The sequence below is a fragment of the Lucilia sericata genome, unplaced genomic scaffold, assembly GCF_015586225.1.
Source record: "Lucilia sericata isolate MDLA Ls3-8-SP2 unplaced genomic scaffold, ASM1558622v1 Contig000231F_arrow, whole genome shotgun sequence".
NCBI classification, from domain to species: Eukaryota; Metazoa; Arthropoda; class Insecta; order Diptera; family Calliphoridae; genus Lucilia; species Lucilia sericata.
The window spans coordinates 13,392-270,000 of NW_023994258.1; the positions used below are offsets into that span (position 1 = coordinate 13,392).

Genomic DNA, 256,609 nt, shown 5'->3' on the forward strand with positions numbered 1-256,609 from the left:
TTACGAATATAGAAAACGACTTAAATTCCACTATATTTATACCCTACTATAGTGCGGAGGGTATTATGCGTTTATGCTGATATTTGTAACACCCAAAAATATTGATCCTACACCCACCTGAAAGTATACCAATTGGGTCAGAATCACTTTCTGAGTCGATTTAGCTATGTCCGTCCGTTTGTGTGTCCATGTAAACCTTGTGCGCATTCTACAGGTCGCCATTTTTAAGTAGATGAAATTTGGCACATAATCTTCTTTTGACTTTTAAAGGTCGAAGCCTATTGAAAATGCTTAAAATCGGTCCATTATTTCGTATAGCCCCCATACAAATGTTCTTGTAACACTTCAAAAATCGGCAAAACTTAGATAAGTCTTAATGATACTGCTGATCTTTGAAATGATCGGACCTCATTTGAACCTATTAGCCATACAAAGTCCCCTCCAGAATATGAAAAAGGTCAAACTTCACTTATAAACACTAATATCGCGATTATATTCTGCATAAATAACTGATGTAGACGTAAGTCCCTCTATCAAAATTTATAAGGATAGGACCATATTAACCCCCTGTCCAAATATAACCCATCTTTTAGAAAATCCCTTTTTTGTCAAAAAATTTTTAAAATACATATTACTAAACTGGTAAGAAAGTATAGTCGGGCGTGACCGACCACATGATACCCTACACCAGTTATGAATATTAAATCTGAGTTATTTTTCATATTAACTTGATTCCGATTTATTTAAGCAATTTATTGACGAAAAACTCATTTTCTAAAAGAGGCCTTATATGGGGGATAGGAGCAAATGTGGACCGATCCCGATAAAATGGGCTGGATAGATATGTATTTATATAATATTTGTCTGTGCTAAATTTCATTGCAATAATAGTGATGATAAATGAATTGCGGATATTCATGTCACTTTCTGAAGGGGGCTTTCTATGGGGGCTAGAGTCAAATGAAGTCCGATCATTTCGAAATTCGGTAAGGTCATCAAGTCTTCTATAAAACTTTTTTGTGCGAACTTTCATCGAGATACATTTATATTATACATAATTATGAGCTCAAAAGCCCTTTTTGGGGGGTTCAGTTGTATGGGGCCTAGGTGAAATAATGGACCAATTTAACCATTTTCAATAGGCTTCCTCAGAACAAATTTGTATTCCAAATTTCATCAAATTATCTTGAAAATTGCGACTTGTACTTTGATAACAACGTTTACATGGACACACGGACGTTCGGACGGACATCGTTAAATCTACTCAGAACGTGATTCTGAGTCGATCGGTATACTTTAAGGTGGGTATAGTACTAATATTTTAATGCGTTACAAACATCAGCACAAACGCATAATACCCTTCCCACTTCAGTACTTTATTATTGAAAAAATAAACAAAATTTGTAACATAATCACTGGTGTAGGGTATCACATAGTCGACCATGACTAGGGATGCCAAACGGGAATTCCCGATTCCCGAAAATCCCGGGATTTTCGGGATTTGAAAGTACCGAAAACCGGGATTTTAAAAAATGAAATCCCGGGAAATTTCGGGATTTTAAAATCCCGAATTTTTAAGTATTTTTCCGCTATTTTATACATTATAAAGTACTAAATATGAGAATTTAAAAAGTTTTTGGACTTAAGATGACTCTACTAACTTACAAGCTGAAATATCAAAAAAAAAGTAAGAGTGCTATATGCTTTTCTATAAACATCAGGGTGATATTACTCATCAAATTTACTGATAGGACCTTATATGAGAGGTAGGGTGAATCATTGACCGTTTTTATAAAATTTTTCATAATTTTTTTAGACCAATTTTGGTTCATACACTTTCCGGTAGGAAGATTTACGTTCCTATAAAAGTTTCTTAGCTTTTGGCGAGTAAGAAACTTACTTATCTCAAATTTCATCTCTACACTCGTACTTGTAAGCCAGTAATGAGCGTTAAAGTATTTATCTGGATGGGACCTTATGTAGGGGTAGGGTCACTTATGGACCGAAACACATAAAACTTAGTAGAGAGATTTTGACTCGCATGAAACATATGTGTATCGAATTTCATCGCTATACTCGTATTTTTAAGCCAGTAATGAGCGTTAAAGTCATTTTTTTAACGGGACCTTATATGGGGGTAGGGTCAATTATGAACCGACCCACATAAAATTTGGTAGAGAGGTTTTGGCTCGTCAGGGATTTACGCATATAAAATTTCATTGCTATACTAAATAGGCATAGATACTATCGGATATATAAAAATAACAAGTACGAAATTATAGGCGGGCGAGGCCGACCATATAACCCCATACACCAGTTATGAGAGTAAAATGTAATTTAGTTTTCATAATAAAAGTATACCTCGCCTCCGATATATTCTAGCACTTTATTGTTAAAAAACTATTTTTCTGAAATATGGTTGGGGGAAGGACGCCATCATATGAGTCGATCGTCATAAAATTTGGAGGGCGAATTTACGGTTACATAAAATGTTTTATGCTGAATTTCATTGCGACAGTTCTCTTTTTAAGCGAATTGTGGACACTAATTCTTTTTTAAAGCTGTGTTTTGTATGGGGGCTCGGATCAAAAGCCCGATCATTTCAAATTTCATCAGCGTATTTTAGGAGAGTATAAAACAAAAGCACTACTCCGGAGAAACCCAATATACCATCCCTACTAGGGGTATAAAAAGGGCAATAAATAGGCATTGATACTATCGGATATCTATAATGGAAGTCAACCTGTCAATAAGATGGCGAGAAGATAATTCCCTTGGTTAGTAAACACGGGATATAAGGTGGAGGAGATATAGGTGCGGTACAGGTGCTCTATGTAGCCTCGTATGGATCCCCATTACACATACTATTTAAATATTATTTGGAAACCATTGTAAATTTGGATATCATGGGTATTATTTCAGGTTTTTATTCTACTATAGTATTCAATGCCTGGGATGGAAAGATTTTTATTCTAAGTATGTACTTTGAATTAATTTGTTTTTCTTTTCACAAAATGCTTATTGGAAAGTAAACACCTACTAAGAGTATTCATATTGCAATATGAAATAAAACATTTTATTTTTGTCGGTAAATTATTAAGATTTTTTGAATTTTTTTTATATTTTTCGGGATTTAGAAATCCCGAAAATCCCGGGATCCCGATATCGGGATTCCGGGATTTATTTAAAAATCCCGAATCCCGGGATTTCTAAAAACCAGTCCCGATTGGCATCCCTAACCATGACCGACTATAAATTCTTAATTGTTTTTTAAAATGGAAGTTTTTGTTGATTTTTTTTGCTCAAATGAAAGTTTAGACCATTTCCTTTAGGAGCTTTGTGATTACTTAGTGGGATGCGAGTGGGCTTATTCTTATTCACTTCTTATTCATAAAAATTCCAAAAACAGATCTTTTGTTTAAAAAAATTGAGTATTTTTTCAAAATCTGAGCTTTCAATACTATCTCGTACAAAATATTTCATATAAATTATGGGTAGGTATTTCGAATGAAACGATCGTACTATTCAAATTTGATCTTTTTTGGAAATAAAACAAAGTGATCTTTTTCAAATTGTTTAGTTCAAGAAATATTTCCCCCAAAAATTATATTGATTTCTTAACAAATGCAGAAATAGATCATTAAATCATTAAAATATCCTCAAATATCAAGACATCGATTGTTACAAAAGTTAAAATCTTGATATAATATTTCATATCTATAATCAAAATCTGATCCTTTGGATCAAAACTATAATGAATTGATCGTAAGGGAAAGTTTGAGAAATCTCCTTCTTCAAGAGAAGAATGAGGTTTCTCTATCTCCACCAAGATTTGGTTATGAAAAATAATATATTATTAACCTACACAGAGGGAAAAAAATATACACGACTGATACCAAATTGACACCAAATTTTTCAATAACATCCGTTGTCAAGTATTTAAATACAACAACAAAATGAAATGTAGACCACGCAACTTTGTCAACATTGCAACAATTCGTTGTCGCATTCTAAACTTTATGCACATCTGTTGTCTAAATGTTAACAAACGTGGTAAGCCTACTATTTACAACGAAATTCGGTGTTACCACGTTTGTAAACTTTTAGACAACGGATGTGCATAGTTTCAATAATACTTGACAACAGATGTTATTGAAAAATTTGGTGTCAATTTGGTACCAGGCGTGTATATTATTTTCCCCTGTGTAAGAATGAATTCTTTTAAATTCAAGTTAATTTTCAATACACCCACTCTCACACCAAACTATCAAAAAAACCTTAGTTGATATCTTCAACTAATAGGGATGTAATGCAATTTAACAAATTTCAAACATTTATTTTATACCATATTCTCTTTCTATTGTTGTCGTTTCAAAAAAGAATGCAATACAATTACAAAACAAAAAATTAGTTTTTTACTACCACCAACGGAAGTTGGCCATGTTTAAGATACATTTATTCCGAAAAATAACAAGAAAACTACATGTCTTTTATATGAAAATATTGTTTCCTTATATTGCAAAAAAAAAAATCCTTGCACGAGTTTACCGACAAATGGTGGAATCTATTTCGATACTAACAACAAAAAAAACCAATGGCCACCTAGAAAAAAGTCCTTGTTTGTTGTTCATAACAACAACAAACTTGTGTTTGATTTTGTTTCTATATCATATGTATGTAGTTGTAGTTGCATATAATTACCATGCAACTTGTTAACAAGAAATAAACAGCTGTAATTATTTGTTGCCATTATTTTATATAGACAACAATAACAACAACAATGTACTCGTCGTCATACCACACCATATTTGCTACAATTTACTATTACATTTCTACTTACAAGTACAAGTGAAATCTATGGCAAATCTAGTCTATGTGTCTGTCTTTACTTTTTATTTGCTTGTATTTTTCAAAACAATTTATCAACTAATTATCTGATTCGATTTTCTAAGGAAGTTTGGCAATTTATTTTTTTTTATATACATAGTTTCATATATTCAGGGTGAATGTTTGTTTGTATTGTAACCACGTGTGTTTTATAAATTGCACTCTTTATAAAATTTATAAATTTAAATGCAGTTTAAAGTTTTATGAAGTTTTTTTTTCATGTTTATAATGTTAACATTTTTTGTTCAAAATTTAATTTGTTAATGTAAAAATTTGTTGATTTAAGGATTATGGTTTGTTTACTGAATGCAATAAAAAATTATTTAAAAATGCATGCATATATTGACGTATTTAATGGTATCAAATGGGCAAATGTGTTTTTAGTACAGCAAGTTCATATTAAAAATATTCATTATTCGGTTTACTATATAGATTTTTTATTAAAATTTCCTAATATGGTGATATTTGTTAGCTGTTAACTCTGTGACAACAACATAACTGAAAATCGAGAACGAACTAGTTACAGTTTGAATTGTATTGTAATGAATGGATATTCAAAACTAGTTTCAGTTTAGGGTTCTCATATGTGTCATTGGCCTTGTTATGTTGATTAAAATCATTTGTATTATTTAAGAACAAACTAATATAGGGACTCAGGTCAGTTTGATAGAAATTCTACTTATTATAACTCAGTTATGAACGTTTAAGAGATTTTAACTAAATTTTGTTAGGATTACTAACAAACTTTTGAGATTTCAAACTATGTATATCTCATAGACCGATTTCATCCAAAATCACTAAACCAAAAACTTTTGCGCTTTTTGACAAACGTTAATCCGACATGTCACCTTCATATGAAGTTAATATAGTTTCTTCTAGAGATGAGAGTTAATTTCCCGAAGTAGACTGATATTTCATTAATAACTACTGTGATTGAAATCAAATAACTCTTAATTGCAATACCATTGTTAAAAATTTGCAAATCAGCTTGTGCCAACATAAGATGATAGACCAAAAGAATTCTTTAAATTTAAAATATTTCATATTAAAAATAGAAGAACTACAATGAAATACAAACTTATTTGGAAGATGAAACTATTCCATGATATTAGGACCCATTAAATAACATCAGTTAAATACCCCCAGCAACAAAGAAGCGAAAAAGAAGTAGAATTTACTTCATGGAAGTACTGAAAAAGACCTGAAGAAGTGATGATTTTAACACAGACCTGTCATAAGAGGGATGCCCTTTTTATTTGATTCCAAATTCACTTCTTCTGATGTCATTATCAAGAAGTAATTTTAATTAATTAGGACAATAGAAACATTTAATACAAAAGACCAAATATAACACTTTTTATATCATTAAAATGTAAGAACAAAAAATATATCTTCAACATTGAAAAAATAGTGCTACTTTTGAAGTGGTGATAATTGTTATTCTTTTGTAAGCACTTAGTTTTATTTTTGCTTGGCCCAACAAAAACTTACATTGAAATGTAATTTACTTAAACCATTTGCATTAGTGTTAGTAATTATATTAACACGAGAATAACATTGGAAGCACGCTCGCTTATAAAAAAGGTATCGCCTGCAAATAGGGAATTAAGTAAGTAGTTTTGTTTCTAAGAAAAATATCATACGTGTATACTATAAGTCTACTATAAGTTTTCACAAAAACAATAATTTTTGTAAGTCTTTACCAGACTTCTTCTAAGTAATGCAGACGGTATGTAGTAGTCATTGAAAAGTAAGTTCTTTTGTGAGTACCTATGACTATGTGGTGAAATAACTATGTACCTTCTGATCTTCGTTTTCGGATCTCTTAAAATGTTTAAGGCTCATAGTGGAAACTCCTGGTAATGCCATGATTAATAATTTACTTTCAATAACAACGACGTTCACTGGATCTCCAGTTCTGAACACCAAAAAATTAGTTACAGTTTCCCTTATTTTTCCATTACATTGGGGATTGTCATAGAATCCAATAATTGTCGGAATTGGATTTGAACGCTTCAAAAAACATGATCAGATTTAATAAAAGTTAATATCATCAGTTTTGTGTTCGATCGAGAACACGATTCATAATCGAGCAAATAACCGAATAAGATTTCATGAAACCAATTCCGACAATGATTGGATTCTATGACAAGCCTCATTATATGGTCTGTCTGCTTAAGGAATGAAATAGAGTTATAGAGAATGAATAAGAGTAAGGAGTAAGGAAACTCAAACAAAATTAACAAAAATCCCTTAAAAAGTCCTAATGTTTGGATTGAAATGGGCAATAGGATCGAAATGAAAATACCGGTAGTAATAAAAAATTCAAGCATAAAAAGACAGAAGCAATTTCCACAAATATAAGTTATTCTTCCCAAAAATGTAATATCTTACAAAAGGCCATTAAATGCAATGGGTTAAAACCGGGATAAATTCATATCTTATGCAAATATTTATCATTAAAGTTGCATTTTATATATGACATAAAAATCTCAAAAAGAACTTTTTTGTTTTCTTTGATCTAGTTTATCAAACAACAAATTTAGTTTAGTGGTCGCCCTAATGTGTATAGATTTAGTAATATCGATTATTAAATGAATTGGAAATACATAAATTAATGTACAAGCAATTTTTTTATTAATTAAAATTAAAACAACATTTCCATAAAAACAACATTTCCATAAAAATAAAAATTTTATAAACCATTTATAAAATAAAACAAGTAAGAAATTATGGTCGGGCCATATAATACCCTACATCTTTTACAAAAATAAAATGTGTTCATAATTTGATTACAAGGTCATAGCTAAATCGACTCAGAAAATGATTTTAAGCCGATTGGTATACTTTAAGGTGGGTATAGGACCAATATTTTTGTGCGTTACAAACATCAGCACAAACCCAATATACCCTCCCCACTAAAGTAGTGTAGGGTATAAAAATTTGTTTATGAAATCAAAAATTCTTCTTTAAAAACCCCTCAAAAAAAAAAAAGAAATCAATAATTTTAATTTTTCCTATATACGATTTTATTTATATTTATTTACTTAAATCTAAAGATATTTACATAAAATTTAGAATTTTTACAAAAGTATTATTTTTAAATTAGCGCGTTCTACGCATACAAAGTCTTTGGAATAAATACGAAAAATTCTATTAAATTTCTCACTGAAATTCTATGTCAAACATTTAAAAGATCACTAAGTGATATCCTTTTGAAGAACTTCGAGCAAGTTGCAACAGAACTGTTACATAAGAGCCGCCCTCTAGAGGAATTACATGGGAATGCCTCCCTGTTGAATAAGATATTGTTGATGATAGTGCAACTGTTGCATTTGTTGTCTTTGTTGATGATGATGATAGTTAGACCAGGCAGCTTGTTGTTCCCTTTGACTTTGTAGCAGAGCAGTTTGTTGAGCCATTCTAATTTCTTCGGGAGTGGGGAAGTAGACGGCATTTGGGGTATAGTGATGAGCATAGGCCATGGCATTTGACATGGTTTGATGATAGGGATGATGACCATAAGCAGCGCCGTAGTGTAATGAAGCTTTAGAGCGTATGGCACCAGTACCGAAAGAACGATTTATCATGGCATTATTACTGCGTCTTAGGCGGCCAGTGGTTTCACCAATAGTTAAATCTTCGGCGGAGGGATCCAAAGCCCAGTAGTGGCCACGGCCGGGATCATCTAGAGCACGGGGAACTCTGACAAAACAAGGATTCAAGCTGAGATTGTGGCGTATGGAATTTTGCCATACACTCTTATTTTTTTGATAGTAGGCAAAATTCTCAGCTATCCATTCGCAAATGCCACTGAGAGTTAAACGTTTCTCAGGACTGCTTCTAATGGCCATAACAATTAAGGCACTGTAGGTGTAGGCTGGCTTAGCATCCGGTGATTTGCTGCTGGTCGAAGAAGAATCATCACTTGATAATTCCTCTGATGTTTGTGATACCGAAGGACTGATGGGAGCACTGGGTATATAAGAGTTGGTTTCTGTTGCCTCCAAACAGGTCTTAGTATCCGACAATAAAGAGCGTATGGAGAAGTTTGATTGGAATACAGGAGCCATTGTTTTAAAATTATTTTATTTTAATTTTCTTCAAATATATATATAAAAATTTATTTTAGTGTAATAGCTGTGTGTGTGTGTGTGTTCGCTGTGATTGCTGAGTTGAGACTGATGACATTTCTCGGCGACACTTTAGTTTAAATACTAAAACTCGTTCGCTTGCTTTCGACAAAAGCCCCTGAACAAATCCTTAAAATTTACAAATGTTTTTAATCAACGGATATAGCATTTTAATTCGATGATTTGTTTAACATTTTCCAAATCTCCTGCTCGATGTGTGTGCGCGTACAAGAACGCTGCTACTGGATTACTGAATCCACGTTTAACTCTTGATGTTCTGAACTGGCTGAACTAAACTGAGCTAAGCTTAAGATGCGCACACACACAGAAATTTTGTGCGAATGTAGCTCCTTTATCAAATCCACAAACGCGGCCCACAATCCGCCTTCTTATAATCTACCTGCATGTCAACTTGGTTTACTGATTGAAAAGGGAATTTCTTTACCCTTTGATCGCCAAGATCAATGAAAGCCTCAGGATTCATTCATTGATCCTATACTCAAATCATTTGTAATTTTCAACAATTTTCAAAAGTTGTCTATCGCTTATACCTGCTTGTCCACGCTATTGTTCTGTTGTTGTCATTTAATTTTGCTAAATTATTAAATCCGGTTCCTTTAATCGGATTTTAGCGTCTTTTTCCGTTTTAATCTTTTCCAAACATACTACTCCGTCCGTTTAGCTATCTTGCTTTATCCTGTTTTAATCAGGTACTAGGAAATTTCTGTTTGCTGCGCTTTATCCCCGTATCATTTCGCATGATATTTCGAAAGGGTTAAACGCGTGAGTAGCGAAAGAGTTTAAACGATTTTAGATGGAATTTTCTTTTGCGCGTATAGTTACTTTCCACTTTCAGTTCGTGTGTGTTTGTATGTATGTGTATGCACTCATTTGCATACTTTGCACAAATCCCCTGGTGATTTTGTCCAAACAATAGTTGAGTATTTTGTCAAGACAATAGAACTAATGTCTGCTAATTTAAGAGTTTTGCTTGAAAATTATTTTGTTTTGTTTCACGATGCTTTAGCACAACAATGGAATTCTGATGAACTATTTCCTAGTACTTTGTTTGTCGATTGAGGGGATCATGACAATCTTTAAGACACTTTAAAGGGGTTAAATAAAGGCTGTGTAGTTTTGTTAAACAACAGATAGGGAAACGTGTATTTATCTATTGAAAATGTTGTGATAATCGTTAGTAATTTGAAAACAAAATACTCATAGTTGATGATATTTTACTTGGATGATAATTGTAAGTTTAGGAATTATTAGTGTTTGTATGCTTGTTGATGGAATTTCGATGGCTGATTAGGAAGTTTATGAAGGATTTTATAAAGATAAATAAAAATTAAAAAAAAAAAAAATATTCTAACAACCCATTCGCGTTATTTTCCCTTCTATAACCAGAACTAATCGAAGCTCTCTTAAACCAAGATATAGCACCAGATCTAAAAACTGAAAGTATATAGTGGATCAACAAAACTATATAAATAGATATATATGCAAATTTGATTACCAGATAAGTTGTACAAAGACACGATTTTGGTTAATTGTGATCGAAATTGCGGTCTTAGCTTGAGTAGTTGTCATCATACAATACTGGGCCGAAATTATGGCATCCGATATCGATTGAAATCTCAATAGAATCTAAATGGAGATTTCGATCGATATCGTATGACATAATTTGGGCCCAGAGCTCAAATTTGTTCCTATTAGAACCATATCAACATCACTCTCCTGAGTACCTCTTCGAAAAAAGTATTACAGCATTAAAGGATATTAAAAACTACCAATAATTAATTTCATTACCTAAAATAGTAAAACTTTTTACAAAGAATTTCCCTCAAAGTACTTCCTCATTTCTTTTATTAGAATTTGTGCTTTTGTGTAAAAAAAAAACATTTGAACTAAAAAGTCTTTAAACTCCTGATAACCGTATGATTACTGTATTATTATTTTTAAAAGTTGTGTTTTTTTCTTCTTCAACTTCGTAAATATTTGGCGTAATAAAATTCGAAAAAGCCAACCATCGTCGTCGAATCGAATGAATGGCATTCGTAGCCATCGTTGGTTGGATGGATAATCTGCAAGTGCGAAATAACCAATAATTTTAAAAATTTTGTTCAACAGTTATAAAGAAAGACTCTCGTAAACATGTTTTATTTTAGTTTTTGTTTTTTTCTTTTAAGTTGTTGTAAATATTACATGTTGCTGTTTAGAGCAAAAATAAAACTTCAATGAAAAAAAAAAAAACTTTACAAAACATTTAATTTACCAAAGAAAAACAATTTCTTTGGTTAAGTTTTTTTTCTGCTGTAGTAGTTTTAATTTACTATAATGCACCACAATATTAATAAAAACAACATCGGTACGTATAATGACAAAAAAAGCAGAAAAGTATGTGGATGAGTAGATGGGATCAACTAAATAAATGGATGTATGCAGTTAAAAACAAGACAGGATCATCAATACGACTAATAACCAAATCATGCCCATACATGCTTATATTTGTACTAAATACACTTGCATATCACAAGTAATATGGCGTTTAAAGATGTTAAGCAGGGATGGCAAAGTTGATCTAATTGAAATTTAATTCTGTTGTAATGTTCCCCCTAGACATACATATGTATAAAACAATTTGATAGTGGTTAATATCTAAAAAGTCAAAAGTATACTGAAAATATTTGATTCTTCCCATAACGACATAAGTAATACAGGGTTAAAATTACGTAGTTTCAAATCTATCGAATTTTCGGTAGTATAAAACAATATCGCAATTTGGCCCTTATAATTTTGTTACGTAGTAGTTTTTATTAATGTATATAATTTTCCATGCCTGGTATTCATACTCAAGAACATTGGACTAGGGAAAGAACAGTATTAAGTGGCGCCATTTTCTTAACATTTCATAAAATAACAAGAACTACAATTGTGTGTACTCCGTTTCTTCGAAGGTAGCATTATTCCTACCTTAAAGTATACCGATCGACTCAGAATCAATTTCTGAGCCGATTTAACGTCCGTAAACGTTGTTACTAAGTATACGTCACAATTTTTAAGATAATTTGATAAAATTTGGAATACACGTTTGTTTTGTCCCAAGGACGAAAATCGGTCCTTTATTTCACCTAGTTACCATACAACTCAACCCCCCGAAAAGGGCTTTTAAGCTCATAATTATGTATAATATAAATATATCTCGATGAAAGTTCACACAACCAAGTTTTATACAAACTTGATAAATTGATGAATTTTGAAATGATCGGACTTCATTTGACCTCTAGCCTCCATACAAAGCCCCCTTCAGAAAGTGACTTGAATATCCGCAATTCATTTATTAACACTGTTATTGCAATGACAGACAGCAGAGACAAATATTATATAAATAAAAATCTATCCAGCCCATTTTATCGGGATCGGTCCACATTTGCTCCTATCCTCCATATAAAAACTCTTGTTTTTATATTTTGTATGAAAAATTTTCGATTTTAAGGGGGGAAATTTGCCTTTTTCAACACCCCCCACCGTGGATCCGCGCTTGACCTAGATATACCATTATCAATATACTAAAGGGATAGAACCAATATTTTTGGTCATCAGTGGTGTCGGGTATAATAACTTATACGTAACTTTTTTAAATTTGGTCCAGCTCACGAACGGTCAACGCTGGTCTTGCAACAAAGCTCTGGTAAATTTTTAGAGGGGTAATAAAAACAAGATTTTGCATCCCACACAGTTTGAATGGGCCTAATGTATGTGCATATATGCATCCATTTCTCCCGTATTTTACTTCGTCCCTTATGGGCAATATTGCGGACCATCACATAGTATATGATCTAGTTCTAGAATGAATGTGGTTTATAGAAGTGTCTTCAACCACTGAAGTGATACTATTTTTCTGAAAGGTGGATCCGAATAGAATAAGAATATGTTTTTGAAATTTGCCAAACACCTCCAAAATCTTGAGTTACGGATAAAAACCCGTTTTTTCGTACTTTAAAGCATTTATGAGTCAGTAAGCAGAAGATGAGGCCTTCATAATGACATATATAACGTTTAAGTAACTTGGAGAGATATGTGTGAGTTTCACCAGCAAACATATTTTTTACCCTACACCACTTTAGTGGGGAGGGTATATTGTGATTGTGCTGATGTTTGTAACGCACAATAATATTTGTCCTATACCCACCTTAAAGTATACCAATCGGCTCAGAATCATTTTCTGAGTCGATTTAGCTATGTCCGTCCGTCTGTCCGTCCATGTAAACCTTGTAATCAGACTACAATCGCAATTTTGAAGATAATTCAATGAAATTTAGCACATGATCTTCTATTGTACCGTAAACGAAGCCTATGAAAATGGTTAACATTGGTCCATTATTTCACCTAGCCCCCATACAACTGAACCCCCGAATAGAGCTTGTAAACCTTGTAATCAAACTACAGGTCGCAATTTTGGAGATAATCTAATGAAATTTGGCACAAGATCTTTTATGGGACTGTAAACGAAGCCTATTGAAAATAGTTAACATCGGTCCTTTATTTCTCCTAGGCCCCATACAACTGAACCCGCCAAATAGGGCTTTTAAGTTCATAATTATGTTTAATATACTCGTATCTCGACAAAAAGCTGCAAAACCAAGTTCTATACTAGCCTTGATGACCCTGATGAACTTTATAATTATAGGGCCTCATTTGACCCTAGCCCCTATAAAAAGCCTCCATCAAAATTTTACTTAAATATCCACAGTTTTATTAAACAATAAATGGTTTATGTATATCTGAGGCAAGGTATAATTCAACTTAAATGATTTATTATGAAAACTGAATTACATTTTATTCGTATACAGGTGTAGAGTATTATATGGTCGGCCTCGCCCGACTATAACTTCTTACTTGTTTATATTAGTTTTGCACCGTTGTCCAAGTTTGAAGATGTTTTATGAAAGTATTTTATATAGGAACCGTACCATTTATTAACTGATTAGAAACCCATGTTTATTTATGAGTAAAACGCAACTTTGTTTTTAAAAGTCCGTTAGCAATTGACGACGTTATTGGGCTTTTTCTTAATACAAAATTGTTCAAAAACTGATTTCTGAAGGATGGGGGATAGGGTCAATAGTTTTTGTGGAGTTACAGTGAGTTGAATAGCCAAATAAAAGGGTTTTTACTTTCCTTACTAAACCCTCAAAATGTTACTCGAATATTTCGCTATCAATACCGTTTTATTCCAACTACAAAGTAGCACTTAATCTTAAGAGCATTCATCGGGAGATAAATAACCATTTTAGACTATTCAAATCTTATAAAGCTATATTAGACAGTCTTCAAACATGACTTTAGCTCTACGAAATCTTGCAACACTTTAATGAATCAATATGGATCAGTCTAGTAGTAAAATCATAATGCTTACTAGCTGAGGCTGTGCTATTTTTACTTGACACTTTAAATCTTACCCTACTCAAATGAGCAACACTGTAATCGTACATTATTCCCCTATACTAATAAACAAATTCTTAAGCCGTTTTTACTTTTACATATAAGTAAAAATAATCGCAGTAAACAGACAGATACATGTTGGATTTGCAAACATATCGACCGCATTCACTCACAATAGTTGATCACACAGTAAAAAACAATAAGAGGATGAGACAGGAGGCAGGAGGAGTAAGGAAAGAGTAAAGTAGCGTTAAGAAACAATTACCAACTTTACATGAAAATTAATGCAACGTTCAATAATTTCGCTTAAGATCTAAAGATTTCCCCGTATTAAAGCGTATAAGACAATAAAAAAGACCCTTGTTTTTTTTTTTGTTGCTGTTTGCATCGTATGGAATTTATTGGTTACACATTAAACATTAAGTTTAAAGTTGGGAAGTAGAAGAATTTGGTGAAAATAATGTTACACATGTCAGTTATTTAAATGTTGATGGTTTGAAAGAGAAACAAAAAAAGCAAGGAAGAACAAATTCCAATTATAGTTGATTTCCTTTTCTTTTTTTTTTTTGAAGGATAATTTTATGTTACAATTTTTGTTGTTGGTGAAAAGTAATTATATGCAGGTGATAACGTTTCTTTTTTAACTACTTAACATTATTTATAAGTTATATATTGGCTTAAAAATATTAGTTTACTGTGTTTTATAATTTATAGCGATTAAGTAATATTAAAGAAATTTTGATCATCATGTATAGTTTTTTTTGTGGCAAATTTACAATTATGATTGCCACTTGTTTTAAAAGGCTTACAATACAAATTTTTGGTTGTTAAAGACACATAATACTACACCCACAATATGCCAGTTAATGGAAACGTTTTATATAAAGTTGAACTATGACTTGTGCACAATAATAAGGGTATTCATAAGAGGTGGTAAATGCAAGCTATAAAAAATTTAATAAAGAGAAACATCTTTTATAGGAAATGTCTCTCTAGAAACCAAACCAGGAATAAAAGTTTTAAAAAATTTCCATTATTTTTCAGCAATAAGTGAATACAATTGCCAATTAATTCACCTACAGATGATTATCGGCGGCATTAAAATGGGCGACAACGTAAAAATCAAAATGAACAAAAATTCCGCCAAACTCTCGACAAATCTTTTGACGATGATGTTGACGTTGAAACGCATTGTCAAAAACAAAGATTTTTTTTTTGTAAAATTTTCAGCTCAACTTCAATGAGGTTGGCTGGTTGGCTGGCATATTCTATAAACAAAATTTCAAACAACTGCAGTATGACTGTTTGGCTGTTAGTATGATTGTTGTGTTGCATATTTCGCTTGTAGCTGTATATGCAACACTAGCATCTAAACGAGCCAAATGTTTGCTAGTTGCTGCTGCAACTGATTTGCTTTGGTTTTTTGCTAAGTTTTCCTACTATTTGCTGGCAACTTTTTTTTGTGATTTTAACATCAGAAGCTAAAGCATTAGCGCGAGCGAGGCTTAGAAACAAAAAAAAAAAAAAAATACTGTCTGTCTATTTGTCAGTAAGTCTGTCCGTCTGTTTGTCTATGTGTCTAACTTCGGGTGGATTGTTGTGTATTTGAGTAAAAGGAGTGTGTTGTGTTATAAGTAGTGATTTTCCATGGAAAATCTCTTTGGGTGTTTACTGAAAGTCATTTGTTTCCCAGAAGGTGGATGTTTAAAGTAGATGTGGCTGACGCGGACATTGTGACTGACTCAGCTGACTATTTGGTGGTTTTAGAAAATGTTGCTGTTGTTATTGTTGCAGTTGTTGTTTTTTTTTGCTATTATTGTGGGTTTAACTTGCCTCTATGCCGAGAGTACATACTGATTTCGTTAAATTTGTTGTGGTTTAAGATAAAGTAACCAAAAAAAGGAACAAAAACGATACAAATGAAAATCTATACATGCCATACATATGATTAGTATTTAATGCTATAATAGCCTTGAAAGGAATTTCTTCTTTTTTGCTTAAGATAAGCTTAAGATAAAAATCTTAAATGCAATTTAAGTATCGATTGGGTCTTTTTACCATTACTAATTTATCATTACTATGATCAAAAGAGACAAAGACGGGCGAAAAATGAAATGTTCAATTTATTGAATATTTAAATTAATATTTGAGGAAGTTTAGTGAAAGTAATTTTTTTAATGTGAATGAAACATTAAAAAATATATCCATATGTTAAATATAATTAATTAAGTATGAACATTTTAATTAAATGGGGTTAAATGTTTAGAGAGTACTTTAGCAATTAAAAAATTTGCAATTTAAACAAGAGACGTATTTCTAATAAAATCTTATTAAAATTAATAAACCTTTGATAAATATAAAATAGTCTATAGTCTAGTCCATAGTCTGCACTATAGTCTAGTCTATAATCTGCACTATAGTCTAGTCTATAGTCTAGTCTATAGTCTAGTCTATAGTCTAGTCTATAGTCTAGTCTATAGACTAGTCTATAGTCTAGTCTATAGTCTAGTCTATAGTCTAGTCTATAGTCTAGTCTATAGTCTAGTCTATAGTCTAGTCTATAGTCTAGTCTATAGTCTAGTCTATAGTCTAGTCTATAGTCTAGTCTATAGTCTAGTCTATAGTCTAGTCTATAGTCTAGTCTATAGTCTAGTCTATAGTCTAGTCTATAGTCTAGTCTATAGTCTAGTCTATAGTCTAGTCTATAGTCTAGTCTATAGTCTAGTCCATAGTCTAGTCTATAGTCTAGTCTATAGTCTAGTCTATAGTCTAGTCTATAGTCTAGTCTATAGTCTAGTCTATAGTCTAGTCTATAGTCTAGTCTATAGTCTAGTCTCTAGTCTAGTCTAGTCTATAGTCTAGTCTATAGTCTAGTCTATAGTCTAGTCTATAGTCTAGTCTATAGTCTAGTCTATAGTCTAGTCTATAGTCTAGTCTATAGTCTAGTCTATAGTCTAGTCTATAGTCTAGTCTATAGTCTAGTCTATAGTCTAGTCTATAGTCTAGTCTATAGTCTAGTCTATAGTCTATCTATAGTCTAGTCTATAGTCTAGTCTATAGTCTAGTCTATAGTCTAGTCTATAGTCTAGTCTATAGTCTAGTCTATAGTCTAGTCTATAGTCTAGTCTATAGTCTAGTCTATAGTCTAGTCTATAGTCTAGTCTATAGTCTAGTCTATAGTCTAGTCTATAGTCTAGTCTATAGTCTAGTCTATAGTCTAGTCTATAGTCTAGTCTATAGTGTAGTCTATAGTCTAGTCTATAGTCTAGTCTAGTGTAGTCTATAGTCTAGTCTATAGTCTAGTCTATAGTCTAGTCTATAGTCTAGTCTATAGTCTAGTCTATAGTCTAGTCTATAGTCTAGTCTATAGTCTAGTCTATAGGTCTAGTCTTTATCGTCTAGTCTATAGTCTAGTCTATAGTCTTAGTCTATAGTCTAGGCTATAGTTAGTCTATTAGTCTAGTCTATAGTCTAGTCTATAGTCAGTCTATAGTCTAGTCTATAGTCTAGTCTATAGTTCTAAGTCTATAGTCTAGTCTATAGTCTCGTCTATAGTCTAGTCTATTAGTCTAGTCTATAGTCTAGTCTCTCGTCTAGTCTATAGTCTAGTCTATAGTCTAGTCTACTAGTCTAGGTCTATAGTCCTAGTCTCTAGTCTAGTACTATAGTCTAGTCTATAGTCGTCTATAGATCTAGTCTATAGGTCTAGTCTATAGTCTAGTTATAGTCTAGTCTATAGTCTAGTCTATAGTCTAGTCTATAGTTCGTATAGTTAGTCTATAGTCTAGTACTATAGTCTAGTCTATAGTCTAGGTCTATAGTTTTAGCTCTAAGTCTAGGTCTATAGTCTAGTCTATAGTGCTAGTCTTATAGTGTAGTCTAGTCTATAGTCTAGTCTATAGTCTAGTCTATAGTCTAGTCTATAGTCTAGTCTATAGTCTAGTCTATAGTCTAGTCTATAGTCTAGTCTATAGTCTAGTCTATAGTCTAGTCTATAGTCTAGTCTATAGTCTAGTCTATAGTCTAGTCTATAGTCTAGTCTATAGTCTAGTCTATAGTCTAGTCTATAGTCTAGTCTATAGTCTAGTCTATAGTCTAGTCTATAGTCTAGTCTATAGTCTAGTCTATAGTCTAGTCTATAGTCTAGTCTATAGTCTAGTCTATAGTCTAGTCTATAGTCTAGTCTATAGTCTAGTCTATAGTCTAGTCTATAGTCTAGTCTATAGTCTAGTCTATAGTCTAGTCTATAGTCTAGTCTATAGTCTAGTCTATAGTCTAGTCTATAGTCTAGTCTATAGTCTAGTCTATAGTCTAGTCTATAGTCTAGTCTATAGTCTAGTCTATAGTCTAGTCTATAGTCTAGTCTATAGTCTAGTCTATAGTCTAGTCTATAGTCTAGTCTATAGTCTAGTCTATAGTCTAGTCTATAGTCTAGTCTATAGTCTAGTCTATAGTCTAGTCTATAGTCTAGTCTATAGTCTAGTCTATAGTCTAGTCTATAGTCTAGTCTATAGTCTAGTCTATAGTCTAGTCTATAGTCTAGTCTATAGTCTAGTCTATAGTCTAGTCTATAGTCTAGTCTATAGTCTGTCTATAGTCTAGTCTATAGTCTAGTCTATAGTCTAGTCTATAGTCTAGTCTATAGTCTAGTCTATAGTCTAGTCTATAGTCTAGTCTATAGTCTAGTCTATAGTCTAGTCTATAGTCTAGTCTATAGTCTAGTCTATAGTCTAGTCTATAGTCTAGTCTATAGTCTAGTCTATAGTCTAGGTCTAGTCTATAGTCTAGTCTATAGTCTAGTCTATAGTCTAGTCTATAGTCTAGTCTATAGTCTAGTCTATAGGTCTAGTCTATAGTCTAGTCTATAGTCTAGTCTATAGTTCTAGTCTATAGTCTAGTCTATAGTCTAGTCTATAGTCTAGTCTAGTCTAGTCTATAGTCTAGTCTATAGTCTAGTCTATAGTCTAGTCTATAGTCTAGTCTATAGTCTAGTCTATAGTCTAGTCTATAGTCTAGTCTATAGTCTAGTCTATAGTCTAGTCTATAGTCTAGTCTATAGTCTAGTCTATAGTCTAGTCTATAGTCTAGTCTATAGTCTAGTCTAGTCTATAGTCTAGTCTAGTCTAGTCTATAGTCTAGTCTATAGTCTAGTCTATAGTCTAGTCTATAGTCTAGTCTATAGTCTAGTCTATAGTCTATCTAGTCTAAAGTTAAAATTAAAAAAACATCTCTTATAATCACCTCATTGTTTAGATGATATAACACATTTTATAAACAAAGATGTTTTCTGAGCAGCTCAATGAAAAGTATAAATACTTAAATACTTATGTGTTAACATGTGCAAATTATTCCAAATGCATAACAATTATTTTTTTAAATAAATTTCTTACAGAAATAAACTCACCCACAATATTTCCATGCAAGCCGGCATTATTTTGTAGTTTTATTTTAGTACCCGCACCGATTCCCGTTTGATTAATATAAATTTACACATTGGTAACACTATTTTTTACACACTTTTTTTCTTTCAATTATAATTTGTAAACAAACAAAATTATTTTTGCATAAACAACAATAACAAACAGCAAACTCACACTCTACTCTCCATTTATTTCTTTTCTTTTATCATTGAGAGATTTTTTGATTTTCTTTTTTACATATTTCTTCTCAATAATATTGCATACAAAAAGGAACAACAACAAACAGCAAGCAAGAAAACTATGTAAAGGAATTTTTTTGGACATGCATCAACAAAATAAGAAAACAGCATTAAAAACAACAACAAGAACTCACGCAATTTGCTTTACTTTATGCTAATTTGTAATTTTACTTTTTTTAATTTAATAAAAAAACTTTATTTAACACTTTTTTCAATAACATTTTTAGATATTTTTATGAATTACAATATTACCTTTAATATTATACTAATTTTATGACGGTTAACACACTTTAACTTTTTTAAATTTGTAATTAAAGACGAGCGTTTTAACAATGCGACCGATTTTATTAATTGCGACAAGAAAACTAAATTCAATGATTTGGAGAGTAGGGTTACCAGTGTTTTGATGATGAAGTATTGTTTTGGAGAAAAAAGGGGGAATGTAGAGATACATATGTATGTATAATTTAGGCTTTTAATATAAAGTCTACATAAATATGTAAAAAATACGAAATTAGTACTTTTTGGATATTCAGACGATTAGGGGATTACAATTTAACCTATTTCCAGTACATTTATATAAAATTTTAGAATTTGGTAGATTTAGTAATACTAAATGGGGTGTTACTTGGAATTCCGGTAAAAAGTACTATTTTTTGTTACGTTTTCGTTCTTTGCTGGTACTTTTTGAGTTTTTTTATAATATTGATCCTAGGAACATGAAATTAATCATGTAGAGACCGAAGTTAATGAGAATCTATAAAAGGGGATTTTTTTTGATAATTTTTCGTGCTTCGAAAGGTATTTTTGAGTTTTTTATAATAATGAACATTAAAAGATGAAAGCCCGGGGTAAATGAGAGCCTATAAAAGGGGCCTTTTGGTACATTTTCGTTCTTCAAAAGTTATTTTTAGAATTTTCTATAATATTGAACATAAAAACCTAAAATTAAGGGAACTTTTTGGTACTTCAATATTTACTTTTTGAGTTTATTATAATATTGAATCTAGAAATATGAAGTGGAGCATGTAGAGACCGGATCTGAAAACGCGACATTTTTGTTAGCCCAGATTAAGTTAGAACACATACAAGGAAACTTTTCGCTCTCCAAAAGATACTTTTTGAATATTCTATAATATTGAACCTAGAAACATGAAATTGGGCATGTAGAACCCGGATTAAGTAAGAATCTATAAAATGCAACTTTTTCGTTCTTTAAAAGGTACTTTTTGAATTTTCTATAATATTGACCTAGAACATAAAATTAAGTATATAGGGCCCGTAGTAAGTCATAACCTATAAAAGGGGATTTTCTGGTACTATTTCGTTCTTTAACTGGTACTTTTTGAGTTTTTCGTTAAGTTTAACCTAGAAACATGAAGTTAAGCATGTAATGGAAGGAGTAAATGAAAACTTATAAAGGGGGACTTTTGGTACTTTTTTTAATATTGAACCAAGAATCATGAAATTAAGCATGTAGAGCCCGTTTTAAATGAGAGCCTATATATGGGTACTTTCCGGTTATATTTCATTTTTAACTGGTACTTTTTGCATTTTCTATAACATTGAATATAGAAACATGAAATTATGTTTTTTATACAAAATTAAATTTTTGATGGAATATTTAAGTGATCGATATGATTTAATGATTTTCGGCATATTTCAGGTTTTTCATATAAAAGTCGAGTAGTTAAATTGATTACAAATTCTTGCTGAACGTGTCTAAACATCAGTTTTGAGTTTTTTTTTTTTGGAAAAAAATTAACCGATATGTTTAAATATTATACGTTTAACTTTTATCAAGTGTCACACTGTGCTCTCTAAGCCCCCTTTACACGATCACACAAGTAATATGATCTGTCAAAATTTTGTGTAGAAGAGTACGGATGGGATCGATGTGGATGCAAAATTTTACAGTCGTATGACTCTCTTCATTTTTTGAAATGATTCAAAGAACAAGCAAGTCGCATTAGATCAGGGATGTATTTTTAAGTAAACACATACAAAAAAAGTGAAACAGCTGTTTCCATCTTACTTTGTTATTGTGTTATACCAATGGTGTGTAACACAATAACAAAGTATATAAATCATACGACTTTTATACTCTTTTTTGTCATACGAATGGCATTTCATTTTACTTTTTCATTAGATTTTACATAAAGTGTGATCGTGTAAAGGCCCTTTAATGTTCATAAGATTAAACCATGATTAAAGTATTTGAAGCCATTTTACTCGAAGCTTTAAGTTAAACTTAGGATCCCAAAACATTGACACTAACAATAAGTCACTCCATAATCTCTAGTAAAACATATGTTCACTAATACCCTCATCCATACTGATCTCTCCAAGATTGTCAAATACACAACAAACTAATAAGAGGTTTTCACACGACAACAGATATATAGAGAGAGAAAGATCATCAGAACACACCAGAGCAGATCATCTGCTGTTGATCCTTTGACTTGCTTCAAACTCAGTGAGACATTAAAATTACCTAAAGGTAACGTCAACAAATCAAATCATGTTGTGTATTGCAATTTCTTGATGGCCAAAGTACATCATTGGGTCTATAGTTAAATTATTATAATGCCAACAAATAACAACAAGAGTCAACTTTTCTTGAGACACATAAGTATCACTAGAATAACAACGTTTAAGAGCCACATTTACGTGAACAAAAAAAAATAAGGCAGAATAAACAGACACAAATAACAATTTTAAATTTAAACTGTCGTTGTTTAGAACAATTTTTTTAAAACTTTTTTTTCAGTTTTTAGCCAATTAAAGTTGTTCTCGTTCATATAAATGCGTTGATACATATTTTTTCTTCAAATGAAATCTGTCTGTGTTGTGGTGACGTTGACGTTGCTGAGTCTGGCTTAAGGTAAAAAAGTGTAAAATATACAAAGCCGCACATACATGTTGTAAGAAGACATGTATAACAACAAGTCATCCACCACCACCAATCGCATCATCTAGATCATCTTCAGCAATTTAAATTGGTTGGATAAATTGTACCTGATGTGTACAAACAAATATTATACATGTGTTTTTTAGGATGTTGCTGCAAACTGGCCTCTCTTGAAGGTTTAAACAGAAAGCACAAATTTTAAGTTTTACAAAAAAACGAAAAAAAAACGTCCTCATCGTCGTCAATTGTCGCTGAGCTATAATTTAGAATGTGTTTATTTGTTCTCAACTTGTAGCCACAAGTTTCTTTAAAGGGTTCTTCTATTAAATATAAGATTCTAGCAATTTATAATCCAAATGAAGTAATACGCCTATCTGCCAGATAAAAATCATGTGATCATTTGTAATAAAAAATCGTTATATTTCACATTAGCAACTAGCGAAGGAAATGTATCTGTATTAAATTAAAAAAAAATGGATATAAAATAGACAAAGGATGATCTGCTCCAGTGGGTTTTGGTCTTTCTCTCTATAAATCTGTTTGTTGTCGTCTGAAAACCTATTATTCAGTTCTAGTTTAATTCTAGTTCAATGATATTTCAATTCTAGACCAATTCAACTTCAATTCTAGTTTAGTTCTAGTTCAGTTCTAGTTCAGTTCTAGTTCAGTTCTAGTTCAGTTCTAGTTCTGTTCTAGTTCAGTTCTAGTTCAGTTCTAGTTCAGTTCTAGTTCAGTTCTAGTTCAGTTCTAGTTCAGTTCTAGTTCAGTTCTAGTTCAGTTCTAGTTCAGTTCTAGTTCAGTTCTAGTTCAGTTCTAGTTCAGTTCTAGTTCAGTTCTAGTTCAGTTCTAGTTCAGTTCTAGTTCAGTTCTAGTTCAGTTCTAGTTCAGTTCTAGTTCAGTTCTAGTTCTGTTCTAGTTCTGTTCTAGTTCTGTTCTAGTTCAGTTCTAGTTCAGTTCTAGTTCAGTTCTAGTTCAGTTCTAGTTCAGTTCTAGTTCAGTTCTAGTTCAGTTCTAGTTCAGTTCTAGTTCAGTTCTAGTTCAGTTCTAGTTCAGTTCTAGTTCAGTTCTAGTTCAGTTCTAGTTCAGTTCTAGTTCAGTTCTAGTTCAGTTCTAGTTCAGTTCTAGTTCAGTTCTAGTTCAGTTCTAGTTCAGTTCTAGTTCAGTTCTAGTTCAGTTCTAGTTCAGTTCTAGTTCAGTTCTAGTTCAGTTCTAGTTCAGTTCTAGTTCAGTTCTAGTTCAGTTCTAGTTCAGTTCTAGTTCAGTTCTAGTTCAGTTCTAGTTCAGTTCTAGTTCAGTTCTAGTTCAGTTCTAGTTCAGTTCTAGTTCAGTTCTAGTTCAGTTCTAGTTCAGTTCTAGTTCAGTTCTAGTTCAGTTCTAGTTCAGCTCTAGTTCAGTTCTAGTTCAGTTCTAGTTCAGTTCTAGTCAGTTCTAGTTCCGTTTGTTCAGTTCTACTTCATAGTTCAGTTCTAGTTCAGTTCTAGTTCAGTTCTAGTTCAGTTCTAGTTCAGTTCTAGTTCAGTTCTAGTTCAGTTATAGTTCAGTTCTAGTTCAGTTCTAGTTCAGTTCTACTTCAGTTCTAGTTCAGTTCTAGTTCAGTTCTAGTTCAGTTCTAGTTCAGTTCTAGTTCAGTTCTAGTTCAGTTCTAGTTCAGTTCTAGTTCAGTTCTAGTTCAGTTCTAGTTCAGTTCTAGTTCAGTTCTAGTTCAGTTCTAGTTCAGTTCTAGTTCAGTTCTAGTTCAGTTCTAGTTCAGTTCTAGTTCAGTTCTAGTTCAGTTCTAGTTCAGTTCTAGTTCAGTTCTAGTTCAGTTCTAGTTCAGTTCTAGTTCAGTTCTAGTTCAGTTCTAGTTCAGTTCTAGTTCAGTTCTAGTTCAGTTCTAGTTCAGTTCTAGTTCAGTTCTAGTTCAGTTCTAGTTCGGTTCTAGTTCGGTTCTAGTTCAGTTCTAGTTCAGTTCTAGTTCAGTTTTAGTTCAGTTTTAGTTAAGTTCTAGTTTAGTTCTAGTTTAGTTCTAGTTTAGTTCTAGTTTAGTTCAGTTCTAGTTCAGTTCTAGTTCAGTTCTAGTTCAGTTCTAGTTCAGTTCTAGTTCAGTTCTAGTTCAGTTCTAGTTCAGTTCTAGTTCAGTTCTAGTTCAGTTCTAGTTCAGTTCTAGTTCAGTTCTAGCTCAGTTCTAGTTCAGTTCTAGTTCAGTTCTAGTTCAGTTCTAGTTCAGTTCTAGTTCAGTTCTAGTTCAGTTCTAGTTCAGTTCTAGTTCAGTTCTAGTTCAGTTCTAGTTCAGTTCTAGTTCAGTTCTAGTTCAGTTCTAGTTCAGTTCTAGTTCAGTTCTAGTTCAGTTCTAGTTCAGTTCTAGTTCAGTTCTAGTTCAGTTCTAGTTCAGTTCTAGTTCAGTTCTAGTTCAGTTCTAGTTCAGTTCTAGTTCAGTTCTAGTTCAGTTCTAGTTCGGTTGCAGTTACTACAATTAATCCGAGAAGGTCTCTCATGATATCAAATAAATTTTCTAATAAAATAGTGATATGGAAGTACATGAACTCATATTGATTAACTTCCTTACCTATTTTTTCAAATTGCCCTTAAAAACTTTGTCATTTTTTTCTACTTTTTCATTCAACATGCAACATCACGCGTGTGGCATCAAAAAAATACTTTTAAAAAAGGCTATGACAGTTATGACAAGTTTCCCTTAAAATTATTTAAATTTTTAATTTCTTCATGCAACTGAATCGTGATTTAAATATGGCGAACTAAAATTCATATTCTAGCCAAGTTACCAATTTTTTGCCACCATCTCTACTTTGCCACAAAGGTTGCAGTAAAATGGAGACAACAATAATCAATTGTTGTTGTTATATTGTATGATTTTACAATGAAATCAACTCCCCTGTTGACGTTGTGGTTGCATATAAAATGCAACATTGACAACCGCAACAACCTATGCATAATGGCGAATAAAAATTGACAGTTTTAAAGGTCAAAGATGACATTTTGATTATTAATTGCTATTGAAAAGCTATTAATAAAATTGAAAAAAAACATGGTTGGATTAAACAATAATAGTTATGAATGGAAATAAAGCTAAAGTGTTTTTATTAAAAATACAATAGCCATTTGGTTAATAAATGTTATTTTTTTGATATGAACCTCTATCTACATTTATTTGTTAGTTCTATTCTCAGTCTGTTAGTTCCATTCTAGTTGCTTGCCAACCGCAAGCAAGATTCTATCATTTGTGGGCTGTCTTTAAATTAATGTCTAAGTTGTAACTTGTTTATGATCTTCTTTGTCAGAAATTATGATTTTAAACATTTGTCAAAATATTTCTTAAGAACACAAATTCTTAAGACTGGGTTCAGCGATTCATCGCGAAAGCATAGGAAATTTTTGATAATTTTCTTATTGAAAACGATCAAGTGATCACTGATTTAGCTTATTTTCTCAATATTTGATGCAAAAAACTATTATAGAAAGAAGATGGAAGTGATCACAGTTTTTTACTCTCAAAAAATTATTGAGAAATCAGTACTTAAACCAACCGGGAGCAATTTTAGAAGCACGATAAGTACGATTTTTCTTAATTTCTCCTTAAGAATAAATTGACAAAAGTTCAAATCCTTTAAGTATTTAATTTAAATCTTTTTTGGATCAAAGTGATTGATTTGAGAAAAAAATACGATTGTTTTAAGAATATAAAAGATTGAATTTATTCCAAAATGTTATTGATTTTAGCTTGATTTGTACTTGATTCGGGAACATTTCGATCCTGATGTAATCATTTAAGAATGAGTAATAAATCTGTGTCCGATCACTGATTTTAATTTCCTAACTGAAACGTTATTTATTACTTGAGCGATCTTAGAACAATTGATCAATAGAACCATTTTAGCTATTTTCTCATTTGGATCTTTATTTGTAATCATATAAACATTTAAATGATGGAATGATTAGTCGATCAGAGATTTTACGAAAAGTGATCGTTTTAAACTAATTTCCCAACAGAAGCGTTAGGATCACAGTGATCACAGAACCGTTGATCTGTAGAAAAATTTTAGCTATTTTCTTAATTGGATCGTTATTTGTAGTTGGTTTTAAATATTTCATATAAAATTGAAATTAATATTTAGTCGATCAGAGATTTTACAAAAAGTGATGCTTTTTAACTAAATAAGGTCATATTGGGATCATTACACTTCCGTTTATTTCTCTTTTTTTAAACCAATAATTTAATTTCTGCCATCGTCCCCACTGTGCTGTAATTCACAAAAATGTACACAAACTTTTTATGAATGATAACCGCACACAATATTTATGATCATAATTGTTTTACAAAACTGAATTTTTTACAACCTTAAAGGAAAAATTCTATGTTGTACAGAGAAATTCATTCTTTTCAACAACAAAAAAAGGTTGAGCAAACGAAAAGCAATAAAAAACTTTTCACTAAACTGCAGAAAAATTAGTAAACAAAACAGGTAATAACTCACAAGTTGTCAAAAAATTACCTGCTTCAAAGTAACGAATAGAACTCATTATTACTTAAATTAATTTAAGAAAAATACCAAAAATTCTTGGGATTTTTCTAAACTTAAAAGAATTAACAAATAATACACTAAATTCCATGGATTCTTTGTATCCAGCGATACATATACACACACATAAACTGTCACACACAAAAGAGTTACAATTTAGTATCAAACATTTGACGAACGGATAAAAATATTAAATCTAGAACAGAAATTTCTAGTAGTCAAGATCACATGATTAATATTTAATCATAGACATTTTGTACGCTGTTCAAGAACAACTAGTTACAGTGGTCGAGTGGAGAACAGTTGAGAATTTGTATTGTTGTAATCTGGAGTGATTAACTTGTGAACAGCAGAAACTATAGTCAAGCAAAAGGTGAAACTTAGAATTAAGATTAAAACGATTTAACAATTGAATTAAATTTATAATCTGCTACTAAAACTTAAACTCATATACAAACATAAGAATTAAGTACAAACAGTTGCAAATTGTATCTACTGGCTGATTTAAAGCGAAATTCTTTTCAACACACAAGATTCTGTTAAAGTACCCAAAACCAAACAACCATCGAACCAGTCAACATTCCTTTATAATGATCATAATAATCATGTGGTAAAGTGCAAAATAATACAAATTAATACAAATGCGAAAAAAACATAAACATTTTGTTGTTAATTTTCTTAAGCTTTTTGTTTGAACGTCACCTTAAAAGTTAACGAATCACAGACAAACCAAAAGATCAACTTTATAATTTGATTTTTTGTCTAAATCGCCAAAATGTCTGTAGTTTTTTTTCAAGATTTATTTTACTTCTCAAGAGACATCTTTGAAGCACGCATATTTTTGATGGATTTTTTTTCTGTTGGAATATAATTATCTCCCGCATATAAATTATTATTTTTTGTTGTGATTTCATATGAACATTTAAAAAAAAAAAACTAATGATATCTTAAAATTTACCACCATAGCTCATAATCATACATGATCATGACAAGGTATACATATCAAGCTTAATGAAGATCATAAGAAAACAAAGATCGTCAACAGCATCAAAAAGAAAAGACACAACAAAAAACAATATGATTATAACTGAAATTCAAAATAATGATTGTTGATGAAAATATGTGGCATACAACATAGTTTAGATACGTTTTTTTTTTTTCCTCAAAAATGGAAGTATGCATCATCCATGTGTACGATACCATAGATCTACATGTACTTAACTTGGCCTCAAGTTAAATTATGATCGTTTGTCATGCGCCGCAGAGACTTGATCTTATTTATGGTTAAAAACCAACGATTTACGTGTTAAGGGGGATATATATGTACATACCTTTTTTTTTTGAAATTTAACTGCATTACAGTTAAACTACAAAAAAAAAACAAGTCAAAAAATCTGTACAACTGAGTGAGTGAATTAGTGTGTCTGAAAAAGTTTGAAGCTTAATTAACGTGTCGCCGAAATTTTTGTTTTGGGAGTTGCGTGTGCTTAAGGCAAACAAAATATTTTTGTGTGCTTTTTTCCTGTATTTCTGTGTCGTTGATTTAGCTCGTTTTTCATAAATATTATTCATCAACGATGTTGACTTAATGATTGAGTTAAAACAATATAGTTAATTTGTTTTAAGCACCCTACATTGCAATAATTATGACTGTGGTTTTCTGTTATAGAAGACTTTCGATAGAGCCTCTGCTCAAAGAACATTTGTGCTCACTTCAGTTCACTTCTGCTTCAAGTCTAGTTCTATTTCAGTTCTAGTTCAGTTCTAATTCAGTTCTAATTCAGTTCTAGTTTAGTTCTAGTTTAGTTCTAGTTCAAGTCTAGTTCAGTTCTAGTTCAGTTCTAGTTCAGTTCTAGTTCAGTTCTAGTTCAGTTCTAGTTCAGTTCTAGTTCAGTTCTAGTTCAGTTCTAGTTCAGTTCTAGTTCAGTTCTAGTTCAGTTCTAGTTCAGTTCTAGTTCAGTTCTAGTTCAGTTCTAGTTCAGTTCTAGTTCAGTTCTAGTTCAGTTCTAGTCAGTTCTAGTTCAGTTCTAGTCAGTTCTTAGTTCAGTTCTAGTTCAGTTCTAGTTCAGTTCTAGTTCAGTTCTAGTTCAGTTCTAGTTCAGTTCTAGTTCAGTTCTAGTTCAGTTCTAGTTCAGTTCTAGTTTCAGTTCTAGTTCAGTTCTAGTTCAGTTCTAGTTCAGTTCTAGTTTTCAGTTCTAGTTCAGTTCTAGTTCAGTCTAGTTCAGTTCTAGTTCAGTTCTAGTTCAGTTCTAGTTCAGTTCTAGTTCAGTTTCTAGTTCAGTTCTAGTTCAGTTCTAGTTCAGTTCTAGTTCAGTTCTAGTTCAGTTCTAGTTCAGTTTCTAGTTCAGTTCTAGTTCAGTTTCTAGTTCAGTTCTAGTTCAGTTATAGTTCAGTTCTAGTTCAGTTCTAGTTCAGTTCTAGTTCAGTTCTAGTCAGTTCTCGTTCAGTTCTAGTCAGTTCTAGTTCAGTTCTAGTTTCAGTTCTAGTTCAGTTCTAGTTCAGTTCTAGTTCAGTTCTAGTTCAGTTCTAGTTCAGTTCTAGTTCAGTTCTAGTTCAGTTCTAGTTCAGTTCTAGTTTCAGTTCTAGTTCAGTTCTAGTTCAGTTCTAGTTCAGTTCTAGTTCAGTTCTAGTTCAGTTCTAGTTCAGTTCTAGTTCAGTTCTAGTTCAGTTCTAGTTCAGTTCTAGTTCAGTTCTAGTTCAGTTCTAGTTCAGTTCTAGTTCAGTTCTAGTTCAGTTCTAGTTCAGTTCTAGTTCAGTTCTAGTTCAGTTCTAGTTCAGTTCTAGTTCAGTTCTAGTTCAGTTCTAGTTCAGTTCTAGTTCAGTTCTAGTTCAGTTCTAGTTCAGTTCTAGTTCAGTTCTAGTTCAGTTCTAGTTCAGTTCTAGTTCAGTTCTAGTTCAGTTCTAGTTCAGTTCTAGTTCAGTTCTAGTTCAGTTCTAGTTCAGTTCTAGTTCAGTTCTAGTTCAGTTCTAGTTCAGTTCTAGTTCAGTTCTAGTTCAGTTCTAGTTCAGTTCTAGTTAGTTCAGTTCTAGTTTAGTTTAGTTCAGTTCTAGTTCAGTTCTAGTTCAGTTCTAGTTCAGTTCTAGTTCAGTTCTAGTTCAGTTCTAGTTCAGTTCTAGTTAGTTCTAGTTCAGTTCTAGTTAAGTTCTAGTTCTAGTTCAGTTCTAGTTCACTTCTAGTTCAGTTCTAGTTCACTTCTAGTTCACTTCTAGTTCAGTTCTATTTCACTTCTTATTCAGTTCCCAGTTCAGTTCTCGTTCAGTTCTAGTTCAGTTCCTGAAATACATCAAACCAATACGTAGGGTATAAATAAGTCGAGTTAATCCGGTTGTAACCTCGCAGTTTAAATGAGTTTGCCTTCGACAAATCAGACAAACAAAAAACATGACAAATAATTAAAATGACATTATAGCTCGAGGCATTAAGAAATGATTTTGTTTCAGATGAGTTAAGAAAAAAAAAAACGGAAAAAATTTCTCTCTTCATAAAACAATACCTACAAACAAATAATAATAAATTAAGTAAAAAACACGTGCTAATGCGTTTTTAAGAAGAAAAAACTCTTTTCCGTTTCCTCTAAACATAATTACAAAACGTTTGTACTAAATATTTTTTTTCGTTTTTTAATTTAATTTACAATTTGATAATGTTTGCAGTAAATGACAATATCTCATGTTTTAAATCGCATAAATCATATTTTCAATGTTTTTTTTTGCTAAATTTTTTTGCTTTATAAAATTAATTATTATTTAAGGCAAATTGCCGCAAAATGTTGTATTGTTGTATAAATAAAATTATAAAGTGAAGGTTGTTAAAAAGCTTTGTTGCAGTTGTTGTTGCTATATTGGCAGCAGGGCTCTTTTTTTTTTGTTGCTCATCATAATCACAATTAGCCCATAGTGTTTGTTAAATTATTTATTATTTGCCATAGTTGTTAAAGTGTTTTTTGGCGAATTTCTTTTGATTGTGTTTAGACCTCAAGTAGTTAAGTAGTCTGTGGAACTCATGCTTACTGCGAACTTTTTTTGCAGTTTTATTGTTAAAACTATGGAGTTTAAGACGAAAGGCCTTTTTTGAACACTGCCAATTTTGGAGTGCTTTAAAGCTACACAGAAAACATTTAGAAAATTAGACATAATTCGTGTTGGAGATTAATGCAATTTGAGAAAGTGCAACCAACAACAGAAATCAAGTGTTCAAGTAATTGAAACCATGAAACAAATAAAAAAATTAAAAGGACACTAACCTAATGCAAATCGTCGTGGAAGTAAGCAGATTCCAAAACACATATTTTAACTTATTTTTGTCAGCTTTTCTATGATAATTCTAGAAATTTCAACTTTTTAACCCATAATTATAAAATATAAAAGCGATTTAACGATTTTTTATAAACGATGCAAAACATACTTATACACGATATCAAATGTCAAATCATTTCAGTTGATAAACATTACAACAACTTTTCAAACTTTCTTCCTTTCAATCACTACAACATTTCCAATAATAGGCAGAACTACAAGGCAAAATGAAACAACAAGAAGAGTAATAATAACAATAATTTTTTGCAACATTCATGAGCAAAAGGTTAATGAATATTATGTTCCGCTGTCTACCAACAATGACTCCCATTACTGCTTCCGACAGAGAATCTGTTTTGCCAACTTGCTACAAAAATATATGTATGTTAAGCCTCCGTTTCAAACATTCATCCAACCAATAAGTTCACATACTCATTTAATTTCTGTAAAAAAAACAAATAGTTTGGGCTGGCAACATGCTGTAACAATAACTCGAAAAAGTTTATGCTACACACTTAAGACTGTTGCAGCAGCAGCTCTGTGAGAATACCATCGTATAACTGTGGAGTGTAGGCGTAATTGTGTTTTTACGATTATGTTGCCGCATTAAAACAAATAATAGTCGTTCGTACTTGCAGTTTAAGCCAGGTTTAGTTTGTTTAATATTTTATTTAGAGTTTGTTTGTGTTTTTTAGGAATAATGTGAGTAGTTTTTCTTGCCATCCTTCTTCAGTAGTAGTTGGTTGGTTGGTTGCTTGGTAGTAGAAATGGTAGTCGTCGTCTCGTAGTAAATTTACTCAAGACGCACCCTTTGAAACCCACACCACAATTTTAATTCCATTCATGTTTTACTTACTGCAGCAAGAGCTGCAATCTTTATCAGACTGCTGTTTGGTTTTTGTTGTTTCTGCTACAGTTGCAACGAGTGATTTTTTTTAAATTTTATGCTAATTAGCTTGGAATAAAATTTAGCATCTTGGTTTAGTATTAATGTTTTGTTAACAATAAGTTATAATACGAATTTAAAACATTTGAACAAATAAGATAGATATTTGCGATTTGGGTTGGAATTATCGAACCGAACTAGAACTGAACTAGAACTAAACTAGAACTGAACTAGAACTAACTAGAACTGAACTAGAACTGAACTAGAACTGAACTAGAACTGAACTAGAACTGAACTAGAACTAGAACTGAACTAGAACTGAACTAGAACTGAACTAGAACTGAACTAGAACTGAACTAGAACTGAACTAGAACTGAACTAGAACTAGAACTGACTAGAACTGAACTAGAACTGAACTAGAACTGAACTAGAACTGAACTAGACTGAACTAGAACTGAACTAGAACTAGAACGACTAGAACTGAACTAGAACTGAACTAGAACTGAACTACGAACTAGAACTGACTAGAACTGAACTAGACTGAACTAGAACTGAACTAGAACTGAACTAGAACTGAACTAGAACTGAACTAGAACTGAACTAGAACTGAACTAGAACTGAACTAGAACTGAACTAGAACTGAACTAACTGAACTAGAATAGAACTAGAACTGAACTAGAAATGAACTAGAACTGAACTAGAACTGAACTAGAACTGAACTAGAACTGAACTAGAACTGAACTAGAACTGAACTAGAACTGAACTAGAACTGAACTAGAACTGAACTAGAACTGAACTAGAACTGAACTAGAACTGAACTAGAACTGAACTAGAACTGAACTAGAACTGAACTAGAACTGACTAGAACTGAACTAGAACTGAACTAGAACTGAACTAGAACTGAACTAGAACTGAACTAGAACTGAACTAGAACTGAACTAGAACTGAACTAGAACTGAACTAGAACTGACTAGAACTGAACTAGAACTGAACTAGAACTGAAACTAGAACTGAACTACTGAACTACTGAACTAGAACTGAACTAGAACTGAACTAGACTGACTAGAACTGAACTAGAACTGAACTAGAACTGAACTCGAACTGACTGAAATGAACTAGAACTTAACTTGAAATGTATTAGAATGTAAACAAGAACGGATCTATAGCTAAACCAAAATCTTTACCATTTTCTAATTTAAATGTTTAAATAACTTTCTTCCCATATTAACCGCAATTATATATTTTAGAGTTCCATAACTCAATTACAAAAAATGACAATTGTACATGTAATAACAGGTACAATTACCATAAAATTAATGTCTGCTTTTGTTTTTTAAATATACGCACGATTTTTGAAAATTCAGGTGATTAAAGCCACAATGATTATGGAAAATAAATCAAGACATCATAAAAAACAAAAGCAGAAAGAAACAATTGATGGCATAATGATGGATTAAAGAAAAAAGGAAAATTACCACAACAACAACAAAAAATAACTTTAATAAAAAGAGGCTCAAACTGGGCGCTCACAATCAATAATCCCAGAAACATTGTATTTTTTTGAATGATGAAATGACTTTAAACAATGAGAAAACAAGTTGATTAAAAAACTAAATAAATTATACCTGTATGAAATCAAACTTCCAATTACAATGAAATATATCGAACAGCAAAAAGTATTTACAGTAAAACGCACAAAACTCTTGCCACATAAAAAGGTGTCCTTTGTGGTGTGTTCGTAATGGACACCAAAAGATTAATTTCTTGCCTCCATTTATTGATGAGAAAGAGAAATAGTGTTTGTAGCAAAGCAATTTGTTGGTTTAAACGAAGAAATTTAGCTAGATTTGAAATCTTTGCGGGATATAAAAAAAAAACAAACAAATATTCGATCAATATTCGTATGTTGCATTCTTTTTTCTTCTATTAGATGAACAATACCTATGTAATGAACATCCAAAAACTTGTAATCATCATTTATTTGTAGTCTGGGAGAATTCCAGGCATCTATTGATTGCAGCTTTGAAACATATTTTTATATCACAATAATAGTGATCTTCATTATCAAGCCGATCATCATTACAAACATCATTTGCACTCCGACTGTGTGCTTGATCAAAAATATTGGAGAATTTTTGTACTGCGTAAGAAAAAGCATTTAATCTTAAAATGCTCCTAGTTTTTCAAGGAAGATTACAGTTCACATCCAGTTTTGTTGCAGTTCAGTTCTAGTTCAATTCTAGTTCAATTCTAGTTCATTTCTAGTTCAGTTCTAGTTCAGTTCTAGTTCAGTTCTAGTTCAGTTCTAGTTCAGTTCTAGTTCAGTTCTAGTTCAGTTCTAGTTCAGTTCTAGTTCAGTTGTAGTTCAGTTCTAATTCAGTTCTAGTTCAGTTCTAGTTCAGTTCTAGTTCAGTTCTAGTTCAGTTCTAGTTCAGTTCTAGTTCAGTTCTAGTTCAGTTCTAGTTCAGTTCTAGTTCAGTTCTAGTTCAGTTCTAGTTCAGTTCTAGTTCAGTTCTAGTTCAGTTCTAGTTCAGTTCTAGTTCAGTTCTAGTTCAGTTCTAGTTCAGTTCTAGTTCAGTTCTAGTTCAGTTCTAGTTCAGTTCTAGTTCAGTTCTAGTTCAGTTCTAGTTCAGTTCTAGTTCAGTTCTAGTTCAGTTCTAGTTCAGTTCTAGTTCAGTTCTAGTTCAGTTCTAGTTCAGTTCTAGTTCAGTTCTAGTTCAGTTCTAGTTCAGTTCTAGTTAAGTTCGAGTTCAGTTCTAGTTCAGTTCTAGTTCAGTTCTTGTTCAGTTCTAGTACAGTTCTAGTTCAGTTGTACTTCAGTTCTAGTTCAGTTCTAGTTCAGTTCTAGTTCAGTTCTAGTTCAGTTCTAGTTCATTCTAGTTCAGTTCTAGTTCAGTTGTACTTCAGTTCTAGTTCAGTTCTAGTTCAGTTCTAGTTCAGTTCTAGTTCAGTTCTAGTTCAGTTCTAGTTCAGTTCTAGTTCAGTTCTAGTTCAGTTCTAGTTCAGTTCTAGTTCAGTTCTAGTTCAGTTGTACTTCAGTTCTAGTTCAGTTCTAGTTCAGTTCTAGTTCAGTTCTAGTTCAGTTCTAGTACAGTTCTAGTTCAGTTCTAGTTCAGTTCTAGTTCAGTTCTAGTTCAGTTCTAGTTCAGTTCTAGTTCAGTTCTAGTTCAGTTCTAGTTCAGTTCTAGTTCAGTTCTAGTTCAGTTCTAGTTCAGTTCTAGTTCAGTTCTAGTTCAGTTCTAGTTAAGTTCGAGTTCAGTTCTAGTTCAGTTCTAGTTCAGTTCTAGTTCAGTTCTAGTTCAGTTCTAGTTCAGTTCTAGTTCAGTTCTAGTTAAGTTTAGAACTAGAAAGAGCTATTGAAAACTAAATACAACATTCGTTATTAAATGGTATATTTGTAGCGTTTAAGGGTTAATTACAAAACGTGTGTTATTTTCATCGAAAGTAGGCCTAAATTTACCAACAACCAATAACAGGAGTATTCATGGCAAACATTTGGAGAGAGATTGCCACCTTGTGGTGTTGGACCATCACAATGTAATTCGTCACAGCTTCAAGTTTCTTTTATTTTCAAAAATCATTTTTTAAAATATTGTGTTTGTTAGTTTTTTGTTCATGTCTTTTATACAACAAACACACAATTCCCAGTATGTAACTTTGATTGGCTTTTTGACAAACGTTCCATTACGTGCAAAGATACAAAAAATGGAATGTTAGCAGGCCTCCATATTTGGTCATTATGGAACATCGTCAATCAGTTTACATGGCGGTTCGTCATTTATGTTGAACACTTATTTTCGTTAAACCCCACCGCCCTTCATACCCATGACCCTTTTTCTTTCCACCCCACATGAAGCTGATGACGATGATGATCTTGTCCATGATCTTTGATTAAGTTTTGTTATCGACTTTGTATGTTTTTTGTGTTTTCGATTTTGTGTCTTTGCCAACCTCTCTAAGTTGGCGACGATCACGAATCAATACAACAACAAGATGTTGATTAAACGAAAAAAAAATATATGTAAATGTTGTTCTTGTTTTTTGTTCAAGACAAAGATGACGACGAAGATGAACAGCAGGCGCTCTGTTTGATAAATTACTTTCATAATCTTTCATAAGCCTATTTTTTATATAAATTATATTTTTTTGATTTTTTTGGTCTTGGCTGTCCCAGCGTTCGATTTTTTATTTGATGGATAATTATTTTTGAATGACTCGTCACTAGTTGTTTCTTTTTTTGGTTTCGCTACGCATTTGTAAAGTGCGTGTGATTGGTGGCGAAGAGTTTTTTATATTTGATTTTAAATTGATTTATTATTTTTTTGCGTTTATAAATGTAAATTGTTTTATTCAAAATTTATGGCCAATATTTTGTAAAAGGCTTTTGTTTTAATAAAATTTATAATCCAAATTTACAACGGTGCGAAAATAAAATTAATTGGAAACTAGGTTACAGTTTTATTTTGCGATTGGTGATATTTGAAATTAAGTTTGCTGTTCGCTAATTATTACACTGCGTAACAAATTTCAGATGAAAGCCCAAATATGTAGTTTCATTCGATGAAATGAAAGTATACCACAGTGTTGCGTGGAAAGAAATTTTCCAAAATTAATTTTAATTGAGCAAAAATTCAATTTCTTAAAATTAGATTTCCAGCAGATAATTATTTTAAAAATGACCGAGGAACTGAACTAGAACTGAACTAGAACTGAACTAGAACTGAACTAGAACTGAACTAGAACTGAACTAGAACTGAACTAGAACTGAACTAGAACTGAACTAGAACTGAACTAGAACTGAACTAGAACTGAACTAGAACTGAACTAGAACTGAACTAGAACTGAACTAGAACTGAACTAGAACTGAACTAGAACTGAACTAGAACTGAACTAGACTGAACTAGAACTAGAACTGAACTAGAACTAGAACTGAACTAGACTGAACTAGAACTGAACTAGAACTGAACTGAACTAGAACTAGAACTGAACTAGAACTGAACTAGAACTGAACTAGAACTGAACTAGAACTGAACTAGAACTGAACTAGAACTGAACTAGAACTGAACTAGAACTGAACTAGAACTGAACTAGAACTGAACTAGAACTGAACTAGAACTGAACTAGAACTGAACTAGAACTGAACTAGAACTGAACTAGAACTGAACTAGAACTGAACTAGAACTGAACTAGAACTGAACTAGAACTGAACTAGAACTGAACTAGAACTAGAACTGAACTAGAACTGAACTAGAACTGAACTAGAACTGAACTAGAACTGAACTAGAACTGAACTAGAACTGAACTAGAACTGAACTAGAACTGAACTAGAACTGAACTAGAACTGAACTAGAACTGAACTAGAACTGAACTAGAACTGAACTAGAACTGAACTAGAACTGAACTAGAACTGAACTAGAACTGAACTAGAACTGAACTAGAACTGAACTAGAACTGAACTAGAACTGAACTAGAACTGAACTAGAACTGAACTAGAACTGAACTAGAACTGAACTAGAACTGAACTAGAACTGAACTAGCACTGAACTAGAACGAACTAGAACTGAACTAGAACTGAACTAGAACTGAACTAGAACTGAACTAGAACTGAAACTAGAACTGAACTAGAACTGAACTAGACTGAACTAGAACTGAACTAGAACTGAACTAGAACCTGAACTAGAACTGAAACTAGAACTGAACTAGAACTGAACTAGAACCTGAACTAGAACTGAACTAGAACTGAACTAGAACTGAACTAGAACTTGAACTCGAAATGAACTAGAACTGAACTAGAACTGAACTAGAACTGAACTAGAACTGAACTAGAACTGAACTAGAACTGAACTAGAACTGAAACTAGAACTGAACTAGAACTGAACTAGAACTGAACTAGAACTGAACTAGAAACTGAACTAGAACTGAACTAGAACTGAACTAGAACTGAACTAAGAACTACGAACTGAACCTAGAACTGAACTAGAACTGAACTAGAACTGACTACTAGAACTGAACTACTGAACTACTGAACTAGAACTGAACTAGAACTTGAACTAGAACTGAACTAGAACTGAACTAGAACTGAACTAGAACTGAACTAGAACTGAACTAAACTGAACTAGAACTGAACTAGAACTGAACTAGAATGAACTAGAACTGAACTAGAACTGAAACTAGAACTGAACTAAAGAACTGAACTAGAACTGAACTAGAACGAACTAGAACTGAACTAGAACTGAACTAGAATGAACTAGAACAAAACTAGAACTGAACTAGAACTGAAACTAGAACAAAACTATGAACGGAACTAGAACTGAACTAGAACTGAACTAGAACTGAACTAGAACTGAACTAGAACTGAACTAGAAATTAACTAGAACTGAACCAGAACTATAATGTTTGTCTAATTTAGATGTTAAAACCTATCTATAACAACTTTTTCCCAAGGCGCTGTGTTGATGCTCTTAATCAATTTATGACTTACTTGACTCTCTAAAACAAATTTAATTTTCGTTCAACAATTTCTTCTTTTTTCTCATTTTATTTTTTATGCACCCCTGTTGCAAGACTTCATTCATTATGATAGCAATTGGCCATGTTTGATCACATGAAAACCCCACTTTAATGAGATTTCATGCAATTTAAGTCAAAACAATTTTAGCCCGGTTGGACATCGAGTGAAAAAAATATTTGCAACAAATAAGTGAATCGCAAGGAAAAATAAAAATACATAAAGACAATAAGAGAAAAACATTTATTCAATTGCAATTCATATCGGTGGAAAATATTGCAACAACATAAACGACAACGCAAATAGCAGACAAAAGTACAAGAACAACAACAACAACAACAACTGTATAATAATATTATTTCAAAGATACAAATGTAATAAAATGTATGAGAAAATATACAACTATAAGAACGAAACACGTACCATCAGCAGCAGCAGCCAATATCATCACATATAAACCATGGAAAAAACGGAATTATCATGTACTTGGTCAAACACATATAAGTCCCCATGTATCTCCAAGAAGGGGCTGAATTGCTATAAAAACAGATCTACAAGTACGCTTAAGTAGAGGAAGAATTAAGAATAAACATAATCGGCGGCTTTGTGGCGTCTCCAACACAGTTCGCGTTAATAACAACACAACGTGAGAGCATGTTGCGCAAACTCGTCGCCAACTTTACAAAGTCACAAGTACTTTGTTTATAAACTCCCTCTTCTTTCCCCTCTTTAACAACACATCATGTTACTTTTGCTGCAGCCGTTAAAGAAGCAACATTCAATATGTTCAAAAACCTGGACATTGAGTGCATTTGATACGACCAAATGACCAAATAATGTTGATGATGACAACAACATTGAGTTTGTTAAAAATGTCTTTGTGGCAACAACAGCAAGAGTGAAAAAGAAGAAATAAGAAAATTGTCGATTGCTGCTCGATTTGTTTGTTTTTTTGTTGCTTTTATGTTCCGCAGCTTCAGCAGCAGCAGCAACAAACAACATTTGTTGTGCAAAAAAATTAATAATTTCTTGTCATTTGGTTTGTACTTGTAGCTGTTGGCAGAAGATACAACATAAAATACAACATTTTGCAAACAACAACATTATTTTCGACACACACTCACATATGAAATATCGAAAAGTAAAGGTATAAACAAATATCGTTGAAATAATATTAACTTCCAAAGGCAATAATCTTTTATCAACATCATTAAGAAAGTCGCAAATGTGGTGCCACATCTCTATATCCAAAATTTTATGTAAAAAGATAATTTTTCTCGAAAATTTTATATAAAAAGAGAAATTTTCTCGAAAATTTTCTATAAAAAGAGCATTTTTCTCGAAAATTTTCTATAAAAAGAGAATTTTTCTCGAAAATTTTCTATAAAAAGAGAATTTTTCTCTAAAAAGAGATGTTCTCGAAAATTTTCTAAATTTTCTAAAAAAAGAGAATTTTTACGAAAATTTTCTATAAAAGAGAATTTTCTATAAGAAGAGAATATTCTATAAGAAGAGAATTTTTCTCGAAAATTTTCTATAAAAAGAGAATTTTTTCTCGAAAATTTTCTATAAAAAGATAATTTTTCTCGAAAATTTTCTATAAAAAGATAATTTTTCTCGAAAATTTTCTATAAAAAGATAATTTTTCTCGAAAATTTTCTATAAAAAGATAATTTTTCTCGAAAATTTTCTATAAAAAGATAATTTTTTTCGAAAATTTTCTATAAAAAGATAATTTTTCTCGAAAATTTTCTATAAAAAGATAATTTTTCTCAAAAATTTTCTATAAAAAGAGAATTTTTCTCGAAAATTTTCTATAAAAAGATAATTTTTTCTCGAAAATTTTCTATAAAAAGATAATTTTTCTCAAAAATTTTCTATAAAAAGATAATTTTTCTCGAAAATTTTCTATAAAAAGAGAATTTTTCTCGAAAATTTTCTATAAAAACAGAATTTTTCTCGAAAATTTTCTATAAAAGAAATTTTCTCTAAAAATTTAATTTTCTCTAAAAAGAGAATTTTTCTCGAAAATTTTCTATAAAAAGAGAATTTTTCTCGAAAATTTTCTCTAAAAAGAGAATTTTTCTCGAAAATATTCTATAAAAAGAGAATTTTTCTCTAAAAAGAGAATTTTTCTCGAAAATTTTCTCTAAAAAGAGAATTTTTCTCGAAAATTTTCTCTAAAAAGAGAATTTTTCTCGAAAATTTTCTATAAAAAGAGAATTTTTCTCGAAAATTTTCTATAAAAAGAGAATTTTTCTCGAAAATTTTCTATAAAAGAGAATTTTTCTCGAAAATTTTCTATAAAAAGAGAATTTTTCTCGAAAAATTTCTATAAAAAGAGAATTTTTCTCGAAAATTTTCTCTAAAAGACAATTTTCTCGAAAATTTTCTCCAAAAAGAGAATTTTTCTCGAAAACAATAAAAAGTATACTTATTGAAAATTTTCTATTGAAAGAAATTTTATCAATTTACTATAAATTGTTTTCTATAAAAAAGAAATGTTGTTAGAGAACTGCACTAAATTCCCATCTGGTAACTTTTTTTCAACGCCAAAAGACTTCAAATGACACAAACGCCAACAAACAATCATACAAGCTTTTTAAATCAGGAGTAAAAATACATTACAAAAACATGTAAGTAAACCTATTTTTTACACAGATGACCAAAAGCAACAAACACTCCAGCAAACAAAACGTATTAAAGCCAAGACATCAACCTAAAAGGGCCTACTGAAGTTAGTTAGTTTTAGTTTGTATGTCTAGTGATAATGTTTGATTTCCTTATGGGCCTAAACTAACATAAAAGAACATGCAACTTGTACAATTGCAGCACATGTGAGTGTATGTAAATTATAAAATTTTATTTATTATTGAACTGTTACTGTTTGCAACCAAACAATGATGTTCTTTATCCCACAGTAAACACACTCGGTTTTTTTTTTTTTCGTTTTCGGTTCCAAATGTAACGACTTCTTTTAGCATGTCTTGTGGGCTATAATATTTATATTTGTTTATTTATTTGTTGGTGAGTATAGTAGTGAGTCGAATCCTTGCTTTCGTTTGGAAATGTTGTAATATTCAAATTATATTTTTAAGTGTTTTATTTATGCCGACGACTTTGGTCTTGATTTCACTTTAACGCTTTTTTCTTTCTTTCTTTTTTTGGTAAATAAAATTATTTTTTATGGCTGGCTAAATGCATTGTATGGAAACTTTGTTGTGTGTCATTGTTTTGTATGATTGTGCCACTTTGTTTGTTGTAAGTAGGGTTTTTCGAACTATTTTTTATAAATAGGAATTCAAACGATATTTTTTTCGATTGGATCAAGTTTCAAAACACATCTACTAAAACTTAAAATTTATGAAAAATTAAAAAATAAAAAAATTTCTAAAATTTAATAAATAAAAAAAATTATTGAACACTTTTTTTACAAAAATTTTTGAAATTTGTTCTATAAAAACAACAAATTTATATAAAATTGATCGAACATTTTCTGTTAAACAATGTATTAATAATTTTCTATAAAAAAGAAAATTTATCAAAAAAAAATTTAAAAAAATTATCAAAAATATTCTATAAAACAGAAAATGATTAAAAGTTTTCTTAAAAAAAGAAAATTTTATCGAAAGTTTTCTTAAAAAAAAGAAAATTTTATCGAAAGTTTTCTTAAAAAAAGAAAATTTTATCGAAAGTTTTCTTAAAAAAAGAAAATTTTATCGAAAGTTTTCTTAAAAAAAGAAAATTTTATCGAAAATTTTCTATAAAAAGAAAATTTTATCGAAAATTTTCTATAAAAAGAAAATTTTATCGAAAATTTTCTATAAAAAGAAAAATTTTATCGAAAATTTTCTATAAAAAGAAAATTTTATCGAAAATTTTCTATAAAAAGAAAATTTTATCGAAAATTTTCTATAAAAAGAAAATTTTATCGAAAATTTTCTATAAAAAGAAAATTTTATCGAAAATTTTCTATAAAAAGAAAATTTTATCGATTAAAGAAAATTTATTCTAATAAAAAGAAAATTTTATCGAAAATTTTCTATAAAAGAAAATTTTATCGAAAATTTTCTATAAAAAGAAAATTTTATCGAAAATTTTCTATAAAAAGAAAATTTTATCGAAATTTTCTATAAAAAGAAATTTATCGAAAATTTTCTATAAAAAGAAAATTTTATCGAAAATTTTCTATAAAAGAAAATTTTATCGAAAATTTTCTATAAAAAGAAAATTTTATCGAAAATTTTCTATAAAAAGAAAATTTTCAATCAAAAATTTTCTATAAAAGAAAATTTTCAATCAAAAGAAAATTTTATATAAAAAGAAAATTTTCAATCAAAAGAAAATTTTATCGAAATTTTCTTTTTATATAAGAGAGAATTTTATTGATAAATTTCTATAAAAAGAGAATATTATCTAAAAAATTTTTATAAAAAGAGAATATTATCGAAAAATTTTATCGAAAATTTTTTATTAAAAGAGAATTTTTTCGATAATTTTCTATAAAAATAGAATTTTATCGAAAATGTTCTATAAAAAGAGATTTTTATCGAAAATGTTCTATAAGAAGAGAATTTTATCGAAATGTTCTATAAAAAAAGAATTTTATCGAAAATTTTCTATAAAAAGAGAATTATTATCGAAAATGTTCTATAAACAGAGAATTTTATCGAAAATGTTCTATAAAAAGAAAATTTTATCGAAATGTTCTATAAAAAGAAAATTTTATCTAAAATTTTCTATAAAAGAGAATTTTATCGAAAATTTTCTATAAAAAGAGAATTTTATCGAAAATTTTCTATTAAAAAGAGAATTTTCTCGAAAATTTTCTATAAAAGGAGAATTTTCTCGAAAGTTTTCTTTAAAAAAGAGAATTTTCTCGAAAGTTTTCTATAAAAAGAGAATTTTCTCGAAAGTTTTCTATAAAAAGAGAATTTTCTCGAAAATTTTTCTATAAAAAGAGGAATTTTCTCGAAAATTTTCTATAAAAGAGAATTTTCTCGAAAATTTTCTATAAAAAGAGAATTTTCCTCGAAAATTTTCTATAAAAAGAGAATTTTCTCGAAAATTTTCTATAAAAGAGAATTTTCTCGAAAATTTTCTATAAAAAGAGAATTTTCTCGAAAATTTTCTATAAAAAGAGAATTTTCTCGAAAATTTTCTATAAAAAGAGAATTTTCTCGAAAATTTTCTATAAAAAGAGAATTTTCTCGAAAATTTTCTATAAAAAGAGAATTTTCTCTCGAAAATTTTCTATAAAAAGAGAATTTCTCGAAAATTTTCTATAAAAAGAAATTTTCTCGAAATTTTTCTTTGAAAATTTTTATAAAAAAGAGAATTTTCTCGAAAATTTTCTATAAAAAGAGAATTTTCTCGAAAATTTTCTATAAAGAGAATTTTCTCGAAAATTTTCTATAAAAAGAGAATTTTCTCGAAAATTTTCTATAAAAAGAGAATTTTCTCGAAAATTTTCTATAAAAAGAGAATTTTCTCGAAAATTTTCTATAAAAGAGAATTTTCTCGAAAATTTTCTATAAAAAGAGAATTTTCTCGAAAATTTTCTATAAAAAGAGAAATTTTTTCGAAAATTTTCTATAAAAAGAGAATTTTCTCGAAATTTTCTATAAAAAGAGAATTTTCTCGAAAATTTTCTATAAAAAGAGAATTTTCTCGAAAATTTTCTATAAAAAGAGAATTTTCTCGAAAATTTTCTATAAAAAGAGAATTTTCTCGAAAATTTTCTATAAAAAGAGAATTTCTCGAAAATTTTCTATAAAAAGAGAATTTTCTCGAAAATTTTCTATAAAAGAGAATTTTCTCGAAAATTTTCTATAAAAAGAGAATTTTCTCGAAAATTTTCGATAAAAAGAGAATTTTCTCGAAAATTTTCTATAAAAGAGAATTTTCTCGAAAATTTTCTATAAAAGAGAATTTTCTCGAAAATTTTTCTATAAAAGGAGAATTTTCTCGAAAGTTTTCTTTAAAAAGAGAATTTTCTCGAAAGTTTTCTATAAAAAGAGAATTTTCTCGAAAGTTTTCTATAAAAAGAGAATTTTCTCGAAAATTTTCTATAAAAAGAGAATTTTCTCGAAAATTTTCTATAAAAAGAGAATTTTCTCGAAAATTTTCTATAAAAGAGAATTTTCTCGAAAATTTTCTATAAAAGAGAATTTTCTCGAAAATTTTCTATAAAAAGAGATTTTCTCGAAAAATTTCTATATAAGAGATTTCTCGAAAATTTCTATAAAAGAGAATTTTCTCGAAAATTTTCTATAAAAAGAGAATTTTCTCGAAAATTTTCTATATAAAAGAGAATTTTCTCGAAAATTTTCTATAAAAAGAGAATTTTCTCGAAAATTTTCTATAAAAAGAGAATTTTCTCGAAATTTTCTATAAAAAGAGAATTTTCTCGAAATTTTCTATAAAAAAGAGAATTTTCTCGAAAATTTTCTATAAAAAGAGAATTTTCTCGAAAATTTTCTATAAAAAGAGAATTTTCTCGAAAATTTTCTATAAAAAGAGAATTTTCTCGAAAATTTTCTATAAAAAGAGAATTTTCTCGAAAATTTTCTATAAAAAGAGAATTTTCTCGAAAATTTCTATAAAAAGAGAATTTTTTCGAAAATTTTCTATAAAAGAGAATTTTTTCGAAAATTTTCTATAAAAAGAGAATTTTCTCGAAAATTTTCTATAAAAAGAGAATTTTCTCGAAAATTTTCTATAAAAAGAGAATTTTCTCGAAAATTTTCTATAAAAAGAGAATTTTCTCGAAAATTTTCTATAAAAAGAGAATTTTCTCGAAAATTTTCTATAAAAAGAGAATTTTCTCGAAAATTTTCTATAAAAAGAGAATTTTCTCGAAAATTTTCTATAAAAAGAGAATTTTCTCGAAAATTTTCGATAAAAAGAGAATTTTCTCGAAAATTTTCTATAAAAAGAGAGTTTAATAGAAAATTTTCTATAGAAAGAGAATTTTATCGAAAATTTTCTATAAAAGAAAATTTTATGGAAAATTTTCTATAAAAGAAAATTTTACGGAAAATTTTCTATAAAAAGAGAATTTTATGGAAAATTTCGATAAATTTTCTTCTTATAGAAAATATTCGATCAAATTTTCTTTTTATAGAAAATTCTCTTTTTATAGAATTTTTTCGACAAAGTTCTCTTTTTATAGAAATTTTTCGATGAAATTTTCTTCTTATAGAAAAATTTCGATAAAATTTTCTTTTTGTAGAAAATTTTCGATAAAATTTTCTTTTTATAAAAAATTTTTTCTGTGGAAAATTTTCTATATAAACACAATTTTGTCGAAACTCTTTTAATAAAGAGAAAATTGTATCGGAAATTGTCTTTAAGATAAAATATGTATCGAAGATTTTATATAAAACTAAATTGTTTTGAAAATTTTTTTAAAAGGAAAATTCTATAAAAGAAAATGAAAGTTTTATAAAAAAAAATTATGTAAAATTTTTCAAAAATTTCAAAAAATTGGTAATTTATATTTTCAAAATTAGACAATTTATCCAAAATTTAGTAATTTTCCGAGGAAATTTATCCCTTTTGTATCAAAAACCCTTGTTCTTAGCCAATTTGACAAATGTTGTAGATTTTTCTTTGATATTTATTTTTTTGTTATTTTATAATTTATTGTATAAAAATTATTTTAAATCACGCGATTTCTATTAAGGAGTTTATTTTCTTTTTTTTTTTTTTGCTTTTTATTTGCAGCCCAACACTTTTGAATTAATTTGATAGTTTTCTTTTTGTTTTTGGTGAAAAGTGTTTAATAGTTTACAGGGAGTTGAAAAATATTTGAAACAAGTTTAATAAAGCTTATTTTATACATTTAGTTATCACCTATTTAGTTCTTCTCTGTATTTAAGAATGTAGGATCCAGTATTGGTAGATCTAGATTCTAGAAGATAAAAAATTATATACTAAAATCGCCATTTAATGATTGATATTTCATTCAGTCTATAGGCGGCACCATTCTGACGACTTAAATTCAAATTTTTAAGCAAAAAAGTACATTTTGTAAAACAAACTAAAAATAAATTTGAAATAAACTTCAGTGACACCAGCAAAAATATCATGACAAAGTTTTTGTAAATGCCGCAAAGCAATTTGCCATAATTACAGGTAGTTGAACGAACAATAAGTTGCATAAAAATGGCGTGTTTCCTTAGAAAACAAAAAAAAAACAAAAGAAACATACAACAAAGTCCTCCAACAAACAACCATAAAAAAGCCAAATAAATAATTTATAAAAGGGTTAAATAAAAGTTTTGTGACAATAATTACATTAAAGGTAAATGAAAGAAAACAAAAATGATTAAATGGTAGACGAAAATTATAGGGTTTCTTTTCAAACAAATGTTTTAGAAATGGAGGGGGAATCACACTTAATAAACCAACACTTGAAAATGTCTGTCATTCGCCACCAAAAAGGGTTTTATTTCAAGATTTTTTATTACCCTTTAAATAATAATGTTTAGCGTTTTTTGTTTTTTGCTTTTCTAATAAAATAGTGTAAAAGTGAGTAAGAGTTGGCTTAAAGCTAAACCAAACAAATTAACTAAAACCTTTGAATAACAAATTTATTTAAAACCTTATAATTGTCATGTTTTAAAAATGTTGTATTCATTTTAGAAATGACAGCTTCTCTGGCTGTCAGTATGACTTTCGTTTTTCGTCTGAGTGTGTAAGTGTGCTTATTGCAAGTTCTCTGCAATAGGATTCCTTTTCATTTAATAATTTACTTCTTAGTTTATGAAATGACAGACTAATGTTAAATGAGAAATGTGTTTTTTTTCTTGAATATGTGTGCATATTTTTCAAAATGTCATTTTGCAACATTTAAAATTTTTGTGCAAAGTAAATTCCTGCTGACACAAGGTAAAATGGTAATGGATTGCCAGGGTTACGAAAAATTAACTTATTCACGGATTACTTATTAAAACTCATTTCAAGTACTAAGACTAGGATCTAGTCTCTAGATTAGACTACGATTTAGTACCTAGATTAGACTAGGCAACGATCTAGTCTATAGATTAGACAACTCTCTAGTCTACAGACTAGACAACGATCTGGTCTATAGACTAGACAGGATCTAGTCTGTAGACAGGATAATGATCTAGTCTAAAGACAAGACAACGATGTAGTCTATAGACTAGACAACGATGTAGTCTATAGACTAGACAAAGATCTAGTCTATAGGCATCGATCTAGTCTATAGACTAGACAACGATCTGGTCTATAGACTAGACAACGATCAAGTCTATAGACTAGACAACGATCAAGTCTATAGACTAGACAACTATCTAGTCTATACACTAGACAACGATCTAGGCTATACACTAGACAACGATCTAGTCTATACACTAGACAACGATCTAGTCTATACACTAGACAACGATCTAGTCTATACACTAGACAACGATCTAGTCTATAGACTAGACAACGATCTAGACTAGACAGCGATCTAGTCTATAGAATACAACGATCTAGTCTATAGACTAGACAACGATCTGGTCTATAGACTAGACAACGATCTGGTCTATAGACTAGACAACGATCTAGTCGATAGACTAGACAACGATCTAGTCTATAGACTAGACAACGATCTAGTCTATAGACAACCCCGTAGTCTATAGACTAGACTAGGATCCAGTCTATAGACAAGACAACGATCTAGTCTATAGACAACGATCTAGTCTATAAACTAAACAACGATCTAGTCTATAGAATAGACAACCATCTAGTCTATAGAATAGACAACGATCTAGTCTTTAGACTAGACAACTACCTAGTCTATTGACTAGACCACTCTCTAGTCTATAGACTAGACAACGATCGAGTCTATAGACAAGACTAGGATCCAGTCTATAGACTAGACAACGATCTAGTCTATAGACTAGACAACGATCTAGTCTTTAGACTAGACAACGATCTAGTCTATTGACTAGACCACTCTCTAGTCTATTGACTAGACAACGATCGAGTCTATAGACAAGACTAGGATCCAGTCTATAGATATAGACTTGACAACGATCTAGTCTATAGACTAGACAATGATCTAGTCTATAGAATAGACAATGATCTAGTCTATAGAATAGACAACCATCTAGTCTATAGAATAGACAACGATCTAGTCTATACACATAACACCAAGAAAATATATAGTCTAATCTTTATAGAGAAAAAATTTGGGCTAATTTAAACTACCACTTAAAAGGCAACCCTCTCCTGTCGCAGTCGTTATGAACGAAGATAAGCAAACTAGTTTTCTGCACTGATTTATTTCATTTATACTTTCTGTTTCTCCCAACTTCAAGTTAAAAGTTCTTCTTCGCCTTTATGTAGCCTGACAGGTTGGTTCCTCAAGAGAAATCCATCATAGTTCCTCCTTAGTGAGATAATTTGTAGAGACCACACAAAAATTATGAAATTTTTTTGGATTATGCATTGATGTTGTAAGGATTTAGACTGCTGACTAAAAAGACAAGACCAGACTGTCTGACAGACAGACAGTTATTAAATAATAATTTCATATTTTTACTGTCCCATGGCTGAATATGTCATTAAGTTTTGGGCAAGAAACAAAAAAAAATCAACAAAATAAATTAACAAGTTTAAGATTTAAAAGGAAATCAACAAAATCAGGTGGTTATTTTATCAACTTTATGGTTAATTTTTCCAGACAAAAGTTTTACTCTAAACTTCAACATTGTTCGTGCTTTCATTATTATAGTTTATTGACAAACATTTATCAAGCCAGGTCAACAGCAGCAGCAACAACAACAACATCATCAGTAAAAGCCAAAAATTTTCAATATTTTTAATAATTTATTTTGATTTGTAAAAATATTAACAAAAAATCGTATTTAAATTGTTTGAGTGTGTCTCTCTAAATTATGTTGTATTGTTGTATAAATACTGTTTCTGTATTTCTTTTTTGTTCCTTAATGTTTGTTTCCGTCCTTCTGTCCAAGTGTGTTTGAGACTGGACTGCAGCGACCAGTATAAGAGTTTATGACTGTAAGCAGTTGCCAACCGAACAAATACATTTAAATTGATTTAAAATTATGTCTTCTAATTTATCATTCCAATGTCTGTCTATCTAGCTCTATAGTTGTAGGGTATTTTTTGATTTGTTTCGATTTGTGGCCGTCATTTTAATAAATGTCTTTCTCTTATTTTTTTTCTGATCGCTATTCAAAAATGTTTTTTAATTTTAGTTGGCGTGTTGGTTATTTTTTAGAGGTGCTTAAGGTTTGTTAAGGCTGGAATGTTGTGTTTGGCCTTTAATTGTTTGTTTGTTTATTTAAAGGCCAATAATGAAATTTTATAAGTTTAACATTGTATTTCATTATAAATCTGCAAATATTGTAATGTATTTTTCCTGAAATATGTTGATTTTAAAACAGTTAAATAAAGCATTTTTATAATTACTCATCGAACACAAGTCGGTGGATCGATCAGACTATGCTATATTGACAAAACTAAACTCTATTCTACATACTAGGCTCTAGACCACTGTAAGTGTATCGTCTATAGACTAGACAACGGTCTAGTCTATAGACTAGACAACGATCTAGTCTTCAGACTAGAAAACGATCTAGTCTATAAACTAGAAAACGATCTAGTTTATAGACCAGACTAGACAACGATTTAGTCTTTAGACTAGGCAACGATCTAGTCGATAGACTAGACAACGATCCTGTCTATAAACTAGACAACGATCTAGTCTATACACTAGACTAGACAGCGATCTAGTCTTTAGACTAGACTAGACAGCGATCTAGTATTTAGACTAGACTAGACAGCGATCTAGTATTTAGGCTAGCCAACGATCTAGTCTATAAAGTAGACAACGATCTAGTCTATAAACTAGACAACGATCTAGTCAATAGACTAGACAACGATCTATCCTATTGACTAGACAACGATCTAGTCTTTAGACTAGACAACGATCTAGTTTATAGACAAGACAACGATCTAGTTTATAGACAAGACAACGATCTAGACTATAGACTAGACAACGATCTAGTCTATAGACTAGACAACGATCTAGTCTATAGACTAGACAACGATCTAGTCTATAGACTAGACAACGATCTAGTCTATAGACTAGACAACGATATATTCTATAGACTAGACAACGATATAGTCTATAGACTAGACAACGATCTAGTCGATAGACTAGACAACGATCTAGTCGATAAACTAGACAACGATCTAGTCGATAGACCAGACAACGATCTAGTCTTTAAACTAGACAATGATCTAGTCGATAGACTAGACAACGATCTAGTCGATAGACTGGACAACGATCTAGTCGATAGACTAGACAACGATCTAGTCGATAGACTAGTCAACGATCTAGTCGATGGACTAGATAACGATCTAGTCGATAGACTAGTCAACAATCTGGACTATAAAGTAGAAAACGATCTAGGCTACAGTCTATAGACTAGACAATGATATAGTATATATACTATATAATGATCTAGTCCATAGAATAGACAATGAAATAGTCTATAGACTAGATAATGGTCTAGTCTGAAATCTAAATAGTGATCTAGTTCATATATGACACAATAATCTAGTTTATGGACCACGCAATGATCTAGTCTATATACTCGACAATTATATAATATATAGACTAGGAATTGGTCTAGTCTATAATCTAAGCAATGATTTTTTTTCGAATTACTTCCCAACACCTTTTATCAAAAATCATTAATTTAATTTTTAAAAATTCCCATTTAATATCCAAGTTGACACAATTTTTTCCAAAAAAAAAAATTAAATCATTTGATATTTTTTTTTATCGATAAGAAGACCATTGAAAATTGACACTTCTTCATAAAAAGAAATCCAAACATTTTAAAGTACTTTTTTATATTTGTAAAAATAGTAAATAAATCATTATTTTATCAATAAATGATTAATAGTTTTCTTCACATTTTGCTTTCAATAAAATAAGAAAACTCTAGCAAACTTTAGAAATTATAAAAAGATTAAAAACTAGAGTTTTGCAAAACAAAGCGCGTGTACAAAAAAAGACAAGAAACATCAAACATACACTCAAAAAAATTTTAGTTTGACATAAATGAATAATAAATCAAAGTCATTTGGGAATTAAAGAGACATGAATGAAAAGTAGTTTATTACATATTTTTTTAAATAGAATAGAAGAAATATATCGAGTAACGGACCACCAAATGATTTAACACTTTGGTGGCCAATGGATTTACTTGGACATTTTACGAGGGTGGAGTGAGAATGAAATATTGTACATATAATTACGCTTTAAATATTAAAAAAAAGATGAAGTTCTATCTAGTTGACTAGATTTTGAGATTTCCATAACAATTATCCTGTCTCTAGGCTAGATAATGATTTATTATATAGACTAGACAATGATCTAGCCTACAGACAAGACAATGATCTAGCCTACAGACAAGACAATGATCTAGTCTATAGACTATACAATGATCTAGTCTATAGACTATACAATGATCTAGTCTATAGACTATACAATGATCTAGGCTATAGACTATACAATGATCTACTCTATAGACTATACAATGATCTAGTCTATAAACTAGACTAGACAATGATCTAGTCTATAAACTAGACTAGACAATGATCTAGTCTATAAACTAGACTAGACAATGATCTAGTCTATAGACTAGACAATGATCTAGTCTATAGACTAGACAATGATCTAGTCTATAGACTAGACAATGATCTAGTCTATAGACTAGACAATGATCTAGTCTATAGACTAGACAATGATCTAGTCTATAGACTAGACAATGATCTAGTCTATAGACTAGACAATGATCTAGTCTATAGACTAGACAATGATCTAGTCTATAGACTAGACAATGATCTAGTCTATAGACTAGACAATGATCTAGTCTATAGACTAGACAATGATCTAGTCTATAGACTAGACAATGATCTAGTCTATAGACTAGACAATGATCTAGTCTATAGACTAGACAATGATCTAGTCTATAGACTAGACAATGATCTAGTCTATAGACTAGACAATGATCTAGTCTATAGACTAGACAATGATCTAGTCTATAGACTAGACAATGATCTAGTCTATGGAATAGACAATGATCTAGACTATAGATTAGACAACATTCTAGACTATAGACAATGTTCTGATCCGTAGACTTAATAATTATCTATTCCATAAACTTGATACTATAGACTTTATAATCTATGGACTAGATAAAGACACTTCTCAATATCTAGTGACCAGATAATGATCTAGTTGGAAATATGGACAATGATCTGTTTAGTAAGGCAATGGTGATCATTCTTTTGACATTGGCTTGACTAGGTTAATAATAAAAAACAATGGAACTTTATATTAATCATCTAAATTTAGACAAAGAATATTAATGCAAGTCTTATCAAGTTACCCTCGTTAATATCAAACTAAATTGTCTACACCAATGGTCTCTAATACTTTTCAATATCAAAGTGATGATTTAACTTTTATTTAATGATCTTTATTTGATATTTTTGTTCATCAAACAACTCTCATTACATTAACATCAACTACTTTATTTTGCTGGTAATTGTTTTGTAATTTTGATATTTTTTTTTTGTCTACACACAAATGTCAATGTCAAAATCCTTTTAATGAGATTTTATTTTTCATGACTTTTGTCATGGTTTGTACAATTGTCAAGTAGTTTAGATTGAGTGAAAGAGAGACATAAAAAGCCTTAACGAATTTCATAAGATTTTTGTCATTTTCTCAGTTTTATTTTTTATATTATAATAAATGATTTTGTTTTTTACTCTGCCCCTTAAAACTCATCTCTCTCTCTCTACAAATGTCATTGTTAATGGTCGGTCATATTTTAGATCTTTCTTTATTTTTCGATTTTATGAAACAATAATCTTTTGTTGGTTTGCCGTCCAACATTTTGTCATAACACTTTAGGTCTGCCATATAAATAGTCGTATATGTTTGAAACTTAAACAGAAAAAAAGGTAAATAAGTGACAAATAATTTTGATTGATTAGATTTTAAATTCGATTTGATGTTTATGATCGTTACTTTATCTTTTAAGGAATGTTTTTTTTATTTTTTCAAATAAACATCTTCTTAATGTTTGATTTGTGATGTGTTTTGTATTCAGAAGCTGTTTAGTATTTTTTAAGCCGATTATCTTTTTGTGATGTATGTGAACTGATATTGTCTTTGTTGTTAATGATACATGCTTGCGTATTTAAATTTATGGTTTTGTTTAATGAATTTTGTCATATAATCAGAGATTTATGATTTTGAAAATAACATCATAAATTGATAGAAAGTTGTGTGTAAGAAGATATTAAAATTTAGAAGATAAAATATGTCATAAAATGTATGTGAACTGGAATGAACTGGAATAAGCTACTCTTAGTTGATTTAAACTTTGTGAAAGTTTCTTACAGAATACCTAAAATTGTTCCCATATCTCAAAATACTTGATACACCTACTCACTAATTTCATGATCCTAGCAGCTGTGTGAGTAACTGTTCCAAGTCCATGTTGTCTTTCAATATATTATCCGAAACTATATCCGTGTCCATAAAGCTTTAATCAAGGTCAAATCGAAGAGAACTTAGCATAACAACCTGCTGAAATCGGAAAATTTTCATGTTCAATTCTTCAATTTTCGAACAACCAAGTGAAATCCTCATTTCGATTCAGAGCATCTATGTAAAAATCTCATACAGACCCATAGCTTGATCATCGATCACTTCTTCACTCATTTTCCTATCCTAGCAACTGTGTTACTCACAAAATCCATGCTGTCTTTCGAACATAGCGCATCATCCTGCTAATTTTAAATAGAAAAGTTCTCGAAAGCATGTTTGACTGAATTATTGAAGATTTGGATTCCGAAGATATCTGAGGTCTTCAGAAAATTGATTTCAATAGACAGACGGACATGGCATAATCGTATCCGCTATCTATAAGGATCCAGAATATACTTTTTAGGATCGGAAAATTATCTTCTACAAACGGAATAGCAAAATTTATAATACCCTTCTTACGAAGGTGAAGAGTATAAAAATCATGTACATTCTGAAAACACTTAATACTTCTTAACTCATTTCACGATCACGGCTGCTTTGTAAATAATTGTTAAAAGTGATCCGTTAACAACGTAAATTTATCTAAAAGGTCTCTTAATTTAATCGTCCGAGTTCCCGCTAGGAATTCAGTACCCGAGTCACACTAACTAATGATGTAACAAATGTTTACACTGAAGTCTCCAAGAAGAGTGGAAGAGTGGGTGGTGGCTTTTACATTGAAAGATTTGGAATGAAATCCTATTTCAGGCTAGTATTCTACAGGCTGCTATTAAACGAGTCGCCAACTGGCAGAGGTATTATCAAATATCAGGTAATATATGTATATATACGGACAGCAAATCTGTGATCAGAGATATAGCGGTTGTCTTTACAACATCTACGTTAACCGAGAATGCTGGGTATCTCTGAATGAGATAGTGAGACATTCTAGGATAACGCTAATATGGGTCCCTGGACATAGTAATTGTCAGGGAAACTGTATAGTTGACGAACTTGCCAGGAATGGTGCGATGAGAGGGGAAGATGCAATCGACGCATTTATTGGTATCTCCCTTACAAACTGTAAGTCACTGTTTCAGACTGAACTATACGAAATGGCTAAAATCAGATGGTTCAGTGAAACCACCTGTCTCACTTCGAGGTCAATTTGGCTTCTATACGATGCTCGCAAGTCAAGCTTATTATTAAGCTTTCGCAGGGAACACATAAGAATGCTGGTACCAGTCAAAACGGGAAACTGTACTATTGGCAACCACGCCAGATGAATGATTCTCGAATATAACGACTTCTGAAGGAGTTGTAATAATGAGGAGGAAGAGGAAACAATACCACACCTTCTCTGCTATTGCCCATAATTCAATGAAAGCAGAGAACATTGTATCGGCCTCTATCTTGTCTGGATGGGCTATCGGGGATATTACTAAAGAATATCCTAAACTTTGTGAATCAAACCGGCTGGTTTAAATTTGGAAGTAGAGAGTAATAATTAAATGGACTCCTACGACCATTAGGGTAAAACAACGGGACCGCAACTAGGTGGACCCAAGTGAACCACTCATGTTTGATTGAGTGGCTGCCCTTTTTTCCAAAACCTAAACTGAACCTAATCGTTGCAGTTGTTGTTATCAAGTCCTAGAATTGTGACGCAAACGATCTCGGTCATTTCTGAAAGTTTGACGATTCTGTAATCTATAAATATCCGATTAGGTTACCGAGAATTACAAATCCAAGTCATCTTGTATATCTGCTAATCAGCCAATATTAAAAAGCTGATGTGTATCGATGTCATAGTTTACATTACTGAGAATTTCGATTCAAAATAGAGTCGTATTTTCTCGGTATTTGCAGGGAATGACAATGTGGTCTTCGACTTATTTTGTCACAAAAATCAGAAGTTATCGAGAATACCAAATGAATCAGACTGTTTGTGAAAATATCTATATCTTAACAAACATTAATGCTTATTACAAGATCCAGTCATCTTGCAAAACTGCTTAATGGGCCAATGGCCAATTAACACTGCAATTAGCTTAAAATGCTTCAGTTCATCGAAGACTGAAATGCGTCAGACAAACAAAGCAGCAATCTATCTCCAACGTTTCTATAATTAATTTTAAATATTAGTATTTAAAAGTTTAACAATGACAATACCGTGATCCGGGTCCTGAACTTAGGTACATAATTGAGTTATATTTCCACAGCTTAAGTAGCCATTCTCACGTCTCTTCTCTTCGCTTCTTGATTACTTTATATTTTCGAAGTGAAGAAATTATCAGAGAGTGACAAGTGTGGTATCCGGCAGTTTATGTTCGATTTTTTAAATGATGTTTAAATTCTTTTTGATAATCTTGAGTACCATTTTAAGCACAACCCAGTCTAAAGCGCAAAGTATATATACTCTACTCCAACTACAACAAAAACAAACACTCTTGCGAGACAAAGATAAATGCGGTAATGACAGGGTTTTAGAAAATGATTCACTAACAACCAGAAATATTCCTCACCTTTCATACGAACATGTTATTGTTGTTGTTGTTGCAGTTGTTATTTCTTCTAATTATATGGTACATTTAGCAAAAGGTTATTAGAAGTTTATGCGATCATGTTTAAGTATCTGAAAACTTCTAACGTTTGGTTAATTCATGGCATGTGTTTTAGATAATTTTCTTTCGCTTTTTGCAAAAAAAAAAAAAATAATAAAATTAAGAAATACACGGAGTATAATAACATGACACAGTTAATAAAATTAAATACAAATTAAAGCAGTAGATTAACAGAAATTAGAATTTTTTTTTGTTGCATAAATTAACACAGCGATAAATTATTTTTAATTTGAAAAAAAAAAAAATTCTTAAAAAACGCAATCTATAGTAGTAACAAACAAACTCACCTGTTTATTTAAAACAAATTTACAACATTTTTGTTATCTCTGAGATCTTTTTAAATAAGAAATATGTATCTGTTTATATTTATCTTTTAAATCTTGAAACTTGTAGAATGTGTGTAAAAATTTCAAAATAAAAAATATTAATCAATTACACAAAACAAAAAACAACACCAGCCAATACAATGACAAGCAGCAATAACACACCTTTTCAATACAAAAAAAAATATTCTGTCACTGCATGTAACCAAAAGTTATTCGTACAAACGTTACCATTTTGCTGTCACTGTCAAATTGTTTTTATTTTGAAAGCCTGTTGTAGGATTTTGTAATAATTTTTGTGCGTTTTTTTATGTTTTTTTTTTACTGTGTGCCAAATGTGATGTCCTGTTGTTGGGATAATGATGCTGTTTGTATCTTTTTGTTTGTTCTTAATTTCTGGGGTGATGACCATCGTTTTGTCAATTGATGATTTGTTTTTTTGATCATACATTTAATACTCTTCAGCAGATGAATTTTTGTGACTTTGTATGAGACTTGGTGATTTTAAATAAATTACATATTTTTTTTCGATATAAAATCATTAATTTTATTCGTTTGCTTTTGTCATATCGAGAACAATTGACTTAAAATGTTATAGATTATAAAAGATTTAAATGATTAATAGTTGGGTAAGTTTAAGAGGAGTGAGTTTTTTTATCGAATTTGTTTGAATTATTGATAATAAAATAGGTTTTGAAATTTTCATTTTATGAAAGATATGAAATATTCTTTACTTTATCAGTTTTTTATATCCATCATCAAAAAAGATTTGTTACACATATATTCTTGGACTTTATTAGATTCTAAGACGATCTAGCCATATCCGTCCGTCTATACCTCTGTCCGTCTGTCTGTTAGCTTAAAACACTATGGAGACCAAACAGTAAGAGCTAGAAAACTGAAACTTTCCACAAATATTTGCTATTGATATAGATTATTTGGTATTGACAATAGGCAGTATTTAGACCCCATAAAGGTGCCCGACCAGAATCCTGTTTAACTCGTTGACGCCCACCCAAAAAATGATGAATCTACCCAGATGCACGATGAAATTCTAGTATTTACCAAATTTTTTATCAGCATCGGTCCATAATTAACCCTACCCCCATGTAAGGTCAACTTTAGAAAATGACTTTGGCTTAGAAATATCGCTGTATCGATAGAAAAAAATTTTATAGAGACCAGAAATTCTTTAACAAATATTTTGAAGACCCCTTTACAAAACGAAATCCCTCCAAATTTTGAGCACAACGATAAAATTTGGCTTTTTAGCTCTTTAAAATCCAGAAGAATTTTATCTTTCTTATTTAGAAGAAATATTCTCAAAGAGGACTGATTCTCTTTATCGTTTATAAATATGTGAGCTTACATACGCTTGAGGGTACCTAATAGATCTTCTTGCCGATTTTAGAACTAGAACTAGACTGAACCAGGATCACTTTCGGACTTCACTCTTTAAAAAACAATGAACTCCAGCCTACCCCAATTTAATACATTACTACACCTGAAGTAATAACGGGGATTAGCTATATAACTGGTTTGTTTATAAGTATATCTGAGAGCTTATGTACCCATAGTGCATAATATTTTATGAGCTTTTTATCGATCTTTAATTTAAAGTTATTTGTTTATTAAAATAGGAGGACTGATCATGTCATGGCTCATGAAAAAGCCGGACAAGTCTGACGTATGATAAATAATATTTCATTAGCTCTTCATTCAAACTTTAAATTTATTAAAATTCTTTTCACGAATAAGTTGGACAGCAATCTCTTTGGATCTTTGATCTCTTTATATATGATTCACTCTTCAACTAATTCTTAAATACCTTCACATACAATAATAACGGGATTATCTACAGCGTTTTTTTTCTTACTAATAGATCGGACAACAACAGCGTCAATAATATGAATCAAAATTTCTTTCGATCTTTTCTCTCTCTCTCTCTACAGAGAAAGTGAATCTTCTCTTACTTCTTTAATCATTTCATCTGAAGTAATATTTTAATTATTTATAGAAGGTATTGGCCAAAGAGTGACAAATGAGTTCTATGACTGATTTAATTTGACGTTAATAGATGTAAGATCCACGTATGATCATATGGGTGAGCTTTTTGTCGATCTTTGACTTAGAATAATATTTGTTTTTTAATGAAAAAGGTCCGAGCTCATTCATATAAATACATTTCCTTATAGCAAGGAGATCCGAAAAATTCGTCCAAGGACTGACAAATGTTCGTCGTTAATAGATGTAAGAGCCACATTTGATCGTATGAGAGAGCTTTTTCCTGATCTTTATAATTATTGTTTTTTAATGAGAAATGTCCGATCTCAGTCATGTAAATACATTTTCTTCTCACAAGGAGGTCATACAATATCCGCTTCAAAAATCTTAATATTTCGATTTACAATTATTCTAGGTTTGACTATATTATACTGTTTTGAAACGTTGATATGTTAGGAATATGAATCTAATTCTAATTATTCAAAAGTTTTGTGCTATCCGTAAAACAAACGTAAACTTGCGAAACTTTTGCGAGTTATTGAAACACATTTCGAAAGTGGAAATTCACGGATCGAAGTACCAAACAATTTATACTTTTCTCTCGGGTAATCAGAATTAACTAGTCGATAGTCGAAACATTTATGTCGTCGAATTACTTATATTATTATTGGGGATCGTGAGCCGAAGAAATTATCTCATTGGATTGACTCTTATTATCTCGTAGGATTGAAAGTCGACGAAGCAAAGAAATTGATTACTTCGAGTCGGCCCCATAGCGTTTTTCTTAATAGATAGTCTTACTCAATAACTAGTAATTAGACGACTAAGAGATGAAGAGATTATCGTATTGGATTGTCCAAATACATATTGAAACTTTACGTTTAGCTACGTTTACAAAAATTGCTTCGTAATTCTTCCTTTAACTCTATTGTCCAAATTTTATTTCCTAAAATATATACCATTCAATTAAATTGTTAAATTATAACTGTTATCAATATATACGAGTTAAAAGAGTTTTAATTTTGTATTTAACAATTTATGATATATTAACGTATCAAATAACATTTCACGAAAAAATTAAAAAAAAAACTCCAAAACACACCGAAAACATTTCAAAAGGAAATAATGTTCATTGTACAATGAATGCATTTCAGTGCAATGCGTTTATTAGGTTGGCTGGTGTATGCTGCTGCTGCTGTTACTGATGCTGGTGTGTTGGGGTGTCAGAAAGTTGTCGAAATTTCTCAACAAACATATTTTATGATCATGTTTCATACAGTTGTTGTTGGTTTTTTTTTCTACTCGCTTTTATTTTGAACAGGCTGTAGTAATAAAGGAAGAAGATGCTAAATAAAATTCAGTTCAACAAATAAACTGACGGACTGACTAAAAATAAACATACGAACAGGCGAACATTTCGCTCTACACACAAGTAGGCGGACATTCAGGTGAAGTAGATAGAGAAAGAGATCCTGTAGCTGGAGCTTTTGTTTTACATTATGATTTTGTTTTTATATATAAGGCCGTTGTTGTAGCTGTAGAGTTGTTTTAGAGTTACAGGAAAAAGTGTGTTATTGAATCGCGAAACGACCTACCGCATGTTGTGATGAGTAAAATAAACATTTGCAGTTGCATCCACTACGCATTAACTGTGTGCAACCATTATAAAAGAATAATATATTATATTTTAGCTACGCAACCAAACGAATTGTACAAATCTTTTAATTGTTAACATTAATTGATTTAAAACTGTGGAGGATTCGTTATGTAAAGGATTGTGAAGGAAACGCAGGAAAAAGTTCACTTGATTGCTTGTCTAGGTCATCAGAGTTTCACATCGTGTTTTAGATGCATAGAGAAAGAAACATGATTAGTTGTGTTAAAAAGTAATGTTTTACTTAATTGATTAGTGTTTTTAGGTCTTAACATTTAGGATTGGAAGGTAATTTAATACAGTCTAATGTTATGGTGGAGGAAATTGTTTGATAGAAATTAAACGAAGGAAGGCAACATTGATTGAAATGTACAGGTCCATAGTTTTCTGAATATGAGAAGATATATAATATGTCATCCTTTCCTTATTGACTGCAAAATTACATACTTCAAAATTTTGTATGAAATATAGAAAATTCTGATTCAAATTATCACACAAAATACCAACTGGAAGTTCAGTTCTAGTTCATTTCTAGTTCAGTTCTAGTTCAGTTCTAGTTCAGTTCTAGTTCAGTTCTAGTTCAGTTCTAGTTCAGTTCCAGTTCAGTTCCAGTTCAGTTCTAGTTCAGTTCTAGTTCAGTTCTAGTTCAGTTCTAGTTCAGTTCTAGTTCAGTTCTAGTTCAGTTCTAGTTCAGTTCTAGTTCAGTTCTAGTTCAGTTCTAGTTCAGTTCTAGTTCAGTTCTAGTTCAGTTCTAGTTCAGTTCTAGTTCAGTTCTAGTTCAGTTCTAGTTCAGTTCTAGTTCAGTTCTAGTTCAGTTCTAGTTCAGTTCTAGTTCAGTTCTAGTTCAGTTCTAGTTCAGTTCTAGTTCAGTTCTAGTTCAGTTCTAGTTCAGTTCTAGTTCAGTTCTAGTTCAGTTCTAGTTCAGTTCTAGTTCAGTTCTAGTTCAGTTCTAGTTCAGTTCTAGTTCAGTTCTAGTTCAGTTCTAGTTCAGTTCTAGTTCAGTTCTAGTTCAGTTCTAGTTCAGTTCTAGTTCAGTTCTAGTTCAGTTCTAGTTCAGTTCTAGTTCAGTTCTAGTTCAGTTCTAGTTCATAGTTCTAGTTCAGTTCTAGTTCAGTTCTAGTTCAGTTCTAGTTCAGTTCTAGTTCAGTTCTAGTTCAGTTCTAGTTCAGTTCTAGTTCAGTTCTAGTTCAGTTCTAGTTCAGTTCTAGTTCAGTTCTAGTTCAGTTCTAGTTCAGTTCTAGTTCAGTTCTAGTTCAGTTCTAGTTCAGTTCTAGTTCAGTTCTAGTTCAGTTCTAGTTCAGTTCTAGTTCAGTTCTAGTTCAGTTCTAGTTCAGTTCTAGTTCAGTTCTAGTTCAGTTCTAGTTCAGTTCTAGTTCAGTTCTAGTTCAGTTCTAGTTCAGTTCTAGTTCAGTTCTAGTTCAGTTCTAGTTCAGTTCTAGTTCAGTTCTAGTTCAGTTCTAGTTCAGTTCTAGTTCAGTTCTAGTTCAGTTCTAGTTCAGTTCTAGTCAGTTCTAGTTCAGTTCTAGTTCAGTTCTAGTTCAGTTCTAGTTCAGTTCTAGTTCAGTTCTAGTTCAGTTCTAGTTCAGTTCTAATTCAGTTCTAGTTCAGTTCTAGTTCAGTTCTAGTTCAGTTTTAGTTCGGTTCTAGTTCAAGTTCTAGTTGATTTCTAATTCAGTTTAATTTATTTCAAATTCAATTTTAATTCATTTCTATTTCAGTTCCAGTTCTAAGGAAAGAAAACGTATTTGTTCTCCCAGTCCTTCAGTTGGACCTAGTATAAAAATCAAATATGTCAATAGGCCTGTCGAATGAAACTGACTTCAAGATCCAAAAAGTTTGTTACATACTTCACGTTAAACTTAAATATTTTACTTTAGAACAAAATAGTTGCAACATAAAGATACATACGGTAAAACTTCCAACAAAAACTGATAAGAAGATTTGGTAACAGAGTGTTCAAATATTTTTGGTAAGAAAATTAATGTTAGAAACCTAATGGGTGGAGAAATGTTCATGTAAGTAAGTGTCCGCCCTGTTGGTTGCTATAAACTTACAAGTGAACCATGAATACAACCCTTTTTTCTTGTTAATGCAACATTAAGTCCACAAGCATGTGTGTGGTGCGTAAGAGAAGAACAAGAAAACAAAATCATGTTTATACTTTTGACATTTGTAAGGTCTATTAGATTTCGTTTTGGGAACAAGTTTTTAGATGTTCATACCTTGATGGAAGTATGTGCATGTGTAGTTATTCTTTACGCCTGTCAATTTAAATATCCTTTGACCAAGAAAGGATTTTTTTTTTTTTTTGTAAAAATTTGGACTTTTTAAGATGTTACAAAACTTTTTGACATTATGGTTTTAACGCTTCAGCAAATTTCTTAGAAGTTTTTTTTTTAGAGAACAGGATTCTGTTAAAGCTGCATGTCCTTTTGTATCCTTTTTTTTTAGTTTTTATTGTATTGAAAAAGGATTACTTAACATTTGTCTCTGTTTGAAGTGATGCAAAATAGATTTTTATTTTCTTTTTCTGCTTCATTTTATATTTATTTGAAATGGACATTTGAGATGGATTACTGGTGCTTTTGTTAAAAGGTGCAAACCCATTTATTATGGTAACAGATAGATGATGGAAACAACCTGTAAAGGGGAGTTTCTTTGGTTTGTTGTCTTATTAGTTTAGGTCCTTTTAAAGGATTTTCTTGTTTTTCTTATTTGATTGTTTTGCATGTGAATATTCAAAGGGGACATTGGTTTATCCTTTATTTGATAAATTACCTTCTAATAAATGTTGAAATGTTTAACAATACATCACTTTATGGGTATTGATTGAAGTAAGTAGATACCCACATTGGAAGATTTTTTGTGCAAGATTGCTTTTGAATGGACTTTAATTTTTTTTGTTTAGTTAGAAAGAAATATGGGAGGTAATATGTGTAAAAGTAAAAAAATATTATAAATTTCTGTCAGTCAGCGAAATTTATAAAAATTTAAAAGAAAGTTTATGTTTAGATTATTTATTTAAATTATAATTTTTTTCTTAAATGTTCTGTCTCGTTTTTTTAAGATGATCTTGCAGCTTAAAGAAAAAACTGCTCATTAAAATATACAGCCAGTTGACTAAATTAAAAGTTTCTAACATAAAATATCTACATTATAATTACAAGTATCATGTTCTTTTAAAACTAACAACTAAAGCAAACAAAAAAAAAACTTAAAAACACGGCTTATTAACATTCATAATTTAGTTCGGTTGACCAAAATCCCTTAAACGACAACGATCAAATACAATCAAACCTACATACGACCCAGCAGTTTTAAAAGGTGTTAATGTGATCGTTTTAGACATTTATTTCAAAATATGAATAGAATGTTTATTTTTTGGATCATTATTGATTGCCGACTCATTTTTGTCCATGAGCTGGTGTCATTGTGACATCTACATGTCCATGTTCACTATATACTCGAATCATTCTGAAGCACGTATTAACGATTCTACCTTTTTAATAGTTATATTTGATAGATCCCCAAGATAGCCCAATAATAAGCAGATGGGATTCCCGCTGTTGAGTCGGCGACATTATCTAGAGAGTTATTCGATAGACCAAAACACGAATCCATCAAAGTCTTTCCTATGCGGGGTATCTGATGTCTCGGCAACAGTAACGAACTTATCCAGAATAATAGACTTTACATTAGTCTTTTAACCGACATTATCTGCCCGTGCATCCGGAAGGAACCTATCCAATAATGGAATACAGATTTCCGAGGTACCAGATTATGTGGCTATCTGTTTCGAATGAATTGATATTCCAAGGAAAGGGCGAGGACACGGTATATGAGAATACAAGTTTTAGCTGATCTGTTAAGATATTCACTGATACATCTGAATGACGTAGCACCCAAAATAGCTCTAAGTTTAAATGTTTCGCCAACTCAACCGACAGGAAGTCGACCAGGCTTACTGTCAGCCAGAATAATAATAAAACAAAAAACCCTCCTAAACCCGTTGAAGACTTGGATCAATCAGTATATCTCTCAAGCGAAGAACATGGATCGTTGTTAGAAAGCAGTAATCAATATTGACAGATATGTAAGTCCTATAATCTAATACTAATGCATAACAGATTTGATAAGTCTTCCAGGCGGTAGTAGAACTGTTAGTGCTGATTTAAAGAGAAAGTCCATTCAAAATTTTTGAAAACCAAAAACTTTGTGAGAAGCATTAGCTGCTTTAGATTTAGAGAGAAAGTTAAATCCACGACAGCCTCACCGAACAGTTGGGAAAAATACAAATATAATACTCTTGTTTTGTGGACATTAAAAAAGATGCAGATGCAATTTTCAAGTTCTTTAACACATGGACATATGCACTCAACAGTTTAGATTATCTGCAAATGCTAAAACCCGAGAAAAAAACCTAAAGAGGTGAACAAAAAAAAAAAAAAAAAAAAGAGCTTAACTAAACCAAAAACCCCCTGTGGTGCTTAAGACATTGGCGCCTCAGGCCATTGGCAACGGTTCATGGTCTTAAAGTTAACACATGGAGTTCGGGCTATAAGCAGTACACCAACTAAATGTTTTCGACCAACAACTCCAGGAACTAAAGGACGTGGTGGCGGTGCTGATGTGGTGGTGTTGCAGTGAAAATGGTTGTTTTTGTAGCCCTGCGTGAAATGTAATCATTTTTGTTCCTTTTAAACTTTTTTTTTGCGCAAAACCTTTTTCTTTGCCAAATTTCAAAACTAAAACACTTTAAGAAGCTTGCTGTTGTTGCTGTTACAGTTGCTAGTGTTGTGTAAGTGGGTACTGATCTTCCAGTTTAAATGAATCTGACGACAGGATGTACACAAATGATCAATGCCCAACATTTGTTTATGGAGACTCAATTATAAATTAAGCTCACAACAAGGGACACAAACCTCCGAAAAAAAGTTTAATTTATTTTCTTATTCTTAAAAAATGTCCAAATGTATACGAAACATATGACCGCAAGAGTATTGTGTTGCAAGTTGCACAAGTGTGTTTATTATTTACATACATGTTGGACAAGTTTAGCTTTTTCTTTTAAAGTTCCTTTTCGTTGATTTGTGTCTTTTTGTTTTGTTGTTCAATGCGACAAAATATTTTACAAACATAAATTTTATTTCAATATTATTATCAAAACCCACCGCTGTGCTTTAAATGAGGTTACAAAACAGATGATATTATTCATTCATATTTTTTAAATGGTTCTGTTTTTTTGCTTGTTTGAGATCTCATGGAAAACAAAAGGTGTGAACATTTTTCATTTATATCCAAACAGTTGGACTAAATTGATATTGTTGATGCTGTAAATCATATGAAAATTAAACAAATAAATCCATAATTCAGAGCATACCAAATACGATAATAGAGGTCACAAATATAGATGTCGGATCATTAGTTTTCAGATTGTCAACGACAAAACTTTTATCTTAAAAAATCTTATTTTAAAGGAAAAAGTAGACCAAAGGATTAGGGTAACTAAGGTTAGTTTAAAAGCTCTATATAAGCAGATTCATTAAGTAGTTTAGGAAGCGTAAAAGGACTTTCTGTAAAGGCATGTAAAGTTTCTTTGTCGCGAGTCATTTGTATGAAATGATCGTACTCCATAGAAGCGAAGGAGAAAGTACTTACTTCTCCCACTAGAACAAGGTGGGATTCTTTCTGGAATACTTTTGGTGAAAGTTCGATACCTAATAAATGGTGAAGAGTTTTAATTCATATTTACTATCAGCTGATCTTCAGCATAATGCGGATGAAATCATGCAATCGTTGGTGATCTTTGATGATCAGTATTCATACTTTAGTCCTAAAAAAGGGACAACCGTTATACTAAACTAAAGCTTTCGAGACCAATCTGTCCTGACTAAACCAAAGAATGATTCGTTCTAGATAACACAGTGAACCCTGAAGGACCTAAATGTGTAATAACTTATAGAGAACACAATAAGAATCCATGATAACTCAATTTGCCATAAACAGCTTCTTTCGGTCACAAATATAGATGTCGGATCATTAGTTTTCAGATTGTCAACGACAAAAGATAAAAGTAGACCAAAAGTTTAGGGTAACTAAGGTTAGTATATAAGCCCTATATAAGCAATTCATTACGTAGTTTAGGAAACGTAAAAGGAATTTCTGTAAAGGTGTGTAACGTTTCTTTGTCGCGAGTCATTTGCGTGAAATAATCGTACTCCATAGAAGCGAAGGAGAAAGTACTTACTTCTCCCACTAGAATAAGGTGTGATTCTTTCTGGAATACTCTTGATGAGAGTTCAACACCTAATACATGGTCAGGAGTTTTAATTCATACTTACTATCAGCTGATCTTTAGCATAATGATGACGAAATCATGCCCTCGTTGGTGATCTGGTTATATACCACAATCTTTGATCTCAGTATTCATACTATAATCCTAAAAAAGAGACATCCTTTATACTTAAGTGTAGCTATCGAGACCAATCTGTCCTGATTAAGACCCAATTATGATTCGTTCTAGATAACACAAGGGAACCGTGAAGGACCTAAATGTGTAATAACTTATATAGAACACAATAAGAATCCATGATCACTCAATTTGCCTAAAACAACTTCTTTCTAAAAATATACCCGATTTTTTATAATATTCATAACCGTTTCATAAATACCTTATCTTCTGTAACTCTTCCGTCAGTTAATAAACCATTAGAAATTGAAACTGTGATAATTGAAGTAATTTTAGCTGGTATATCATTAAATATTAATAACAGCAACAAATAAATAAACCGAAAAAAAAACAAACAACACTGCTGGCAACATTATTATTACAATACTTTAAAATATAATGAATTTTAAATAAACGGCGACGATGTTGTTGGCATCAAAGACGCACGACGAAGCTAAAGAGGAAGCATATGTTCACACGCATGTGCAGTAATTTGCATAAATTAAGGAGGAAAAAAAAAAATCATAAAAAAACTACAAGTAAGCAACTGAAGCGCACTAAACTGAAAACGAGACAAGTATGAATGACTCTACTTGCAACAATAATAATAATAACAACAAACAACAAGCATTCATATGAACAACAACAACAACAAAACAACCAGCAATATCTACAAATATAAAAAAAAATAATAACAACAGACAAAAAAAAAACATAAAAATTCCAACTCAATTAAGTTTGTTGTTGCAATTTCAATGAACTTGCAACATGTTGCATTTTTTTCCACTTCACTATTTGTTTGTTTCGTTTAGTTGACGTCTAAGATGATGATTTGCTTGTTGTTCTTTTTCCTTTTTTGTATGTTTGTTGGAATATTAATTTTTATTCAGTTTGCAACATAAATGTTATAAGATGTTTAGTTGTTGTTTTGTATTACTGCTGCTGCTGTTGTTGTTGTTGCCAATTGCATATTCCTGCTCATTTGAAGAAATGAGAAATTCACACGCATCGTACAAATCAATTATTTAGTAGGAGCGTCAGTATAATGAAAGTTTAATGCAAAACAACCAACCTTTTTTTAGTATCATGGCATTAGAAATGTAACAGTGTGAGAGGAAATATTTGAAGCAGAAGATACCGCCGAAGGAAAGGTAATGTCAATTGAAGGAAAGTATAAGTGCTCACCAAATAAGCTTGTTTTTATATCATTCATCTGGTGCTAGAAGAACTAGTTTTTCAGAAGTTCTTCAATCTTGAGCCAGCCTTCTGATTATATTACCCAACACACGGACTTTGATAGAGTTTTCAAAGTCTAAGTTCCTTCTAGGAACGAGTGGCGTAGGGGTAACCTACAGTGTGAGAGGAAATACATATTTGCACCAGATAGATCGCACCCAAGGAAAGGTAACGTGAATTTAAGGAAAGTATAAGTGATCACAAAATAAGCATGTTTTTATATCCTTCATCTGGTGCTAGAAGCACTAGTTCTTCAGAAGTTCTTCAATCTTGAGCCAACCATCTGATTATATTACCCAACACACGGACTTTGATAGAGTTTTCAAAGTCAAATTTCCTTCTAGGAACGAGTGGTGAAGGGGTAACCTACCGAGTAAATATACCACCAGAATCTTTACAGATGGAAAAATGAACTGAGGTGTTGGTTCTGATGTCTTCTCAACTTTTTAACATAGGAAAAAAGCGGCACTTTTTTGACTAAACTCTTACAGTTTCAGTTTAATCAAAAGCAGCATTCTCTGATTCTTTCTTCAAAAGGCTGAAAATAGATGGAATAACTTCGGGCCAATTTATTGTGACATTCTTTCAAAAATAGGCGAGATATATCCAGGTTGATAGCAATAATAACAGGACACTAGGTGCTAGACATGCAAGTCGGCTTAGTCTCCCCCTTCAATGAACACTGTCACAATTGCAAAGACAGGGAAAAGGAAAAAACGGTCTTCTATCTTTCTGTGAATGTCCTGTTCTATCTTGGCAGTCACTTCATATCTAATCTTGGGTCTAAACTTAATGACATTTTACGACAACAGCCAGGATCAAATACTATACAATACTACATCTGACGAGTGGAATGAACACTGTCACAATTGCAAAGACAGGGAAAAGGATAAAACGGTCTTCTATCTTTCAGTGAATGTCCTGTTCTATCTTGGCAGTCACTTCATATCTAATCTTGGGTCTAAACTTAATGACATTTCACGACAACAGCCAGGATCAAATACTATACAATACTACATCTGACGAGTGGAATAGTCCCTGTGCGCGCACTACACGATAACCAACCATCCAATATCCTTCACATTTGTGGGAGGGGTATATGTTAGAACTTATTTTAGCAGACAACACGTCATAAACACATCTGAATGATAGTCAGGCGATAGCAAACACTTTACGGAAACAAATTACACTTAATCTACCCGATGTATACGTTTAAGTCACTTTTGGACAATATCCACTTCTGGATGTTAGTTAAAAGATATTACACATTTTATAAAAAAACATATACATTACTTCCAATTTTAATCCTCTCGTGCATTTAAGTTTCTTCTGGGTGACAGTTGGAAGATAGTTAACTTTTAAAAAAACTTCTTGGTTTTTGCTAAAAGTCACTTCCACATGTCTCATAGAGGAAGCTTTTGGGAGGAACTGTTCTTTCTGAAGGAATTGTACTACTTTCCGAGAGAAATTTTATGACCTTATCGTGTGGGAGATAGTTCAATCTAGATGTTCAAAACTATTTGTTGAGGAACTCGTTTTCGGATTTAAACGTGTTTCAATGAAGTTACAAGTTTTAAGTTTTCAACCAACAAGGTTGATTTTTAAAGAAAAATATGGGTGACATTTTACAAAATTTTTTTTTTTATCTAGAAGTATACTTTTAATACACTTCTGTATGATATTTAGAAGAGACTACACATTTTACAAAAAACCAAATACAATACTTTCGAATTTTCATCCTCCTGATGTGTACATTTAAGTCTCTTCTGGGTGACATTTGGAAGATAGTTAAGGTTAAAAAAACTCCTGGGTTTTTGCTAAAAATTCACTTCCGCATGTCTCATAGAGGAAACTTTCAGGAGGAACAATGCTTCTTGAGGGAATAGTACTACTTTCCGCGAGAAATTATATAGCCTTATCGTGTGAAAGATAGTTCTGGGTGGTTTCCTAGTTCAAAAACTTTTTAGGTTTTCGACTTGAAAGAAAAGTGAAACAAGACCATTTCTTAATTTGTTTTACCTTTAGAACCATTTATGTCCTGTCATCCTGTTTACAATTAAATACATAGTTATTATTTTCAAAAAATTTAAATAAGAACCTCTGGCAGACTACTAATGAAAGCCAAAGTCGTTCCGGTAAAGCAAAAAAGAAAAATCCTAAAAAAAACGACCAAGAGATAAGTATGATTATGATGACTTATTTAGAGATGAAACATAAACTTAGCAACTTCTGGAGGCAAAATTTGTATATATTGGGATGCAAGTACGCGTTAACAGGTTTACATGACGAGTAAGTAACGTTAGCTTCTGGTCTTCCTGTGTACGCAATTGCACGCACTAGAAAAATCAGGGAAACTTTTGATATAATCTAAGAGTATGTGAGTGATGAAGGTGACCAGATTTTTTTGGGAGAATCTAATAAGTTTCATTAAAAACTACAACAAACTGTAATTGGCAAATCTTATGAAACACCGATCAAAAAAATACTAAATAAATTGTTTTCTTTTTAAAGCAATTGTCCTTAAAAGGTCCTAAAAATTATCCAACTTTTTCTCTGGACATATTCTAAATTATTCTAAGTTCCTTTCCACAACAATGGTCAGCTTTATGCAGAGCGATCGTGTTTGAAACATGATCAAAATGAGTGAATGAATGAATATAAGTAAGAGCGCCAACCGTTTGTAAATTGAATAATTACACTAATACTTCATAAATAATTAATGTTTTATAAGTAAACTGCACATTGAATGAACACACCGCTCACTAATGTTGACTGAATCTTAAGTTTTTTAGTAAAAACTACCGCCAATGCATCGGTTTTGTTGCAAATGCGGCTCAATTACTTGTTGTTCTTTAAGCTTCAGTTGTTGTTGTTGCTACAGCTTTATAGCCTTAAGCGTGTGCGCATGATCACATGCAGTATGGAGGCATCTTACAAAAAAAAAGTACTTTAGCAACAAAAACAACAAAAAATCGAACTGTAGCTGAGAAGCATCTGTTCATTGGGTTTATTTCAATTTTGGCGAAAAAATCGCCATGTATGGCTAAAGAAAATATCGTACGAAAAAGTGATTTTTTTTTTAATTTCTTTCGTGGAGATGCCGGAGCGATTGGGAGTATTACATACAAATTTTGAAAGATTTCTGAAGCCCATATTACGATTAATACCTGAACCATGTGGGAGACTACTAGTACGTCAATATGTTCTATAAAAGTAAAACCAAACAGTAATTTCCTTTCAAGCTTAATATAGTTTAACAATGCTGACTCAAAGGAAAAGTATCAAACATCCTTCCCAACTAAACTTGAAATGATTTCGAAGTCATAAATTGTTTTTACAGAAATAAAACATACGTGCTAACGTAGACGTTTATTGCAATAATGAATAATAATTCATACATTTTATGAATTTGCTTTTAGAGCCCTTTTATAAACTATTTAATTGGTGGAATGAAACTTTTCATTGATTCAATGAAAATATATCGTAAACACTATGAAGCAATTTCGTAACCATAAATGTTTTTGCTATGAATGTGTGTGTAGGTTTACAACAACAAACATAGCATTTAAATTTCTATAATGAAAATTGTTTCATTGCATATATGAAAATTGTCATTGATGGCATGAAATATACTTTCAAAAATTTTAAAAAAATTGACAAATTTAGAACAAAAGATGAATAAATATTAAAAAAATTTTGTAATCTTTTAAAAATTTCCATAAAATAAAACTTTGTATTTTTAATGAAAGATTTCATTATAAATATGAAATTCTTCATTTAGCTAATGAAATGCTTTTGTATTTTATAAAGAACATCTGAAACACTATTAAATTAATAAATTTTCTCTTCTCCGTCGTCTTACAGAGATTACACATTCCGACAAAATTTTAAAAAAGTCATAACCCTGAGACCAAGTTAGACTTTTCTCAAGGACGGAGCCGCGCTTAATGCGAATCTGATTTTCTTCATCACATCTGGGATTTGAAATATCCTGGGCCCAAATAACAGCATACGGTATCGATCGAAATCTCTATAGAATCTAAATGGAGATTTCGATCGATATCGTATGCCATAATTAGGGCCCAGTCCTAAAGTTTGATGGAGAAATTCTGAAGCCAGATTCAGATTTATCTTTTAGAAATGTATATTTTGGTCTCTAGGTTAAAAATTTGTGTTATCCATTCTCTACACTCCCAAGTGGTGATTTGAATTAAAAGTGTAATCGCTACTTGCCACCAGAAATTAACCTTTCGCGCAACATCGAAGTTGGCATTAAATATGAACCCATGAAGAAGATTTTTTTCCTTTATGATTTAAATAAAAAAGGTCATATATAATAAAAATATCCGATTTTTGCAATATATTTCCCGATTTCATAAGAGTTAAGTTCTTTACAAGTTTTTGAACAAGTTCGTTGATAATTCTGAACAAGTTCGTTGATAATTCCCACAAATCAATAAAGATCAATATAGATTTTGGAAGATCAGACTTTATACCACAGACCTGTGTCTTGTAATATTTATTAATTTTGTAATGTGATGTTATTCTTCACAAATCCACGATTAATTTACTGATTTGTTTAGTTCCTCGTCAAACCGTAATCGATAAGCAGTTTCGGAGAGATAACTTTCCGACAAATACTGATCGTGCCCGTTACGATCAACCATCAACCCATTGACAGAGCTTCTTGCCGTTTTAAAAATTGTAAATTTTATTAATTATTATAAAATCTATATAAAATAATTTCTTTTTTACGGCAACTCTCAATCAAAAGCTTATATTTCAAATGAGAAATAACACATGAAAAGCAAAAGAACAAGTGTTGTATATTTGCAAAGCAGGCGCTAATATTACCCTAAGGCAATGATACGCGTACTTGCGTTTTTTCATCAGCCGAAACTTGCAACTACGGCAACAAAAAATATAAGCTCATCATCACCATCATTTACAATGATTCACTTTGGTGGTATCATCACCATTTTAACCATATATGTACATACATATTTTTTTTAAATATCTTCTTTATACCTGCATCAAGTATCTGTAAGTATTTGAGCATTTTGGTGCAACAATGTGTAAGTAAATATTATTACCACATTTTTTTCCTATGGTTGTTGCTGTTGTTTTAATGTTCATTTTCATATTTTCTGGGTGGTTTTGTTGTACATATGACTTCAATACTAGTAACATGCAAGTTGTAACTATGATTTTTTTAAATGCACAAGTGAGTAAGTATTTTCTACTACCACCACAGCCTTGTAGTTGGTCTTTTAGACTAACTAACTAGTGGCTGAGTCTGGGTCTAGCCAACTCGGTTTAAGCGTTAATAGTTGTTGTTTTTATTGTTTTATTAACGTTTCTTGCTTACTGTTGTTTAGCATATGTAAATTTTGCTGTTCATTGCATGTAGTCGTGTAATCCATCGTCATCTTAATTGAGTTGTCATCCAAATACATTTTAAAGCATTTTAGAGGTTATGTGAAAATTGTATGGCACGAAAAAAAAAATAGTTAAAAAAAATAATAATCTGTTTGCTTGTATGCTGTTTTTATGCGGTTTGATTAATTTTGTGTGGAGTTGATTTAAAGATGAAATATTTGTTTGAAAATATCATGACATATGTATAAAAAATAGTTTTATTGCCTTAAGCAAAAGTATGCAGAAATAAATTGTTATATTAAGTTATAAATGTGAATGCATTTTATTAGGGAGATGTTGGATATCAGAGAAAATTTCGCACATAGTATGTTTGCACTTGTAACACAAATCAAACACTATTCTTCGCACTTAATCTCACATAAATTATGCTATAACTCAGAAAAGTGTGATACCTAATCCTGCATACATACATAAATATGTATTAGAGAATTGATTCACTGATTAAGACATCGCATTTGTATACTACTAAAATAGAACTCAGACACTTCGTCAAGGAACTAGAAGTACAACTAAATTTCAACTTAACTAGAACTGAAACTAGAACTGAACTAGAACTGAACTAGAACTGAACTAGACCTGAACTAGAACTGAACTAGAACGGAACTAGAACTGAACTAGAAAACTAGAACGAAAAACTAGAACTGAACTGAACTAGAACTGAACTAGAACTGAACTGAACTGAAAGAACTAGAACTGAACTAGAACTGAACTAGAACTGAACTAGAACTGAACTAGAACTGAACTAGAACTGAACTAGAACTGAACTAGAACTGAACTAGAACTGAACTAGAACTGAACTAGAACTAGAACTGAACTAGAACTGAACTAGAAAACTGAACTAGAACTGAACTAGAACTGAACTAGAACTGAACTAGAACTGAACTAGAACTGAACTGAACTAGAACTGAACTAGAACTGAACTAGAACTGAACTAGAAACTGAACTAGAACTGAACTAGAACTGAACTAGAACGAACTGAACTAGAACTGAACTAGAACTGAACTAGAACTGAACTAGAACTGAACTAGAACTGAACTAGAAGAACTGACAACTAGAACTGAACTAGAACTGAACTAGAGAACTGAACTAGAAAACTGAACTAGAACTGAACTAGAACTGAACTAGAACTGAACTAGAACTGAACTAGAACTGAACTAGAACTGAACTAGAACTGAACTGAACTAGAACTGAACTAGAACTGAACTAGAACTGAACTAGAACTGAAGTAGATCTGAACTAGAACTGAACTAGAACTGAACTAGAACTGAACTAGAACTGAACTAGAACTGAACTAGAACTGAACTGAACTGAACTAGAACTGAACTAGAACTGAACTAGAACTGAACTAGAACTGATTTAGAACTGAACTAGAACAGAACTAGAACTGAACTAGAACTGAACTAGAACTGAACTAGAACTGAACTAGAACTGAACTAGAACTGAACTAGAACTGAACTAGAACTGAACTAGAACTGAACTAGAACTGAACTAGAACTGAACTAGAACTGAACTAGAACTGAACTAGAACTGAACTAGAACTGAACTAGAACTGAACTAGAACTGAACTAGAACTGAACTAGAACTGAACTAGAACTGAACTAGAACTGAACTAGAACTGAACTAGAACTGAACTAGAACTGAACTAGAACTGAACTAGAACTGAACTAGAACTGAACTAGAACTGAACTAGAACTGAACTAGAACTGAACTAGAACTAGAACTGAACTAGAACTGAACTAGAACTGAACTAGAACTGAACTAGAACTGAACTAGAACTGAACTAGAACTGAACTAGAACTGAACTAGAACTGAACTAGAACTGAACTAGAACTGAACTAGAACTGAACTAGAACTGAACTAGAACTGAACTAGAACTGAACTAGAACTGAACTAGAACTGAACTAGAACTGAACTAGAACTGAACTAGAACTGAACTAGAACTGAACTAGAACTGAACTAGAACTGAACTAGAACTGAACTAGAACTGAACTAGAACTGAACTAGAACTAAAACTGAACTAGAACTGAACTAGAACTGAACTAGAACTGAACTAGAACCGAAATAGAACTGAACTAGAACTGAACCAAATAATACAGTTAATGCATTACCTGTTGTCAAATTTGTCAGCGTTTCGTGTAATTTATTAAGTCCCATTGTTAGTAATAAATCCTCAAAATAGTTAAGCAAACTGATTTATTTCTTGTTCTTGTTAATTACCAAAATGTAAACGAACTAAGTAGTTTCTGGTCAACAATAAATATTCAGGAGAGTTTAGTACTACATAAATATTAAAAGGTATATAAAAACGCGTAGTGGGATTGATAAGTGACTAAAAATTTAATTTAAGACCTTTTTAAGAAAGTTTATCAATACATTCAATATTGAAGAAGATTAAGGACTACATTATGAGATATTGGCTTAATTTTATACTAGATTTTTTAACTAGGACGGAGAGAAAAGTTAAAACAGACCAGTATAATAATAAATAAAATGTTTATCTACAAACTAAGGAGAGGGTACTAAGTATACTAGTTCTGTGGCAGTACTATTTCGTCTATTTTAATAAGTAATTTATTGAATATTGTTGCCGTTTCCTTTGCTGTTTTATACATATTTATTAAAGATACAAAAATTGGTAATTAATTTATATGTACATCGTAAATTTCCTAAATAAATTTTCAATTAACCGCTCCTTTCTTGGACACACACATACATACATATGTACGAAATTTATATCCTGTCATTTTTACAAAAACTACAGCAAATAAGTCTTCGTCAAAAGTAACAAAGAACACCAAAAAAAAAAAAATATTCATTGATTTATTTCCACATATCAATGCCAATATTGGTATTGTCTCTGAGGATTTGAAAAGCAAACAAACATACAAAACTAGCGACTAATCAAAAAAGGAGTAAACAAAACTTACATATCCTATTATATCATTATCCGGGAGATTTCAGCTAAAACAAATAGAAAAGGATATTATGCCATAGAATATTCAACATTTGATTTGGAATAAACTGCAATAAATTGTCCGAACAAACAAAATGTACGCATTTTATTATCAAGTAAATATTTAATAAGACACAATGACGGAATTACACAATAACTATTTTAACTACTTGTATAAACAATCTGAGATTACAAATATTAAAATTATTTTATATAAATTATGCAAAGACTAGAACAAAAGTTTACTAAAGGACTTTTGGGTAATGAATAGATTTGGTTTGTTTTTTTTTGTTTTTTTTTTTTGCATGTAACAAAATGTAATATGGTTTTTAGTTTTCAAAAGGGTCACTTTTCTTTATCCTTTTGGTTTTGGAAATAATTTCATTATGTATTCTAAGGGACAGGGATGAAGTTGCCAATTTTTGTTGTAGTATTTAGATGTTTAGGAATTTTTGCAAACTGGAAACATTACAGAACTGACAAGACTTAGTTGTGGTCCTACATATGTATGTATGTCTCAAGAAATTGACATTAATAAGGGATCTTTTTTTTTATAAAAATCTGATTACAGATATGTACCATTTACCATCTGATTTTAGGTTTTTCATCTAATCTCAAAATCTTGATATTTTTTCAATTAGAGCATTATTTAAAGATTTACAAAATCGATCTATAAAACTCGATTTTGAATGATTGATCACTAATTTTCCCTATTTCTCAATTGGAGTGTTATTTAAGGACCAATAGCCAACATAAAGCAAGTAATTAGAAAAATTACCGAAATGGGAATTTACCCAGTAAAACCTTTCATTACCATGTAAGGCGTTCAAACACCCAAAATTTACTTACACAATAGCATTTTTAAGTCATTATATTTATTAGTAAGACCTTATTAGATTACTTCTATGTAATCCATACAATATGTTGTAGTCATTGAAGAACCATTACCTAGTTTTTGCTAGGTTGTAATAAAAAAACTAAAACTAAAGACTACTGGATGTTAAAGTATTTCTATAACACATTATTAATAAGTCATTATTACGCTACTTCTATGTAATCAGATATGTAGTAGTCATTGAAAATTATGTTAACAAATTTAGTGGTTACAACTGAAAGTCATAACCAGACGTTTGCTGGGTAAGTTTTCAAATTTTTATACATAAATATTTTGTATAACTACATACCTAAGTTGACAGTTTACTTAAAAAGTCTATATAAATTATAAAGCTCCGCCCATACTCCATTAGTACAATACACACTGCGGTTTGGTATAACAATTTCTCCCTATAAAACTAAACTCTTGAATAATACACTGATATAATGGTCGTTGGACAGACAGGCGGACATATAAGTTTATTACTAACATAAGTTTGACATTTTGTTTTATAGACCCAACTAAATTGGTGACGTTTCATATAAATTGTGAAACTAGAATGAACAAAACAAAAAATCACCCTTTTTTACCTTGACTAAAAACTAATACTCTTAAAAAGGCTTAAAACTATACTATATGAATGTTTAAATATTTCATAAATAAAATATTGAATTTTATGACAGACCCATTTCACATGACCAAAGACGGAACTTAAAAAAACAACGAAACATCACAGCAAAATTGCCCCCAAAACCAAACAATGAAACGTATGACATGGTTGACAGCCAGAAAGTGGGTGTCCTTTCGTGTGGCCCATTAAAGTACAGCGAAGGCAACATGCATGTTTTCTCTTAGTTGTTTGTGGTCTTAAAACATGTCGTCATCTTTTTCAATGTCTTAAATGTCGTCGTTACGTCTTTACAGTTAAAAAAAAAATATTCTTCGTTTTCTTTTTATTGTTTTTAGTTATGACACGAATATGTTTCTTTTGTTTGTGTTATTGAATCTCTTTCGAGTCCTAAATGTTTTGGGTTAGCAACTGTATGTGTGTGTATGTTGTTTGATGCATGGCATGGTTGACAATCCTCAACATACTCAAACACGCAATCAACATTACAAAATTATGCCCATGTTCATATTTATCCGGAATACAAATGTTGATACTTAAAAAAATATCGTTAATGTGGAGATATAGAGTGACTAGTATGTAATGGTACAAAATAGGAAGGATATGTAGAAAAAAAACCTCCTAGATTTCGAAATTAAAGAAAGTGCTCCAACCTCTTTGAGATCTTAACTTTTCGAAAAATTCTTACTATTCGATCATTATTTACATGTCCCTCTGTCAGTTAAATTTTTTGTTATCCCTCATTTAGTTGTTCCACAAAAACAATCGAAAAATGAGGAAAAAAGACTTTTACAAAAAAAAAAGTAGTCGCCAATTTACTGGTCATTACGACAACTTTGTTTTTCTCCAAACTGAAATATTAAAGTTACCAGTATTAATTATCCCGTTCGTTACATTTTACGAATTTGTATTGAATTCGGTTTGGTATTGGTTTAAATGTTTTGTTGGTTTTTCTTTTCGGTTGTGTTGTGACGTTATATGTAGTTGCATGAATGTTAATATGTGTGGGGATATTTAATAATTTAAATTTTGACATTTTGTTGAAGTATTAATAATTTATTATATTTTGCAGGTATATTAAGTACACTGAGAGAAAGAAGTGATGGATATAAATTAATAAAATTTTAAATTACGAAAGAAAAGTTTCCGATGTCTTATAACATTTTACACTTTAATCTGCGGAGTCTATAGTCTAGTCTATAGTCTAGTCTATAGTCTAGTCTATAGTCTAGTCTATAGTCTAGTCTATAGTCTAGTCTATAGTCTAGTCTATAGTCTAGTCTATAGTCTAGTCTATAGTCTAGTCTATAGTCTAGTCTATAGTCTAGTCTATAGTCTAGTCTATAGTCTAGTCTATAGTCTAGTCTATAGTCTAGTTATAGTCTAGTCTATAGTCTAGTCTATAGTCTAGTCTATAGTCTAGTCTATAGTCTAGTCTATAGTCTAGTCTATAGTCTAGTCTATAGTCTAGTCTATAGTCTAGTCTATAGTCTAGTCTATAGTCTAGTCTATAGTCTAGTCTATAGTCTAGTCTTAGTCTTATAGTCTAGTCTATAGTCAGTCTCTATAGTCTAGTCTATAGTCCAGTCTATAGTCTAGTCTATAGTCTAGTCTATAGTCTACTCTATAGTCTAGTCTATAGTCCAGTCTATAGTCTAGTCTATAGTCTAGTCTATAGTCTAGTCTATAGTCTAGTCTATAGTCTAGTCTATAGTCTAGTCTATAGTCTAGTCTATAGTCTAGTCTATAGTCTAGTCTATAGTCTAGTCTATAGTCTAGTCTATAGTCTAGTCTATAGTCTAGTCTATAGTCTAGTCTATAGTCTAGTCTATAGTCTAGTCTATAGTCTAGTCTATAGTCTAGTCTATAGTCTAGTCTATAGTCTAGTCTATAGTCTAGTCTATAGTCTAGTCTATAGTCTAGTCTATAGTCTAGTCTATAGTCTAGTCTATAGTCTAGTCTATAGTCTAGTCTATAGTCTAGTCTATAGTCTAGTCTATAGTCTAGTCTATAGTCTAGTCTATAGTCTAGTCTATAGTCTAGTCTATAGTCTAGTCTATAGTCTAGTCTATAGTCTAGTCTATAGTCTAGTCTATAGTCTAGTCTATAGTCTAGTCTATAGTCTAGTCTATAGTCCAGTCTATAGTCTAGTCTATAGTCCAGTCTATAGTCTAGTCTATAGTCTACTCTATAGTCTAGTCTATAGTCCAGTCTATAGTCTAGTCTATAGTCTAGTCTATAGTCTAGTCTATAGTCTAGTCTATAGTCTAGTCTATAGTCTAGTCTATAGTCTAGTCTATAGTCTAGTCTATAGTCTAGTCTATAGTCTAGTCTATAGTCTAGTCTATAGTCTAGTCTATAGTCTAGTCTATAGTCTACTCTATAGTCTAGTCTATAGTCCAGTCTATAGTCTAGTCTATAGTCTAGTCTATAGTCTATAGTCTAGTCTATAGTCTAGTCTATAGTCTAGTCTATAGTCTAGTCTATAGTCTAGTCTATAGTCTAGTCTATAGTCTAGTCTATAGTCTAGTCTATAGTCTAGTCTATAGTCTAGTCTATAGTCTAGTCTATAGTCTAGTCTATAGTCTAGTCTATAGTCTAGTCTATAGTCTAGTCTATAGTCTAGTCTATAGTCTAGTCTATAGTCTATTCTATAGTCTAGTCTATAGTCTAGTCTATAGTCTAGTCTATAGTCTAGTCTATAGTCTAGTCTATAGTCTAGTCTATAGTCTAGTCTATAGTCTAGTCTATAGTCTAGTCTATAGTCTAGTCTATAGTCTAGTCTATAGTCTAGTCTATAGTCTAGTCTATAGTCTAGTCTATAGTCTAGTCTATAGTCTAGTCTATAGTCTAGTCTATAGTCTAGTCTATAGTCTAGTCTATAGTCTAGTCTATAGTCTAGTCTATAGTCTAGTCTATAGTCTAGTCTATAGTCTAGTCTATAGTCTAGTCTATAGTCTAGTCTATAGTCTAGTCTATAGTCTAGTCTATAGTCTAGTCTATAGTCTAGTCTATAGTCTAGTCTATAGTCTAGTCTATAGTCTAGTCTATAGTCTAGTCTATAGTCTAGTCTATAGTCTAGTCTATAGTCTAGTCTATAGTCTATCCTATAGTATAGTCTATAGTCCATTCTATGTCTGTTCTATATAGTCTATTCTATAGTCTAGTCTATATCCTAGTCCTATAGTCCTATCTATAGTCTAGTCTATAGTCTATCTATAGTCTAGTCTATAGTCTAGTCTATAGTATAGTCTATATCTAGTCCTATATCAGTCCCTAGAGTCTAGTCTATAGTCAGTCTATAGTCAGTCTATAGTCTAGCCTATAGTCCCTAGTCTATAGTCCTAGTCTATAGTCTAGTCTATATTCTAGTCCTATAGTCTAGTCGATAGTCTAGTCTATAGTATAGTCTATAGTCTAGTCTATAGTCGAGTCTATAGTCAGTCTATTCTAGTCTATATTCTAGTCTATAGTCTAGTCTATGTCTAGTCTATAGTCTAGTCTAATAGTATAGTCTATAGTCTAGTCTATAGTCTAGTCTATAGTCTAGTCTATATCTAGTATTAGTCTAGTCTATAGTCCTAGTCCATAGTCCAGTCTATAGTCTTGTCTATAGCCTAGTCTATGGTCTAGTCTATAGTCTAATCCTACAAGAAGATGGACATACGCATTTGTCCTCCGAGGATACAAGCTTTGTGGAATATTAGATATTAAAGGAAGCAGACCTTTGAAGAACATAGACAGACTATGCATACTCCGAATAGATACTGCAGTCTATCGCAGAATACTTATACTGAAATCTTACACTTCTGACTTTGAGATCTCTTACAATCTGAGATCTCCATCTTGATAAAGCAATACTACTATATAAATATTTATCAATTCGCGATCAATATCTTTCCATGTTCAGACAACAATATAGTAACCCTTCCAAAAAGAAGATATATCAAAGTTCTGTAACTTTGGTTTCACGGAAGAATCCACGAGTCCCTTAGTTCTATGAGATAAGGCGGACTTTCCAAACTTCGTATAATTTAACCTTCTACGAAAGTGTAATGAAAGAAATTGTAGTAGAAATGAACATTGACAAAGATCACAAGATTTTCAAATTATTGAACAAATTGATGGTGATCACACGATTGATAATTTGGAGCAATTGTAGTCGCTTATGATCTCACGCTCTTACATCTTAACAATGTTTTGCCAAGTCCCCTGAGAATTTTCAAAACAACATAAATCTCTGTCTTCAAGTTCCTTAAGCAATTATCACAAAAATAATATAATTTTTACACCACATTAGCCGAGAGTAGTGCGTAATAAAAACATAATTATTTACTTGTGGTAAAATAACACAATTATTAGAACTCTTCTTATCCCACTTACACTTCATTAATACTATACCCCAAAAAAGAATAAGTGGCACTTATTTTTGTGAAAATTAAGTCCTATATAGCCTTAAGCTGATTTTGCATTAAATATATTCATACAACTTAAGTGAATTGTAATTTTAAGATTCACATACGAGTACTAACAGATCAATCACGGGATATGGTAATGTGGTTAGAAATGATTGTCGGTTATAGTTGGTTGGTTGTTTGGATGGCTAGCTGGCTACCAACACTTGCATGCAAAACACAAATCAAATCTCCATCAAGACAACGACCATTAAAGGCGACAGGAACAAATATGTATTCCCAAAAACTTAGCAGAAGAAAAAAAAAACAACAACAACATAATGCCATAAAAAGTGTTCAAAGTTTGCTAAGCGTAAATTACAGTCATCAAATTAAACAAAGAATGGAAAAAAATAGCAGATTGAAATTCAAATAAGATGAAGACAAGGAAACCATGAAATGAAAATTTTTAAAAACAGTAGCATCCTGACAGTAGCTGCAACGAAACATTAAAATAATTTGGATGCGGTTACTTTTCAAATATTATACTAGTACTGGGAGTTTAGGATGCAACAAACCAAATCACAGCCTTATGCTTTGGGTTGTTGGTTTTTTGTGACTTCGATTTTTAAACAGAACTCCTCAGAACAAAACAATATATCCATTAGACAATTGGTTGTTGTTGTTTTTGGTAGTTTGTGGTATGGTATTGATTACGGTACGGGACAGTAGTCCGTATGGCCAAGTAGACGTCATAATAATTTGTAAAATCTCATGTGGTCATAAAGATTTTACTTGTACTATATACACAAATAACAAACCATTGATCCAGCCATTCAACCACCTATCCATCCACCTTACTTAAGTAATACTAACTTTACATATTTACTACTTTAGCTTTGGATATCTTATCATGTGGCCAAGTGTAAGAAGTTCAAAGCGAGAAAAAAAAAAAACAATCATGCAGCAGCTACTTAATGATATGCCACACAGTTAATTTTTTTTTTTTATATTTTGTATCCTCTTTACCTTAAAGCCTGAGAAAATTTTCTTTTCTTAATAATGTTTTCATGTTTTTTTTGCTGCTTGATTTTATTCTGATATCTGCTCAGTATGCTGATTCTCGTTGATGTCCATAGAAATATGGAAATGATTTAATGTTTGACTTCTCGTATGTGTGGTTTGGTTTTTGTTGCTCTTGGACGATGGGACATCATTGATGACCAATTTGTATTAGGCTTTCTTTTTGCTTACTTCGGTGTAAGCGAGTGAATTATTGAAAGCCAGTCAGCTAACCAGCCGACTTATCGTTTGTTAAGCTGCATGCATTTTTCCACCCAAAGAATTGGGGTGACCAGATTTGGTGATAGATATAATTGGAAGATATGGAAGAATCTTTGGTTGTTTAAATATGAATTATGTAAGAAAAAGACGGAAAGGATATCCGATTTCCAATTGCTGAAACAAAATCTGTCTTAATCCAGACAATACACGTTATTTCGATGTCGATCTTTACATTGACGAAGAAGGTCAAGTCGGAGAATGTTATAAATGACCGAAGTTCAGTGACAACCTCATGAACTTTCTGTTGCAAACTTTGCCAGAAATAGGTAGACCAAAGGTGGCGACTATTATTATTTAGCTTACGCGATCTCAATCAACTCTAACGGGTTAATAACATAACTGGAATCTTAACTTCGATGATTTTGAAGATAATACTCATTTCGATGACAATTTTAACATTGATGAAAATGGATGTGAATACTCCAAATAGGCCAAAGTCGGAGAATGTTATAGATAAAGGAGTATATTGCAAAGATGGGCACATAAACCGATGTCGATCTTAACATTGACGAAGAAGGGCAAGTCGGAGACTGTTGTACATAAAAGAAGGAGTATACGTAAAGATTTCGACATAAACCGAAGTTCAAGTGACTACATTATGAACTTTCTGTTCCAAACTTTGCCGGAATTTTCTGGTAAGATAGACCAAAAGTGGCAACTGGCTTACGCGATCTAAATCAACTCTAACGCGTTAATAACATAACTGGAATCTTAACATTAACGATTTTGAAGATCTTACTCATTTCGAAGACAATTTTAACATTGATGAGAATGGACATGAATACTCCATATAGGCCAAAGTCGGAGAATGTTATATATAGAGGAGTATAATGTAAAGATGGGCACATAAACCGAAGTTTGAATGACTAACTTACGAAATTTCTACACCAAACTTTCCGGGGATTTTCTTGATCGAAATAGATAGACAAAAGGAGACTGGAATACAACTCTTATTATTTGGCTTACACGATCTCAACCAACTCTAACGATCTAAATCAAGAAACTGATTTAATCAAAATATTCTATGTATGAAGTTCTTTCAACAAACCTTAATAAGACTTCTCTGATCAGAATACCAAGGTCGATTGGACTACAAATTCCATGACAAACTACACATTGTATCAGTGATGGGTAGTCATCTCGATATGTAGAGCCAGAGAACGGCATGGTTACCCATTCCATCTGCATTAAGCGTAATAATAAGAACTACCATCCCCTGTCTGGTAGCATCTATTTTCCCAATGGGACGACTATCAGACCAATGATCATACTCCCCTTAATAAGATAGGTGGTCATGGTGAGGTAGTCCGGCTGGCCCAATTTCTGGGTCATACACTTATATGTGTACGTCCCTCCGAATCCACCAACGTCTGTTTTCAATATTGAGCTACTACTGGTGGTCTGCGTATTTTCTTCTTCAGTAGAGCTAAAGTTTAAATTATCTGGAAGTAAGTTGAAATGCAAACCGTCCATCAGGACAAAAATGGAAAGTAAAGAGAAATCATGCCCTCGTACCCAGCCCGGGGCTTCATAATCTATAGGAACCCTTCTGCCACAGAGTTGGTGTTGGGCTGAGATGAGTAGAATGGCACCACAACCAGGCTAGTCAGGTGATAATACTGTGCTCGACTACCCTTCGAGCTACTGGTATAGCAGTTGGGCACACCCGCTGAATGTAAAATAAAATTAGTGCAATTCCTAGTTATTCCACAAGTGGATTTCTCTGCAAATTCAAGCTTCCATAGCCCAAACCGCTAAGGCGGTTAAAACCCCTTACTTCGGGTTCTGCCGTTAAGGGGTCGGCTAAGACTCTCTTCCTTCGAGTTCCCAGGTAGCCTAAGTGACAGAATCATTCGTTCTGGGGTTATTTCAAACCAGCCAATTCCGGCAATTAAGAAATTACATGACACAACAATAGTTCGAAAACGTGAAATAACCTTGGAATCTTCTTTGACATTAGACGAAGTTCAAGTTCCTGGTCGGAATAGGTAGATAAAAGTCGGCTAGAGAGAGACTTTCTTTTCGGATCGACGAGATTTCACTCTATAGTAATGGTTCAAAAACAGAAAACTAAAATGTATGTGGAATCTTCTCCGTACCGTACCAACATTGATTTAAAATTCGGAACAGCAGGTCAATGTTCTTTAGAAATGAGTATCTGAGTCTAACTCTAACGTTAAAATAAAAGAATCTTGGACTGCGAAACTTTCATTTTGGAACGACGAGATCTTACTCTATAGTAATGGATCAAAAACAGAAAAATTAAATGCCTGTTGAATCTTTTCCGAGGTAGACGAAGTTCAAAATATATTGTGTATGAAGTTCCTCTACCCAACTTTGATATGACTTCAAACTCGGAATAGACAGACAGTAGTTCAATAATCTTCGGAATTAACCCAAATTAAATAAAAGAATCATGAACTCGCTCTGGAAGTTTCTATATTCTCCTTGCCGTCTTCGAACTGCGCAAAAGATGTATCGCAAAATGAAAGAAATCAGGGGTTTCAATACCAATAAGTATAATAATGTTTCGCATGGTTAGAAAATCATATTTCCGAATATAAGTACTTCCAGGGATATGAAATTGCCACCAAATGAAGGATTATCCACTAAAGCACTTAATAGAATAGTGTGTAGAATGCAGAATAGGTCGTAGTAAATTCAGAGATCCCAAACAAGGACCCATTTCCAAAGCAAAAATGGTCTTCCTAATATCAATTTTCCAAAGCCAAGAACACAAACATTGACAACCTCCACCAGCAGCAGTATTAACTAAAGCAAAAACGCAAAGAAGTACATAAATGTAAAACAAAACCAAAGAAGCAGCAGAAACAAGTAAAAATTCTCATCGTACGCAAATGTGGAAAGACCAGAAGCCATTCATTTAAGTAATTACAATTAATAAAAGGGAGTTGCTCACTTAACCAAGGATTGATCTACGGCTTTAACGCTTTTTATTTCAGTTCTTATTGTTTCAATAACAATGTTACCAATTGCACAAAGAGAAAGAAATTCTTAAGATAATTGTTAAATTTTCAATAAATCTGGCAACATTAAAGTTGGAACAGTTTATTAAATTATAAGTTGTATGAGTGCTCCTTTTTTTGGAAGCATAACCAATTTCGTTACACCAAACGCTAATATTAAGAAACATCAATGAATTGACTTTTTTGACTTTATGGCTTAAATTCATTGCAAAGCTTCTATAGTGGAAAGAAATTCTTAGAATATTCACTTTAAAATTTATTTATAACTACGAATAAGAAAAGTTTGTTGAGAATTTGATCTGCTATTTTAAATTGTTGTTGGTAGATCAGCAGTGTGTTACCAATCAGCGAGGCAACTAATCAATTTGATTTTTTTATTATTATTATGGGTTTACGTTTTGCATCAGCATCTTAATTTGAGTGATAATGTTAAATGCGTTATTTGCATGGACTTGCATATTGGTGGTATGCGGAATGTATGCAGCCAAAACGATCATTTGCATCTTGAGGCCTCATTATGATTATGTTGGTATGTGTGTATAGAATTTGGATTTTAGAAATAAGTAATTTTATGTTGAGTTTATAATTTAGATCGTGGGAAAATTTTGAGATTGTGCACAAATTGATTAGCTCAAGGAGAATACGTAAATTAAACGCTACTGTCGAGAGTTGCAAGAAAATTAAGTCAAAACTTTAAATTTCCAATTTGTACATTGATTAGGAAGCTTAAACGCTGCTTATGTAAAGGCCATTATTTTAGGCTACTACAATCTTAAATTATATTAAAATTAATACATAACGGCGATCATACGCATGATCATTTTAAAAACAATTTGTGCAGATCAGCCATAACGAATTTGCATAAAATTTGATCATACCAACAACAATATATCCAACTAACTAAACATGTACTAATATTACCCCTTATTCGCATAATTTATTATAAAATTTTCATTTAATTTAAGCAAATTTATTGATCATTAAAGTCATTAAAATGATAGTGAAGGCCATAACACCAACAAAAAAAAACTAACAAACCTAAAAAAACAAACAACCAAAAGGCATATTAAATTAGTCTTCCCTGATTTTAAGGTCAAGGCTTAAGACACAAGAAGCTAAAGAAAATAACACAGAGGAGAGAGTAAAATAATAATGAGTATTTTTTTTCTTAAGCAAAAACTTAGATGAACCTTCTTAAACCCAAAAGGGATCGTGCTTAATTTGGCACAAATTTTGTGCAAATTATCTTGTGGTATATTAGAAAGAAAAAAAAAAATAACTTTATAATGCAAGAAAAAACGCAGTAGCCTTTTTTGATGACCAGCAGACACGACTAGTTATACAAAACGACAGTGTCTAGACGTTTACGATTTTTATTTGAATATATTAGTTTTGATTGATTTGTGGTTGGAATAAAAGGGGACAACAAGTTTCTTTGCAGCAGCTTATTAAGTCTTAAACAAATCTAATTTTTTGTGAAAAAACAGATATTTAGCATAAATTCATTGTCGCCAGATGTGGGAATTTGTCCCCGAATTGGGGATTTCAAGTTTTATTTGGGGACTGATTTTCGTGGGGAGGGAGTTGGGGATTTTCGTAAAATTTGGGAATTTTTTATAATTTTTGCGCAATTTTTGGAAATTTTTATATTTTTATTTATTCTAGTTTAAAAACAAATAATAATAACTCTCTCGAAAAGACAGAAGAGAGCAGGATGCTGTGCACAGAAATTTCGTCTAGCTTTGTACAGCAATATCATTTTTTATATGTGCTGCGTCAAATTAAAGTGGTCCTAGGGATACGCAGCAGTCTAGCTCCCATAAGAAATACACGTGTTTGTGTGAGGTGCACAGCCAAATCTGCTTATTCGCAGCAACTCTCATGGCACCTTCAATGATAAGGTGACAACGAGTGACAATTTGTGAAAATATTTCTATATAGTTTCAATAAATGTAAAATTTTTTTCATATGTCATTTGACATTCTGGAAACTCAAAGCCATCTGTATGCTATACTCTGCTTTTTGATAATATTATGTTACATTGCGCCATCTATGTTTCATAAATAAACTAAATGTAGGCTTATCAAAGACACTTTTTGTTCGTTTTTTTTAGCCAGCCTTCTTTGAAATCATAAGAAAACTTTGTTGAAATTCCACCTGGCGTTGAATATACGAAGTAATACTACTTAAGACAACAACCTAATGTAACTGGGTGGCAACTCTTAAATAGTACGTTCAAAAACATTCAGTTGGATTGTGCTGCATTCTTCTACTACACACCGTTAGATGGCAGAACTAAAGTTTTGACTAGGTAGCACTTTTCATTGCTAGGTTCCGGTATAGTAGTTAAACATTTAATTAAAAATATTTAGGTACTATTAGAAACTTTAGACCACACAGGAACACTTTAGATTTTAAATTACAAAATATCTGAAAAGTAACAATTAAAAATCGTCATATATAATTTTGACCTAATTTTCTGGTAATTTTCTGAAAGTGGTTTTATAGCGTTGCCTGGTTAAATTACGGACCGATAGTCATAAAATTTGGTATAAAGCCTTCGGTTAATACATATGAAGTTTGTTTTTGTCCAATTTCATTGATGTACTAGTATTCTTAAGCCTATAGACTAGACTATAGACTAGACTATAGACTAAACTATAGACTAGACTATAGACTAGACTATAGACTAGACTATAGACTAGACTATAGACTAGACTATAGACTAGACTATAGACTAGACTATAGACTAGACTATAGACTAAACTATAGACTAGACTATAGACTAGACTATAGACTAGACTATAGACTAGACTATAGACTAGACTATAGACTAGACTATAGACTAGACTATAGACTAGACTATAGACTAGACTATAGACTAGACTATAGACTAGACTAGACTAGACTATAGACTAGACTATAGACTAGACTATAGACTAGACTATAGACTAGACTATAGACTAGACTATAGACTAGACTATAGACTAGACTATAGACTAGACTATAGACTAGACTATAGACTAGACTATAGACTAGACTATAGACTAGACTATAGACTAGACTATAGACTAGACTATAGACTAGACTATAGACTAGACTATAGACTAGACTATAGACTAGACTATAGACTAGACTATAGACTAGACTATAGACTAGACTATAGACTAGACTAGACTAGACTATAGACTAGACTATAGACTAGACTATAGACTAGACTATAGACTAGACTATAGACTAGACTATAGACTAGACTATAGACTAGACTATAGACTAGACTATACTAGACTATAGACTATAGACTAGACTATAGACTAGACTATAGACTAGACTATAGACTAGACTATAGACTACACTATAGACTAGACTATAGACTAGACTATAGACTAGACTATAGACTAGACTATAGACTAGACTATAGACTAGACTATAGACTAGACTATAGACTAGACTATAGACTAGACTATAGACTAGACTATAGACTAGACTATAGACTAGACTATAGACTAGACTATAGACTAGACTATAGACTAGACTATAGACTAGACTATAGACTAGACTATAGACTAGACTATAGACTAGACTATAGACTAGACTATAGACTAGACTATAGACTAGACTATAGACTAGACTATAGACTAGACTATAGACTAGACTATAGACTAGACTATAGACTAGACTATAGACTAGACTATAGACTAGACTATAGACTAGACTATAGACTAGACTATAGACTAGACTATAGACTAGACTAGACTATAGACTAGACTAGACTAGACTAGACTAGACTAGACTAGACTAGACTAGACTAGACTATAGACTAGACTAGACTATAGACTAGACTATAGACTAGACTATAGACTAGACTATAGACTAGACTATAGACTAGACTATAGACTAGACTATAGACTAGACTATAGACTAGACTATAGACTAGACTATAGACTAGACTATAGACTAGACTATAGACTAGACTATAGACTAGACTATAGACTAGACTATAGACTAGACTATAGACTAGACTATAGACTAGACTATAGACTAGACTAGACTAGACTATAGACTAGACTATAGACTAGACTATAGACTAGACTATAGACTAGACTATAGACTAGACTATAGATTAGACTATAGACTAGACTATAGACTAGACTATAGACTAGACTATAGACTAGACTATAGACTAGACTATAGACTAGACTATAGACTAGACTATAGACTAGACTATAGACTAGACTATAGACTAGACTATAGACTAGACTATAGACTAGACTATAGACTAGACTATAGACTAGACTATAGACTAGACTATAGACTATAGATAGACTAGACTATAGACTAGACTATAGACTAGACTATAGACTAGACTATAGACTAGACTATAGACTAGACTATAGACTAGACTATAGACTAGACTATAGACTAGACTATAGACTAGACTATAGACTAGACTATAGACTAGACTATAGACTAGACTATAGACTAGACTATAGACTAGACTATAGACTAGACTATAGACTAGACTATAGACTAGACTATAGACTAGACTATAGACTAGACTATATACTAGACTATAGACTAGACTATAGACTAGACTATAGACTAGACTATAGACTAGACTATAGACTAGACTATAGACTAGACTATAGACTAGACTATAGACTAGACTATAGACTAGACTATAGACTAGACTAGACTATAGACTAGACTAGACTATAGACTAGACTAGACTATAGACTAGACTAGACTATAGACTAGACTAGACTATAGACTAGACTATAGACTAGACTATAGACTAGACTATAGACTAGACTATAGACTAGACTATAGACTAGACTATAGACTAGACTATAGACTAGACTATAGACTAGACTATAGACTAGACTATAGACTAGACTATAGACTAGACTATAGACTAGACTATAGACTAGACTATAGACTAGACTAGACTATAGACTAGACTAGACTATAGACTAGACTATAGACTAGAACTAGACTAGACTAGACTAGACTATAGACTAGACTAGACATGACTCGATACTAGAACTATGAGACTAGACTAGGACTATACTAGACCTAGACTAGACTATAGACTAGACTAGACTATACAGACTATTAGACTAGACTATAGGAATAGACTAGGACTATAGACTAGACTAGACTCATAGAGCTAGACTATAGACTAGACTATAGACTAGATCTATAGGACTAGACTATAGACTAGACTATAGACTAGACATATAGACTAGACTATAGACTAGACTATAGACTAGACTAGACAGACATAGACTATAGACTCTAGACTAGACATGACTAGACTATAGACTAGGACTATAGACTAGACTAGACTATAGACTAAGACTAGACTATAGAAGACCTAGCGATAGGACTAGACTATAGACTAAGACTATAGGACTATAGACTAGACCTATAGACTAGAAAGCCTATAGAAATAGACTTATAGACTAGACTATAGACTAGACTATAGACTAGTAGACTATAGACTAGACTATAGACTATAGACTATAGACTAGACTATAGACTAGACTATAGACTAGACTATAGACTAGACTATAGACTAGACTATAGACTAGATTATAGACTAGACTATAGACTAGACTATAGACTAGACTATAGACTAGACTATAGACTAGACTATAGACTAGACTGTAGACTAGACTGTAGACTAAACTATAGACTAGACTATAGACTGGACTATAGACTTGACTATAGACTAGACTATAGACTAGACTATAGACTAAACTATAGACCAGACTATAGACCAGACTATAGACTAGACTATAGACTAGACTATAGACTAGACTATAGACTAAACTATATACTAGACTAGATTATAGACTATAGACTAGACTATACAGAACAGTATTACCAATATTTTGACTTGAAAAAACAACAGAAATCTTGATACGCTGACTGACATTTCAAACCCGTCAGATTTGACGGGAAAACGTCAAATTGGCAACACTGATGATTGGTCAAACAACAATTACATATGCTGACCAGATAGAACACACTGCAAGAATCAGTCCGTAAATTATGCTCAGCTTGAACAAAAAACTTTGATAACTTTAAAATACCTAAAGATTGCGTCATTGGAAATTCTTATAATAGAAATGCGAAATAATCTTGTCAACAATTTCATAAGCCAATTGAGAACTAAATTTTAAACTTACCGACCATTCCATTTCCACACTTATCCTATAGAGATGAAGGGTGTGAAGTTAAATTCGTCGGCCAGATACGTCCCACACCACATATGTCAAATACGTTCCACATACTATAAAATTCGTTTTCAAATGAATTAAAATTTATTTTTTAATAAAACGAGCACCAAATAAAATGTTTTTTAAGAAATAAAGTAAAATTATATTAAAATATTTTCAAAAAATTAATATATAAAATAAAAATTAGTTAAAATAATTTTATACTCGTCAAATATGGTAGTAAAATATAGAATTTTCAAATGCAAAAAACAGACACTTGGAGAAGACATGAATCGGGGTACCGGCAGAGTGGAAGTAGCCCAGGACTAGTTCTTTCCAAAAACATATAGTTTGTATGCAATTCCAGCTCTGGATAATTTGACGAATTTTTGAAAAATCATCAAATTTTGCCAAAAATAGTGGAATTTTCAAGTGGCTCCAAAGAGCATTTGGAGAAGACATGAATCGGGGTACCGAAAAACTGGAAGTAGCCCAGGACTAGTTCTTTCCAAAAATGTATAGTTTATATGCAATTCCAGCTCTGGATAATTTTGATGAATTTTTGAAAAATCATCAAATTTTGCCAAAAATAGTGGAATTTTCAAGTGGCTCCAAAGAGCATTTGGAGAAGACATGAATCGGGGTACCGAAAAACTGGAAGTAGCCCAGGACTAGTTCTTTCCAAAAATGTATAGTTTATATGCAATTCCAGCTCTGGATAATTTTGACGAATTTTTGAAAAATCATCAAATTTTGCCAAAAATAGTGGAATTTTCAAGTGGCTCCAAAGAGCATTTGGAGAAGACATGAATCGGGGTACCGAAAAACTGGAAGTAGCCCAGAACTAGTTCTTTCCAAAAATGTATAGCTTATATGCAATTCCAGCTCTGGATAATTTTGATGAATTTTTGAAAAATCATCAAATTTTGCCAAAAATAGTGGAATTTTCAAGTGGCTCCAAAGATCATTTGGAGAAGACATGAATCGGGGTACCGAAAAACTGGAAGTAGCCCAGGACTAGTTCTTTCCAAAAATGTATAGTTTATATGCAATTCCAGCTCTGGATAATTTTGACGAATTTTTGAAAAATCATCAAATTTTGCCAAAAATAGTGGAATTTTCAAGTGGCTCCAAAGAGCATTTGGAGAAGACATGAATCGGGGTACCGAAAAACTGGAAGTAGCCCAGGACTAGTTCTTTCCAAAAATGTATAGTTTATATGCAATTCCAGCTCTGGATAATTTTGACGAATTTTTGAAAAATCATAAAATTTTGCCAAAAATAGTGGAATTTTCAAGTGGCTCCAAAGAGCATTTGGAGAAGACATGAATCGGGGTACCGAAAAACTGGAAGTAGCCCAGGACTAGTTATTTCCAAAAATATATAGTTTATATGCAATTCCAGCTCTGGATAATTTTGACGATTTTTTGAAAAAAAAACATAAAAAGCATATGTTACACAAAATCATAAAATACATACGTACAAAAATTACCTTTCAATCCTCAACACTTGTGTTGTTATAAACGATCAATAAAAGAATCGATCCCTAAATACGGTCAAAACTTCGGACACCATAGCAACTGTGTAGGGAATTTTAAGAATTTTCTCAACAAAGAGCTTAACTTTTTTCGACTTGTTCTAGAGTTTTTGTGAAATCTTTAATTTTTTAAGACATTTCCCAATATTCGCAAAGAATTACAAGTGTTTTTATGAAATCTTTTAAAATTTTTAATTTCTAGAAATTCAACTGAATTTCACTATTCATTTGACTTTCAAGATAAAGTCATTGAAAAATTAGAAATAAGTCCTAAAAATCAAAGATTTCACAAAAGGAAAGGCAACTGGGTATGACATTTTGCGAATTTTCTCAAACAATTGCTTCATTTTTTTGAGTTATTGTAGAGTTTTTTTCAATTTTCACAACGAATACGAAAAATATTACCTGAGAATGGTTATCGTGGTAGTTCACTACGCGCGAACGGTCAAGTAGAGTCGAAGGGACTCTATTTTTACATTATTATTACCTGAGAATATAAAAAACACAAGAAAAAAATTGTGCTGTCATAAACAAATTACAAAAATCATATATAAAAAACGGCGATCCCAACAACAAATTAACAGCGCCCAAAACGATCAAACCTATTGGCAGCGAAGCAATAAAATATGCGTAATTTTCATGGAAAACTTACAACAATATTTTGCTACCTCCATCACTCTCATTATTTATTCACAAAATGAAATTTTGAACTGCCGTCAAGATAATTCTTTAAAAAGGAGTTCATTGAGTGATATTTAATATTAACAAAAGTTTTTACACGTAAAAACTGTTAACGAAAATTCAAATCAAATATCAAATATTGAGCAACAGAAGTTGATTTTGGAAATGTTTTTCATAATAAGAATAATAGTATCGACCTGAAACTACCTACATTTTGCGCAAAATTGTATGCTTTTTCAAAAAATCGTTAAAATTATCCAGAGCTGGAATTGCATATAAACTATACATTTTTGGAAAGAACTAGTCCTGGGCTACTTCCAGTTTTTCGGTACCCCGATTCATGTCTTCTCCAAATGCTCTTTGGAGCCACTTGAAAATTCCACTATTTTTGGCAAAATTTTATGATTTTTCAAAAATTCGTCAAAATTATCCAGAGCTGGAATTGCATTTAAACTATACATTTTTGGAAAGAACTAGTCCTGGGCTACTTCCAGTTTTTCGGTACCCCGATTCATGTCTTCTCCAAATGCTCTTTGGAGCCACTTGAAAATTCCACTATTTTTGGCAAAATTTGATGATTTTTCAAAAATTCATCAAAATTATCCAGAGCTGGAATTGCATATAAACTATATATTTTTGGAAATAACTAGTCCTGGGCTACTTCCAGTTTTTCGGTACCCCGATTCATGTCTTCTCCAAATGCTCTTTGGAGCCACTTGAAAATTCCACTATTTTTGGCAAAATTTGATGATTTTTCAAAAATTCGTCAAAATTATCCAGAGCTGGAATTGCATATAAACTATACATTTTTGGAAATAACTAGTCCTGGGCTACTTCCAGTTTTTCGGTACCCCGATTCATGTCTTCTCCAAATGCTCTTTGGAGCCACTTGAAAATTCCACTATTTTTGGCAAAATTTGATGATTTTTCAAAAATTCGTCAAAATTATCCAGAGCTGGAATTGCATATAAACTATACATTTTTGGAAAGAACTAGTCCTGGGCTACTTCCAGTTTTTCGGTACCCCGATTCATGTCTTCTCCAAATGCTCTTTGGAGCCACTTGAAAATTCCACTATTTTTGGCAAAATTTGATGATTTTTCAAAAATTCATCAAAATTATCCAGAGCTGGAATTGCATATAAACTATACATTTTTGGAAAGAACTAGTCCTGGGCTACTTCCAGTTTTTCGGTACCCCGATTCATGTCTTCTCCAAATGCTCTTTGGAGCCACTTGAAAATTCCACTATTTTTGGCAAAATTTTATGATTTTTCAAAAATTCGTCAAAATTATCCAGAGCTGGAATTGCATATAAACTATACATTTTTGGAAAGAACTAGTCCTGGGCTACTTCCAGTTTTTCGGTACCCCGATTCATGTCTTCTCCAAATGCTCTTTGGAGCCACTTGAAAATTCCACTATTTTTGGCAAAATTTGATGATTTTTCAAAAATTCATCAAAATTATCCAGAGCTGGAATTGCATATAAACTATACATTTTTGGAAAGAACTAGTCCTGGGCTACTTCCAGTTTTTCGGTACCCCGATTCATGTCTTCTCCAAATGCTCTTTGGAGCCACTTGAATATTCCACTATTTTTGGCAAAATTTTATGATTTTTCAAAAATTCGTCAAAATTATCCAGAGCTGGAATTGCATATAAACTATACATTTTTGGAAAGAACTAGTCCTGGGCTACTTTCAGTTTTTCGGTACCCCGATTCATGTCTTCTCCAAATGCTCTTTGGAGCCACTTGAAAATTCCACTATTTTTGGCAAAATTTGATGATTTTTCAAAAATTCGTCAAATTATCCAGAGCTGGAATTGCATACAAACTATATGTTTTTGGAAAGAACTAGTCCTGGGCTACTTCCACTCTGCCGGTACCCCGATTCATGTCTTCTCCAAGTGTCTGTTTTTTGCATTTGAAAATTCTATATTTTACTACCATATTTGACGAGTATAAAATTATTTTAACTAATTTTTATTTTATATATTAATTTTTTGAATATATTTTAATATAATTTTACTTTATTTCTTAAAAAACATTTTATTTGGTGCTCGTTTTATTAAAAAATAAATTTTAATTAATTTGAAAACGAATTTTATAGTATGTGGAACGCATTTGACATATGTGGTGTGGGACGTATCTGGCCGACGAATTTAACTTCACACCCTTATAGAGATGAGACATGAATAATAGGATCACAAATAGTTCATTATTGAAATGCGGAAATGATCTTGTCAGCAAATTCATAGGGCCATTGAGATCCATTTCCAACAGAGATGAGATATGAATAATAGTAAGACAAATAAATCATTGCTGATAGTGTTGTAGATAAACATTCTACTTAACACTGCTTACTATTAAATATACATTCTAAGAAAAATAACTGAAAAATGCATATGTATCTTAAAGATACCCCTTACACAAATGGACAGCACTGTACACAACATTTAACATATTCCCAAATGATTCCCATCTAAAGCTCTTGCTTCTTCTTCTCTAAATATTATACAACAATATAAACAAAACCAAAGTAGAGAAGAAAGAAAATACAGAAAGAAGACCAAAAAAAAAAACAAAGATCTGTAAAAACCAGTCTTTATTTGTCATACAAACTGAGTATGATTTGAAATTGTACGTGTGTGAGTTTAAGTATCGAATATTTTGGTTAGATCAAAGCTTCACTTCAGCATTCAGTCTGCTTTAAGCATTCTACTGGTTTGCATTTAAAACACGGTCAATAAGGTGTTGCGTTTGTTAGTGCTGGCTGGCTGCACTAGTAAAAGAGATAAACTTTTCATAAAAACAAACTTAAAGATACATTTTTTTTTTTTAATTTATGAAACAAAAACTATTTATACAGTTAAGAAACTTATAAACCTAAAAAAAAGTTAATATTATCAAATCAATTAAATAATATTTTTAATTAAGTGCAAATTAAATCAATTAATTTATCAATGTGCAAAATAATCATTAATTAATTGAATAGCATTAAGAGAAACGAAATCAAGTTTTTATTGATAAAAATCTTTGAAATTTCGTGTAGTGTGTTGGCTGTATACGGAAGCGCAAAATTTTTGTTTTGTATGAAGAAACAAAATTTTCAGCAAAGAGATCAACAGCAAAAACACATTGATCGAACCGTATTGTCGTTATTTGTGGTTCGTTCAAATGTAGTAAAAACCAAACAAAAACCACCAACTATAACAACAACAACAAAACCAAACAAATATTAAAAAAACTTCTACTCAAATTGGAACCGGTTTAAATTTGTATTGTAATTTTTCCAACTCTGTAGAGTTGTATGTTCGATATTTTAGTGTTGACTAAGCAAAAATAAAAAAACAAAAACAAAAAATCCAACAACAACAAAAGAAATATTGTTTGTGTGGGAATATATTTTGTTACCGTGCACTGTAATCAAAATGCAGTGATTCTTTTTTTTTTCTGTTATTGTTTTCCCTGTAAATGTAAAAGTGTTTGTGAATGTGTGTGAATGTGTTTGTTTTTTCCATTTGTGCATTTTTTCAGTTTTGTTTTGTTAGTGCAACAATAAAATCAAAGAAAAAATTTCAAAATCAAAACAAAGTAAACAAATGAAGTCAAAAGCAAAAGAAATGCGTTAAAACAGACTCAGTCACAATGAGGTGGCTTAATGCACATGGTTGCATTGCAGCAACGGACTGTAAGAAAGGTAAGTGTTCAAATGCAACTCTGTTTTAAATTGTTTAAGAATTTTGTAAACGAGAGGAAGATGAAGAGAGAGAGAGAGAGAGAAAGAAAGAAAGATAGAAAGTTTAAGCTTAAAATTGAGATGATTTTCATGATTTCAGTTTTTTTTGGGGTAAAAATCACGTTGGTTTTAAATTTTTGGAACTTTTTTTTATAATTACTGTAGGTTTTACTGAAGACTAGGGTTCTATAGTTGAAACGAAAAGTCGACTTTTCGACTTTTTTCATTTAGTTAAAAGTCGACTTTTCGACTTTTTGCATTTTATGAAAAGTCGATTTTTCGACTTTTCGATTTTTTTTCATTTAATTAAAAGTCGACTTTTAGACTTTACGACTTTAAGCATTTTATAAATAGTCGACTTTTCGACTTTTTTTACTTTTTTCGATTTTTTTTACTTTTTGACTATTTTCGAATTCTTTCGACTTTTTTTCGACTATTTTTTGACTTTTTTCGAGTTTTTCCGACTATTTTAGAGTTTTTGACTTTTTTCCACTTTTTTTAAATATTCGACTTTTTTCTACAATTTTCGAGTTTTCGACTTTTTCCGACTTTTCAACTTTTTTCGACTTTTCGACTTTTTACGACTTTTTTCTACTTTTCGACTTATCGAGTTTTTTCGACTTTTAGACTTTTCGACTTTTTTCACAGACGATAGTCGAGTTATCGACTTTTTTGGAACAAAATAGTTGACTTCTACTTTTCGACTTTTTTCGACAAAAAATCGATTGTTCGATTATTCGAAAGTCGATTTATAGAACCCTACTAAAGACATTTCCTAAATTTGATAAAATAATTATTTTATGGAGTTTTATTAAGTATCTATATACATATGTAAAGCGTAAAAGCGTTTCCCATCAAGATTATTTTTTTCGGAATTTTATTCAGTACATAGTGTATGTATAAGTCCCTGTCCTCAAAATCTATTACATATTAAACAAACAAGTAAAAAAGTATAGTCGGGTGTGACCAACCATATGATACCCTTCACCAGTTATAAGTATATCTAAAATTTTTTAATAATTTATGAATTTATGTTGAATTTTTCCTTAATTTCGATATATTTTTGATGAAGCAATTATTTTCTGATGGAGGCTATATATGGGGGCTAGGCTCAATTATGAACCGATCCTAACAAAATTTAGTGGAGGGATTTTTGTTAAAATTAATTAGCCGAATTTCATTGAAATACACGTGTTTATAAGGGAATTAACGACGTTCAAGTATTTTCGGAGAAGGACTTTGTAAGGGGACTACGGTTAAATAAGGGCCGCTCATTACGAAATTTCACAGTATCAATAATGCTTGTATAAAACGTAGTTGTGCCTATTTTTATATGGATACTAGTATATTTGGCATAATTATGGGCTCCAAATGCCAATATAGGCGGTCCGGTTATATGGGGGCTAGCTGAAATAATGGACCAAAGTCAATAGGGTTCGTCCTTGGGTTAAAGTAAAGTCTTTACCAAATTTCATCCAATTATCTTCCAAATTGCGACATGTAGTTTGATTACAAGACAGACGGACATAGCTTAATCGACTTAAAGGTGGGTATAGGACCATTAATTCTATGCGTTACAAACATCAGCACAAAGCCAATATACCCTTCCACTAAAGTGGTGTAGGGTATAATTAAAGCGTACAACGATTTATGATCATGAGACCAAAAAAGCATATACATCTCTAAAGGATTGAATCAGAATCTCCAGAGCATCAGGTTTTCGAGATATAGAGTTCAAAAATTTTAAAAACCATCAGACAGCTCAAGGACTTCTTTGTTTGTTTTCAAAATCTATTAGTCATCAGAAAGCCAAATCTGTTAGATATACTTCCTACTTTAAAATATCTCAGCCTTAAATATCAGGGTTCTGCGAAATCATTATGAATATGAACTGACACTTGATGAAAATTTCTAAATTTACTTTGAAATTCTGTCATGATGTTTTATCGCAAAACTTGCGTTCAGTGAAGAGAAATTAAAGTTTAGACCTAAAGTAATTTTTAGAAGTGGACCTGTCAATTGATCTCCAAGGCTAAGCAATTTGAATCGTCTTGAGTATTTCATGTTAGGTCACGTCAAGTTACTAATTTATCGAAGGGCTATATAAATATAGAACTATTATAAGGATCGGTATTTATGTATTTAGAGTTTTTACTCAAATAGATTATATACATGCTTAATTTCATGTTTCTAGGTTCCATATTATTTAAAATTCAAAAAGTACCTTTTGTAGAAGGAAAAAGTACCAAAAAGTCCCCTTTTATAGGTTCTTACCTAATCCGGGCTCTACCTGCTAAATTTCATGTTTCTAGGTTCAATATTATAGAAAATTATGGACCGATCTACATGAAATTTCATCGCTTTATTCGTATTTTTAAGCCAGTAATGAACGATAAAGTCATCTTCTGAAGAGGACCTTATATAAGGGTCAATTATGGACCAATCCTCGTACTTTTTAAACAGATATGCCCATTAAAGCTGTTTTTCGGGGGTCCACTTGTATGGGGGCTATCCGAAAACATGGGCCGATATTGCTCATTACCAAACAGTGGCTATTAATGAAAAGTATTTGTGCAAAATTTCAGCTGTCTGCTTCTTTCGTTTAGGCGCTATCGTGTCTACAACAGACAGACAGACGGACATGGCTTGGTCGTCTTAGAATTTAATAAGGATCCAGAATATATATACTTTTTTGGGTCTACAATCCATATTTCAAAGTGTTACAAACGGAATGACAAATTCAATATACCCCCCCATCTTTTTTGATGGTGGGTATAAAAAGTATCAAAAAGTCCCCTTTTATAGGTTCTCATCTAATCCGGGCCTTATTATTATAGAAAATTCAAAAAGTACCTTTTGTAGAAGGAAAAAGTACCAAAAAGTCCCCTTTCATAGGTTCTCACAAAATTTACCTTATGATTATGTGTGTTGTGTTTGTTAGTTTATTATTTCTGTCTCAGCATGCATAAGAAATCTCAATTTTTGATGAAATTTTCTGAGGTTGTCTCGGATTTTTGTTCATATCTACGATATTTATGAACCGATTTTGCTGATTTTAAATAGAAAACTTCCCGAAAGCATGTTTGACAGATTTGGCTCCCGAGGATTATATTTTCAACAGACAGACGGACATAGCTTAATCGACTCCGCTATCTATAAGGACTCGGAATATATACACTTTAAAGGGTCGGAAAATTATATTATAGAAATTACAAACTGCAGTAATAGAAATTAAAAACTGCAGTGGTGTAGGGTATATAAACTTTTTACAAATAATATGTAAATAAGACAATTTCTTTCTTACATACTTAGATTTAATTGCAACAAAAATGTTTGCAAAAACATCCAAAATACTAAATATATTCGTGAAGTCTTTTAATAAATCATATTACTAAGTAAACTCCTTATTGAAAAGTTTATAAAAATACATTAAATTAAAAATAAATTACAAAACTATTACGAAAAATTGTTCTTATCTCAAATTTGCATTTAATAACAAAAAATTATTTACATTTCACAGTTCAACTATGATGTAAATTCTTTCAAATTATGTGGGAAAATACAATTTTTTCCAAACCGGAAACTCCAAGGAAAACCATAAAATCATGCCCTTGTTGCATTTAGCAACATTTACAATAATCTCTACAATAAAAACGGTTTAACACAAAAAAATATAAAGAAGCAAAATATTTGCAAACAAAATCAAAAGGGAAGAAATGAAGAAAGGCAATTTTTAAAAGTAAATAAATATTGACTTACCTGAGTTTTTCAAGTGGCCTGCCTTTATTTGCTTATTAAATTTCCTGCTGCATAAAATTTTCCCATAATTTCACTGGAAAAAAAAACCAAAAATAAAAAAATTCTTATTAGAATTTTACAAACAAATAGTGAAGAGAAAATATTCAATTGGAAAAAATTATCAACAAGAGAAACATGGTTTTTCTGTTCATGACCCATTTTATCAGATTAAACCAATCAAAACTAAACGAATTTATTGGTTGTTAGAAGAAAAGTTTTTTCTTAGATAATTATGAATAATGGTTTTTTAATCAAAAACATTTATTTACGAGATTTGTCAACATTTAAAGGGTTAAGTAGCAAACAGTAGTTGTTGCTGCAGACAACAATGTTTCTTTTTTACCAGCGACATCATTTGAACTTGAAGTACTTGAATGTTTAATAATATTTATTGTATTTTTTTTTAATCATTTTTTTCAATATTTAATGAGTTTGTGGTGTCTGTGTGTCAATTATAATAGAAATTTTGATTTTTTTTTTATGAGACCAAATAAAATATAAAACTTTCTTTGATATTTATTTAATAATTATTTTTTTATGATCGTAAATACTTTAACAAGTGGATAATTAAAATTTGTTTATTTGAAAATAAATTTATGAATTTTATGATTTGTTTTATTGAGAAGAAGTTTTGGGGATACTTTATTTAATTATTGTTGTCATTATAGAATGGCGGCATTTTTGGGACTTTCAAAGAAAAGTGTCCAAAAAGGTTTTAATAGATGTTTTCAACTGAGTTGTCGGATTAAATACTTTTTTTCTTAAGAAAAATTAAACACACTTAAAGTTTAAACTTTAAAATATTCATCGAGAGTACCACACGTTTTCTCTAAAATTTAAATATTCTACCCAATGAGAAGTATTTCTTAGTCTTAAAAAACCAAATTTTCTATTCTAAAAGGAAAGGAATTTTAAACTTTTTCTTAAAAAATTAAATTTTTTATAATATTTTTTAAAAACGTGAAATTTTAGCAAATTTTTTTTTATAGAAAATTATAAATTTGCAAAAATTTTATTTAAAAGAGAGAAATTTTCTATCAAAAATAAAATTTTCTTTAAGAAGATAAATGTTTCGAAAATTTTCCATAAAAAAGCAAAAATTTTCCAACAATTTTCTATAAGAAGGTTTAGGTAAGAAGGGTAGCACCTCAATCAATCATGAGTAGCTCAAGTGGGTCCACCTAGTTACGGTCTAGTTATTACTTTCTACTTCCAGATTTAAACCAGCCGGTTTGTTTCACAAGTTTAGGATATTCTTAAGCCCAGAAACAGAATATTCCCCAATTTAGAGCCATTAGGATATTCTTAAGCCCAGAAACAGAAATATCCCCCAATTTAGAGCCATCCGTATAACAACGGATTCCTACTGGTATTTGCTGTAGTTTTCCGCTTGATCAAGACATTCTATCTAGGATCAGCGTTTCAAAGTTTCCGACATATTCCATGTCATGAATGCGATCAGGAACTTCCAATGATTGTGTATAACCTTCCAATGTGCCCCGTATACATTGATGACGTGTCCTATAACCGTTTTCCATCGATCGTCCCTTTACTTAAGCATCTGCTTAAATTGTAGGTCTTTATCGGGTATACTGCTTTTAAGCATACTATCGACTATACGTTCCAAGGTTTTAAGTAGTCTTATCGGTCGATTAGACTTAGGTGTCGCATAGCTAGGTTTCCCTGGTTTAGGTATAAATATAACCCTTGCATCCTGCCATGTAATGGGGATATATGTGAATTTCAAGCATGCAGTGAATATCTGAGACAGATGTACGGAAACCAGTCCCGCCTCCATCTGTAAGATTGTCGGGAAAATACCATCTGGCCCTGCAGCTTTATAGGGAGCGAAGCTATTGATTGCCCCTTTAACCATATCAGATGTAATTACAATTTCCGTGTTAGCCTCCGCTTCCTCCAATATCGATTCATCTATGTTATTCAATATACAAGATAGAGCAGCAAGGCCGATACAATGTTTTCTGCTTTCATTGAATTATGGGCAATAACATTATTACAACTGCTACAGTAGTTTTTATATTCGAGACCCATTCTTCTGACATGATTGCCAATAGTACATTGTCCCGTTATGACTGATAACAGCATTCTTATCTGTTCCCTGCGAAAGCTTAATAATAAGCTTGACCTGGGACCATCGTATAGAGGCCAAATTATCCTCGAAGTGAGACAGTTGGTTTCAATGAACTATCTTATTGGAGCCATTTCATATAGTCCAGTCTGAACCAGAGATACCAGTAAATGAGTCGATTTCATCTTCCCCACTAATGGCACCATCCCTGGTAAGTTCGTCAGGTATACGGTTTCCCTGACAATTACTATGTCTCATTCAGAGATACCAGGCATTCTTCAGATGTCGTAAAGATACCCGCTAGATTTCTGATCACAGCTTTGCTGTCCGTATATATATCACCCGATAATTGATAATACCTCTGCCAGTTGACGACTAGCTTAATAGCAGACAGCTCTGCCTGTAAGAGGATTTGATTCCAAATCTTTCAGTGTAAAAGCCAAAACTCACTCTCCCACTCCTCTTGGAGCCGTCAGTGTAAACATTTATTACATCATTAGTTGAGTGTGACTGGGGTACTCGGGTTCCGAAAATTTTTTATAATAAAAAGTTAGTTGGCGGTAAAAAGAAATAAAAAAACACAAAAATTTCTTAACCCAACTATAAACATTTTTTTTGTAACTCGTCACACACATAATTTTTGTTTCAGCTTAAAGAGAAATATAATTCGAATATAAAAATTTACCCACAGTGACTGTAACAATTGTCATTTCCTTTTGCTACTGTTTAAATTCTCGTTTATATAAAAATTCTCTATAAAAAAACAATATTATTAATCTTTTATAGTTTTTCTGTTAAGATTTCAAGATACAACATTTTTATCTTGCAAAATCATTTTTAAAAACAAATGTTTGTTTAAAGGACGACATATCTGTTTTTGACTCATACTTTATGGTCAGTTACACTTCTTTACTTTTCGTTGCTTTGATTTATGATTTGTACAAGAATTATTGTCAAATAATTGTCAACATAATGATATTTCCTTTCCATTTGTATATTGTGTGTGTGTTGCAAGAGAATTTTTCAAGATTTAACTAACAATGCACAAGAGGAAGGAAGTTGATGTATTACGGCACAGTGTTTAGCGTTGGTAGAAAATAAGGGTAGAAATATAAAATGTCTATAAAAGGAAAATATATTCCAACATTTTCTATAAAAAGAAAATTTATCGGAAAATTTTCTATAAAAAGAAAATTTATCCCAAAAATTTTTATAAAAAGAAAATTTAACCAAACATTTCCTATAAAAAGTTAAATTTATCCGAAATTTCCTATAAAAAGAAAATTTATACGAAATTTGTTTATAAAAAGAAAATTTATCCGAAGGTTTTCTATAAACAGAAAGTTTATCCGAAAACTTTCTATAGAAAGAAAATTTATCCGAAAACTTTCTATAAAAAGAAAATTTATCCGAAAACTTTCTATAGAAAGAAAATTTATCCGAAAATTCTCTATAGAAAGAAAATTTATCCGAAAATTTCCAAAAAATGAAAATTTATATAGAAAGAAAATTTATCCGAAAAATTTATATAGAAAGAAAAACATTTTCTATAAAAAGAAAATTTATCGGAAAATTTTCTATAAAAAGAAAATTTATCCGAAATTTTTTTATAAAAAGAAAATTTAACCTAACATTTCCTATAAAAAGTAAATTTATCCGAAATTTCCTATAAAAAGAAAATTTATCCGAAATTTCCTATAAAAAGAAAATTTATACGAAATTTGTTTATAAAAAGAAAATTTATCCGAAGGTTTTCTATAAACAGAAAGTTTATCCGAAAACTTTCTATAGAAAGAAAATTTATCCGAAAACTTTCTATAAAAAGAAAATTTATCCGAAAACTTTCTATAGAAAGAAAATTTATCCGAAAATTTCCAAAAAATGAAAATTTATATAGAAAGAAAATTTATCCGAAAAATTTTTATAGAAAGAAAAACATTTTCTATAAAATGAAAATTTATCGGAAAATTTTCTATAAAAAGAAAATTTATCCAAAATTGTTTCTTTTTTACCAGCGACATCATTTGAACTTGAAGTACTTGAATGTTTAATAATATTTATTGTATTTTTTTTTAATCATTTTTTTCAATATTTAATGAGTTTGTGGTGTCTGTGTGTCAATTATAATAGAAATTTTGATTTTTTTTTTATGAGACCAAATAAAATATAAAACTTTCTTTGATATTTATTTAATAATTATTTTTTTATGATCGTAAATACTTTAACAAGTGGATAATTAAAATTTGTTTATTTGAAAATAAATTTATGAATTTTATGATTTGTTTTATTGAGAAGAAGTTTTGGGGATACTTTATTTAATTATTGTTGTCATTATAGAATGGCGGCATTTTTGGGACTTTCAAAGAAAAGTGTCCAAAAAGGTTTTAATAGATGTTTTCAACTGAGTTGTCGGATTAAATACTTTTTTTCTTAAGAAAAATTAAACACACTTAAAGTTTAAACTTTAAAATATTCATCGAGAGTACCACACGTTTTCTCTAAAATTTAAATATTCTACCCAATGAGAAGTATTTCTTAGTCTTAAAAAACCAAATTTTCTATTCTAAAAGGAAAGGAATTTTAAACTTTTTCTTAAAAAATTAAATTTTTTATAATATTTTTTAAAAACGTGAAATTTTAGCAAATTTTTTTTTATAGAAAATTATAAATTTGCAAAAATTTTATTTAAAAGAGAGAAATTTTCTATCAAAAATAAAATTTTCTTTAAGAAGATAAATGTTTCGAAAATTTTCCATAAAAAAGCAAAAATTTTCCAACAATTTTCTATAAGAAGGTTTAGGTAAGAAGGGTAGCACCTCAATCAATCATGAGTAGCTCAAGTGGGTCCACCTAGTTACGGTCTAGTTATTACTTTCTACTTCCAGATTTAAACCAGCCGGTTTGTTTCACAAGTTTAGGATATTCTTAAGCCCAGAAACAGAATATTCCCCAATTTAGAGCCATTAGGATATTCTTAAGCCCAGAAACAGAAATATCCCCCAATTTAGAGCCATCCGTATAACAACGGATTCCTACTGGTATTTGCTGTAGTTTTCCGCTTGATCAAGACATTCTATCTAGGATCAGCGTTTCAAAGTTTCCGACATATTCCATGTCATGAATGCGATCAGGAACTTCCAATGATTGTGTATAACCTTCCAATGTGCCCCGTATACATTGATGACGTGTCCTATAACCGTTTTCCACCGATCGTCCCTTTACTTAAGCATCTGCTTAAATTTTACATCTTTATCAGGTATACTGCTTTTAAGCATACTATCGACTATACGTTCCAAGGTTTTAAGTAGTCTTATCGGTCGATTAGACTTAGGTGTCGCATAGCTAGGTTTCCCTGGTTTAGGTATAAATATAACCCTTGCATCCTGCCATGTAATGGGGATATATGTGAATTTCAAGCATGCAGTGAATATCTGAGACAGATGTACGGAAACCAGTCCCGCCTCCATCTGTAAGAGTGCCGGGAAAATGCCATCCGGCCCTGCAGCTTTATAGGGAGCGAAGCTCTTGATTGACCCTTTAACCATATCAGATGTAATTACAATTTCCGTGTTAGCCTCCGCTTCCTCCAATATCGGTTCATCTATGTTATTCTATATACAAGATAGGGCAGCAAGACCATACAATGTTTTCTGCTTTCATTGAATTATGGGCAATAGCATTATTACAACTCCTACAGTAGTTTTTACATTCGAGATCCATTCTTCTGGTGTGATTGCCAATAGAACAGTGTCCCGTTATGACTAATACCAACATTCTTATATGTTCCCTGCGAAAGCTTAATAATAAGCTTCACCCGGAAGCATCGTATAGAGGCCAAATTAACCTCGAAGTGAGACAGTTGGTTTCACTGAACCATCGTATTGGACCCATTTCATATAGTTCAGTCTGGACCAGTGACTTACAGTTTGTAAGGGAGATACCAGTAAATGCGTAGATTTCATCTTCTCTTCTCATCTCACCATTCCTGGCAAGTTCATCAGCTATACAGTTTCCCCGACAATTACTATGTCCAGGAACCCATATTAGCGTTAGCCTAGAATGTCTCGCTATCTCATTCAGAGATACTAGGCATTCTTCAGTTTACCAAGATGTCATAAAGATACCCGCTAGATTTCTGATCACTGCTTTGCTGTCCGTATATATACATATATCACCCGGTAATTAATAATACCTCTGCCAGTTGACGACTAGCTTAATAGCAGACATCTCTGCCTGTAAGAGTATTTGATTCCAAATCTTTCAATGTAAAAGCCACTCTCCCACTCCTCTTGGAGCCGTCAGTGTAAACATTTGTTACATCATTAGTTGAGTGTGACTGGGGTACTCGGGTTCCGAACTTTTTTTAGAATAAAAAGTTAGTTGGCGGTAAAAAGAAATAAAAAACACAAAAATTTCACATATAATTTTTGTTTCAGCTTAAAGAGAAATAAAATTCGAATATAAAAATTTACCCACAGTGACTGTAACAATTGTCATTTCCTTTTGCTACTGTTTAAATTCTCGTTTATATAAAAATTCTCTATAAAAAAACAATATTATTAATCTTTTATAATTTTTCTGTTAAGATATCAAGATACAACATTTTTATCTTGCAAAATCATTTTTAAAAACAAATGTTTGTTTAAAGGACGACATATCTGTTTTTGACTCATACTTTATGGTCAGTTACACTTCTTTACTTTTCGTTACTTTGATTTATGATTTGTACAAGAATTATTGTCAAATAATTGTCAACATAATGATATTTCCTTTCCATTTGTATGTTGTGTGTGTGTGTTGTAAGAGAATTTTTCAAGATTTAACTAACAATGCACAAGAGGAAGGAAGTTGATGTATTACGGCACAGTGTTTAGCGTTGGTAGAAAATAAGGTAGAAATATAAAATTTCTATAAAAGGAAAATATATTCCAAATTTTCTATACAAAGAAAGAAAATTTATCGGAAAATTTTCTATAAAAAGAAAATTTATCCGAAAATTTTCTTAAAAAGAAAATTTATTCGAAATTTCCTATAAAAAGAAAATTTATACGAAATTTTTTTATAAAAAGAAAATTTATCCGAAGGTTTTCTATAAAAAGAAAGTTTATCCGAAAACTTTCTATGGAAAGAAAATTTATCCGAAAACTTTCGATAGAAAGAAAATTTATCCGAAAACTTTCTATAAAAAGAAAATTTATCCAAAAATTTTCTATAGAAAGAAAATTTATCCGAAAACTTTCTATAAAATGAAAATTTATCCGAAAATTTTCTATAAAAAGAAAATTTATCCGAAAATTTTCTATAAAAAAAATTGTCTATCTAATTTCTATAAAAAGTAAATTTCTAATTTCTATAAAAAGTAAATTTATCCGAAATTTCCTATAAAAAGTAAATTTATCCGAAATTTCCTATAAAAAGTAAATTTATCCGAAATTTCTTATAAAAAGAAAATTTATCGGAAATTTTCTATAAAAAGAAAATTTATCGGAAATTTTCTATAAAAAGAAAACTTATCGGAAAATTTCTATAAAAAGAAAATTTATCGGAAATTTTCTATAAAAAGAAAATTTATCCGAAAATTTTCTATAAAAAGAAAATGTATCCGAAAATTTTCTATAAAAAGAAAATTTATCCGAAAATTTTCTATAAAAAGAAAATTTATCCGAAAATTTTCTATAAAAAGAAAATTTATCCGAAAATTTTCTATAAAAAGAAAATTTATCCGAAAATTTTCTATAAAAAGAAAATTTATCCGAAAATTTTCTATAAAAAGAAAATTTATCCGAAAATTTTCTATAAAAAGAAAATTTATCCGAAAATTTTCTATAAAAAGAAAATTTATCCGAAAATTTTCTATAAAAAGAAAATTTATCCGAAAATTTTTTATAAAAAGAAAATTTATCCGAAAATTTTCTATAAAAAGAAAATTTATCCGAAAATTTTCTATAAAAAGAAAATTTATCCGAAAATTTTCTATAAAAAGAAAATTTATCCGAAAATTTTCTATAAAAAGAAAATTTATCCGAAAATTTTCTATAAAAAGAAAATTTATCCGAAAATTTTCTATAAAAAGAAAATTTATCCGAAAATTTTCTATAAAAAGAAAATTTATCCGAAAATTTTCTATAAAAAGAAAATTTATCCGAAAATTTTCTATAAAAAGAAAATTTATCCGAAAATTTTCTATAAAAAGAAAATTTATCCGAAAATTTTCTATAAAAAGAAAATTTTTCCGAAAATTTTCTATAAAAAGAAAATTTATCCGAAAATTTTCTATAAAAAGAAAATTTATCCGAAAATTTTCTATAAAAAGAAAATTTATCCGAAAATTTTCTATAAAAAGAAAATTTATCCGAAAATTTTCTATAAAAAGAAAATTTATCCGAAAATTTTCTATAAAAAGAAAATTTATCCGAAATTTTCTGTAAATGAAAATTTATCCGAAAAAATTTCTTTAAAAACAAAAATTATTCAAAAATTTCTATAAAAAGAAAATTTATACAAAATTTTCCATCAATAAAAAATGTTTTTCAAAATTCTCACTAGAAAAACAATTTATAGAAAATTTCCTTTAAAAATAAAATTTCTCATAAATTTATATACAACTCGCTACACTGTGACCACCGCATATTATTTATAGGTGTGAGTGTGCCAACCAAATGTTGGGGATTAAAGACATAAATATGTCACAGGAACCTCAATAACGAGCATACGAGAATGACAATTGAAATATTAACGATCAAGGTTTACAAACATCTACAATGAAATAAACGAAAGAACACACAGATACAAAAGTTAAGAGTCGATTCGTATAAAAAAAAATAATTTTATGACTTCATAAGATTAATAACAATACTGAGAAATGAACACAATAAAAACAGTCCCACAAGCCGGTGAGAGTGTTTCAATAAAAAAATGAACACTTTACACAAAATGAGAGAAAACGGACAAGAAAAGAGAAAACAATCTATTGGATACAATCAGTGTTGCCATAAAGTTTTTTTTAAGAAATTTTTGTATTTCTAACAAAAACAATTTTAAGAAATCGTTAAAAGCTTAATGAAGATTGCTACAGCGCTTCTCCTTAACATCGGAAGTAAAGGGTGTCTGGACATTGTGATCTTAGATATCATCAATTTACCTTTGCAAATGTCATGATGAATCTATGTAGATTCTGTGCACAACAGGGGGAAAATTATACTTTGTAACTACCCACCATAGGGGACTCGAGAAGCTAAGATTTGTCTATCTTACTAGAACCAGTGGTTATCTTTAACATATGGTAACACTGGATAAAATCCAATAGGAATTATTGTTTATTACACTCTCTGTTTTTGGATTAGAGCAGAAGAAAAAAGCCGCATGTTTAACCATAGGGGGTTCATTTTGAAGCAACAACAATACAATACAAAAAGTAAACAAACCGAAATACAGCTGGTCGAATTGTGAGCAAACAATAGATAGGCAGCAAAAAAAGTATCTGATAGATACTCACGCTGAAACGACAACCAAATGTAAACAGACACTATTGTATGCAAGTTTAGTTAGTAACGAGAACTTGAGCCGGTTGGTTGTACAAGCGAATGAAAAATCAATAGAAAAAGATACAAATTTAAACGAGGTACTAAAAAAAGTTTATGTTTTAACGTTTTTTTTTTAAATACAAACGTAAATTTTTGTTGAATTTGTTTATTACAAAAAATTGCGTGTTTGTTGGAAAACTAAGAATAAGCAGCTGCTTATTTGGTGGCAAAAAATATATAAATAAATTTTCACTAATTAAAGGTTTAGTTAACTATTGTTATGAAACCCTGCTTAATCCCCTAAATGTTGATTATTAATATAAAGTAAAAACCAAAAAGTGTTAATCAGTGTCTAAAATTTTTATTTTGGGGGTTGTTCTCTATGCTAAAACCAAAAACAACAACAAAATAGTTGTTTTTTCTTTATATAAAACGAGTGTAAATAGTGTAACTGTCATCATCCCTGTTCAAATTTTGACATATTTTTTGACAGCTCAACAATTATTTGAAAAAAAAAATAAACATAACAAAACGTGTTTAAATCAAAATTACCAAGAAATACTAAATTATAACTAAAGTGTAATAAAACATAATTAAAGCAAAACAAAAAAACCCCATAAAACAGCAACAATATAAAATAAAATTTATTAAAGTTTTTAGAGCAAAACCATAAAAAAAGTAGAAATTTCATTTCATTTTTTATAATTTAATTACCTGCAACAAAGAAAATTAAAAAGTTAAAAAATTAAAAGTGAAACAGTTTCAAGTGTCAACTGAAAACAAAACAACTAAAATTATTACTCATTTAAAATACTTGGTATTCATTTATCTAACTGAAAAATATAATAAAATAAAAAAATTTAGCAACTTAAAAAAAATAAAAATAAATTTTTTGGCAGTTAACCACTTTATCTACTCAAACCATTTGGAATCTTTATAAAAAAATAGCATTCGCTATCTATCAACTTAACAAAAGCATTTTTTTTATACCCTGTTCAACCTGGTACCTCTACAACGCTTCTACTCCACTAAAATAAACGTTTATTTGCCAGTAACCAACCGTTATCAGGTGTTTACTTTTTTTTTAATTTTATTTTTGTTGGAATTAATAAACATCAACATCATCAAGGTAAATATTACTAGTAGAAAACATGCACAAAAAAATTTTAAAAAATATTTTACAATTTTTACTCTTATTTATAACTTAAATATTGAAATCACCTCTTAAACAAAAAAATTGTTTAAATAAATAAAAATTTGAAATTAAACTAAATTCTCTAAATTTCATTGGTTTATCATGTGTTTTAAAACGACAGTGTGTTCTACAAAATTTAACGTTTTCAAAACATATAGAAGAAGAAAACACTTGTGTCTTGTCTAAACAAATAAATTGCATTTCGAAAAAAAAAAAAAACCAAACAACAAATAGATTCACTTTACACCCAAAATGTAGAAAAAAAAAAACAGAAAACTAACAAGACCACAGACATCATAGAGTTAAGTATAGAAATAATGTTTGTTGATATAGTTAAAGCCCCTATAAACAAAGAGCGTAGTTAAACTCGGTAGGTTTAAGGGACAGATGTAGCAGAATCTATTCAAAACATTTCCTCTCTTAGCTGTAAAGTGGCCTCCGGTAGGTTAGTGGTTAATGTTCTAGTCTGGTAGACCGGAGGTGGTGGATTCGATTCCCACCTGGGGCACTGGTTAAGGAGCGCACAACAGGCCCTATGGAGGCCTAGATGTATTTCTTCGGATTTGATGTATGTATATACATCCTCCTTTCAAACTAACTAACTAACTAGCTGTACATAGAATTAAGCTTAAACTGGATCTCTTATTGTTGTCGAGCCTATCCTGGGTCACGTTATGTTGGTTCACTCTGGCGCTATTGAAATACCGGGGAATAGAGGTGCTATCTCTGGTCTGACGGGACCACAAATTGGATTAGTCAAATTACTCTGGTTTGACGAAAAGACTTATCTTATCTGAAACTAAGAGAGTCAGTGGAACTCGGTATTGGTGAGTGCCCTTTAGGGAGTTATTACTGATTAAATATAACCCCATAGAGGAGTCACTTCGGGAACTATAAATTGGGAATGGGTTGACATCATTATTGTGTTAGTTAAAAGATCTGTGTAATGGGTTGAATGGTGATGTATTACTCAGATTCCTGATCCTGTTTTAGGCTTTACTCAGTTTATACCTGACCTACCGCAGTGTGTTCCCTGCATGTAAAAAAAGCGATTTATTGGCTTATTGATGAAGATATCGAACATCGGTTTCGAAACCAGTACTTGAGCCCTTCTCAGCAATGGGGTTGAGTTTATGATCGAGAAAAGCTTTAGATATGGTTTAAAGGTAGCCGGACTTTTGATAACGCGTTACCGCAATAGTGAGAGATTAGATAACTCCATTAAGTGCTTGTACATGGACCAGCAACAGGCATGTATAAAAGTTAAGAATGAAATTTAAGGATGATATAGTTCAGAACATAAGCAAAAAACTTCCTAACTAAAATCGAACCAGTAAAGTTTCATACCATTCGATTTGAAGACACACATAGACCGAGTCAGCACGCGGAAGTATTTAAATCATTCATAACCCCACATTTAGAAACTAAGATCCTATTAAACACAAAACCCGAAATAGGCATTGTCTCTGTTCGTAAATATTTTGCCCGTATTCGAGTAAAAACTTGATATATATAGCGTTCCTGCCCTAAAAACAGTGTCTGAGAGCCCAATCATTTAAGGTTGAGAATGCAGTGCACTACTACAATAAGGACTTCCTTGTCCTTGTCTTTTTCTATACTTTATATAGTCTGGAATATATTTCCAATAAATAACTAACTAAATATATGTATTTTCTCAGAAAGAAGTTTCAATTCAGCTTTAAACAATCTGGGATCTCGAACATAAGTTATTCCCATCCGTATATACAGTAAAGCGTTCACTGAATCTTTTCTGCCAGATAAGATTATCCAAAATGAATAGCTTCTTTAAATAGAGGCTTGGGATCTTAATTTCTCAATGACAATTACTATAAAAGTTTTCATAACAATCCTGATAAGAAGGTAAACATTGGGTAAATCATTTGTACTCGAACTCACGGATTTATCGAGGAACAAATATTTTAAAAAATAATTAGTTTGTATGATTGTATCAACTCTAATCGTTATTTTCCATTCCGGGAAAAACTATTGCGTAAGGAAAGCTTCGCTTTCATGGTTTCAGTTTTGTTTATAGCGGGACTTTCCTAGACGATCAGAAAACAACCCCTATGTTTATGAGTTACTTTTGTACCTAAAACAAAAGCACAACTTTATAGTTATATCGATGATAGAGATTCCAAATAAAAATTCTTTCATATATCAAATTTGAAATGGTTGGTTCAGTTCTGAAGGGTTTTTGGATCCATAAGACTTTATAGTTTCTCCATTTTAAAATCGTACTTAAGAAGGATTTTCTGACTTAATGTGTTTATATTAGCTGAAATCTTCTGTATTCTGTACCTCGTTTTAATTTTCTCGAATCGAGAAAAAACTTAAAATATAATTGTCTTCCAGTTTTTAACAGTGTGACTCTGATTATTTTTAAACTGTACTCATTAAAATTTAACAAGAAATTTTTAAATTTCTTGTATTCACCCTGTTTTACACAAGATGATCATGAATTTTTCGACAGATTTTCTCGATGCGAGAATTACAGAAACGGGTCACTGAAATCAAGTACGTATAGAGTTTGAATCAAGCTCATTTTGCTATTAATTTTATCTTTTACACTCTTAAATCAATCAAATTTTTATCTCAAATCAGTTATGCATTTGAGATTTAATCAAATTCTCAAAATAAAGACATTGTGAGATGACTTTGAAGCAAAAAGAACTTAAATTGGTTTTTTCGTATTTAACGGATACGTACTTGAATTAAGGAAAACCGTACTTACGTACCTCTGACTCTTGATTTGAGTAAGGATATGAAACGATATGATAAATAGCTTCCTCAGGGACCTAACATTTTGTCAGTCAACTGACAAATCTTAATTGGCCAAGATTAACAGATTTCCTTTGACTTCCTTTAGGCATAGTGATGTCTATCGAAATTTCTAATGGCAACTTCCCTAATACCCCCTACACTCCACCACTCTGACTTTCAACACTACCCTGTTGCTTCTTCTTCTTTTTTTACTCTCGTTATATTTACAAATAAGAACAACCTAAAAAAAGGGGTATTTAAATTTCTTTATTTAACAATTCTTCCACAAATGTTTATTCTACAAAGTGAAATTCTTAACACAAGAAAATAAAGAAAGAGAGAAAAAAAAACCTGAAAATTCTTATACAAATTCTTGATACAATTTCATTGAAAACTCCAAAATTAAAAAGATATAAAAACATTATTTAGGTTAACCAAATTAATTTGGTATAAAATCATGTAATTAACACAAACGAATTACAAAAAAAAAAAAAAACAAATACAAAAGTGTGAAATGAAATCAGGGCAATCTAGTGAGGAGGTGGGGGAAATCAAATTGTAAAACGGAAAAGATCAAATCAATCCTTAAATACTCATAATTTACTTTAAAGTAAACTTCCATAATATGGTTTAGTAAGTATTTGATTTGTGAATGATACAATTGTTACAACCAACATCTGCAGACATTTGTTTCCTTATAACAAACTAAAAATAAACAAAATTTAAGAAATAAAATAGAATGATTATTTAAATATGTTAAGGAAATAGAAAGAATGATGTGAATATGATATTTTACTGGAGCTAGAAATGTTTGTCATTTAGGTAAAGAAAATTTATTTGAAAATTTTTTCCTAAATTAAATTAACACCTGTAGGTTGTTTATTCAGTTTTTTTTTAACAAATTAACACTTTTCCTATTTTTTTTTTCTAAAAAAATGTTAAAAATTCAAAAATTTTGTTTCCCATGTAAGTAATTGAAAATTTATATTCCACCAATTGTCCACTACTGTTAATTTACCTTTGAAAAAATTATTAAGCCCACATAAATTATTAAGTATTTGAACAAACTATTAATATAAAGACGATAAGATATCGTTTGTAATGTGGTTTTGATATACATATTTTACTCTACAGGTTCAAGGTGGTTACACTCACCATATTTTCATTGATAAATTCAATTAAAGTTCAATATATTATTTATTTTTTCATTAAAAATAGAATTCAATTATTAGTTGTAATTGAACTTGAATTACATTTAGACAATAAACACAAAAATATGTACGAGTAATACTAAATGAATATTTTAATGATTATGAAATAATCTAATCAGTGTCTGTATGTCTATATTTCAAAATCTTTTGAAATGTAGAGTGCTGTTGAAATAAAGCAAGGAGGGGTGATGAGAATTATTTCTAATCTGGAATATTTAAATAAATAATATGAATATTTTATTGTGTTTTACGTAATTGATGTAAAAGTATTTAATGGAGACTACAAATAAATAGAAAAATCTGTTTGATATTAGTAAGAGGCGTTAAAAAGATTGTCAGACAGTTGTTGATATAAACAAATATATTAAATATTTGATGGGGGGATTTTGGATTTTAGATTTGTTTAACAAATAATTCTATTAATATAAAAAAATATAAAATATTTTTACAGAATTGTGGTTAAACTATCAATATTGTTTGGGGACTTCTATTTCAGTTCTAGTTCAATTCCAGTTCAGTTCTAGTTCAGTTCTAGTTCAGTTCTAGTTCAGTTCTAGTTCAGTTCTAGTTCAGTTCTAGTTCAGTTCTAGTTCAGTTCTAGTTCAGTTCTAGTTCAGTTCTAGTTCAGTTCTAGTTCAGTTCTAGTTCAGTTCTAGTTCAGTTCTAGTTCAGTTCTAGTTCAGTTCTAGTTCAGTTCTTTCAGTTCTAGTTCAGTTCTAGTTCAGTTCTAGTTCTAGTTCAGTTCTAGGTTTTCAGTTCTAGTTCGTTCTAGTTCTTCTAGTTCAGTTCTAGTTCAGTTCAGTTCTAGTTCAGTTCTAGTTCAGTTCTAGTTCAGTTCTAGTTCAGTTCTAGTTCAGTTCTAGTTCAGTTCTAGTTCAGTTCTAGTTCAGTTCTAGTTCAGTTCTAGTTCAGTTCTAGTTCAGTTCTAGTTCAGTTCTAGTTCAGTTCTAGTTCAGTTCTAGTTCAGTTCTAGTTCAGTTCTAGTTCAGTTCTAGTTCAGTTCTAGTTCAGTTCTAGTTCAGTTCTAGTTCAGTTCTAGTTCAGTTCTAGTTCTAGTTCTGTTCCGTTCCCAGTAGTATCAATAAATAAATTTAATATTAAACAGTTCTCCAATATCATCAAATCATTATTTTGTTTTGATATTCTTTACAAATAATCAAATTTCAATTAAAATATGCAAATTTATCATAACAACTTTAAATAAATTAAAGTAATTTATTAGTTGAAAAATCATGTTGGTACTTAATCATATTTTCCATTCCATTAAAAGTAATATTAAATTAAATGAACAGAACACAAACAAGATCGAACTTTATAATGACTTCTCATATTCCTCAAGCTACTACTGAAGGCAGACTGCGGTGTGGTTAATTTTTGATTGATTACCTGAGTTTTATAAACAAATTAAAATGAATATTAAATTTAAAAAGAATATAAATGCTCGAGCACAAATATTATCTAGTTATCTATGTGTATTCATAAATAAATAATGGAGAACAAGTATTTGTAAGAAAACAATATCTGTAATATTTGTTCTAGTTTAAACAAAAGAAAAAGAACATTGAAAAAATATTAAGAAAAAACAAAACATAAAAATTGAAGTACTCATTACAAGAAAATTGCAAAACCACAGTTGTAAAGCATTCATGACATTTTTTATACATCATAAACAGAATATAAATACTAGTACTCCCTATAAATAGTACTTAAGTGTATCTTAAACAAAAAAAATAGATTGAGTATGGGAATAAAAATATATAAATGTTGAATAAGTATTGAAGCATACTGGAGACAGATAAAAAATACATCAATGGTATTAGACTTAAACCACATAACTAACATATTTTCTTTCAAAAAATAACAGTAACTTGTCTATAGTCTTCATTATTATAAAGAAATAGTTTCGCATTATTATTTAATACATATTTAACCAAATATTTATGTTAGTTATGTAGTGACAACCTTTAATCTTCGATATAAGTATGTATGTTCCCGTTTAGTTCATGTCATGGAAAAGGTGTGTTTCTCAAAGACGTCACCTCTTAATCATCATCACATTCTGCAGTTGAAAGCTTTGTCACATCATTAATTACTTTCAATATCTGTTTATTTATGATGATGTGACGATATTGCTGATGATTATGATATTTATGCTGATGATTTGTTGTGCAGATATTTGAAAAATGTGGTTTTTATATTTCTTTTACGGTTCTCATTCTGTTACGATATTTTGATACACTTCATCAGAATGACAAGGCTTTACGATTGTCATTGTACTTGCGATTTCTACTCTCTAGATAGGAAGCTTTAGGTTTTCGTAGCCATATTACACATTTCCTCAGGAGAGAAAGAAATCTGTTGAAATTTCTCAAAGCTAATAACAACAATCTACACCCCTTTCTAGAAATAATAAATTATGTCTAGAAGAGAATGATATAGGTTCATCAGTTCTTAAACGGCTGAGACATCAAGTAGTTTTAGTAATTAGAATTGACCTTGTGTATGTGATCGGTAAAGTATACTGTAGATTCGTCTTTGCTGGATATAGAATTCTTACTCAATTTTCTTTGTTAAAGAATAAAAAAGTAAATATTATGCCTCCAATGAGTAACTGTTTAGTACAAAAATTCCTTTCTTTTTTTTTATTATCATTGACATGTTTTTATTTCGATATTTTAGTGCGGAATATGTACCGTTTTTGTGTATGTGTATTGCAACAGCAACTTATCAATAAATGTGTGTAATTATTGTTGTTAGTTGGGGAAACATGACATGACGATAATTGCTGAGAGACAGCACCATGATAAACAGCAATTACAATTAAAAAAAATATTACAGGTATTTGCAAAAAAAACATATTTTTCTATACTTTAAACAATTACTAAATATTAGAGTTCTAGATAATAGTTGGAGAACTTTACAAACAAATTATAGTTAGAGGAAGGTCGATATGTTTACGGTATAAACATTGTTTAAATAGTATAATTTTTGATGTCACACAGAGATATTAAACGTAATTGGAAAAGAAAAACCATTGATAAAAAATTAACAAAACTATAGTATATACTATAGTCAAGTATATACTATAGACAACTATAGTCTACAATATAGACAACACGTCAACACAACAGCCTACACTATAGATAATACTATATTCTACACTATAGTCAAGACTATAGTCTACTTTATAGTGGGGACTATAGTCTTGACTATAGTATAGACTATAGTCTTGACTATAACATAGACTATAGTCTTGACTATAGTATAGACTATAGTCTTGACTATAGTATAGACTATAGTCTTGACCATAGTATAGACTATAGTCTTGACTATAGTATAGACTATAGTCTTGACTATAGCATAGACTATAGTTTTGACTATAGTATAGACTATAGTCCTGACCAGAGTATAGACTATAGTCTTGACTATAGTATAGACTATAGTCTTGACTATAGTATAGTCTTGACTATAGTATAGACTATAGTCTTGACTATAGTATAAACTATAGTTTTGACTATAGTCTTGACCAGAGTGTAGACTATAGTCTTGACTATAGTATAGACTATAGCCTCGACTATATTATAGACTATAGTCTTGACTATAGAATAGTCTTGACTATAGTCTTGACTATAGTATAGTCTTGACTATAGTCTTGACTATAGTATAGACTATAGTCTTGACTATAGTATAGACTATAGTTTTGACTATAGTATAGACTATAGTATAGACTATAGTCTTGACTATAGTATAGAATATAGTCTTGACTATAGTATAGACTATAGTCTTGACTATAGTATACACAATAGTCTTGACTATAGTACAGACTATAGTCTTGACTATAGTCACGACTTTATTTTAGACTGTAGTCTTGACTATAGTATAGACTATAGTATGGACTATAGTATAGACTATAGTATGGACTATAGTATAGTATATAGTCTTGACTATAGTATAGACTATAGTCTTGACTATAGTATAGACTATAGTCTTGACTATAGTAAAGACTATAGTCTTGACTATAGTGTAGACTATAGTCTTGAGTATAGTATAGACTATAGTCTTGAGTATAGTATAGACTATAGTCTTGACTATAGTCACGACTCTGTTATAGACTATAGTCTTGACTATAGTATAGACTATAGTCTTGACTATAGTATAGACTATAGTCTTGACTATAGTATAGACTATAGTCTTGAGTATAGTATAGACTATAGTCTTGAGTATAGTATAGACTATAGCCTTGAGTATAGTATAGACTATAGTCTTGTCTATATTCTATACTAGTCTTGTCTGTTATAGACTATAGTCTTGACTATAGTATAGACTATAGTCTTGACTATAGTATAGACTATAGTCTTGACTATAGGATAGACTATAGTCTTGAGTATAGTATAGACTATAGTCTTGACTATAGTATAGTCTTGACTATAGTATAGACTATAGTCTTGACTATAGTATAAACTATAGTTTTGACTATAGTCTTGACCAGAGTGTAGACTATAGTCTTGACTATAGTATAGACTATAGCCTCGACTATATTATAGACTATAGTCTTGACTATAGAATAGTCTTGACTATAGTCTTGACTATAGTATAGACTATAGTCTTGACTATAGTATAAACTATAGTTTTGACTATAGTCTTGACCAGAGTGTAGACTATAGTCTTGACTATAGTATAGACTATAGCCTCGACTATATTATAGACTATAGTCTTGACTATAGAATAGTCTTGACTATAGTCTTGACTATAGTATAGTCTTGACTATAGTCTTGACTATAGTATAGACTATAGTCTTGACTATAGTATAGACTATAGTTTTGACTATAGTATAGACTATAGTATAGACTATAGTCTTGACTATAGTATAGAATATAGTCTTGACTATAGTATAGACTATAGTCTTGACTATAGTATACACAATAGTCTTGACTATAGTACAGACTATAGTCTTGACTATAGTCACGACTTTATTTTAGACTGTAGTCTTGACTATAGTATAGACTATAGTATGGACTATAGTATAGACTATAGTATGGACTATAGTATAGACTATAGTATGGACTATAGTATAGTATATAGTCTTGACTATAGTATAGACTATAGTCTTGACTATAGTATAGACTATAGTCTTGACTATAGTAAAGACTATAGTCTTGACTATAGTGTAGACTATAGTCTTGAGTATAGTATAGACTATAGTCTTGAGTATAGTATAGACTATAGTCTTGACTATAGTATGGACTATAGTCACGACTCTGTTATAGACTATAGTCTTGACTATAGTATAGACTATAGTCTTGACTATAGTATAGACTATAGTCTTGACTATAGTATAGACTATAGTCTTGACTATAGTATAGACTATAGTCTTGACTATAGTATAGACTATAGTCTTGAGTATAGTATAGACTATAGTCTTGAGTATAGTATAGACTATAGCCTTGAGTATAGTATAGACTATAGTCTTGTCTATAGTCTATACTAGTCTTGTCTGTTATAGACTATAGTCTTGACTATAGTATAGACTATAGTCTTGACTATAGTATAGACTATAGTCTTGACTATAGTATAGACTATAGTCTTGACTATAGGATAGACTATAGTCTTGAGTATAGTATAGACTATAGTCTTGAGTATAGTATAGACTATAGTCTTGAGTATAGTATATACTATAGTCTTGTCTATAGTATGGACTATAGTCACGACTCTGTCCAAATATATTCCATACTATAGTCAAGACTATAGGATATACTATATTCAAGATTTTCTCTATGCTCTCATTTCAGCAGTTATATAACTCGAAAATTAAAATAGAACAACAAATTTATTTCAATATACGTTCAACAACAATTAATTTAATTACATTTCTAGACTAGAGTCTTATTAAAAATGCAAATTTTGACCATGATCCACTTAAATTATTTAAATACTATTTAAGCCCACAAATAATTTCTTCTTTTTTTCGCATAATTTCAATTAACTATAAAACTCAACAATAATGCATATTTTACACGTTTAAAAAATTTGTTGCTTTATTTTAATCCCAAAAGCTAAAAAAATGTGTGTGATAAGTTTGGCCATGATGTCGAGTAAAAATAAATAAAGAAACGCAAACATTTTGCAAAGAAAAAATAATGAATGGCGTCATATTATTTATTTACTATTTTATTTTTATCTTTCTATCTTATAATTTCTTGAAAGCCGGTCAGTTTTCACTTATAATAAAAATCTCTCACAATAAAAAAACAAAACTTACAGTTTTAGTGCCAGAGGGGTTTTGCTTACGAAAACAAGCAAAAGTGGAAAATACTAAAATAAAATTAATTGTAATCAATTAAAAGAAACAAAAAACGAAAAACGCTACAAATCTAAAAAAACGCTAAACACACAATTCCAGTCAATTGTGGCGCAAGCTAAACCAATTACAATAATAACAATTACGAAATATATAACAAAAACAAATCATCAATTACAAACTATACTGTAAATAAATAATAGTTAAGTAGTGCAAGTCAGCGTTTTTTTTTAGCAAAATGCAAAAAAATTACATCAAACATTGAAACTTAAACAATCGGACAGACGGACAGTCATATGAGTACAATCATACAAGTTTGCCTGTGGACTAACTACCTACCGCCTGATTGGCAAAAAACACGTAAATTCATTTTATTATTTTTGCGCATTAAACAAACATTGTGTTTTTTAAGTTTGCCTGCACTTTGCAGCAGCAACACAACCTTCCAATTAAAGCCTTATAGGAAATATGAGCTATTTTTGTCAATTGAAGGAAAGAAACGATTATTTTACATTTTTTAAGCAGGAAACTTGACTTAAAGGTCATAGTTTGTAGTTGCAGAAAGTTTTACAGAGATTGATTGTTTAATACTTAATATCGGTGTCATTTCGTTCAGGGGATTTAAGATCTTAAATTACACATAAACAATAATACTATAGACGAGATTGTAGTCTATAGTGTAGTCAAGACTATAACCTATACTGTAGTCACAACTGTAGTCTATAATATAGTTAAGACTATAGTATACTAGGGTGGGTCGAAAAAAAAAGTTGACTCAGTCACCCCCTACGATTAAAGATATGTTAATAACATTTCCAAAAATATAAAAAATATTTTTTTGCCACGCCTAGAAATACCGCCCTTTTTGTTTTTTTATATATAACGTCGCCATTTTAAGTCCGATCGTAACATATAATATATCAATATTTATGGCTTGACTGTAGCTATATTTCACTCTTAGAAAATTTTTTAATTCGACGTCATATTCTATGCGCGACTTCTGATATCTCGGATCCTTCCCCAAAATCGAAAATTGTGGCTATACTGGAATAAAGTACATTGAATTATATGAACTATTAGCTTTTAAAATGCTCACTTTTATGCATAAACACCTATTTTACAGGTATTTAAAAATACCTGTATAGTTCTAATTACAAACAATTAATTTGCTAGGGATATGGTCGAAAACTATTTTTTCAAATTAATTTACAATACACAAATTTCATTCTGCCCTTATCTTAACACAAGGAAGATAATTTTATTCGGCATTTAATTTTATTAATTAATAACAAAATCACGTAGGTACATAAAAACTAAACATTTTATTTTATAAAAATCTATGCAAAATTAAATAGTTATACTTTATAAAAATATTTCTTGTTTTTATCATACAATTACATGCATGTCTCTTGGTTCTTTTTTAAACAATTTTCAAAAATGTTTATACTAATTTTTATAAAATTTAATAAATTTATTTAATGATAGATTAACTTTTCTTAAATAGTTATATATTTTTAAAGAAGTTCTTGAAATAAAAACTAATAAAAAAATATTAGTCGGGAATGGCCGACCATATGATACCAGTTATGAGTTGATTTTTTGATTCTTTTTAGGCAATTTATTGATGAAAAACTAATTTTCTGAAAGAGCCTATATATGGGAGCTAGGATCAATTATAGACCGATCCTATCAAAATTTGGTTGAGGGATTTATGTTCATATAGGAGTTAGATATGCAGAATTTCATCATAATGGAAGTGTTTAAGAGGGAAATAACGACAAGCCACAATTAAGAGCTCCGATTTAATCCATTTTCAAACAATTTCGTCCTTTGGTAAAGTGAAATATTTGAGGCTATTTTCATCAAATTATCTGGAAAATTGCGACTTGTAGTTTGATTACAAGGTTTAAATGGATGGACAGCCGGACGGACATAGCAAAACCACTATATTGCTGTATTGATATATAGTACATACATAGTTAACTTTCTGCTATTTTGAAAGGAAGTAGGATCTGAAATGGTTTGTAACTGCAACAATAAAACGGATTTCTGTTATATATAGTTCATTTAAAAAAAGTTTCGACTGTTTTTCCTGGAAAATTAATAGTTTGTTATGGGAACGGTTGATAAATACTTGAACATTTTTAAATATCTATAAAATAGGTGTTTATGCATAAAAGTGAGCATTTTAAAAGCTAATAGTTCATATAATTCAATGTACTTTATTCCATTAAAGCCACAATTTTCGATTTTAGAGAAGGATCCGAGATATCAGAAGTCACGCATAGAATATGACGTCGAATTAAAAAATTTTCTAAGAGTGAAATATAGCTACAGTCAAGCCATAAATATTGATATATCATATGTTACGATCAGACTTAAAATGGCGACGTTATATATAAAAAACAAAAAGGGCGTTATTTCTAGGCGTGGCAAAAAAATATTTTTTATATTTTTGGAAATGTTATTAACATATCTTTAATCCTAGGGGGTGACTGACACAACTTTTTTTTGTCCATAGAGACCGACCCACTCTAATAGTATACGCTATAGCCAAGTCTGTAGTCTATACTATTTTCGATTCTGAAGTCTATACAATAGTCAAGACTAAGTCTATACTAGTCTTTTTAAAAATAATTTTTAAGAAAATATTCGAGAAAATTGTCTTTTTTATAGAAAATTGTCTTTTTATAGTAAATTTTCGAGAAAATTCTCTTTTTTTATAGAAAATTTTCGAGAAAATTCACTTTTTTTCATACAAAATTTTCGAGATAATTCTCTTTTTTTTATAGAAAATTTTCGAGAAAATTCTCTTTTTTTTATAGAAAATTTTCAAGAAAATTCTCTTTTTTTATAGAAAATTCTCTTTTTTTATAGAAAATTTTCGAGAAAATTCTCTTTTTTTTTAAAGAAAATTTTCGAGAAAATTCTCTTTTTTTTAAAGAAAATTTTCGAGAAAATTCTCTTTTTTTTATAGAAAATTTTCGAGAAAATTCTCTTTTTTTTATAGAAAATTTTCGAGAAAATTCTCTTTTTTTATAGAAAATTTTCGAGAAAATTCTCTTTTTTTTATAGAAAATTTTCGAGAAAATTCTCTTTTTTTTATAGAAAATTTTCGAGAAAATTCTCTTTTTTTATAGAAAATTTTCGAGAAAATTCTCTTTTTTTTATAGAAAATTTTCGAGAAAATTCTCTTTTTTTTATAGAAAATTTTCGAGAAAATTCTCTTTTTTTTATAGAAAATTTTCGAGAAAATTCTCTTTTTTTTATAGAAAATTTTCGAGAAAATTCTCTTTTTTTTATAGAAAATTTTCGAGAAAATTCTCTTTTTTATAGAAAATTTTCTCTTTTTTATAGAAAATTTTCGAGAAAATTCTCTTTTTTTATAGAAAATTTTCGAGAAAATTCTCTTTTTTTATAGAAAATTTTCGAGAAAATTCTCTTTTTTATAGAAAATTTTCGAGAAAATTCTCTTTTTTATAGAACATTTTCGAGAAAATTCTCTTTTTTATAGAACATTTTCGAGAAAATTCTCTTTTTTATAGAACTTTTTCGAGAAAATTCTCTTTTTTATAGAACATTTTCGAGAAAATTCTCTTTTTTATAGAACATTTTCGAGAAAATTCTCTTTTTTATAGAACATTTTCGTGAAAATTCTCTTTTTTATAGAACATTTTCGAGAAAATTCTCTTTTTTATAGAACATTTTCGAGAAAATTCTCATTTTATAGAACATTTTCGAGAAAATTCTCTTTTTAGAGAAAATTTTCGAGAAAATTCTCTTTTTATAGAAAATTTTTGAGAAAATTCTCTTTTTATAGAAAATTTTCGAGAAAATTCTCTTTTTATAGAAAATTTTCGAGAAAATTCTCTTTTTATAGAAAATTTTCGAGAAAATTCTCTTTTTATAGAAAATTTTCAAGAAAATTCTCTTTTTATAGAAAATTTTCAAGAAAATTCTCTTTTTATAGAAAATTTTCAAGAAAATTCTCTTTTTATAGAAAATTTTTAAGAAAATTCTCTTTTTATAAAAAATTTTCAAGAAAATTCTCTTTTTATAGAAAATTTTCAAGAAAATTCTCTTTTTATAGAAAATTTTCAAGAAAATTCTCTTTTTATAGAAAATTTTCAAGAAAATTCTCTTTTTATAGAAAATTTTCAAGAAAATTCTCTTTTTACAGAAAATTTTCAAGAAAATTCTCTTTTTATAGAAAATTTTCCAGAAAATTCTCTTTTTATATAAAATTTTCAAGAAAATTCTCTTTTTATAGAAAATTTTCAAGAAAATTCTCTTTTTATAGAAAATTTTCAAGAAAATTCTCTTTTTATAGAAAATTTTCAAGAAAATTCTCTTTTTATAGAAAATTTTCAAGAAAATTCTCTTTTTAAATAAATTTTTCAAGAAAATTCTCTTTTTATAAAAAATTTTTAAGAAAATTCTCTTTTTATAGAAAATTATCAAGAAAATTCTCTTTTTATAGAAAATTTTCAAGAAAATTCTCTTTTTATAAAAAAATTTTTAAAAACTGTTCTTCTTAAAAATTCTCTTTTATAGAAAATTTTTGAAATATTTTCTTCTATAGAAAATTTTTGAAATATTTTCTTCTATAGAAAATTTTTGAAATATTCTCTTCAATAGAAAATTTTTGAAAAATTTTCTTCTATAGAAAATTTTCGAGAAAATTCTCTTTCTATAGAAAATTTTCGAGAAAATTTTTGAGAAAATTCTATTTCTATAGAAAATTTTCGAGAAAATTCTCTTTCTATAGAACATTCTCGAGAAAATTCTCTTTCTATAGAACATTTTCGAGAAAATTCTCTTTCTATAGAACATTTTCGAGAAAATTCTCTTTCTATAGAACATTTTCGAGAAAATTCTCTTTCTATAGAACATTTTCGAGAAAATTCTCTTTCTATAGAACATTTTCGAGAAAATTCTCTTTCTATAGAAAATTTTCGAGAAAATTCTCTTTCTATAGAACATTTTCGAGAAAATTCTCTTTCTATAGAACATTTTCGAGAAAATTCTCTTTCTATAGAAAATTGTGAGCACTCTACAAGACAATTTCATGAAATTTGGCTCATACTATTCTTTTGACCAAGGGACGAAGTCTATTGAAAATTGTTAAAATCGGTCCATTATTTCGTATAGCCCCCATACAACCGTACCCCCGAATAGGGCTTCTGAGCTCATAAATATGTTAAATGTTCTTGTATCACTTAAAAAATCGGCAAAACTTAGTTTTCTATAAGTCTTAATGATACTGCTGATATTCAGCGGTCGGCCATGACCGACTATAAATTCTTACTTGTTAAATCTTCCCATTGTGCTTAGCCCATATATAACAAGTTTTTTGGAATATTCAAATTTTTAATATCCACACTTCAAGTTCAAATATTCCTAACGGGTTATGACCAAACTACGTCAGTTCAACTGTACAAATACTCTCACATAAAGGAAATACACACTTAAAATACAATTGCAATCGATAATCATGTACTTTAACAAATTTTTATATAAATAAAAATTAATATTATTGTTCTAAGTATAACTAAGTTAGAATAAATGTTCTATTCATTGTTATTATAGAAAAAAAAGTTACAATGAATTTCCATATTTATCGAACAAGAAATTTATGATAATGATTAAGTGAGTGAATGAAATGAATAAGTGAAAGAATGAATGAATGAAAAAGAAAAACACTTTTATATTTGAATATTTTTACATATTAGTATTTGACTAGAAAAACTTAGTTGGGATAAAAATTAACAAAAACACCTGTTATAAAACGTTGATAAACACGCGCACGAGCTCATCACACATTCTTTTAAACATTTTATATTTGAATAGAGTTGTAATAAAAATAAAATAAAACATAAAAATAAAAACTACAACAACAAAAAGATCAATAAATTATAGTTTGAATAAAAAAAAATTATTAAAATATACAATAAGGTGGAAAAATGAAGGTAAAAGAGGAATTACAAATTTATATACGGGTAGGAAATTCTATTGGAAAAGCAGCGGTGTATAGAAATTATATATACAAATTTGTTATTGTTGTTGTAACTTTTCAAATATCCGGAAATTTATAAAGCGTAACAAATACTCACAAGTATGTGTGTTTTAAATAATTGAAAAGTATGGTAAAGTTGTTTAGAGGAACTTTAGTCTTTTTGAAAAAAATTATGCATACAAAATAAAGAAAATAACAAACAAACGTGGGTGGTTTGATCAATCCATTGAAGTGGCCTCTTTGATGTATGCTTCAAAAACAGCAAATGGTTTTTTTTTTGAAACTTGAGTACTTATGAAGTAATCAGTTTCTTTTTCTGCTACTTTAACTTTTAGTCATTATATAAGGGTAGGTTTTTGGTTTCTAATACTTTTTGTTAGTCAGTCAGTCATTTCATTATGACCACTTTAGTAATTTTGTTTTCTAACTTTTAAGCTAATTAAAATGACCTGACCATGTTTGTTCGTTTTTATTCATGGCTTATAGCCAGTTGCACTTTTCTATGCAGCCGTTAATTTGAAAATGTGCAAAATGATTATGACTTGAACTACATTTTCTGGCAAATTTTTATTGTTGTCTTTTTTCGGATTGTTTGAGTTTGAATGTTTTTTTTGAAGGTGTCATAATAATTTAGTGAGTTTTCATTAGGTTAGTGCTATAGATAAGTCAAAAATGTGTAATTTAATATTTGGTGTAAAATTTTATGTAATTAACAAAGTTATGGAGGACAGAGTTAACTAAATTGCAATAAAAACGAGGTAAAAATTGTAACTACTTCTTTCTCAACTGTTTAATGGATTAGAAACCATTAAGAAATTTTCGGAAGTACCGCGACTCAATACACATACCTTTATATATCCTTCGTGCGTAGGTCTAAGTTTGTTACACCCTTTGTAATGTCTACAGAAATCGAATGCTTTACGTGAACAGATACGCCTGTCAACCTATTTCTCGGTGGTATTATTTCAACCGCAAAGTGAGCTAGAGACGATTCACCAGCGCCCCTTTGTGACTTGCAAAGAACAAGCAGGTGGCAATTTTTGTTCATTTTTCGCAGGACCATGTACAAACTAAACTCTAACATACCCAAGGAAGCGAAATTCAATGGTGTCACTTGTATAAGATAGCGCAAATCCATCACCATTCAACCCAGCATAATTCGATACATTTACAGAGTAAACATACGAAACAGTCATTCTAGGTATGACGCCAACCCAATCCCCGCGCTTAGCCCCAAAGGCACTTCTCTGATCGGCATCTATTGTCTTTTCGGCAACAACATCAAACTTATGCCGAAATATCGTACATCAATCTTAAAACCAACTTTATATTCTCTCAATTTAGGGTTTAAAACACCCCAAAGGACCTCTCCAATAACAGGAAGAAGAAAAAGATCGATTCTCTGTCCTGTCATATAAGATATATTCTCTGGTTCGACGCGAGGTCAATATTTTTATAATTTCTGGTTCGACTTCAGGTCAAATCCTTTCAAAGAAAGGCCAAGGATTCAAATAACACCACCAGTTTATAGTAACGGTAGACTAGAGGTACTGACAGCACCTCTTTTACTCCGGGATTGTAATAACACCAGGAAGAGAGTGTAATATCTACAATATTATTTTCTGACCCTATAAAATGTGTACTACATTCCGGATCCCTATAGATAGCGGAGAGTCTGTATAATTATTGAAATCAATTTTCGGGATCCAAATGTAGTATATATTCTGAATCCTTATAAATTGTGGAGTCGGTACTTCGACTACATCTATTTATCAACCTGTTGTCCGTCTGTATGTTTCTTAAAATAAATTTTCTGAAGAGCCCAGATCTTTTCGGGATCCAAATCTTGAATAATTCTTTCACACACAAAATTTCTCTTTTTATAGAAAATTTTATAGAAATTTCTCTTTTTATAGAAAATTTACGGAAAATTTCTCTTTTTATAGAATTTTTTAGGAAAATTTTTCTTATTATTTTATTTTTTTTTTAGACTTTTTTCGAAATTTTTTTTTTTTATAGACTTTTTTCGAAAATTTTTATAGAATTTTTTTCGGAAAATTTCTCTTTTAATAGAAAATTTTCCGAACATTTCTCTTTTTATAGAAATGTTTTCGGAAATTTTCACGTTTTATAGAAATTTTTCGGAAAAATTCTCCTTTTATAGAAATTTATCGGAAAATTTCTCTTTTCATAGAATTTTTTCAGAAAATTTCACGTGTTATAGAAATTTTTTCTTAAAAATTCTCTTTTTATAAGAATTTTTTTCGGAAAATTTCTCTTTTTATAGATTTTTTTCGGAAAATTTCTCTTATTATAGATTTTTTTTCGAAAAATTTCTTTTTTATAGATTTTTTTCGAAAATTTCTCTTTTTATAGAAAATTTTCGGAAATTTTCACTTTTTATAGAAATTTTTTATAGATCTTTTTCAGAAAAATTTCACTTTTTATAGAATTTTTTTCTAAAAATTTCTCTTTTTATAGAAATTTTTTCGGAAAATTTCTCTTTTTATAGAATTTTTTCGGAAAATTACGGAAAATTTTCCTTTATAGAAATTTTCATTTTATAGACATTTTTCGGAAATTGTCTTTATTTATAAAAGAAAATTTTCGGAAATTTTCTCTTTTTATAGAAAACTTCGGGATCCAAATGTAGTATATATTCTGAATCCTTTTAGATTACGGAGTCGGCACATAGACTACATCTATTTGTCGGCCTGTCCGTTTGTCTTCATGTTTGTTAAAATCAAGACCCCCAACTTTGATATCCAAATTTTGAATAATTCTATCAGACATAGTTTTAATAGTTTTCCTTTAAAAATCAGCAAAATCGTTCCAGAAATAACGAGGACTTAGGCAAAATTCCGAAACAACCTATGAAAATTTTGTCATTAAATAACAGAAAACTATGAAAACAACAATTTATGCAGTTTCGTTGTTTTACATTTTAATTAAATTCTCAAAAATCTTATTTTACATTTTAAGCACAATTTTTTTTTAAATATTTAGTTCAAAAGACATTACCTCAAACCGTAATGTCAAACAATGTAAATTTGCTCATACATGATTTTGAGTTACTATTAGTGTTAACGACAAAATTATAATACAACAGCCTTCAGGTGAAGAAACACTAGTTTGCGAAATGTATTAATTAAATCAGATTAAGTAGAAACAACAACAACAACAAAATAATAACAACAAAAGCAAATAACTATATTTAATGAAAAACAATTATTTGCACGCAAATTTTAAGCCTGACTAGAGGAGGCTTCCCCATGAACATGTGTTTTCCTACAAAAAACCCCAAAACACATGAATTGGCAATCAGAAAAATGTATTTACAAAAACATGTAACACAGAGTGAAGAAAATAACGAAGGGGGGACAAAACAAGGGGTGTTAAAGGTGGTGGCTGTGGTGGTAGTTCAAAGCTTCAAAACAAAACAATTGCATAATCAAGGCAAAAAATATGAACATAGATACTTATAAACATTTCCTAAAACAAAATGTCCAACTAATTGTCATTTGTTTATTTAATATTGTTGTTTTCTTTAACGATTTTCAATATTTTTTTTTTCTCAAACCGTCTGCGAATGACTCAAGTGCATAAGCACGACATGATGACCAAATAAAGTCATAACGAGCCAAACTAACGTATCAACCAAACAACCAACCGGCCAACCATCCCAGAGCCAAGACATAAATGGTAAAAAAGAAACAACTTTTATGGCAAAAAAGCATTATGATTCAATAATTATTCAATAGCTAGGGGGCTTCTATTTAAAAATGCATTAAATAAATTAAAAAATAATAAAGCGAAAGACTGTCAGCGGCAGTAAACAAGCTGGTAGTAGAAGCATAATGCCGGTACCGGTTTCCAATGGTTCAGTGACACACATTTTCCGTTTTTATTAAATTTATTAAAGTTTTAAATTAATTTTGTTTAAACACCAAAAAAATAAGAAATATCAAATAAATTTAATTTATGAACACAAATTTATTAAATCTGGCGCCACTTTTAGGAATTTGAAATAGTCATATATAGTTGAGATTAAAACAAAATCTGTGATGAAAACAAAACTCATGAAAAAATCACGTCAAAATGATTTTTTTCGTAAAACAGAATTTATGATTTGCTACACTTAGAAAAATACTCTAAGAACAGTTTTCAACAATTCGATTTTTTAGAGAATTTTCAAAGAAAAATAAATCTATTTTGAGAAAATATTCGAAAAATGCTCTAATAGAAAATTCTTCTCATAGAAAATTTCACATTTAATAAAAATTTTACGAAATTTCTTCTTTTTAAAGAAAATTTTAAAAAGTTTTTTTTTTTTAATTTTTGGAAATTTCTCTTTTTATAGGAAATTTTCGGAAGAATTCTTTTTTTATAGAGAATTTTCAGAAGAATCCTCTTTTTATAGAGTATTTTCAGACGAAATCTCTTTTTATAGAGAATTTTCGAAAAATTCTGTTTTTATAAAGAATTTTAGGAAGAATTCTCTTCTTATAGAGAATTTTCGGGAGATTTTTTTATAGAGAATTTTTGGAAGAAATCTCTTTATATAGAGAATTTTAGGAAAAATTCTGTTTTAGGAAGAATATAGAGAATTTCCGGAAGAATTCTCTTTTTATGGAGAATTTTTGGAAGAATTCTTTTTTATAGAGAATTTTCGGAAGAATTCTTTTTTATAGAGAATTTTCGGAAGAATTCTGTTCTTATAGAGAATTTTCGGAAGAATTCTCTTTTTATAGAGAATTTTCGAAGAACTCTCAATCTCTTTTTATAGAGAATTTTCTGAAGAATTCTCCTTTTATAGAAAATTTTCTGAAAAAATCTCTTTTTATAGAAAATTTTCTGAAAAATTCTCTTTTTATGGAAAATTTTGTAAAGATTCTCTTTTTATAGAAAATTTTTGGAAAGATTCTCTTTTTATAGAAAAGTTTTTTAAAAATTCTCTTTTTATAGAAAATTTTTGGAAAAATTCTCTTTTCATAGAAAATTTTTGGAAAATTCTCCTTTTGTTGAAAATTTTTGGGAAAATTCTCTTTTTATAGAAAATTTTTGGGAAAATTCTCTTTTTATAGACAATTTTTGGGAAAATTCTCTTTTTATAGAAATTTTTTGGGAAAATTCTCCTTTTATAGAAAATTTTTGGGAAAATTCTCTTTTTATAGACAATTTTTGGGAAAATTCTCTTTTTATAAACAATTTTTGGGAAAATTCTCTTTTTATAAACAATTTTTGGGAAAATTCTCTTTTTATAAACAATTTTTGGGAAAATTCTCTTTTTATAGACAAATTTTGGGAAAATTCTCTTTTTATAGAAAATTTTCGGAAAATTTCTCTTTTTATAGAAAATTTTCGGAAAATTTCTCTTTTTATAGAAAATTTTCGGAAAATTTCTCTTTTTATAGAAAATTTTCGGAAAATTTCTCTTTTTATAGAAAATTTCTCTTTTTATAGAAAATTTTCGGAAAATTTCTCTTTTTATAGAAAATTTTCGGAAAATTTCTCTTTTTATAGAAAATTTTCGGAAAATTTCTCTTTTTATAGAAAATTTTCGGAAAATTTCTCTTTTTATAGAAAATTTTCGGAAAATTTCTCTTTTTATAGAAAATTTTCGGAAAATTTCTCTTTTTATAGATAATTTTCGGAAAATTTCTCTTTTTATAGATAATTTTCGGAAAATTTCTCTTTTTATAGAAAATTTTCGGAAAATTTCTCTTTTTATAGAAAATTTTCGGAAAATTTCTCTTTTTATAGAAAATTTCTCTTTTTATAGAAAATTTTCGGAAAATTTCTCTTTTTATAGAAAATTTTCGGAAAACTTCTCTTTTTATAGAAAATTTTCGGAAAAGTTTTTTTTCAGTGTAACAACTTTTTTTCTTTAACTTTTGCAGCTATTAACAAGCTCTAGAGCTAAAATTATATGTTGTTTGAAAGCTTAAATAAGCGTGTGACTGACTGTCAGTGCGACTGAGTGTGAGCAAAGTTAATTATGTCTTTGAGAGATTACACATAAACGGTTTAGTTGACATTTGATGCCGTTAAGTAAAGTTAAGACACTATCTCTAATTTTATATCTCTATAATTCTTGTTGTCTTAATTTTATTACACATACATATTTTTTTACCAACCAATATGATGAGATCATAAATTTTGTGTAAATTTTAACGCTTGAAATTTTAGTTTTCAGTAATTGTTTGTCGGAAAATCAAATGAAACGTAAAATAAAAAAACTAAATAAGAATTGTTTTATAAAGAAAGCTTAATTGACAATTGATTTTGACAGCTTCAATCTTCTTGCATTACGCACCAAATACTTACTGCAGTTAGTCGAGTCAGTCACTTGTTTGAACGTACCGTCATCATCATCGTCGACGACGTTACTTTAACTCTCAGTTTATACTATGTAACCAGTAAAAAGTAAAATATCACATAAGGTTTACAAGTATTATAAGGTGACCAGGGGTCATTGCACGAGTTTCTTATTTTCTTTCTTATGAATTGAGAAGAATTGTTGTTTTTGAAACACAGTGAGTGTTGCAAGAATATTTTGTTGTTGTTGTTGGTAATTAAATAATGTTAAATTATGACACTCATTGTTGAGTGTCAAATGTTGACCTAAAGGTACTGAGTATAAGCAACTGACAGATTTTAAAGTTGATTACATGAGTATTACAACATGTTTAATCACGTTTTCACTCTTTGTAGTCAAAGTTTTGTAAATGTGTAAAGTTTGTGTAGCTCTGTTCTGTTTTGCAGACCATAATACTTCGTTAAAGGTTCTATTTAAATAGAACAGTTATAGCAACTTATTTGTTCATTGTCGCAAAACTATTGGATGGACTTCTGGGTTTCATTTAATATAAAAATATCATACTTTTCGCTGTTATGCAGTTAGTTAGTTTGTTAATTAGTTATTAGTTAGTTAGTTAGTTAGTTAGTTAGTTAGTTAGTAGTTAGTTAGTTAGTTAGTTAGTTAGTTAGTTAGTTAGTTAGTTAGTTAGTTAGTTAGTTAGTTAGTTAGTTAGTTAGTTAGTTAGTTAGTTAGTAGTAGTAGTTAGTTAGTTAGTTAGTTAGTTAGTTAGTTATTAGTTAGTTAGTTAGTAGTAGTTAGTAGTAGTTAGTTAGTTAGTAGTTAGTTAGTTAGTTAGTTAGTTAGTTAGTTAGTTAGTTAGTTAGTTAGTTAGTTAGTTAGTTAGTTAGTTAGTTAGTTAGTTAGTTAGTTAGTTAGTTAGTTAGTTAGTTAGTTAGTTAGTTAGTTAGTTAGTTAGTTAGTTAGTTAGTAGTTAGTTAGTTAGTTAGTTAGTTAGTTAGTTAGTAGTTAGTTAGTTAGTTAGTTAGTTAGTTAGTTAGTTAGTTAGTTAGTTAGTTAGTTAGTTAGTTAGTTAGTTAGTTAGTTAGTTAGTTAGTTAGTTAGTTAGTTAGTTAGTTAGTTAGTAGTTAGTTAGTTAGTTAGTTAGTTAGTTAGTTAGTTAGTTAGTTAGTTAGTTAGTTAGTTAGTTAGTTAGTTAGTTAGTAGTTAGTTAGTTAGTTAGTTAGTTAGTTAGTTAGTTAGTTAGTTAGTTAGTTAGTAGTTAGTTAGTTAGTTAGTTAGTTAGTTAGTTAGTTAGTTAGTTAGTTAGTTAGTTAGTTAGTTAGTTAGTTAGTTAGTTAGTTAGTTAGTTAGTTAGTTAGTTAGTTAGTTAGTTAGTTAGTTAGTTAGTTAGTTAGTTAGTTAGTTAGTTAGTTAGTTAGTTAGTTAGTTAGTTAGTTAGTTAGTTAGTTAGTTAGTTAGTTAGTTAGTTAGTTAGTTAGTTAGTTAGTTAGTTAGTTAGTTAGTTAGTTAGTAGTTAGTTAGTTAGTTAGTTAGTTAGTTAGTTAGTTAGTTAGTTAGTTAGTTAGTTAGTTAGTTAGTTAGTTAGTTAGTTAGTTAGTTAGTTAGTTAGTTAGTTAGTTAGTTAGTTAGTTAGTTAGTTAGTTAGTTAGTTAGTTAGTTAGTTAGTTAGTTAGTTAGTTAGTTAGTTAGTTAGTTAGTTAGTTAGTTAGTTAGTTAGTTAGTTAGTTAGTTAGTTAGTTAGTTAGTTAGTTAGTTAGTAGTTAGTTAGTTAGTTAGTTAGTTAGTAGTTAGTTAGTTAGTTAGTTAGTTAGTTAGTTAGTAGTTAGTTAGTTAGTTAGTTAGTTAGTTAGTTAGTTAGTTAGTTAGTTAGTTAGTTAGTTAGTTAGTTAGTTAGTTAGTTAGTTAGTTAGTTAGTTAGTTAGTTAGTTAGTTAGTTAGTTAGTTAGTTAGTTAGTTAGTTAGTTAGTTAGTTAGTTAGTAGTAGTTAGTTAGTTAGTTAGTTAGTTAGTTAGTTAGTTAGTTAGTAGTTAGTTAGTTAGTTAGTTAGTTAGTTAGTTAGTTAGTTAGTTAGTTAGTTAGTTAGTTAGTTAGTTAGTTAGTTAGTTAGTTAGTTAGTTAGTTAGTTAGTTAGTTAGTTAGTTAGTTAGTTAGTTAGTTAGTTAGTTAGTTAGTTAGTTAGTTAGTTAGTTAGTTAGTTAGTTAGTTAGTTAGTTAGTTAGTTAGTTAGTTAGTTAGTTAGTAGTTAGTTAGTTAGTTAGTTAGTTAGTTAGTTAGTTAGTTAGTTAGTTAGTTAGTTAGTTAGTTAGTTAGTTAGTTAGTTAGTTAGTTAGTAGTTAGTTAGTTAGTTAGTTAGTTAGTTAGTTAGTTAGTAGTTAGTTAGTTAGTTAGTTAGTTAGTTAGTTAGTTAGTTAGTTAGTTAGTTAGTTAGTTAGTTAGTTAGTTAGTTAGTTAGTTATTCGAACCCAAAGACTGACAGACTTAAAAAACCTAACTTCCCTTCCTATACCGATAGTGATGACTTCTTCCGATCTGTTAACTTCTATACATTTTTCCATATAGAGGCTGCAGGGATGATCTTTTCGTTAACATTTTGAGGTTCATATGCATATTTTTGAACGACGAATTATAAATGATAGTTTTTATTTCTGATCTACATACATAAATAATGAAGTCAACTTTATCACTACTTATTAAAAACTTTCAAAAAATCAATCTCATGGTCACCTCAACATTGTATAACATTGTTTTACAAAATAAAAACTGTTCCCTAAGATTGATTATGTGTCTGTCCGTCTATCAAATGTATGTATCAAGAACAAGGGGTGCACATTATAAATCACACATCGATACACCCGAGTGTTGATGTTTAACAGCCGCCAAACACAAAAGTGACACACACTGTCACTCGCACACATACATTCATATAAACATGTGACATATGAGTGTGAGTTTATTGTAAATTATAATTTTTTTTTTATTATTTCTTACAAGTAGTAATACGTGCATAAATGCCTTAAATGTAATATAGCAAACAAAAAACAATATTGTTCAATTACGAAAACAATTCGCAAAATAAGTTTTATTTTTTTTTTTTGCAAAATATGCAAATTTTATCTGGTTTTCAATGAAAAAAAAAAAAACATGCACCGAAATTACCATAATAAGCCATATTGAATGAATAATGCACAAAAATAAGCTAAAAAAAATATCGACCATTTGTCGTCTCTAATGGGCGTTAAGATTCTATTTACAAATTTGAACAATTAAAGTATTGAAGCATAAATACATTAAGCATTTTCTTGAGTGTATAAAATATATAAACTAGTTAGCAGATGTTGTGAGCTTTAGTGCCACACCGTATGTGTTCTTTGCAACCCCAATTGTAAAAGTATTTTTCACTTTTTTATTGTTGTTGGTTTTCGTTTTATTAAGAAATATTTTTGCATAAAAAAATTGCAATACAAATTTCATATACAAATTATTATCATTCCTATTATTATTGACATTAATTTGCATGACAAAAATATACACAAAAAAATGAAAAAAAAAAAAACATGTTGCATATGTTCAGTTTATGGGGAAGAAATGTCTAATTTGCAAGAAAAACAAATCGCTAAAACAGATTTTTTTGTATATTAAAATTATTGTTGTTGCTTAATGTTAACACAACAACAATTAGCTTGACATGCTTTCATATTGTCAAGAATATAAATGAAATTGTATTGCTTTGAAAAAAATTTATGTATTTAGATTTACGAGTAAAATTTTAAAATTTAACTGAAACTTTTGTTCAACTTTATAACTGTAATTCCGTGGAAATAAAGGTTGAATGCAATCTTTATGTTTAAATCAAAGTTAACATTTAGTTTTTACAATATAAACTGTTACACATACATACATATGGATCTCTATTTTTTTTTTTTTTTTGCTAAAGCAGAGGTCGGCAAACTTTTTTGCATTTCTGCAACTAGAAGTTGGACAGGAACCAGGTATAGGTCTAGAAAACAATGATAGGAAGAATCCAAGGAATATGTCTTTGAATAAAGTGGAATAGGAGAGTGTCTAGAAAGAGGACGTGACTAGGACAGGCTAAGAAATAGAATTAGAGAGTATAAGAATACATAAAACAAGGAATAGGAGAAGAAATATGACTAGGAATAGGACTAGGAATAGCACTAAGAATAGGAAGGGGACTAAGAATAGGACTAGGACTACGAATAGGACTAGGAATAGGAATAGGACTAGGAATAGGACTAGGAATAGGACTAGGAATAGGACTATGAGTAGGACTAAGAAAAGGACTAGAAATAGGACTAGGAATAGAACTAGGAATAGGACTAGGAATAGGACTAGGAATAGGAAAAGGACTAGGAATAGGACTAGGAATAGGACTAGGAATAGGACTAGGAATAGGACTAGGAATAGGACTAGGAATAGGACTAGGAATAGGACTAGGAATAGGACTAGGAATAGGACTAGGAATAGGACTAGGACTAGGAATAGGACTAGGAATAGGACTAGGAATAGGACTAGGAATAGGACTAGGAATAGGACTAGGAATAGGACTAGGAATAGGACTAGGAATAGGAATAGGAATAGGACTAGGAATAGGACTAGGAATAGGACTAGGAATAGGACTAGGAATAGGACTAGGACTAGGACTAGGACTAGGACTAGGACTAGGAATAGGACTAGGAATAGGACTAGGAATAGGAATAGGACTAGGAATAGGACTAGGACGAGGAACTGAAATAATACTATGGAATAGGAATAGGTATATGTCTAGGAATAGGACTAGGAATAGGACTAGGAATGGGACTGGGAATAGGACTAGGAATAGGACTAGGAATAGGACCAGGAATAGGAATAGGACTAGGAATAGGACTGGGAAAGGACTGGGAAAGGACTAGGAATAGAGCTAGGAATAGGGCTAGGGATAGGACTATGAATAGGACTAGGAATAGGACTGGGAAAGGACTAAGAATAGAGCTAGGGATAGGACTATGAATAGGACTAGGAATAGGACTGGGAAAGGACTAAGAATAGAGCTAGGGATAGGACTATGAATAGGACTAGGAATAGGACTAGAAATAGGACTAGAAATAGGACTAGGAATAGGACTAGGTATAGGACTAGGACTAGGTATAGTACGAGGAATAGGACTAGGAATAGGACTAGGGATAGTACTAGGAATAGGAATAAGGCTAGGAAAGGAACAGGAGTAAGAATAGGACCATGCGTAGCTCTAGGAATAGGAGTAGGGCTAGGAGAATGACTAGTGATAAGATTAGAAATATGAACAGGAATAGGAGTAGGACTAGGACGCGGAATATGAGTGGGAAGAGGAATAGAACTAGGAATAGAAATAGAACTAGGAGTAGGACTAGGAATTCAATTAGGAATAGGAAAGGAAATTGGACAAGGGATAGGATAATAAAAGGAATAGGACTAGCAATAGGACTAGGAGTAGTATAAGAAGAGAAGAATGGGTAAGAAAACGACAAAGAATAGGACAAGGAATATGAATTGGTCTGAATATATAACAGGGATTAAGACTATGAATAGTACGGCAATCGAAATGAGGCAGGATTAGAACTAGAAACTGTTAAACTAAGCGCCCTTTAAGATACTCTGACAATGTATCTTAACAAATATTAAGTTACATGGTTGACGAATAATAATAATGATGTTGTTGTTGTGACTATGACGATGATTATTGGTCAATAGTTGAATTGTGTTCGTAGTTTTGTATTTCTAGATTTACTACCTAGTATATGATTGTGATTGTTGTTAATATTGAACTAAAAATTCAAATGGCATAACTGACATACTATCTATTTTCAAAAAAAAAAAAAAAAAATCGTAAAAACAGTGCAATCTATCACTTAATCCCTGCAACAATGAACAGAAAACAACAAAAAACAATAATGTTGACAAGTAAGCAATCATTGGCCAACAAAACAGCCGGCACTCTTGGTCATAAGACCAGTAAAACTATCATTACAAGCGAGTCCATACATGTGTATATACACGTTCATTGAACAGTTTCTCAGATGTCATAGAAAGAAAAAAGAAACATGTACAATATGTTTGTTTGCCATGCCACAAACTAGTGAGGCAAGCAAACGTTTCAGCCATTCATCCATCCAACCATCCATATAATAAATTCAATACAAGTAGTCGATCACCTCTGTTTTTTTTATTATTCTTTTATGTTGCTGCTCTCTGTCGTTTTTCTATGTTGTTGATATGTTTAAAAAGAGTGAGTACTTTTGCAACAGCACCAAAACAATCACTTGGTTGATTTACAATAACAATATCATCATATAAATTCACATAATAGTTAAAATAACAATAACAACACAACTTGGAATCAAATCAAATTTCCCCTCCTGTTGGGCTCTGTTTTATGGTTATTGTTATTGTATTGTTGATATTTTATTATTAAATATTCAGTTTAGTTGGTCGCTTTGTCTCAAATTATCATAAATTTCGCAAACCCGTTCTAAATTTTTGATTGTTTTTGTATAACTTAGAATTAAAGAAGAAATATGAAGCCCAGCAAGTAGGTTGCTGGGTAACTAGTGAATTTTAGTTCAAACTTTGCTCTTTAGTCTAAAGGTATATGTATATATGATATAGTATATCATTTCTTTGAGTGTAATTTTACTTTTTGCCCTTATTTTATTTGTATAAGTTCTGGTTAAATTTTCTTACTCGGTTCTTATTTAATTTTATAGATTGTTTGTAGTTTATTATTATTTTATACCTGTTTTTTTAACTACTTTAAAACTGACAATTGGCTTTTTTTCTCTTTCCTTAAAAGTATCTTGTGTGTTCTGCTTTTCTTCCATTTCAATATTTGTTTTTTTTTTGCAGGGAGTAAGTAGTAACATGAAGCCACATTAAACTTTCAAGAGTTTAATGCATTCATGTATTGCGCCGCACTCAACTATTTTGTAGGGCAATCACTAGTAGTAGAATCATATTTTCACAGTCATTTTGATTGAGTGCCATGAAAATCTATCAAAGTGTGCTGGTAGTGTTGCCAACTCATTGATATTCTGTGATTCAATCCAAAGACTGTTTAACATTCATGGGAATGCCAACTACGAAATTGAATTGATGGATATGTCAGTGGCCAAGTATTTCAAAGGAAAGTTGCAATATCTTTGAAATTGTTATAAATGTTTTGATGATATTTGGAATGTTAAATATGTTTAAGGTGTATATCAAAGAGTTTAGGAATAGGATTGGGACTGGATATATAATTAGAAATAGGACTATGAATAGAACTAGGAATGGGACTAGGAATAGGACTAGGAATAGGACCAGAAATGAGACTAGGAATAGGACTAGGACTAAAACTAACACTAGGACTATATATACCTATGACTACATATGCCTATGATTTAGACCAGGAATAGGACTAAGAACTGGACCAGGAATTGGACTAGGAACAGGACTAGGAGTAAGGCTAGGAACAGGAGTAGGAATTGGGCTAGGAATAGGACCAAGATTTGAAATAGTACTAGGAATATGACTAGGCATAGGAATAGGACTAGGAATAACACTAGGAATCGGGCTAGGAATAGGATTAGGAATAAGAATACGACTAGGAACAGGACAAGGAATAGGTATAAGAATTAGAGTAGGAATAGGACTATGAATAGGACTTGTAATACGAATATGACTAGGAATAGGACTAGGAATAGGACTAGGAATAGGACTAGGAATAGGACTAGGAATAGTACTAGGAATAGTACTAGGAATAGGACTAGGACTAGTCCTAGGAGTAGGACTAAGTTTTGGAATAGTACTAGGAATATGACTAGGCATGTGAATAGGACTAGGAATAGGACTAGGACTAGAAATAGGACTAGGAATAGGACTACGACTATGAATAGAATAAAGAATAGGAATAGGACTAGGACTAGGTCTAGGAATAGGACTAGGATTAGGAATAGGACAAGGAATAGGACTATGACTAGGAATGGGACCAGGAATAAGAATAGGAATAGCACTAGGAATAGGACTAGAAAAAGACTAGGAATAGGGCTAAGAATAGAACTAAGCATAGGACTAGGAATAGGACTAGGAATAGGACTAAGCATAGGACTAGGAATGGGACTAGGAATAGGACTAGGAATAAGACAAGGACTTGCAATAGGACTAGGACTAGGAATAGGACTTGGAATAGGACTAGGAATAGGACTAGGACTAGGAATAGGACTAGGACTAGGAATAGGACTAGGACTAGGAATAGGACTAGGAATAGGAATAGGACTAGGAATAGGACTAGGAATAGGACTAGGAATAGGACTAGGAATAGGACTAGGAATAGGACTAGGAATAGGACTAGGAATAAGACTAGAAATAGGACAAGGAATAGGGCTAGGAATAGGACTAGGAATAGGACTAGGAATAGGACTAGGAATAGGACTAGGAATAGGACTAGGAATAGGACTAGTACTAGGAATACTACTAGGAATAGAAATAGGACTAGGGACAAGACTAAGAGTAGGACTAGGAATAGGACTAAGATTTGGAATAGTACTAGGAATAGGACTAGGAATTGGACTAGGAATAGGACTAAGATTTGGAATAGTACTAGGAATAGGACTAAGATTTGGAATAGTACTAGGAATAGGACTAGGAATAGAAATAGGACTAGAATAGGACTAAGATTTGGAATAGTACTAGGAATAGGACTAAGATTTGGAATAGTACTAGGAATAGGACTAGGAATAGAAATAGGACTAGAAATATGACTAGGAATTGGACTAGGAATGGGGCTAGGAATGGGACTAGGAATAGGACTAGGAATAGAAATAGAAATAGGACTCGGAATAGGGCTAGGAATCGGACAAGGAATAGCACTAAGAGTAGCACTAGGAATAACACTAGGAATAGCACTAGGAATAGCACTAGGAATAGCACTAGGAATAATACTAGGAATGGGACTAGGAATAGGCCTAGGACTAGGAATTGGGCTAGGAATTGGACTATGCTTGGGACTTGAAATATGACTAGGAATAGGATTGTCCAATTCACAATCGGTGTTGTATGAATGTATCGCAGTATGTCGTAATTTTTTATTATTGATTTTGTTTCAAAAAATTGTATTTGAAAAGTTTTTATGACATACAACGATACGACATCGATTGTGAATAGGACAAATGTTATTGTTTAAAAATACATAATTTTAAATTGAAACATTTTTAAACTAATTTATCATTATATATTTTCTATTTTCAGGTAAGATTGCTTTATACAACTCCTAATTATACTATTAAATTTGATATATGTAAGTATGTTTGATATCTAAACAATTTATCAATAAAATCGAAAAAAATACTTGAATCCACTGTTGACCCAAATAAATACGAAATTAAATACAATTTTTCCGAATAAATAAATTTAAATTAAAACTGCAACGAAAGTAGCACATGTGGTCATTATTAGATTTCCATTGCAATCATTAAGTAATTTTCCTCCAATCAAATTAATTTTCTTTTCGCAAACATTTCTTCAAGTGTATGAAGTTATATATCTCTACGTACATTTATAAAATTTTATTCAATGGAAAAAAAACAAGCATTTTTATACAAACATTTCAATTCCAAAGCAATTTCAATTACAAAAATTGCCAAAAACCAGTTATGCAAATAAACTGTGTATACACATATTTACATACATACTACTTGAATAAAATTTGTATAAAAAAGAGAACTTCAGCAAAAAATATTCATAATAATCCAAAAAGATTTAGAACATTATTTTTTCAACTTTATGGCTGTAATGAAATTCACACAGATCACAGACGGAGTATGAATATAAATGATGAACCAACGGACAAACATACATCATGGTCAATTATAATGGCGGGAGTAATTTTCAGAGAAATAAAATTCACAAATGAATTTATATGTATGTGTGTTAAAAAAATAAGAACAAATTCTGAGCAATTTACATTTTTATGCATTCATACCTTTTTTTCTGCAATAAATAAATAATTGAAAATTTCAAATAAATTTGCCACAAGAATTTTTATGCACTCAAATAAATATAAAATTTCAAATTAAATTTAATACTTATTGAATGCCACCACTTGCCACACCAGCAACGATTGTAACATTCAACTATCAGTCGCTCGACGTTCAATCAATCAATCGATCAGTCAGTCAGCCAGTCACTCACTCATTCACTTAGGAGTTTGTTCGTTCAAGCAATTCAAAAATATTTATGATCAATTTGCACATACTCATTCGAGTACTCGTATTACAGTTGCTAAGATCGTATTGAATTTTTAGATTTCCAAAAGCCTTTTTACAGTAATTCAGAACACACACTCTTACAGACTGTGTGTAATAAATAGTTGTTATTTTAATTACAAAACTTTTCTCAATTTCTCACTTTTATAGCTGATCGTTTCTTGGTTTATTATCGCGCCTTTAAGAAATGTGTTATAGTTTTTGTGTTGTTGTTGTTGCATTTTTTACAATTATATTACAAGATCATTTAAATTGAAATTAATTGCGTTTGTTTTCTGTTTCAATTACAATATAAAATGTAAAATTACAAGTGTTTGTTGCTTCTGTTAATGTTTTGTGGAATGAGAAGTTTGCAACATTTTAACAAAGGTATTAAGGGTATTCAAGAGGTAGTGAATAGATCTAGGAATCACAACTTTGGTTGTGTCGTTTCGATTATGATTCAGAAGACTTGGAGATTGATGTTAGTCTGGAATAGAATACTTGAAATATGAGTGGCATAATGACTAGGATCAGGAATGTTACTCGAAATATGGCTTGCATTAGGAAATACAATTATGAATTTGATAAGGAATAGGATTAGGAGTGGAACTCGGTATAGGTTTAAGAATAGGACTAGAAATAGGCCTAGGTCTAAGAATAGGACACGGTCTAGGACTAGGAAAAGGACTAGGAATAAGACTAGGCATATGACTAGGAATATGACTAGGAATAGGACTAGGAATAGTACTAGGAATAGGACTAGGAATAGGACTTGGAATGGGACTGGGAATAGCACTAGGAATAGAACTAGGACTAGGAATAGGACTATGAAAAAGACTAGGAATAGAACGAGGAATAAGACTAGGAATAGGTCTAGGAATAAAACTAGGAATAGGACAAGGATTAGGACTAGGAATAGGGCTAGGAATAGGACTAGAAATAGGAATAGGACTAGGAATGGGACTAGGAATAGGACTAGGAATAGGACTAGGAATAGGACTAGGAATAGGACTAGGAATAGGACTAGGAATAGGACTAGGAATAGGACTAGGAATAGGACTAGGAATAGGACTAGGAATAGGACTAGGAATAGGACTAGAAATAGGAATAGGACTAGGAATATAAATAGGACTAGGACTATGAATAGGAATAGGACTAGGACTTGGACTGGGAATAGGACTAGGACTAGGAATAGGACTGGGAATAGTACTAGGAATAGAACGAAGAATAAGACTAGGAATAGGGCTAGGAATAGAACTAGGAATATGACTAATAATAGGACTATGAAAAAGGCTAGGAATAGAACGAGGTATCAAACTAGGAATAGGACTAGGAGTAGGACTAGGAATAGGACTAGGACTAGGACTAGGAATAGGTCTAGGACTAGGAATAGGACTAGGAATGGGAATAGGACTAGGAATAGGACTAGGAATAGGACTTTTACTTGGACTCGAATAGGACTAGGAATAGGACTAGGAATGGGACTAGGAATATGACTAGGAATAGGACTAGGAATAGGACTAGGAATGGGACTAGGAATATGACTAGGAATAGGACTAGGAATATGACTAGGAATAGGACTTGGAATAGGACTAGGAATAGGACTAGGAATAGGACTAGGAATAGGACTAGGAATAGTACTAGGGATAGGACTAGGAATAGAACTAGAAATAGGACTTGGACTTTTACTTGGTCTAGGAATAGGACTAGGAGTAGGACTAGGAATAGAATGAGGAATAAGGCTAGGAACAGGGCTAGGACTAGGAATAAGACTATCGGTCTAGGAACAGAACCAGGAATAGGACAAGGACTAGGACTAGAAATGTGACTAGGAATAGGACTAGTAATAGGAACAGTAATAGGACCAGGACTAGGAATATGACTTTTACTTGGACTAGAAATAGGACTAGGAGTAGGACTAGGAATAGAACGAGGAATAAGGCTAGGAATAGGAATAAGACTAGGAATAGGACTAGGAATAGGACTAGGAATAGGACTAGGAATAGGACTAGGAATAGGACTAGGAATAGGACTAGGAATAACACTAGGAATAGGACTAGGAGTAGGAGTAGGGATAGCATTGGCAATAGGGCTAGAAATCTGACAAAATACAATCCTAGGAATATAAGAAGGTCTAGGGTTATTAGAAGAAAGATCGTTAGATATATTATTCGTGTAACTGTTAAATATTTCATTAAAAGAATATATTTGGGATACGAAATAAAGATAACCGAGTCTTTAGGGGTGCTATTTCACAATAACTTTAGACTTTTTCCAAATAAAGTGAATATCCCAATTAAAATTGTAAATCCTATTAATGACCCAACAAAACCGCAGAAAAAACAAGTATTGCTGTTATGTAAAACAAACTGAGGAAAACAATTTAAATTAGACGCCATGCTTACAGACTGAATACATTATTATATTCTGTTTGAAATTAAGCTAGATTATTTTGCGGCTTAATAAAGTTCAATGTTTTCAATAAATCGATAAAAAGCGAAATGAGAATTCTTAATAAAAAAACAAATAGAATTTTAAGCAATAGTGTTAGAATTAGTTAACACACCTTGAAATAATGGCTTAAGCAATTGAGATCTGGTTAGTTTATTAGCAATTCTAAGGTGTTCTAAAAAAATAATTAATTTTACATTAAATACCAACTAATCCATGGAGCGGCAATAGTCTTAGGCGATCAAAGATTATTAGCGGAGTGGTAGGTCTTGTTATAGTTAAACGTCTGTATTAGAAGTAAATATAGGAAAAGAGTATAGAGGAACTAGTCCATTAAATATACTACTTACTCTGTAAGAAAACTTACTCTAAATTGAAATAACATTTATGTATTAATGATCAAAAATTCCCATTATTTGCAGTGTTAATGGTTTGTAAAGTTTCCCAACAATTTATAGAATAATTTCCAATAATAAGAATTAAAAAAAGTGTGCCTTAATTGTGCGGTCTTTAACAAACGGCCCTCAACAGCGCTAACAATTACAAAAGCCCAACGAAAACAACAAAACCGCCAGAAATTAACATTTTTTTATTTATTTTCCTTCTTACATTCTTATTTTTCGTTCTGGCCGATACTTTGATTATGTTTTCAACCGAAAATTATTCAATCATAAATTAAGTATAATAATATTTTTTTTTTCGTGTGCTAAAAATACATTCATTCGTGCGTGCATTGTTGTTTTTGCAGGCAACTGAGAATAAAAAAATCAGAAAAATTGTTCAATATACATCGATATAAATTTCAAATGAATTGGAATAATGGAGTAAATATTTGGAAATGAAATCGAATTGTAGCGTATGAAAGAACCAGAAACAGAAATTCAAACAATATGAAAATGTAGAAAACATTTCGCTAAAAGAAACAGAAAGTTGGCAAATGTTAAATAAAAAAAAAACACTAAATGATAAGAGCTATGTTTGACTTCAATAAATCACAGACATCTCAGACTCATAAAATACAGGTAAAAAAATTAAATTCAGATCAAAAGTTTTTATTGAAAAAAAAGGAAATAAGTTCGAGAAAAAAAACAACTATAATGTAAATAAAGTAACGGCTGTTGAGTGTGAAATGAGATTTAAATATGAATGTAAATGGAAAGACTTTTAAAAGGGTTCATTAACTTTTTACAGCAACGAATAAAGTTTTTGGGCAATATTTTTGTTTTTTTAAGCGTGAATTAGTCTTTTTGAAGTCTTTTCGTATTTAAAGCTTTTTAAAGTGAGATATGAGATAAAAAAAAGCCATAAAAGTACTTTTATGTGGGATGAATATTATTTACCTCTTTTGCTGAAAAGTGCTAAGTATTTCTTGAAAATAAAATGGATTAATGTATTGGTTTATCAGATAAGTAATTTAAGCCAAAACTTTAATATACACGTTTGCAAATTAGTATCAAACGGGTTAAACGGGAAAATTAATATTAGTACAGTCCTAGCGAGATAAATTGTAGATAGTCCAGACTATAGTATAAACTATAGTATAGTCTATAGTGCAGACTATAGTATAGTCTATAGTCCAGACTATAGTATAGTATATAGTCCAGATTATAGTCTATAGGACAGACTATAGTATATAGTCCAGACTAAAAGTCCAGATTATAGTTCAGACTATAGTATATTTTCCAGACTATAATCCAGACTATGGTCTATAGTCCAGACTATAGTTTATAGTCCAGACTAAAGTCTACAGTCCAGAATATAGTCTAGACTATAGTCTATGGTCCAGACTATAGTCTATAGTCCAGACTATAGTCTATTGTCCAGACTATAGTCAATAGTCCAGACTATAGTCTATAGTCCAGACTATAGTCTATAGTCCAGAATATAGTCTATAGTCCAGACTATGGTCTATAGTCCAGACTATAATCTATAGTCCAGACTATAATCTATAGTCCAGACTATAGTCTACAGCCCAGACTATAGTCTATAGTCCAGACTATAGTCAAGACTACAGTATATAGTCCAGACTATAATCTATAGTTCAGACAATAGTCTATAGTTCAGACTATAGTGTATAGTTCAGACTATAGTGTATAGTTCAGACTATAATCTATAGTTCAGACTATAGTCTATAGTTCAGACCGTAGTCTATAGTTCAGATTACAGTCTATATTCCAGACTATTGTCTATTGTCCAGACTATAGTCTATAGTCCAGACTATAGTCTATAGTCCAGACTATTGTCTATTGTACAGACTATAGTCTATTGCCCAGACTATGGTCTATAGTCCAGACTGTTGTCTATTGTCCAGACTATAGTCTATAGTCCAGACTCTAGGTTATAGTCCAGACTATAATCTGTAGTCTAGACTATAGTCTATAACCCAGATTATAGTCTATAACCCAGTCCAGACTATAGTCTATAGTTCAGATTATAGTCTATAGTTCAGACTATAGTTTGTTGTCCAGGCTATAGTCTATAGTCCAGGATATAGCCTATAGTTCGGACTATAGTTTTTAGTTCAGACAATGGTCTATAGTTCAGACTATAGTCTATAGTCCAGACTGTAGTCTATAGTCCAGATTATAGTATATAGTCCAGATTATAGTCTATAGTCCAGATTGTAGTATATAGTCCAGATTATAGCCTATAGTCCAGACTATAATCTATAGTCCAGATTATAGACTATAGTCCAGACTATAGTCTATAGTCCAGACTATAGTCTATAGTCCAGACTATAGTCTATAGTCCAGACTATAGTCTATAGTCCAGACTATAGTATATAGTCCAGACTATAGTCTATAGTCCAGACTATAGTCTATAGTCCAGACTATAGTCTATAGTCCAGACTATAGTCTATAGTCCAGACTATAGTCTATAGTCCAGAATGCAGTCTGGAAAGTATCAATGTACAAAAGTATAGTACTTTTTATAAAAATACTAAATGACTTAAAATTTTTTCAAAAACGTTCCAATATTTCATTAAAAGTACTAAATATAATTATTTAAAAAAGTACTTTTTAATAATGTTGTTTTTTTTTTCTTTAAAACTTCAGAATGTTTGAATAGTACCAAAGTATAAAAAAGTACTTTTCTAGAAATACAAACAATTTTACAAATATTCTGACAGGTAAGTCTTTTTTACTCGAAAACTTTCAAGTACTAAAAGTGTCTAAAGCCAGAAAAGTACTTAACTTTTGTTGTAATACAGTTATTGCCTTAAGCTTTATTTAATAAATAATATTTTTTAGGAAGATTTTCTATAATCATCGAGTACTCAAAACAAATCAAATATATGACAAAAGTACTTTTTTATAATTTAGCTAAAAACACCAACTCCTTGTGGCAAAAAAAAATCCCAAAAATGACTACAACGTAGAAAAAACCACAAAAATGTTGAAAAAGAAATAATAAACTTTAAGAATAAGACACTTGAATTGTTGTTATTTTTGCTTTCGCGTGTGTTCACATTTAAGGTACTTTTAAGAAATTCAAGTCTGTTTTTGATTGTTTTCAAAATATTGTACGCAGTAAAAACGTAAAAGATGTTCTTACAAATGCTGGTTCCTTTTGTTACTATATGTATATGACTGCTGGTTTTTTTTATTATACGAGTGTTGCACAAAAAAAAGACAAACAGTGTTGAAGTTTATATTGTTTAGTTTGCCAAAAGGTCAAGTTGTTTTTTTTTTTTTTTTTTGCTGGTTTTTGGCATTCACTAGAGTGAATTTTTACGTTAAAGGTATTTGGGTATTATGGTGGTTTTTGAGAAATGAAATAACTTTTGTTATAATTTTAGTGCATTTAGACGTTTTAAGGGTATTTTATTGCAAAAAGTGAAAAAACTCTCTTATTTTTGGTTTTTAATTTAAATTTGTAGTCAAACACTCTATGTACAAAGCTCTTGAACAAAATTTAATTAAATGTGAAAAGTTTTTTGGAAAAAGTACTTCAATTAAGTACTCATTATTGACATGATTATGTCAATATTATAACTAAAACTTGACAATAGAAGTTTTAATTTCAAACTGAAATATTTTTTTAGATTATTTCGAAGATCATTAAGTTTTCATAAGCAATTAAAAATTCTTTAGTTAATAAAAAAATATTGTTTTCTATCAATTTAAATGTCATTTTTATTACATACAGATCCACCAGTTCGCCTTAAAATCAATCATAATTCTTTGATCAATATTTTGTATTGAAAAAAAAACTGTCTCTGTTCAGACTGTGTTGTATTTACCAGATAATACTTAAATTGCGTGTAGTTCAAGTACAAACAACCAGCAGTCTCTATAAAACCGACTCCATCACTGAATGAAGGTTAAGTTTAAACACTTGAAATTCTACGCAAATATTTATAAAAATATATTTTTTTTTAGATGTCTGTCTGTCCATTTGACTGCCAGAGTATATTTATCTATAAAACAAGTAAGAAAGTATAGTCGGGCGTGGCCGACCATATGATACCCTACACCAGTTATGAATATTAAATGTGATTTATTTTTCATAATAAAGGATTTATCTGCAATATTCCCTTGTTCCGATACATTTAAGCAATTTATGGATGAAACACTAATTTTCTGAAAGAGGCTTTATATGGGGGCTAGGGGCAAATATGGACCAAGCCCGATAACATTTTGTGAATATACTTATATTTACATAATATTTTATTGTGCTGAATTTCATCGCGATATTTGTGTTTATAAGTTAATTTTGGACATTCAAGTAATTTTCTGAAGGGGACTTTGTATGGGAGCTAGGGTCAAATGGGGACCGATCTTTATGAAATTTGGCAGGGTCATCAAGACTTGTATAAAACTTAGTTGTGCCGTATTTTATCGATATATCTGTATATTTTACATAATTATGAGCTCTGTTCTATGGGGGCTAGGTGAAATAATGGACCGATTTGAACCATTTTCAATAGGCTTCGTCCTTGGGTCAAATAAAACGTGCGTGCCAAATTTCATCCAATTATCTTGAAAATTGCGACCCGTACCTTGCGCACAAGGTTTACATGGGCAGCCAGCCAGCCAGCCAGACGGACGGACATAGCTTAATCGACTCAGAAAACGATTCTAAGCCGATTGGTATACTTTAAGGTATAATATTTTTGTATGTTAAAAACATCAGCACAAATCCAATATACCCTCCCCACTAAAGTGGTGTAGGGTATAAAAAAAACTATAAAATTGTATATAAAATAATGGCATGACTAGTCAGTCAGTCTATGGTAAACTATTTGTGGTGCTGTTGTCGATTATGACTTTGATGTGAACGTACAAAATAGTTTACAATAAAAATGACTACATAAAACAACAACAAAATATATATATATAAAAAATTAAATAAATATAAAAATAAATGTTTAAAACAATTTTAACGCTTTTTTGTTTTTGCTAAATTCAAAAAGTACACGAATTTTGTGTCTTTTTCTAGTGAGTATTTCTTCTTTGTTGTTTAATTTAATTTCAATTGTAATTTAAATTTTTTTGGACTTATCATTCATTCATTGTGTAAACAACAAAAACAACAGTAACTATAGTCCAAGTTAAGACGGAAGCTTTACAAAGTCTGCCCCCAGTGCGTGGTGTATAGAATTGGTATGAGAATGTATTAAGTAGTTTACATAAGTGGGTTTAAAACAATTGAATTTTAAAGGTTGCGGGTAAAAACAAGTTCTTGAAAATATTAAGGTAAAGGTTTTACAGAGAGGTGTGTAAAAAAGGGTTAATTTAAACCGGATTTTAAAAGTATAAATGTACCATCTGAAAGTAGTATACTTTTTTCGATCGTTCTAAAGTACTTTTAGGGTTAAATATTTAAAGAATGATCAGTCAAGATTGAGTTGCGACTAACTTAATTTAATCTCATTTCGTTCTTACTTCTTATTTAATTTAATTTAATTTCTTATTTATATGCATTTTTTTAACATATTGGATTCGACTTCTTAGGGTTAACAATACGTATTAAAATCTTATTACTAAAAACTAAATTTAACTCCTCTCAGCTGAGAGCCAAAGTGGACAAAAAAGCCTCCATATTAAACGGGTGGTAAGTTAGCTCTTCGAAGCCTTATTCGATTCTGAGTTATCGTATCGTATCGAGCCAAAGTGGACAAAAAAGCCTCCATATTAAATGGGTGGTAAGTTAGCTCTTCGAAGCCTTATTCGACTCTGAGTTGTCGTAAATGATCTTGCAAGTGGATTAGGATGTAGCTATGTACATAAAAGTTTCGACAATTTCTTCTCTCGAAATTCTTCTTTTATTAAAAAAAGAAAAGAAATGGTGACTCTGAGAAAATGGTGAATTCTAAATTGGGACATCTATATGAGAAATTGGTTTTAAACTGTCTTTTATAAGGTGACATGGATTTGATTGATTCGCCAGTGAAGATTGTAAGATTTTAGTCTCATATGAAGCCTATTATCTTCGTTGTGGTGACGCCAAGTTAAACGTCTATCCGTGTCTGAGATGAGAACTAAGGCTGGCTGTGTCATCCTAACATATAGTTCTCATTTATATAACTATATTTATACCGTACACTACTATAGTGGGGAGAGTATTATGCGTTTGTGTTGATGTCTGCAACACCCAAAAAAATTGGTCCTGCACCCACCTTAAAGTATAACAATCGGCTCAGAATAACTTTCTGTCCGTCTGAGTGTCCATGTAAACCTTGTGCGCAATCTACAGATCGCAATTTTCAAGAAAATTTGTTGAAATTTGGCACATACTCTTTTTTTGACCCAAGGACGAAAATGATTAAAATCGGTCCATTATTTCGTATAGCCCTCATATAACCGTACCCCCTAAATAGGGCTTTTGAGCTCATAAATAACTTAAATGTTCTTGTATCACTTCAAAAATCGTCAAAACTTAGTTTTATATAAGTCTCATTATAGGCCTCATTTGACCCTCTTCTCCATACAAAGTCCCCTACAGAAAATGACTTAATGGTAAAAATTCACTTATAAACACTAATGTCACGATGATATTCTACATAAATAACTGATGGAGACGTAAATTCCTCTACCAAAATTTATAATGATAGAACCATAATAACCCCTTGTCCCCATATAACCCCTTAGAAAATCCCTTTTTTGTCAACAAATTGTTAAAATATTCCTTAATTAAGGTTAAAATTAAATACTTCATTATTACAGAAATAATGAAAATTTGTAGCATAATCACTGGTGTAGGGTATCTTATATTAGGCCATGTCCGACTATAAATTCTTACTTGTTTTGTAATAAGGAGTTAAGTTTTTGACAAATATATTTTCTGAAATGTTTCGAATTCCAAAATCAAGTACCAATTGTTCTCAAATCAAGCCCATTGCGGGATTAATTCAATCTTTTACATTCTTAAATCAATCTTATTTTATCTCAAATCAAGTATTTGATTGATTTCAGAATGGATTGCTGAATTCTTTTTTGGAAGTAATAGACGGGACATATCTAAGTTGTCGGCAGACTAGACAGACAGGTAGACATGCTAGTCACCTTGAGCTCCCCTTTAATGAATATTTTAGCAGTTGTAATGACAGAGAGAAAGAAGAAACGATCTTCCACCTATTCTATGATAGGCCGGTCTTAACTGTCAAGAGACAAATGTTTAAATGATACGGAAAACAATCTATTTAAAATTTTTGTAAATCTCGATGTTGTGCTTATATGGAACCGTCAACTCTCCAATCTACTAAAAAAACTACTGATTGATTTACTGAGACATAATAATTTTCATATACTTCGTTCAGAATAGATTATGCGATTTAGAATTTCTAACCTTCATAGTTAAGTTTAACTAAACTACAACTTAAACCGACAATTTCCAACTGGGCCCCCCTAAAAGAAAATTATAACATTCTTCTCGAGGCGTTTGTTATTATTATTTATTTTTACTTTAATACTTATTACACTTTTATTTAAACAATTATTATTAATTTTTGTTGTTTTTCTTCCGCTATTTTCATTCATTGTTTTCTTCTTCAAACAATTAAAAAAAAAGTTGTACAAAATTTTTGTTAAACATAATTAACACGCATATTTTTCATTTCAGTTAAAAAAAAAATTTTGTTTTATTTTTTCGAAATTCATTGAATTTTGTTTGTTGTATGCCGTTTTTTTAAGGCTGTTAATTTGTTGTTTATTATTTAATACGGGTTGAAAAGAGGAGAATAAAAAACTGAACGCAAAAACACACATATACTTAAAAAAAAACTAAAAATATTAAATACAAAATTAAGTAAAAGGAAATACTTGGTCACGCCTCTGAGATGAGGTAATGAAATATAATACAACATTTTATGTTCGAAAAAAACTGCTTAAAGATGTTGAAGTTTTTTTTTTTGGCAGAAATGGAAAAAAACAACAATAACAAACTAACAAACATTATTGCAAAATCATTATCAAGTAAATTTTAATGTGTTTTTTTTTTTTTGGATTACGAAACTTTTGGGGTTTTTTAAGGTTTCTGCGTCAATTTAGAAAAAAAGCATTTATCACAAAAATTTTTAATGAACCATTTAAAAACTCTATAATAAATTATATGATATTTTGGAGAAAATACAAAAATAAAAACAAATTGGCGAATATATTTAAAATAATTAAAATATTTAGCTTAACTAAAAGTGTAATGAACCCATTAAATAAAATATAATAAAAATGGCGGTGTGTTTTAGGAAATTTGATAAGTTATTTGTTGGGACCCAAGGTGATGCGGTTTAAAAATGAAATATTTTTTAAATGAAAAGGTACTGCTTTTTAATGCTTAAAAATCTGCAGAAAAGATCTTATGTCGGATCGTAGTTTTTGTGCCCCTTTTATCAATCATTCGACCCGATAAACTTTCCATCGCTTATACACCGATAAGGTCCTGAAAATAAGCTGGATTAAGAGAGCTTTCATGAACTCAAGAAAAGATATAATCAAGGTCTAAGTTTCCTGTAATGCTAGAAGTACATGAATCAAATCAATTTATACTTTTAAAAAGGGATCGTGTTTGGGCCAGCAAAGAAGTTAACGAAATTATGTTCCGAAAAGTAAAGTCAGTCAGTTATTTAGTTAGTTAGGTAGTTAGTTAGTTAGTTAGTTAGTTAGTCAGTTAGTTAGTTAGTTAGTTAGTTAGTTAGTTAGTTAGTTAGTTAGTTAGTTTTAGTTAGTTAGTTAGTTAGTTAGTTAGTTAGTTAGTTAGTTAGTTTTAGTTTTAGTTAGTTAGTTAGTTCGTTAGTTAGTTCGTTAGTTAGTTAGTTAGTTAGTAGTTAGTTAGTTAGTTAGTTAGTTAGTTAGTTTTAGTTAGTTAGTAGTTAGTAGTTAGTTTTGTTAGTTAGTTAGTTAGTTAGTTAGTTAGTTTCGTTAGTTCGTTAGTTCTTCGTTAGTTAGTTAGTTCGTTAGTTTTTTAGTTCGTTAGTTAGTTCGTTCGTTATTTTCGTTATTAGTTAGTTAGTTTAGTTAGTTAGTGTTAGTTAGTTATTAGTTCGTTAGTTAGTTCGTTCGTTCGTTAGTTTTGTTCGTTCGTTCGTTCGTTTTTTCGTTCGTTTCTTTTCGTTTGTTCGTTTTCGTTCGTTCGTTCGTTCGTTCGTTCGTTCGTTTCGTTCGTTCTTGTTCGTTCGTTCGTTTCGTTCGTTCGTTCGTTCGTTCTTGTTCGTTCGTTAGTTCGTTTCGTTCGTTCGTTCGTTCGTTCGTTCGTTCGTTCGTTCGTTCGTTCGTTCGTTCGTTTTCGTTCGTTCTTGTTCGTTCGTTTCGTTCGTTCGTTCGTTCGTTCGTTTCGTTTCTTCGTTCGTTCGTTCGTTCGTTCGTTTTCGTTCGTTCGTTCGTTCGTTCGTTCGTTCGTTCGTTTCTTTCTTGTTCGTTCGTTCGTTCGTTCGTTTGTTTAGTTAGTTAGTGTTCGTTCGTTGTTCGTTCGTTCGTTCGTTCGTTCGTTAGTTCGTTCGTTTTTTTCGTGTTCGTTCGTTCGTTCGTTTCGTTCGTTTAGTTAGTTAGTTAGTTAGTTAGTTAGTTAGTTAGTTAGTTAGTTCGTTAGTTTAGTTAGTTAGTTTAGTTAGTTAGTTAGTTAGTTAGTTAGTAGTTAGTTAGTTAGTTAGTTAGTAGTTAGTTAGTTAGTTAGTTAGTTGAGTTAGTTAGTTAGTAGTTAGTTAGTTAGTTAGTTAGTTAGTTAGTTAGTTAGTTAGTAGTTAGTTAGTTAGTTAGTAGTTAGTTAGTTAGTTAGTTAGTTAGTTAGTTAGTTAGTTAGTTAGTGTTAGTTAGTTAGTTAGTTAGTTAGTTAGTTTAGTAGTTAGTTAGTTAGTTAGTTAGTTAGTAGTTAGTTAGTTAGTTAGTTAGTTAGTTAGTTAGTTAGTTAGTTTAGTTAGTTAGGTAGTTAGTTAGTTAGGTTAGTTAGTTAGTATGTTAGTTAGTTAGTTGTTAGTTAGTAGGTTATTCGTCCGTTGGTTGGTTAACTAGTTTGAAAGTAGGAGGTGGGAATCCCACGTCATTCGGTCTGAGAGTCCAGAACACTGTCAACTAACATACCGAACATATTTCACTGATCCTACATATTATAGGTCAAGGGTCATACTTAATATTTCAACAATATTTGATGGAAAAGTCAATTGGTCTAAAATATTTTTTTTTAAATCAATTAATCATTTTTAACGGTTGTTCTTTTTGTAAGTTAAAACCCGTATTTCAAATACAACCCAGTGACACACAAAATCTCAGCTTAATTAATATTTACAACATGTTTGTAATAAACAGTGATTTATTGATGCGATCAATTACTGAATTAAATTAAAAAAACCCACAATAATTTCTCCATTCAAACTACAGATTCTTATCGAAACGAAAAATTTGTCCTAAATATTATTGAAAGCCATCCACTGTAACATTAATATAATATTACTAACATAACATTATTAAATAATTCAAAGTTTTCCCAATAATTAAAGTTTTACATCAAATTTCGTATAAATTTATTTAGAAAAGACCTAATTGTTAGTATTTTCATTATAGAAATACAAACGTAAACAAAAATTATAGAGAATTACAAATAATTAGTACAAAATTATTAATAATAAATATTTTAACAAAAAAAAAAACAAAACATGAAATTATGTAAATTACAACATGTGTGTAATGGAGTAAAGACACAAACAAAATAGAGAGAAGAAACATAAAATATTTTATGCAAATCAATAGAATACAAACAAAAACAACAACATATTATAGGGGGGTTTCCTCAATTCTAATTCATTATTCTTTTGTAGCAAAAATACAACCAAACAACTTTTTACCCACAAATGTTATGTTTTTGTATGTTTGAATGAATTCAAAAATGTTTATGCATAAATAGAACGACGAAGAACATATTGTGTGGACTAATTAATACTTTTATGTTATGAAAAATGAAAGGGAAAAACAACAAAAAGTTATAAACAACAACAACAGCAGCAAATATACAAAACAATGCATACTTTTGCATAATTTACAAAAAAAAATACGTTCTCTAAAAAGTATATACGTAGCATAAAAATGTGTAAAACGTTTAGGGCAAACTACCCTTAAATTCGCTTTATTTTTGTTGCGTTTATTCTTAAATACACCTGAAGATAACAAGACATAAAAGAAATGAACTTAAATATTATTAATGTATTGTTAAAGTTTAAATGACTGACATTTCAAACAAATTATAGAGACATATTTAGTAGTAGACTGTAATTTATAAATATGCCTGACTACTGCATTTATATTTTTCTAATCAAGCAGTGGGCAAGTTGAGGCACGTGGTGGAAGAAAGGTTGTAAAATGGAATTTGTGATAAAATTTCAAAGTTTTATCAGCGATCATGTATATAGTCAGAATTTTTTTCATAAATTTCATTCGATTTGTTAATGTTAAGGAATTTTGAGAGTTTATTAAAATTTCACAAGTTTGTCTAAGTAAAAAAGAGTATAATTTCGATCTTAATATCCTTAAATATGGAAAACGTCATCCTTGATCAGCCCTTCAATAATATTTAGGCAAATCTTCGGCTTTTATGTTTTGACATCTAACTGTATAGTTTGCTTAACGATGATCGGTTTCTTTCCTGCATTCTACAAATTACTAGAGTATCATGCCCATAGTGATCTATAATCAAGCTTACAATTATCGTTAGACTGGACTGTAGTTTATAAAGCATTTAGAAATATCAGCCGTTTACAAAGTTCCCTTACATCCTACAAAATACCAGATTCCAGCGATGCCTGATCACGCCTTTTATGATCTCATCTTTAATGATCTTTGGGCAGCAACTGTCCAGTTAAGTCCATTAATCTCCTGATATCTAACATACATGTCTTTTTGTTGGTGATCGCTTTAGGAAATACAATAATCCATTTTTTTAGTAATAAATAGAAATAACTTATCAGTGGCCTTATTTTGGAGATACGGTCTAGACTACTTTACCCTAATCGGCCTGCAATATCTATGATCAATTTGTGTAGTAGGAAAACAGTAGTACTTAGAAGAAAGTGACTTCTTATCATACCAATGAAGTAAATGGGTGACACACCCTTGTTCAATTCTTAAATGATCTTCGGGATAAGTATTTGTCATGTTTGGTCTAGAAAGAATTTGTCAAGAATGATAATTTATGTAGCAGTCATTAGCTCAGTTGTGCAAATATAAAAAATCGATCTATGTATTAAAAAGATGCACCCTTAGCTCAAAGTCAAGATTAATTTTCCGTGTGATCTCAAATTTTTGCGGAAGATCTCAAATCATTCTTTAGACATTGAGATTAATCAAACAAAATAGTAAAAACGATAACGTTCATGTCTTAATTTACACGATCATATAGAAGGATCTCTGTGAGAATGTAAGATCAGTAAGAGGTAGATACTTTATTTTAATAGAGATTAACCAACCAAAATAGTAAAAACGATAATGTTCATATCTTAACTTAGACGATCATACAGATGGATCTCTGTGAGAATATAAGATCAGTAAGAGGTAGATTATTTAAACGAGATATCTAGTTAGCTATCTCTATGATAATATAACAGTAGCTGTGACTGATCGGTGATCTCATAAATTACACCTTCCACTGAAGCATATTTTTCAAGACGATTTTTTTAGACGATCATACACAAGGATCGCGCATTTCCAAAGACATATAGTTCTACAAATATTATTATTTTTTTTTGCAATAAACAGTAGCAGTAACTGATCAGTGATCTTAAAAATTACACCTTCCACTCAAGCTTATTTCTCAAGACGATTTTTTTTAGGCGATCATACACAAGGATCACAGAATATCTCAGATCATTCATATAGACATTGAGATTAATCAACCAAAATTTAGACGATCATACAGAAGGATCTTTGTGAGAATGTAAGATCAGTAAGAGGTAGATAATTTAAACGAGATATCTAGTTAGCTATCTCTATGATAAGATAACAGTAGCTGTGACTGATCGCTGATCTCAAAAATTACTCCTTTAACTCAAACTTCAACTGAAGCTTATTTTTCAAGACGATTTTTTTAGACGATCATACACAAAGATCATGGAAGATCTCAAATCATTCATATAGACATTGGGATTAATCAATCAAAATAGTAAAAACGATAACGTTCATGTCTTAACTTAGGCGATCATATAGAAGGATCACTGAGAGAATATACGATCAGTAAGAGGAAGATAATTTAAACATGATAACTAGTTAGTTATATCTATGATAAGATAACTAACTGTGTTAGAAAAGAAAAAATTGAATTGTTTGAAGAAATTGGAACTGTCAACGGGGTTTGATAATGAAAAATTAAATAAAATCCAACTCCTACATATCAGGAAATTATAAAAAAAACTAAATAAAACCTTTAATTAAAATGTTATACAAAATTATCAAACTGTAATAAATCACCTATAATGACCATAAACCAAACTCTAAATTAAAATTAATATAAATTACCATGATTTAAAGTGGCACCCACTTACAACCAAGGTTTCACTTTTCACATTTCAATTTTTTATTACAGCTTTAATTCTTTTCTTTCTCTTTTTTTTTGGTTTGTTTGCAAAGACTTTTTGTTTCAATGGTGTAAATTGCACCTTAGTTTCATGTGGGTTTTGTCATTCATCACGTTTTACACTATAAAAATAGAGAGAAAGAAAAAACATAAATAACAACACGAAATAAACAACAAAAAATTGGGTCTGTAAAACACAGTACATTTAACGTTTTTTTTTTTTTTTTTTTTTGAGTTTTAATGGGAAATTTAGTTCCATTTGGTTAATTTGTAGATTGTTGTAACTATAACAGAGCAGCAACAACGAAAATAACACGAAATTTAAAAAAACAGAAACAAACTGACGAAACAATTTTAATTGCTAGGAAAAGAAATCTGTTGCAAGCAGCAGCAACAATAACAAATATTAAGGTGTTTATGACGTTTTTTTCTCTTATAAACAAATTTAACTTAAATGTAACGTTTTTTTCTAATTTGAAAAAAAGAAATTTAAGTTTTTTAATTTAAAATGTGGAAATAAACATATTTTTATTTTTGTGGGTGGATAACGACTATTATAACGTATATTTCATTTCGTTACATTTTTTTGGCTTGAAAGGTGTTATGCAGAGTTTCGTAGATTTTATCTAGATCTTTGCAACTTCTCTTTTTTTACTCGTATTATTACTTGTTCATAATTTTCTAAGTACTTTTTTTTTATTTCATTTTTCTTGTCAGAGAAAAAACTGAAACTTCCTCTAGGGATTTTGCGATATGGAATGAAAAACACAAACATGAAAACATGAAATATGGTTGCATTTATTTGGCACTCAAGTGGGCTCTTTGTTAAAATACACAGTGAGCCAAGTAAGTAGACAAACAGACTGCTACGACTGTCTGTCTGTCTCTATATCTGTCCATGCGTCCGTCTTTCCGTTGGTCGGTGGGGTCGATTGTTGAAATAAAAGGAAAAAACTTAAACAAATGAACATTATAATCATTTAATATGAGTAAACACACCAACCATCCACCAAACACAATATATTGTCTTCATTATTATCAACAGCAAAGTTTTTTTTTATCAAGATATTGTTTTTTCAGTTATTATTGTTGCAACACCTTTGTATGCAAAGTAGTTTAGTTTCTTTATTTCTTTCGATATAGTAAGAGAAATACTCTACTAAACGTATATGTGATTGTTTATGATTGTTTACGTCTGCTTTTTAATTTTTTTCGTTTCCAAAAAAAGTGCGTGTTGCACGTAGATTTTCTTGAGTGTTTGCCACTATTGTGTTGCCTGTTTTGGCGCAAGTTTTGTGTAAACACCACATGCTCATTTTGACTTTAACTTAAGTATTTTTTTTACTTTATTTTTCTTTCTTTCCTCCTTCCAATCTCTGCCTCTCACCACACGAATAAAATCCCAATTTTAATGCTGAACAATGAATGATTCACAGTGAAAAAAAATCGAAAGAAAGCAAAAATAACTAAAACTTAAATGACGACAAAACTTCCCTCTTGAATGTGAAATTATTAAGGAGGTTCAAAAGTTATTTCTCTTTATTAGCAAAACATTTCTCTACAATGTAGAGTCTACATTCCTTAATTTAAGAGAATTTTGGATAAATTCTCTATTGAAGAAAATTTTTCTCTTTTTATAGAAAATTTAAAAAAAAAATCACTTTTTATATAAAATTTTTGAAGAATTGCTCTTTTTATAGAATTTTTTTGTAAAATTCTCTTTTTTATAGAAAAATTTGAAAAAATTCTCTTTTTAAAGAAATTTTTTTAAAAAGTTCTCTTTTTATAGAAAATTTTTAAATAAATTCTCTCTTTATAGAAAATTTTTGAAAAAATTCTCTTTTTATAGAAAATGTATGAAAAAATTTCACTTTTTATATAAAATTTTTGAAAATTTCTCCTTTATTTATAGAAAATTTTTGAAAAAATTTCTCCTTTATTTATAGAAAATTTTTCAAAAAATTCTCTTTTTATAGAAAATTTCGAGAAAATTCTCTTTTTATAGAAAATTTTCGAGAAAATTCTCTTTTTATAGAAAATTTTCGAGAAAATTCTCTTTTTATAGAAAATTTTCGAGAAAATTCTTTTTTTATAGAAAATTTTCGAGAAAATTCTCTTTTTATAGAAAATTTTCGAGAAAATTCTCTTTTTATAGAAAATTTTCAAGAAAATTCTCTTTTTATAGAAAATTTTCAAGAAAATTCTCTTTTTATAGAAAATTTTCAAGAAAATTCTCTTTTTATAGAAAATTTTCGAGAAAATTCTCTTTTTATAGAAAATTTTCGAGAAAAATATCTTTTTATAGAAAATTTTCGAGAAAATTCTCTTTTTATAGAAAATTTTCGAGAAAATTCTCTTTTTATAGAAAATTTTGGAGAAAATTCTCTTTTTATAGAAAATTTTCGAGAAAACTCTCTTTTTATAGAAAATTTTCGAGAAAATTCTCTTTTTATAGAAAATTTTCGAGAAAATTCTCTTTTTATAGAAAATTTTCGAGAAAATTCTCTTTTTATAGAAAATTTTCGAGAAAATTCTCTTTTTATAGAAAATTTTCGAGAAAATTCTCTTTTTATAGAAAATTTTCGAGAAAATTCTCTTTTTATAGAAAATTTTCGAGAAAATTCTCTTTTTATAGAAAATTTTCGAGAAAATTCTCTTTTTATAGAAAATTTTCGAGAAAATTCTCTTTTTATAGAAAATTTTCGAGAAAATTCTCTTTTTATAGAAAATTTTCGAGAAAATTCTCTTTTTATAGAAAATTTTCGAGAAAATTCTCTTTTTATAGAAAATTTTCGAGAAAATTCTCCTTTTATAGAAAATTTTCGAGAAAATTCTATTTTTATAGAAAATTTTCGAGAAAATTCTCTTTTTCTATCTTATAGAAAACTTTTGAAAAAATTCCCTTTCTATAGAAAATTTTTGAAAAAATTCCCTCTCTATAGTAAATTTTTGGAAAAATTATCTTTTTACAGAAAATTTTCGCAAAATTTCTCTTTTTATAGAACGTTTTCACAAAATTTCTTTTCTTATAGATAATTTTCGAAAAAGTTTTCATTTTATAGAAAATTTTGCAAAATTTTTTTTTTAAAGATTTTTTTGAAATTTTTAAAAATGTTGTAGAAAATGTTTCTTTTTAGAATGACCCCTCTAATAATAACATCAAAAACATATTCGCATGTTAATATTCATGATTTCTTATAAAAAATGCAAAACTTATTCGGAACTAAACAGGAAGTTTTTCTCATTGAAAAAGTTTTTGTTTTCCTCTCCGACCAAGCGAAGGGAAAATATAAAAGGAAATAAATAAAAAAAAAAAAATTAAAATAATTTGCGTTTTATTTTAGCAATTTCAAATCAAGAAACTAAACAACAAACACATTTATATAAACTTTTTTAAAATACATCATGAACACCAGTAAACTAAACTTTCAAAGTCTTGCAATTGAAAAAAAAACAGAAGAGGGTTTGCAAATAAGGTTGGGAGAAGAAAAAAAAAACACAGCGGGTATTCCCTAAGTAAATTGAACTACAGAGGCCGGAAAATAAAAAACCTCCCTCCCTAAAGATCTTCATTGTTTAAATATACCAATTTTCCTTAACTTGACACACAACACATGACACTCGATTCACAATTGAATTGTTAGTTAAATATGTATGAAAACTGTTTTCTGTTGTTGTTGTTGTTGTTTATCTCCAAGGAATATTTAAACAAGTCATGACATTTACAACAAATATTGATTTAGGACAGATGTTTAGTTTAAACATAAAAAACGATTAAAGAAATGAATGAATAAAATATTGTATTGTTTATATGAAGATATGTAAATAATAGTTTTGTTTAAATATACTAAACTCCCTATAAATCATTGTTTAAATAATATCATTCCTATTACTTTTACATATTTAAATATTCGTTTAAACATGTGCGCCTTGAGTGTTTGTGTTTTGTAAAATGTCAAGTTTAAATATCATTTTCATGATCATTGTTAAACGTCAGAGAAAAAAAAACAAAAATCTATCTACAGATTAACTTTAAACGCCCACTGTTGTTTCAAGTTGTTAGTTTTTTTGTATTTCAATTATTTTTTTTTTTTTTTCTTTATTTTTGTGTTAAATCTCTATTCTTGATAATTAATCATGTTTTTTGTTGGTACTCTACCTCAGGGAGTTGGTGTTCTAAGAGAGAGAGTGGTTGTCATCAATATTGTAACATATCTGAGAATTGATTAGATGATTTTTCAGCATCCAACTGAACTATTTTTCATTATCAAATCAGTGGAAATAATGTTTTTCCTTGAGTTGATCCTAATCGAATCGATCGTACTCAAATAATGTTCTACGATCGGGTAATATCTCACTCCAAATGCTACAATCGATATCTGCATAAATTGATCATCACTATGGATTCCTGTCAGTTGTGAAGTTTGGTATGATTAGTTATCTGTCATTAGGATCTACATGATTCTTGATCTAATTCTACGATCCAGTAATATCTCTCTTATTGATTCTGTCTCTCGCGGAATGCTGATTAACAACAGGCTTAAGATCCGTAATTTCAAAGTAATGTATGCAAAGTTCTCTATCTCTAGAACTCACTTAATTATGGTCAGTTTAAAGATCATTAATCCAACAACTCCACGGATCAGGTCCTATTGAAGATCATTGATCGATCAACTTTGCGAACGAGCTGTATTATAAGCGAAATACTAAAGTAGTTATGATCTTTAACAGAGATCTGGACACGATTATGCAAACACAATACGAACTTTAAAAAATAAACAACAACGTCTAATTTTACTCTCTTTTAAAGCATTCTCTTTCTAAACATCATAGACCTACCTATGTTAAAGAGTTTGTCACTTGAATCATTAAAAATTTTAAATCTGGAAAATTGTCTGATAATAATTTGAATCAATTTGCTTTTCATTAGATCTACCAGAACCCGTTTTTTTGGTCTTTTAAATTAAATGTTAATCTTTAAAACCGGTAACTTATGTCTGATACCCTATAAATCTTCCAATAATCTTAATGATATACCAACACTGTAAATAAAGAAAAAGAGTTCATTTTACAAGTCGTCTAACACTTCACTCCATTTGACTATTAATAGTCATTTTATTTCCATAACAAATATCTAGTTATTTTTTTGTTTTTGTAACAAGCTCCATGTATGACTTCTAAACTGATGTTTGGGTTGTATTTACGTTTTAATCTCTGTTTTTTTTATTATTATTTTTTTTTTCTAAAAACTTCAAACTACAATTTAAATTACAGTTCCTTTGACACGACAACAACAATAAGTAGTTGTTATTTGTGTGGTGTATTTTAAAGTGATTTATTTTAATGTTGTCATAAAATTTGTTTTATGTGATTGATTTCATCGAAACAATAAAAAGTCGAGAAAGAAAGAGAGAGAGACAATTGAAATCGATAATAGTTTTAATGGGCCAGAAATGAATAAATTTAACCCATTATGGTGGGTATAGTTAAAAGGGCTGATGTATAAGATATTGATGATTTAAAATTTAAACACGGTAATAGGTTTAGTACCTATAGTAAAATATGTTAAAAGTTTTGGGGTATTAGCTTTTCAAGATGGCTGAGTAGGTAAGGTTAGTACGATCATACATTTGGGTTACTTATTTAAACGTTTAAGTTTTACTTTAGCGCAAATGGACAAGCTTGCGCGTCGATATTATAAAAGTGCTCTTTTTGAAAGGACTTGCACAATTTGAACTGCTTCTAGATACTTGTTTTACAACTTTTGAACGTTATCTTAGTGTTAGTGTTAGTGTTTGAACGTTATGTTACTGTTTGGTGGAGTCTAAGACTAAATAAGTTATCACCTCACTGGTAGCCAGAGTTCCTTATCTCAACTTATCGTTGTGAGAACTAGACCACAAAACTTGTCCTGTTCTGGTTGTTGATGAGGTTATGGTAGAGACCCAAATCGCGAGTAAAATATATTGCTTAAAGGCCTGTTGTATAGGCTGCTTATACTACGGTGCAAGCCTCTCGGTGCCTCTGTTGCTGTGGATATGCGACTACTGTCGAGGAATGCATTAAAGTTGGTAGAGCTTGCGTAGTGGTTAGCTGTTCTCAGGGCATTTTGGATCGCTGGTCAGCTTCTAAGCTGATTTTTGTTGAAATATTGTATAAGTTTCGCATTCATCGGTTTGATATTATCGGTGTATATCAGGGTTGCTTTATTGACTTTTGCCATATTTCGGGTTATCAAACATGACTCTAGGTGTTGTTACCGAATCAGCAGGTGTCGAAGCTTTGCAATTCCTTTTATTGTCTGTCAACTGCAAGAAGGATCATCGCAGAGAGGCTAAATGCTTTGAGCAAAGTGATTGTAAATGGACCATCAGATCCATGTACAAAGATTGTCACCTGAGTCCACTTAGAAAATCACTCAGGATTGCTATTAAGTATGTTAATACTGAAATGATTGCCTATCATTCCACAGCAAATATGTCTCTAGCTGTTGTCGACTCAAGAGGAGCTTCACAGGTGTGTGAGGTTAACTCCAATAATTGAGTAGGATCACAGCAAAGAGATTTGCTCGATCACTTGATCGTCAAAACCATATAAAGAGACTGCTAAGTGAGTGATCTTAACAAGACACTCAGGAGCGTTATTAGTTTGTGTCTATTCCACTCTCTGTCTAAAAGTCCAAAGTGGTCAAGGCACAAACTCACGTAAAGCTGTTCATGTAAATATCTGTGTTTGCCTGGACGATTTAAAAATGTTTAAAAAAGTGCTAATTTGTTATAGTTTCGCAAATTGCTAGTTTTTAACATTTCATCAAGGCTTTCAATTATTGTAACAAGATATTTTTTATCCTTGATGTTATACCATTATTCCATACTTGTTTCAATTACAGTTCTAAATAAATTTTAAAACAAATTGACAAAATTGATTTGAAAACTTTTCGATTAAAATAAACTAACAACCAACAAATATAATAAGAGAAACAACAAGAAAACTTCATTGAAAACTCTTAAAGTTTTGCAAATAACATTTCAATGAAAATTGCCCAAAAAGCGTAAAAGGTCATATTTAAAAGAAATTAGTTTGTTCTAATTTATTGTAAAATATTAGAAAACTTCTTTCTAGCAATACTGTTAGTAAAAGTTCAATAGTTCAAGGTTTTGAAAAAAAAAAAAAAATATATTTAAATTATTCGAATAAAATGGAATTTTTGTATTTTATTAGAAACCAGTAGTTTGCAAATTCCCTTTACAAGAATAAAACAATTTATATGACTTCCATTAAAACTAACAGCTGTTTAGGGGAAATGACATCATTTTGAAGATAAAAATGAAATGCATTTTGTTAGAATAAAGAAATTTAGCTTGGACAAAGAACACATTTTTCCAGACAGATGCCAAACGATAGTAGAATTATAATCAAAAAGTTCAATGACAAACAGCACGACAAATAGCAAACAGAAAATCGATACAAACATAAATTAGTCGTCACTAATAATAATCAAAAAAAAAAAGGGTTGCATTTCAACAAATAATCTAACAAAGTCATAGACCCACAAAAACAATATCAAGATGCCAATTTTATGATAAACCTACAACCACAAAATATGTATCTTGTTGTTGAAAATTTATAGTTTAAAGCAACACATCAAACCGTACCAAAAAGCCATTAATTTAGCCAAAATCTTGATACAATTATCAGCAGCAGCAATAGAAAATAAAACTTCCATATACTACAAGTCAAATGTACAATCATTTAAAAATACATTCTAATAATAATATTTGGAAATAAATTACGAAGAAAAAACATAAACATTTAAAATTGTACTTAAAATAAAATTAATTATGGAACTGCGGTCATTTATTGTAAAGAAGCCATATATCAAATGACTATCTTGATAATTTATTAATTTAGTAATAAAAAAAAAAAAACAAGAAGAGAAAGAAAAAATCGAAGCATACAAAACATAAACTGCAACATGCAGTTAAGGCAGCAGCAGTAATAACATATTTATGTACATATATCTATAGAAAACAAAACCAAATCACTGCATGTAAAGTGTGGTTGAATTTATTAAAACTCTATACTTTGGTTTTGGGAAAGAGTTGGAGAGAAAGGGAACCCCCCCCCATTTAACACGGGTCAATGGTGGTGCAGCCACAGTCAAAGTAACAGCAGCCGTTAGTAAGTTTAGGAAATAATAGAAACTATATTATTGCTTTTTCGTAGACATTATGCTGCAGCATAATGTTGCAAGAAAGTACTTAATAAACCGCATACACACTCACGTATGCAAACGAACAAACGTATAAACATGTACAAAAAAATGTATGTTGCAGTGTCTTGTACACTTACGGTGGCTTGATTTAACAACCTAAATACGAGTAAAAATGTAAAATATGCTCAAATACGTTAAGGCACTAATAACAAATGAGCAACTGATTTACATTCATTCAGTCAGTTATTCATTTGTATTTTGCTCATTTGGAAAATTACAATGAAAATGGAAAGAAATGTTGGAAATACAAAAAAAAAACCAACTTAAAGAGGAGTCATTAGTTGAATCTCCATTAGATTAGATTGTAAATGTTGGGTGACCAGAGTTTCAGTAATACGGATGAAGGTAGATGATCTTTCTTTTAGAATTGTTCTTATTGTTTATATAGTTCAAAACTGATCTTTAGTCTAGACTATAGACTGATCTATAGTTAAGACTGTAGAATGATCTGCAGTCAACACTATAGACTGATCTACAGTTAAGACAATATATTGATCTATAGTCAAGACTATAGACTGATCTATAGTCAAGTCTATAGACTGATCTATAGTCAATACTATATACTGATCTGTAGTCAATACTGCATACTGATCTATGGTCAAGACTATATCCTGGTCATATCCATAGTCAAGACTATGGGAATCACTGATCAATAGTCAAAACTGAAATATACTCAAGACGATAGACAAACTTATACTCAAGATTATCAAATTTTCTATATTTAATACTATGGACTGATCTACAGTCAAGACTATAGACTGATTTATAGTCAAGACTATAAACTGATCTATAGTCAAGATTATAAACTAATCTATAGTCAAGACTATAGACTGATCTATAGTCAAGACTATAGACTGATCCATAGTCAAGACTATAAACTGATCCATAGTCAATATTATAGACTGATCTATAGACAAGACTATAGACTGATCTATAGTCCACACTATAGACTAATCTATAGTGAAGACTGTAGACTGATCTATAGTCAAGACTATAGACTGATCTATAGTCAAGACAATAGACTGATCTATACACAAGACTATAGATTGATGTATAGTTAAGACTATTTACTGACTTATAGTCAAGGCTATAGACTGGTCAATAGTCAAGACTATAGACTGATCTATAGTCAAGACTATTAACTGATCAATAATCGAGACTGAACTATATTCAAGACGATAGAATTTTCTATTGTTAAGACTGTAGACTAATCTGTTTCAAGACTATATACTGATCTATAGTAAAGACTATAGACTGTTCTACAGTAAAGACTATAGACTGATCTATAGTAAAGACTATAGACTGATCTATAGTCAGGACTATAAACTGATCTATAGTCAAGACTATAGACTGATCTAAAGCCAAGACTTTAGACTGATATATAGTCAAGACTGTAGACTGATCCATAGTCAAGACTATAGGCTGATCTATAGACAATACAATTGACTGATCTATAGTCATGACTATATACTGATCTATAGTCAAGATAATAGACTGATCAATTGTCAAGAGTATAGACTGATCTATAGACAATACAATTGACTGATCTATAGCCATGACTATATACTGATCAATTGTCAAGACTATAGACTGATCTATAGTCAAGACTATAGACTGATCTATAGTCAATTATAGAGCGATCAATAGTCAAGACTATAGACTGATCAATAGTCAAGACTATAGACTGATCTATAGTTAAGTCTGTAGACTGATCTATAATCAAGACTATAAACTGATCAATAGACTGATCTATAGTCAATAGACTGATCTATATCCATAGTCTGATCGTATCCATAGTCAAGACTATGGGAGCGTCCAGAATTACAGACAGACGTTATGAAACACTTTTATGGTAAACGATATCTTTAATTACCAAACCTGTTCTTAGACAACACCATGGTAGGCAGTATGGATACAAAATAGTGCCGATCTTACGAGGTGTACTATGAAACCTCTGAGATTATGCTTTGTTACATTGATGTATACGGATTGTGAAAGTGTAGTGGCCCAATATAACAAAAATTTTTCTAATTAAAGTATTTGAATACTCAGCAAATATGAAAATTAGCATGATACAGATCCTAAGTCAAAATGGTTGAAGTTTAAGACTACTTAAAAAAGCCATGGGTTTCAGAATGTTAACGAAATATGTATAAAAACAAGTCATTCAAAATCTAAAATACAAACATTGGTCACCTTACCAAAAAAAAGATTCCCTAGCTAAACACTTTTAACTACATCAACCATCAAACAATCTTAGAAATACATACATCTATTACATCTACTATAAAAAGTACAAAATAGACAACACAACCTAAACGTAGTACAACTGATATGCATGTAATTATAGTACAATTTACTTGCGTTATAGTTATACTATGTATTTAAACGAGCCGAAACAAAGTCAAAAACCATATTACAACAACTTGGAAAAAACACACATAGACACGAACAACAGCAACAAATAATATAAAAAATAGGTCGCAACAATTGCCGCACTATCGATTTTTAATAATATACAACAACAACAAAAAAGACACAGTTTTAATGTATAGTGTGTGGTAAGAAAGAAAGAAAAAACACACATTAAATAAGTACTTACAAAATAATAAAAAAGAAAAAATAAAAAACAAATAATTTAAGAAGATGTATAGTAGTAGCAAAGTACTTTTCATCGATTACAATACAAAAGATATACATACTCGTAGATACTTAGATACACGCTTCATAAATACTCGTATCAATAAATGTATGAATGAATGAATACAGTAATGAATAAGGGGCCTATGTAAGGCTGAATGAAACTTGAAGTCTTTAATTTTTTTGTAATAAAAAACCACCAAATATGAAAGTTTATAATAATTTTTTGTATCTATTTTTAACACAGATTTAAAAACTGAAATTAAAAATAAATTTGTGTTAAATGCCACCAAAGGGAATTAAAATGAGCACAGTTTCATTTCAGTGTAAACCAAAATTCTCATTAATATAGTATGTATGTTTTAAAGATAGACAGACATATTTATTTGTTTTGTTTAAATGTAACGAAATACATGAAGTGTAAATGATTATTTTGATTATTTTTTGGAAAAAATTTTCCAAATTTATATAAAATTTAATCTGTTTGCAGAGCTAGTACTTACATAAAGAAATGTTTGGGCTTTGAATAACATTTAATATGAAATCGAAAAAGCCCATAGTCATCATATTTATTCAATTGTCAACAATGTAACGAGAGATGTAATCAATGGAAGTTAGAGTGTAACGAATTTGAAAAGCACTTCCTAATGAAATAAAGTTTTTGTACCAAGCTTAGTTTCCTGTAGAGAAATCTATAGTAAAGACTATAAACTAATCTATTGTTAAGACCATAAACTGATCTTTAGTCAAGACTATAGATAGATCTATAGTCAAGGCTATAGCAGATCTATAGTCAAGGCTATAGCAGATCTATAGTCAAGGCTATAGACTGATCTATAGTCATGCCTAGACTAATCTATATTCAAGAATATAGACTGATCTTTAGTCAAGACTATGGACTAGTCTTTAGTCAAGACTATAAACCGATCTATGGTCAGGACTATAAACGGATCTATAGTCGAGACTAAGACTGATCTGTAGTCAAGACTAGAGACTGATCTATATTCAAGACTATAGACTGATATATAGTCAAGACCACAAACTGATCTATAGTCAAGACCACAAATTGATCAATAGTTATGACTATAGATTTAACTAAAGACTGATCTATAGTCAAAACTCAAGACTAATCTATAGTCAAGAATATAGAATGATATATAGTCAAAACAATAGACTGATCTATAGTCAAGAATATAGACTGATCTTTAGAAAAGATTATAGACTGATCTATAGTCAAGACTAAAGACTGATCTATAGTCAAAACTCAAGACTAATCTATAGTCAAGACTATATACTGATCTATATTCAAGACTATAGACTGATCTATAGTCAAGAATATAGACTGATCTTTAGAAAAGATTATAGACTGATCTATAGTCAAGACTATAAACTGATCTACATTCCTGACTGTAGACAGACTATAGACTGATCTATTATTAAGAATATATACTGATCTGTAGTCAAGACTATAGACTAATCAATAGGCAAGACTTTAGACTAATCTGTGCTCAAAATTATAGATTGATCTACAGCCAAGACTGATATATAGTCAAGACTACAAACTGATCTATATTCAAGGCTATAGACTGATCTATATTCATGGCTATAGACTGATATATAGTCAAGACTATAGACTGATCTATAATCAAGACTATAGACTGATCTATAGTCAAGACTAGAGACTGATCTATATTCAAGACTATAGACTGATATATAGTCAAGACCACAAACTGATCTATAGTCAAGACCACAAATTGATCAATAGTTATGACTATAGATTTAACTAAAGTGTAATGTGTTTCTTTCCCTGTTACTTACACCCTGACAAACTTAAATACTTTTCTCTCTTTGTTTCCGAATAATAGACAAAAAGACCGAAACAACTAAGTTTCATTCACTAAAAATTGTGAATAACAAATAATATTTAAAATAAACACAAACATAACTGAAACTTTTACTATTATTTTAAACAATTACACTCAATGTCAGTTACATAAAGTCAATGTTTTTTAATTGTCACTTTTAGAAACGTCAATTTTAGTATTTGTTTTATTATTATCTACTACCGCAATACAATATTGTTTATGAGTTTTAGTTGAGTGTATTAAAACGCTGCGCATACTATATGACATTATGTGGGTATTTTATGAAATGAAAAGAAAAAGAAACAATTGTCATTATAAACATTTTAAATATAATTACCATAATAAACAATAATTATGTCTGTCACAGTGGCATAATGAGATTTTATATAATTATATTATGAAAAAGGCACCCTATAGTGAGGAGATATTTTGAAAATATTGGTGAGATTTGAAATTAGAAAATGGGAACAAGTTTGAAACGATTTTCAATGTATTTAAAATAAGTACAAATTGTTATTGCTTAAACAAATCAAGTACAATATTTATTAATTTAGGTATAGCCAAATAAAAATTCATCGACATAATTTTCATTTTATTTATTAAATAAAATTATTAAATTTAAGCAATGAAATAATAATAAACGAAATTTTCTTTTCACTTACCTAATTTCCTTTGTTCAAACATTTCCTATGACGCAAAATTTTATTAAGTTATTGCTAAATAATTTTGCAATTCTTAACAATTCTAAATAAAATATTCATTTGAAATACAAACACACCTAAAAATAAAAAATAAAAATTATATTTTCACACATTTAAAATTGTTTGTAAACAAAATATCATTATCATCGTAATCACTTTTGATTTCCCTGTAAATAAAGAATGCTCATCTAAAACAATCACTTAAATTGTTCTCTTTTTGGAAAAGATAAAAACAAACAAAAACTAATGCTAAAAAAATAGTACGCAAAAGGGAACTTAGAAAGTACCGTTACAAAGAATTCAATCAATGGAAGTAAGAAAAAATCAAAACTATAGACTGTTCTATAGCCAACAGTTTAGAGAATTCTATAGTCAAGACTATAGAGTCTAGACTATCCTATAGTTAAGACTATTCTATAGTCAAGACTATAGACTATTCTATAGTCAAGACTATAGACTATTCTATAGTCAAGACTATAGACTATTCTATAGTCAAGACTATAGACTATTCTATAGTCAAGACTATAGACTATGCTACAGTCAAGACTATAGACTATTCTATAGTCAAGACTATAGACTATTCTATAGTCAAGACTATAGACTATTCTATAGTCAAGACTATAGACTATTCTATAGTCAAGACAAAAGACTATTCTATAGTCAAGACCATAGACTATTCTATAGTCAAGACCATAGACTATTCTATAGTCAAGACTATAGACTATTCTATAGTCAAGACTATAGACTATTCTATAGTCTAGACTATAGACTATTCTATAGTCAAGACAATAGACTATTCCATAGTCAAGGTTATAGACTATTCCATAGTCAAGGTTATAGACTATTCTACAGTCAAGACTATAGACTATTCTATAGTCAAGACTATAGACTATTCTACAGTCAACACTATAGACTATTCCATAGTCAAGACAATAGACTATTCTATAGTCAAGACAATAGACTATTCCATAGTCAAGGTTATAGACCATTCCATAGTCAAGGTTATAGACTATTCCATAGTCAAGGCTGTAGACTATTCTATAGTCAAGGCTATAGACTATTCTATAGTCAAGACTATAGACTATTCTATAGTCAACACTAACTATTCTATAGTCAAGACTATAGACTATTCTATAGTCAAGATTATAGACTATTCTATAGTCAAGATTATAGACTATTCTATAGTCAAGACTATAGACTATTCTATAGTCAAGACCATAGACTATTCTATAGTCAAGACTATAGACTATTCTATAGTCAAGACTATAGACTATTCTATAGTCAAGACTATAGACTATTCTATAGTCAAGACTATAGACTATTCTATAGTCAAGACTATAGACTATTCTATAGTCAAGACTATAGACTATTCTATAGTCAAGACTATAGAGTATTCTATAGTCAAGACTATAGACTATTCTATAGTCAAGACTATAGACTATTCTATAGTCAAGACTATAGACTATTATAGAGTCAAGACTGTAGACTATTCTATAGTCAAGACTATAGACTATTATATAGTCAAGACTATAGACTATTCTATAGTCAAGACTATAGACTGTTCTATAGTCGAGACTATAGACTATTCTATAGTTAAGACTATAGACTATTTAATAGTCAAGACTATAGACTATTCTATAGTCAAGACTATAGACTATTCTATAGTCAAGACTATAGACTATTCTATAATCAAGACTATAGACTGTTCTATAGTCAAGACCATAGACTATTCTATAGTCAAGACCATAGACTATTCTATAGTCAAGACTATAAACTATTATAGAGTCAAGACTGTAGACTATTCTATAGTCAAGACTATAGACTATTATATAATCAAGACTATAGACTGTTCTATAGTCGAGACTATAGACTATTCTATAGTTAAGACTATAGACTATTTAATAGTCAAGACTATAGACTATTCTATAGTCAAGACTATAGACTATATTATAGTCAAGACTATAGACTATATTATAGTCAAGACTATAGACTATTCTATAGTCAAGACTATAGACTGTTCTATAATCAAGACTATAGACTGTTCTATAGTCAAGACTATAGACTATTCTATAATCAAGACTATAGACTATTCTATTCTATAGTCAAGACTATAGACTATTCTATTCTATAGTAAAGAGTATAGACTATTCTATTCTATAGTCAAGACTATAAACTATTCTATTCTATAGTCAAGACTATAGACTATTCTAGTCTATAGTCAAGACTACAGACTATTCTGTAGTCAAGACTATAGACTATTCTAAAGTCAAGGTTATAGACTATTCTATAGTCAAGCTTATAGACTATTCTACAGTCAAGACTATAGACTATTCTATAGTCAACACTATAGACTATTCTGTATTCAAAACTATATACTATTCTATAGTCAAGACTATAGACTATGCTATAGTCATGATTATAGACTATTCTATAGTCAAGATTATAGACTATTCTATAGTCAAGACTATAGTCTGTTCAATTTATATTCTATTCTATAGACTCTTCTATTGCGATGGCGATAGTCTGTCCTGTAGTCAAATACATAAAAAAAATGTCCCATTGAATTCTTAAAAATTTTGGTAAAAAACTCACATTTAAATTCTATTAAAATATTGTATAAGCGTTTATTCTGTAGTCATAATTTTATATTTTATTTTACCGACCGTACCGTTTTCCCGTTTTTAGCACTATATTTAAACACCGGCAACTCTACAACGCACTACTAACTTTTTTAACTAAACTTCAAATAAAACCAATAACATAAACACTAGTTGCATTCTTTTGTAAACAACAACACTAAACCATAAATAAACAAACAACAACACTTTTTTGCCTTTGCTTTTATTATAGAGAAGTTTTTTTTGTTCTTTTTCTTCTTTTTTGCGCTCACTTTTAGTATAATGCAAAAAACAACAATAAATATAATTCTCATCTCAAATGCAAATCAAAACAATAACAAATTTAAGACACTTCTCTATAAGGGATACATACACAAACAAACAAATAAAGAAACATGCCTAAGCAAAGGGCTTTTTTATTTGATGCTGCTTCTTTTTATTTTACTATTTTCTTTTGTTTCTTCACTTTTTTATGGAAATTTTTTAAGAAAAACTTTAATTTAACACTTAATTTTTGGAATTTTTAATAGATTTTTTATTAGATTAAACTATTAGCATAAATATTTTACTAATTTAATGGTAAAATAACACTTTAAATTAATTTATTGGGTAATTAACGACGAGCGTCACTTTTTTGCGACCAATTTTATTAATGAACGTGGGAGAACTAAATTTTTGGCAAAGTTTGCAGAGTTAACTTGGTTTGAGAGTAGTTGTTAAAGAAAGGGAAAAAGTTTGGGAATTTGTTAAAGTAAGAGATTTTAAGGAAAGTAGTTAGAAGGGATTAGAAAATGTAAGGAATGTTTGAGTTAGTTAATTAATAAGTAAGTAAGTAGTTAATTATGTAACTAGTAAGATAAGTTATGTATGTTAGTTAGTTAGTTAGTTAGTTAGTTAGTTAGTAAGTTAGTTAGTTAGTTAGTTAGTTAGTTAGTTAGTTAGTTAGTTAGTTAGTTAGTTAGTTAGTTAGTTAGTTAGTTAGTAGTTAGTTAGTTAGTTAGTTAGTTAGTTAGTTAGTTAGTTAGTTAGTTAGTTAGTTAGTTAGTTAGTTAGTTAGTAGTTAGTTAGTTAGTTAGTTAGTTAGTTAGTAGTTAGTTAGTTAGTTAGTTAGTTAGTTAGTTAGTTAGTTAGTTAGTTAGTTAGTAGTTAGTTAGTAGTTAGTTAGTTAGTTAGTTAGTAGTAGTTAGTTAGTTAGTTAGTTAGTTAGTTAGTTAGTTAGTTAGTTAGTTAGTTAGTTAGTTAGTTAGTTAGTTAGTTAGTTAGTTAGTTAGTTAGTTAGTTAGTTAGTTAGTTAGTTAGTTAGTTAGTTAGTTAGTTAGTAGTTAGTTAGTTAGTTAGTTAGTAGTTAGTTAGTTAGTTAGTAGTTAGTTAGTTAGTTAGTTAGTTAGTTAGTTAGTTAGTTTGTTAGTTAGTTAGTTAGTTCGTTAGTTTAGTTAGTTAGTTAGTTAGTTAGTTAGTTAGTTAGTTAGTTAGTTAGTTAGTTTAGTTAGTTAGTTTGTTAGTTAGTTAGTTAGTTAGTTAGTTAGTTAGTTAGTTAGTTAGTTAGTTAGTTTTAGTTAGTTAGTTAGTGTTAGTTAGTTAGTTAGTTAGTTAGTTAGTTAGTTAGTTAGTTAGTTAGTTAGTTAGTTAGTTAGTTAGTTAGTTAGTAGTTAGTTAGTTAGTTAGTTAGTTAGTTAGTTAGTTAGTAGTTAGTTAGTTAGTTAGTTGTTAGTTAGTTAGTTAGTTAGTTAGTTAGTTAGTTAGTTAGTTAGTTAGTTAGTTAGTTAGTTACTTAGTTAGTTACTTAGTTAGTTAGTTAGTTAGTTAGTTAGTTAGTTAGTTAGTTAGTTAGTTAGTTAGTTAGTTAGTTAGTTAGTTAGTTAGTTAGTTAGTTAGTTAGTTAGTTAGTTAGTTAGTTAGTTAGTTAGTTAGTTAGTTAGTTAGTTAGTTAGTTAGTTAGTTAGTGGACGGCAAAATATTTATTTATTATTAAATATGTAAATAATGTTTATAAATATTTGTTTTTATCTTTTATGTGTTTAATAATTTATTTTCATTTTTTGTTTATGATCATATTTAATAATAAACAAAAAAACAAAGACTAAAAACTTTATGATTATTTTCATAATTTTTTTCTAAATGAAATCTTAAGTGCACCCCCAAACAATAAAGAAAAATAAACAATCAAAAAAAAAAAAATCCAACTTCATAAATACACTTTTTTTGATTAAGAACACAGCTATATTGTAGTTCCATTATACCAACATGGAACCATAAAACAAACTCAAGTGTTTTGTTATTGTTGGTGGGCCCCACACACTTACTGCTCATAGTTCTTATTCAATTATGGCTCAAGCGCATGCTATGCCAGCTTAAAAGTTATGTCCATGTTGTGTGCAGCGGAGTAATTTACAACTGCAACCGACGACTATGACGACGAAAGAGCTCTTTTGTTGTGTTAAATTTTTGACAAATTGAATGAAAGACTCAGGAAAAGAATAGAATTGAAAATACAACCCACGTGCTCCTTTTTACGTTTAAACAAGTTGAAAAAGAATGATACATTTTGTTGTTCTTTTTATGTATATTGGATTTCATTTGTGTCTGTTTGTATGTTTTCATGGCAAAAGTAATTTAATCAAAACACCCAACTGTTGTTGTTTATGGGATTTTCCCTCAAACGGCAGGGAGTTAAAAGAGTTAAGACATAATGAGAATTGGAAATAACCAGAATAAGGAAATCTTGTCTAGTCTATTGAATAGTTTATAGTGTAGTATATAGTCTAGTCTATAGTCTCGTCTATAGTCTAGTCTATAGTCTAGTCTATAGTCTAGTCTATAGTCTAGTCTATAGTTCTAGTCTATAGTCTAGTCTATAGTCTAGTCTATAGTCTAGTCTATAGTCTAGTCTATAGTCTAGTCTATAGTCTAGTCTATATCCTAGTCTAGTCTATAGCCTAGTCTATAGTTCTAGTCTATAGTCTAGTCTATAGTCTAGTCTATAGTCTAGTCTATAGTCTAGTCTATAGTCTAGTTTATAGTCTAGTCTATAGTCTAGTCTATAGTCTAGTCTATAGTCTAGTCTATAGTCTAGTCTATAGTCTAGTCTATAGTCTAGTCTATAGTCTAGTCTATAGTCTAGTCTATAGTCTAGTCTATAGTCTAGTCTATAGTCTAGTCTATAGTCTAGTCTATAGTCTAGTCTATAGTCTAGTCTATAGTCTAGTCTATAGTCTAGTCTATAGTCTAGTCTATAGTCTAGTCTATAGTCTAGTCTATAGTCTAGTCTATAGTCTAGTCTATAGTCTAGTCTATAGTCTAGTCTATAGTCTAGTCTATAGTCTAGTCTAGTAGGTCTAGTCTATAGTCTAGTCTATAGTCTAGTCTATAGTCTAGTCTATAGTCTAGTCTATAGTCTAGTCTATAGTCTAGTCTATAGTCTAGTCTATAGTCTAGTCTATAGTCTAGTCTATAGTCTAGTCTATAGTCTAGTCTATAGTCTAGTCTATAGTCTAGTCTATAGTCTAGTCTATAGTCTAGTCTATAGTCTAGTCTATAGTCTAGTCTATAGTCCTAGGACTCTAGTCCTAGTCTATAGTCTAGTCTATAGTCTAGTCTATAGTCTAGTCTATAGTCTAGTCTATAGTCTAGTCTATAGTCTAGTCTATAGTCTAGTCTATAGTCCTAGTCTATAGTCTAGTCTATAGTCTAGTCTATAGTCTAGTCCATAGCCTAGTCTATAGTCTAGTCTATAGTCTAGTCTATAGTCTAGTCTATAGTCTAGTCTATAGTCTAGTCTATAGTCTAGTCTATAGTCTAGTCTATAGTCTAGTCTATAGTCTAGTCTATAGTCCAGTCTATAGTCTAGTCTATAGTCTAGTCTATAGTCTAGTCTATAGTCTAGTCTATAGTCTAGTCTATAGTCTAGTCTATAGTCTAGTTTATAGTCTAGTTTATAGTCTAGTCTATAGTCTAGTCCAAGTCTAGTCTTTAGTCTAGTCTATAGTGTAGTCTATAGTCTAGTCTATAGTCTAGTCTATAGTCTAGGCTATATTCTAGTCTATAGTCTAGTCTATAGTCTAGTCTATAGTCTAGGCTATATTCTAGTCTATAGTCTAGTCTATAGTCTAGTCTATAGCCTAGTCTATAGTCTAGTCTATAGCCTAGTCTATAGCCTAGTCTATAGTCTAGTCTATATCCTAGTCTATAGTCTAGTTTATATTCTAGTCTATAGTCTAGTCTATAGTCTGGTCTTATAGTCTAGTCTATAGTCTAGTCTATAGTCTTGTCTATAGTCTAGTCTAGTCTGTCCTGTAATCTAGTCTATAGTCTAGTCCATAGTCTAGTCCATAGTCTAGTCTATAGTCCAGTCTATAGTCTAGTCCATAGACCAGTCTATAGTATACTTTTGCAAAATTTGCCTCGTTACTCTTTATGCCGTTTTTTTAGATGTTTTATTCGAATCCAAAAAATGTCTAAAGTACAATAACTGTACTTTCAATAATTATTCAACAACACATTTATTCCAGCCTTCAAAGTATTCGCTAAATGTCATAAAATAAGGAAAAAAATAAGTAAAAACGCATAAAGAAATAAATAAAAAGAATTATTGTCTAAACTGTGGGTGGAAATTTCAAGAGAAACTCAAGACTTTGACATTGTTGTTTTATAATTGTCAATTGTAGAACAGCAATGAAAAAAGGGTTCAACGCACACACACACATTACATAAATACGTCATGTTCGAATAAATACAATGTATCCGTAAGGTATAGTTCAACTGCTATTACAATGTATTGTAAATAAACAATTTGTATTTACAAAGGATAAAAAAAGGCTTTCAATTTTGCGCAAAAAAGGAACAAATGTGACACTTTTTATATCATATTTCCTTTATAAACTAGGTTATATTAAAGATAAAAGATTTTCTGCTGATAAAAGTTTTATTTGTTGCAAAATAATATTAATCGGATATATACCATTTTGACCTTCTGTTAGGTTTTGATCTTTTAAATCCTGTCTACAATATAAATTAATCTATTTTTGTTCATTTTTTTTTTCAGGTAAGTGGGGAACGCCAAAAACTAAAAATTTGTATTTCAAAAGGTATTTATGAGCAAACTTGAAATAATTATTCCTTTAGCGAATAAAATTCCACTATAAATATGTTATTTTTTCTTCATCCATTCACCAACTTTCTTTATATAAACAATTTTCAGTCAATTTTCAATAAAAAGAGTAATTTTCCAAGCTTTTCTATAAAAGAAATTTCTATAAAAATAGATATTTTGAAAAGAACATTTTCCTTAACATTTCCATAAACAGAAAAAAGTTCCTTAAAATTTTAGATAAAAAATTTCGATAAAATACTATTTTTATAGAAAAATTTCGATAAAAATAGCTTTTTATGATAAATTTTCGATAAAAATCACTTTTTATGGAAAATTTTCGATAAAATTCTCTTTTTATAGAAAATTATTGATATAATTCTCTTTTTATAGAAAATTTTCGATAAAATTCTCTTTTTATATAAATTTTCGATAGAATAGAATGTTTTTGGTAAAATTCTCTTTTATAGAAAATTTTCGATAAAAATTCACTTTTTATGGAAAATTTTCGATAAAAATCATTTTTTTTATAAATTTTTCGATAAAACACTATTTTTATAGAAAAATTTCGATAAAAATCACTTTTTTTTTTAATAAAAATGTCCGACAGAATTTAATTTTTATAAAAAATTTTCAATAAAATTCTCTTTTTTTATAGAAAATTTTCGACAAAAATTCTCTTTTTATAGATAATTTTCGATAAAAATTCTCGTTTTATAGAAAATTTTCGATAAAAAGTCTCGTTTTATAGAAAATTTTCGATAAAAATTCTCTTTTTATAGAAAATTTTCTATAAAATTTTCCTTTTATGAGAAAATGTTCTTTAAAATTCTCTTTTTATAGAAAATTTTCAATAAAATTCTTTTTTAACAAAAAATTTTCGATCTAATTCTCTTTTTATAAAAAATTTTCGATAAAATTCTCGTTTTATAGAAAATGTTCGATAAATATTCTCTTTTTATAGAACATTTTCGATAAAAATTCTCTTTTTATAGAAAATTTTCGATAAAAATTCTCTTTTTATAGAAATTTTTATAGAAAATTTTCAATAAAAATTCTCTTTTTATAGAAAATTTTCGATAAAAATTCTCTTTTATAGAAATTTTTATAGAAAATTTTCGATAAAAATTCTCTTTTTATAGATAATTTTCGATAAAAATTCTCTTTTTATAGATAATTTTCGATAAAAATTCTCTTTTTATAGATAATTTTCGATAAAAATTCTCTTTTTATAGAAAATTCTCTTTTTATAGAAAATTTTCTATAAAAATTCTCTTTTTATAGAAAATTTTCGATAAAAATTCTCTTTTTATAGAAAATTTTCGATAAAAATTCTCTTTTTATAGAAAATTTTCGATAAAAATTCTCTTTTTATAGAAAATTTTCGATAAAAATTCTCTTTTTATAGAAAATTTTCGATAAAAATTCTCTTTTTATAGACAATTTTCGATAAAAATTCTCTTTTTATAGACAATTTTCGATAAAAATTCTCTTTTTATAGACAATTTTCGATAAAAATTCTCTTTTTATAGAAAATTTTCGATAAAAATTCTCTTTTTATAGACAATTTTCGATAAAAATTCTCTTTTTATAGAAAATTTTCGATAAAAATTCTCTTTTTATGGAACATTTTCGATAAAAATTCTCTTTTTATAGAACATTTTCGATAAAAATTCTCTTTTTATAGAACATTTTCGATAAAAATTCTCTTTTTATAGAAAATTTTCGATAAAAATTCTCTTTTTATAGAACATTTTCGATAAAAATTCTCTTTTTATAGAAAATTTTCGATAAAAATTCTCTTTTTATAGAAAATTTTCGATAAAAATTCTCTTTTTATAGAACATTTTCGATAAATATTCTCTTTTTATAGAAAATTTTCGATAAAAATTCTCTTTTTATAGAACATTTTCGATAAAAATTCTTTTTTTTTAGAAAATTTTCGATAAAAATTCTCTTTTTATAGAACATTTTCGATAAAAATTCTCTTTTTATAGAACATTTTCGATAAAAATTCTATTTTTATAAAACATTTTCGATAAAAATTCTCTTTTTATAGAAAATTTCGATAAAAATTCTCTTTTTATAGAACATTTTCGATAAAAATTCTTTTTTTTTAGAACATTTTCGATAAAAATTCTCTTTTTATAGAACATTTTCGAAAAAATTCTCTTTTTATAGAACATTTTCGATAAAAATTTTCTTTTATAGAACATTTTCGATAAAAATTCTCTTTTTATAGAACATTTTCGATAAAAATTCTCTTTTTATAGAAAATTTTCGATAAAATTCTCTTTTTATAGAATATTTTCGATAAAATCTCTTTTTATAGAATATTTTCGATAAAAACTCCTTTTTTTCTTTCTATAGAAAATGTTCGTTAAAATTCTCTTTTTATAGAAAATTTTCGTTAAAATTCTCTTTTATAGAAATTTTTCGTTAAAATTCACTTTTTATAGAAATTTTTCGTTTAAATTTTTTTTGTAGAAATTTTTCGTTAAAATTCTCGTTTTATAGAAAATTTTCGTTAAAATTCTTTTATAGAAAATTTTCGTTAAAATTCTATTTTTATAGAAAATTTTCGATAAAATTCTCTTTTATAGAAAATTTTCGATAAAATTCTCTTTTATAGAAAATTTTCGATAAAAATTCTCTTTTTATAGAAATTTTCGATAAAAATTCTCTTTTATAGAAAATTTTCGATAAAAATTCTCTTTTTATAGACAATTTTCGATAAAAATTCTCTTTTTATAGAAAATTTTCGATAAAAATTCTCTTTTTATAGAAAATTTTCGATAAAAATTCTCTTTTTATAGAAAATTTTCGATAAAAATTCTCTTTTTATAGAAAATTTTCGATAAAAATTCTCTTTTTATAGAAAATTTTCGATAAAAATTCTCTTTTTATAGAAAATTTTCGATAAAAATTCTCTTTTTATAGAACATTTTCGATAAAAATTCTCTTTTTATAGAAAATTTTCGATAAAAATTCTCTTTTTATAGAACATTTTCGATAAAAATTCTCTTTTTATAGAACATTTTCGATAAAAATTCTCTTTTTATAGAACATTTTCGATAAAAATTCTCTTTTTATAGAACATTTCGATAAAAATTCTCTTTTTATAGAACATTTTCGATAAAAATTCTCTTTTTATAGAAAATTTTCGATAAAAATTCTCTTTTTATAGAACATTTTCGATAAAAATTCTCTTTTTATAGAACATTTTCGATAAAAATTCTCTTTTATAGAACATTTTCGATAAAAATTCTATTTTTATAGAACATTTTCGATAAAAATTCTCTTTTTATAGAACATTTCGATAAAAATTCTCTTTTTATAAAACATTTTCGATAAAAATTCTCTTTTTATAGAAAATTATTGATAAAATCTCTTTTTATAGAATATTTTCGATAAAATCTCTTTTTATAGAATATTTTCGATAAAAACTCCTTTTTTTCTTTCTATAGAAAATGTTCGTTAAAATTCTCTTTTTATAGAAAATTTTCGTTAAAATTCTCTTTTTATAGATATTTTTCGTTAAAATTCACTTTTTATAGAAATTTTTCGTTTAAATTTTTTTTTGTAGAAATTTTTCGTTAGAATTCTCGTTTTATAGAAAATTTTCGTTAAAATTCTTTTTATAGAAAATTTTCGTTAAAATTCTATTTTTATAGAAAATTTTCGATAAAATTCTATTTTTATAGAAAATTTTATTTTTATACAAAATTTTGATAAAATTCTCTTTTTATAGAAATATTTTTATAAAATCCTCTTTTTATAGATTTTTTCTTAAAAAGTGTTCCAAAACTTGTGTTTTTGTTAAATATCTTTGAAAAAATATTTTTATATAGAATATGTTCCCACATTTGTAACGTAATAATAGTATGTCCCCTTTTCACTAAACAATTTAGTTTTTCCAAATAACTGAAAAACCCAATTTAATGTTTCTCTTAACGACACTTGATAAATAAATGATTACTGCAAATTTATTGAAAACACTTAAAAAACATTAATTTCTAATGTTAAAAGTTCCAATAAATATTCCTTGAAAAAAAAAAGAAAAACACCAATAAATTTCTAAAAATAACATTAACAATCGCGTGTAACAAAACTATAAATGGCGTAAATAAAATAAAATACTGTGAAATAAGTTAATTAACTAAATTGAACAAAATCAATCACTTAAAACATTATCAAATGTAAACGTCTTCAGTATTGTGAACGACTCGTCGTCAGTATAATCATCATCATTATCATCATCAATCAATAACAATTTACTTTTGCCATGAATTTAAAAAAAAAACACATGGGAAAATGTTTGAAATTTAGCGTGTAAAAAACGTGTTACAAACATTTTTGCACATTCAATTTTTGGTGAAAATAAAATCAAAACGGTAATTTGTTGACTGACCTACGATTTGAGATTATGTAAATTTGTTGAAAAAAATCTTAATTGATTTTGGATAAGAAAGAAATTGTATGTGTCCATTATTGATTGACATAAAATTACGGTAAATATTAATAGAATTTGGTTGGATATTTAGAGGATTAACAGTTTAAATAAATCAAGGGAATGTTTAAGTTTTTAGACAGGTCTGAACACGTCATGTTGGTTTATTTCCTTAAGCTAAAATATTTCTTTAATTAAAACGACCTTATGATGATAGCAAAATATTTTAACTATTAAAAGCAATAATAGGCATGCATAGTTAACAGGGACCGAGGCTATCAAACAGAATGAACAACAACAGATTCCGTTACATTTAGCTTATTAGAAGCAAAGATTGCTATAGGTGCTATTTTAGTTTTCTACAATCACTATACTCTTTGTGCCTACCACTGCTTCCATGATAAATTTCTATTCCTCTTATAAATCTGCCTAGTAACTAACCATTATACATTATTATTATTATATTTATGGCCTTTAAAAAAAACGATACCATAACAAATCATAGTTTTCAATTAAAATCTGAAAACTAAAACTACTAAATACCATCATCTGGTTTTCATCAAAATATCTCTGCATAAGTTGAAATTTTTATTTTGAAAATAAAATGTCATTGTTATGATTGCTAAACAATGATGATGACGATGATAATTGTAATTTAGTTGTATGAAATCATAATGCAGCTAATATAAACAAACCATTATAATTATCATCATCATCATCATAATGTTTATAATAGTAACTCATAATTGTAATAACATTTTAATTAAAGCAATAAAATCAAAGAAAAACAAACTTTAAATGAAGATTCATTCGGCATTCCCATTGTTTGAAATGATACATTTCTCTAGTTGTAAAATTACGCTTCAGAAATCTACAACATCAATTTAAATACTTCATTTCCCTTTTCCGTTTGCAGCTGAAGAAACTCTTTCTTGTCTGTATGCAGAAAATGATTTGAGTTTAATGAAATTTGTAAAGTTTTGTTTGTTGAAAGGAAATTGAACTTTTGTTTAGAATTCTAGTATTTTGCCAAATAAAGAATTTTTCATTATAAAAAAAACAAAAAGAAACATCAAGCACAGAAAAATGTTAGTGAATACTTTCGGTAAAAAAAATCGAAAATTTTTTTATAAAAAGAGAATTTTATCGAAAATTTTCGATAAAAAGAGAATTTTATTGAAAATGTTTTAAAAAGAGAATTTTTGAAAATTTTCCGTAAGAAGAGAATTTTAATGAAATTTTCTTAAAAAGAGAATTTTATGAAAAATTTCTATAAAAAGAGAATTTTATCGAAACATTTTTTTAAAAATACAGTTTTTTGGAAAATTTTCTATAAAAAAGGGAATTTATAAAAATTTTCTATAAAAAAAAGTTATTTAAAAACAAAACTTTCTATAAAAAGAGAATTTTATCTCGAAACTTTCTATAAAAAGAGCATTTTATCGAAAATTTTCCATAAAAGAGAATTTTATCGAAAATTTTCCATAAAAAGAGAATTTTATCGAAAATTTTCCATAAAAGAGAATTTTATCGAAAATTTTCTATGAAAAGAAAATTTTATCGAAAATTTTCTATGAAAAGAAAATTTTATCGAAAATTTTCTATGAAAAGAAAATTTTATCGAAAATTTTCTATGAAAAGAAAATTTTATCGAAAATTTTCTATGAAAAGAAAATTTTATCGAAAATTTTCTATGAAAAGAAAATTTTATCGAAAATTTTCTATGAAAAGAAAATTTTATCGAAAATTTTCTATGAAAAGAAAATTTTATCGAAAATTTTCTATGAAAAGAGAATTTTATCGAAAATTTTCTATAAAGAGAGAATTTTATCGAAAATTTTCCATAAAAAGAGAATTTTATCGAAAATTTTCCATAAAAAGAGAATTTTTGTCGAAAATTTTCTATGAAAAGAGAATTTAATCGAAAATTTTCTAAAAGAGAGAATTTTATCGAAAATTTTCCATAAAGAGAAAATTTTATCGAAAAAAGGAAAATTTTATTGAAAATTTTCTATAAAAAGGAAAATTTTATTGAAAATTTTCTGTAAAAAGGAAAATTTTATTGAAAATTTTCTATAAAAAGAAAATTTTATTGAAAATTTTCTATAAAAAGAAAATTTTATCGAAAATTTTCTGTAAAGAGGAAAATTTTATCGAAAATTTTCTATAAAAAGGAAAATTTTATTGAAAGTTTTTATAAAAAGGAAAATTTTATCGAAAGTTTTCTATAAAAAGGAAAATTTTAACGAAATTTTTCTATAAAAAGGAAAATTTTAAAGAAATTTTTCTATAAAAAGTAAAATTTTTTCGAAAATTTTCTATAAAAAGGAAAATATTATCGAAAATTTTCTATAAAAAGGAAAATTTTATCGAAAATTTTCTATAAATAGGAAAATTTTATCGAAAATGTTCTATAAAAAGGAAAATATTATCGAAAATTTTCTATAAAAAGGAAAATATTATCGAAAATTTTCTATAAAAAGGAAAATTTTATCGAAAATTTTCTATAATAAGAAATTTTTATCGAAAATTTTCTATAATAAGAAATTTTTATCGAAAATTTTCTATAATAAGAAATTTTTATCGAAAATTTTCTATAATAAGAAATTTTTATCGAAAATTTTCTATAAAAAAGAAAATTTTATCGAAAATTTTCTATAAAAAGAGAATTTTATCCAAAAATTTTCTATAAAAAAAATGATCCAAAAATCTTCTATAAAAAGATAATTTTATAAAAAGAGGTTTTTATCGATAATTTTTCATAAAAAAGAAATTTTTATCGATAATTTTCTACAAAAAGATAATTTTTATGGATAATTTTCTATAAAAAGAATATTTTTATTGAAAATTTTCTATAAAATGAGAATTTTATCGAAAATTTTCTAGCAAATTAGAATTTTATTGAAACTTTTTTATAAAAAGATAATTTGTTAAAAATTTTCTATAAAAAGAGATTGTTTTTGGAAATTTTCTGCAGAAAGAGAATTTTATAAAAAAATTTCTATAAAAAGAGAATTTTATTGAAAAGTTTCTATAAAATGAGAATTTTCAAAAATTTTTATCGAAAAATTTCAACAAATTTTCATAAACAATTTTCAAAAAAAATTTAAGAAAAATTTACTTTTCCTAGAATACAAATTTTCGATTAATTGTTATTTAACATTTTTTTACGAGTGTTTCTGATTTACAAAAACTCTTTGCCAAGAAAACCTATTTGTTTTTGCATTCAAAGAAGAAAAAAAAGATGTTCGCCAAAAGAATAAGACAAAATTTATTCGATCGTAAAATCGTGTCAGTTTCAATAGAGTTTTTTTGGTATGTGACAAAAACAAAATCACTACGTATTATGTTTTATAAATAAGAAATTCAAACAATACATACGCAATTGTACAGATGATACAATACAACTACAACTTCTGCTAGAATTGCTTGTTCAATATGAATAAAGTTTACAATTTTAGCAAGAATTTTCTCAATGACTTTTTTTGTCCATTGAACACACAGAAGTGATGGCAAAAAAAAAAACTTTAAAAACTATCGACATTTACATAAATTGTGGTAGAACATAAAACAAACACCCAGTTAAGCCAGAATTTTAAATATTAAAATAGAAAAAAGAGTTTAAATATTCTTACTGAATGTAGTTTCAGTATTTTAATGTGTGTTTTTAAAATTGATTTACAATGCAGTCATGTTTTATAATGGCGCCATGGTAACACACATTAGAAAAAAAAAGAAATCTTTTTTTTCTATAAAAATAAAAATTTATTCTCTAAATTATTATTATATTTCTAAAATAATGTATTTATGATTATTTCTACATATTAGTTACTAGTAGCAAATACATACATTCATACATTTAAATCTATAGTTATTTTCATTGTGATTATTGTCATTGTCATAACACTAAATAGTAAATTTACCATCATATCAAGTATGTTAAAATTGTATGTAAATTGTAAATTATACTCATAAATTTTATTTAGTTGTCTGGCTTTTTTTGGTGTCATTGTTGTCTACTATTTTTTGCTAAATTCAAATTCTTATTCTTTACAAATTTCTTTTCAATAGAAATTTTTTCTAACAATAGCTTTTTTTCAAATTTTCTATTCTATTAGAATTATCTGGATATGTGGTGTAGTATTATTAGCTTTATGTCTGTTTATATTGAAAATAATAAATATTTTATTTAGTTTTTGAAATTTGCATAATTACCATGGTCAAGCCTATAATGTTGTAGTTTTGTGGGTTATTTTCTGATTTGCGTTTTGTTGTTATTCTTTGAAGTGTGGGGGTTGTAAAAAAGCAATTTAAGTCTAGTTTTCAAAACAAGAAAATTAATTTATTTTTCTTTATTATTTAAAGTTTGTTAATATATATAAAAAACTATAATTGACTCATTTAGAGTCACAGTGCACAGTGGAATGCTGTTAAACTAGGCCTTGAAAACTTACTAGAGCAACTAATATTCACAAATTTTCGATTAATTGGGTGTATAACTCAAAAATGCAGGATTATTTTGATAGAAAATTTTCGATAAAAATCTCTTTTTATAAAAAAATATGCGAAAAAATTCTCTTTTTTAAAGAAAATTTTCAATAAAGGTCTCTTTATGTAGTAAACTTTCGATAAAATCGCTATTTATAGAAAATTTTCTATAAAATTCTCTTTTTATAGAAAATTTTTGTAGAAAATGTTCAAGAAAATCTCTTTTTATAGAAAATTTTCGATAAAATTCAATTTATATAGAAAATTTTCGATAAAATTTCCTTTTTATAGAAAATTTTCGATAAAATTCACTTTTATAGCAAATTTTCAATAAAATTCTCTTTTCAATAAAATTCCCTTTTTCAATAAAATTCTCTTTTTATAGAAAATTTTCGATAAAATCTCTTTTTTATAGAAAATTTTTGATAAAATTCTCTTTTTATAGAAAAATTTTTGATAAAATTCTCTTTTTTATAGAAAATTTTAATAAAATTCTCTTTTTTATAGAAAATTTTTGATAAAATTCTCTTTTTAACAGAAAATTTTTGATAAAATTATCTTTTTTATAGAAATTTTTGATAAAATTCCCTTTTTTATAGAAAATTTTGATAAAATTCTATTTTTTATAGAAAGTTGTCGATAAAATTCTCTTTTTTATAGAAAGTTGTCGATAAAATACTCTTTTTATAGAGAATTTTCGATAAAATTCTCTTTTTTATAGAAAATTTTCAATAAATTCTGTTTTTACAGAAAATTTTCAACAAAATTCTCTTTTTATAGAAAATTTTGGATAAAATTCTCTTTTTTATAGAAAATTTTCGAGAAAATTCTCTTTTTTATAGAAAATTTTCGATAAAACTCTCTTTTTATAGAAAATTTTCGATAAAATTCTCTTTTTTATAGAAAATTTTCGATAAAACTCTCTTTTTATAGAAAATTTTCGATAAAACTCTCTTTTTTATAGAAAATTTTCAATAAAACTCTCTTTTTTATAGAAAATTTTCGATAAAACTCTCTCTTTTATAGAAAATTTTCGATAAAACTCTCTTTTTTATAGAAAATTTTCGATAAAACTCTCTTTTTTATAGAAAATTTTCGATAAAACTCTCTTTTTATAGAAAATTTTCGATAAAACTCTCTTTTTATAGAAATTTTCGATAAAACTCTCTTTTTTATAGAAAATTTTCGATAAAACTCTCTTTTTTTATAGAAAATTTTCGATAAAACTCTCTTTTTTATAGAAAATTTTCGATAAAACTCTCTTTTTTATAGAAAATTTTAGATAAAACTCTCTTTTTATGGAAAATTTTCGATAAAACTCTCTTTTTTATAGAAAATTTTCGATAAAATTTCCTTTTTATCGAGAATTTTCGATAAAATTCTCTTTTCATAGAAATTTTTCGATAAAATTCTCTTTTTATAAAAAATTTTCGATAAAATTCTCTCTTTATAGAAAATTCTCGATAAAATTCTCTTTTTATAGATAAATTTCAATAAAACTTAATTTTTATAGAAAATTTTCGATAAATTTCTCCTTTTTATACAAACTTTTCGATAAAGTTCTCATTTTGATGTTCTCATTTTGAACAGTTTCGATAAAATTTTCTGTTTACAGAAAATTTTCGATAAAAAACTCTATTTATAGCAAATTTTTAATAAAAATCTCTATTTATAGCAAAATTTCGATAATAATTCTTTTATAGAAAATTTTCGATAAAATTGACTTTTTATATAAAAATTTTCGATAAAGTTTTCCTTTTACAGAAAATTTTCGATAAAATTATTTTATAATAAATATTTCAAAAATATTTTATTATAAAAAATTTCACTCTTTATAGAAAAATTTGAAAATCTTTAACTTTTTATGGAAACATTTAAAAAAATGTCTCTTGTAATTGAAAAAATTCTCTCTTTAAAGAGTGTTTTAGAAAATTTTTTCTTAAACTTTTTTTACAGAAAATTTCTTTATAATAAATATTTCAAAAATATTTTATTATAAAAAATTTTACTTTTTATAGAAAAATTTCAAAATCGTTCTCTTTTGATGAAAATTCTTTTTGTTTTATGGAAACATTTAAAAAAAATCTATTGTTATTGAAAAAATTCTCTTTATAAAGAAAGTTTTAAGAAAATTTTTCTTATTTTTTATAAAATATCTATATAAAATTTACGTAAAAATTCTCTTTTTATAGTAAATTTTTAAAACATTTCTTTTTTTATAAAAAAAAATTAAAAGAATTTCTCTTATTTAAGAAACTTTTTCAAAAGTTTATTTTTTTATAGAAAATTTTCAAAAAAATCTAGTTAGAAGAAAGTTTTACAAAATTTATTTTTTTAAAGAAATTTGTATCGAAAATTTTTTAAAATGTTTCATTTTATGGAAAATCTTTCATACATTTTATCTTTAAAACTATTTGTTCAAATATCACAAATCTATTTATAAAAGTTATTAATATCTATCCCAAAAAAACTCCAAATAAAACTAGTTGACATTTCGAAAATTATTCCATCATTATTTTTGTGTGAACTTTTCAACACTGATTTCTCAGTTTTCCTATGCAACACTAACTCTATTCAAAATTTATAGCCACAAATGTCTACAATTAAACATAAATTGTCCATATTAAACATGATTATCAAAAAGCAATTAAATATCGTCTACATTTATAAAACTAAAACCATAAAAATATTAACTTGAACTAATTGCTAAAATTTATTTTTGGGAAAAATATTCATATGACCATTAGCATGACTTAATGGCTAATAGCGATTTTATAAGCATATAAAATCCCAAGTAATAATATTTATTCATAACAGCACACACTCACTCACACCCCCGTGAATGCTAGAGAAATTTTCCAATATGAAAAATCCCTAAAAAATTCAAACATATTGTCCAAAGCAATAAAAAAAAATGCACACATATGATATGCGCATCGTTTTGGTGTGAAAATTTGAAAGAAATGTATAAAATTTTTCAAGGTCTATAAGATTTTATTGGAAAAAGAAAAAGCAAGAAATTTTCTTAAACATTTTACGGTGTCTGTCTGTCTGTCTTTCTGTCTATCTAAAGCCTTTTTATGTGTCATAGAGAATAAGTAAGAAACTTTTTTTGAGTTCTTTTTGGGGTTGCCCTTTTAATAAAATCAAACTCATTTTTCAGTTTTAATGTCTTCAACACATTTCTGGTCTAGCAGTCAGCAAGCTTAGTTAGAGGAGTATTTTTCAATTTTCTGTTTTAGTCTTGAGGGAGGAAGTTTTCCCAAAATTTCATATTAAAGGACATTGTTAAATAAATACTGAAGGTAAGAAAATATAAAATAAAACAAAATCAATTGAATTTAACTTGTATTTGTGTTTTTATATCCTGTTCTATAACGAAATTCACATTTGTTTTATGATGATGAAACACACACCCACACACACTTTCTAGTCCTTATTTGATTCTAATGTAAAATGCACCCCTGGTTTAAAAACGTGTGTTCGATTTGCTCTCTTTCAAACTTCATAAATGTCTGCTGCATTTAATGTGTAAGAGTGAGTCCGTGTGTATGGCTGGGTTTCACATTTACGTAGGTAGACTAAGAAATCCTTTTAAATGTTCAAGTATATATTTTTGATTTGTAAAACTTCTTTTAATTCCATACAAATAGCATAAAGAGAAGTTCGAAGATTTTAAAATTCCAACAAATACGTCAAAATTTTAACAAACTTTTCAGTCTGCCTCCTTATGTTTACCCGACTGCCAATAAGGAATTTCCTTTGCAAAAGTATGTTTCATGTTTTTCCTTACGGTAATAATTGAACATCAACAAAAAACAAAATCACAATCAAAAATACTCAGAGTTTTAATATGTAGTAGTGGGGCTGCATGCGTGGGTTGTTTAGTAATTTTGGCATTTAATGTATTTAGCACGGCGCTTTATGTTGCAGTTAGTGTTCGAAGCACTAACATTAAAAATTCACCCCTTATTTTGTGAATTTTTCAAATGATTTTTGGTTGAATTGTTTTACAGAGAAAAATCAGCCTTAGGCCGCCACATGTTTTTCTAATGGCAAGGGGAAGTAGTGCAAATATGTATATGTGTGTATGTATGTAAGAGTGTGTGTCTCATTGACTAGACATTTTCATTTATTGTAGTTATTTTATAAACATAATTTATGTCAGTCAGTTTGTCTACAACGTACATTGCCAACAATTCAGCGTATATTTCAACAGTAAGTACTAACTACAGCAGAGATTACTAAAATAGTGCCAGTTTGGAAAATTAAAAATATATCTATTAAAGAATAGTGTAGATACTAATACTATTAAAGTAAGTAAATTACAAAAATATTATTTAAAATAAAATTATTGCAAAAATTGGTGCAAAGTGGTTCAGTTCAAGCATAGTTCTAGTTCAGCTTTAGTTCAGTTTTAGTGCAGTTCTAGTTCAGTTCTAGTTCAGTTCTAGTTCAGTTCCAGTTCAGTCCTAGTTCAGTTCTAGTTCAGTTCTAGTTCAGTTCTAGTTCAGTTCTAGTTCAGTTCTAGTTCAGTTCTAGTTCAGTTCTAGTTCAGTTCTAGTTCAGTTCTAGTTCAGTTCTAGTTCAGTTCTAGTTCAGTTCTAGTTCAGTTCTAGTTCAGTTCTAGTTCAGTTCTAGTTCAGTTCTAATTCAGTTCTAGTTCAGTTCGAGTTCAGTTCTAGTTTAGTTCTTGTTCAGTTCTAGTTCAGTTCTAGTTCAGTTCTAGTTCAGTTCTAGTTCAGTTCTAGTTCAGTTCTAGTTCAGTTCTAGTTCAGTTCTAGTTCAGTTCTAGTTCAGTTCTAGTTCAGTTCTAGTTCAGTTCTAGTTCAGTTCTAGTTCAGTTCTAGTTCAGTTCTAGTTCAGTTCTAGTTCAGTTCTAGTTCAGTTCTAGTTCAGTTCTAGTTCAGTTCTAGTTCAGTTCTAGTTCAGTTCTAGTTCAGTTCTAGTTCAGTTCTAGTTCAGTTCTAGTTCAGTTCTAGTTCAGTTCTAGTTCAGTTCTAGTTCAGTTCTAGTTCAGTTCTAGTTCAGTTCTAGTTCAGTTCTAGTTCAGTTCTAGTTCAGTTCTAGTTCAGTTCTAGTTCAGTTCTAGTTCAGTTCTAGTTCAGTTCTAGTTCAGTTCTAGTTCAGTTCTAGTTCAGTTCTAGTTCAGTTCTAGTTCAGTTCTAGTTCAGTTCTAGTTCAGTTCTAGTTCAGTTCTAGTTCAGTTCTAGTTCAGTTCTAGTTCAGTTCTAGTTCAGTTCTAGTTCAGTTCTAGTTCAGTTCTAGTTCAGTTCTAGTTCAGTTCTAGTTCAGTTCTAGTTCAGTTCTAGTTCAGTTCTAGTTCAGTTCTAGTTCAGTTCTAGGTAGTTCTAGGTTAGTTCTAGTTCAGTTCTAGTTCAGTTCTAGTTCAGTTCTAGTTCAGTTCTAGTTCAGTTCTAGTTCAGTTCTAGTTCAGTTCTAGTTCTGTTCTAGTTCTGTTCTAGTTCTGTTCTAGTTCAAGTTCTGTTCTAGTTCTGTTCTAGTTCAAGTTCTGTTCTAATTCTGTTCTAGTTCTGTTCTAGTTCTAGTTCTGTTCTAGTTCTGTTCTAGTTCTGTTCTAGTTCTGTTCTAGTTCTGTTCTAGTTCTGTTCTAGTTCTGTTCTAGTTCTGTTCTAGTTCTGTTCTAGTTCAGTTCTGTTCAGTTCTAGTTCAGTTCTAGTTCTGTTTCTAGTTCTGTTCTAGTTCTGTTCTAGTTCTGTTCTAGTTCTGTTCTAGTTCTGTTCTAGTTCTGTTCTAGTTCTGTTCTAGTTCTGTTCTAGTTCTGTTTTAGTTCTGTTCTGTTCTAGTTCTGTTCTAGTTCTGTTCTAGTTCTGTTTAGTTCTGTTTTAGTTCGTCTGTTCTAGTTCTGTTCTAGTTTGTTCTAGTTCTGTTCTAGTTATGTTCTAGTTCTTTTCTAGTTCTGTTCAAGTTCTGTTCTAGTTCAGTTCTAGTTCAGTTCTAGTTCAGTTCTAGTTCCGTTCTAGTTCAGTTCTAGTTCAGTTCCAGTTCAGTTCTAGTTCAGTTCTAGTTCAGTTCTAGTTCAGTTCTAGTTCAGTTCTAGTTCAGTTCTAGTTCAGTTCTAGTTCAGTTCTAGTTCAGTTCTAGTTCAGTTCTAGTTCAGTTCTAGTTCAGTTCTAGTTCAGTTCTAGTTCAGTTCTAGTTCAGTTCTAGTTCAGTTCTAGTTCAGTTCTAGTTCAGTTCTAGTTCAGTTCTAGTTCAGTTCTAGTTCAGTTCTAGTTCAGTTTTAGTTCAGTTCTAGTTCAGTTCTAGTTCAGTTCTAGTTCAGTTCTAGTTCAGTTCTAGTTCAGTTCTAGTTCAGTTCTAGTTCAGTTCTAGTTCAGTTCTAGTTCAGTTCTAGTTCAGACTTTCTATATCATATTTACACCTGCTATAATTTCACACTTAACTTTACTTCCTCCTATTGATTGCATTACAATGTTTCATGGTCATACCAATATCTTTTTTTTCCACACAAACTGCAATCCACCCATTTATTTTTAAACCCCAAAATAGAAAATAATAAAAGACACAATTATTCTGTTTTCAACCCCAATTTTTTCATTAGAAATATTTTTATATCAAAGTCGATTCTCTCTTCACAACGTAAAAGCAATTTATTTAGCCTTTTTTTCCCCGGACTATAGCATGTGCATATAAAAATACGCTTTTTTTCGGGCTCTTTGGAGAATATTTTATGTTTTGTACAAGAATTTTAAACGATTTTATTTTATTGTATGTTTTACTTATTGCAAAACATGAACGAACAAGTATCTAGTAGATAATATTTCTACTTGTTGTTTTTGTTTTTATTTGTATGCCTTTTCTAGTATAATTTCATGTATTTAAACAAAAACAAGACAAATAAAATAATACCAAAAATTTTTTGTTCTACAATATCCCAACAAACAAATAAATAATGAAAAATATTTTTCTTATTGTTGTTATTTTATTGTACATCCTATTTTCCGTTCATTTTTTTTACCGATGTCAAGGGGGTCCTTAATATTGTTGTTATATCGTGTATTTGACGTTTTTAGTGGATAAAGTGTTTTTCATGTCAAACACTTGTATGTGTGTAATTTTCTCCATAAGGATTTATAAGTTTTTGTGTGTATGCTTATGCTTGTACTGGTGGTAGAGGAAATTAAAATGAATCTTTTTTCCTTTTTGAAAAATTAAATTTATTTAAATTCCTTTTATATTCAGCTTAAATATTTCGAATTGGGGTTTTTGGCACAATAGTTATGCTATTTTAATTTATTTATTTTTGTGTACGTTTTTTGAAAATTAATTTTAACACATTTTTGTGTCTGCATTGAAATTGAGATTATTAAGTAAAACTTTATATCCTATGTTAAGCAGTTAAAAAGAAAATTAACTTCTATCTTAAGAAAATTATTCTGCGTTCAAAAGGTTCTGTTTCACTGCTAGCTAAACTAGTATATCATTATGGGGGTTGCGAGTTCGTATCCCCAGAGACACTGGTCTTTTAAGCTTTTTAACAGTTTTGTAGTCTTAACAACTCAGCTCGCCAAATTAAGATGAACTGTATTTTGTAATATTTTTTATTTTCAAGTAAAAACTATTCATTTGAGAGTTATTCACTTTTAAATCAGTTCTAGTTCAGTTCTAGTTTAGTTCTAGTTCAGTTCTAGTTCAGTTCTAGTTCAGTTCTAGTTCAGTTCTAGTTCAGTTCTAGTTCAGTTCTAGTTCAGTTCTAGTTCAGTTCTAGTTCAGTTCTAGTTCAGTTCTAGTTCAGTTCTAGTTCAGTTCTAGTTCAGTTCTAGTTCAGTTCTAGTTCAGTTCTAGTTCAGTTCTAGTTCAGTTCTAGTTCAGTTCTACTTCAGTTCTAGTTCAATTCTACTTCAGTTCTAGTTCAGTTCTACTTCAGTTCTAGTTCAGTTCTACTTCAGTTCTAGTTCAGTTCTACTTCAGTTCTAGTTCAGTTCTACTTCAGTTCTAGTTCAGTTCTACTTCAGTTCTAGTTCAGTTCTACTTCAGTTCTAGTTCAGTTCTACTTCAGTTCTAGTTCAGTTCTACTTCAGTTCTAGTTCAGTTCTAGTTCAGTTCTAGTTCAGTTCTAGTTCAGTTCTAGTTCAGTTCTAGTTCAGTTTAGTTCAGTTCTAGTTCAGTTCTAGTTCCAGTTCTAGTCCAGTTCTAGTTCAGTTTAGTTCAGTTCTAGTCCAGTTCTAGTCCAGTTCTAGTTCAGTTCTAGTTCAGTTCTACTTCAGTTTCTAGTTCAGTTCTACTTCAGTTCTAGTCAGTTCTAGTTCCAGTTCTAGTTCAGTTCTAGTCCAGTTCTAGTTCAGTTCTAGTTCAGTTCTAGTTCAGTTCTAGTTCAGTTCTACTTCAGTTCTAGTACTTCAGTTCTAGTTCAGTTCTAGTTCAGTTCTAGTTCAGTTCTAGTTCAGTTCTAGTTCAGTTCTAGTTCAGTTCTAGTTCAGTTCTAGTTCAGTTCTAGTTCAGTTCTAGTTCAGTTCTAGTTCAGTTCTAGTTCAGTTCTAGTTCAGTTCTAGTTCAGTTCTAGTTCAGTTCTAGTTCAGTTCTAGTTCAGTTCTAGTTCAGTTCTAGTTCAGTTCTAGTTCAGTTCTAGTTCAGTTCTAGTTCAGTTCTAGTTAGTTCTAGTTCAGTTCTAGTTCAGTTCTAGTTCAGTTCTAGTTCAGTTCTAGTTCAGTTCTAGTTCAGTTCTAGTTCAGTTCTAGTTCAGTTCTAGTTCAGTTCTAGTTCAGTTCTAGTTTTTCAGTTCTAGTTCAGTTCTAGTTCAGTTCTAGTTCAGTTCTAGTTCAGTTCTAGTTCAGTTCTAGTTCAGTTCTAGTTCAGTTCTAGTTCAGTTCTAGTTCAGTTCTAGTTCAGTTCTAGTTCAGTTCTAGTTCAGTTCTAGTTCAGTTCTAGTTCAGTTCTAGTTCAGTTCTAGTTCAGTTTCTAGTTCAGTTCTAGTTCAGTTCTAGTTCAGTTCTAGTTCAGTTCTAGTTCAGTTCTAGTTCAGTTCTAGTTCAGTTCTAGTTCAGTTCTAGTTCAGTTCTAGTTCAGTTCTAGTTCTAGTTCTAGTCTTCTAGTTCAGTTCTAGTTCAGTTCTAGTTCAGTTCTAGTTCAGTTCTAGTTCAGTTCTAGTTCAGTTCTAGTTCATTCTAGTTCAGTTCTAGTTCAGTTCTAGTTCAGTTCTAGTTCAGTTCTAGTTCAGTTCTAGTTCAGTCTAGTTCAGTTCTAGTTCAGTTCTAGTTCAGTTCTAGTTCAGTCTAAGTTCAGTTCTAGTTCAGTTCTAGTTCAGTTCTAGTTCAGTTCTAGTTCAGTTCTAGTTCAGTTCTAGTTCAGTTCTAGTTCATTTCTAGTTCAGTTCTAGTTCAGTTCTAGTTCAGTTCTAGTTCAGTTCTAGTTCAGTTCTAGTTCAGTTCTAGTTCAGTTCTAGTTCAGTTCAGTTCTAGTTCTAGTTCAGTTCTAGTTCAGTTCTAGTTCTAGTTCAGTTCTAGTTCAGTTCTAGTTCAGTTCTAGTTCTAGTTCTAGTTCAGTTCTAGTTCAGTTCTAGTTCAGTTCTAGTTCAGTTCTAGTTCAGTTCTAGTTCAGTTCTAGTTCAGTTCTAGTTCAGTTCTAGTTCAGTTCTAGTTCAGTTCTAGTTCCGTTCTAGTTCCGTTCTAGTTCCGTTTTAGTTCAGTTCTAGTTCAGTTCTTGTTGAGTTCTAGCTCAGTTCTAGTTCAGTTCATATAATTTTCCTGATAACTGGCTGTGCTAGCCTTTAAAAAGAGATCTACAAATGTTGCTCTATATAGGATTGGTCGCCTACACTTGTAAACCTTAATAAAATATTTAATTTCAATAAGAAAATTATAGGGATAGTTTGTTTAGTCATAAGTTCGTAAAAAAATATATTTTTCCCTCAATGTCAATATAGGCGGAATTTTCAGGCCAATAATCCCAATTTCATAATCTATACATGTCTCAATCAATTATGTTTAATAAGTTAAAGTTTAATAACCTTTTTCGTGCAAAAAATACAAGTAAACAAATAAACGAAAAAAAAAAAACTCCTTTATGCTTCCAAACATAAGCGAATTTTTTTAGTGTAAAAACTGAAGAAAAAAGGAAAAGATACTGAACTGTTGTGAGTCACACCCATAATTTTGTTTGTTCTTTTTTTAAAGTATTTGATGATGTTCGGGGTTTATTGTGTGTTTTATATTTTTGTTTTTTTACTCGATTTGACTCTGCAATAATAAGTAAAAACTTTTTGTATTTTTTTTTTTAGAAATAAAAGTTGTTTTAGTTTTGTTTTTGTTATGAATAAAAAAAACGGACGTGCAATGGTCATGAAATTTGCAGTAAAATTAAGAAAATAATGACAGGAAAACAAAAACAACAAGAACCATGACGAAATAAGCTTTCCATACACACTTCAGCCAAAGCCAGCAGTTTTATTTTTGTTTTCTTAGTCTGCTTGTCAGTTTTCAGTTTTTTACTTCTTTTAGACGGTTGTAAAAAGCCTTAAATCTGCCGAATGCCAAAAAAATAAAAGTTAAATAAAATTTGCAAAAAAAAGTTTAAAATTACATATAAAAATAAGAAAAAAAAAAGACAGGCATTTTATTGTGTTGACCATGTTAAAATTTGCATTGTGGTCAAAAGATATGAAATGATTTAAACCTGCAGTAAGGGAATTATTAACCTTAACCCATTTCTTTCAGCATGACATTACTAAAATCTTGCAAAAATTCTGGTAAAGTTTTGCATTTTTTTTAATAAAAAAAACTTTTAAATAAAACGTATTTCAATTACTTTTCAATTTAGTTAATCGGGGAAATTTTAAAAAATTTATTTAAAATTATTTCCCAGCATTATTTTTCAATTTAGTCATTAATTTTAAAAAGTTTTTCCCAAAATTAGTTTCTCATACTATTATCTTTATTACGCTGCTCTTTTCCCTACAGCATTTGTCACAACAAAACTTATCTAAAGCTTTAATTAACTGCAAAAAAATTTAATGATACAACAAAATTTACGACCACACATGTTAAAAAAAAAAACTTTTTATTTTTGTTACAACATCTGAACTTTAAAATTGTAGATACATTACAAGTTGTTGTAGTAGAAACATTAAAAAAATTAAAAAAAAAAGAAAAAAAATCTCATCATGTAAAAATATCAACCATAAAACTGTAAAATGTGAAGAAAAGTCAATTTGGTTTCACTATTCAAGTGTAGAAAATCCTTTTAATGCACTTTAACTGAACAACCAACCAACGACCAACCCATTCATTCATTCAACCAACCACTGAAGTCAAGTCAACCATCGAAAAGAACATGTTTCTAACAGGGATTTTACAAATATAGTACATAGACTGCATTGTTCCTCGCTCGGATCATTGTGATGTCATTGTTGAAAGATACAAAAAAAAAAAACTAACAAAATAGAAAAGAAAAAGATTTATTTTTATGATTTGGCATGAAAAAGAATTACAAATTTGTAAAAAAAATTACACCGGAGAGTGGGTATGGTTGGTAAAAAAATATTCCTAGGAAAACTACTTCAGAAGTTTGTCTGAGAAATGGAACAAAACAGATATTTATTTGTTCAAAAAAATTTAGTTTGATATGAATTGATGGGTTCTCATGTTTAGTCATAGTATATAGTCTATAGTCTAGTCTATAGTCTAGTAGTCTAGTCTATAGTCTAGTCTATAGTCTAGTCTATAGTCTAGTCTATAGTTAGTCCTAGTTAGTCTAGTTATAGTCTAGGTCTGCTATAAGTCTAGTCTATAGTCTAGTCTATAGTCTAGTCTATAGGTCTATGTCAGTTATGTCTAGTCTATGTCTAGTCTATAGTCTAGTCTATAGTCTAGTCTATAGTCTAGTCTATAGTCTAGTCTATAGTCTAGTCTATAGTCTAGTCTATAGTCTAGTCTATAGTCTAGTCTATAGTCTAGTCTATAGTCTAGTCTATAGTCTAGTCTATAGTCTAGTCTATAGTCTAGTCTATAGTCTAGTCTATAGTCTAGTCTATAGTCTAGTCTATAGTCTAGTCTATAGTCTAGTCTATAGTCTAGTCTATAGTCTAGTCTATAGTCTAGTCTAAAGTCTAGTCTAGAGTCTAGTCTATAGTCTAGTCTATAGTCTAGTCTAAAGTCTAGTCTAGAGTCTAGTCTATAGTCTAGTCTATAGTCTAGTCTATAGTCTAGTCTAGTCTATAGTCTAGTCTAGTCTATAGTCTAGTCTATAGTCTAGTCTATAGTCTAGTCTATAGTCTAGTCTATAGTCTAGTCAATAGTCTAGTCTATAGTCTAGTCTATAGTCTAGTCTATAGTCTAGTCTATAGTCTAGTCTATAGTCTAGTCTATAGTCTAATCTATAGTCTAGTCTATAGTCTAGTCTATAGTCTAGTCTATAGTCTAGTCTATAGTCTAGTCTATAGTCTAGTCTATAGTCTAGTCTATAGTCTAGTCTATAGTCTAGTCTATAGTCTAGTCTATAGTCTAGTCTATAGTCTAGTCTATAGTCTAGTATAGTCTAGTCTATAGTCTAGTCTATAGTCTAGTCTATAGTCTAGTCTATAGTCTAGTCTATAGTCTAGTCTATAGTCTAGTCTATAGTCTAGTCTATAGTCTAGTCTATAGTCTAGTCTCTAGTATAGTCTATAGTCTAGTCTATAGTCTAGTCTATAGTCTAGTCTATAGTCTAGTCTATAGTCTAGTCTATAGTCTAGTCTATAGTCTAGTCTATAGTCTAGTCTATAGTCTAGTCTATAGTCTAGTCTATAGTCTAGTCTATAGTCTAGTCTATAGTCTAGTCTATCGTCTAGTCTATAGTCTAGTCTATAGTCTAGTCTATAGTCTAGTCTATAGTCTAGTCTATAGTCTAGTCTATAGTCTAGTCTATAGTCTAGTCTATAGTCTAGTCTATAGTCTAGTCTATAGTCTAGTCTATAGTCTAGACTATAGTCTAGTCTATAGTCTAGTCTATAGTCTAGTCTATAGTCTAGTCTGTAGTCTAGTCTATAGTCTAGTCTATAGTCTAGTCTATAGTCTAGTCTATAGTCTAGTCTATAGTCTAGTCTATAGTCTAGTCTATAGTCTAGTCTATAGTCTAGTCTATAGTCTAGTCTATAGTCTAGTCTATAGTCTAGTCTATAATCTAGTCTATAATCTAGTCTATAGTCTAGTCTATAGTCTAGTCTATAGTCTAGTCTATAGTCTAGTCTATAGTCTAGTCTATAGTCTAGTCTATAGTCTAGTCTATAGTCTAGTCTATAGTCTAGTCTATAGTCTAGTCTAGTCTATAGTCTAGTCTAGTCTATAGTCTAGTCTATAGTCTAGTCTATAGTCTAGTCTATAGTCTAGTCTATAGTCTAGTCTATAGTCTAGTCTATAGTCTATTCTAGTCTATAGTCTAGTCTAGTCTATAGTCTAGTCTATAGTCTAGTCTATAGTCTAGTCTATAGTCTAGTCTATAGTCTAGTCTATAGTCTAGTCTATAGTCTAGTCTATAGTCTAGTCTATAGTCTAGTCTATAGTCTAGTCTATAGTCTAGTCTATAGTCTAGTCTATAGTCTAGTCTATAGTCTAGTCTATAGTCTAGTCTATAGTCTAGTATTAGTCTAGTCTATAGTCTAGTCTATAGTCTAGTCTATAGTCTAGTCTATAGTCTAGTCTATAGTCTAGTCTATAGTCTAGTCTATAGTCTAGTCTATAGTCTAGTCTATAGTCTAGTCTATAGTCTAGTCTATAGTCTAGTCTATAGTCTAGTCTATAGTCTAGTCTATAGTCTAGTCTATAGTCTAGTCTATAGTCTAGTCTATAGTCTAGTCTATAGTCTAGTCTATAGTCTAGTCTATAGTCTAGTCTATAGTCTAGTCTATAGTCTAGTCTATAGTCTAGTCTATAGTCTAGTCTATAGTCTAGTCTATAGTCAGTCTATAGTCTAGTCTGTAGTCTAGTCTATAGTCTAGTCTATAGTCTAGTCTATAGTCTAGTCTATAGTCTAGTCTATATTCTAGTCTGTAGTCTAGTCTATAGTCTAGTCTATAGTCTAGTCTATAGTCTAGTCCATTGTCTAGTCCATAGTCTAGTCTATAGTCTAGTCTATAGTCTAGTCTATAGTCTAGTCTATAGTCTAGTCTATAGTCTAGTCTATAGTCTAGTCTATAATCTAGTCTATAGTCTAGTCTATAGTCTAGTCTAAAGTCTAGTCTATAGTCAAATCTATAGTCTAGTCTATAGTCTAGTCCATAGTCTAGTCTATAGCCTAGTCTATAGTCTAGTCCATAGTCTAGTACATTATCTAGTCTATAGTCTAGTCTAGTCTATAGTCTAGTCTATAGTCTAGTCTATAGTCTATTCTATAGTCTAGTCCATAGTCAAGTCTATAGTCTAGTCTATAGACTAGTCTATAGGCTAGTCTATAGTCTAGTCTCTAGTATAGTCTCTAGTCTAGTCTCTAGTCTAGTCTCTAGTCTAGTCTCTAGTCTAGTCTTTAGTCCAGTCTATAGTCTAATATATAGTCTAGTCTAAGGTCTAGTCTATAGTCTAGTCTATAGTCTAGTCTATAGTCTAGTCTAGTCTAGTCTATAGTCTAGTCTATAGTCTAGTCTATAGTCTAGTCTATAGTCTAGTCTATAGTCTAGACTATAGTCTAGTCTATAGTCTAGTCTATAGTCTAGTCTATAGTCTAGTCTGTAGTCTAGTCTATAGTCTAGTCTATAGTCTAGTCTATAGTCTAGTCTATAGTCTAGTCTATAGTCTAGTCTATAGTCTAGTCTATAGTCTAGTCTATAGTCTAGTCTATAGTCTAGTCTATAGTCTAGTCTATAGTCTAGTCTATTAGTCTATAATCTAGTCTATAAGTCTAGTCTATAGTCTAGTCTATAGTCTAGTCTATAGTCTAGTCTATAGTCTAGTCTATAGTCTAGTCTATATGTCTAGTCTATAGTCTAGTCTAGTCTATAGTCTAGTCTATAGTCTAGTCTATAGTCTAGTCTATAGTCTAGTCTATTAGTCTAGTCTATAGTCTAGTCTATAGTCTAGTCTATAGTCTAGTTCTATAGTCTAGTCTATAGTCTAGTCTATAGTCTAGTCTATAGTCTAGTCTATAGTCTAGTCTATAGTCTAGTCTATAGTCTAGTCTATAGTCTAGTCTATAGTCTAGTCTATAGTCTAGTCTATAGTCTAGTCTATAGTCTAGTCTATAGTCTAGTCTATAGTCTAGTCTATAGTCTAGTCTATAGTCTAGTCTATAGTCTATAGTCTAGTCTATAGTCTAGTCTATAGTCTAGTCTATAGTCTAGTCTATAGTCTAGTCTATAGTCTAGTCTATAGTCTAGTCTATAGTCTAGTCTATAGTCTAGTCTATAGTCTAGTCTATAGTCTAGTCTATAGTCTAGTCTATAGTCTAGTCTATAGTCTAGTCTATAGTCTAGTCTATAGTCTAGTCTATAGTCTAGTCTATAGTCTAGTCTATAGTCTAGTCTATAGTCTAGTCTATAGTCTAGTCTATAGTCTAGTCTATAGTCTAGTCTATAGTCTAGTCTATAGTCTAGTCTATAGTCTAGTCTATAGTCTAGTCTATAGTCTAGTCTATAGTCTAGTCTATAGTCTAGTCTATAGTCTAGTCTATAGTCTAGTCTATAGTCTAGTCTATCTAGTCTATAGTCTAGTCTATAGTCTAGTCTATAGTCTAGTCTATAGTCTAGTCTGTAGTCTAGTCTATAGTCTAGTCTATAGTCTAGTCTATAGTCTAGTCTATAGTCTAGTCTATAGTCTAGTCTATATTCTAGTCTGTAGTCTAGTCTATAGTCTAGTCTATAGTCTAGTCTATAGTCTAGTCCATTGTCTAGTCCATAGTCTAGTCTATAGTCTAGTCTATAGTCTAGTCTAGTCTATAGTCTAGTCTATAGTCTAGTCTAGTAGTCTATAATCTAAGTCTAGTAGTCTATAGTCTAGTCTAAAGTCTAGTCTATAGTCAAATCTATAGTCTAGTCTATAGTCTAGTCCATAGTCTAGTCTATAGCCTAGTCTATAGTCTAGTCCATAGTCTAGTACATTATCTAGTCTATAGTCTAGTCTAGTCTATAGTCTAGTCTATAGTCTAGTCTATAGTCTATTCTATAGTCTAGTCCATAGTCAAGTCTATAGTCTAGTCTATAGACTAGTCTATAGGCTAGTCTATAGTCTAGTCTCTAGTATAGTCTCTAGTCTAGTCTCTAGTCTAGTCTCTAGTCTAGTCTCTAGTCTAGTCTTTAGTCCAGTCTATAGTCTAATATATAGTCTAGTCTAAGGTCTAGTCTATAGACTAGGCTATAGTCTAGTTTATAGAAAATTACTTTACCATTTTCTTATAAGTTAGTACCATTTTAAAAAAATCAATTTTCTATGCCTGGTCAAAAGATTTTTTTACTTTCTTAACTAATTTCTAAATTAAGTGGATTCCCTTAATATTAAGTACTATATATCGAAAACAATAACTGTTTGTCTGGCTCCCTTTTCCTCCGATTGTGTGGTTTAAAGAAAGTAAACTTTATGTTTATGTCTTAAAACAAACTTATGGTTTATGTTGTTGTCGTCGTCGTATTTTTTATACTATAAACATTTTTCTTCTACTTATTACATTTATAACATTTAAACATAAAACCACAATATTTTTTTTCTATATCTACCTCAACAACTTCTAATAATACCTTAAGTGAGTGAGCATTTATTGCAACGAAACTTTAGTATCAATGTTTGTTGATGCATTTTACACTAAAAATGCTTGAATAAGCAATTTAGTTTTAAGTTTGTAAAACTAATAATGATCATTAAGATCATTATTTACCACAGTATGTTCTAACATAAATTCTATTGTTGTTGTACCTGAACTTTGAAACCGGTTTAACTTAATCAAGCGACCCGATGAAAGATGCGCTTTATAGTTTTCATCTGCACTTCAAACAAAATGCACTCAAATGAATGTTACAATTTTTAAATAACAAAAACAAAAAGAAAGAAACTACAGCCATATAAAACAGACTAAGCTAATCTTTTAACCACAAATAAAAAAACATAAAATTACCGTTATATGTATCTGCTGGATGCACTCGAAAAAAAGAAGGAACCAACAGAAACAAAGCCAACCAGCTAAACTAATAGCATTTAATACTATTTTACTGAATTACGGTTAACAAAAAAGTCTATAGTCTAAACTCCAAAACAAAAACTAACCAGAGGGATCGAGCCAGCAACCAACTTTTAAACAATAAGTGAAAGGTCGTTCAATTGTTTCATAGCTGTTGATATTCTCTCCTGCTCTCTGGAGATCTTTATTAAAAAAGCAACATACATTTTTAACGGAAAGTTATGGTTTAAATAAACGTTTTTTTTTTTGTTTAAAGTTTAAACCAATAAACAAATTTTAAACTCGTAGCAGCTATTGTTTAGTGCAGTCGTATTTGGAAAATGTTAGTTGTTACAACTTTGTAATACTGTTGGTTATTAAAATTTATTTTTCAGTTGGTTAAGCGCATGTGCACAAGCTTTTTCTTTTAGGTTTTTCTTTTATTATATTCAAACATTTTTAGACCACAATTAGTTTTTGTTTTCTATGGTTTTTTAATAAATGCATTTTCATTTAATTACATATTAAAAATTTGAAGTTGTAACCAAGAAATGAAAAAAAAGCAAAATATTTAATGCTTTAATGATTTTAAAGCTGAATGCTTTGGGTTTATATTTTCACAAAGAATTGTATTAAGTTTTACAAGTTTAAATCGTTAAAATTGAGCAAACTATAACCGAATTACTATAGAATTGTCTTTAGAAGTGACGACTGATCTATAATCTCTCTACCATGTAGATCGTTCTATAATCTTTTAACTACAGATCAGTCTAAGAACTTTCTCTCACCGATCGTTCTATAGCATATCTCAACTATATATTTACAGTTCTCTAGACTTTAAATCGTTTCTCGTCCATAGATTAGTCTATAGTCTCTCTACAATGGATCATTCTATAGTCTATCGGCTATACATCAATGTATTGCCTCTCGACCATAGATTTTTCAAAAGTTACTCGACTAAATGTAGACTATAGATCGTTCTCTTGAATATAGATCCTTTGTAGTCTATCTACCATGAAGATCGTTATATTATCTTTTGATTATAGATCAGGTTATCACAACTATAGATCAGTATATATTCTCTGGGCTATAAATCGTTTCTTGCTCATACATTAGACTATAGCCTCTCTACAGTGGATCGTTCTGTAGTCTCACAACTATAGATCAGTCTATAGTCTATATAGTATTCCGACTATAGATTGTTTAATTTTCTTTCGATTATAGACCGTTCTATAGTCTTTGGACTTTAGATCGTTGAATAGCCTCTAAACTATAGATCGTTCAAAAGTTACTCGACTATATGTAGAAGATCATATCAATCATTCCACATTCTTTCGTTTTCTTGAATCTCTTGAATATAGATCTTTTTAGTCTATCTACCATGAAGATCGTTATATTATCTTTTGATTATAGGTTATCTCAACTATAGATCAGTATATAATCTCTAGGCTATAAATCGTTTCTTGCTCATACATTAGTCTATAGTCTCTTTATAGTGGATCGTTCTGTAGTCTCACTACAATAGATCAGTCTATAGTCTATATAGTGTCCCGACTATAGATCGTTCAATAATCTTTCGAATATAGATCGTTCTATAGTCTTTTGACTTTAGATCGTTGTATTGATAATATCTCGACTATAAACCGATCTGCAGTATCTTAACTATATAAATTTCTTTAATTTCTAAACTATAGATCGGCCTATAGTCTCTCGATTATAGATCGTTATATAGTTTCTCGACCACAGATTTTCTATTTCAGTCAATAAAAGACATATATAAATTGTTCTTTTGACTATTTATCCGGAAACTATAGATCTCGACTGTAAATCGTTCTATTGTTTTTTTAAAGATCGTTCTCCCTACTACAACCATCTATAGTTTCTCGACTATTTCTGTAGTTTTTCGACTACAGATCAGTCTATAGTTTCTCGACTATAGATCAGTCTATAGTATCCCTACTACAACCCTTTTTGAAGTCCATCGAGTATAGATTGTTCTACAGTCTCTCCATTAGAGATCAGTCTGTAGTCTATCGGGAGCAGATCAGTCTACAGTCTCTCGAATATAGATCTGTAAGTAGTATATAGACTATAAATCGGTCTATAGAAGAGCCTAAAGTCTCCCAACTATCGATCAGTCTATAGCCTCTCAAATACTGATCAGTCTTTAGGCTTTTGACCATAGATCAGTCTATAGTTTCCCAACATTTATTGTTCTTTAATCGAGAGAATATATTTTTTTTAATAGAAAAAGTAAATTAATCAATTGTCACTTGGAAATATTTATTCAATATCTTTGTTACATATAACTGATTGAATCAGATTGTGACACTGATTACTATTAAAAATCAATAAAGCTTTACAAAATTATCTAAGTATGATAAAATAAAACGACTAAGTGTCTACAACACCCTTATTTGCAATTCATTATTGCAACATTTATTTGCCAAAAATTTTATTGGCTCTTGTTCAGAAATTATTGTGAAAAATGTAAAGACAATAAAATCCTTATCACTCTTTAGATAAGATTGTTTTATATCGTAACATATATGTATTTATTATTTATCAGATTTTTATATACAAGTATTTTCAATCAATATAAATCATATCATTATCAATTTACGCCCGCAAACTGAGGACAGGCGGGCTGCTTAACTATTTGTTATAAATAAATATTGATATCATGTTATTTTACTTATGTGAATTAGTTCATTCTTGCTTTTATCAGTTTTCCAGTGAAATTGTGTTTTTTTTTTTTTGCAGATATTGATTTAACCCTCTTTAGAAATTAATCATGATGTCACACGTTTTGCAAAAAAATTAAACTTTGAAAATGAAATGAATTTCATATGATCGTTTTTATGAAATACTTAAATGCGTTTTGTGATAAGTACGATTATTTGAGCTCAAGACTATTGGCACAGATAGTAGACGTTAGTGTTTACTTTTTTATGATTCTTATTTGCTGTTTTCATTTATAATCAGAAAAACAAATGTTGACTTTTTAATGAAGTTTCCTGACCTACACTCTTTATTGCCACGTTATGTTTGCATAAAGAAGAAGTTTTTATGGAAGTGGTTGATCTAGCAAAAGATCAGCCTAGATCTTCCTAGGCTATAGATCAGTCTATTTTCGCTAGACTATAGATCCGTCTGTACTTTCTGCTATACTCCAGATTAGTCAATTGTCTTTAGACTTTTGATCTCTCGACTAATGATCAATCTGCAGACTTTGGTCTATAGATCAGTTTATAGATAACAGATCAGTCTATAGACTAATGATCAGTCTGTAGTATTCTCTAGAAGATAGATATGTAAAACAATCTCTACGATGTATATAGTGGAGATTGACCCATTACCCCATTAAATTGATCTTCATCTCTCGACTAATGATCAATCTGCAGACTTTGGCCTATAGATCAGTTTATAGATAACAGATCAGTCTGTAGACTAATGATCAGTCTGTACTATTCTCTAGAAGATAGATATGTAAAACAATCTCTACGATGTATATAGTGGAGATTGACCCTTTACCACATTAAATTGATCTTCATATAAAATGCTAAACCTGCAACCGTGTCCTACCCATAAAAAACTTTAATCTGACAAATTATGTGTTAATTTCACTCTTGGCTATTTCGTCCACAAAATGATCAATGATCATCCCTGGCCAGTCTTTGTCATTCATTATGCTCATATAAATATTTAGGAACGAATAGATCTTCTTCACTTTGCGTTCTTCTTTTTTTCTGTAAGACAGTTAAGGCGTGTGTAATAAATCATCATCATGATGTTCATAATTTTTGAGTTTTTCTCTTCATTTGTCTTCAGCCTTTAATGAGGGAAGTCAAAATGTACAGCGAATGGCTTAAGACAATATTTTATAATCTTTGACTTTAATCAGTTGCTGTTGTTTTTCTCTTTCTACTTTATTCAAGATCTTTAAAGTATTACACAAACATTAATATAAAAAAAAAACTCTTTTTTGCCTTATTCTATAAGTATCTTGTGCGTATAATTTAAAAATATGTTTTGTATATAAAAATCTCGTTAAATAAAAAGTTTATTAAATGCCTCATTAAGATTATGAAATATTTATGTTTGAAATATGTTTTCACTAGTAGTGACAAGCAGCAAAAGAAATGATGAATTGTATAATTTTCGGATTCATTTTCATTATGACTTTTTATTTTATAAATGGTTGTTGTAATTGGATGCTTGTTGAGCGAGATCACTCATTAAGAAGTTGTGAGAGAAGAGTTAATTTGAATTGGAAAATTTTCCCATAGTCGAGATAGTAAGGAGAACTTTGTGATTATATTGGTTCTCGCTATAGGTACATAGATCAGGGAGTAAAAAAGTCTCTAGGCATAAGATCAGTCTGTAGTCTTTCAGGTATAGATCAGTCTGTAGTCTTTTGACTATAGATCAAGTTGTAGTCACTCAATTGTCCCATTAATATCAATCAGTATGCGGTCTCTCTCTACTATAGATTACTTGTAATATTTAACTATTGATCAGTCTACTATTTTGTCTATAGATCACCGGATTATAAAATAGTATGTTACTCTCAACTATAAATCAGTCGATCATATATCGGTCTTTATTCTCTAGATTATAGATCAGTCTGTGGTCTTTCGACATTCGACAAAGGATCAGTCATTAATCTCTCGTTTGGTAAAGATTAGTCAATAGTTCCTTAATTATAGATCATTCTGTATATCAAGCTATTCCCTCTAAATTATCTTACGAATATCGAACAGTATGAAGTCTCTCTGCTATAGATCACGCTTAGTCTCCGGATTATAGAAAAATCTGTAAACTCTCGACTATAAATAGGTCTAGAGTCTCAAATATAGAAAAGTATGTAGTCTCTTTACTATGGACTAGTTTGTAGTCTCCACATCTATAGTGTCTCTACATCTGCACAATTTCGACTATGTATCGATCACAGAACTGTAGACGCAAGATTATAGATCAGTCGTCGACTATAGAAAGTAGAAAGATCAGTCAGTATTATATCGATTATAGATTAGTTTCTAGTCTCTCGTCTAGAGATCAGTCCGTAGTTTAACTATAGATCATCCTAAAGATCTTTCGACTAAAGATCTTTTTTGAATCTTCAGACAACAGATCAATCTTTTGACTATAGAAATATCTGTAGTCTACGGAGAATAGAATAATCTATTATTTCGCGACTATAAATAATCTGCATAACGATCATAGATCGATCTGTAATTTCTCGAATACAGAAATGTCTGTAGTCTCTTTACTATGGATCAGTCAATTATATCTGTACTTTTACAACCATGTATCGATCATAGATCAATCTGTAGTCTTTACATTGCAGACCAGTCTTCGACTATAGATCAGAACATAATCACTACTTTATAGTCTTCTCATCATAGATCATAAATCGATCTGTAGTCTCTCAAATACAGACAAGTTTATAGTCTATTATGGATCAGTCTGTAGTCTCCACATCTGTAGTCTCTATATCTATATCGATCATAGATCAACCTGCATTCTTTAGAATGTAGATCAGTCTTCGACTATGGATCAGAACATAATCTCAACTTTATAGTATGCCTGTCTCTCTGTCGATCAGTCTGTATTCTGTCGATTATTACATAGATCAGTTTCTAGTCTTTCCTCTATAGATCAGTCTGTAGGCTTTAGGTTTTAGATAAGTCTGAAACTATTTGACTATAGATCACCCTGTTTCCATGTTTCGACTAAAGATCATTCTTTAATCTCTTGACTATAGATCTCCCACTTAAGTTTCTGTTATCTCTAGAGTCTAGACTATAGATCAGTCAGTAGTCCGTTGAGATTTTAATCAAAATCAAATTATTTTAAATACAATTTTTTACTAAAAAAATCAAATTTTTCTAAAAATTAAGTTTTTTAAAATTTGTACTAAAAATTAAGTTTTTTGCTAAAAAATCTAATTTTTCACTAAAAAAAACAATTTTTGACCAAAAATCAAAATTTCCACTTAAAATCCAATTTTTCAACAAAAATCTAAATTTTCATTAAAAATTTTCACTAAAAATTCAATTTTTCAACAAAAATCAAAATTTTCACTTAAAATCATATTTTTTACAAAAAAATCTAAATTTTCTAAAAATTAAGTTTTTTAAAATTTGAAATAAAAATTAAATTTTTTGCTAAAAATCTAATTTTTCACTACAAATACAATTTTTTGCCAAAAATCAAAATTTTCACTTAAAATTCAATTTTTCACCAAAAATCAAAATTTTCACAAAAAATCCAATTTTTCACCAACAATCAAAATTTTCAGTAAAAATTCAATTTTTCACCAAAAATCAAAATTTTCACTAAAATCATATTTTTTAAAAAAATCAAATTTTTCTAAAAATTAAGTTTTTTAAAATTTGTACTAAAAATTAGTTTTTTGCTAAAAATCAAATTTTTCTAAAAATTAAGTTTTTTAAAATTATTACTAAAAATTAAGTTTTTTGCTAAAAATCAAATTTTTCACTACAAATACAATTTTTTACCAAAAATCAAAATTTTCACTTAAAATCCAATTTTCAACCAAAAATCAAAATTTTCACAAAAAATCAAAATTTTCACTAAAATTAAAATTTTCACTAAAAATCCAATTTTTCACTAAAAAATCAATAAGAAAAACAATTATTCAACGATAATACAATTATTCCCTAAAAGTTAAAATTTTCACAAGAAAACCGATTTTGTTAAGAACTTAATGTTCAATTCGATTATGAGAACTTCCCATTAACCCCTTCATGATTGATTAATTTTAGGCTCCAATGAAATTATGTCTCAAATCAACCAAAAGAATCATATTTACTTATTCAACTTAAAATATGATTACTTGTTCAAAATTCTTTTAAAACTGCCATTATTTGTCATCTCTATTGATGTTGTAAATAGACCACAAATTATTTCATGGTTGTAACAACTCGAGTATGTGAAAAAAACAAAATTCAACACAAAACTACAACAATTATCACCATGACAAGAAAGTGTTAATTATTTTAAGTCTCTAGAATCTGTGAAAAGTTTTTGTTTGAACACAAAGTAGAAAGAAATTTTCTTTTTTTTTTTTTTTCTTTCAAATCGAATAATTCTTATTGTTGCGTCATTTTGTAATTTAAACTAAAGTGAGGAAAAAATCCAAATTTTTACTATTTGTAGAGAATTTTACAAAGCTTTTTTATTCACGGTGCCCTAATTTTAGTTTTATTGATAAAAAATTTAGGGAAATAATTATTTTTAGATTAAGTTTTGTGTAAAAATTTGTAAAATTTGTTTGTTAAGTCTGCGGTAGTCCAAATTAATTAGAGGATGCTTAAATGAGCAGTTTTTTTTTGGAGTAGAAGATTATAGGTGAGGAAATGCTTGTTTGTAGGTAAAAAAAGTAAGAAAATTTATTAAAGTTCTTTTGAGTCTAGCGTAAGCTTTTTTATTTCAAATAATTAATTGTTAAGCGGTTCATTTGTGTGGTCTTATAATAAGCTTAATAATGTAATATGATACTTAACATAATTTGATTTAATTAGCTTTAGGAAATAATCTGGAAAAAGCTATATGTATTACAAAGTTAATTTTAAATAGCTTCCGGTAAAAATGAGTAGGTAACTTAGATCATTAATTAATCACAAGCAGAAGTATTTTTTTACAATTTAAACTTCAAAAGCTTGCTGTAAGCTTTAGATGTAACCCTGCTTAAAAGTGTAACTGTGTATCGACGTTCAAAGTTTAGTTTAGGACAAATTTAAGGTGATCTTTGATCAAAATTCAAGTTCTAGAATTAGTCATATATACTACATCGGTACCTAAAATCACTACTAATCCACGTACTACAATAGTAATCCAGGTACTAGCATATGACATTAACAGAGTTTTAGTATACGAATAATTATCAAATCATTTCAAAATTATGTGACAAAATGTATTGTAAATTTTATTTAAAAACTTGGAAATTATGCTCGTAACAACAACATTTACCGCTAAATTGAATTCCTAAAATATTGATATTAATTTGTTTTTCCAACTCCTCATTACAGACATTCAATTGTGGACAATAACTCAGTTAGAGATTTCGTATGGTTTCATAGATCAAGCAACTATTACAGCAACTACTTCTACTATAGCAGCAGCAACAACAATTTCTTGTACAACAATTGCTACTTTACCAGATGCTGATGATGATTATTATTGTTGTTTGAAGAGATAAAAACAACCGCCGCTAATAATTGTAATGATTGGTAAATGGAATAACGGCATGTTAAAAAGAAATTAAGAGGAAACAATATTAAAGTAAGTTATTTTTTACTTCATTTTCTTTGTTTTTTTAGTTTTCTTTGTTTTCATAGCAGATATTTTTGAAATTGTTTGCTTTTCTTTTGCTTTAGTTTACGATTTGTATCGGGAAAATCTTTAAACGTAACAGTGGTTTTGGTGTTAGGATAAGTTTGCGAAAGGTGAAATTGTAAACTTTTAACTAACTTAATTTCAGCTTAAATAACCTCTTTTTATGGTCTGGTACTAGAACTGAACTAGAACTGAACTAGAACTGAACTAGAACTGAACTAGAACTGAACTAGAACTGAACTAGAACTGAACTAGAACTGAACTAGAACTGAACTAGAACTGAACTAGAACTGAACTAGAACTGAACTAGAACTGAACTAGAACTGAACTAGAACTGAACTAGAACTGAACTAGAACTGAACTAGAACTGAAATAGAACTGAACAAGAACTGAATTATAACTGAACTAGAACAGAACTAGAACTGAACTAGAACTGAACTAGAACTAGAACTAGAACTGAACTAGAACTAGAACTGAACTAGAACTGAACTAGAACTGAACTGAACTAGAATGAACTAGAACTGAACTAGAACTGAACTAGAACTGAACTAGAACTGAACTAGAACTGAACTAGAAACTGAACTAGAACTGAACTAGAACTGAACTAGAACTGAACTAGAACTGAAACTAGAACTGAACTAGAACTGAACTAGAACTGAACTAGAACTGAACTAGAACTGAACTAGAACTGAACTAGAACTGAACTAGAACTGAACTAGAACTGAACTAGAACTGAACTAGAACTGAACTAGAACTGAACTAGAACTGAACTAGAACTGAACTAGAACTGAACTAGAACTGAACTAGAACTGAACTAGAACTGAACTAGAACTGAACTAGAACTGAACTAGAACTGAACAGAACTGAACTAGAACTGAACTAGAACTGAACTAGAACTGAACTAGAACTGAACTAGAACTGAACTAGAACTGAACTAGAACTGAACTATGAACTAGAACTGAACTAGAACTGAACTAGAACTGAACTAGAACTGAACTAGAACTGAACTAGAACTGAACTAGAACTGAACTAGAACTGAACTAGAACTGAACTAGAACTGAACTAGAACTGAACTAGAACTGAACTAGAACTGAACTAGAACTGAACTAGAACTGAACTAGAACTGAACTAGAACTGAACTAGAACTGAACTAGAACTGAACTAGAACTGAACTAGAACTGAACTAGAACTGAACTAGAACTGAACTAGAACTGAACTAGAACTGAACTAGAACTGAACTAGAACTGAACTAGAACTAGAACTGAACTAGAACTGAACTAGAACTGAACTAGAACTGAACTAGAACTGAACTAGAACTGAACTAGAACTGAACTAGAACTGAACTAGAACTGAACTAGAACTGAACTAGAACTGAACTAGAACTGAACTAGAACTGAACTAGAACTGAACTAGAACTGAACTAGAACTGAACTAGAACTGAACTAGAACTGAAATAGAACTGAAATAGAACTGAAATAGAACTGAACTAGAACTGAACTAGAACTGAACTAAAACTGAACTAAAACTGAACTAGAAATGAACTAGAATTGAACTGAAATAAAACTGAACTTCAACTAGAACTCGACTAGAACTAAACCAGAACTGAACTAGAACTGTAACTGAACTAGAAATTAACTGAAACTGAATTAAAACTGAATTAGAACTTAACTCGAACTGAGCCTTTGTTTATAGATTAGGAAGTACTTTTAAGATTTCCATTTTCTAATCCAAAACCACTGTACGCTTAAAACAAATTTATAACAATAATAATAACAATTTCCCCAACATGTATGCACATGTACATGCATGCCTATAATCAACACATTTTCAAATTAACTTAAATTAACTCTTTGCCACTCTTTACAGCTTCTCACACACAGGAAATACGGAATACATTTGGAAGATTCAATGCACTTCATTATAAGCCAAACAAACTCTTTAGCATTTCCTCCTCCTCCTTCAACTCAAACCCAAACTCCAATTCCATCTCTATCAACATCACCCAGCAAAACTTTTAATTCCCCACAAAACACCTTCGAAGCGTCATGTCAGAACCAGTCAGCAATGATGTTAGCACTGAATCATTATGTACAGTTATAGAAACGAGCAGTAACGAATATTTATCGAATAAACTTAAAGATCCCCTCAAAAGTATATCATTAGAATCGTTAGATACGAACAAACGTAATTCATTCAACGAATCGCAGACCATAAATCACAAAAGTAACGGTTGTCTGCGCAACAGTTCACTGGATGAAGGCTGTGATACAGATGCCACAGATCGTTCATTTAATACGACAGAAGAGGAAGACGGTGGCAGTAAGAAAGAGGTGAAAACAAAACTTAAGAAATCGGTTTCTTTTGATCCGAATGATGAGAAAATTAGGAAATTTATTACGGGCGAACCAATTGTCGATCAGCAGAATCCATTTAAAACCAATGGTTATTTGAGCAACGGCAACGCTAAGCGAAAGGAGAAGAAAACTCCTCCACCCGTGCCAGCCAAACGTTCTACTTTAAGTGTACGCAAGACTGTAACCCAACAGCTAAGGGAACGTGAGCGTGAAAAGGAAAAAGAAAGAGAACGTTTGAAAAACGAGGCTAATAATCGTAAGAGTAACGGCATTATCAAATCCCCCTCGGATGAGTTTGTTACCACAGAAGAGGTGTTAAAACAATCGAAATATGTTAAAACTTATATAAAAAATCCTGATCCATATTTTGTCTATGACCCCACAGTATTAGCAAGAATTAAATTTGAGGAATTAAGAGAAATAGCTTTAAAAAAGCCACCAAAGAAATTACCACAAAACGCTAAGGAACAGCAACGCGATAGATTTAAAGATTTGAAAAATCGACAAATCGACATTAAACCCAAACTGCCCTTGGCATTTAAGAAATGCTCCAAGCCTAATTATCCCGAATTATCAGATTTGAAAATTAAAACCGGCACTGATCTCGAAGACAGCCTTTACAATCCCTTGGAAGTAAGCAAGAATGCCAAGAAATTTGATGAAAGAGTAAAGAAATTACATATTTCATCCGATGATGATTTAGATGAAATAGAAGAACCTTTAACAAAAAGTGAATCCAGTGATGACAATAATATGATCATGAGCCAGGTGAAAAGCAAAGAAGAACAAGAAGAAAAAATGCCACAAAACGAGGAGGGTAACTTAAGTCGAGAACCTTCTCCACCACCACAAGGTACATTTACCAATACCATTAAATCGAAAGAATTTCAAGAATATCTAGAGAAAAAAGGTTTAACCTTAATACCCAAAAAGATACCCAACGGTGCCCAAAACATGTATGCCAAACCACAATCCACTACTATTAAACAGATCAGCTTTAAAGCTGAACCCGAGCGTATACACTTTTCGCATGGTCTCGACTCGGTAGATGGCGCTGACAATAATCGTAAACCTTCGGTATTTCAAAGATTATTGGCCAATAGTATTTTTGCTTCACGCAGAAAGACCACACCGAAAGAACCTCAACCTAATCCTAAAACGGTGTATGATTTTAATAAACCCAATAATTATCAAGAAAATGGTTCTATAAAACCCATTAAGAGAGTGGTATTGGAAAGACAAAGTTTCCATGGTCGTCCCAAAACGGGCAATCTCTTAAGTCCAGCCGAAGCTTTGGAATTGAAACAACAAATGGAAAGATCCCGTAAAAGTTATGCCAGCGGTGATAATCTTTCGGTTTCCATCTCAAGTGCTTTAACAGATGCTGAAAATAATGAAAACAATGGTTCTACTGACAACCCCTCTACCAATAAACCCCACAATCCTACCCTAACCCCAGGCTTAAGACGTAAGGAATTGCAAATTAAAACCATAGCAAAACCACCACGCAGAACTCTTTCAAGGGAGCGCATGAATAAGCATGAAGCCAATCATAAGACGGTGTTGAACGAAAGACCTACTACGGTTAACAACAATCTATATACATTACCACGTGAAAATCCACAAAAGAATGATACGAATTTTCGACGTTCTTTGGAACGACAAAGTATGATACCCAAAAGAACCCAACAAACTGCCGATAGGCAACAGGTGTTCCCCAGATCTTCATCTATGGATCGCAATGAGATTTTAAGAAGAAATGCTGCAAGAGTACAACAACAGAGATCGAATAGTGTTACGGGTGATACACTGCTGGCACCTGCACCCATTACTACACGAACCAAGGAAAATCTCAAAGAAACTTCATTTCCGGTTAATGAGGGCCCGACTATGACCTCAACACCCATTAGAGATGGTCAAGTGCCCAGAATGACAGAATCCAAAACTATATCTCCCATATCCTCTATACCCAAAAAAGCCTCACAGTTGGGTGTGTATGTCGATCAGCAGGAATGGGAAAAGTTAAGAGCTATTAAGGAGCAAACCGATAAAGAATTGTACTTTAGAGTAATGCAACAGCAACAGAAATTGCAGCAACAACAACAACAGCAGCAAGCCCAAGCTACCATGGGTCAGCCTCCCATAAGCGATAAACAATTAGAAAATATTTATGAACATTTACCCGGAGGTTCCCAGGTGCGTTTGGCGCCCCAAAATGATGGCAGCTTTACAAGAGGCTCTCCTCAGCGCAATACCTTTTCGGGAGTAATACGCTCCAACAATAGGCAGGTGAAGATAATTGATGGCAAACCCATAGTGGGCAATGAACCCTTAACTACCCAACAAACTTTGCAAAATACACCTACACGCTGTCAAAGTGTCTTAGATGGCATGATACAGACCCAAGCCAATACAAAACGAGGCTATGAAAGTGAAACGCCCGAAACCCCAGTGGTCTTGAGAAGAAAACCAGATGAGACCGCCCAGCCCACAAGACGCATAGGTGGTCTTTTAACTAGGGAAGAAATTTTGCAGAAAATTAAGGAGTTTTGCCGCAAATCCCTTAACAAAACACCCACAAACCAACCAAATCCGCCGCTACAATCGATATATGAAAAACAGCCCACAGATCTTTCTCCAGTATCATATGTCTCCGTAGAGACACACCAAAGGCCAGCTTCGAGAATGTATGCCGCTCCACAGGTGCCTCAGCGTATGCACAGCTTGCCCACAACCGCTGGAGGCGGACATTTTGTTCCTATTGCCCAAGAAATTGTCACCGATCCCAATACGAATTCACCCATTTATGCTCATGTAGTGAAACGTGGCAGTTTACAGTCCAATCAATCGGAATTGTATGAAATTCCTCAACGTACACTGGTGGCCGCAGGGCAACCTACCCAATATTTAGTGAGAAGAGAACCAGAATTGAAACCGGTTTACATAAGACAAGGAACTTTACACAGACCCGAAAGTGCCTTTTCCCCAGCGGCCACACAATATATTTTAGTCGATGGAGACAAATTGCAACCAGCACAAATTATAACAGCCTATCCACAGAATGAATTATATGCCCAGCCACAATATATAAGACCCCATCAGCTGCAAAATATGCCTGGTGCTGCTTATGGTTATATAACGGTAAGAGAGCCGGTGCTACACCAGCAACAGCATCCGCAACAACTGCAACAGCAACATCAAATTATACGTCCCCGTTTGCACGACGGTCGTAGTACTCCATTGATACTTGATCGTAGTTCAAGTCAACAAGTGAGTCAAATCTATTGGACGCCCCAACATCAGAGACTACAACATACCCAGCAGGCTGGACTATTAACCGATCAGATTAGTCCACGTTACGCTCTCAAACAGTCTTATGTGATGTCAAGTCCCCAACAGCAACAGCAGCTACAACAACAACAACAAAATCGTGCTACACCAACAATAATGATGCTACAGCAAACCCCACAACAACCACAACATTCACCATTGCAGCTTACCAGTGGCAGCAGCAATAACATTCCAACACAACAACGTCAGTATTCACCCATTATAAGGGAAACTACACCAAACCAACAACAACAACAATATCTGCAATTACAACTTAACAATAAACCACAACAACCACAAATACAAGAAATCAGCACATCGCATACAGTACGAAGACAAAGTCCCGCTTTTGATTGGGAAAGCGGTTCGGAGGCGGGAGAGGTGCAAAGAATCATGGAGAAGCAACAACAAAATGGTGAGTTAAAACGTACAACACTGTTAAGGAATTTGAGGCTGAAAATGGCACGTTTAGTTGGCAACACTAGAAAGTAGTTTAGTTACTAATAAAATGAAAAGAAAAATACAAATACAAAAATTTCAATTTAACTAATTAATAATAAAGAAAATAAAGTGCTATGTTTATTTTTAAGTTTAAAACTAAATAACTAATAACTTACTAATAACGATTCTATGGTTTAATAACTAAAACTTAAGCATGTTTGAATAAAATTTAATTATAGGTTTTTTGTTTGCTCCCTCCCCTAATTACTAATAACAAATTTCCAATGTTCGAAATAAAATTTTGTTACATTGTTAAATAATAAAATTACTTTAAATAAAGTTTTTTTTTTGGTATAACGAAATATTAATAAAATAAAACTGGGTTTCTTTTATTGTTGGTGTATTTTTGTCTATTTTTTACACTATTTCAAAATTAACTGCTCTTTCCCGTTTAATTTTTTTTTTTTTTTGAATACTACTAATTTTTACAACTGTGTGCAATAGAATACTTCCATTTGCATAACTGTTAATAGTCTCCACTAGCTAATACAATTTTTATCTAGATGGCAATATTGTCCGGGTTTAAAAAGTTGCCATTTTATATGACTGATGCTGCCATAGAATTTAGCATAAATCTTTTAAAAAGGGAGAGATGACTATCTAGTGTTGCCATTCATTTTATCTAAGACACAAACAATTTATTTACCTATGTAGAGTTTATCGATAACAGGGGCGTTATGTAAATAATTTTTAGAAATTTTTTCAATTTATTTTATATTATTAATAATTTTTTTTTAAATTATATTTTTCTAGATAATTATATATTTTTAAGTGGTATTTTAATAAGAATTATTGGGAATTTTACTATTTTTAATCACAAACTTTTAATTTATAATTTTTAAGTTATTAAAATTATTTTTTATCTTTTCATTATTTTTATTAACTGTTAATTGAATTAATTATCTATGTTATTCATACAAAATGCATTTATTTATTTAATAAGTGCAAAAAAAAAGCATTTTTTATTTATTTAATTTTTTTATCTCATTGCACATTTAGCAAAATTATTTATTTACTGCTGATATCAGAGGTATAGCTGCTTCTTATCAAGACATGTTTGTAAAACTTTTTGATTAATAAAATTCAGTAGAGAGAGGCAATAAAAAAGTAGGCAGAGTATTTTACAACAAATAAGTTCAAGGTAGATTATATATTATTTATTTACTTAGTTTATTAGGATTTTCATAAAAAAATATGCAAAAAAAAAAAAAAAAATATTTTCTTCAATTCAATTTTATAGGTTCTCTGCCTCCATTACTTAATCCAGTACCCCGTTTCTGTAACTTTTAGTGAGAAGTTCTCACATCGAGAAGTGTGAAACAAAAAATTCCATCGTTTCTCGATTTGTGAGTAAAAAGTGTTTCTGTAACTTAAAGTGAGAAGAGGCTACACGAATTACGTTTTTATTGGAAATTTCCAATAAAACAGCTGTCAAAAATATAAAAATTAAAAGAAGAAAACGAACAAATTTATAAACGAAGAATAAATAAACAAGAAATATAAAAATTAAATGAAAATTGTTCGAAAAATTATCCCACTAAATTTGCCCTTGGCAAATTCTAAGTTTATGTCCACGTACTTTTTTAGCATTTGCTTCTGTATATCCGAAATTCCTCCTATTTTCTAAAAATTTGTGAACAATATTTATTTTAATCTTAAATAATTATAAATATAACATTACTTTTTCATATAATTCATGTTTAAATTAAATTTTATTTACTTAAAAATTTCCTTTCCGCATCGTTTTAAAATGTGAGTTTTTTTGACAGTTCATGTGAGAAACTTCTCACAAATTTCCAATAACTTAAGTCAAAAAACATAAATGACAGATAGTTCTCACAAAATTTTCTTACAGAAACACTTGCATGTGAGAAATGATATTTTGTTTCAATTCACATTGATTTTTCTTCAATTTCACTGTTTCATGCGAGAAACTTCTCGATGCGAGAGTTACAGAAACGAGGCACAGGCTCCACAATATTATAAAAAATTCAAAAAGGTACATTTTAAAAAACGAAAAAGTACCAAAAAGTCCCCTTTTATAAGGTTATCTCACTTAATCCGGGCTCTACATACTTAATTTCATGTTTCTAGGTTCAATATTATATAATTTATGTTCTACTTTCTATCACATACTGTTTAGGAGTAAAAGAAAACAACTAACCATAGCATACGTTTATGGTTGGTGAACTTTTTTTATTCACCACGATCCATTTAGGCATGTTATTTTAACGTTATCGCCAAATTATCATCACTAACAAAAACAAATCCATTATAACAAAAATTTCTAGTTGGCAATTCTGTTCACAACTGAGTGTAGAGTTCTACAAAAACAAACAACAAGTAAAAAAACAAAACACAACCACACACACCTACACAGTTTTGTAATAAACACGCAAAAAAACAATAACAGAAGAAAAGAAATAACAAAAAAACGACAGAAAAAAGCAAAAAATACACCAAATAGCTAAAAATTAAAAACATTTTCTTCATTTTATAAATGTTTGTTGCTCGGGCGGTCGTTTGGCGTTAAATAAATTTAATAAAAAAGTTGACGTAGTTGCTTAATAATAAAATTCAGTGTTTGTTGGTTGGTTTATTTTGTTATTAAAACAATTTGTGAATAAAATATAGAAAAAAAACACTATAAAAATAGTACTAATTAATAAAAGATTGTTTGCATCGAAAGAAATGCAATAATTTTTTCTTTTTGCGCAATAACAAATACAAACAAAAAGTAAATTTTTCTAAATAAATGGAAAAGTAAACATAAAATAAACAGCAAAAAATTAAAGTGGGTCCGTTGCAATTTTGTGTGTATTGGGAAAAAACAAACAGTAAATAAATAAATTAACTGTAAAACTGGCTGAAAACATAAAAAAGTCTAACAAAATTATAGTTTATTTGCTGAATGTGTAAAAGTGGAAATAAAACTTTATTAATAAGGCTTTTTTGCTGGTCTTTTAGCAAGGATTTTAGGGGCCTTGTTGTTTTATTTTGTGTCATTGTTATTGTTGTTTTATCAGTGTGTCATATGTGAATATTGCTGTTGTATGTACAGTGCATCAATCGGGCATATTGTGAGTAGATAGGTAGGTCGGATAGATAGATAGATAGATAGATAGATAGATAGATAGATAGATAGATAGATTAGAAGATAGATAGATAGATAGATAAGATAGGTCGATCGATAGATAGATAGAAGTAGAAGTAGATAGAAGTAGATAGATCGATAGATAGAGATAGAGATAGATAGATAGATAGATAGATAGATAGATAGATAGATAGATAGATAGATAGATAGATAGATAGATAGATAGATAGATAGATAGATAGATAGATAGATAGATAGATAGATAGATAGATAGATAGATAGATAGATAGATAGATAGATAGATAGATAGATAGATAGATAGATAGATAGATAGATAGATAGATAGATAGATAGATAGATAGATAGATAGATAGATAGATAGATAGATAGATAGATAGATAGATAGATAGATAGATAGATAGAGATAGATAGATAGATAGATAGATAGATAGATAGATAGATAGATAGATAGATAGATAGATAAATAGATAGATAGATAGATAGATAGATAGATAGATAGATAGATAGATAGATAGATAGATAGATAGATAGATAGATAGATAGATAGACAGATAGACAGATAGAGATAGATAGATAGATAGATAGATAGATAGATAGATAGATAGATAGATAGATAGATAGATAGATAGATAATAGATAGTAGTAGCTAGATAGATAGATCGTACGTGATATCGTATATATAGTGATCGATAGATAGATAGATAGTGGATAGATAGCTAGATAGATAGATAGGACTAGAATAGATAGATAGATAGATGTAGATAGCTAGATAGAGCTAGATAGCTCGATCGCTCAGATAGATCGATAGATAGATAGATACCTACGATAGCTAGCTGCTCGCTCGCTAGACAGATAGATAGATGATAGCTAGCTCGCTAGCTAGCTATATCGCCGATAGATAGTAGCTCAGATAGATAATAGATGACTAGATAGCTGCTAGCTAGATAGATAGGTACGTAGATAGATGATAGATAGATAGATCGCTAGATAGCTCGATAGATAGATAGCTAGATAGATAGATAGATAGATAGAATAGATACTATTAATATGCGGTAGCGTGTCCTACTGTCCATGGACGTTATGACGAAAAGTGTCACAATATCAATGAACATAATGACATAAAGTCTATGGATTTCAAAGAGACCTAATTTAGCAAAGCCGGTATTCGAATTATCTCTGAGTTTAAAATCTCTGTCTGCTATCCAGGACACTTTTTTAAAGGAATCCAAAACAATATGCATCAAATTTAGGAGCAATTCTTTTCGCAATAAGAGTGTCGCCGGACAAAAAAAAAAAAAAAAAAAAAAAACGAAATTCCCCAGGTTGCTGATTCTGTGGCAAGCCATTTGCAGTTGTGTTAACAGAAGCCAATAATTTGTTACGTCAGAAATATTTATTACGATTCGGTATCATGCCACTATGCAAAAAATACTCTTCGGGAAACAGAGCAATTCCTACAGAAACGCAAGGGGATTAGTAATATGCCAATATTTAAATGTTAAATGAATTTGCAAAACGGTTTAAGTTTAAATCTACCACTGTTATAACGTCTCAAATATATGGCCAGATTCTCATTCAGCGCTGCTCTGTTCCCTAGAATGGTATACTTTGATCATAATTATATTTTGAATCAAAATTCCAATTTCCTCTAATCAAATATAATCTATATTAGCATTCAATCTAAAAATTATCTTAAGCAAGAAATACATATATGTACATATAAACAAAGAATTATCTTAATGTCTTTTGTTTTACCTCAACTGTAAATAATTTTGTGTTAAAATATTTAAATGTGGTTTTGTTGTTTTTATTATCTACATATTGGCATTATGACAATTTATTGATGGTCTATTAATAATTTTGTACAGTTTCTATTGTAGATATTTTCAGTGAAATTGCAAATGAAAAAGCACACACACAAAGTCTGCTGATTTAAATATACTAAGTGTCACATAAAATTGTATGTAATTGAATTTGGTTACATGCGATAACCGATTCTATTTAAAGATACATATTTGTATTTAAAATTAATTTCATACATCTTAAACATTTTTAACAAAATTTCTGAGTAAAATAATTCTGTTTTATTTTACTCAGAAATTTTGTAGATTTGTATAAAAATCTCCGGATTTTGCCATTTTATAGTTCACACTAACATATTATAAAATGCGATTAAAATTCTGCTTTCCTTTCTTTGAAATTCGATTAATCGTTATTTTAAATTTTCTTTTATAAAACTCATCATCATAATATGATTTGTGTTTTTATTTGTCTTTTAATAATCTTGCACTTTGCAACATTAATTTATAATTGTGAAATTCTTTTGGTGTTTCATACACTTTTTACAATTTAATTGGGACTCAAAAACACACATCTTAAAACAAAAAAGGCATCATCATACTATTTCTTTTTTTGGTCTAAAGCACACGTAATTTTTTGTCTGAATAATGATTAATACTAAACTTGTATGTGTTTTTCTCTGACAACAATATAAATTGTACACGTATGTCAGGAGCTTAAGAGGAATGGTTTATTTGAATTACAAATAATAAAAATAAACTACTTGATTATCGATTAAAAGTAATTGATTGAGGTAAACAAGATATGAAAGTAAAATAGTTTAGTAATTGGAATATTTTTAAATTTTCTCTATTTAACATTATAACTAAAATCTAGTCTATGGTCTAACTTATATTCGTTTCACAATTTATTTATAGACTATAGACTAGACTATAGACTAGTCTATAGTCTAGTCTATAGTCTAGTCTATAGTCTAGTCTATAGTCTAGTCTATAGTCTAGTCTATAGTCTAGTCTATAGTCTAGTCTATAGTCTAGTCTATAGTCTAGTCTATAGTCTAGTCTATAGTCTAGTCTATAGTCTAGTCTATAGTCTAGTCTATAGTCTAGTCTATAGTCTAGTCCAGCGGTTCCCACAGATTTTTACTTCGCGGACCCCTTGAAGAACTTATTTTATTTCGCGGACCCCCATACATATTTTTTTTTCCTGTACATTGAGAATATATAATATTTCAGATAGGTTTTCAATTGCATGTTTTGAAGATAGAATGACTTCTTTGTTGATATGTTAACATGATGTTTAATTTTATGATCGTGTGATCTTTCATCTTCATTTTTCTTCAAGGTAGCGAAAAGGTTTCTTTATCAAATATTGTCACATGTGCTTAAGGAGTCACGTTTCAAAAATTTGTTGCGATTGCAAAGGGTGAACTGAGTAAGTGAGCTAAGTTTTCGGGAAAATAATATAAGAAAGTTGGACTTCTTCTATGTTGTTGCGGAATGCGTTATCCGCATAATATATGATTTGAACTCTTTGTTAAAGTACTGTGAATTTGGAACTTAAATTTGAATTTTAAAATACCAACGAATTATTTTACTTCATGGTTTTTGGCTACATATTTACGCGAAACGCTATGGATTTTCTATTGTTAATTTAATAATATGTATTGGTCGACAAAATCAAGTTAAAATCTGTGTATCACGTCGGATTGGAATATTTATATAGAGATGCATAAAGAGTCACCTCTGTTTTGGAAATATATAATTTTAGTCCTTTCAAACGAGAACACTTTTGCTTACAATTTGATAAACTTAAATCTGTAATAAGCTTGTCTTTGAATTGAACTTCATACTCCGGAATACCAGTATCCCTAATTTAATTGTAAGGCAGAGTATTATTTGTCTAAAATAAAAACCATTATTTCAGTACATATACAGGAAATAAAAATTACAAATCACGCAGTACTTTACTTTATAAAAGTTATACAATAAATTTGTAGGGCCTAGCTTCTTCCTGATAAACAACCGAAAAAATAAAATTCAAAAAGTTACCAAAAAATTTGGGATTATTGCACAAAAATTGGAGATATTTGTACATACATATAAAAGCAGAATATTGTTTATTCATGGTTTTTTTCGTTCGTCTTCGCGGACCCCCTAGGATTTTACTACGGACCACTAGGGGTCCGCGGACCCCCATTTGGGAACCGTTGGTCTAGTCTATAGTATAGTCTATAGTCTAGTATAGTCTATAGTCTAGTAGTCTATAGTCTAGTCTAGTCTAGTCTAGTCTAGTCTATAGTGTCTAGTCTATAGTCTAGTCTATAGTCTAGTCTTAGTCTAGTCTATAGTCTAGTCTATAGTCTAGTCTATAGTCTAGTCTATAGTCTAGTCTATAGTCTAGTCTATAGTCTAGTCTATGTCTAGTCTATAGTCTAGTCTATAGTCTCGTCTATAGTCTAGTCTATAGTCTAGTCTATAGTCTAGTCTATAGTCTAGTCTATAGTCTAGTCTATAGTCTAGTCTATAGTCTAGTCTATAGTCTAGTCTTAGTCTAGTCTAGAGTCTAGTCTATAGTCTAGTCTATAGTCTAGTCTAGAGTCTAGTCTATAGTCTAGTCTATAGTCTAGTCTATAGTCTAGTCTTAGTCTAGTCTATAGTCTAGCTAGTCTAGTCATAGTCTAGTCTATAGTCTAGTCTATAGTCTAGTATATAGTCTAGTCTATAGTCTAGTCTATAGTCTAGTCTATAGTCTAGTCTATAGTCTAGTCTTTAGTCTAGTCTATAGTCTAGTCTATATAGTCTAGTCTATAGTCTAGTCTATAGTCTAGTCTATAGTCTAGTCTATAGTCTAATCTATAGTCTAGTCTATAGTCTAGTCTATAGTCTAGTCTATAGTCTAGTCTATTAGTCTAGTCTATAGTCTAGTCCTATAGTCTAGTCTATAGTCTAGTCTATAGTCTAGTCTATAGTCTAGTCTATAGTCTAGTCTATAGTCTAGTCTAGTCTATAGTCTAGTCTATAGTCTAGTCTATAGTCTAGTCTATAGTCTAGTCTATAGTCTAGTCTATAGTCTAGTCTATAGTCTAGTCTATAGTCTAGTCTATAGTCTAGTCTATAGTCTAGTCTATAGTCCAGTCTATAGTCTAGTCTATAGTCCTAGTCTATAGTCTAGTCTAGTAGTCTAGTCTAGTATAGTCCTAGTCTATAGTCTAGTCTATAGTCTAGTCTATAGTCTAGTCTATAGTCTAGTCTATAGTCTAGTCTATAGTCTAGTCTATAGTCTAGTCTATAGTCTAGTCTATAGTCTAGTCTATAGTCTAGTCTATAGTCTAGTCTATAGTCTAGTCTATAGTCTAGTCTATAGTCTAGTCTATAGTCTAGTATATAGTCTAGTCTATAGTCTAGTCTATAGTCTAGTCTATAGTCTAGTCTATATTCTAGTCTACAGTCTGGTCTGTGGTCTACTCTTTAGTTTATTCTATAGTCTAGCCTATATTAATCTAGCCTAGTCTACAGTCTAGTCAATAGACTAGTATAGACTAGTCAATAGTCTAATCTATATTTTAGTCAATAGACTAGTGAATATACTAATCTATATTCTAGTCTATAGTCTGGTCTGTGGTCTACTCTTTAGTTTATCTATATTCCAGTCCTTTCTGGTCTATATTCTGGTCTGTGGTCTACTCTTTAGTTTCGTCTTTAGTCTGGTCTAGTCTATAGTCTTGTTTATATTCTAGTCTACAGTCTAGTCTTGTCTATATACTAGTCTATAGTCTAGTCTATATTCTAGTCTATAGTGTAGTCTATAGTGTAGTTTATAGTGTAGTCTATAGTGTAGTCTATAGCCTAGTCTATAGTCTAGTCTATAGTCTAGTTTATAGTCTAGTCTATAGTCTAGTCTATAGTCTAGTTTATAGTCTAGTCTATAGTCTAGTATATAGTCTAGTTTATAGTCTAGTCTATAGTCTAGTATATAGTCTAGTCTATAGTCTAGTTTATAGCCTAATCTATAGTCTAGTCTATAGTCTAGTCTATAGTCTAGTCTATAATCTAGTCTATAGTCTAGTTTATAGTCTAGTCTATAATCTAGTCTATAGTCTAGTATATAGTCTAGTCTATAATCTAGTCTATAATCTAGTCTATAGTCTAGTCTATAGTCTAGTCTATAGTCTAGTCTATAGTCTAGTCTATGTCTAGTCTATAGTCTAGTCTATAGTCTAGTCTATAGTCTAGTCTATAGTCTAGTCTATAGTCTAGTCTATAGTCTAGTCTATAGTCTAGTCTATAGTCTAGTCTATAGTCTAGTCTATAGTCTAGTCTAGTCTATAGTCTAGTCTATAGTCTAGTCTATAGTCTAGTCTATAGTCTAGTCTAGTCTAGTCTATAGTCTAGTCTATAGTCTATAGTCTAGTCTATAGTCTAGTCTATAGTCTAGTCTATAGTCTAGTCTATAGTCTAGTCTATAGTCTAGTCTATAGTCTAGTCTATAGTCTAGTCTATAGTCTAGTCTATAGTCTAGTCTAGTTTAGTCTATAGTCTAGTCTATAGTGTATTCTAGTCTATTACATAGTCTAGTCTATAGACAAGCAATTTTCTAAACTATCTTTCTATTATTAAGATTTTGTTCCTTTTTTCCAGAATTGCATTCTTTTGTCCCACTGTCAGTGATCATAAAACGTCATATTTTCCTCTCATTCATAAATAGCATGTGGCATCTCTTAAATATTGTATACCTCCCACAAACAAAACAAAAAATGTGTTTTCTTCTTTTTTTCAAAATTTTATTTTTAAAAGAAAACCATCCACAAGAACAACAAGACCAAAGGCATTATCATAAACTAACACATTTTAAGGCCCAGTAGGCAAACGGTGGACAAAGGAATCTAGCAGCTAAAGAAAACTGCGTGCATTTTTAATAAAAAATTATAAGAAACAAAGAAAATTCTTTTAAATTCAAAAATTTCGCAATAATAAAACAAGATTATTAAATTTTTTAAGTTATTATCTAAGAGGTAGTCTTAGAAAATGTTTAGTTATTATAAATATACATACCTTTAAGATAAGATAATTGTGTGTAATAAGATAAACAATTTATTTATATAAATTTTTTTGTTTCTTTTAGATTTAAAATATTTGCAATTGGATTTGCAAAAACCCCAACAATTACAGCAGAATGGATAGAAAAAAGGAGGATTTAGAGGAGAGTAAAATAAAAACTAAATTAGCAACTTTAATTACTCCAGCTGAAGCCACAAATATTTTATCAACAGCAACAACAACACCAACTGATGATGATGCCAGTACTGAGTCTTCGGATTGTCTAGAATCTTGGACTTTAGTTAATGATAAAAATAGTAAACTACGTAATCAATTAGAAGATAATGAAAACCGTGTAGAAATTTTAAAAAATAGCGAAAACGATGACGAAGAAGAGGAGGATGATGAGGTCAACAAGGAGGAAGAAAACGTAAAGGACGTGGAATTAAAAGAGTAAGTTCATTTTGTTTTTTATTAGAAAGATATATTTTAATAATTTGGTTTTTATTGCAGTTCTCTAACTGATGCTAACACTGATGATTTCTCGGATGGCATTTCCATTATTAGTGAAAGCGAAAGTGTGGGTCGCATCTCGCCTCATCCTTATCTGAGAGATCATTTGCATGATTTGAATTTGAAATTTACTTTGGGAGAACATATGGATGATTCTATTATTAATAAATTAAGAGAGGAAATGGATCATGATATTGAACCTTTGGTAGTGCCACAACCTGCTGAACCTGTGTTGGAACAACAGATACGTCAAAGACGTAGAAGCTCCACAGTTGAGGAGAAAAATCAAGCTTTACAGAAAGCTTCACAAACTGTAGCTTTACCAAGCGGTTTCTCTCCTCTGTTTAAACGTGGTCTTCAGGGCATTTTCTATGTGGGTGTGGGTCTAGCCATTTTAGCCTTAATTGGTAAAATTGTCCATCCCACCTGGCAGCCTTTGTCTAAAGGAGGTAGTTCTGCAGATACCTCAGCTGAATTGGAACAAAAAGTCAATGACATGGAATTGCAAAATAATCTAATGAGAGCCGAAATTGATTTACTCAATAAACAAGTGAAATATTTGTCCAGCCTCAATGATCCCCAGCAGCAACATCAACAAAAACAGGGGAAATATAAAGACTACAAAGAAGGCAAAACTTTCAAGGCCTGGGCAGGCAATGGCGATTCCCTTAAACCGGTGGAGATCAGCAAACAAGACCTCAGAAAGCCTTATAAATGTCCGGATGGCTCCTTTGTAGAAATTGCCAATATGTGTATGGAACAGAGTAACTCCAATGAACCTAATATTGTAGAACAATTTGGCCATGTGGTAGAGGATCTTAAGCAACAATCCGAAGCCTTTAAGACCTTTGAAAAGGTGGCTGAGGAACTGCAAGGTTTCCAGGACAATCCCTTTGAACAATTGCAAGAAGTATTTGCTGAACAGAAGGCCCTAGAAGCCGCTAAAAAGGAATTTATAAAAAATAAACCCATCTATGAGACACCACAAGACTATCAACAAAATCTGCCACCTAAAGAGAAATATCAAAAGTATAACAACCACAAAGAAGACAGTTACTCCTCTAAACCTTATAAAACCAATAAATATGATGAGCAAACCAAACTACCCAAAGATCATAAGAAATCTTTTGGCAAAGATGACAAGCACAGTAAAGAGTTTAAGAAATATCAACACAATAATCCTGACAGCACCAAGGACAACTCCAAAGAATGGCACACGGATAAATTCAACAACAACTCCAAAGAAAGAAAATATCGCCGAGATAATTCTAAAGATTTTGATGACTCGCGGGAAAATTCTAGAGAAAATCAATCCAAGGAACGTTTTAATAAACAACAAAAACGGAGATATGATAAAAGTCGTGAAAAAAGCGATAATGATGACAACAGCGGTGAATGGCAAGAGAAATATATGAAACATAGAGAACAATTGCGTAAACAAAATGAGCAAAAATATCAGAATAATAACAAGAACTGGTACATCAAACGTGGCGACAGTCGTGAACATAAACGTAGTGGCGAAAAACAATACAGATGAAGTATTAGTATCACTTCCTCCTTCTAAAAAAAAAACAAAGATCACTCTACTTAAATTAAGAGTTTTTCTTAAATTTCTCACTCTCTCTTTTTTTTAATATTTGGACGAAAAACAATTTTTAAAAAAAATTTTGTTGTGATAGTAAAAAAATACATAATTATAAAATTATATTATAAAAAAAATTATTAAAAATTTAATTTTTTATTTTATGTAAAAAACCCCATTTATATTTTATTTAATTAATAAATTTAATTTTTAAATTTCAATCGTTAATTAAATTTTCGATTTAATTTTAATTTTCTTTTAAAAAATTTTTAAATTTTATTGTAGAAATTTTAGAGTTTTTATTAAAATTACTTTTATTAAAAAAATTAAAAAAAATTGATTTTAAAAAATTTATTTCTTTTGAAAATTTTTATTTCAAAAAATTTCAATTTAAAATTTATTCTTAAACTTAGTTTATGCTTAAGTTGTATACGTTTCATTTTTTAAATAAAAAATTGTTTAACATTTTTAATTATTTTATTTTATTTTTTAACATAAATTCATTTTAAATGTTTTTTTTTCTTCTTATTTTCCTTTTCATTTCTTTTTATATTTAGTTTTAACTGTGTAAAAAATATCTAATTTAAAATATGTGTTAATATTTAATTAATATTTGTCTCATTTTTTTGTTTTTGTGAAATATTATTTCAGTTTTAGTTGTAAAAACGAATATATTATAAAATTTGCATTATCCCCTCCCATTTTATACCCCCCGTCTAAAATACACTTATTGTGCAAGTTATATAGTAAACTAATTATTACACGAGTATAAAAAATCCTATTTGTAAACTAAAACATATTATTATAATAATGATGATGATAATAAATAAAAGAAATTAAAATATTAAACAGAAATTTGAATTATTTTTTTGTAATAAAATCGTAAAGTTCTAGACTGTCATCATACCTAAAACTACATCAAGAAACCTTGAATTTTGAATCCAATATGGGGGCTAGGCTCAAATGAGAAACGAATTTCTCTATTTTTAATACCGAACAAACTACATAAATAGAAAATACAATTTCAACCCTCTAGCACTATTCATTTAGGAAGTATTGGAATTGATCTCTCAGATTTGAGAATAATTTTTCATTCTACTACCTAAAGAAGTAGTGTTTTGAGTTTAAGTTTAAAATATGGTTCCTAAAATAGAACATGTCACTAACGTTAAGAATTGAAAATTATTCAATTTGTTTAGACTTTTGCTGTTTTCGACCGATTTTTCTGAAATTTTCACAGTGTCTACTGTATGTCTGGAAGGAACGAACTATAGACACCTCCCATTTAAAGGAAAATTTTGCACTAACTACTTTGAGATCCATGTCAACATTTGGGTAATAAATTGGTGGACTTTCAATAGGAACTTGGCACGTGCCATATGAATTAAATACAAAAATACGTATGTATTTCTGGGAAAATGATCTAGAACCTTTAAAATTGTAAAGTGGAGTTTTTATTTATATTGACTTTAGTCTAGTGTAAAGTCTTTACTCTAGTCTATAATATAGTATAGGGTATAGTATATCGTTATAGTCTAGCCTAAAGACTAGTCTATATTCTAGTCTATAGTCTAGCCTATAGACTAGTCTATAGTCTATTCTATAGTCCAGTCTATAGTGTAGTCTATAGTCTAGTCAATAGTCTAGTCTATCAAATAGTCAATAGTCTAGTCTATAGTCCAGTCTATAGCCCAGTCTATAGTTCAGTCTATAGTCCAGTCTATAGTGTATTCCATAGTGTAGTCTATAGTCCAGTCTATAGTCCAGTCTATAGTCCAGTATATAGTCCAGTCTATAGTCTAGTTTATAGTCTAGTCTATTCTGGAATAGTCTAGACTTTTCTATTTTGGTCTAGTCTAGTCTATAGTCTAGTCTATAGTCTAGTCTATAGTTTAGTCTAGTCTATAGTCTCGTCTATAGTCTAGTCTATAGTCCTAGTCTATAGTCTAGTCTATAGTCTAGTCTATAGTCTAGTCTATAGTCTATAGTCTAGTCTATAGTCTATAGTCTAGTCTATAGTCTAGTCTATAGTCTAGTCTATAGTCTAGTCTATAGTCTAGTCTATAGTCTAGTCTATAGTCTAGTCTATAGTCCAGTCTATAGTCTAGTCTATAGTCTAGTCTATAGTCTAGTCTATAGTCTAGTCTATAGTCTAGTCTATAGTCTAGTCTATAGTCTAGTCTATAGTCTAGTCTATAGTCTAGTCTATAGTCTAGTCTATAGTCTAGTCTATAGTCTAGTCTATAGTCTAGTCTATAGTCTAGTCTATAGTCTAGTCTATAGTCTAGTCTATAGTCTAGTCTATAGTCTAGTCTATAGTCTAGTCTATAGTCTAGTCTATAGTCTAGTCTATAGTCTAGTCTATAGTCTAGTCTATAGTCTAGTCTATAGTCTAGTCTATAGTCTAGTCTATAGTCTAGTCTATAGTCTAGTCTATAGTCTAGTCTATAGTCTAGTCTATAGTCTAGTCTATAGTCTAGTCTATAGTCTAGTCTATAGTCTAGTCTATAGTCTAGTCTATAGTCTAGTCTATAGTCTAGTCTATAGTCTAGTCTATAGTCTAGTCTATAGTCTAGTCTATAGTCTAGTCTATAGTCTAGTCTATAGTCTAGTCTATAGTCTAGTCTATAGTCTAGTCTATAGCCTAGTCTATAGCCTAGTCTATAGTCTAGTCTATAGTCTAGTCTATAGCCTAGTCTATAGTCTAGTCTATAGTCTATAGTCTAGTCTATAGTCTAGTCTATAGTCTAGTCTATAGTCTAGTCTATAGTCTAGTCTATAGTCTAGTCTATAGTCTAGTCTATAGTCTAGTCTATAGTCTAGTCTATAGTCTAGTCTATAGTCTAGTCTATAGTCTAGTCTATAGTCTAGTCTATAGTCTAGTCTATAGTCTAGTCTATAGTCTAGTCTATAGTCTAGTCTATAGTCTAGTCTATAGTCTAGTCTATAGTCTAGTCTATAGTCTAGTCTATAGTCTAGTCTATAGTCTAGTCTATAGTCTAGTCTATAGTCTAGTCTATAGTCTAGTCTATAGTCTAGTCTATAGTCTAGTCTATAGTCTAGTCTATAGTCTAGTCTATAGTCTAGTCTATAGTCTAGTCTATAGTCTAGTCTATAGTCTAGTCTATAGTCTAGTCTATAGTCTAGTCTATAGTCTAGTCTATAGTCTAGTCTATAGTCTAGTCTATAGTCTAGTCTATAGTCTAGTCTATAGTCTAGTCTATAGTCTAGTCTATAGTCTAGTCTATAGTCTAGTCTATAGTCTAGTCTATAGTCTAGTCTATAGTCTAGTCTATAGTCTAGTCTATAGTCTAGTCTATAGTCTAGTCTATAGTCTAGTCTATAGTCTAGTCTATAGTCTAGTCTATAGTCTAGTCTATAGTCTAGTCTATAGTCTAGTCTAGTCTATAGTCTAGTCTAGTCTATAGTCTAGTCTAGTCTATAGTCTAGTCTAGTCTATAGTCTAGTCTATAGTCTAGTCTATAGTCTAGTCTATAGTCTAGTCTATAGTCTAGTCTATAGTCTAGTCTATAGTCTAGTCTATAGTCTAGTCTATAGTCTAGTCTATAGTCTAGTCTATAGTCTAGTCTATAGTCTAGTCTATAGTCTAGTCTATAGTCTAGTCTATAGTCTAGTCTATAGTCTAGTCTATAGTCTAGTCTAGTCTAGTCTATAGTCTAGTCTATAGTCTAGTCTAGTCTATAGTCTAGTCTATAGTCTAGTCTATAGTCTAGTCTATAGTCTAGTCTATAGTCTAGTCTATAGTCTAGTCTATAGTCTAGTCTATAGTCTAGTCTATAGTCTAGTCTATAGTCTAGTCTATAGTCTAGTCTATAGTCTAGTCTATAGTCTAGTCTATAGTCTAGTCTATAGTCTTAGTCTATAGTCTAGTCTATAGTCTAGTCTATAGTCTAGTCTATAGTCTAGTCTATAGTCTAGTCTATAGTCTAGTCTATAGTCTAGTCTATAGTCTAGTCTATAGTCTAGTCTATAGTCTAGTCTATAGTATAGTCTATAGTCTAGTCTATAGTATAGTCTATAGTCTAGTCTATAGTCTAGTCTATAGTCTAGTCTATAGTCTAGTCTATAGTCTAGTCTATAGTCTAGTCTATAGTCTTAGTCTATAGTCTAGTCTATAGTCTAGTCTATAGTCTAGTCTATAGTCTAGTCTATAGTCTAGTCTATAGTCTAGTCTAGTCTAGTCTATAGTCTAGTCTATAGTCTAGTCTATAGTCTAGTCTATAGTCTAGTCTATAGTCTAGTCTATAGTCTAGTCTATAGTCTAGTCTATAGTCTAGTCTATAGTCTAGTCTATAGTTAGTCTATAGTCTAGTCTATAGTCTAGTCTATAGTCTAGTCTATAGTCTAGTCTATAGTCTAGTCTATAGTCTAGTCTATAGTCTAGTCTATAGTCTAGTCTATAGTCTAGTCTATAGTCTAGTCTATAGTCTAGTCTATAGTCTAGTCTATAGTCTAGTCTATAGTCTAGTCTATAGTCTAGTCTATAGTCTAGTCTATAGTCTAGTCTATAGTCTAGTCTATAGTCTAGTCTATAGTCTAGTCTATAGTCTAGTCTATAGTCTAGTCTATAGTCTAGTCTATAGTCTAGTCTATAGTCTAGTCTAGTCTATAGTCTAGTCTATAGTCTAGTCTAGTCTAGTCTAGTCTAGTCTATAGTCTAGTCTATAGTCTAGTCTATAGTCTAGTCTATAGTCTAGTCTATAGTCTAGTCTATAGTCTAGTCTATAGTCTAGTCTATAGTCTAGTCTATAGTCTAGTCTATAGTCTAGTCTATAGTCTAGTCTATAGTCTAGTCTATAGTCTAGTCTATAGTCTAGTCTATAGTCTAGTCTATAGTTAGTCTATAGTCTAGTCTATAGTCTAGTCTATAGTCTAGTCTATAGTCTAGTCTATAGTCTAGTCTATAGTCTAGTCTATAGTCTAGTCTATGTCTAGTCTATAGTCTAGTCTATAGTCTAGTCTATAGTCTAGTCTATAGTCTAGTCTATAGTCTAGTCTTATATTCTAGTCTATAGTCTAGTCTATAGTCTAGTCTATAGTTTTTAGTCTATAGTCTAGTCTATAGTTCAGTCTATAGTCTAGTCTATAGTCTAGTCTATAGTCTACGTCTATAGTCTAGTCTAGTAAGTCTAGTCTATAGTCTAGTTCTAGTCTAGTCTATAGTCTAGTCTATAGTCTGTCTATTAGGTCTAGTCTATAGTCTAGTCTATAGGTCTGAGTGCTATAGTCTAGTCTATAGTCTAGTCTATAGTCTAGTCTATAGTCTAGTCTATAGTCTAGTCTATAGGTCTAGGTCTATTAGTTCTAGTCTATAGTCTTAGTCTATAGTCTAGTCTATAGTCTAGTCTATAGTCTAGTCTAAGTTAGTCAAGTCTATAGTCTAGTCTAATGTCAGTCTAGCTATGTCTAGTCTAGTTCTAGTCTAGTCTAGTCTATAGTCTAGTCTAGTCTATTAGTCATAGTCTAGTCTCTAGTCTAGTCGTATAGTCTAGTCTATAGTCTAGTCTATAGTCTAGTCTATAGTCTAGTCTATAGTCTAGTCTATAGTCTAGTCTATAGTCTAGTCTATAGTCTAGTCTATAGTCTAGTCTATAGTCTAGTCTAGTCTAGTCTATAGTCTAGTCTATAGTCTAGTCTAGTCTATAGTCTAGTCTATAGTCTAGTCTAGTCTATAGTCTAGTCTATAGTCTAGTCTATAGTCTAGTCTATAGTCTAGTCTATAGTCTAGTCTATAGTCTAGTCTATAGTCTAGTCTATAGTCTAGTCTATAGTCTAGTCTATAGTCTAGTCTATAGTCTAGTCTTTAGTCTAGTCTATAGTCTAGTCTATAGTCTAGTCTATAGTCTAGTCTATAGTCTAGTCTATAGTCTAGTCTATAGTCTAGTCTATAGTCTAGTCTATAGTCTAGTCTATAGTCTAGTCTATAGTCTAGTCTATAGTCTAGTCTATAGTCTAGTCTATAGTCTAGTCTATAGTCTAGTCTATAGTCTAGTCTATAGTCTAGTCTATAGTCTAGTCTATAGTCTAGTCTATAGTCTAGTCTATAGTCTAGTCTATAGTCTAGTCTATAGTCTAGTCTATAGTCTAGTCTATAGTCTAGTCTATAGGTCTAGTCTATAGTCTAGTCTATAGTCTAGTCTATAGTCTAGTCTATAGTCTAGTCTATAGTCTAGTCTAGTCTAGTCTAGTCTATAGTCTAGTCTATAGTCTAGTCTATAGTCTAGTCTATAGTCTAGTCTATAGTCTAGTCTATAGTCTAGTCTATAGTCTAGTCTATAGTCTAGTCTATAGTCTAGTCTATAGTCTAGTCTATAGTCTAGTCTATAGTCTAGTCTATAGTCTAGTCTATAGTCTAGTCTATAGTCTAGTCTATAGTCTAGTCTATAGTCTAGTCTATAGTCTAGTCTATAGTCTAGTCTATAGTCTAGTCTATAGTCTAGTCTATAGTCTAGTCTATAGTCTAGTCTATAGTCTAGTCTATAGTCTAGTCTATAGTCTAGTCTATAGGTCTAGTCTATAGTCTAGTTATAGTCTAGTCTATAGTCTAGTCTATAGTCTAGTCTATAGTCTAGTCTATAGTCTAGTCTATAGTCTAGTCTATAGTCTAGTCTATAGTCTAGTCTATAGTCTCGTCTATAGTCTCGTCTATAGTATAGTCTATAGTCTAGTCTATAGGTCTAGTCTCTAGTCTAGTCTATAGTCTAGTCTATAGTCTAGTCTATAGTCTAGTCTATAGTCTAGTCTTATAGTCTAGATTATGTCTTAGTCTATAGTCTAGTCTGAGTCGTCTAGTCTATAGTCTAGTCTATAGACTAGCTATAGTCTAGTCTATAGTCTAGTCTTGGTCTAGTCTATAGTCTAGTCTATAGTCTAATCTATAGTCTAGTCTATAGTCTAGTCTATAGTCTAGTTCTATAGTCTAGTCTATAGTCTAGTCTATAGTCTAGTCTATAGTCTAGTCTATAGTCTAGTCTATAGTCTAGTCTATAGTCTAGTCTATAGTCTAGTCTATAGTCTAGTCTATAGTCTATTCTATAGTCTAGTCGATAGTCTATTCCATAGTCTAGTCTATAGTCTAGTCTATAGTCTAGTCTATAGTCTAGTCTATAGTCTAGTCTATAGTCTAGTCTACAGTCTATTCCATAGTCTAGTATATAGTCTAATCTATACTCTAGTCTATAGACTAGATTATAGTCTAGTATCACCTAAAAATTTTTAGTTAATGTAATCTGAATTACTCATATTTTCCGTTAAAAATTGTATTTGAAAACCCTAAAGTCGGCTGCAGATTCTTAAACAAATTGAAAAAATTTTGAAAAATTTATGATCATTTCCTAAAAAATCAATATTTGTCTTTAGAATGTATTATAAATGAATTCAAATTAAAGAAACGTCACGAAATTTAATGAATTTTATTAAACGAATTTGAGTGAAGAAAATGATAATGATAAATAGATGAAAAATTTTAAAATTTAAACGACTTACCAGTAGAATCTCCTTACTCCTTTACTGAGAGTTAATTTCCTTTATATTCCAATGGGGTTTCACTAAATAATTTAATATGGGATAAAAAAGCCACAAATGGCTTATTTTTTATGAAACACTAATTTTTAATTTTTATAAAATATGCAAAATAATTTAATAAAACACTGATATTTTTTTTAATTTTTTTTATTTTATTAACATATTTTTATTTAATTTTTTATTTAATTACTTCGATTTTTTCACTTTTATTTAATTTAATTTTATTTTATTCACTTTTTTATTAAATTACTAAAAAAACAAAAGGAATGTTCTTTTAATTAACTTTTTTACATTTTCCTCTTTTTATTCTAAAAGGTACGCAAAATGCTACCCATTAAAACCCTAACGCATCACTATCACTACCACCTACCCAACACACATAACAAACAAAATTTCTTTGGCCTTAAACATTTTTGCAAACAAAACAAAATGGCCGCTTGCAAATTTGCATCTACATTTTTCGCACACGATTTTCTCGAAAAATAATAGAAAATTTCACTTAAAAACATTTGTATCATATTACCACCTAATTAGACTACATTTTTACAAAAAAATATTATAATTTTCTTTAATTTTTACCACTTTAATTAAATTTTTATTAATGCGCACACTAATTACACGGACTATTACGTTCTTAACTCCTCGACGCCTGACAAATAACTAGAGAAGCTGTCAAAGTGATTTGTTACTTTTAGTTGTATTTTTTTAGGAAGGAAGCTTAAAACTTCAAAAGTTTTGTTAGATTTTTTAGTACTAGTTAGCAAAGACTTCAACCATAAAGGAAACTTTGAATATTTTATAAGGTTTATATTTTATAAAGGAAATTATAATCAAACCTTAGCATAGAATAGAGAAAATTTAAAGAATTTAGGTTTGATTTTTTTATAAAATACGAAAATTAATATTAATTTAATGTCGTAATTCAGCTAAAATTTAAACAATTTTATTAAAATTTGTAAAAATTTAATAATAAACTTAATAACAATAAAGCTTTTACTTTGAAATATTCATTAGGTTCTTGAAATGGTTCGTGTCTTTGCTGCTAAGAAGTAAAGACAAAAAGCTTCTGTTATACTAAGTACACTCCCGTATATTTGATTAGGTTTACAATTTTATTCGCATTATAATCAAAGAAAATTCCTAAAATTAATTGAAAGTTTATATGTGTGTTAATTTAATAATTTTTTTGTGGCTAAAATTTCTGAAATGATTAAAATTAACCGATATTAGAACTTGATTGGATATCAGGAACATTTTTGTATGCACATTTTTGATAAAATAATTGTTGTATCAAATTCAAGACTTAGAGAGCCTTTATTAACTTTTACACAATTTAGAAAGAAGCAAAATTTTATGATCACTTTAGTATTCCATCAGAAATCGATTTTTATATTGATAAATACCGCTTCAAAATAGAAAATAGCAAAATTTAGATACATACTACTAAAAATTTTAAAATTAAAAAATTTTAATTAGAAAAAAATATAGTATACTAGCTATACCCAGTGTGCTTTGCTACCCTACAAGCAATATAAATTAAAATCTCTTTATTTTTTGTTTTTTTTATTCATATGGGAGGTGTCACGCCCCCTATTTGTAATAATCCAATTTACTACCCAAATGTTCACATGGATGACAAAGTTGTTCGGGAAAAATTTGAGGATAATAGCTCTAATAATTTCCCAGATATACAAATTTGTGTGTTTAATTCATATGAGGGGTGCCACACCCCTTATTGCTAGTCCACCAATTTATTCCCCAAATGTTAACATGGATGACAAAGTTGTTAGTGCAAAATTTGAGGATTCTAGCTGCAATGACGTCTCACATAAATATATTATAATTTTTTGTATTTAATTCATATGAGAGGTGCCACGCCCCTATTGCTAATTCGACAATTTATTACCTAAATGTTCACATGGATGTCAAAGTTGTTCCTGCAAAATTACGGATTCTAGCTCTAAGCGTTTTTCATTTCACATTTTTGTATTTAATTCATATGTGAGGTGTCACGCCCCCTATTTGTAGTACTTCCATTTTTCCTACAAATTGTTTATATGGATTTCAATGTTGCCCGTACAAACTTTTAGAATTCTATACAAATTTTTGTCTTTAGGTGCCACGCCCCCTAATGCTAGTCCTCCCATTTTTACTTCTAATATGGATCTCAAAATTGTCCATACATATTTTGAGGACTCTAGTTGTACCATATTCTGAGATATTCGAATTGTGAAGAAGTGGGCGTGACAACCCTATTACTCCTTCCAGATATAGAGGAACATAAAGTGAAAATGTCAGGAAGATCGCTTCAGTGGCTTAGTATCCTATAAGGTACAAATAAACATACATACATTGATGTACATTAGGGTGTCCCGTGGACCACTTTTTTGTAGGAATACCTCGCAAAGGATGCATATTTAAAAAAGGGCTCAGTTCCCTACCAGCGATTGAGAAGTATTCCTATATGATATTTATAAATGGTCAGTTCCTCGCGACACTCTAATGTACATATTTTTAAGAAAAACCCACCCGCTGCTACTGAAAAATTGTGATCTCTCATATTTTTCATCAATAATTGATTTTTGCAGATCTTAGTTTCCAAACCAGCGATTAAGAATCTTGATCTCAATACAATATGCTAAAAAATTGTCTGCAAACTTTTCGCTATGGGTCTCAAATTCGGTAATTTTGAGCTGATTATGAGATTTTTTTTAAATTTTAAGATTCTTAAATTTAAATTTTCTAGAGTAGTTTTGGTCCAAAAAATGTTTTTTAGTGGCATATTTTACCGGGAGTGTTGTAATGGGTTTTGGGGGGGGTATGATAAAAAGGTTCTTATTTTGTTAAACTTTTTTTCCATTACCTTTTCCTTCCACCCTGTTCTCTCTTTCTTTCTTTTATTAGAACATCAATTAAGAGTAAGTAAGAATATTATGATTTTCTGAAATTTTTTAAAATCACAAATATAAAATTAATTATTAAATTAGTGTAAAATTTTAACGGATATCCGAATAAAACATATATAGATCCCAGCCTTTCTAAAATAACACCGTTATCAGTTATCTCATTTTCTTAACACAAATACGGAAATTCCTAAAGCGGAAAAAAATGTGTAACAAAAAATTAGTTTTTTAACTAAAAGTGCCCACTGTGAAGTTATTTACCGTATGATATTAGTAACACTTTGTATATATTTAAAGAACTTGTATATGACTATATAAATATGGACCCGTGTTGAGGATCGGTACTTTGTGTTTTGCAAATTTGTTATTCAAATCAATATATTTTTTTCAAAATGGACCAAGTTTGGATAGTGATGCTGAGGATAGTGTCTGCTTAAATAGGCCAAATTTTATTTTACATGCTTCTACATTAAGTTCTTCTTCTCAGATCATATAAAATTTGTATATAAATAGTTCCGAGGAAAATTTGTTTTTATAGGGAAATCTCCAAAAAACCCCCTACATGTTGCAACTTTAGATGCGTCTAAATTTTTAAAGGGACATGATAACTGTTGATAATTTTTAGAAACTTATCAGAAAACTAGAAAATATATTTTTAAACTTTATACGACTCTTCGTAGGCCCGCTACATTTAAAAAACTTAAAATAGATCGGGAAAATTTAAGAATAAAAAAATTTTAACTTAAATATATCTTAAACCAAAGGAAAGAACCCACACAAGTATGTAATTTTTTGTAAATCTTCCCAAGAACTAATTCAGATCATAAATGGATTTTTGGTGATTAAAAAAAAAATAATAATAATAACCGGGGTGAACAAGTTTGAGGGGCTACTCATTGGCTCCCATTCCGACCTCGACCACCAACAATTGTGAATTAACTAGAAAACAGCTCCAAACATGTGAAATTTTATTCTAATAGTTTTAATATATACAACAAATTTTAATATATACAATAGAGGATTTCGAAAAATACTATTTTATTTGGTAAAATTTTAAGAATTTGTTCTTTACTGTTATGAATCTAAAATTTCAGATCAAAGGAATCATATATCTGAAGATTAAGTAAAATCGAATAATGTTAACCCATAAACTGGGAGGATGAAAATCAAATTATACAACGCCGTAGTGAAATATTATTTAGTTTGCCATCGATTTAAATGGAACTTGAAAAAAATATATAGTAAAGATTCATATTTATAATGACATCGAAAAAATTTGATATTAACCCTTAAACGTAAATATGTTTATTTAATGTTATAATATTTCCATAATATGTATATGAATTAAATAATCAATACCATATTCCGATAGAGCGGATATCAGATACGGTTTCAGCACCTAAAAATATATGAAATCGAGTCAAATTGGTTCATTTTGTGTTATTTCAATTTTGCATAACAAAGTAAAAACTGAATTAAATTCTTTTTTTTTATCATATTAACATTAACATTTTCATAAATTATTCAATAATTATATATTTCTAAACGTTTTCATATAATTATAATTAATCCACTTTAAAAATCTTAATTTAATTTGCTTTTTAATATTCTCAAGTTATACCAGCTAAAACATATACAAAATAGTAACCTTATTCAAATGTTCCGCAGTGTACATGCGTAAGTATGTAAGTACTAAAAGTTCTAAACTTTATTGCAAAAGCTCACTTGCATCTGTCATATTATTGTATTAGTGACAACCTGTTGACGTTTTCTTCTTTTAGTTAGTTGACAGCCGCCGAGGAGTTAAGAACGTAGTGATTAACAAAATTAGTATACGCGTTAATAAAATTCCGTTTAAAGTGGTTAATAATTAAGAAAATTTAAATATTTTTGCATTAAAATATAGTTTAGTGTGAGTGTAATGCAATAAATAATGTTTTAAGTTGGAAATCTTTGTAATTCGTATGAAAATCCTGCTGAAAAAAAGTAAATGCAAATTTTTGCTGTCGCCATATTTAATTGTTTGCCGAAAGAAAAAATAGTTAAGTACTAGTGTTGCGTGTAGGGAGGTGTCAGAGATGGTACTTGTACCATTTTACGGTGTGTTTAAGTGAAATCAGGGACTTTAGTAAAAAGTAAATTAAAAGGAACTTTTTAGTTTGTTTTGGAAAATGTAATTAAATAAAAAGTGAATAAATGTAAAAAAGTGTTTATATGTTTTTGTTGATAAAAATTTTAATTGTTTAAAATAAAAAAAAAAAAAATAAAAATAATTATAAAAGGCAAATTTTGGTTATATTTTAAAATTTAATAAAATAAAAAGTGAATAAATGAAAAAAATTTCTTAAAATTTAATTAACAAATATCATTCGTTCATAGAAAACTTTTATTGAAAAAAATTAAAATAATATACATTGTCATGTTAATACCCGATTCAATGGAATGGAATACGGCGAGCTTAACAACTTTTTGAAGAAAAACAAATTTGGAAAAGTAAGTCAGTTTTTTTATTGGTTTTATTATATATTTTATATGAATTATATTTAAATGTTTGAGGGTACAAGGATATTTTTTGCTCAAAAACTATTTTAACCTAAATACATTGTCCATTATTCTTTCAATTCTGTAATAACGCTCGGATCAGGACTATCATGATAATATGTGAACACTTTCATTGCCCATTAATAATTTATTTTTATATGAAAATCTCAAATTGGTTAAATATCTTTAAATGAAGCTATAAATTTGAATTAAAGCTAAATTTAACATAAAGTGCTTTATTAAAAAATAAGTTACATTTTAGTTGTTCTGTTAACTGGTATATGGTATCATATGATAGGCCTTGAATAAAATATAATAAAAATGTATTAAACATTATTCATTATTCATCATATCATATAGAGATCCATTCAAAAATATAGTGTGTTTCTGGGTTTTCTAACTTCCAAGTTAATTTTGTTTTCTCACTATTATTTTAAATATTGGAGAAATGAAGAAATAGCTACCTGAACTCTTTTGGGCAATTTTTGCTAGAACTAATTGGTGACAAGTTACACCCGTTTGAATAAAACCCTGTATGATCAAAATGTCCAACTTTGACCCCCTATAAGTCCGGCAGTTCTTGACCAAAATAGAGCTGAAAATTTGTGTCTGGCTTACTGGTCCAATAGTACTCACCTTGGTGCAAATTTCATCCAAATCGGAAGTCATCGATTTTAAAACTTGGGTCACTTGACACGAAATTGCCCATATGAGTATAAACATGAATGTGTGTTTGGATGGACGCATTGACTCTATAGAAAGCTGAACGGCTGGGCCGATTTTTCTGATTTTTTTTCTCTGATACTTCTCAATCTCTTCCTGTATGTCTGAAAGGAACTATAGGCTACTTTTTACTTCAAAATTTTAAGTGAGCGATGAGCCACGCCCTTATACAAAATAGGTATTAAAAGTCGTATAAGTATATCTGAGAGAATATAACAGCTAGAGTCCTCATTTTTTCGGAGGAACTTTAGTAGTATCAACTTGAATGTTTAGGACAAAAAAGGGTGGACTAGCAGTTAGGGCGTGGCATCTACCATACGAATTAAATACTAAAATTCGTTTATCTTGGAAACTATTGTAGATAGAATCTTAAAATTATCCACATTGACCTTTAACATACATGAGAATATTGAGGGGGGATATGGGTGGACTTTCATAAGGAGGTCTTGGCATCTGCCATAATGATTAGAGCTAAAATTTTGCACGAACTACTTAGACATCCATCAAAACATTTGGGTACCTCCCATATAAATTCAATTCAAAAATTCGTTTATCTAGGAAACTATTGAAGCTAGAATCTTAAAATTTTGCACATAGAACTTTAACATCCATTTGATGGTACATCCCGTATGAGTTAAAAACAAAAAATCGTATATCTGGGAAACTGTTAAAGTTAGAATATCAAAAATCGTAAAGAGGTTTTTTTTTACATATTTATATTGACTTTAGGATGCAAAGCACACTGGGTATAGCTAGTGTATATATTAAAAATTTTAGACTTTTTATAAAATTACGCCCAAAGTATAACAAGTAGTCCGACTCTCACGTACACGATATTCCACCTCCACATTTACGGGTGCTGTGTGAATTCAACACCTTGGTGAGAAATATTATTGTGTCAAAATACTTCAAATCTCTACTTACATTTTCGAATAAATAGCTGGTTCTACGCGAAATCTCATCTGTCCACATAAAAAGTAAAATTTTTTAAAATACTTTTACGAAATTTTTTCTTTAAAATTCCGTTTATTTTGAGCAAACTGAAAATTTTATTTATTATTGACATTTATTTTTTGTTGTGGTAGAATTTTAATTTAGAAGCAGAGTTACATTTTTTTGTATTGAAAATTCAAACAAATAAAATTTTATGAATTTTTATAAAACTCTGTATGTCTGGTGAAAATTTTAAATGCTCTAATACATATACATTTTTGTTACTAATACAAATTTAGAGTTAGGTACTTTTTCACTAACACATGCTTAGAGTTAGGTACTGCTGTCAAAGAGTCGGACTACTTGTTATACTTTGATTACGCCCATAAATAAAATTTTGGACATCTTATTGAACGAATTCCCTAATATTGAAATTTGACCTTTGACCCTCACAGTATAGGATTGCCCGATTTGAATTAAACTTCTGAACCCAGGGGTTCAGTTATTGTCAGTGTTAGTTAGTTTAATAGGCGCGATAGACAATTGAGTTACAAAATTTCCAAATTACGTGGCTTTATGAATATCTGTAAGTATCTATTCAGATAAATAAAATAATATGCTTGATAATGACTACTCATTACCAAGTAATGTATGAAATAACTACAATTAATTACAAAAAAAAAAAAGGATTTTTTCTGTGAATGAATGAAGAAAATATGATTTATCGTATCAGGAAACAATTGAATTCTGTGAATTGAATTACTTACTGAGTCTTACCGCCCGTGTGTCCATGTAAACTTTGTTATAAAAGTACAGGTTGCAATTGGTAAGACAATTTGGTTCAAATCATTATTTATTTAATTCTTATTTCGTCAAGAGACCATACAACTGATGAAACCCCTTCGTCCATATCTGGACGAAACTCTCTTAATCAAATTGTCATGGAAGTCGCAAAAATGCTCTCATTCTGAGGCATATGTTTCTTCTTTTGGCATTTTTTTAATCAGTTCATTATTAAATTTATACCACAAATTTATATGTTGAATTAACTATTTTTCTTAATTTATATTATAAATTTTAAATATTTTGCAAATTGCAATTGTTTTTTTTTTATTTTCGTCGCCATTTTGACAAGTTCTCATCTATTTTTTATTTTCTTTTATGTGGCATTCTATTTCTTACAATTAATTTGACATTTCATAAATTTATTAAACAAGTGGAGACTTGGTGAGTTATTTAATATCACACACAGATGGCACTACTACACAATTTTAATATGAGTTTTTATCTTCATTCCCAACTGTAAAGCTCACTTGCATCTCTCATAACATTGTATTAGTGACAACCTGTTGACGTTTTCTTTCTTTTAGTTAGTTGACAGCCGCCGAGGAGTTAAGAACGTAGTGATTAGTAAAATTAGTGTAAGCGTTAATAAAATTTATTTTAAAGTTGTAAATAATTAAGCAAATTTAAATCTTTTTGCATTAAAATATGGTTTAGTATGAGTGTAATGCAATAAATATTGTTTTAAGTCGGAAATCTTTGTAATTTGTATGAAAATCGTGTTGAAAAAAAGTAAATGCAAATTTTTGCTGTCGCCATTTTTAATTGTTTGCCGAAAGAAAAAATAGTTAAATACTAGTGTTGCATGTAGGGAGGTGTCAGAGATGGTACTTGTACCATTTTTCAGTGTTTTTAAATGAAAATAGGGACTTTAGTAAATAAGTAAATTAAAAGGAACTTTTTAGTTTTTGTTTGAAAATTGAGTTAAATAAAAAGTGAATAAATGTGAAAAAAGTGTTTATATGTTTTTGCTGATAAAACTTTTAATTGTTTAAAATAAAAAAATAAAAAGAAAAATTATAAAATGCTAATATTCGGTTATATTTTCAAATTTCATTAAATAAAAAAAAAAAATAAATAAACGAGAAAATTTCTTAAAATTAAATTAATAAAAATCAGTCGTTTATAGAAAATTTGGTAAAACAGAAAAACACAATTGCACGACGAGCTTAACAATTTGTCGAGGAAAAATAAAATTAGAAAAGTAAGTCAGTTTTTTATTGATTTCATTGTATTTAATATGATATTTAAATTTTTGAAGATACTTATATACTTTTTGATCAAAACTTTCTTTAGGCAAATTTTGACGTCCATAAAATGTCTATTATTCTTTAAATTATGTAATAATGCTCCAATTAGTACAACAATTGCATATAAATGTATGTATATATAATCTAAAAACTCTAAAATTTGCAAAAAGGGGAAAAAATATATTCTCTTAAATTTTTCATTTAAAATAAAATTTTAGATCTTCAAATATTACTCTAAATTCCCCCAATTCTTTCTTGGAATATTTTTCACTAAGGTTTCATAATAATTTCATATTGAATAATTTGAATTTCACAGTTTAGGGATTAATATAAATAAGTTTTACTAAAATTTCAGATATATGTTTGCGATTATCTGAAATTTTATATTCTGAAAAGTTTTTATAAAAATGCATAACTGTAAAAAATTAAGCTTGATTTCCAAAAATTCTACAAAAAATTATCAAAAAGCTAAAAAATAAAATTGCAGGTACCGCTAGTGTTTGCGAAATATTGAGATAATTTTATTGATATTGAACTTATTCTAAAAATTCTAACTGATAGTGTTTTTCTAATCTTTTGAATTTTTGGGGTATATTGGTGCCGTAAAAAGTTAGCTTTGTTTTTTCGCTGCTATTTTAAATATCAAAGTACTTACTATATGTTCAAAACATTTTATTAAATTACACCAACATTTCCAAAATTGGCTACAAATATATTTTATTTAAACTGTTTAAGACTTGTGTCTTTTTATTACAACAATATTAGTTCTTCCAAATTTAAATCGCAGGAACAGCTAAACTATTAGATATACATATAACAAAGTTTTACTTAATCTTCCAAACAAATGTAAGAGTTGTTAAAAAAGTTTTATTGTGAACTGAAATTTGAATTTTGTAAATATCAGATTTTCGCTAAGGTATAAACTCGTATTCCAGCAACTATAAAAAATTTTTATATAATAAAATAAATCTTTAGAATATTTTAGTTAGTTAGTTTTTTGTTGGAAGGAAACAATTTACATATATGGAGACTATTGGGATATATTTGAAAATTTGAATTTTTTCCATAAAATTTTTTTTCTTTAAACCAAAATAATTAGCAAATTTAACTAATATACTTTTCCGTAATAAATATTATATTATTTAAAAATTTCACAAAGAAATTTCCTAAAACTAATGTTTTTAAAAATTTGCTTTATTTTTCCTTAAAGTATCACAAAAGGTACTTCTGCACAGTACTTATATTAAACTAACATATGTACCCAGCAAAAATTTTCATTACCTAGTAATCTAGAAAGTAATATTGCAATCACGTGGAAACTAATTACTTTTGGGGTGAATAACTAATTATTTTTGTTCGACGAGGTTCAAATAATATGTACCTACCTTAAACAAATTAATAAATGGTTACTAATTTGATTACAAAAACTTTGCGAAATAACTAGTTACAAATAAACCTACAAATATGTTATGTTATAGCTAGTTATTTTGGGCCGACTTTGTATGTAGAAAACAAAAAATAAAAAAATTCCTCTGCCGGGATTTGAACCCAGGCATTCAGTTGTTTTCTATATTTCTCACTCCAGCCGCTTACTCGATGCTCCATTAACATGTTGCTTTTTGTAATTTTGAGAACGGCTTTTTACAAAAATATATAAATGAATGTCATTTTGAAAAAAATAAACAGTATCCAGCAGGGCTCGAACCACGAACCCCCTGTTTGTTAAATGAACGACCTAGACAATTGAGCCATAACAAATCCAAATTGTTTTGTTCTTTACCAGTAATAACCTATTCAGCTAAATGAAATAATGTGGATGATAATGAACACTCATTACCAAGTAATATATGAAATAACTACTGGCTATTACCAAAAATTTCAGATTTTTTGCTGGGTATGTACTATGTACATACATATGTATGTATTTACGTACACATACATACATATGTATGTATGCATATATGTATTTAACTTCTCGGCGCCTGTCAAATAACTAGAGAAGCTTTCAAGTGAATTGCAATTGTTTTTTACTGAGTAGGAAAACTTAAGAAGCTTTTTTAAATTTTTAGTACTCGATAATGATGTAAGCATCAATAACTCCATTCAAGTTTATTGAAAAAGGAAATTCTACAATAACACCCATAACGTCATATCATTTCCATATGAACAGCTATAAACAGACTGAAAGCACTGAGTTGAAGTTTTATATATGTA

At 30.0% G+C, this 256,609-nt stretch overlaps 3 protein-coding genes and 1 long non-coding RNA gene across 7 annotated transcripts; 2 read left to right on the forward strand and 2 right to left on the reverse strand.

Annotated features, from left to right (window-relative positions):
• Positions 1-8,162: 8,162 nt before the first annotated feature.
• Positions 8,163-8,960, reverse strand: LOC119602429 (fork head domain transcription factor slp1-like). The gene has a single exon (XM_037953942.1). It carries the CDS (start codon positions 8,958-8,960, stop codon positions 8,163-8,165), a length of 798 nt encoding a protein of 265 aa, XP_037809870.1.
• A 90,724-nt stretch (positions 8,961-99,684) lies between these two features.
• LOC119602427 lies at positions 99,685-235,982 on the forward strand. Of its 4 annotated transcripts, XM_037953941.1 has the most exons (4): positions 113,376-114,470; positions 219,117-219,369; positions 221,290-225,522; positions 235,648-235,982. In XM_037953941.1, exons 3-4 carry the CDS (start codon positions 221,469-221,471, stop codon positions 235,704-235,706), a joined length of 4,113 nt encoding a protein of 1,370 aa, XP_037809869.1. In that variant the 5' UTR covers positions 113,376-114,470; positions 219,117-219,369; positions 221,290-221,468; the 3' UTR covers positions 235,707-235,982. The 4 variants fall into 4 exon arrangements, with proteins under 4 accessions (XP_037809867.1, XP_037809869.1, XP_037809866.1 ...); XM_037953939.1 differs by lacking the exons at positions 113,376-114,470; positions 235,648-235,982 and adding an exon at positions 99,685-99,892 and having other exon boundaries at positions 221,290-225,919; XM_037953938.1 differs by lacking the exon at positions 235,648-235,982 and having other exon boundaries at positions 221,290-225,919.
• Positions 103,691-180,614, reverse strand: LOC119602428. Its single transcript, XR_005231345.1, has 3 exons — positions 179,937-180,614; positions 177,306-177,421; positions 103,691-103,763 (listed from the first exon to the last, which is right to left on the reverse strand). It is a non-coding gene; the product is annotated as an uncharacterized LOC119602428 (long non-coding RNA).
• On the forward strand, positions 235,820-237,612 carry LOC119602425. The gene is made up of 3 exons (XM_037953935.1): positions 235,820-235,832; positions 235,901-236,015; positions 236,076-237,612. The coding sequence occupies exons 1-3, from the start codon at positions 235,820-235,822 to the stop codon at positions 237,610-237,612; spliced, it is 1,665 nt and encodes a 554-aa protein (XP_037809863.1).
• The last annotated feature ends 18,997 nt before the right edge of the window (positions 237,613-256,609 follow it).

What these genes read in the sequence shown, in the direction of transcription:
- LOC119602429 (XM_037953942.1), bottom strand. Translation starts at nt 8,960, where the DNA reads ATGGCTCCTGTATTCCAATCAAACTTCTCCATACGCTCTTTATTGTCG.
- LOC119602427 (XM_037953939.1), top strand. Translation starts at nt 221,469, where the DNA reads ATGTCAGAACCAGTCAGCAATGATGTTAGCACTGAATCATTATGTACA.
- LOC119602425 (XM_037953935.1), top strand. An exon ending in AAGGACGTGGAATTAAAAGA is followed by an intron (nt 236,016 to 236,075) that starts GTAAGTTCATTT and finishes TTTTTATTGCAG; the next exon opens with TTCTCTAACTGATGCTAACA.